Source organism: Cricetulus griseus, chromosome 3 (assembly GCF_003668045.3).
Source record: "Cricetulus griseus strain 17A/GY chromosome 3, alternate assembly CriGri-PICRH-1.0, whole genome shotgun sequence".
Classification (NCBI taxonomy): Eukaryota; Metazoa; Chordata; class Mammalia; order Rodentia; family Cricetidae; genus Cricetulus; species Cricetulus griseus.
This window is the reverse complement of record NC_048596.1, coordinates 182,987,444-183,247,198: the sequence shown is the minus strand read 5'-3', so window position 1 is coordinate 183,247,198 and position 259,755 is coordinate 182,987,444. Positions and strand designations below refer to the sequence as shown.

The 259,755-nt window shown below is 42.6% G+C and overlaps 5 protein-coding genes across 7 annotated transcripts; 2 read left to right on the top strand and 3 right to left on the bottom strand.

Annotated features, from left to right (window-relative positions):
* Positions 1-6,355: 6,355 nt before the first annotated feature.
* Positions 6,356-38,280, bottom strand: Utp4 (UTP4 small subunit processome component). Of its 2 annotated transcripts, none has more exons than XM_027405928.2 (17): positions 38,126-38,280; positions 37,303-37,469; positions 34,144-34,335; positions 32,212-32,296; positions 29,347-29,436; positions 24,975-25,186; positions 22,062-22,233; positions 21,875-21,966; positions 20,300-20,396; positions 17,804-17,868; positions 16,332-16,454; positions 15,418-15,574; positions 13,572-13,678; positions 11,891-11,986; positions 10,672-10,857; positions 7,156-7,266; positions 6,356-6,587 (listed from the first exon to the last, which is right to left on the bottom strand). In XM_027405928.2, the coding sequence occupies exons 2-17, from the start codon at positions 37,459-37,461 to the stop codon at positions 6,471-6,473; spliced, it is 2,061 nt and encodes a 686-aa protein (XP_027261729.1). In that variant the 5' UTR covers positions 37,462-37,469; positions 38,126-38,280; the 3' UTR covers positions 6,356-6,470. The 2 variants fall into 2 exon arrangements, with proteins under 2 accessions (XP_027261729.1, XP_027261730.1); XM_027405929.2 differs by having other exon boundaries at positions 38,130-38,214.
* Chtf8 (chromosome transmission fidelity factor 8) lies at positions 38,213-45,941 on the top strand. 2 transcript variants are annotated; one of them, XM_027405933.2, is made up of 4 exons: positions 38,213-38,334; positions 44,881-44,936; positions 45,184-45,301; positions 45,687-45,941. In XM_027405933.2, exons 2-4 carry the CDS (start codon positions 44,914-44,916, stop codon positions 45,909-45,911), a joined length of 366 nt encoding a protein of 121 aa, XP_027261734.1. In that variant the 5' UTR covers positions 38,213-38,334; positions 44,881-44,913; the 3' UTR covers positions 45,912-45,941. The 2 variants fall into 2 exon arrangements, with proteins under 2 accessions (XP_027261734.1, XP_035298545.1); XM_035442654.1 differs by lacking the exon at positions 38,213-38,334 and adding an exon at positions 38,582-38,713.
* Derpc (DERPC proline and glycine rich nuclear protein) lies at positions 45,876-48,343 on the top strand. The gene has a single exon (XM_027405931.2). The coding sequence runs from the start codon at positions 45,908-45,910 to the stop codon at positions 47,525-47,527; it is 1,620 nt and encodes a 539-aa protein (XP_027261732.1). The 5' UTR covers positions 45,876-45,907; the 3' UTR covers positions 47,528-48,343.
* A 1,225-nt stretch (positions 48,344-49,568) lies between these two features.
* On the bottom strand, positions 49,569-64,548 carry Has3 (hyaluronan synthase 3). The gene is made up of 4 exons (XM_035442653.1): positions 64,043-64,548; positions 60,081-60,719; positions 55,992-56,093; positions 49,569-55,053 (listed from the first exon to the last, which is right to left on the bottom strand). The coding sequence occupies exons 2-4, from the start codon at positions 60,717-60,719 to the stop codon at positions 54,130-54,132; spliced, it is 1,665 nt and encodes a 554-aa protein (XP_035298544.1). The 5' UTR covers positions 64,043-64,548; the 3' UTR covers positions 49,569-54,129.
* A 16,492-nt stretch (positions 64,549-81,040) lies between these two features.
* Positions 81,041-254,740, bottom strand: Tango6 (transport and golgi organization 6 homolog). Its single transcript, XM_027405927.2, has 18 exons — positions 254,549-254,740; positions 249,778-250,418; positions 247,056-247,172; positions 243,599-243,740; positions 242,803-242,939; positions 240,305-240,467; positions 237,563-237,645; positions 220,774-220,886; positions 218,991-219,167; positions 216,321-216,450; positions 212,927-213,118; positions 201,168-201,302; positions 194,075-194,554; positions 190,324-190,381; positions 151,527-151,667; positions 123,490-123,641; positions 111,818-111,931; positions 81,041-81,728 (listed from the first exon to the last, which is right to left on the bottom strand). The coding sequence occupies exons 1-18, from the start codon at positions 254,649-254,651 to the stop codon at positions 81,552-81,554; spliced, it is 3,255 nt and encodes a 1,084-aa protein (XP_027261728.1). The 5' UTR covers positions 254,652-254,740; the 3' UTR covers positions 81,041-81,551.
* Positions 254,741-259,755: the final 5,015 nt, after the last annotated feature.

The following is a 259,755-nucleotide window of genomic DNA, read 5'->3' as shown; positions in this document are numbered from 1 at the left end:
GTCTCAGAAAACATAACAAAAACCACAACCCAGTTTGGTCACTTACTAACTGCAATGCCCAAAGGGGACCGAGGTCATGAACCTTAGTATCTTTTTCACTGCCTCTAAGGGCACTTCGAGGGTATATGAGAGGTATATGAACTTGATGTACAAAGCGACATTAAAACGCACTACAAGAGCTAGTTCCAGGACAGCCTCCAAAGCCACAGGGAAACCCTGTCTCGAAAAACCAAAAAAAAAAAAAAAAAAAAGCACTAACTGTTGTTACCTGTTGACCTTCAAAAGGCCAGTGGCAAACTGTGGTCCAAAGTCTTTGCTGTTTTGTTTTTTGTTTTTTTTTTGTTTGTTTGTTTTTTTCCGAGACAGGATTTCTCTGTGACTTTGGAGGCTGTCCTGAAGCTAGCTCTGTAGGCCAGGCTGGTCTCGAACTCACAGAGATCCACCTGCCTCTGCATCCCGAGTACTGGGACTAAAGGCATGCGCCACCAACACCTGGCTGAGTCTCTGCTTTTTTTAAGAGTGAGTCTGCCATAACACCATTTGATTCCAGGCATAAAGGACAAATGGTCAAATGGTCAAATTAATTTTGGTGAGAAACAGATCTGGTATAAAGCTACACATTGACTGGAAGGAAATAAACATTGCCAAGAGCCACCAAAGAAAAGAATTAGAGGATCTGGAGTCGCTTCCAAGGCTTGAGTGTTGTGTACTTTCATCAGAAAGGAGGGCCCCAGGCTAAATCACAGCCTTCTAGCAAGCCTGAAGGTCACTTCCCCCAACTGGGGGGAACAATAGCAAAAGCAGCATAAAAGTAACCTAAGTACTATCAAGGAAGACACGAAGGGAGAAATGAGCTTGTAAAATTATCATCCCAACATCCACATAGAACTGTTCCTCAGAAGAGGGTGAGGCCAGTGTCTCTTTTTAAGGTAGTTTTACTTTATCCTTCGTTAGAAATATTCTACAGTATATTTCTTCTCCAAAAAAAAAAAGAAAAAACAAACTACAATCTTTGGCCAATGCAGGCACATTCTTTAAAGATTCATCCCACCAAGATAAATCACTACCCATCTGAAACCCACAAAAATGGATTAACTATCTCATGCATTAGGACTATGAAAACCCACATCTGCTAACCACATTCCTAATGGGAAACAGCTGGGGACAGTTTTGTAACTGTGACTTTCTTTATAGGAAAATATTAGAAAGGACAGGGTAAGCAATTTAGTTTCGTTGAATCCACTTAGTTATGGAAAATCACCACTGCTTTTTATTGACAATTATGAAAATTACATAATTTGCCATGAAATTCAAATAAGATCTAAAAATAAATGTCCACTTTCCCCTCCTCATCAGTTCTAACGATTTTCAGTGCCTCACATACAACTTTGCAGCCTGTAGACTGTAGTTCTCACTCTCCCCAGGAGCCACTGGATCAACATGGATGCTTTATTTTATCTTCTAAGCTGTTTTTTAAGACAAGGTTTCTCTATGTATCCTTGGCTGTCCTAGATCTGTAACCAGGCTGGCCTCACCTCACAGAGATCTGCCTGCCTCTGCAGGGGATTAAAGGCTTCACCACCACCACCTGGCTCTTGAGCTATCTTGGTGGCCTACTTTTGGTTAAAAAAACAAACAAAAATGAGCCCTAAAATCAAAACCAGGAGAGTATAGTGACACATGCCTTTAATCTCAGCACCTGGGAGGCAGATGAATCTCAGTATGTGTGAGGCCAGCCTGGTCTACATAGTAAGCTCCTATCTCAAAACAACAAAAACAAAATCCAACAAAATTCCCCAGAATCTAGCTATGTACTTAGCACTCACTATGTAGCCCCTCCTTTAACTTGTGTTGATACTTTGCCTCTGTTTTTTACACTTAACTGGATTTTTTTTTTTTTTTTTACATCTTCAAATTTTTACTTATTGGCTTATTGGGGCACGGGGCGTGGTGTTGGGGGGGGGTCATATGCATACCACAGCATGAATGTGGAAGTCTGAGGACAACACAAGAGTTGGTTCTCTCCTTCCCCCCTGTGTACCTGAGGAATTGAACTCATGTCATCAAGCCTGTCAATCAGCAACTCTACGTACTGAGCCATCTTGCCAACCCCAGTGTTTTAAAACAGGGTTCTCAATAGTACTGGCTGGATTTGAACTTGCCATAATGCTGACAATGACCTTGAACTCCTCTTCACCTTCTGAGTAATGGGATTATAAGCACAGAAATGTGCCACCATACCTAGTGGTGCCTATGGTGTCTCAGTGCTGTGGGGGATGTTATGGTTTATATATTAAATATACCCCACAGGAGTTTATGTCCCCAGCTACTGATGCTGTTATGAAGTGATGGGATCATGAGACTGCCAAGTTTTTTTGTTTGTTTGTTTGTTTTTTTTTTTTTTTTTTGGTTTTTCGAGACAGGGTTTCTCTGTGTAGCTTTGGAGCCTATCCTGGCACTCACTCTGGAGACCAGGCTGGCCTCGAACTCACAGAGATCTGCCTGCCTCTGTCTCCCAAGTGCGAGACTGCCAAGTTCTTAATGAGCTGGGATGGAAGTAGGTCACTGGGGTATGACTTTGAAAGACATTCTTTGCCTTTTTCCCTGTCTACTTGCTTCCTGGTCACTGTGAGGTGAATAGTTTTTCTCAAGCACCGGCTCTTGCCAGCATGATTGTTCTGCCTTCCCACAGGCCCCCAGCAGTGGATCTGGCTGACCAAGGACTGAAAACTGTGGGTTATAAGAAATCTTTCCTCCTTTAAGTTGTTTTTCCAAGGTATTTGTCAAAGCAAATAGAATGGAGTCAAGGGAAAAACAGGATCACAAGGCTGGAGGGAGTTAAAGAGCATCAGCTGCTCTACCCAAAGACCTGGGTCCAATTCTCAGCACTCACATGACAGCTCATACCTGCCTGTAACTGTAGTTCCAGGGTATCTGACACACACTTTTGACCTCCATGGGCACTGGGCATGCATGCTTGCAGACATACACACAGGCAAAAGTCATACACATAAATCTGGGATCATCTGCATGGTGTGTGTCCCCCTACACACACTAAAGAAAAGTAAAAAAAAAATAATCCTGCCTGGTGTGGTGCTTGCCTTTAATCCTAGCACTCAGGAAGCAGAGGCAGGTGGATTTCTGTGAGTTCGAGACCAGCCTGGTCTACAAGAGCTAGTTCCAGGACAGCCTCCAAAGCTACAGAGAAACCCTGTCTCGAAAAACAATAAATCCTAATCCAGGCAGTGATGGCGCACGCCTTTAATCCAAGCACTTGAGAGATAGAGGCAGGATCTTTGTGAGTTCGAGGCCAGCCTGCTTTACAGAGTGAGATTCAGGACAGGCTCCAAAGCTAAACAGAGAAACCCCGTCTTGAAAAATGGAAAAAACAAAACAAAACAAAACAAAACAAAAACTAACACTGGCAGATCTCTAGGAATTTGAAAGCAGGCCTCACACTCAGTAAGTAGCAGAAGCTAGCCTTGAACTCCTGATCTTCTTTTTTCTACTCTTCAGGACGACTACCACACCTGGCCTGAACAAAGTTTTTTTTTTTTTTTTTTGAGACAGGGTTTCTCTGTGGCTTTGGAGGCTGTCCTGGAACTAGCTCTTGTAGACCAGGCTGGTCTGGAACTCACAGAGATCCACCTGCCTCTGCCTCTCCAGTGCTGGATTAAAGGCGTGCACCACCAATGCCCGGCTCTGAACAAAGTTTTGATGCTAAAAATAAGCTTCCTAAAACCCCAGAACTGATGGTTTCTAACCTTCAATATTCCAAAGTTTTAAGTTATTCTTAGTCTAAGTTTTGTTATTTCTATGGCAAAGAGATCAGATTACATGCCACTATATGGGAGAAATGAGTTATTAAACTATCTGAGTAGTGTTGGCAAAAAATATAATGTCTAGGCCAGTTTCTGGTCAAAATTTTTCTGTAGAACTCAAGTAAAAGCAGCAAGTTAGAAATGATGCCAAAGGTGAAACTCCTCCAACAGCCAGGCTACACAAAGCCCCAGTGAAGGAAATAATGCAATTCTCTGACTTGTCCCGATCCGTTTGGGCTTCATTTGTCTGTATCCAGTTTTCTACTTAGGAAGACTTTCAAAGCCTAAAGCTCTTATTTCCCATACCATTTATGGAAGTCCAACTCGCTGGCTGGAAACTTTGCAAAAGAATGCCTGCCACTTCCAGAAGTATTACTTTACTCTGAGCCCTCTCTGTCAGAAACATATCCTCCACGATCCAAGAGGTTTTAAGTCATGGTCAGGTGGGCTGGGGGTGTAGCTCAGTGGTACAGCACTTACTACATATTCAGAACTGTTCAGGCTCTAGGTTCCATCCCAAGCACTACAAGAAGAGCTAAGTTAAGTCATAAACTAGCTTCCAGCTAACAAGGACATTACTTTACAGCTCTATAGCCAATGAGAGCCAAGAGAAGTCAGTCTTGTGATGAAGCATCCTAGGCTGACTCTGTTCACATACAATGCAGACCAGTAACTTAAACTTTGGTCTTGTTTTTTCAAACAGGATTCTCTGTGTAGCCTTGGCTGCCCTGGAACTCACTATGTAGACCAGACTGGCCTTAAAATTAGAGCTCTGCCCACTTCTGCTGCCTACATGCTAAAATTAAAGGAGTGCACCGACACACTTGGCTTTGAACTTTGGTTTTTTTGTTTGGTTCTTGAGACAGGGTCTCTCTGTGTATCCCTGGCTGCCCAGGAACTTACTCTGTAGACTAGGCTGGCTCAAAATTAAGGAGATCCATTTGTCTTTGCCTCCAATTAAAGGTGTGTGCCACTCAACCCACCTTGAACTTTGAGGGGGTTCAAAGTTCATGGGGGGTAGGGGCAGTGTCTCACTACATAGCCCTGGGTAGCCTGGAATGCCTATGCATCTCTTGTTTTGTAGGATAGCTCAGCCTGCAGCCTGGGTTAGCCGTGAATTTTCATTGTTCCTGCCTCTGCCTCCCAAGCTCAAGGACTCACAGGTGTACCCCACCACATGTGGATTCAAAAACATTTCTAGGGAGACCAGATTAGTTTGTTCTGCTGAAGACCAACAGTCTAGTCTAATACAGACTAGGCAAATGTTTTTTTTTTTTTTTTTTTTTTTTTTTTTACACAGAAGGAAACTCATTCAAGAAGTTTGAGTAGTTGTGTTTAACTACTCCTGTCACTATAAAACCTAAACAGCAAAGGAGAAATTCATGACTATTGTAAACCTCATTGCATCAAACCTGAGACACACTGTCCATTGTAAATGATCTCTTCTAATCTCTATTAAACTGTTCCCTACAGATCCGCCTTAAACTCTCACTTTTTTCTTTCCAGACTAGAGAGTAGGGTTCATTGCAGAAAAATGCTTTCTGGAAACACTACATGATGTTGTCAGAGCCGACATCCTCACCCCTCCTTCTCTAAGCACACAAAACTCCACATACTGAGTTTCCAGTGTGCAACAGAATACAACCACTGAGGTGGTAAAGAAATCTATCTGCTTGGTTCAGGTTAACTACTGTTCTTCACATTCTAATTTAAAGATCACATTCAAAACTAGTCAGTGGAGAATAGCACTGGGAATAACAAGGTCAAAGCAGATAGAACAGAGTGACATCCACGCTAGGCTGCTTCTCAGGTCCCCACTGATTCCCACTCTCCAACAAAATCCCTAAAGCTTTCTTACCTTCTGAAGCTAGCATATGGCTAGCAAATGAATTGGAAGTAACTTTTGCTTCATGTGGCACTGAGGATTGAACCCGGCCTCGTACATGCTAGACACGTAGTCTACCTGTATATCCCCAGCTCTCTCTATGATTGCCAAAGGCACTGAATTTTCAGGTGGAGCACTTGCTTAGGATGGTACAGTTGAAAGTCTTCCTTCAACTATGAAGTGGATTATGGCTATTAGGAGCACCCTCCAGAGTGGGATGGGAGGCTGCAAGCTAATAGACAGCGATGCCCCAGTTCTTTGATATCCCCAAATAGACAAGAGAACAAAGCCTGAACTATCTTCTTTCCTGAGACTATAGAGACAAGATTCCAAAAAGGCAGTGTGAGCTTGTAGCTACTTGAGTTCATTACTGAAGCTACAAATACCTTGGAGTTCTAACACATTGTTATTGTGTACTTGTGCACAGCATACAAAGTAAGTCAGGACAACTTCCCGGAGCTGGTTCTCTCCTTCAAGCATAGGTTCTGGGGATCAAGTGGCACTATCAGGCTTGAGTGGCAAATGCTTTTGTCCAGAGGCATGCTGCTGGACCAACTCTGGAGATTTATAGTGACCTTCCATTCCATTCACTCAATGAAAGGATATTCCTGTCCATTACTTTGAAAAATAAGATTTATAGCGACTAGTCTTAAAGAATAACTTTGTTTTATTATCATGATTCTGGGGAAAACAAACAAACAAACAAACAAACAACAACAAAAGAGGGTAGACAGTTCAAGAAAAGACACAGAAAGTGCCCTGTTTTAAGTTCCAAATTTCTTCTTTTTGATGGGTGGTGGGAGCTGAGCAATGATGTCATCCAGGGGTCGTTCTACAGCCACAAGTGTCCTTTCATCCAAAAGATCCATGAAGAGTAAGGGCTGCAGAGAGAGACCAGAATGACACCAGGAGTCATTCCCCACCAGCCAAGACTCAGGACAAAAATCCCTAACTCTGCCCCACCCTGGTTCTCAACATGGTAAAGGCCCAGTACTTCATGGAGTTAGCTCCTAAGGAGTACAACTTGAGTGGGGCCAGACAGCTGGAGTAGCATAAGCTCAATGGACAATTGGTTTTATAGATGGTGAGATTAGTCAGAAAAAAGAAAATCATGTAGGTTCAATAACTTCCATTACTTTTATTCCTCAAAATATTCTTTAATCAGAAGTTTCACTGAGAAGAATAGTCATACTAACAAAGACCACACGAGCACCAAGATTACTACAAATTTCTCTCACATAGGGAAGTATGATTTGTCTGCCTCTAACCCACTGAGTCAAAAACAACGAAACTACAGATACAGACAACTTCAAGGTCACTAGTCTCCCCCAAGTCAGGGTCTCTCTACATGCAAAAGGAAGATACACATCAGTCTTCCAACTGCTAGTTATTACATTTTGATAACATCACAGGGAAGCAACCATCTAGGATACAAGAGGTGGTTTTTACCTTATATATCTTAGAAATTTTAAATGCATGGGCCGTGCGCCTCAGGAAGACATCTGATTCATTTTTGGGAGGAAGTGGATTATAGAGCACAGTTTTGTCATTTGGAAGTGGCTAAAAAGACAAAGATACAGTATTTATTTACATGGGGCTAAGCTTAGGGACTCATACACACAAGAGTACTCTGAACAATATCCCCGATCTTTTCATTTTTTTCATACTTCTTGAGAGTTTCATGAAGTTGCCCAGGCTGGCCATGAATTCACTCTTAACCCTTGAATTTGTGTTGTTCCTGCCCAGTCTTTTGTGTGACTGGGACTACAGGCCTGAATCACTAGGCCCAACAAGACATAGTATTTGAACTATTACTTTATTGTCTAGTATTTAAGACCTGGGGTTTGAACCCTAATACCATAAAAATAAAACAGCACCGGAGTTGCTTTCATCGCCCTTTATGGACCCAGCTCATGTGGTTTCTTTGTTTGGTTTTGAGACAAGGTATCCTTGTAGTTCTTCTGATCCTCCCAAGTGCTAGAATTACAGTATGCATAACTATGCATGCTTAAGGCCCTTGGGTTCTTCAACCCACAGGAGGGCCATATACACTGAATGTAGGAGCATGAAAACTCAGCCATGTAAAGGCTTTAAAATGGAAAATGACCAACAATTAGTTAAAACAGGTGGACTGGTAAGATGGTAAAGGTGTTTCTCTTGCCACTCTGGACACCTGAGCTCAAAACTCATAACATACATAAAGGTTTGAAAGGATAATTAACTTCACCAAGTTGTCCTCTGACATCCACACACTGCCCACCCCCATTAGACATACATATCACACAGTCAGTTCTCTCTTTCCTCCATTTGGGCTCAAGGGGTTCAACTAAGGTTGTTAGGTTTGGTGGCAAGTGCCATTACCCGAAGGGCCACTTTTTTTGTTTTTCAAGACAGGGTTTCTCTGTGGCTTTGGAGGCTGTCCTGGAACTAACTCTTGTAGTCCAGGCTGGTCTCAAACTCACAGAGATCCACCTGCCTCTTCCTCCCAAGTGCTGGGATTAAAGGCATGCGCCACCAACGCCCAGCTTGAAGGGCCACTTCTAAAAACCGATTTATATGTATGAGTGATTTGCTTACATGTATGTATTTGTACCATGTGTGTGCCTGGTACTCATACCAGACAGAGTATGTATCAGATCCCTGGAACTGGAGTTAAGTATGGTTATAAACCATCACATAGGTGCTGGGAACAACAGGCCTCCCCTACTTCAGTTGTTAATATATGGAAAATTATATGTACAAAGAAAAACTTCTTTGTGGTGTTGGTGCACAACTTTAATCTTAGCACCTGGGAGGCAGAGGCAGGCAGATCTCTGAGTTCCAGAACAACCAGGGCTACACAGAGAACTCTGTCTCCAACAACAACAGCAGCAATAAAACAAAATGAAAATCACAGAGGAAAAAAAAATTCTAAAATAATTTTAAAATTCTTTACTGCATATGCTCTTAACCACTAACCCATCACCCCAGCCACCCCAAAAAAGCTTTTTTTGAAAGAGGTTCCCTAGTCCAGCCAGGCTGAGCTCAAACTGATGGAAGCAGGAATAACTCTGAACTTCTGATCTTATCTCTACTTCCAAAGTGTTACCCCACCACATCTGGTTTATGTGTGCTGGAGATAAAATCCAGGGTTTCATGCATGGTAGGCAAGCATGCTACCAACTGAGCTGCATTCCAGCCCTCAAAGAACTGTCTTAAATACAGTTGAGAGTTGGAGAGACGGCTCAGTGGTTAAGAATGCTTACAGTTATTGCATAGGATCCCGGTTCAGTTCCCAGCACCCACACCCAGAGGCTCATGACTGCCTCTTGCTCCACCTCTAGGAAATCTGGTATCTTCTGGTGTCCACTTACACGGTGCATGCAAACTCATGCAGGCACATGCACACACACACACAATTTAAAAAATGATTTATATTTGGTAATATTTCATCTGTAAACCTATCTTAGGTATCAATATACCTAAAGTCATATAAAAATGTCTCAGGCAAAAGGGGTCATGCATGGGCAGGGTGAAGCAAGAAAGGGTTTCATACTCCATGGCAAGACACACAGCTTTTGGTCAGCCTTGTCAAGAACCCTTTAAGAACAAATGGGCACGCAGGATCTCAGCCCACACAGGCTCTGTACTTTCTACACCCCACCCCCACCTCCTATCATATCTAACACCTTGGCCCAAGTGGCTAAGGTTCTCCCCCAGGGAAAATAACATAAACCACCCCCACTGATGTCACTGACACTTCAAGAGATGGCCAAATAAATGGTACACTTCATCTCTCACTTCCTTGGGAACTAGCTCTACTTAGTACAAGGACATGAGGGACTTATCACCAGCACTTGGGAGAAAGCCTCTGGGCTGAGTTACAGAGAGACAAGTGAGTGAGTGGGAGGGGCTCTTCCTGTACCACTCATCTCACAGAAGTCACTTGTCAGCCGGTGCTGCTTCCCACACCCCAGGACACTGGGCCCATGAGTTGAGATTGAGTGACACATCCCTGTGCACACCTCCTTTAGAGCCATCTGTGACTAACCCACGCTCCTCTACCCCACCTTCACAGAGCCCCATAACAGCTGGTACTGGGTGTAAGTGAAACCCAAAGTGCAGCACAGCCATGGCTGTGGTCCACATGCCTCCTAGGAAAGAAAACCCCGTATGTCTGCTAAGACTCAAAACAGCAGCTAAGATCTCAAACTAAAGAAAACACTTGTGTCCCTACCTAAACAATAGTCACCAACACTGGAATTTTCCTGACTAGACTTTTCTCAAGACACAAAGATCAACTTCTTGAAGTGTCTTCAGCTAAGGGCAGAGTGGCCAAAACATCCGTGGGTGTCTCCTTTAATGACACCACTTTACTCAATAACCCAGGAATGAAAGTTACAAGTGAGCCAGTCAGCTCAAAGGTATTCCCTGATGAAGGTTCTTCTGAATACCAACTTAATCACTTTTCTACTTAGGGTTATGTGTTGAATAGCCAGGTAGAGAAATAATTAAGCAGCAAAAACTAGTTCTTAAAGGCTAGACCTTACCTGAGAGTAGGAATACAAATTAAGGAATACAAATTAAGGAATACAAACAAAAGCACATATCCTTTGAAGAACCATACTAGCAACTTTTATTCTGAGGCTTGTTACTTTATCTAATCAGTCATTATTTATACTTAAAAAATTCTTAAGTAAAGGTAGGGTGTGGTAACTAACTGCAGCTGCACTCAGGAAGCAGAGGCAGGAGGATTGCTGTAAATTTAATGTCAGGCTGGTCAGGCTAAATAACAACATTCTATCTCAAAAAGTCCAAAACATAACAGGGGGTTGGAAAAGATAGCCCAGCAGTTAAGAGCATTTGTTACTCTTACACACACACACACACACACACACACACACACACACACACACACACACACACACACACACACAGAGAGAGAGAGAGAGACAGAATCCTAAATAAAGAAGTCTCGGAACTCACCAAGGACTTGTCAATGATACAGAACATGTAGGCATCATGGAGGAGGATGTGCATAGGTCTCTTGGGATGAAAGCTGATGTGTGTGATGGGAGTATCCCTTTGGAGCCACAGCTGGTGAAATCCCTGCTTCTGGACATTTCGACTCCACTCTGTATACTGCTTGTCTGGGATGCTGAACTCAAATACCTGAAGAATACAACACCAAGCAAGTGCACGTGTGTACCCACAGAGTTCAGAGGCTCCTGCTCCTTCTGGGTTTTATTTTTTGCTAACCACAAATATTAGCAAACCTTAAGGCACTTTTTTTTTTTTTGAGACAGAGCTTTACAGTTTTCATTTCTACTGGGACTGAAACTTGTGATCCTCCTGCCTCAATATCACACATAATGGTATTATAAGGTCATTGCCACTAAACTCAGGGAGTACCAGTCTCAATGACAAAGACACTTAAGGTACCACCTTTCAACAGTCTTGGTCAAGAATGAAAACCCATGCAAGTGAGAGAGCATTTTCTGGATTGTGTGTGTGTGTGTGTGTGTGTGTGAGAGAGAGAGAGAGAGAGAAGAGAGAGAGAGAGAGAGAGAGAGAGAGAGAGACACAGAGAGAGACAGAGAGACAGAGAGAGTGTGTGTGTGTGTGTAAAAATTGTTTAAAATAGTAAGCATCATTTGCTTAGCAATCTAATCAAATGTGCTTCCCAGATATGTAGAATCTTCACAACAGCTCAGTGGGGTATAGCTGATGTTATTATCTCCATTATGTCTCATCTAGTTTAATACTTGGGCCCATGTCTCTAGTTAAAATTAGCAGAGTGTAGCTGGGTAGTGGTGGTGCAGGACTTTAGTCCCAGCACCTGGGAGGCAGAGGCAGGCAGATCTCTTTGTTCAAGTCTGGTCTACAGTTAGTTCCAGGATAGCAAAGGCTACACAAAGAAACCCTGCTGGGGGATGGGAGGATGGCAGGGATTAGCAGAGTGCTTCAAAATTCTTCCATCACTTTTTGCTTGTTAGCTGTAGAACTGCACTGTAAATTGTGCTTCATCTAACAAATGGGTACTGCTGGCCCATGTTGGGCACACACCACATATGGAAGTTTTGCTCGCACAAAACAAACTTGCCTATGTATCCTCCACCATCTGCAAGGGAAAGTTACTCCAAACTGCCCATCATCTCAGGTTACTATCTAGCAGAAGGAACTGGCAAGCACTAGAATCTCTTACCTGTTGGTCAGAATGGGCAATGACAAGATTGTTGGTATTGGGGGCGATGGCCAGAGCAGTCACTGGAAAGTTGTAAGCAGGTACTGTGCAGTGAAGCTGGGAAAAAAAGACAAGGGACAATGCTATAGGACATCTTCCTTCAAGAAAGGTTAGATGAGCTGGACGTGCTGCTGTGTAACTTTAATCACAGCACTTCAGAGACAGAGGCAGGCTCTGCCAGTTCCAGGTCTACAGAGTGAGAACCTATCTCCAAACCAACCAGCACCCACACCCATCCACCCACCCACCCACCCACCCACTCATACAAAGCTAGATGTCAGTTGTTAGTTTATTATTGTTTTGTTACCTTCTGATACTAGGCTTTGAATTCAGAGCCTTGTAGATCCGAAACATGTACTCTACTACTGCACTAAACCCCAAGCCTAAGTCAGTTGTTTGAAATAAGGTTCTCTGGAACTCAAAAGCATTCTATAGAAGGTCAGGTATTTCAATAACAAAGACCTTTAATTTCATTAAAAAAAAGAAAAAAAAAAAAAAAAAAAAAGGTTGGCTGGGTGTGTTGGTCAATGCCTTTGATTCCCCTACTCTGGAAGGCAGAGGCAGAAGGATCTTTGAGGTTGAGGTCAGCCTGGTCTACATAGTGAGTTCCATGCCAGTGAGAACCTTTCTCAAAGAAACAAACTAATTAGGCTTAACTTCTTTCAAAATCGAGCATTTCCAGAAAACTTCAAGAACAGTTTTCTCTGAGTAACCATGACAATATTAATCACTCAAATATACCATTGTACTGAGCAGACACAGATCTCTACACTGGGCCTAAAAAAACATATTACGGCCTAAGAATGGACAATTGGGTTCAACTATAAGGCATGCAGGCACTATACAGAAACATTCTTTTTGTCAGTGCTAGGGACAGAACTGTGATATACGACAACATATAGCTGGTAGTATTATTACTCATCTGTCAGAAGGATTCCCCAACTATGCTGTAATTTCCTCCCCAAATGTCTGGTTCTACCTAATTTAAAACCGCACTGAATTTATAGGCAAGTGGTAAAAAGAAACCTGTTATGTTCTCCAGCTCTGTATCTATGTAGCAAAATTTCCTCTCCCTCCTCAAAGCAGACACCTGGGTATTTTTGTTTTTTTATCATTTTGTTATTTGTCTGCTTTGTGACACTGGGGATTGACCTTAGGGTGTCACGAATGTTAGGCAAGTACTCTACCAATGAGCTATATCTCTAGCCAGGAAATGGGTTCATCATTCATAAATCCCTAATTTTAACTTTAAGTATAGCTCACACCATTCTTTAATTTTAATATTTTGTGATTTTAATATTATGGTAGTACAGCTTTGAGGGTCTATAGAATTCTAAAACAGTAATCTAAAGCAGGAGAAATTCCTACTTTAAAAGAAAAGTCCAGTAAATTTCCAGGTCACTCCAATTAGCCTTCAAAGTTTGTTTTTCAAGACAGGGTTTCTCTGTGTAGCTTTGGAGACTATCCTGGCACTCGCTCTGTAGACCAAGCTGGCCTTGAACCCCCAGAGATCGGCCTGCCTCTGTCTCCCGAGTGCTGTGATTAAAGGTGTGCGCCACCAACATGAGGCTCTAGCCTTCAATCTTAACATGACTAGCAGCTTTCCTGTAAGACTCAAACTGCTATGAAATCTGATGCTCACCTTTAGATGATTCAGATCATACACGTGGACTCCAGCACTGGTACCTGATGCAGCTAGCCAATTCCCATCTGGACTGACTGCCAAAAGACACATGGCTTCCACTGTCCCTGTGACGACCAAAGAAACAAGTTTTTGGATTAGGCACCCACAACCTGCCCTACCTTGGAGATCATGCAGAAACCAATGATACCCACATGGCTATAAGTCATTTATAGATCTTACTGGAGTTTTGCAAATCCTAAATGTTAACCTATTTTTAATTTTTTTGAGACAGGAATTACTTTTGCAGCCCAAGACAGCCTTAAATTTAGTTTCCATGTGCCTCATTCTCCCAAATTAATTATTGTTGGGCATGGGTGGCACAAGCTTTTAATACCAGGATGCAGGAGGCAGAGAATATGAGTTCAAGGAGAGCCTGGTCTACATAGCAACTTTCAGGCCAGTTAGGTCTACATGAGATATGGTGCAAATAAATAAATAGATAAATAAATGGAAAATAAAAACATTGCCCCTCATGTGAAGAGAGGCCAGAAAGTTAAAACTAGAGGCATCACTGGTTCAGACTTGAGTAGATCACTAAAATCATACCTTAAGCTAATTATTTTAATCTATTTTTTCCTACTTAATGTTTGAAAATTATAGCTATGGACACAGCAAGTTTAACACACTTGAAGCACATATTTAATTTATTGAGTGCCTGCTATGTGCTTAACACTATAGGGCAAGGATCAGACACCTCTGTCAAAGGGCTTTGAATCAATTTGTAACATGAATATGTAGAATAAATTTAGACATCAATATTATATGCTAATATATGTGTTATATTTAACAATCCCAAATAACGAAAAAAGCTTTACAACAAGTCATAAACCATCTGTTGTAGGATAGATAAAGATGGTAAGGGCAAGATAGTCTAAGATTTGTAAAAAATACCATTGGTTTAATTCATCTGACTCCTAAATGACAGGTTTCTTTTAAATGCTTCTGAAGCAGCTTTTTTCTTTTCTTTTTTAGGGAGGGGGGATATGACACAGGGCCTCTCTATGTAGCCCTGGCTATCATGGAACTCACTCTGTAGATCAGGTTGGTCTCAAAACTCACAGGGGCTTGCCTCTGCCTCCCAAGTGCTAGTACTAAAGTTGTGTACCACCACACCTGGCCTGGAGTAGCTTTTCAAAGAGTTAATATTAATGTTCACAATCCAGGCTGATAGGAGTCTAAAATGGTAAGTAATGAGGTCACTAAACGCTAGGGCAAGGGACAAGGGACAGGATCATGAAATGTATCCAACTACCAACATAGTAAACTGGATGAGAAGCTGAGGTCAGCATTAGCTAGTATATTTAGTTACTTACTGAGGTAATCTTATGCTCTCATGGAACAATGCAGAACAGTCACAAGTACAAATGACCTCAGAAAAACTATATCCAAAACAATATTTTCATCTTATATAAACATCTCATAGAAGCAAACAACAAAAAGTAGCATGTTCACAAAATCACTACACAGTTACATCAGAAAACACCAAAACACTAAGGGGAGTTATTAGGTGTCAGGATTGCTGGTGACTTTCACTTTCTTCCAAACATAGCTAACAAAACTAAGGATGATTAAACTTCTCTGGCCCAAATAAGGAATCAAAAACCCAGTGAGAAAGGAGTAGGTGTGAGGAACATTTTAGACCTCATCGAGAGTCTTCATCTGCCAGATATCTCCTCCTACTTTAAATGGCAAACATGTGAATATCTGCAAGGTGAGAAGAATGGCGGGCACCCCGGAACTGGGGTCTAAAGAGGAAAAAGTCACCAGAGACACTGAGCAGCTCCTGTCCAGATAGAAATCCCACCTGATGGAGGCTGGAAAGTATGCAAGTGCTTGAAGCTTCCTTCCAGCAGATGGATGATATGCAGAGACCCTTGATTTGATGCCACAAAGAGCTTTGTTGAATCTTCAGAAAACAAAATATGGAGGGCAGAGCGAAGGAATGCTGGCATTTTGGAAACCTTTGGATAAATCAACAGTGAAAGCCAGTGACAGAAATCAGCACACCACAACCTGACACAGCTAGGCTTCAGTTACATTAACTCTTGGAATTCCCAAGCAAGGACAACAGAGGGCCTAGAACACTGCCATGCTTCCTATTACCTATCTAACCTTCTCTTCATCCAGATGACAACAGCTCAATTCTCCACCATGGAAATAACTTAAAATGGGAATAAAATACCCTTTTTTGCTAGGAATGTTTCCCTATTTCTTTTTCTTTTTATGTATTTAATAGATTTATCAACCCTAAAAATCATAACACACATTAACAACAAAAACAGACTCAGCAGGCTGTATTTATATATTTGCATACACATGTGCATGTGCAGGCACTCTCGCACACACACAAATAATAAAAGAGGCTACCTATTTGAGAGTGGAGGGGTATGAATAGGGTTAGAGGGAAAAGATCTTGGGGAATGGAGGGAGGAAAGGAATGTAATTAAAAGTGTATAAAAATTAAATAAAATAATAACAAAAGTAAACAAATATTTAACAATGCAGTGGTGCTGCTGAAGATTGAACTTAGGGCCTTCTATAAAATTTGAAAACAAAGCTGGGGCCTGGAGAGATGGCTTAGAGGTTAAGAGCTCTTGACTGCTGAGCCATCTCTCCAGACCTTAATAAGGATTCTTATCCAACTCATTTCCACTTCAAACAAAATTACACATTTAGGAAGTTTCTTCTTTTACAGGAACACACTCTACCCTTACTTACTCTTTGGAGGCTTATGTTGTCATGTTCATATTTCAATCGATAGAGAAAAAACCGAGATGCTGTAGAATAGGCTATCCAACTTCCACACTGGGAAACACAACTGCAGATAATGTTCTCAGGACCCTGGCAATTGGAGAAACCAACATGAATAAAAAAAAAAAAAAAAAAAAACTCAAACAAACAAACAAAACACCAAACTGGGCTCACAAGAGTTTAACCATCAAGTCTGGCAAAGCTTCTTGTCACCAGGTTCCTATGCTTTGACCTTTCTACAAATGCCCACACATAATCTTAACACTTCACTGGTGTGCTCTGATTTCCAAGCCCAACATAGGTCTACAGATAATTGCAATTGTTTTGAGTAATGCAGAGAGACCCTCAGAAACACGAGCAGGAAGGCGTTAATGCAAAAGCTGAGGACAGATGACTGGGAGTGCTGATTTTGTGTTCTGTCCATGATGACCTACATTAAGAACTCTAAGAGCTGGGGTGGTGGCGAACACCTTTAATCCTAGAACTCAGGTGCCAGGAAAACCAGGCCTACACAGAGGAAAACCTGCCCTAAAACCTCAGCCCCAAAAGATTTCCAAGAAAAAAAAATGAGAGGAAGAAAAATGCAGAGTAATGTTTATATAGAATTAAAAATAAAGCCGTGTATGGAGATACATATCTGTGATTCCAGCACCAAGGAAGCTGAGGTGGGGGGTGGGAACTTCACAGGATGCTTCTTCTCAAAGTCCTTTTTTGGAGGGGAGGGGTGGCAGGGTCTCTCTTCATAGCCTAGCCATGGCTGACTTCAGACTCAGGGCAAACCTCTTTTTCCTGAGTCTCCTTAGTGTTGGAACTTACAACCACAAATGACCAAAATCTTTAGTTTTTCTTAATTAATTAATTAATCAATTAATTAATTTTTGAGACAGGATTTAACTCAGTCCATTGTGGTTTCAAATTCCCTACTAACCAAAATGACCTTGAACTCCTAAACTTCCTGCTTCCATGTCCCAAGTACTAGGATTACAAGTAGGATTACTATGAACAGCTAAAAGACATTTTTATAAAAGATCAAATGATTCAAGCAATTTACATGGTACGTTGCTAATATAAAAAGGAAACGTACACATACAAACAAGCACAAGTTCTTTTGTTTTCCTGGGAAGACATACAAGAAACTGTGGAAGTGATTATCCCTGAACAGTGGAACCTTTCGATGTGGGGCAAGCTTAAAGCTCAATTTGATTACACAACTTTTCACCATCTTAATTATTAAAAGCTCACATGCTATTTTTATATATAAAAAAGAAAAAAAACACAATTTCCTACACTCTCTTCTCAAATTCTCAATATCTAACATAAACACAGATGTCACAATCCTTCAAGTAAAATGACTAATTTTGGGCTTTGGACTAGGTGACACTCAAGATTCAGAATGGAGAAGAGTTCTGGACTGTGGGCAGGAGCAAAAACTTCCCTACCTTTGTCTTGAGGTGCAGTAGATGGTCTGCATTTTTAGAGAGTGGAAGAGTATCTCCGTTCTTGCCTAAAAACAGAAACTTCCCTGAGTTTTTTCTTGTCAAAAGAAAATTTGTGCATTTTTTCCATTTAAAGTCAACTCCGAGTGACAGAATTTCTACAGTGGGAAATCTGGTTTCCCCAATTGCGTGGTCACAATCTGAAGCGCCACCTGAAGAGCAGCAAAGGGAATTCGACTCTAAGGTAAGGCGCAGTCTGCCACAGCTTCACCCCACAGACATGCAGGTATACAGAGGCAGATTTTAATACATTCTAAAGAGAATTCAAACAATTCTTAAACTGGTTACTCATTCCAGAGCCACATGGCCTTTGTTTACATGCAGGACTGCCACTACGTTTCATTCTATCTTCTCAATTTTTAAAAACCTTTTCTTTCTTCTTTTTTTCTTTAAAGATTTATTTATTATATATACAGTGTTCTGCCTTCATGTGTGTCCGAAGGTCAGAAGAAGGCACCAGATCTAATTATAGATGGTTGTGAGCTACCATGTGGCTGCTGGAAACTGAACTCAAGACCTTTGGAAGAGCCATCTCTCCAGCCCTATTTTCTCATTTTTCAATAGCCTGCTTTTACATCAATCAGCCACAGCAAAGTATGATTCTACAACCTCCTGCATGCATCATAAAGAAGTTCAAACTTTTTTTAGGGTGTGTGTTTATGTTCTGGAGACAGGGTTTCCCTGTGTATTCCTGGCTACCCAAGAACTCACAGAGAGTTCCTGCAATTGCCTCCTGAGTACTGGGATTAAAGACATGTGCCACCAATGAACTTAATCTTAAGAAACATTAAGGCTTGTTGGTGGTAGAGCACACCTTTAATCCCAGAGCACCCAGGAGGCAGAGGCAGGCAGATCTCACTGAGTTCAAGGCTAGCCTGGTCTACAAAGTGAGTTCCAGGGGGCTGGAGAGAACTTAGCCATTAAAGGCTAGGCTCACGACCAAAATATAAGAGTTTTGGGGCTGGAGAAATGGCTTAGAGGTTAAGAGCACTTACTGCTCTTCCAGAGGTCCTGAGTTCAACTCCCAGAACCACATGGTGGCTCACAACCATCTGTTATGAGATCTGGTGCCCTCTTCTGGTATGCAGATACATATGGAAGCAGAATGTTGCATACATAATAAATAAAATCTTAAAAAAAAAAAAAAAAAAAAAAGTACATGCAGATAGATCTCTGACTTTGAAGCCAACCTGGTCTAGAAATTGAGTTCTAGGACAGCACAAAAAACAAACAAAAAACCAAAACCAAACAAAAAATCAGTAGCTGGCTTAAGATTTTAGACAGTGGCTAAATGGCTGTCATTTAGCCATATAGTCATGAGCCACACCGTGGCTCATGATTATAATCTTATCATTTAGGATTGCTAATTTCAAGGCCAACCCCAACTGCAGTGAGATCCTATTTCAGAAAATCAAAACATTTTAACGTTCAGTAATGTTTTTCTTGTATATGGGAAGATCATAATTCCCCACAGACATCAGATGTAGGCATTAGGTGCTTCCTCAATTGCGCCCCACTTTATTTTTTTCAGAGCGGGTATGACTATGTAACTCTGGCTGGCCTGAAACTCTATGAAAACCAGGCTGGCCTTGAAATTAGAGATCTCCCTGCCTTTCCTTCCTAAGCACTGGCACAAAAGGAAGACTATTGGGACTGGGACTAAAGGTGTACACCATCATGGCCAGCTCCACTTCTTTTTTGTGAGATAGGGTCTTTCACTGAATTAGAAGATCACCAATTAGGCCAGACTGGCTGACCAGCCAGGTCCAGGGTTCCTCTTGTCTCTGCCTCCCTGGTCCTGAACTTCTGACTGCCTTATTTCCACTCAGGTATTTGCTACCATGCCTGACTTATTTTCCACAGGCCATTTCCTTCCTTCCTTCCTTCCTTCCTTCCTTCCTTCCTTCCTTCCTTCCAAGATTTTATTTTTCATGTATACAACATTCTGCTTCCATGTATATCTGCACACTAGAAGAGGGCAGCAGATCTCATTACAGATGGTTGTGAGCCACCATGTGGTTGCTGGGAATTGCACTCAGGACCTCTGGAAGAGCAGTCAGTGCTCTTAACCTCTGAGCCATCTCTCCAGCCCCTTCTACAGGCCAATTTCAACCACAATTTTGATATTTTGCATTTTCTTTCCAGTTTTCTTTTCTTGGCTCACGTCTTCACCTCCCATGTGCTGGGATTAATGGTGTATACTACTATGGTTAGCTTCTCAACTTCTTCCGTGTGGATGTTTTGGATAACACTGTGATTCAACCCTGGGGACTGTGCTCCCAGGCAGGCATTCTACTTTTGAGGGGTATACCAGCCTGTCTTGGCACCCCCCCCACCTTCTATTTTTGAAAATTTGCCAGGTTTTAAAACTAAATTTCAAAACAAACAAAGGAAACAAAACCAACAAAAACATACACACAAACCTTCCTTCCCACTTACCTGTTGCAAGTGTAGATCCTAGTCTCCAAAGTTCCAAGTGATGAGCAAACTGGAAGAGGAGAAGCTGCCTTCTTTTCGAACAGGAAATGAGACGTCGCTGCATCCAAAAATTGAAAACTCAGAAATAGGCCAACCTGGTTATCTGCTGCTTCAGTTCCAGAGGCAACAGCAGCATCCCAACACAGCCCCTTCTCTACTGCTGAAATCCATTTGATTGGCCAGGCATGGTGGCCAGCCCTTGGGAGGCAGAGGTAAGTGAATCTCTGTGAGTTCAAGGCCAGTCTACATAGAGAATTCCAAGACAGACTGGGCTACAATAGTGAGACCCAGTCTAAAAACAAATAAAAAAAAAAAATCGATTTATTTCATAGATATATCCTAGATCCTACCACAGTCTAGCCACTGCCCTAGGATTTGAGAACACAATGTTAACAGAAATAGCCACTCATCTCAAGATGCTTCTAAAGAATGTCATAGACAGGCAGTCATGCCACAGTATGCCACAAGTTTAAACATGGATAAACACAGGACAAGCAGAAAGGACACCTATCTGTGGAACGGATAGATCAGATGAGGCTCACTGGTAAAGATTGGTCAAACAGAGAAGGCAGGGTAAGAAGTTCCAGGGATGGAAGGGCATGCAGATCAGGCCAAATGCAAAAGCGCTGAGGAAAGAGACTTTCAGAATAGAAAGGACAGGGAGATGGGCCAGTCCAAGATCAACACAGAGTTCTAGAGCCACATGAAGAATTTAGAGCTCTATGTTGAAGACAACAATAGCACCTAAAGGCTTTCTGAATTAGAGGAATGAATGAGGAGCTTTTAAAAAGACCAACAGAGAACAGGGTAGTAGAACAACACAGATGTTACTAAAAGGAGATAAGGGACCTGGTCACAGTGGCACATGCTTTTAATCACAGCACTTGGGAGGCAAAGGCAAGCAAATCTCTCGAGTCCTGGGCCAGCCTGGTCTACACAATGAGTTTCAGGATAGCCAGAGCTATACACAGAAATCCTGTCTCAGAAACAAACAAAAAAAAGGAAACCACTAAAAAAAGTCATTGAAAAGGAATTTATGGGAAAAGACACTGATCCAAAGTAGGATAGTGGCAGCACAGAAATGACTCAATTCAAAAGATAATGAGGCTCCTGATGGCTGGTGAGTTCAAGACTAGTCTGGTCTACACAAGGTGTTCAAAGCCAGCCAGTGCTACAAAGTGAGATCTTGTTTTTAAAGTTGAGAGAGGTGGGGCTGGAGATGGCTCCCCTTAACGACTGTACTTAATAGGAGTTTTGTTCGCTTGTTTTTCAGGGTGGGCTCTATTATTCAGGTGGAGAAGTTAGGTTTGTAGTGTCCTTTCAAGGTAAATGGTACCATTCCCGATAAGTTGAGAGACCTCCCCAACACCTAAGCTGGCTCTACCTCATTATCACAATATGCATATATGCAGAGCACATGTACTCGAGGGAGCTTGACTCAGAAAAGAATGGAGAGAGCTTTAGATAGCATGAGCTGTGTTCAGGCTGACTGGATAGACGGATGGGGAGATGCTGAGGGCAAGAGGGGATACTCACATGGGGAAAAGTGATTTTTCGGAGGGCAGCATCATAATTCTTCACCTCTACTTTCTCCATGAGAGGACGAATAACAAGGTGAGTGTCAGTGCCTGAAACAAAGGCAATCAATGAGAAAAATCCTTCATGAAAAGAAAACAGCCAGAGCTGGGCAGAGTAAAGAGCAGCTGGCTGGGGGAGGACCTACCTCCTGATATCAGAGCTGTTGGGCTGTGGGCCACAGTGCGTACATCGTGAGTGTGATGCTGGAATGGTTTGGTCCGTACCCACTGCTTCTCACTGCTGTTGGAAGTCACGGAGACCAGCTGAAAATGGAATACTGTGCCTTCGGCTGTACCCACCACAAAACTGTCTTCTTGCTGAGAAATTAAATGAGGGGGTAGATGTCAACATAACAGGGTTCAGATGGAAAAATATTCCTTCAGGATTTCTATCTGGGCAGCTCAGGGGAGACAAACTCATGTCCTGAATTAGAAAGGAGGTTCCTGCCTGGCAAGGTGTTGCACGCCTTTAATCCCAGCACCCAGGTGGATCTCTGAGAGTTCAAGACCATCCCAGTCTACAAATCAAGTTCTAGGGTAGCCAAGGCTACACAGAGAAACCTTGTGGTGGGTGGGGGTACCCAAGGTAAGGCAGTTCCATCAGAGGAGAAAGCTCACACAAAGGCAGTAATCGCCCCCTGCGGACAAAGTTAACAATTAGCATTCAATTAGCTACACATTCAATGACAAACCAAATATACGGACCATGAAAAGTCTAATGAACCAAAAGTTCCTATTATCTAGTAATACCATAGCTGTCAAAATGTAGCACAAAACATTACTAACAATTTACAGTGATGCTGGTATAAAACACACCTTTAAATTGTACTCTGTGGTAAACTTCTATTCTGCTGTAAGATTTTAAGAATCACAGGGTTTGGCAGGGTGGTGGTGTCACACACCTTTAATCCCAGCACTCAAAAGGCAGAGAAGGCAGATCTCTGTGAGTTTGAGGCTAGCCTGGCCTACAAAGTGAGTTCCAGGACAGGCTCCAAAGCTACAGAGAAACCCTGTCTGGAAAAACAAACAAACAAACAAACAAAATCCCCAATCTAAAAACAACAACAAAAAATAACAGGGCTGGAAAGATGGTTCAGCAGTTAGGGGCACTATTGCTTTCATCAGTTCCCAGCACACATGTAATATAATACAGCTTACAACCTCCTATAACTCCTGCTCCAAAGGGATCTGAAGCTTCTGACCTCTACACTCCAGTGCACATACCTATACCTGCACACAATCAAAAAAACAAAAACAGGATTGGAGAGATGAATCAGCAGTTAAGAGCACTAGCTGTTCTTCCAGAGGACCCAGGTTTAATTACCAGCACTCACATGGCAGCTAACAGGGATCCAACAGACACATGCAGGCACATTAAAGAGTTGGGCAGCGGTGGCTCATGCCTTTACTCCCAGCACTTGGGAGGCAGAGGCAAATCTCTGAGTTTGAAGCCAGTCTGGTCTATAAAGTGAGTTCCAGGACAGTCAGGACTACACAAAGAAACTCTATCTTGAAAAATAAAACAAAAAAGCCCAACAAAAACAACATACATATAATCTAATAGTTTATTAGATTTTGTAATCAAACCCACGTAGATAAGACCTTACATATTTAATACAGTGCGTTACCCCCTGTACAAAAGGAAAAAAATTAAGTTCAACATTTCTAGAACAATATGGCTGTTAATTTCTGTACAATGCCAACTCAACACGGTAAACTGGGATACTTTTTTCCAAAGTTGACAGCACAGCTAAAGTTTCCAAAAATTCAAATTATATATGTATATGTATGTATGTATATATATTTAAAAAAGACCAATAATAGCAGTATGTTATGAATCAATAGCGCAGCAACAGCTTTTCCAGGTTCTGCAGCCATTTGAAAAAAATTGTAGAGACATCCAGCACACTCCATTAAAAAACCACAACAACAAAAAAGTAAAAAACAAAATCCCAGGGGTTTCTTTTTTTTTTTTTTTTTTTTTTTTGGTTTTTCCAGACAGGGTTTCTCTGTGTAGCTTTGGAGCCTATCCTGGCACTCGCTCTGGAGACCAGGCTGGCCTCGAACTCACAGAGATCCACCTGCCTCTGCCTCCCGAATGCTGGGATTAAAGGCGTGTGCCACCAACACCAGGCTATGCATCAGGATTTCTTTGCCTGGCTATAACTTTTAAAATACAAACAAAAACAAAAATGTCTTACAGTTTGACATAAGACACTTGGTATTTTTATTATATAAAACATAAATTTCCTTAGTATTATTCTTATTTTTTTCTTTTTGGTTTTTGGAAACAGGGTTGCTTTGTGTAGCCCTGGCTGTTCTGGAACCAGCTCTATAGACCAGGAACTCATAGAGATCCACCTGTCTCTGCCTCCCATGTACTGGGATTAAAGGCGCGCAACACTATTATCTGGCATATCATCTTTAAAAAACAAATTTATTTATTTGTTTTGTATGTGTATACAGACACACATGTGTTTGTGTGGAGGTCAGATGACAACTTTTCGGGGCTGGTTCTCTCCTTGGTGGCAAATGCCACCAAGAAAGCCGCCTTTCTAGCCTAGCAACAACATCTTTATGAAGTTAGACATTTCTATTAAAGAATGAGGTAGGTGCTAGATCAGTGCTTACATAGTTTAGAAGGAGTTAAATTTATCTGCTGCCAGTTGTGTAAAAGAAAAGCACATACAATTGGCACATTAGGTATGCAATGTTGTAGCTTTCCCTACTACCTGTTTACATAAGAATACTCTATGAAGTTCATACAATGTTGAATTCACCTACTGATGGACTTCTCAGAATGTGTTCCTGCCATTAGGTGACTATATACAAACTATGTTCAGGACAAGAAATGAAATACCCAAAATAGATTTAAATAAGAAACATGTTAGCTGTGAGAAAACTCTTCTAAAGCACATTAGCAGTATAGGGGAAAAGATAGACCCAAAGACTGACTAGGAAGCTGGGCTTGGTGACACAAGGCTGTAATCCTAGCTACTCAAGAGGCTGACCAGGAGGATCATAAGTTCAGGGACTACCTGGAGTGGGACTACACTTACATCAGCGACAGCAATAGACTGTACGTCAGCATTTGCGATGAGATGGCTCTTAACAAGTGTCCCAGTCGCTGAGTCCCATAACTGCACCTTTCCAACAGAGTCCACACTTATGACAGTGCCGTCAGACAAGAAGGCAACACCCCACACGATACACCTTGACTTTGTCACTCCCAGGTGTTGCCTGTCTAAAACCATCTTACGAATAATGCTCCCTGCAAAAAAAGAAAGGTACACATGTAGATGGTGTTTAGTTTCAGTTTCCCAAAACTGCATGGACAAGCATAATGTGGTAAGTTAGATGCCTTCACATAGCTAGCCAGTAAATGGCAGCTGTGTTGAACTGTTTTAAAACTCCAAAATGGGTACCTGAAGAGAAAAACAGTGAGGTGAGAGGGAAGTGAAATGGAAAGGTACAATATTCACTTAAAAGCTGGCACACTGTAGGGGCTGGAGAGATGGCTCAGAGGTTAAGAGCACTGACTGCTCTTCCAGAGGTCCTGAGTTCAATTCCCAGCCACCACATGGTGGCTCACAACCATCCATTATGAGATCTGGTGCCCTCTTCTGGTGTGCAGATTTACATGGAAGCAGAATGCTGTATACATAATAAATAAATAAAATCTTAAAACAAAACAAACAAACAAAAAAAACTGGCACATTGCATATACACATTATACTCTGGTCTTTCCCATACTGTTTACAGGAAAGGGAGAAAAGAAAACAGGAACAAAATCTCAGGGGGTGGTAACTAAGTAGAGCCCTGAAACTAAGACACAGGTTAACCTTAAGGAAAACCGAGAAGCCACCTGATTCACACGTGGAACCCTCAGGAGCTGACCTGCAGTAGTACTTCAGAGGATGAGGGGCCTCCAAGGAGGGGATGGTTGACAGTTAACCCACTGCGTGATGATGGAGCATGCTTTTAATCCCAACACTTGGGAGGCAGAGGCAGGCGGTGAGCTCAAGGCCAGCCTGATCTATAGAGCAAGTTCTAGGACAGGCTCCAAAGCTACACAGCAAAACCAAAACCAAAACCAAACAAAACTCTGCAGGCCCTTTGAGGTATCAATCTCCTGAGCAAGCAGAGAATCTTACAAAAAAGGTCTTGGGAACTGAGTGTGGGACAGGGGTATCAGGGGGGAACCAGGGCCAAGTGAAAACTGCTATCGGAATGTGAAGAACACCATATTTCTTCTCAGAACAGTGGCAGCAAAGCTTGTACCAACCAGGAAGGAGAATGGAAAAAGAGCCTGAGAGTCAGCTCAGTGGTGGACATGTATAATGTTGGGTTGATCTGATTCCCCAGCACCAAAATCCAATTAATTGATTGATTTTTGGGAACCAAGTCACACAAGAAGAAAAAAGAAAAATTCTCAGATCCTGACTGTAGAAGTTCCCCAACAGGCCACCCAGATGACTCTTCAGTGAAGCCCATGCTCAAGAACCCCACTGATGGAACAAGAACAAACAGTATACACGTGGAGAAAGCTTCCTCTAACGAGAGAAACTGAACAGACTGACAGAAACAACAAACAAATTAACAGTAGGACAGGGAGGGTCCAGAACACTTGTCAAATATTATCACCAACAGCTTCAGAGTGGTGGACTGGAGAGATAGCTCAGTTGTTGAGTAGTTGCTGCTCTTGCAGGACTAGAGTTTGGGTCCCAGCACCCACAACAGCATTTAACTACAGCTCTAGCCAGTTCCTGTATGTGCTCACACAATCAAAAAACAAACTACAACTCTCACAAACAAAGAAAGAACAGCCTCAGAGGCCACAAGCATAACCACAGAACACAAACTTGGCATAGGCTCCAGCAACTAAAAGCAGAAAGGCCTTTGGAGGTGGTTAAGTGAAAATTTCAATACAAACATTAAGATATAAAGAGGACAAACACATTAGTGAGCAATAAAAAGTAAAAAAGATGAAAAATAAGAGTGACCAAGAAAATTAGAAGACCCAACACTGAGGTAACAAAATTCCGGAAAGAGTAAAACAGAAATTGAGTGACAAAGTAATTATAAGAATTTCCCAGGGCTGGAGAGATGGCTCAGCAGTTCAGAGCACTGGCTGCTCTTCCAGAGGGTCCTGAGTTCAATTCCCAGCAACCACGTGGTGGCTCACAACCATCTGTAATGAGATCTGGTGCCATCTTCTGGTCTGCAGGCAGAACACTACAGACATAATAAATACATAAATCTTAAAAAAAAAAAAAAAAAAAAATCCCAGCTGGGCAGTGGTAGTGCACACATTTAATCCCAGCACTTGGGAGGCACAGGCAGGCAGATATATCTTTGTGAGTTCGAGGCCAGCCTGGTCTATAAAGCTACACAGAGAAACCTGTCTTGGAAGAAAAAAAAAATTCCCCTTAAACTGCAGGTTTGAATCAAAATAATCTCCTCTGTATCTAGCACAACTCATTGACACAGAAAAAAACCAAAAAAACAAAAACAAAAAACAAACACACAACAAACAAGACTCACACATCAACACGTATAACCAAAATTTCAGCTTAAGTGTAATAGGGCTCCAGGCAGAGGGCCCACCTAGGGCATAAAGGGTCCTGGGATGGGTCTGCAACGAAGAAACAAAGAAAACTCCCACAAAGGAAAAGGAAAGGGAAAAACGCACAAGCTCAAATGTCCTAGAAATCAAACAAAAGCTAACTCTCTACACAGGCAAAGAGTCAATAATCAGAATGGCAGCAGACTTCCTACAAGGGAAAGGGAGAATCCTAAATAACATAGAAGCAAAAGGAACCCCAGAAAGGCTGCAACACCAGTCTTCTAACCTCATACTTGTATAGCAGAGCCCAAGTGGCTAAGAAGAAATGAAAACAAAGAGACTTATTTTTAAGGACACAGAAATGGCAGGAACAAACAAAAACACCAAAATACTCAGATGTGTTTTTTGTACCCATTTATACAACTGAAAGACTTCATGGACGAACTGGCAGAAATGTAGGGAATATTAAACAGGAAGCAGACAGGAAGGAAAAGTAACTTCCTATGGGAGCAGTGCAGATGACCATGATGAAAACAGCTGACTAGAGAAGGGAACCCAGTTACAAATAAGCATATAGATCAGGAGACTGTGATGGACACTACGGCAGTAGGTACCCAGATGTTGAAGTCAATAATATGTAAAAAAAAAAAAAAAAAAATCACAGTTTAGAATTGTATGTACAGCAGAGATAAACACCAAAAGAATCAGGTAAGGGTTGAAATGGTTTATTTTGGGGATGAGGATAAGGCATATGGGGGGATTCCTACTTTTTGTAATAAGCCTTGAGGAATTCTTTGGTTATAGGTATGTGTAGCTAAAGGCACACAAAACAAAGAAACCCATGAGCCAGGCATTGAGGAAAAAGAAAAACAGACATGTCCAATCCATTTTGTCTTTTTTGTTTGTTTGTTTGTTTTCTGGTTTTTTAGATAGGGGTTTCTCTGTGTAGCTATGGCTGTCCAAGAACTCACTTGATAGACCAGGCTGGCCTTGAACTCACAGAGATCCACCTGTCTTGCCTCCTGAGAGCTGGGACTAAAGGAGTGTGCCACCACCGCCTGGCTTGTCTCTGTATCTTACATGTACAAACATGCTCATCTAACAAGTTAAAGGCAACCTCACCTCTGAAGGGGTCTAATCGCCAATTTTCCAGGTCAAGAACAGGAAAAAAGTCATGGTTCTCTACCTTAGGATCCATTTTTTTCTACTAAACCACTAAACACTAGATATGATATTACTTGAGAGTAAATGTTACTGTAATATTCTCTTATGAAGAAAGTGCTGTAGTCCACTGAAGAATGAAGATCCCCAAATGCAGCAGTGGTAATCAGAGGCTGGAGAGATGACCTGGTGGCTAAGAGTGCTTACTACACAAGTTAAAAAAACAAACAAACAAAACAAAACAAAACAAAAACTCGAGAAGTCTGGATCCTAGGTCTTGTGTAAAGGTTGGACATGGTCTCTTCATGCCTCTCACCCCAGCATGGAGGGGCTGGGGACTGGAGGATCACCACAACTAGCTTCTTGGTAGCCTATGTTTAAAAAACAACAAAAAACAAAACAAAAAACCATACTCCACCCCTGGCTTCACAAGACATTGTGCCTCAAAAAGAGCAAGGAGAGTAATAAAGGACCACCTATGGAGGCATGCATAACACACGTATAACACAGACAGACAGACAGACAGACAGACACAGACACACAGACACAGACACAGAACAAAAACATGGAAAAGAAAGGTGGTGAACATGTAGAGAGTTAGTTCATCTGTGCCACTGAAAGTGTGACAAAGTTAAGCTCTTGGAAACTGAGAGATGTAAATCTGACAACACCCACAACCCAAGTGTACTAAATAGAAAAAGTACCTGATTTGACATCAAACACGCTAATGTAGTCTATGGAGCCAGCTGCAATATGGGTACCAGCAGGATGCCAGCTGAGACTCAGGATCCGACCTTAGGAGTAAACAGAGTGATAAAGAAGGGTGACACACAAATATGCAGCAAAACCCAACTCATCATTCCTTCCACAGTTACCTGCAGAGAGCTAGAGTAACTCAGTGTGCGTCCTCAATCGCCACAGGTGACAGACTGTCCTGGGACCCACAGTGGAGTACTGACAAGTTGCTTTAAAATTTGTATAAACAGTTGAGGAAAATGTGCAAATAAATACTTTCTTTTGAGAATGATCTTGTGGTAACCTAACAAAATTTCAACTTGCACAGACATAGACTTGAGATTAAAGAGACATACTTGTATGAATGTCCAAACATACTCACCGTCATGCACAAATATTAACATTACAAACAAGGATGCACTGAATACAGGATGGTGACCTCATACGATCATATCATCCAGTGACATCAGGCACCTTAGATTGGGTAAGCATACCTGATGAGGTTCACACGATGAGACAATTTAACATTGTTTCTCAGAATAGATCCCTGCTGTTAACCAACCATAAATAAGGTTTTCTGAGACGGGGTTTCACTGTGGCTTTTGGAGGTTGTTCTGGAACTAGCTCTTGTAGACCATGCTGGTCTCGAACTCAGAGATCCGACAGTCTCTGCCTCCCGAGTGCTGGGACTAAAAGTGTGCAGCACCACCACCCAGCTTCTTTGGTGGTTGTGCTGGTTAGGTTTTTTTGGTCAACTTGACATATACTAGAGTAACTCTATGACATCTACAAAAATGTATTGTATCATCTTTCCAATCAAGAAACAACAAAAATCTGATTACAGTGGTAAACTATTTCTAAAGAACACAGAAAGCACACTGCATGCTCACTACTCCAAAACAGGCAAACAAACTGCAGTCCACTGTTGGTTTTGTAAATCAAGTTCTACCAGAGCATAGTCATGCATATCTGTTCATGCATTGTCTTTGGCTGTTTCTGTGGATACCTAGAGTTAGCAGAGACTATATATATTGTCTTCCAAGCCTCAAGTACCGGTCTGCTCAGTACTTTACAGAAACTGCTTGTCAACCCCTGCTCGGCACCTTAGTGCCAATACAACTCGGAACCCAAGTACCAGAAGTTGCTCAGGAACTCCCCAAGACATTTAAATTGACTAGTAGGCTTAAGAACCACAGATAGCTGGGTGGTGGCGGTAGTAGTGATGGTGGTGGTAGTGGTGGTAGCAGACTACGCCTTTAATCCCAGCACTTGGGAGGCAGAGGCAGGTGATCTCTATGAGTTCAAGGCCAGCCTGGTCTTCAGAGTAGTTCCAGGACAGCCAGGACTACAGAGAAACTGTCTTGAAAAACAAAGGAACAAAACCACAGCTAGCAAAGTTTAGAGGCACACACCTATAACCATACCATTAAGGCAGGACTGCCATGAGTTTAAGGCCAGGCAGCGCTATACAGTTAAACAGGCAAGTGGAGGCTACAGCTCAAGAACCTGTCTCATAAAAACCAGAAGAGCTGGGCATTGGTGGCACATGCCTTTAGTCCCAGCACTCAGGAGGCAGAAGCAGGCAGATCTCTGTGGATTTGAGGCCAGCCTGGTCTACAGAGCGAGTTCCAAGTCAGGCTCCAAAGCTAGAGAAACCATCTCAAAAAACAAAACAGAAAAAGTGGGGAAAAGAAAGCAACCACAGCACTTTTATACAGATCTGTAATCTCAGGAAATAGAGGCAGGAGAATAGGGAGATTAAGGCCAGACTAACCCACACAGCAGAACCAGCTTCAAAAAGTAAATCAGTTTTTTGTTGTTGTTGCTATTGTTGGATTTTTCGAGACAGGGTTTCTCTGTGGCTTTGGAAGCTGTCCTGGAACAAGCTCTTGTAAACCAGGCTGGTCTTGAACTCATATAGATCCACCTGCCTCTGCTTCCCTCCCAAGTGCTGGGATTAAAGCATGCACCACCACCCGGCTTAAAAGTACATCACTTAATGATAAAAAAATAAAACAAAATCAGGGGCTAGAGAGATGGCTCAGAGAACTTGCTGCTCTTCCGGAGGTCCTCAGTTTAATTCCCAGCACTCACATGGTGGCTCACAAACACCTGTATGTAATGATCTGTTGCTCTCTTTTGGCGTGCAGGCAGAAGACTGTACACACAATAAATAAATAAAACTCTCTATAGAAGTATTTAAATTTCACAAAACAGGAGTTTTTGTAGTTGTGCACAGGCTGATTTTACATCAACTCAACAAAGATATACAGTCTTTTTGGAATAGAAAACCTCAACTGAGAAAATACCCCAACCAGGCTGGCCTGTGAACAAAACTGCGGTACATTTACTTGATTTTTAATCAGTGTGGACGGAGCCCCACTCCAGCACTGGTGGTCCTGGGTGCTATAAGAAAGCAGGCTGAGCAAGGTAATAAGCAGCACTCCTCCATGACCTCCAGGCTCCTGACCTGCTTGAGTTTCTACTCTGAGACTACCTTTGATGATGGACTGTGCTGTGGAGCTGAGCTGAAAGAAACTCTTTCCTCTCCAAGTTGCAACCGAAACCCTAACTAAGACATACGTTATAACTAATAATGACTTTCACAGAAACACTAATTTTCTATTTTGATTTTCTGTATTTTTACTTAACCATGCCATCACAATTATGTTATATAATGAGATGCCTTCTAGAACTTTCCTTGTACTCAGAAAAAAAAAAATAGTACATACACAAAACATTACCTATATCAGCAGGAAAATATCCTATTCCTAGTGGCACAAAACAACTTCTTGTTGAAACTATTCATCACCCCACCAAAAAATAACCCTTACTTTTTTGCCGATCAAAATTTCTTGAAAACTGGATTTTCTCTGGAGTGACCTCAAATAGTTTCACAGAACCATCTTCACAACCAACCTATTTTGAGAGGGGTAGACATACACAAATAAATACATTGTTTCTTCTCTAAAAGCTATCACTTGTTCTAAAATGGAAACAAACCAAACAGCTTGTCAGAGAGGGGAGGGAACCTACCATCAAGAAACTGATAGTATACTCCTGGCTGACTTCATAGTCTAGTCAGAAAGCAGGCCCAAAGAGTTCTAATCAGTGGCCAAATTTCCGCATATGACATAGAATAGAAATAGGGCTTTACACATACCTGTCAGATACCTGTGGCCTAGATAAAAGAGTTACTGACTTTTAAACCCAGATGGAAATATCAAGGATAGTATACAAGTTAGTACAAGTGAAAAAAAAAAAATAACAAAAAATTAAATGTCAGGGCAGAAAGTTGGCTCATTGATAATAAAAGGTAAAAGGTTAGCTGCCAAGCCTAGTTACCTTAAGTTTGATTCTCAAAGACCCACAAGGTGGAAGGAGAAAACCAACTCACACAGTTATCCTCTGATCATCACAAACACTCTTCAGCATAGATGCCTCAACCCCCATATACAAATAATAAATAATCGTGAACGTAAACATACACACACACACACACACTCTCACTCACACTAGTACAGTGAATCTACAGGATCAAACACCCCATATTTCTGAAACAAAAGTAATTATTAAAACACAAAGCATATTAAACTAGTCTCTGGATCTCTTAGTTTCAAAGAAGTTTAGAAAATTCTGAGGAGCTGGAGAGATGGCTCAGAGGTTAAGAGTACTGACTGCTCTTCCAGGGGTCCTGAGTTCAATTCCCAGCAACCACATGGTGGCTCACAACCATTCGTTGAGATCTGGTGCCCTCTTCTGGTGTACAGATGTACATGGAAGCAGAATGTTGTATACATAATAAATAAAATCTTAAAAAAAAAAAACCCAGAAAATTCTGAAATTAATTAACCCTGATATTTCACAATGAATAAACAAGGTCCAAGCTGCAAAAAATCTTTCTCTGTCCCACCAGCCAGCTCCCAAATGACATGAAGACTTATTACTAATTACGAAAACTTGGTCCTAGCTTAGGCTTGTTTTTAACTAGTTCTAACAACTTAAATTAACCCATTTCTATTAATCTATGTTCTATCATGTATTACCCATCGTGCTTATTCTGTCTCCTCTGACTTCATCTCTCTGCCTGGAAGTCACACCTATACCTCCTGTTTAGCTACTGGCCATTTAGCTTTTTATTACACCAATCACAGCAGCAAGTCTTTGCACAGTGTGAAAATATTCCTTAACAGCCAGCTAATAGCATAAGGGCAAAGTGAGCAGTGATTTATTACTTTTTATCTATATGAGCTTTGACTGTATATATGTGTAGTACCCACGGAATCTAGAAGAGGGTGTCAGATCCCTTGGAACTAGAGTTAGACTGTTGTGAGCCACAATGTGGATGCTGGGAATCAAACACAGATCCTGTAGAAGAGCAGTCAGTGTTCTTAACTGGTGAGCAGTCTCTACTGCTTATGAACAGGGTTTTTTTTTTTGTTTTTTGGGTTTTTTTTGGTTTTTCAAGAGAGGAAACTTCTCTGTGGCTTTGGAGGCTGTCCTGGAACTAGCTCTTGTAAACCAGGCTGGTCTCGAACTCACAGAGATCCACCTGCCTCTGCCTCCCAAATGCTGGGATTAAAGGCGTGCGCCACCACTGCCCGGCATGACCAGGGATTTTTAAGCTTCTTGCCAATTCCAATATTTTGTCTTATGAGTCCTGATACCCAGCTAAGCTTGAAATTTCTGTGACATAAACATGGGAAAGGAAGTCTGAGTGGGTATAAAAGTACTCCATTTTGAATAATCAATAGTTGCTTACTGACCACAAGTTGAGAGCCACTGGGGCTGGCGGTCATACTCCAAATAGGTCCTCCAAACGCATCCAGAGCATACTTTATGTTTAGTGCCTGTAGGTCATACTCAAGAATTTCTCCATTGAGTCCAGCACTAAAGAGCCGCTGTCCTTCTGCCCAACACAGGGCTTCTGTAGCCCGAGACTCATGACCTGGGAAAAACTACAGAAACATCATAACTTCTCAACCTGCCATGAATTCAACACTACAAAAACATTGTAACACCCCAACTTGCCATCAATTCATCAATCACCAGCACTTGATAAGTATTTCCCCACAAATAACTAGCACAGAATTTGTCACCATCAAACATTTGTGTCTATCAGACACTAATTTCTTTCAGCTTCAAATTTTAGTTACATAAAATTACTGTACTTTAGTCATATGTTTGAGTCTCTCTCTTTCAAACTAGGACTAATTCAGAAGAAAGCTTTTCAACTAATATTTAAGAATTAAGATATTCAAGATTGATTCAGCCAGGTATGGTGGCTTATGACTATAATCCTAGCACTCAGGAAGCGGAGGCAAAAGGATCATTTTAAATCTGAAGCCCAGGGTGGGTACAGTGAGCCCCCAAGCATAAAATAGCTCGTTTTGGCCCTGGCAGTAAAGGCGCACGTCTTTAATCCCAGCACTCGGGAGGCAGAGACAGGCAGATCTCTTTGAGTTCAAAGCAAGTCTGGTCTGCAGATCGAGGTTCAGGACAGGTTCCAAAGCTACAGAGAAATCCTGTCTCAAAACAAAACATTGGTTTAATGTATCTAATTGGATCTGAGATATCAAATTTCTTAAAAACTATTGCAAACTTCCTGATTGGTTGACTGTAGGAGGCACAGAAGTTTCTGTGCTCACAGATAAGCACTAAGGGAACCTGGAATATTAGTACCTTCAAGAAAGGAACACATTGTTATCCACTCAGAAGTCTGGATGCTTACTAGCCTTTGTGCTATCTGTGTGGCTAGACTTTTTTCAGGCACCTGATCCTCTCCTAGACCGTTATCCTAAGCTTGTTTATCTCAGTCAATCTATACAACCCATCTTTATGGATTTTACCAACAGTTTTAGTGTAGTCATACAGCTGATCTGTATCTAGCTTACTTTGTTCCTCAAGGAGATTTAGATATACTTTGTTGCATATGCAGGCCTGCGTTAATCATCACCAAATTGTGCTGTGCTTAAATATGTCAAAAATAAACTACTTGGGGTCAGACTACAGTCTGAACCAACACCTGCTGGAGTTGTGTCAAACCAAACTGCCTTCTTGCTGTCTGAAGATCATCTCTCTGCAGGCCTATTAAGGTCACAGAAATCCCTAGAAGTGATGGTTGTTCACACCCCCATCCTACAAAACCAGTTTTCCTATCTAGGATTTTTGGTCTTCTTACTTAACCAGGTAGTCACAGCTATGCTATACAATGGATGACTTAGTTTCTAACAACATAAACAACTAAGTTTTAAAAGTAGAACAGCATATGGAACAGGGGCACGAAAGAAGTATTTGGGGGGATGGAAGATGGTTTAATTTGTAAAGGTGCCTGCTACCAACCCTGAGAACCCAAATTCAATCCTCAGGACCCACATGGAGCAAAAGAACTGATTCCGCCAGGCTGTCCTCTGACTTATACACAGAAGCATTGCACACATATACAAATCCAAAGGAAACATGCCAGTAAACTTAGTGTAGCTTAATGTATAGTGCTAACAAAATCTGAACTAGTGTATACTATCCTAGAACTCCAAATTCAACCATCACTTGCTTACTAACCAGGAGTAACTTTCAGTTTTACAAGCTCTATTCAAACTAAATGCCTTTTATGCAGGCCTATTATTGTTAATCTTTTCTAGTTATTTCTACTACATCTTTTCTGTGTTTAGACACACAAATATTTTCTAATATGTTACAATTGCCTAGAGCATTCCAATACAGTAACGTGTTAGCTTAGGAATAAGGCTAAACACTGGCAGGTTTGCATTTGCCAACTCTGTAGTTCAAAACATACCTCTATCAAGAGATACATGATTATAAAAAAATACAAGAGATACATGACTGCATACATGTTGAAGGCTGGTATGTCCATTTTATCTGTAAAGAGTTGTCCAAAAGAAAAATAATAATAATACAACCCAGTCCAGCTTTTTGTTCAAGTCTAGATTTCTTTTTTCTTTCTTTTTTTGAGGTAGGGCCTCACACTTTGTAGCCCTGGCTGTCTTAGACCAGGTTGGCCCAGAACTCATAGAGATTTCTGAGTGCTGGGATTAAAGTTGTATGTATCACCACCATACCTACCTGGCCCTAGTCTCAGAATTCTAAGTATTTTTTCTGGATATTCAGTATTTTCATATATATCAATTTAATTTCATGCCTGTTTGACACAAAGAGAGAATTTCCTATATGAATTTGCAAGGCCAAGAGATATATAGGTTAAGCGGCCTGTCCAAAAGGTGGAAGTCAATGGAATGAAAGGAACATAGCTCTTTTCTCTAACTTCTAGTCTTCATTATGATTTACTAAGCATGTCTTTCTCTAATGGTGTGACTGAGGTCAGCAATCTTAAATATTTTTATTACTTTTTAAATTTAATGTGTATGCATATGGGCAAGCAAACTTTAGTGCTAATAACACACAATCCTAGGATCCTAAACAATTTCAGATAGACAAACCCTGAGCTGCTTTCACCATTCAAGGGATCTCATATATGCTACAGAAGCTCTGTAATTTTGGTTTTTTTTTTTTTTTTTTTTTTTTTTTTTTTTTCCGAGACAGGGTTTCTCTATGACTTTGGAGGCTGTCCTGGAACAAGCTCTTATAGACCAGGCTGGTTGAACTCACAGAGATCCACCTGCCTCTGCCTCCTGAGTGCTGGGATTAAAGGTGTACACCGCCACCACCGGGGCTGAAGCTCTGTAATTCCACAGCAGGTCGGTCACTTGAGCTATCTGAAAACAGGACATGTAAGTTGTAGACCTGAACTTAAAACTAACATCAGAACCAGTCGGTGGTGGATCTCCGTGATTGAGGACAACTTGCTCGTCTACAGAGCAAGTTCCAGGACAGCCAGGGATACGCAAAGAAACCCTGTCTGGAAACATCAGGGACTCCACTCCACACCAAGGTCCTTAAAGACTTACCTTTTCCTGAAAGTAGTTTGCTGACAAGTTATAAATTTCCACCGTGCCATCTGTTCGTGAAACAGCCAATCTGTTTGACTGGTTATTGTAAGCCACACAGCGGATGCCTGATGGAACATAATTAAAGAAACGTACTCGATGGACCTTAAATTCACCCATTCCTGGGGCTGGGGGGACAAAAAGAATCATTGTTAAATATTAGCTGTAGAATCTCCCATGCATTTATACAATTTATTATCATCACCGCTGGATGGGAGGTTCCAACGAGCTCTCTCTGAAGTTCATCTCTAGTAATGCAGTCGTGCCCCAGCAAGGCTCAACATTCAGAAACTCAATACGGATACTTTAACAAATTAATCCCCAAAGGTCTACCCCATTCCTTGTCTTTTAACCTCTTGGAGGAGGAAGAGAGGTTGAAAATCGTCATTTTAATAAGAATGCTAAACTAAGTTTGCAAATGACAGCGACGTGAGGCTGATGGGGGGAGGGGAAACCCACAGTTTAAGTGGGCAGCGACAGGGCTTGGTGATTTTTTCCCTGCCTGCCTGATCTAGCAGCTACCGCACAAACCTACTGGGAGTGGAACTTTTTCGCCCCTCACTGGTCTACCCTCGAGGTTAGGAAGCCACAGGGCAGAGCCAGCACGTTCTCAAGAGCGAGAGTTGTACGCCACGCTTGCGTTCTCCTTGGTCCACGGAGTGACTTCCACTCCTCGGAACCGGCTAGCTGATAAGGCCTGAGGCCCCCGACCCAGGGAGAGCTGCACCTACAACCCCCAGAACCCGCTGTTCCGCCTGCCGCTAGAGATTCTTCCCAAACTCACCTACCGGCCGGGACTCGATAGCCCGGACCTCGCCTCTCTCCGCCCCGGCCCCACGTGCGCGCGCGCGCTCTCCAGCTCTGTCCCGGAAGTACTCGGTGGAGCAAGGCCGGAAGTGCGCAGGCAATGCTCGCGGCGGCGGCGACGGCGGCGGGAGGTTCGGTTGTCGCCCGTTGGCCGCGCGGCGCCGCGCTCGGCGGCCGCCATTGCAGGTCAGGCAGCGGGTGGGGGGCGCGGGAGGCCGCGGGGAATAAGGCCGGAGGCGGGAGCCGGGGCGAGAGCGCGGAGGAGCGGCCAGCTAGGGAGCCGGGGCCGGGCGGGGCGCGCGGCTCGGGGAGAAGAATGGCGAGCGGAGGGGCGGGGAGCGCGCGGGGGAGGGGCGCATGCCGGGCCAGGGAGCTTGAGGGCCGCGGGGTCCGAGGGTAGCCCACCGCGGGCCGGGGGAGCTTGGGAACGATGAGCTGTACAGGGACCGAGGGAAGGGAGCGAGCGAGCGAGCGAGCGAGCTGGGCGAAGTGGGAGAAGGGTGGAAAGACTGGCTGAGCGCAGGCGGAGGACCGAGCAGGGGGCGGCGCGGGCCCGATCCTCGAGGTACGTGCGGGGAAAGGGACTCAGTCCCTGGTCGGGAGGCCTGGGGAGTCGAGTGGACCTGGAACCCAGAAAGTAGCGGGAATGGCAGAAGGAGGTGGGGGGGGGTTGGGCGGAGCTGACAGAAACGAGAGGCTTGTTCCTGGGGACATTCATTTTAAATCATGGCGGGGGTTGGGGGGTGGGCCTGAGGAAGCTGCTGGGAGACATTATTTGGAGGGTGGTTGCAAAGTGATCGCGAGTGCTTTGTGGGTGGAGTGAAGCCTAGAGTTGAGGAGGGTGGTGTCCAGGAGCAGCGGGACAGGGAACAATTTAGATAGTATTGAATGGAAGAGGAAGGTAGTTGGAATAGGGCGTTTGGGAGGAAGGTGAAGGATTTGAAGACCGGTGGGGGCTGTGGAGGACAGCAGAGTGTGTGTGCGTCGGGGGGGGGGGTCTTAGGTAGATGTTGGGTTAAACAGTTCCAATAGTAGTCTGGGATAGTTTGAAGGGAGTTGGAGAAAGGGGGGAAAGGGAGTTCCAGAAAGTGGGTGGGCTTACAAGTAGAAAGAGTCTAGTTGAAAGAGTGGGAGGGGGACCGAGGGTGGAGGAGATAGAAGAAATGGGAAGAAGAATCCAGCAAAGAGGGGACCTCCCCCACAACTGCCGCGCGGCCAGAAAGGTTGGGAGGAAGAGGCTATGATGCCAGGAAGTGGAGGAAAGGTTGAGATGGGGTGGCAGAGTAGCAGAAGATGGAGAAAACCGGAATAACTCAAATCGACCGAAGCCATCTTTTCTACCCATTGTCTACAAATAACAGTAATTGATTCCCTCCAATGGAGGAATCCTACCACGTGATTGGAACGTACCACGTGCATGCATAGTATCTAAACACGTTTTGAAAACATTCTTCACTAATGAAAAGTTCCGGAAGCATTCAGTTCCATCTCCCCTCCACAGCCCCGTTTTGGAGGGGAGCAAGTGTCTCATTTAAAGTAGTTCAGACCTTAACCCCATCAAGAGAAAAGGTGCCCTTAGAAATTAGGATCAAACATCCCCTCCAGTCACAAAACCACCACGACACTGGAAATAAAAGTGATTTGTATTCAGTCATATATAAAACTTCCTCCACTGTTCATTTGGCAGAAAGGCACAAAGAGAAATAGTTGTCCTATTTAGAGAAATGACCTAGAGCTTAATCCCTGAGGCAGTTTGGTAAACCCTGACTATAGTTGTTTGAATTGTTCTCCAGTTATAAAGTTGATTTTGATGACTTACTGTTTTTATAAGCTGTTTTTAATTCATTGTAAACATTGACAATAATTATCAAATGTGCTGTTAGTGGTATTCTACTTGACATATACTAAGAAATGTTTGACTTTTTTATGCTTTAAAATGGTTAGCCATTTTATCCTAATTTTTAAAGAAATGAATTCTTTTTTATTTCTTTAAATAGATCTTTTTTTTTTTAATTTATTGTGAATACAGGTTCTGCCTGCATGTATCCCTGCAGGCCAGAAGAGGGCACCAGATCTCATTACAGATGGTTGTGAGCCATCATGTGGTTCCTGGGAATTTTACTCAGGACCTCTGGAAGAGCAGGCAGTGCTCTTAACCGCTGAGCCATCTCTCCAGCCCAAAGAAATTAATTCTAAAGTGTATTTTGGAAAATAACAAGATTCCCTTTAAAACAGGGAAAACCAAAAATACTGGTAGAGTTAGTGCCTATTGTGTACACTTTTTTAATCCACAGCAGGAAAAGTGAAAGACAACATAAGATGGACTTTTTTGTTGTTGTTACTTTTTTTTGTTTCCAGACAGGTTTTCTCTATGTAGCCCTGGCTATCCTAGGACTCACTCTGTAGACTAGGCTGATATAATGGACATTTATAAAACATTGTTTAGTCCTAGAAAAATTTGTATGTTGTTAAATCTTTGAGTCACGGCCCTTTGTTTTTCTATTTGTATGATTAGGTATGTACCATGCCACATTATTTTGGGAAGTTACCATTATGAAAGTTGTTCCCTAAGATATTAGTAATCCTTGAATATGTAATAATGTAGAGAGCAGAGGATGAAAATTGAGTTTGGTCAGAGATTAAAATGAACTCATGGCAAAAATGTCCTCAGGCCTCATGGCTTCTTTTTCCTCAATGAGGAACAGGGGTTAGGGTATAATTTTGAACCCTGCAGGTAGCATTGAATTTTACTTTTAAAGGTTTTCAGAAATCTAAACGTGGATGATAGCTAGCTTAATTGTTAACTGCTTTGATGTATTAGCTTAAATCATTAGCTACTTCCATGGCAAGTTACAAGTTTGCTTGCAGTTTTGTAGGAGAATGAGGCCACTTGCAAGGCAACTAGATCTCAGAAGTACTATATGAGAAGGGGCTGTTGAGAGAACTGAAGATCCATGTTGTGGAGTGGTTAGTGTCACTAACTTTACTACTTAACTAGCTATGTGACTAGTTGCTTTAGCTTTTCTAAGCCTGTTTCTTCGTGTATAAAGTGTGTGATGACCACATCAGGATGAAATGAGATAATCCAGTTAATGTTGCAAAAGATTAACAATATGAGCTCTTTTTGTATTGATAACACTGCTGGTTTTCTAAACAAGCCAAATCTGAGACCAACCTAGAGATGGTAGTTGTCTCTTAGTGTTAGGATAAAGTGTGACTGAAGACTCAGAGATTGATGGCTTCAGAGAATTTTCATTGTAATGTTTTTGTTCTTTGTTACTACTAACAGAATTTGGCGAGTTACAGGTTAAGCATTTTTCAATTCACATGAGAAGTGCTTCAGACTTTGAAATATTTGCACTGACTTAGTAGATGAGAATATTTATTTAAACTGATAAAGCTGAAAAACCTGAATTTGATATGAATGCCCTAATACGCTTTAAATTTTTTGTATTTGGTAGCATTTCATGTTTTTAAATTAGAGGTGTTCTGTTTATATTGTACTTGTCCTCCCCCTCTTTTGCAGTTTTTTTCTCCTGCCTAAGTTTCAAGGAGATACATGCCCATTTTTATTTTTAGAAACAGGGTCTTACTGTGTATCTGCGCTGGAACTCAGTCTTACTGCCTCAGCCTCCCAAGTACAGGGATTACAGATGCGTACTAACACACCTGGCTTTTCATACCCTTTTGAGTTAACTGTACGCTTCCTGTCACCTCCATCAGTTGTGTCCTCAGTTCAGTGCGATAGTTGTCAGTAATGGAATTTAGGTGCTATTTTAAGGCATGAAAGTAGGATTTTAAAATTTAGTAAAAAGAATTTAAATATTCCCTAATGTTTCTTACTTGGTAAATATACCCTCATACACACAAATCACATACATATAATCATATTAGTACTAGGTGCATTTAAGCTAGACAGAACTTGCATTTCTTTACATTATACATATGTAAAGCACCTAAGTAGATTTAGCATAAGTGTATACAGGCTTGATGGGGTATAGCAACAGAATGTTCAAGCTGTGGGCCATAGAATTACTATTTTCTGGGGCATTGCCAGGTGTTTGCCAGTATCAGTAAAAAAAGCTCAGGCAAGGCTTCCTGCATCTCAGTATTAAAGATGTATGTTTTCAACTGAAGCCCCATGGGTAGGTATGCAAGTGCCACCCTGGCTCAGAGGTCAGATGTTTGCTTTTCTTTGTTCATTGTTGTGAATTCTTGTTCTGATAGCAGACTATCCAAGAAGCAGAAAATGCACTAAAAATACCGTGTTAACCACATTGTCTCTAATATATCTCATTCCTGTGGATAAAAATCACATAAAAATTGAAATCAGTTTTCAGGAAGTATGGCATTTTGGTACGTGTGTATGATGTATGTATGCATGTGTGAATATGGAGGACAGACAACCTCAGCTTCAGGCCTTCTGCCTTGAGACAGTGTCTTGGTGGTTCCACTGCATACCTTCAAGCTTTCAAAGGTTTTTCCTTTGCCTCCCATCTCATAAGGCCACTGCCGTTTCAGGTGCTAATGCTACCTATTTAGTGTTTTCATGAGTTCTGAAGATTTGAACTCAGGTGCTTATACTTTCGTGGCTGAACCTACCGAACCAGTCCCTAGTTGTTGGGACTGGTTGTTGGACTACTCCCTAGTCCCAGGAAGTAAGTTTTATCTTTTTCCCTATGCTTCGGATATGATATTCACTTATGTGACTTATCTGTCAGTTTCCTTAGACCACCTTATTCTGTTTTAGCTTACACTCATCATCATACATTGACTACATTGGCAGTCATCAAAAGCTTATTTGAAAGAACTTGGTCTGTGCAACATTGACCTTTTACAATCTGTATTGCATTCTTGGGTGAATTATAGTCAAAGGCTTTCAAAACGCTGAATTGCTTACTTCACAATCTGAAAAATTAGTTGTTCTCAATAAGCTATGAGTCTAAACAGTCTTGCATGTGTTATTTAGTTATGACACTAGTGAGTCATAATGTAGGTGTTAGTCCCTAGTTAGTCCCTAGTGTGTGATCATACAGTAGCTTTCCATTTACAAGCTAGAACCTGAACTTCAGCCTTTTGAATTTGGATTGTTATCCTTTCACTTCAGAAGTGCTTTGGAAGCAGGGCTTAGTGCCACATGCCTTTGATCCAGTTCTCAGGAGGTTGAAACAGAAGGATTTCAAGTTCAAAGATGGACCTTGTCTCAAAAAACTACTTAGGTCAGGGTCTGCGACTGGTCTTGTTATATGTACAAAGATCTTTGCTTTTGAAGCTGATAAATTGCCTTTTCTTGGGGAGGGCCACAACTTGTTTTAGTACAGAATCCTAATTTATTCAAGGTTCTAGTCTTGGTGCCCTTTTGCTGTTGTGAATAGCACTTAAATATGTTGTCACTGACTGCCTAATTTCTTGATTCCTTTTCATTCTTGCTGGCATTTGGTTTTGTACTCTGGGAAGGGAAAATTACATAGTAATTTTTAAGTAACTTGATGGCCCAGTATCCTGTCGTGGTTTTACTATCTATACTCTAGTTGAGTATGATTTTATCTGTGTATGACCCAGTAGTCTCAACTGCAAAATAGGAGCAAGTACTACCTCTTATTAGAGTTGTCGTGTTGATTGAGATATCATGTTCACATGTGCATAGCATGTGGTCCATAGTAAAAAATTCAAAATATGTTAACTGCTGACTCGGTGTTTATGGTGCTCTGGAAAGAGGTTCTGTCATAATGTAAGCCTACTGGAGGTCCAAAGTAATGATAAGCAGGAAAGATACCTATTAAATGGCATGCTGGTGCCAGCTATTGTCCTAGCTCTCTGGAGGCTGAGGCAATCCCAGGCCACCCTTGGTTGTGTTTCAAGTCCTTGGCTTAAACAGGGGGAAACAAACAAACAAACAAACAAACAAACAAAACAAGGGAAAAATCCTGATTAGTGTTTTTGATTTGAGTACAATTATAAAACCTGTTGCTCTTTTACACCATGGCTGTTAACACTATACATTGTCTCATTCAAAAGACAACCAGAAACTGTAGCTTTGGTCTTCTGGTCCAATTTCAGTCTCTCCTTGAATGGCAGAGAGCAAATGAAGCCAGATAGCATCAAGCACTTAGGGTACTCAAAATTGCCACCAGGTGGCATTGTTGTATAATATGAGGGTATAAGTATTTTTCACATCAAAGTGGTTACTGTAGTTGATTGTCACATAGAATGGCATGTACCTTTGATTCCATGGCTCAGGAGACAGGAGAAGATGGATTCTGAGGCCAGCCTGGTTTGCAGAGTTCTGCAGAGTTACATAGTGAAACCCTGTCTCAAAAAAGAAAGAAAGAAATCACCTTATGATTTGCTGGAGTACTCCTGAGTTGTCATCAACAACTGTACTCTATGTTCAGAATATGCAAGAAAACCTAGCCCTTTTGAAGCATTGCTAGGGCAGTGGACAACATGCCTAAAAGCACTTAGAAAAGTACCTGCCACACATTGGGCTGTGAGTGTAGAGTGCTGGCCTACCATGTGTGAAGCCCTGGGTGAGGTCTCTAACAACATATAAGCTGGAGATAGAAGCAGGAGAATCAGAAATTTAAGGTCATCCTCAGCTAGATGGAGAGTTCAGGGACAACCTGGACTAGACATCCCTCCTCAAAAGGAAAAGGTACCTATCACACAATTAAGTGATAAATATTAGCTATAAATATTGTTGTTGCCTTAAAGGTGTTTTTTCTTTTCCAGTTTTTGGGGTCCTTTTTTAAAGAAAGAAGGCTCATGGTGCAAATTGTTATTTCCAGGTGAGTACGTTTTAATATTTTACCTAGCTTGAGTGTCAAGGGCTATACTAGTTTCACGCTATGCTGGAAGAATTAGGGTGCTCAGGTATATCTTAATAAATATTTTCTTTAAGATCTTTATTTCAGTTCCCAGATTGCCTAATTTCCCAAGAATTTGTATTCAATAAAGAGTTCCTTTGGGCCTCTAATGGTGGTGTAGGTGTAGAACCGTTCAAAAATATTGTAACCGCCAGCCCTTTGCTTGCAGTACGGGGGCTGGAGGCCTGGCAGAATGGGTGCTGATGGAACTACAGGGGGAGATCGAGGCTCGCTACAGCACCGGATTAGCTGGAAACCTCCTGGGAGACCTACATTACACCACTGAGGTGAGGGGGCTTTTTTTTCCCTGCCTTATGCCTCAGTAAAGTGAGCTACACCGAGGTGGTGCTCCCAGGACCCAGTATGAGGACTGTCCTCAGGTTTGTTGCTCGAGGTTTAACCAGTCTACAGAGCTGTCTCCTTGCTGTTCCCCCACTTCTGCAGTAGCAGGGAAATGGAGCCTTGGGGAATCTGCAAGGGTCCTAAAAGTAGAAATGCTTTTTATATGGGACTAGAAAGAATAAAAAAGGGCACAAGGGTGGATTGTAACAGTGGTAAAGCCAGACTAGGGACTATGAGGTGCCAGCATTGCTGTCAAGAGCAGCTTTAAAAGCACCTGAGAGGAATGGCATTGCCCTCAACCTCAGGCATCTCCTTCTTGTTCTGCCAAAGGGAATCCCTGTGCTGATCGTGGGGCATCATATCCTGTATGGGAAAATCATCCATCTGGAGAAACCTTTTGCAGTACTTGTCAAACACACTCCTGGGGAGCAGGACTGTGATGAGCTTGGTCAAGAGACTGACACCCGGTACTTGGTGACAGCACTCATCAAAAACAAGATCCTTTTCAAAACTCGCCCTAAGCCTATTATCACCAACGTCCCCAAGAAAGTATGAAAGAACCCCGGATTTTCCTTAGAGAGCGGCCAACTCCTTGGACTCGTGCTCCATTGCCACCTCGAGGACGGCTGGACGGTTCCCTGGGACCACAGGGAGGGCCTGTTATGAACACAGGCCACCCAATGGGTGTGAACTCAGATCCTTTCCTTATGGCAGCAGGTTCTCTTGGTGGAAACCTGGCTCCATTTCCAAGGAATCCAACTTCTTTTCCAAGTTCATCGGGCTCATTGGCTTCAAATCCAGCACATTTTCCTGCTGGTGCTCGTGACCCAAGCATGGCTTCTTTTCCAAGAGGGATGAATCCCACTGGCACTGGTGCAGTTTCTTTCCCAAGGCCAGGTGGTCTTTTGGGACCAGGACCAGGACCAGGCTTAAACCCTAGAACAGGGGCTCTTCCAGGCCCAGGGCCTATGTCTAACCCCAGATTAGGAGGGCTTCCTGGCCCTGGTCCTATGGCTAATCCAAGGGCAGGTGGGCTCCTGGGAGCAAGTCCTGACCCCAGAAGTGGTGGCCCCATGGGTCCTGGATGTGTGCCCAACCTGAGGGCAGGTGTCTTATCCTCTGGTACTGGTCCTCCCAATCCTAGGCCAGTTGGCCTGGGCCCCGGACCAAGTCCTAATCTGAGATCAAGCTTTTTAGGTACAAACGCGGCTCCTAGGTCGGGTGTATTTCCAGGCCCAGGCCTGGGGCCCAACCCACGAGCAGGTGGTTTAGGTCCAGGCCTTGGACCTAACCCGAGAGCTGGTGGCCTAGGCCCAGGCCCAAATCTGGACACTAGAGCAGGTGGCCTCTTGGGTACAGGATCTGGTCTTAATTTAAGAATGGCTGGACCTCAAGGCTTAGATCTTGCCCCCATTCTAAGGGCAGCAGGTCTTTTAGGAGCAAATTCAGCTTCTTTCTCACAGGCTTCTGGAAACATGGGCACAAACCCACCTACCATGTCAAGAGTACCTGGTCCCATAGGCCCAAACACAGGTCCTGGCTCCCGAGGAATTGGCCTTCCAGGGCCAAATCCCTCTGCCATGCCGAGGGCTCCTGGCCCCATGGGCCCTAATTCAGCTCATTTCTCAAGACCAGGTGGCCCAATGGGGGTAAATTCTGGAGCCTTTCCCAGGGGGACAGGATCAGGAGGACTGAACCCAACTGTCTTTTCTCAGTCTTCTGGTACATTGGCTTCAAATCCAGGTACATTTCAGAGGTCTGCTGGTCTCCAGGGCTCAAATCCAGCAATTTTCCCAAGAGCCTCTGGGCCACTAGGCCCCAACCAACCTAACTTTCCAAGGGCCACTGGCCTTCAGGGTCCAAGTCCAGCTGCCTTCCCAAGATCTGCTGGTCCATTAGGCCCGGGTCAAGTTGCTTTCCCAAGGTCAGCCGCTGGGCACCTTGGCTCTTCTCCAGCAGGCCCTGTGGGTATCAACCCAGCTCCTTTTGCAAGGCCAACAGGAACCCTGGGTCTTAACCCAGCTTCCTTTCCAAGGATGAATGGCCCTGTAACCAAGACTGTGGTCCCATTTCCTCGGGTAGGCAGCCTCCCTGGTTCAAATCCAGCTGCTTTCCCCAGACCAGGGGGTCCAATGGCTGCAATGTACCCAAATGGAATGTTACCCCCTTAAATACCATTTTTCTTCCAGGGCCACTTTGTTTTTTAAGCACTGTGGTTCTGTGGTGGGGCTGTCTCTTAGATAAAAGAGTAGATTTGGAGCTACAGTCTGAAGAACATAGCTGGGGCTCAAGTTCAAATGAGCATTCTTTTCCTCTGCTTTTTTTCTTGACTGAAGGCAAATGTTATTTGTGAGACATGGCCTATGGCAGACAGGGATGATTCTGGCCTCAAGAAAAAGGGTCTCTGGCCTTCTGGAAGCCTGCTGTGCTTTTGTCCCACAGCTTTCTGCCCCTTGTTTCTTACTAGTTTCTTGAATTGTTCTTGTGGACTTTTCCTCAGGGATTCATTGGCCTGCAGGTCCTAATTGCCCGCTTCCCATTGGAGAACTGGCTCACTTGCTATCTGGTGATGCTACATTGGTGAGCAGATCATGCTTCAGTAACTCTGACCTGGGCACCCTGGACCTGGTCATGTTCTACTGCCAGACCTTTCCCTGGGGGCTTGAACACAGAATGGGGAGGTGGACACTCATGTCACAGATCCTACCACATTTCTGCTTTGTAGCTCCTTTCTCCTGGGACTTAGGTGGCCAGACTTAAGGCTCCTCTGATCATCCAGCTCCCTCCCACTGGTACTCCCAATCAAAGAACCTCAAACTCAAACTGATGTGGAGGGGAATTGGGGAATTGGGGTGGGGGTGGAGGGATAAAAGGGAGAATCACTGTGCTTCGTTCAGCCTGATGTGAAGGATGGTTGGTGTTTTTCCTGCATTGTATCTTTTCTTACTGTTTCTTTAATAAATGGGATGAGAGGGCGGTTGCTGTCATTCCGTTTTGTTTTCTTTTCCACAGTGGGCATGTCTAACCTTTGCAGGTCTGTGTTTGGGTGTGACAACAACCCTGTATTACCTGCCATCCAGTATGCTTGCATTTGAGGGAGCAAGCTTTGGTTTAGCCTTCAATCTTCCGTTTCTGTTTTGTGGAGTAGTTGGAGGAGTGCCGGGATTTTTGGATTGGGAGACTTTTTATCTGACAGTTCTTTTCATGAGACCCAGACTCATGGATACTGACACATGCATGTTCCGTATCTGGGTGGCCTTAGTGGCTTAATTCCAGAAATTGAGGCAACTGTACCTGTACCCTGTTTTTTAATTTGTTTTTGTTTTTTGTTTTTTTGGGACAGGGTTTCTCTGTAGCTTTGGAGCCTGTCCTGGAACTAGCTCTTGTAGACCAGGCTGGTCTCGAACTCACAGAGATCCGCCTACCTCTGCCTTCCGAGTGCTGGGATTAAAGGCATGCGTCACCACCACCCTGCTTGAAATTTTTTTAAATCAGCGTTTTTTTATTTTTGAGTGTGTGTGTGCATTCATACTGGTGCTGCACATAATGGAAGTTAGAGGACAGTTGGGGGTGGGACAGTGGCCTTCTACCATATGATCCCAAGGAATGAACTCAGGTCATCAGGCTGGGTAATGGGTACCTTTATTCCTGGGTCATCTTGCTGGCCTCTTATCCTACTTCTGACTTCCACAGTTACCATTTCTATGATTGATCCTTTGAAAACTAGAGTAAAGGAGCCAGGTTTATTAAACATAAAGACATAATTCAGAGATCCCAGCTGTTTCTTTTAATCTGCACTGTGCCTCTAACCATGTGTTGAAGGCTTGGTCCCCAGCAAGGCTCTTTGATAGAGGGAGGAAGTGGATTCTTGAACATCAGTGGACAAGCAGCTCTGTTGATAGAGTCATAGTTTAAGAGGCTAATTGAGAAGTGGTGCAGACTTTAGGAGGCAAAGCACAACTAGAGAAAGTTAGTTGCTGTGAACATGGCCTCGATGGATTTTTTTTTCCCTTGTTTCCTCTAGCTCCTTGCTTCCCTGCAGCTTCTAGGTGAGTAGCTTTGCTTGAGTACAAGCTCCCTTCTATGATACTTTTTCTCACCAAGTGCCCAGAAACAGAGTCAATTGATAAGAGACCAAAAATGTGAGCCAGAGTGAACCTTTCCTCCTAAAGTTCACTTTGGTACTTTGTCATAGCAATGGACACAACAGCATTATGTACAAGTTTTTATTTTTATAAGTGCAATAAAAAAAATTCTTGACCTGAAAACAACAAAAAAGCTAATCTCCAAGGACAATGAAAATGACAATGCCAGAAGCAGCCACTAGTTGTTGCCAGCAACAGGTTGGCAGCTGCCTTGTCACCCGGAATTGTTTGCATTTTCGTGTCATCAGGGCTTGGTGGTGGCCCATTAAGGCCAATTTAACACTAACTATGGAGTCATCAAGCTCCTCTGAGAGAAAGGTGGCTAGGACCAGTTATGGCTGGCACAGGGGCATCATCAAACTGCCACAATGACATTAGGAGTACAAGAAACAGCACCAGAATGACACCTGCAGTGAACAATAGAGGTGGAGTTGAATTGGGGATGGGGGGGAAGTTAAGAAATTCAGGTCCCTAATGGTGCTGCACAGTACTCTGAGCAGTGGAGAAGCTAGAAAGTATGATGACCACTGAGGCCCATCCAGTTCAGATGCTGGTAATCATCATTGAAAAACCAGGTCTAGCCAAGTTGAGGTTGAAACTCTATTAACGGTCAGTGTTAAGAAAGAAAGAGGAGCTTACAGCAGCCAGTGTCTCAATCCCATGAGTTTTAGAGAAGAGCTACAAGAAAGGCACTCCTGAGCCAGAAGTTGAGGGAGGATGATCACTGCCTTGGGAACACCACAGCTTGGATGGTGAGGAGCGACAGAAGGCTTGGCAGAGAAGAGGACTAAGCTGGTAGAGGAGTTTGGACTTGCAGGACCTTACTGAGTAGCATACCATTAATTCCAAGGAGAGACTGATCTTTACCTGTAAGGACAAAGAAATGTTGCAAGAGAAGGTGAATGTGGAACTGTGGAAGTAGACCTAGTGCCTGCATTGTGCCTAGCCCCACCATGCAAATAGTCTTGACACAGCAAAGTCTTTACTCTTTGGTAGCTAAATAAGATGGGGAATTGGAGAGGAACTGGCTAGACACCTTTCATATGAACTAGAGTGATACCACCAATGGTCTCATGAATGAGAATTGGCAGAGAACTTGGTCAGCCTGCAACTACAAGTTCAGCAGGCCTCAGCTCATCTCTAAGTATTTCACACTCAAGGAGATGGTGACCTTTAAGTTGACTAAGCAGAAAGGGAAAAAGTCCATGAAGTTGTAGCCTCTTGAGCATTAGACTCAAAAGGGATACTTAGGTTCCATACTGCTAGGCAAAGGTCAGCACCAAATACCCAGATGGAGAGGTGGTCCTGGAGAAAGAGGAGCCAGTATCTTCAGACTGCATCCTCACTAGATAATGCTGTAGTAGAGAACATGGAGGATGACAGAGGTGGAGCTCCACCATCGGAGGAGCAGAAGGAAAAGGCAGAGTTGAAGCTGCAAAAGCAGCTGTTGGTGGGGTGGGTGAAGGGCATTAGTTGTGGTATCCTGCAATGACTGCAATGTACGGCAGCATTGAGAAAGATGGTAGGACTTGTGAAGCAGGAGAAGGATCATCCTGAGAAGGGGTCCTGGTAGAGTTGTGCTGCACTCTGAGGAATTCCCACCTATGACTTGTCTAGCAACCTGCAGGAACAGAAACAACTGGATTTGAGTTAAATAAGGATCACATCCTTAGATTGAGTCAGGGAAACCTGAGCTGTAGCCTGCGTAATAAGCAACTGTGAGAGATCTCAGCCTCTACCACCATCCCTGGACAAGGAGCTTCTTGTGAAAAGAGGGCTGGTCACAGCCTCATTGCTGGATACTGTGGTAGAGTATGGCTCCAGTGTGTTACCACCTCTAGCCATGTATAGGATTGAGAACAAGATCACCATTAAGTACAGACAGCAAAAGGATTGCTCTGGCTTCACCTTAAGACTTCATGGAGAAGGAGGCTATAAGTCTGATGTTAGGTTGTGTGCATGGAAGGGCTAGGAAGTTTAACAGAATCCATGACACTGCTTTGATATGAAAGGCTTGGGCAAGATGAAGATAGAGCAATGGATGCAGGCGCTTATCTGATGAAGAGGAGCTCCAGCTGCACACCTCTGCATGTGACTTTGCTTAAGAGGCAAAAGGCCCATGCATTGTGCTCAGTGGCTGCGCCAAGAACATGATATGAACATCATCACCAAGTAAAGCCACCTCACTTCTGATTCCCCCCAACCCTTAATGTTAAATAAAATTCCCTCCTTATTTAAAAAAGCAGGTAAAAAATAAATATGTTTACAAATTGTAGAAATAATACAAAAGAGGCTGAAACTGTCCATGAGGAAAAACCAAAATGAGTCTCATTGTATAAAGGCTCTTCCCTCTGCAAGAAACAGGGATCCATCTGTAGACCCAGTTTAGTTTTGCTGCTGAAAAACTTATAAAATAAATTAGAAAATCCAGTAGAGGTCAAATGTTGTAAGCTCACTGCTGTACCTGCATCTTTAATCTGAGGAAAGTTGACCACAATGCAAGGCAGAGGAGCTGATCGTAGGACAACCAGTTTTCATCCAGAGTCCATTGTCCTGTACTAACCTTCAAGTAAAAGCTGAAGAGAAACATGCTCTTAGTAAAGTCAGCCCTGTAGTTGACTGGATTGCCTCCATTGTAGTGCACAAAATAGTTCACTTCTTAGCAGAAGGGCCCAGAACAACCGCCTTTAACAAATGGCTGTTGCTTCCCAGACACCATTGGTTGGGCTTGACATCAGTCAGCAATTTTATTGGAAATTTGAGGTCTGTGTGCTGTGGCAACTGTTGGCTGTACCTGGAAAACCCTTGTCTTCATGTGAGCAAGGGAAATCCCAGGGTTTGTCCATCTGTGGTTCGAAGTGCACTTCATTCCTTTGTACGAAGCACCTGTGTACACTGTTCTCCACCTTAATGTTGGTTCTGAGAGGTTAGCTGGCCCCTCCTGAGAACAAATGTTTGGAAAAAGTATAAGCAACCCCTAAAGTCAAAGGCTTAGTCATGATCCTAGGTTTCAGATCCAAAAGCCAAGTCTGGTCTTGATTTTAAAACAATATAAAAAAAACTTCTTATCACTCCCCAAAAGAAGCAGGGAAATCAAGCAGCTATGAGGGGTATGAGAGGACTGAAGGCTGTTTGAACAGTTGCAGCTCCTAGTTTGGTTCCTGGACTGAAGCAGCAAATGGGGAAGTATCCACTACCTGGCCATAGAGTGCCTTGGAGAAGCCACTGAGGAGAATGGATGATCTCAAAGATTTGAGGGTTCATTTGGGCAACACCAGGAAGCTTTCCATTGGGGATGATTGTCGAGAACAGTTATCTGAAAGTTACACATGCTAACCAGCTGCCAAAGGTTCTGACCCGTTCCAAGATGAAGAACAGTATGATCAGAGGTTGTAGTCTTTCCATGCATGTAGGGAGCAGTCTTACGAGCATTGTAGGTCTTGTAAGAGTTTTCTGCCACGGGAAGAAACTTACCCATGAAAATGAATAGGTGACTGCTCCTCACGCCCACTAGAAAACAACTAAGAATTGTGTGCCTTGGATGAAAATAAAATATGAAGTAGGATGCCAAACATTAAATCAGAGCTGAATTTGAGAGGAATTCATGTATGAATGAGACAAAATAACTAAGACTTCTCTGAAAACATTGGGGTTTGAACTTCCTGGTAGATCTGATCTGCCCAGCAAGGTCTCTTGACAATTTTGGAATCCTCGTAAAAGTCTGAGCAGTTTCCAGTTGGAATACATTCAGTCCAAGGCCTCCATTTTGTTGTTGTTGTTTTGTTTTGTTTTGTTTTTGTTTTTTAGCACCAGGACAATCTCTTTGTCCCTCCTGTCAAACTGTTCTTGATCAGAGACATTATCTCATGTTGTGCAGCCTGGCCTTGAACCTCTGATCTCTTACACCTACCTTCCAAGTGCTGGAATTATACATACCCATGACATCTGACCAAACTCCCCTTTATAATATACACACACAGAGAAATAAAACAAAACAACCACCAAACTTAGTACTTAATCCTGGTGGCTTGGCTCATCCCTGGGATGTTTTGATGTGCAGCAGAGTATATTACATAAAGCACCATTTCTTAGACCCTGTTTTCTAACCAAAGATCTGGCTTCCCAGCCTTGTTATCTCAGGCACAATCTTAATGCATTGATGGCTAAGAAGAAGTTTGGGACAGGGGATACTAGCTAGCCAGACTTGATGGGAACTTCTCTTAGACCTCATCATGTTCCAATGGGCTAGGAGGACACTTTCCTAAAGGCTGTCATTGCTTGCTCCTGTACCTAAAGTTGCCACTTGGCACTTAGTTTAGTACACTTCTGGGTTCTCTGTAGTTTCCAGAAGGAAGTGAAATCTTTTTTTCAGATCATTGCCTGTGCAAGGGCAAGCAGACAAGTAGCCTAAAAACAGACAAGTTCTTCTGCCCTGTGCCTGAAAAATCAGTGCCAAGCTTCCAGAGCAGAGCTACCCAGGCCACACCACAGTCACAATTCTTTGCATTTCAGATTTGTCCGTTCAGCCACGAAACTAATACACAAGACTCCCTCCTCCCTCCCACTCTATCTTTCCATTCCCCTCCCCTCCCTTACCCATTGCACTTTTCCCACTTTACTCAGGGGTTTCACACCTCAGCAAAAGCCAGGCTGCACTGCTCTGGCTTTTTCCCACACCTCCGGGCAATAATGGCCAGATAAAGCATGAGGAGGGCCACCCAGTAGCAGCCATACAGGATGGCCCCAGAGACTAGGAAGGCTAGCTCAGTCTCACTGAACAGGTCCTGGCAATAAGCTGTGTAGGCTAGGCCCCCTAGAAGAACTGCCACCCAGATGGACACAGGGATTAGGCCAATGAAGTTCACTACAATGGTTTTTCGGCCAGAAGTGCCCCAGCCAGACTTGTTGATGGTAGCAATGGCAAAGATCTTGGCTGGCAAGAGACTGGACATATAGAGAAGGGAGTAGAGAGACATAAAGATCATCTCTGCATTGCCTCGAAGGAAGCAGGCATAGGTAGCCTTGATAATGCCAACCAGCTGCACCGTCAGCAGGAAGAGGAGAATGTTCCAGATGCGACCTCGGTAGAAAAGTTGTATGACTGTGGCAATGAGGAAGAATGGGAAGAAGCCTGTGACCACTGATTCATAGGTCATCCAGAGGTGGTGCTTATGGAACCACAGAGAATTATAGAGCCATTCCCGGAAGTAAGACTTACTCCAGCGGGTCTGCTGGTTAAGCCATCGGAGGTATTTAGTGGGGGTCTCTGTGAGGCACTTAGAGCGTGCTGTATACTTAGTCCGGTACCCAAGACTCAGGACTCGGTTGGTAAGGTGCCTATCATCGCCAAAGCTGCACTTGCTGCCTAAGAACTTCTGATGGTACCAGTCCTCCAGGAACTGCTGAAGGAGGCTGTTTCGGTACATGCCCAAAGGCCCACTGATACATTGCACACAGCCAAAGTAGGACTGGCAGGCCCGCTCCACGTTGAAGGCCATCCAGTACCTCACACTGCTCAGGAAGGAGATCCACGAATCATATTTGTTGAGGATCTGTAAGGGAACAGAGATGTCTTGTTCATCTCAGGCCTTTCTACCCTGAGTTCTATAGCCTGCTGCTCAAATTCTTGGCCATCAGTTCTGGACTTACTAGAACTGGGGACTCTGAAAGTCAGAGTGGTCATATAAAAGCTTGCTCCACCTTTACACCAGTGACTGCACTTACCCCCAGTAAGGTGCTCCAGTAGTCAGTGCCTTCTCTCAGGAGAGGCACTGGTGATGGCAGAGAAAAGGGCTTGAGAAAGAAGCAGAAAGCAAAACTACTCTACCTGTCTTGCTCCTTTGGTGGTTGGAAAGCCTTTAGGAGGACATGGCATTGCCTACAGTGCCCTCTGGCATAAGACCTGGTTCTGTGTGCTTAACATACTGCTTACAGTTCTTTAGGCTGAGTTCCCTAAAGCATGGGCTTTTTAAGGAACTAACTTGGGAGCTATCTGCTACACTCAGTCCAAAAGGAAGTAGTTTCTGAGACCTGCAGTATCCAAATTCTAGCTCCTTCCAAATCCATGGACTTTCAAAAAAATTATTTTGTGTGGGTGTTGCCTGCATGCATGCCTGTGCACCACTGGCATGCATTCCTGTGGAGGCCAGAAGAAGGCATCAGATCCCCTAGAACTGCTGTTGTGAGCCATCATGTAGATGCTGGTGATCGAACCTGGGTCCTTTGCAAGAGCAGCAGTAATCTTAATAACTAGGCCATCTCTCCAGCCCCCCCCCCCTTCAGATTTTCTAATGCTCCTCGCCCCTTACTCATGTTCAGGAAATGAGTTGGACTATCAGTGAAGTAAGCCCTTGAAGACCAGTGAAAACTCTCAGGGAAGCCGCTCCCCAGATACTAGTAAGTCCAGAGATTTGTTTCCCAGGCATATTCCCCTGGGTTTGAAACAGACAAGGCCAACCCCAGCCCCCAGGAATTCCTGATTACTTCTTACTTGGACATCTCCTCCAACACCCCCTACTTGAGGATCTTCTTCCAAGACTCGAAGCATCTCCATGGTGCAAGCTGGGTCCAGCACAGTGTCAGAGTCACACACCTGTAGGGAGGTAAGTATACTGTCAGCACTGCAGGCCTAAACAAGTACCCTCCCACTTCAGGAAGCTGCTCCTGCCTGAGGAACCTGACCCCCTCTCACATCCACTTCCAGCAAACTTCTCTATGCTAGGTAGAAAGGGGGGGGAGGGAACAAAGGGAAGTAGGGAAACGGACAGCCAACAGTTCAGGCACAATGCGGCAAAGGAGGGATCCCCAGGAGATGATGTAAGGGGCCACTGCTGAGGTGATCTCATTTCAAACCTGGCTCCTGGCAAACCTACAGCACTGTGATAAAAATGAGTCTACCAGCTCCAAAGCCACTTCATGAGACAAAGCTACTGCAGCCAAGCTTAGAATCTTGGCCAAGTCTCTATGACAGGTATATGTGGCCAACAGCTCCTCTTGTCTGACTTATTCGGAATAAGCCCAGAAGCTGGCAGCAGATGCCAGCAATCACACCCTGCATGAAATCCTGCCCACAAACGTAGCTCCTTCCCTCATGATCTAATACATCACTGTTAGTTACACCTGAGCTCTGGGAACACTTACCATGGTGGCTGACTTGCTGTTTGTTTGCCTGCCTGTCTGCGTGCCTTCTTTTCTTCCTTTCATTTTGAGATAGAGTCTCTTCATGTACCCCTGACTGTGCTGGAGCACTATGTAGACCAGTAAAGCCTTGAACTCAGATATCTGCTTGCTTCTGCCTCCCAAGTTCTGGGACTGAAGTTGTAAGCCACCATGACCAGCCTTTTTTGTCTTTTTTTTTTTTTTTTTAAATCAAATATCCAGTGTTTTGTATGCATGTATGCCTACATGCCAGAAGAGGGCACTGGATCTCATTATAGATGGTTGTGAACAACCATGTGGTTGCTGGGAATTGAATTCAGGACCTTTGGAAGAGCAGGCAGCACTCTTAACCCTTGAACCACCTCTCCAGCCCTTCTATCTGTTTTTTTGAAGCTGCTGAAATGATCCTGGCACTCCACTAAGCAGGGAAGTTGGGTTTACTAACCCACTGATTGGGCTGTTTGTTTGGTCACTGTTCTCAGAGCAGATGAACTCAAATCCTGTTCCATCAAAGCCGTTACTAAAGTTGCTGGCATAAGGCCCTCAATTAAATTCCCAGAACCGAAAATAAACAAGATTGCCTCTAACACCCCAGTTTTCCTGGTTCTTTTCATGGTAGAAGACAGGATGGCACAAACGAGCAGGGTAATGCTAAGGTGGGTCTGTGTGTTTGTGTATGTGTGTGTGTGTGTGTGTGTGTGTGTGTGTGAGAGAGAGAGAGAGAGAGAGAGAGAGAGAGAGAGAGAGAGAGAGAGAGAGAGTGTGTGTGTGTGTTACGCATAGCCACCAGCACCAGCTCTGCTTCCTTTGTCCTCCCCACCAGGCTTCCTTCCATTCTACTGGAGCTGGGGGAAGGTCCCAGGGAACCTCCATCCAGACTCCCAGAGCCTCAATTTAAAGGCCAACTGCTCAATGATGCTGTTCTTGACTCAGTCTAACCCATTCTCTGTGCTACTTTGCTTCATCCACTCCAGGAAGGTAATAGCTATGCAATCAGGGAAGAAAGAGTAATGTCTGTTTGGGTGTCCCCACTGGCTGGACAAAGTTTTTTTCCCACAGAGGGACATATACATCTTTAGCTGTTGAAGACTAGCTAGAACCCAGGACTGCCTTAGGCAGTGGTTCAGGACCATGAAGAGTAGAGCATGGCTTTAGTGTGGGAGTCTGAAGGTCCACCAGAATGCACAGATGATCAAAAAAGGCAAAGCAGGTTTGGTCAGCTCCTGTTCATGGAATGGCTGATAAAGTTATTGTTGTCTGAGCAGTTGCCAACACCAAGGGCTTTATCCTGTGCTTCTGGGTTCTAAGAGAAGTTTAACAAAGACCCCAAGGCCCCAGGTAAACTGCAAAATCAAACAGCCTTCTAGGCATATCCCTCCTACATGCTTGGATCCACGGAGTTAAAAAAAGACATAACAGGTCAACTCTTACACAAGGATAACTTTAAAAGGGGGTGGGCGTGGGGCTGAAAAGGTGGCTCAGTGGTTAAGAGGACCAGGTTGGTTCCTACCACTATAGCTGCTTAAAGCTCCAGGTCTAGGGAGTCAAACTCCCTATTCTGGCCGCCACGAGCAGCAGTCACACATGGTGCAAAGACACAATACGCAGGCAAAATATCCATACATATAAAATAAAAACAATCTTAAAAAACAAAAACAAAGATAGGGCCCGACAGTGGTGGTGCACGCCTTTAATCCCAACACTTGGGAGGCAGAGGCAGGCAGATCTCTTGAGTTTGAGTCCAGCCTGGTCTACAAAGCAAGTTCCAGGAGAGCCAGGGATCCAGTGAAACCTGTCTTGGGGAGAAACACACATGCATACGCACGTGCGCGTGTGCGCACGCGCGCGCGCACACACACACACACACACACACACACACACACACACACACACGAAAATATATAAGCTAACTTTATATTATAGAACACTTAGTAGCATTCAAGGACTGAACATGATGCCGATAAGATAGAATCAGTACACAGTGGGTTACCAAACAGAACCCTTTGGCAAGTGGAGAAGTCACAAGAGGATGTGAGGAACTCTGGACCAGAACTTGGGCAACTGAATTGTGTGTTTCTAGTTGGTACTAAAATGTACACTTTTAATCATTTTTGCTCTTTCTAGTTTGTATTTGAAATTTTAAGCTACATAAACCTTGTCAATCTAATAGAATTTCCAGGCTGGTGCCAGTGACCACTTGATCAGGATTTGGGCAAGGTTTGTTTAGAGTTCTAGTCCTGTCAACACTGGAAAAAGGAAGTTGGCCATTCATATACCTGAGTCCTTCCAGCTTCTGTGTCAGACATGAATTCTGGCACTAGGAAGAATGGGACTTTGTGGTCCTAACTCAAACAAAGCTGAATGGTTTTTAGCAGGATCCTTTTACATTATACTTTTTGGTTTTTTGAGACAGGGTTTCTTTGTGGAGCTTTGGAGCCTATCCTGGCACTCGCTCTGGAGACCAGGTTGGTCTCGAACTCACAGAGATCCGCTTGCCTCTGCCTCCCGAGTGCTGGGATTAAAGGTGTGTGACACCAACACCCGGCTCATACTTAATTTTTTTAAGATTTATTTTTATAATCCCAGCACTCTGGGAGGCAGAGGCAGGCAGATCTCTGTGAAAGCCAGCCTTTCCTATAGTGCAAGTCCCAGGACAGCCAGAGCTACAAAGAGAAATCCTGTCTCAAAAAAAAAAAAAAAAAAAAAAAAAAAAAAAAAAAAAAAAAAAGAAAAGAAAGAAAGAAAGAAAGAACTGTGTTTTTCTGTATGTGGGTGTTTTGTCTACATGTAACTCTGCATCACATGCATGCATTGCCTACCAAGGCCATAAGAGGGTGTCAGATTCTCTGGAACTGAAGTTATAGAGGTTGTCAGCTGCTCTGTGGGAACAGAGGTGGGTTCACTAGGACAGTACTCTTAACTGTGAGCTGTTTCTCTAGTCCCCACTTCAAACTTCTTTACGGTGTTTAGTTGCCAGGAATGAGACACAAGGACTAAAAGCAGGCCATGGATAGGCTGCCTCAGGCTGACATTTTGGTCTGCTGTTTGACATTAGGCAAGTTATTCTCTAAACTTCTGTTTCACCTTTCTGGGAACTCAGAGAGAGCAGTACTTTTATGTGCAGAGCTATTATAAGAGTTAAAAGAATGGATATATTTGAAGCACCCCCCAAAATTGCCTGGTATCCTTTTGCTTCTGTTATTATGGGGACACCAGTTTAGAGATGTGCTCAGTTACCAACAGAGCCACAGCCCAGGTTTGGTCAACCCCAGGGTTTCTTCAGAACTACTATGCCTTGTTTATATTCGAGGAGGGATGGTTACAACACCAAGACATACACCCATTTAAAGTGGCTAGAGGAGAGCATGCCCTGCTGGCCACATGTGCCCATGTGCACACACTCCTAGGGAGGCAGCCTTACCTGAATGTAGTCCACTGAGTTGCCAAGGGCCTTGAAGGCTGTGTACATGACTTCACGCTTGCCTCCCCATTTCTGCATGATACATGAGAAGGTGCTGGTCCACACTACAGCTCGTACACGCTCCATGCCTTCCTGCAGGCTGGCCTCTGTCTCTCCTTCTCCCGCCTCATGGAAATTGCTACGCCACACAAAGAAGCCAGCTTGATCAGTGCCTCCCAGCACCTCATGGAAGATGTCTAGCATGTAGGCATCTTCCTGGCGATTGCCATCCACTACCATGACCACCTTGAGGTTTGGAAAGGCGATGCGCTGAGCTGAACGCAGGCACTTGCGCAAGTACTCAGGGTCCTCTTGGTAGGCAGCAATGCAGAGTGCTACCGAACGCTGCCTCTGAGAGCAGTGCAGCTTCAGTGGGCGCCCTGCCTTGCGCATGCGCCGGTGCTCCAGGAAGGCAAACAGGCTCTGGATTAGCAGATGTAGACCCAGGATGGCACCGTAGAGGCCAAAGGATAGGTAGTGCTTTTCTGTGTGGATAAACTGGTAGCCTGTCACATAGGCTGCCAGGATGCCCCCTAGTACCACCAGGGCAAACAGACTGGTGCCCACCACACGCAGGGCTGTAGTCAGCGGCACCGGCATCTGGGAACAGTAGAGATAGTGAGTGGATCAGGAAGGGGCAGCATATCCTCAGAGATAGGCCCAAAAGGAGAAATGACCCACTAATAAAAACCATTATCACTTATTGAACTTCACCAAGACCACACGGAAAATCAGCAGCTGGACTTCTGGGGTTCAAGTCCCAGTTCTGCCGTTTCTGTGTAACCCACTTTCTCTTTAGCTGTGTGACCTGTAAAATGTGTTATACTACTAACTTCTCACAGCATGTTCTAGTAGCATATGGCTGACGTGTAAGGGAAGTAGAGTAGCATTGATCATAGATAAAACAAAGGCTAGTCCCTGGAATATGGTAGAGTGTGACCTGCCTGACCCAAAGCTCCTGATAGGCAAGCTTCAGCAGGGACACTGGGCACCAAGAAGTCAGTGTGGGAGAAGAGGAGTCGGGTGGCAGTCCATGGCCCACTGTGCCATCACCTCTGTAATAGCAAAAGGCCCATGGAGAATGCAGGGGCAGGGAACATAAACGGGGTGTGAGGTGAACAGACAAATCGTTATCCTTTTCCACCGCTAACTCCAAAAGAAACTGTCCGATGTTTGCTTTCACTTTTTTTTTTTCTTTACTTACTTTAGAGGCAGGAGAAAAGGCCAGTGGGGAAACTGATGGGGAAGGGGGAGATCAGGTTGGGTATGGACAACCCTCCTTCAAGTCCAGCACTAAGAGCCAGAGGGAACTGCTGCAGGCACTGCAGAGATGGCTGCTGGGGAGCCCCACCCACTTGGTCCTAGTGCCCTGGTAGGCTCTCCTGCATGTCCCCTGATCAGCCACTCGGGCAAACAATGCAGGTTTCCCCTTGTAACTAAGTTAGGGTTCCTAGCACCTGCCCTGTAGGGAACAGCTGTGCATTAATGAGAAGAGCCCAGGACTTGGCATCAGAGATCAAGGGTTGGACAAGCTCCACTGCCTCCTGGCTACCTGACCTTGCTCAACCATTTAGTGTCCAGATCCCTAGGAGAGATGCTAATGATTCCTGCTTCTCAGATCTAGGTAATTTCCCAGAAAATGGATGCACATTAGCCCTCAAGGGCTTCCCAGGTGGGAGAGGGTATGAAACAGAGGGGGGAGAAGAGGCTACCCTTCCCTCCCGTCTCCGCTACCTGTCCCATCTGGAGAATCCGTTTCCACCCATGTCTCAGACAACGACCTCTCACTTCCAAGTCGGCTTCAACTCTGGTCTCCCTGAAACTGGGCCCCATCCCAACAGGAACAGACTTTGCTGCCAAGGACACCCCTTACATAGGATGGGTGAGGAACAGTCAGTCACTGCTTAAATCCGCAAAAGCATTCTTCCAACAGTGTAGATTTGAAAAAGCTCTTGGCAGCTTGGCCTCTCCGGGAAGCCTAGCCTCTGGGCTCTCTGCCCCATGAGCCCCCGGAGCCACCGCACGATTCCTCTGTAGGACTCCCGGCTCTCCCTGCACACACCCAGCCCAGAACGCTCCAGGCCTACATCCCCTGCCCGGTCCCCCTCTAGCTGATGCGTGGAGGGCGCTGCGGGCCCCGCTGTCTGCCTCCTCTGGGGACAGAAGGTACCCTGGCCAGCCCAGCAACCTGCGCCCTGGCGCCCCGCCTCGGTGCAGTTCCAGAGGCTGCCCGGTAAGGTCCAAGGCAGTTACCGAAGCTTTCCCCACGCTCCTCACCCGGCTTGAGCTTCACCCCGCTGGCTAAAGCCACACGGCCACACCCACGTGCCGGTTTCCCACGACCCAACCAGGAAGGAACGTAAAATGCAAGAAATAACAGCCAAACCAGGCCCTACTCATCTTCCCAGGGCCCCAGGTACCTTGGCGAAAGAGTGCCTGCAAACAAAGGCGGCATCCCTGCTGTTGCCAGTCCGTTCCATCCGCGGGCCGAACCCCTCCCTCTCAGGAATTAAGAGGCAGTACCTTTGTACCCACCTCCCCAGAGAAGACCCAAGAAGGTTCTGCAGCCAGATATCCTGTGTACAGTCAGTCTCTGGCGCGGGCTCTGGTTGGGGTCCCCTGCCTAGACAGGGGGCTGTATTTCCCCAAGCTGGTAGACAAGAGTGAGATCTTATATCACGGGCCTCTATTCCATCCCCTCAGAAGAGATCCGGGAAAGCTAGCTAGCTAGCTAGTTAGCTACAGCGCTCTTGGGTCCAAGGGCATAAGGCTGGGGCGCTTTACAAGATTGCTGTCCAGTATGACAACGGAAGTAAAGAAATAAAAACCTCTAGGCACGGACACACACCTCTCTACCCAGCCGGGAAACTTTGAGGGGCTGCAAGGTTCGCAGCGCCTCTTTCGCTGACAGGTGCGCCCTGCAGCCGGGCCCACGCGCGGCGGTACGGAAACTTGCACTGCCGGCTGCGGCTCCTTCGCTCACGCGCGCCTAGGCGCCCTCAGTTCCTCTGAGCCGGCAAGGAGTGGGAGCTCATCTCACAGACACGTGCTGTGGGGACCAGATCACTGGAAATCTTGGTGTCCCGGCAGGTGCGAAGCCCCTGCGGGTGTGAGTGGGGGGAGGGCACTCTAGCCTGGCGCCCCGCACCACAGCCTCCCCCCCACCCCCGCCCGCCTCCTAATTCATTCACAAAACACGAGCCGCAAGGGAGGAAGGAAGGCCGAGAGGCTGCAGGAGCCCAGGATGGTGGAAGAAAGGAAGGCGAGATCGGTGGGGAACCGGCTGCATGGACCGCCGCCGGGAAGCCTGGAGTGGCCGCAGCCCTGACCACCCGGAGCCCTAGGATCCCCAGGGCCGGTCAAGAGGCTCCTGAGAACAGTCCCGTGTGGCCCGCCCCTTGGATGCGCTCACCGTGCCGCCGGCTGCCCGCGCTCCGGTGCTCAGCAGGCCCGCGGCGGCTCCATGCCCCTCCTCCGGCTCCCGCCGCGGCGCGCTGCCTCCACGGTGCTGCCGCGCGCTCCGACTGATGGTCGCCGGCCCAGCCGAGCCGCCTTAAGTATTGCGCCCTCCTCCGGCCTCGGGGCCGAGAAAGTTGGCAGAGTGGGAGGGCTCCCGGAGCCCGCGAGCGCGCGGGGTTCCCGGCTGCTGCTCTCCAGACCCGGGGTCCCTCGTGGACGCAGCCCCTCCGACTCGAGAGTCGCAGCCTCTGCGCCCTCTGGGAAACTGGGGACCCCCAGTGCAGCTCAAGGCTCTGCTGCTCCGCGCCGACCTCCGGGCCAGTCGCCTTGGGAAGGCGGCCATTGTCCCCAGCCTAGAACCTGAAGTGTCGTTAACTTTCCAGATGACCCGTAGGGACCTCCAAAATCGTTCTTGTCCATCCCCGCCCCCACGTCTCGCTCCCGAAGTCTGAAAAGCTACTCACCCTGTAAGCCGGCTAGTCCAGAGTATCTTCCCCCAACTTCTGCACGCCAAGGGGCGGTTTGTTAGGTGAGGGGACTCCCTAAAAAACCAATGTTCTCCTGGAACCTTCCCGGTGGCGACAGAAAGGAACAGAAGAGAAACAAACAGAAAGAGACTGGTCAAAGAAGGTGTTAACAGTCGTGACAAGCTGAGCTTTGAATTCCGCAGTGGGGCGCTGATGACATTAAGGCTGTTTGCAAAAGCTGCAGATTGGTCTAGCAGGAACCTAGGAGATTCCGGTCTTAAAGCTGAAACAGTTCTTTCTCCTCATTTTCATATCTTTATTTCCCACACCCCGACCTCTTAAGTTTACATCTGACATCCTTGCTAGTAGTTTCCAGGTACCTGCTAGACTTGGGTGAGGTGAGGTGGAGAAGGGTCCAGGAGAGGAGCATGCTATTAGCAGAGGTTTAGAACCAGCTGGAGACCTTGACCTTTTACATCTCAGAAAAACTTGAAGAGAAATGATAATTAAAGACTACTTTTAAAAATGAATTCATGGGGCCGGGCGGTGGTGGCGCACGCCTTTAATCCCAGCACTCATGAGGTGGAGGCAGGTGGACCTCTGTGAGTTTGAGGCCAGCCTGGTCTCCAGAGTGAAGGACAGCCAGGGCTAGACAGAGAAACACTACCTCGAAAAAAAAAATTTTATGTGTCCTCCAAGCATCAGAGATAACTTCACCAGCCAAAGCAATTCTATAGGCATGTGAGCTGCGGTTTGTAAGCTGTCCTCTCAGACTTGTCCACAGTCCCTTAGTCACTTAGCCACAGTCACCTGGCATACTTGCATCCACCCTCTCCTATCCTGGCAGACAAAATCAATATGTGTCATCCTGCTTCAGGAGAGATCACTGCATGGGTTAAAAGCTTCAGTGAGTTTGTTTTGTTGTGTTATTTTGAGACAGGGTCTCTAGCCCAGGATAGGTCCTTGAACTTCCTATGTCGCCTTGTTTGTTTGTTTGTTTTTTGACAAAGTTTCTCTGTAGCTTTGGAACCTGCCCTGGAACTCGTTTTGGAGACCAGGCTGGTCTCGAATTCACAGAGATCCGCCTGCCTCTGCCTCCCGAGTGCTGGGATTAAAGGGATTGAGAGTGTGCTCTTAAGGCTGCTGAGATGGGCCAGCTGGTGAAGGCACTTTGGGCCAAACAGGTTCAATCTCTGGGACTTACATGTTGGAAGAAGAAAAGCAACTACCACAAGTCTTCTGATCTTGATATATATTGATATACCACAATATATCAATAAAATACAGAAATAAAGGCTAATATTGAATCCACAATGGCATGTGTGTTGAGCTACAGACTGTCTGAGGGGCCCTGCTATAGCCATTAGCAAATCACCAGATAGAGAAGTGGTTGCTTGGTTGCTTGGTAAAGAGAATTGCTCAGGAGTCTGTCAGCTTCGCACAATAAACCTCCATGTCTCTATCCTAGAAATGAGGTAGAGGATTGTTCCAAGATTTACAGAGTCCTCGAGAAAGTCCATAGTAAGCCCCCATCAGCCTGAGGTGCTTCATGGTCGTCCTATTAGAGGATTCAGTGACAGGCAGTTCTGTTGGCATTTAGATAAACAATATGTGGTCTTGATGCCATTATAGACCCCAGGAGCTGAGGGCCACCCATGCCACATCAAGAGGTACCAGAGTCTAGAGGGGCCCGAGTCTTAGGGATGTATTTGATCTTTCCTCCTTGCTCCTGAAGTTGCAATATGCAACATTTTAAATCAAGGAAAACAAATAGGGAGTAAGCAGTACTAAAAACTGGGTGCAGTGACCTCATGGAGAGCAGAGTTTCACACAGAGGTTCATCTCCCTGTGGTGGGAGGGCCTAGCATAGCCAGATGCTTAGCTGCTTGAAGAAGCCAAAAATCTAGACGTGTATGTGAAATCTCTTCCTTTTTAAGTGTTAACAGCTAGTTTCAGACTTTGAAAACAAACATTCCATAGGTTAGACAAAATGCACCAGGGTCATTGTCTGCCCACTGACTGCTTGTAAAACGACCTATTTAGAGGCTCAAGGAATGGGGCAGCCATCCCGAAAAGGCCCAATTCTGTCCCCTTCATGAGTCTCTGTGTACACATTCGCTTCCCTGCAGCTGCTCCTGGGCCAGTGCATGCTAGTTAGTTTCTAAGGCTCCAACTATGACCGGAAGTTTTCTTCTCCCTTTCTGCTGGCTCTAGGGGGTGGTTGGCTCAGCACAACCTTGCCAATCAATTAAGACTGTCCACAGAATGCCACATCACAAGAACAGTCAGCACTCTGCCCATACCAATTGGCCTTGCTCCAATCTGAGTGGCAAACTCTCCCTTTCTGATGTGCAGGACCGGGACCTGGCATTGTCAGGCAAATAAAAAATCTTTACCTTTGTAAGCCTGGCTGTACCAGGAAGGATTTACAGTAATTAGCATGCAGTTTGAGGGTCCCTGTTTCCATTTATCCCTTCACTGGAAAGTCATAAAGGGGCTGATACAATAATGCCTGGAGTTTATCTCTCCGTACCACTGGGGATTTAGAAATAGGGTTAATTCCATACCCAGTCACTTACAAATGTGCATTCAGATGTTGCTGAATTGGCTTTTGCAAAAGTTCCAGACATTAAGTTCCTCAATCTAACTCAAAATATTTGAGCCACACTCTTTTAACACATCTGGGAAACCTGCTCTGAACAGAGCTGCCTCAGGCTAGTTGCCACCATCTGGAAATTTATCCATGTTGAAGACAAATCCATTTGCAAAATTAAGGTGTCCCAAGAGGCAGTTTATGATCAAATATTTTCCTTCTTTCCTTCTGCCTTTTTATGAGGCAAGATGTATTTTTTGTAACCCAGGCTACCCCAAACTCTTGGTGATCCTTCTGTCTCAGCTTCCAGAGTACAGAGATTGCAGGCATGAGCCACATGGCTGGCTATAATTAATGATGATAGAAAGATCTGACTGGAAGAAGTCAGGGACATCAGAAGAGAGATCTGTTTGCTAGAATGACTTAGACAGAGGTTCATGGAGAACAAGAACATTCTAGATAAAAAGACAAGCTACCAAGAATGAGTTCTATGTTTGCAGAATGGCAAAGGGAGGCCTGGGTGAAAGAAGACATTTATTCCACAGAACTTCCAGCTGTGCCTCTGATGCAGTCTAGGTACTCTGAAAAGAAGGTGGCTAGGGACAGAATGTGTATGACTTCAGAGTTGTCTAATAGGCTACAAGCACTTTTAGTGGGGAAGCTTGGTCATAGGTAGCATTTTGTGCCAAGGACTAAAAACAAAGTCTAAGAGATCTGATGAGAGAATAAACCAACAGGGCTGGGACATCAGTACTGCTTTAGAAGGTGAGAGTGTCACCTACTGTGGGCACAGCTGATGGCAGAATGAAGGATAATTAAAGAGAAGAGCGGTAGAGCCCCACCCCAGCCATATGCAGACAACACAATACACAGTTATTTTAAAACACCTTCTAAATTGATGCTGCCGATGTGTGTACCTGCAGTCCCAGCTGCTTGAAGGCTGAGGGAGAAGGATCACTTTACCCTGTGAGTTCAAGACTAGCCTGAGCCAGGTGTAGTGGTGCACACCTTTAACCTCAGCATCCAGGAGGCAGAGGCAGGGAGTACTTTGTGAATTTGAGGCCAGCCTGGTCTACATGGAGAATTCCAAGATAGCCAGGGCTAGAGTGACCCTGTCTGGGAAAAAAAAAAAAAAAAAAAAAAAAAGACTAACATGAGCGATACAGTAAGTCTCCCAACTCCAAAAAAAAATCAAAATAACTTAAAATGGCTCTCAAATAGTAACAATATGTTCTGTTTCCTCTACTAGGGCTTTCTTTCTCTTCAAGGCAGTGCAAGTCACAATATTACTTAGCACATAATTCAAAGTGAAGAGTGTTTGCCTTGAGTACAGAAAGGCAGATAAAACTGTCTCTTTTGGTTCCTTTGCCTAGCTACAGTTGCAACTCTGGCCTTTGATGGGGTAATTGCATTTATTTTCGATTAAGCACCCTTTGCACTGCTGGTGGCCAGGTTTTTTCCTGCATCCTTGAAGGTCAGGATTAGGTCATACCAGACGGACAACCTGGGGGATGCTGGTTCCCCCGCCCCTTAAATTAATCTGTAAGAGAAAAGACTTTGTGTGGCCATCTCTCCTTTCTGTTTTTTTCCCCCCTCTGAATGAAAGTGGAAAAATCCAGAAGGCAGTTGTCACCTGTCATCTATCAGCTCCTAAAAATTATGTTCATGAAGAGAACACGATTACTCCAGAATGCTCAAGTGTGCTGTTAAATAAATGATGGGGCATGTCCTTCTGTATATATTTCTCTTATTAGTTGATGAATAAATAAAACACTGTTTGGCCAATGAGGCAGGAAGATAGGTGGAACTAGAACACGAGAATTCTGGGAAAGGTAGGCAGAGGGAGCCCACTAGGGAGTGGCTATGTAGCCACTGGGAGGATAGGATGCGTCAGGCATTCTCTGGTAAGCCAAGACCATGTAGAAATACATAGATTTATAGAAATGGGTTAATAATTAAGACAGAGTTAGCCTATAAGAAACCCTAGTCATTGGCTAACAGTTTTATACTTAATATAAGTCTCTGTGTGTTTATGTGGGGCTGAGAAGGGCAGCAGGACCTGTTGGGGCAAAGAAAAACCACCAGCAACAAATAAATATACAGAACACAGAGTTGCTGCTCTCAATGACCATTTCTCTGTTGTTTTCTTTAAAATTGTGTGAATTAGGGACTGGAAAGATGGCTCAATGTTTAAGTTCCCATCTCCGTGCTGCGAACTGGACTCTGCAAGAGCAGCAAGCATTCCTAACCACTGAGCCATCTCTCCAGCTTCGCCCCCACCCCCACCCCATCACAATTTTGTTTGTTTAATGTCTCTGTGGCGTGGATGTGCCATGGAATGTGTGCATCAGAGGACTGCTTGTGAGAGTCAGTTTTTTCCTTCTAACATGTGGGTCCCCAGGATCAGACTCAGGTCCACAGGTTCTGTAGCAGGCACCCTTCTCCTGCTCAGCCATCTCACTGCCCCGCAAAGTTGTTTTTAAATGATTAGAATTCTGAGTTTAAATACATCCCTTCTATGCTGAGACTAGGTAGGGGAGAAAAGTTTCAAAACGTCAGTCTGTAATGAAAGTGATGACGTCTGGAGGTGGGGATTTGAACTTGGTGGCAGCAGAAACAGAGTGGTTGTCCATACGGAAATCTCCCCACTGTTCTTTGAGGGAGTCGGGGAGGGGATGTGCAGAGATGTGCCAGCTCTTCAGACACCTGTGGGAAGCACAGGACACAGGGCTGGCCGGTACCTACCAGGGGCTCAGAGCCCCTGTGCTCTCCCCACACAGTATCATAGGGATCCTGGATAAGAGATGGGCAGTGTCTTAGCGTTTTCTATTGCTGTGGTAAAACACCATGAACAAAAGCAACTTGGGGGGAGAGGGTTTGCAACTCTTAGGTCACACTCTATCACTGAGAGTCAGGGCAGGAATTCAAGGCAGAAACCTAGAGGCAGGAGCTGATTGATGCAGAAGCCATAGAGGAGCACTGTTTACTGGCTTGCTCCTCACTCCTTTTGTTTTCTCATACACACCAGCATCGCTTGCCCAGAAGTAACACCACTCACAGTGGGCTGAACCCTCCCCACATCGATCATTAATCAAGAACATGCCCCACAGATTTCCTTCCACGCAATCTGAGAAGGGCATTTTATCAACTGGGGTTGCTCTTCCAGGATAGTTTATGTTAAATTGACAAAACAACCAGGGCAGGGGCATGCTAATCAGGGGTTCTAGGAGTCTCCCAGAAGGAAGCTTCCCCTAAAGAAAGTAATTCCCAAACCCAGTGTCAGTGTCTTCCCACCCAAGGGTCTTTTCTCCTTTTGGGGGTAATAGACCTACTCCATGTGCAAGTCCCCACCCACATACATGCACATAGCTCACTGTGACACCAAGTGGGCACACACACACACTTCCCCGGACCTTAACGGAACACAACTCTGTGTGCAGTCAATCTCTCAGGTCATTTGGTTGATGTTACCAGAACACCAAGTACAACTGTTTTGTTGGTGGTGGGTTTTGCTGTACAGTTCGGTCCCCATCCCCCCGACACACACACATTGTTTCCTCTATGTAACAGTTCTGGCTGTCCTGGTATTCACTCTGTAGACCAGGCTGGCCTCAAACCCACAGAGATCCACCTGCCTCTGCCTCCTGAGTGCTGGGATTAAAGATGTGCACCACTAGCAGCTCAGTGCTGTACCAGGGATTGAACCTAGGGCCTCACAAATGTAGGGCAAGGGTCCTCCCACTGAGCTGTATCTCCAGCTCATCGATTATAACTCTTAAATGTGCTGGCACTTCTGCTGTCTGTCTTCTTTCTTGCTAAAGAGCAGTATTTATCAGTCACAGGGGAGGTCCAAAACTGAACCACCCTAATGTATTCAGAGAAGAGCTGAGGACATTGGCAATCCCCATGGCTCTGTGAGGATGGACTCCTCAAAATTCATACCTCCTGTAAGCATGCACCAATGCAATGGTTCTCACTCTTGTCTGTTATAAATTAGATTTTTAAAGCTCGTGAGGCTTTTTAAGAAACACTAATGACTGGAGCCCATCAACTTTTTCAGTCACTGGGGTAGGCCCCAGGCTTGAATATTTTACGTTTCTCAGGCGACTCTATTATGCATTCAGGGTTGAGTGCATATCCCAGGGGTTCTCCTTGGCTGAAATTTGCAAAGACATTTCTTGCACCAAGGAGAAAGTGTGAGCCAGCCACTCTGGTGGTATAGAGCTCAGAAAAACAGCACAGAACCCTTGTCTCTGGCACCATGTGCCGCAACATAGGCAACTTTTTAAATTAACTGACCTAAAAAACAAAAACAAAAACAAACAAACAAAAAACAAACAACCTAACAATAACTGGGTGGTGGTGGCACACATCTTCAATCCTTCAATCCCAGCACTTGGAAGGCAAAGGCAGGTGGATCTCTGTGAGTTCAAGGCCAACCTGGTCTACAGAGAGAGAGATTTCCAAGATAGGCTCCAAAACTACAGGGAAATCCTGTGTCCAAAAATCAAAAAATCAAACCAAAAAAAACCCAAAAAAAACCAAACTTAACAATGAGGGGCTAGTGCATTGGTTCTCACCCTGTAGGTAGTGACCACCTTGGGACTGCATATCAGATGTTTACATTATGATTCATAACAGTAGCAAAATTACAGTTACAAAGTAGCAATAAAATAATTTTATGGTTGGGGGTCACCACAACATGAGGAGCTGTATTAAAGGGTAGCAGCATTAGGAAGATTGAAAGCCACTGGGCTGGAGAGATGGCTCAGCAGTTAAGAGCACTGGCTTTCTTTCCACAGGCCCTGAGTTTAACTCCCAGCACTCACACCTGTCTGTAACTCCAGTTCCAGGGGATTGGATGCCTTCTGCTTCACCAGGCATGCATGGGATGTACATGCAGAAAAAACACCCTTGTATATTAAATCAATAAAAAATTTAAAATATACAGAAAAGAACTTAACAATCAATAAATGGGCTCTAGGACCAGAAGGAAGAAAGAAAAAGGGTGAGAATTTGAGCTGGCAATCATAAGGAAAGTCAGGGAGAAACACCAAGGAGAACAGGGATAACAGGCCTCTGTCCCAGGAGCCTCTCTGCCCCTAGGCCTCTCCATCCCCAGGCCTATCTAATACACGTAAAGTAGGATTCCAGCAACCTTTCTATTGGCAAAGTGATGCTTCCTTTTCTTTCTAGAAGTTGGAAAAGTAGTTCTTCCAGGGAGTGACCATACTGCTCAAACAACCTTTGGTAACGTTCACCGACTACATCATAGGGCATCTTTATTCAGGGGATTTCTTACCCAAAGGATGGGGTAAGGGTGATCTTTAGAGGCTCACAAGGGACAATGATGCTCATGGGCCTTGTTTTGACCATGGGGAAATGAACACTTGCCTGATTCAAGAACTATATTCTTTGAAATCTTTGAGCTTGACTTTTTGGTGGGGGTGGAGTGGGGAGGGAGTGAGCATTAACTGTTCACCTTCAAGTAAAAAAAACCTATTTTTCAAGCTCACTCCACCACCCTCCCCATTCTGCTACAATCTCATACAGCCTATTTGAGCTTTGAACTCATTATGCAGCAGCAGATGATCTTGAATCCTTGATCCTCCTGCTTTTTCCTCTTAGGAGCTGGGCTTACAGGCCTGCACTACCACATTTGGCTGGGGCTGGCCTTTAAGATTCACATTGTGGCTGAAGGTTTTGAAGTTTTGAGAGTGGTGTGTGGTCCAATAAAGGGCTGTGTATTGTGTATGTGGGGGAAGTTCTTGCTAGAGGCTCTGAAGGGCAGAGCAGGAGGCTTTGTTCTCCTGCACCAGGTGAACAAATGCGTGAGATGACTAAGGGCTGCACCTCAGAAAAGCCCCACCCAGGCACTGTTCGGAAGTTTCAGCTCTCAAGGTACACAGTGAAGATGAAGCATTACATCATTTAATAAGCGACTTAAAGGCCCAGCAGTTTTTCTGGGTCCTAGTAGAGGGAGGCTGCCATGGCTCCACAGCGGTCTTCTCTTGAAATCATCTGGTATTCACGAGTCTGCAGCTCAGTTCAGCTGGCCCACCCCTGGGAGAAGGCTTTTCTAACTCACCTGCCCTTGCCCCTCTGCTCTTTGCTTTTCCACCTTCCGTGTGCAGAGTTTGCCTCTTTAAAGCTGGGTGCGTGGTGAATGTTTGTAATCCCAGCACTTGGGTGGTGGAGGCAGGAGGCACAGTAGTTCAAGACCAGCCTCAGCTACATAGCAAGTTTGAGGCTAGCCTGGGCTACAAGAGACCTTGCCTCATAAAATACCGACTACAAAGCCAAAACCAGTACTAGACAGGACAGGAACTTACCTCTCCGATCTTATCTTTTCCTTCTTCAGAAAAAGCCGTTCCTCCAGCCTCTTTCCTCTCTAAAGGAAAGGCACTGTGTACAGCTCAGTGGTTAAGAACCCTTGCAGAGGACCTGGGTTTGGTTCCCAGCACCCACATCAGGCAGCTCACAACTGTCAGTAACTCCAGTTCCAGGGACTCTGATGCCTTCTTCTAAGCCTTCACAGACACCAGACATGCATGTAGTACACATACATGCATGTATGCTAAACACTCTTTTCCTTTTCCTCCCCCTCCTCCCCTTCTTCATTTCCCTCCCTCCGCAACTTTCTGTCTCCATCCTCCACCCCCCACCTCTATTTGTCTCACTCTGTCTCCCCTCATCTCCTGCCCCTGACAAACCCATCATCATTTTGAAAATGAAGTCTGAGAACCAAGGTTCCCTTACAGGAGATTAAAGGGTTAAATAACCACCTTCACAAAGGAACACTTGCTACAATTTCTTTCTCTCTCTCTTTCTCTCTCTCTCTTTCTCTCTCTCTCTCTCTCTCTCTCTCTCTCTCTCTCTCTCTCTCTCTCTCTCTCCAGGGTTTCACTATGTAGCCCAGGCTGGCCTTGAAATCACAGAGATCCACCTACCTCTACATCTCAAATGCTGGACTTATAGACTTGCACCACCATGTCTAGCATGTTATACTTTGCTTGGTTGTATACTTGTGGCTTGATCTCCAGAAAGGTTGTCTTGGCGCTCTATTACCTAAGAACTGCATAAAAAATGAAGAAAAGCCACCAAAGTGCTAGGTGGTGGCACAGGTCTCAGGAGGCAGAGGCAGGTGGATCTCTGAGTTTGAGGGCAACCTGGGCTACAGAGTGAGTTCCAGGACACCCAAGCCAAAGCAATACAGAGAAACCCTGTCTCAACACCCCCCCAAAAAAAAGTATGGGGGAAAGGACTGAGAACTTTAATAGCCCAGTCTGTAGCCTCCACAAAAACTACAAGGTTGAAAAGGAGAGATGGACAGCACTGGCAAGTTCTGATGTGTCAGGCTCAGTTCACAGGTGAGGCAGTACTGTTACTTAGTTTAGTTTTGAGGCAGGGTCTCACTGTGCCCCGGGCTGGCTGGGAACTCAGAGAGATCTCACTGCCCCTGCCTCCCCAGTGCTGGGATGAAAGGTGAGTGCCATGCCCCCTCCCCAATTCCTCCACTCAGCCTAAGACAGCACTGTTTTAAGGGAACTGTGAGTGAAGCTGGCCCTGACACAGGCAACCCACCTAAATAAGCAGGGAACTTTTTTTTCTTTTTAAAATCTTACTGAGAACAGAGTGGGACAGAAGCAAAACCTGGTATTTAAAGTACAGCTTTTGAAGCCAGACTGCCTGGTCCCAATCCTGGTTTGCCTACTTCTTACTACTGTGTAATCCAAACAAGTAATTAACCTCTTGCATACCTCCATTTTCCTATCTGTAAAACAGATGTAATTATACCTATTTCAGCTGGATATAATGATACATACCTACAATCCAGCACTCAGGAGGCAGAGGCAGGAGGATCGGCAGTTAAAGGCCATCTCCACCTATATGGTGAGTTCAAGGCCACCCTGAACAAGAGACCTTGCCTCAAACAAACAAAACCAAATAGTGAGCAATGCCCACCTCATAGGCCCAGTGTGAGCCATTAAGTGGGTTAGTGTGTCTCAATTCCACAGAAGGGATAAGAAACTCTACTGTATATTTATAGTCATTATGACTGCTATGTGTGGTGATGAAGAGCCACCGCTGCCATTCTCACTGGGGATACAGGTTGAACCAACACTGGGGAGTGTGTGTGTATAGAGTAGCATATACATATTTGTGTGTGTGTTCGAGTGTGTATAGTCTGGTGTGTACCTATGTGTGTACATATTAGCACATACATATTTGTGTGTGTGTTCGAGTGTGTATAGTCTGGTGTGTACCTATGTGTGTACATATTAGCACATACATATTTGTGTGTGTGTTCGAGTGTGTATAGTCTGGTGTGTACCTATGTGTTCACATATGTATTGAGGGGCAGAGGTTGCTGCTCTATGGCCAGCCTATGGCTCCTCAGTGCTCACATGAACATCAGGTGTCGAGTGGCCCACCTGTATGGCAGTGCACAAGAGGAGGGGTGAATCCTGGAGAAGGCTGGCTAGCTAAACCATCCAATCAGGTGAGTGCTGGGTTCACAGGAGAGACCCTGCTGCAATCTATAAGGTGGAGTTGTCAAGGAAGGCACCTGATACCAGGCTCTGGTCTTCACACCCCTCAAGGACATATGTACACCTTCATACATACACACATATACATGCAAAAAAGAGCTGAAGGGATCAGACACTAGTTTGCCAGTGGAAGTCTTGGAGTAAAAGTGAAGGTAAGATTGTGGAAATTTCGGTTATATATACATTAAATTTATTTATTTTTGAGACAGGTCTCACTAGCCTTGTCTGGCCTGGGGCTCAATATATAGACCAGGATGGCCTCAAATTAGAGAGATCCATCTGTCTCAGTGGAATGCTGGTATTAAAGGCATGTACCACCATGCCTGGCTATATTAAATTTATAATTCATACACCAGTGCCATTGAACGTGCACACAGGCAAAAGCAGCTTAGATATCTCCATCAGGAGATATGCTTCCCTTTCTCAGAGGTAAACAGGGGGGAGTGGCCCTTTGTAGTTCAGTGAGGACTCAAGTGATGCCACCTTCATGAGCTTCTCATGCTGGGGGCTGTATTAGTTTCTTTTCTATTTCTGTAAAAGGCCACCAAGACCAAGGCAATTTATAAAAGAAAATGTTTACTTGGGCTTATGGCTCCAGAGGTTAGGGCCCAGGATGGCAGAGGTAAGGTATGGCAGCAGGGACAGCTGAGAGCTTGCACCTTGAACCACAAGCAGGAGGCAGAGAGAGCATACTGGAGATGGCAGGAGGCTGCTTTATTTTGTTTTTTAACTTTTTGTATATGTTTTGCCTGCATGTATGTATGTGCACATGTGTACCTGGTGTCTGGGGAGTCCAGAAGAAGGTGTCAGATCCTCTAGAACTGGAGTTAGATAGTTGTAGGTGCTGGGAATCAAACCTAGGTTCTCTGGAATAGCAACCAGTGCTCATAATCACTCTCCAGCCCCATGCTGGTGGTTTTTGAAACCTCAAAGCCTGCCCCAAGTAACACAACACTTCCTCCAGCAAGTCCACATGTACTAACCCTTTCTAAACAGTTCCAACTGGGGATCAAGTATTCAAACATATGACCTATGAGGGCCATTCTCATTTTAACCATCAAGGGCCCCGGGGTGTACAGCACTCACATTTACAATTCAAATTCATGAAAGCATGATCATGGTCTCTGTCTGTCTCTCTGTCTATTTCTGTCCCTGTGTATATTGGGGATTGAACCCATGCTTCCAGAATTCCAGGTAAGCCCTCCACCACTGAGCTATATTCCCAGTGTGAAAGGCTTTTGCTTCAATGCCCCGTTTGGAGAAATAACTCCAGGAGTATCTAGCAGTGCCCATGGTATTTCATCAGGGTCTTCCAAGGTAGTAAGTACTACATTGGCCAGGATGTACAAGGCCTGAAGCTAAATCTCCCCCAGAGGAGTAGCTTGTCTCCCTATTTTGCAACTGGTCCAAACTGAAGGAAACAAAGCAACTGATCTTTGGATACTAAGGAGAGTTACTGGGGAAGGGGCAGAAAGGAAGCTTTGTGGAGCACAGAACTATTATTGGGTGACTAAGAGGAGCTGTGGAAGGGACGGGGTGACTCTCAAATGCTAAGTGGGCAGAGCCCCTCCCAGGCGGATGTGAGAGTCTGGCTTTCCCTTGCCAGTATGTGCATAGCCTAAGCTGGCCAGCAGGGAAGAGGCTGCTGCACAGAGAGCAGCCAGCCTCATTCCCAGCCCCCAGTCAAAGCGGACACTGAGCTCAGAGCAGACTGGTGCATGAAGTCTGAGGTGCAGCACACCGCAGTGAGACTGCGCATGTGACTGCAGTACAAGCAAGCCTGCAGCAGGACACAGCCAAGCCCTCTAGGTCATTGCCACTCCTGGGGCTGAGGGAAGGCAGCCACATAGTCATGGAAAGGTGGCCAGCCCTCAGCATCCATTCAGCACTCCATTTCAACTGCCCTTTCTACGCTGGTGGCTGTGGGAAAGCACAGAAGCTCTCTTGGGTTTTAACAGGTCAGACACATGGATCATCCCCCAGCTTACTCCCACAAACTAATCAACTTTCCCATGCCATGGCCACCCTTCCAAACCCCTGACTGTGGCACTTCATTCAGGTGCCCTCTGAGATAAAGGGACAGGATAGAGCTGGTGGGTGGATCCCAGGCAGATGCATACACTTGCTGTCCTTTCTGTTGTTGGAGGAGTAACTGAAGCCAAGCTGGGGGGATGGGAATAGAGAGGAATCAGCCCGCTGCTTTCTTGTGACTGAGGAGAAAATAGAAGAAGGGCTGTGTGTGGTTATATTTACTTCCAGTTTTACAACACAGATCACATTAGTTTCATAGAACTTTCCAGACACAAGCTAAAGGAAGTGGCTTCAGGGAGAAATTGGTCTGTGGCTGCACCCTTTGTTTAGTGAACACCTCTTTTCCCTTCCCCTCCCCTTACACTGTCTAAGCCACCCTGGACCCCAGCTCTTCTTCAACCTCATCTCTCTTGGGGCTTTGCAGCCTCCGTTCCCTTCACCTGAGACCTTCTTTCCGTGTCTTTGTGGTCACCCCTTCATCTCTTGGCTTTCAGAGCTACCAACATCTCTGCCAGGTCATACTACCTCAACTTACAGCTTTCACCAAACACTCCCCATCCTCAGTCCTGACTTCATTTCTTCTAGAGGACAACTAGAGGGACAACAATCAGTTCTTTCTTCTATCATGGGATCCTGGGATTCAAACTCATGCTAGCATCCTAACATCCTTACATGTTGCACTGTCTTGCCAGCCCAGAGCTTTTTTAACTAGTTGACATTCCATCTATGCCCTTTATCTTTGTTTACTTGGTTTTTTCAAGACAGTCTCTCTCTCTCTTTCTCTCAGCTTTTTTTTTTTTTTTTTTTTTTTTTTTTTTTTTTTTTTGAGACAGGGTTTCTCTGTATAGCTCTGGTTGTTCTGGCACTCAATCTTGTAGACCAGGCTGGTCTTGAACTCTGTCTCCTCTGCCTCCTGAGTGCTGGGATTAAAGGTGTGCATCACATTAAAGGTGATCACCACAAGGTCTTTCTATGTAGCTTTGGCTGTCCTTGAACTCACTACAGCAGAAGCTCCCTAAAGGTAAAGGTTTGTCTCTTTTGCTATGAGTTGTGCTCTTGGTGCCTTGGGTGACAGCACATGTTAAGTGCTCAACAAATTGTCCTTGCTGTCTGTGATTTGCTTTCCCATCCCCCAGTCTCTGGTACCTTGACTCTTACCCATGGATGGGGACAGAGCCATAAGAGTAAAAGGGTGCAGAGGAGGAGTGCATCAAGAAACAGGGGAAACACTGCATGCAGGAAAGATAAAGACCAAGGTGGAGGGACTTGCAGAAGGGCCAGCTTGTACCAAAGAGGAAGAAAAATACCACAGCACAGGGAGACCCTCCAGACTGAGCAGGAAGTGGTCTCGGGGCAGAAGCTAGGGCTCTATATGGCTGCCAATGCTTGGGCCCTGCATGTCTCTGCTACAGTGCTACTGGCCAGCAGCCTGAGACCAGGAAGAAGAGAGGGACACAGGGAGCCTAGGTGAAGAGCCACCAGACAAGGGACAGCCAGAACCTCAGTGATAGATAAATGGGGGTGGGGGGGGGGCAGACGACGACTCTGGAGCATCAGGAAGAGGACCACCCCCCTGAAAGAGGACAGATGGACAGAAGGGGGACAGAGCTCAACTTCTCAGGGAAGTGTTACTCTTCGTGCCATGCGTCTCAGGTCTTTGGGGTTTGTGCCAGTTATTTATTTGCTGGGGACTAAGCGCAGGGCCCAGTGTAGACAGAGCAACAGTGCTACCAGCTACTGAGGCATACCCCTGGCCCTGTGTGTGTTTTATTTTCAGATAGGCCCTCACAGATTCTGTGAACTCATTGCAGCCCAGGCAGGCCTTTAGCTTGTCACTCTCCTTCCTCAACTTTCCAGTAGCTGGGATAACAGGCTCGTGACACCAACCCCAGCTGGAATTTTGGACCTTTTAAATTTTAAGTCTGTGTTTTTTTCTATTCCATTATTCTCTTTCCCTAGAGCTTTCCATTCTCATATACAATACACATATGAATAAATTTGTAATAAAAATTATAACAGAGACAGGGTCTCATGTAGCCCAGGCTAGGCTCCAACTTGCTATGTAGCTGAGGCTGACTTTGAATTTATGATCCTCTTGCCTTCATCTCTAAATGCTGGGATCACAGGTCTACACCGTAGTGTCTCATTTTCAAGGTCCTGGGGATCAAATCAAGGCAAGCATTCTACCACCTGAGCCACATCTTCAGCCCCTATGAGTTTATTGTTTTTCAGGCAGTATTTCATACTGTGTGAGAACTCAAGGTGTAATCCAAATCTGACTTTGAACTCACTGAAACCCTCCTGCTTCAGCCTCCTGAGTGCTGTGGTTATAAGAATTAACTACCATGTCTGGCTTAGAAGTTATTTGATAATTTTTAATAATTTGGTCATGTTTTTTAGAAGGCTCACATTAAATAATCTTCCCTTTGAATTTGAAGTCAGCAAGAAAATAATTACTCTTAAATTAAGCATACTGAAATCAATAAAGTCAAATACTTTGAGTCCTTTGATAAATAGTTCAAACTCAATTTATACATAGAGATAAATGGATTAAGAGGTTCTGAGGGGCATATGTATTTAGATGGAGAAGTTCCTCAAAGTCATCAATGAATGTCCTCAAAACTAGAATACACTTACGTAAATGCTGCCATGGATTGCCTAACATATTCAACCTTTATGTCTGAGCAGGTTGTATCATTAAAAAATATAAATATATCATAAATATAATTTAAAAAAATTTTAATTGTGTGTATAGATACACATGAGTGCTGGGGTCCTTAGAGGCCAGAGGTGTCAATCCCCTAGAGCTGGAGTCAACAGGCTAAAATAAGCTGCCTGATGTGGGTGCTGGGAACTAGTCCTGGGTCCTCTGCAGTATGTACTCTTAACTGCTGAGCATCTCTCCATACCAGGTTTTATGTACTCTAAATGCTAAGAAACAGGGATTTTAGCTGGGCAGTGGTGGTGTACGCCTTCAATCCCAGCACTTGGGAGGCAGAGACAGGAGGATCTCTGTGAGTTCTAGGCCAGCCTGGTCTATAGAGACAAGACAGCCAGGACTGTTACACAGAGAAATCCTGCCTTTAAAAAAAAAAAAAAAGAAAGAAAGAGGATTTTTTAGGTTTGTTCAGGTGATATAGGGAAATAGACATTCTTTTTTTTTTTTTTTTTTTTTTTGGTGTTTCAAGACAGGGTTTCTCTGTGTAGCCTTGGCTGTCCTAAAAATCATTCTGTAGACCGGGCTGGCCTTGAACTCACAGAGATCTGTCTGCCTCTGCCTCCCAAGTGCTGGGATCAAAGGCATGTGCTACCACACCCTGGCTTCTTTATTTACTTTTTTTTTTTTGAGAGGGTCTTTCCTTGGCTTAGAGCTCACAGAGTAGGTTTAGCTGGCTAGCCAGTAAGTCACTGATGTGCCCAACTGTCCTCCCCTGGCTGGGGTATAGGTGCTGCCACAAGCAGCCTTTTTACTTGGATGCCGGGGGAATGAGCTGAGGTCCTCATGTCTGCATAGTAAGTACTTTAGGGACTGAGGTATCTCCACAGTCCTCAATTCTCAGATGACTCCATTGTCTCAGCTTTCAACTTGCAAATGAACAAGAGGAGCCAGCCAGGCAGAGGCTGGCAGATATCTAGGTTTGAGGCTAGCCTGGTCTACAGAGAGAGAGGGTTCTAGGACAGCTAGAATTGTTACACAGAGGAAATCCTGTCTTGAAAAACAAACAAAAGGAGCAGAGGGAACAAAAGGAAATGGCCCTGGGAAAACAAACAGGGCTTACTCCTCTTTCTCTTTGAGAGTCAGCCAGCTCAACAAGCAGATTCAGCCTGGCTGATCATCCCAACCAAGGTAATTTTATTCCTTTTTGTGCGTTTCAGCAGTGCTTTCTTCCCTTCCCACAGCTGCACACCCAGATAACTCTTTAGCAGTCAGACATGACAGCTCTGCCTGCTCCTCATTGTCACACTCGGCGTCATCTCCCCATGAAAGAACATCAAGATAGGACCTGTGCGGGCAGCCTCTCCAGCTGCAAGAGAATGGTCCACAGTCATGCACATCTCCTTTAAATAGCACAGGACAATGAGAATGTGCAGACGAGATGGAATTCATCCCTTTCCTTCTATCTACACATGCTTTGGGGTAGATGCAGAATGACTAAATGGATGCTCCAGAAAGGGAGTCCTGAACACCAAGTGCCCAGCACCATACAGCTAGCTACCTTGAGGTCTGCCATAATGCAAGCACAGGTGGAGCCACCTGCTGGGAGGTGTATGGCCACAGCTTTGGCTTCTTGGTCCCTCCCTGCCTTCTTCCATGTCCTATGAACCAGGTCTATAGCAGGACCACAATCTTCTTCTCCAGCTTCTGGGGAGGGAACAGGAAATTCCTCATGATCTCATCCAGCTCTTCCAGGGCCAGCTGTGCATGGAGCTTGGCCACATCATCAGGTTCCAAACGCACCACATGCTTCAGCAGGTGATAGAGATCCTTGAGGACATCGCTCAGCACCTGGATAGAGAGACCGGTCATGAGTGCGTCTACTGGGAAGCAATCTCAGGCTTCTTCGTGGAGGTAATGCAGGGCCTTTCAACCTGGGGAAGGGAGAGCTGGCCGTGATCCTTGTCCCACACAGGGTTCCTTTGTGTCTCTTATCTGCAACACTTCACTATGGATTTTTAAACTGCTCCTCATTATTTCCCTGTGCCCTAGCACAGCCCCTGGGTCCTCCAGTCAAAGGGTAGTAGAGGCCTCAGGACAAAGACAGGCAAGACTGCCTGGTACAGGTGCTTCTAGAGCAGCTGGTTGTCTGCATTTTTCTCTCAGGGCCTCTGTGTATGTACAAGCACACTTAGAAGTCAGTTCTCTCCTACTATGTGAATCCTGAGGGCAGACTGAAGTCAGGAGGCTTGGTGGCAAGTGTCTTTAACTACTGAGTCATCTCCCTGTCCCCTTGGTGGAGAAAGCCTTTACCCACTGAACCATCTCCCTGTTCCCTGCTTTTGTCTTTCTGGGATAGTCTAGCCTCAAACACAAGGTCCCTATGTCTCATTCTTCTGAGGGTTACAGGCATGCTTGGTTCCAGTTTAGAATTCTTAGGACTGGGCATGGTGGCATACATCTTTAATCCCAGCACTCAGTAGACAGAGCTGGCAAGATCCCTGTGGGTTTAGGGTGCTGCATTATGTGTCTTGGACTTGCTAAGGGAAATTAGAATCCCTCCACCTTGTGAAGTTCTTGGTCAGCATAGTCACTGGGGAAGAAATGGGGCAAGGCAGGGAACAGAGTCCCCCTAAAAAGCCCTGGGCCCTTCCTTCCCACATCCGGTCTCCCTCTGGCTCTGTGGATCTTTTTTCCTAAGCAGAGCTCCTTCCCTGATCCCTATCTTTGCACATGCTGTCCCCTTATGCTGAGAGGCTACTTCCCATCCTCTCTACCCGCCCCCCCACTTCCAAGGTCTTTTCTTTTGAATGATAACTATTGTTTGAATTCTGTCTGTAGTCTCTCTTACAATTATAATTTAAGTATTTGTTGTGATGTTGTTTTCTCATTCCTGTTGGGGATTGACATTATATAACTGAGACATGTTCTCCTCATTAGATCACAAATACTACTGATGCCAAGGTCATGTCTTGTCTTCTTCCTCTGGTGTGGCCCAGGACTTCATAAGATGAATGGCATCTGGCAGATGCTGAGACACATTCATGAGAGAATGAACACACACATACCACTCCTGGACAGCTTCTTAACTCTAAGAACATCTACTGAAAAAGTGCCACACAGCCAATCTAGTCCCCACAGCCTATGCTGCCTGCTTTAATAACCTACTATGGAAATGTTAAAATTACTAACAATTTTTTTTCCAGACAGGGTTTCTCTGTAGCTTTGGAACCTGTCCTGGAACTCACTCTATAGAACAGGCTGGTCTGGAACACACAGAGATTCACCTGCCTCTGCCTCCCGAGTGCTGGGAATAAAGGTGTGCACCACCAACGCCCAGCTATTACTAATATTTTTTACTGTATTTATGGCTTGAAGATGACATCCAATGAGACAGTGGAGCAGGAATGTGAGCAGAGGGGATGCACGCTGTCTCTCGAAAGTGCATTTTTGACTGCGGTCCTTATGCCCATGAACACAACACTCTGATAGACTTACAGTGAATGGGATCAGCAATCCCTGAAGCCATAAGCAGGCTACCGTGCCTGTTACTCTTACAACTGAACAAGTGAAGGTACTGACAATCTGGAGAGTTCCAGCTTTCCATTCTAACTAGAACCTGTTCCTATCACACAGAGAAAGTAATGGCTTTCTAAGAAAGACAAATGTCAGGGACCCCATGTAACATCCTTTCTTACACACTCACTTTTTTTTTGTTTTAGCCAGACATTCACACTAAAACCAATGACACAGAAGGAAGCAGGACAACCTATCATCCTTGCTCCTTCTTGCCAGCCTTATGGAGGGGCACAGCGCTGACAGCAGGTACATAAATCAAAGAGGAAATGGTTGTGCTCAATTGAGCAGTTCCTTCCATCTTTCAGTGATGGGAATGTATATACATGTACAAGCTGTGGGATATCCACGGCGTGATTTTAATGATTCTCTGTATGAGTTAAACACTCGTCTGTGCATTTAAGATTGACATTGCACAGAATCAAGATAAGCTGAGAAAAGCATGCGATTATCTACATTTCAGTTTTCCTTCTCCTTAGAGCAACCTCAATGGCAATCAGTAAATACCAGGACAAGTAAAGTGAGATTCTGGAAGAGAAAGGGGAAAACTGTATTCTACTATTATTAATGGCACTTCTGCCCTCTTTTTAAAACTATTTTTGTTGTTGTTGTTGTTTCTGTGTTTATTTTTTCAAGACAGGATTTCTCTGTGTAGCTTTGGAGCCTATCCTGGAACTCGCTCTGTAGACCAGACTGGCCTCAAACTCACAGAGATCCACCTGCCTTTGCCTCCTGAGTGCTGGGATTAAAGGCATGTGTTAAAACTGGTTTTAAAGATGATTTATTTGGGACTGGAGAGATGGCTCAGTGGTTAAGAGCACTGGCTGCACTTCTGAGGTCCTGAGTTCAATTCCCAGCACCTACATGGTGACTCATAACCATCTATAATGGGATCTGATGCCCTCTATGGCTTAAAGGTATACATGCAGATAGGGCACTCATACACATAATATAAATACGTCTTATAAAAAATGATGTATTTTCTCCTGGAGAAGGGGAAAGGGTCGAGATCCCCTGAGCAAATTGAGAGCATGGGAAGAAGGGGGAGGGAGCTACAAGAATGAGAAAGGGAGAAGAGGAAGGATGCAGAGGTCATGAGGGAGCAGAAAGGTTGAGTCAGGGGAAGAATAGAAGAAAGGATATGTGATAGGTCGGGTTTTAGTTGGGGGGGTGGTAGGGGAGAACGGAAGGGAGAAGGGAACTGGGATTGTCATGTAAAACAATCTTGTTTCTAATTCAATAAAAAATGATTTAAAAAATGATGTATTTATGTGTATGAGTGCTTTACTCGCATGAACGTCTGTGTATCACATGCATCCTGGAAGTGGAATTAAGGACAGTGTGAGCTGCCAAGTGGGTACTAAGGATTGAACCCAGGTCCTCTGCAAGGACAGCAAGTGTGCAACTGCTCAGCTATCTCTCTACCTTTTTTCCCCCTTCTTTTAACTGGGTTTTTGTGTTTTGATTTTGTGTGAGGACACAGGTTTTATGTGGTCAGTCCTGCCACATCTGTCCCCTTTGTAAGTGTTGCTACATTAAGTTCTGAGCTCCATGAGCCGAGCTCACTGGGATGTGGGGAGGCATGTCCTGACTTTCTCATGGAGCATATGACACACTGGGAATAAGCCAGGCATCCAACCCTAGAGAAAAACTATCCACACTTTCCCAACCTGCTTTTTCTTTCTTGGTAGAGTGAAAATGAGATGATTCCAGAAAGAGGACGACTCTGCATGGCCTCTGCCTCACAGTGCCTCACTCTTCAATAATCATTACGAAGGGCCTGCACGGTACCCAGGCAGCATACTGGTACTAAATCGATGAATAATCCACAAACCTGTCCCTCTGGCCACTAAAGCCCGTGGGAAGGCAGGCAGGCACACATGGCACAGAGAGGTCTCTGTTCTGAGAAGTAAACAGTGTGCTGCTTAATGTGCTTCATTATCTGGATCAGAGGAAATTATCTGCCTTTGGAGGTGGGTGGGAGAAGAGGAACAACACCCTGCTGGTGAAAGGGGCTTCACTGAAGCACTTATTGGGTGGAACCAAGGAATAGCTTTGGGATGCATTAGCAAGCCCCCTTTTGTCTAGCCATCTGAGATAAGGTAATTTTAAAGCAAAAGTAGTTTAAAAATTATATTTGTATTTATTATAAAAGTTTTATTTATTTATTTATTTATTTATTCATTCATTTATTTATTATGTGTAAATGTATATGAATGCACACATGCCATGACTCACACATGTGAGAGTCGGAGTCACTTCTCTCCTTATACCATGCAGGACCCAGGGACTGAACTCGGGTGATCAGGCTTGGGAGCAAGTGCCTGTACCCACTGAACCATCTTGCTGTCTCTGGCCTCCAGCTCTCTCTGTAGCCAAGGATGACTTTGAACTCTTCTGCTGCTTTTTCCCAGAGGCTGAGAGTACAGGTATGTGCCATCCTGTCAGTTTTCAGCAGTGTAGGGATTGAACCCAGAGCTAGGTAAGTGCTCTGCCACCTGAGCTACATTCAGAGCTCTAAGAGATTTCTTTCTCCTACAGCCACCTACCATTCAAAGAAAGGCAGCTTTACCTCTTTAAAGGGGAAATTCTGAGGCATTCTGCTCTTCCTGGGGTGTGGGTAGGAATTTCCCCCAGGCACTGCTATGTCCTTAAATAACAGAACTGCTTGTGCAAACACACTGCATCCTTTTGGGGCTCTGAGCTCCTGTTATCAGGCTCTGGTTTTTTTTTTTTTTTTTTTTTTTTTTTTTTTTTTTTTTTTTTTAGGTGAGTGTTAGGCAAAGCCTTCTTCTTAATTAATGGGTGCCCCTTAGCAGCCCACCTCCTGCAACTTCCCTTCAATTCCACATATCACAGGACTTCCTCTGGACTCCCCAAGGATCAAAGCTTCCTGCCAGCCAAGGATTGTCACCAAATCCTAAGGATCAGGGGCTGAATACAAGGAGAGTTCAAAGGTAAAGTTATTCACAGGAGCCTCTGAGGTGGGCAGGATACAAGCAATCCTGTAGAGGAACCCTTTCATTAAAATTTCAACACACCTGCCATCTATACTTGTGTACACACACACACACACACACACACACACACACACACACACACACACACACACACACACACACACACACACACACGGAGAGGAAGAGGGCACAGGTGTGTGCACATGGGGAGGAATCTGCTTCCTCCCATTCAGAAGGACTTGGCAGCAGTTGGCCGGCCAACAGGAACATTTTACTTTTGGAGAAGCTCTTTGTGGTTTGGGGGAGCTTAGTTTTTGGTGTTGGAGATCTCACACAGGCATTTTACCTAATGCTAAGCAAGTCCTCTCCCAATGAGTTGCATATACCCACTCCCCACCCCAACCCCTAGGTCAGGGATAACTTAAAGAAGCACCCAGACTCCTTGGATGAAAACTCTTGGAAGGGACTGGAGTTCAGGTGCCTCACCAAGAGACAGTGGGGACTGTACCACACACATCCATTTTCCTACCTCTCCCGTAGCCACGTTCAGGGTTTCAGTGACAAGGAAAGTGTTTGGGATTAGTGTGGTGAAGTGAGCAGAGGAGGCTTACTAAAAAGAGCAGTGTGAGTAGAAGTGCCTTGGGCACACAGGTGCACATTCAAATGGGAAAAGGAGAAAAACAGCCGGACTCTTTCCAGAAGCTCAGGACATTCCTGCAAAGCTGTGTCTTTGAGTTAAGATCAAAAGGAGAAATAAATGACAGGTATTCTTCTTTTTAGACCCTAAATGTTATTTGGTTATAAAAACCACATTATCACAATTCAGTGTATCTGGAAACTACAGGAAGGAAAAAAACCATCTCTGCCAGACTACTTTTCTATCACAAGATAGTTTGAGCGCTCAGTAGTGACAGACAGACATGCATGCATATGAAGGTGCGTACACACATACACACATACAATTTTGTTTTTTGAGACAGGGTCTCACTATGTAGTCCTGGCAGCCTAGAACTTACTATGTAGGCAGAGCTGGCCTTGAGCTCTTTGAGATGTGCTTGCCTCTGCTTCCTGGTGTTAGGATTAAAAGTATGTGCCAGCAAGATTTATACACACACACACACACACACACACACACACACACACACACACACACACATATACATATACATATATATGTATATGTATATACATATGACTTACTTTATTTGTATGGGTATCTGTATGGGTACCTGTCTTATGTATGTCTGTGCACCACATGTGGGCAGTGCCCTCAGAAGCTAGACTCTCTGGAACTGGAGTTTAAGACAGAGGGTTGTGAGTTGTCATGTGGTTGCTGGGAATTGAACTTGGGCCCTCTGAAAGGGGAGCCAGGCTCCTAACCCCTGAGCCATCTCTCCAGCCTTCACATAAGGGACAGGAATGGAAACAGGAAGACAAAATGTCAGTTTTTCACTCATGTGCAGTGTGTAGAAGCCGTGTGAAAGCAGAGCAGATCTGTTTGTGGGGTGAGGTCAGAGCGGAGATGGGGAGGGCAGTGGGGCGAATAAAGGAGAGCTCATACAGGCTGGGAGTTGGCTAGAGAGCAGTTGGGAGCACCACAACTCTTGTAGAGGACCAATCTCGATTCCCAGGACCCATCTGGTGGCTCACAACCATCTCTAACTCCAGGTCTGGGAAATACGACTCTCTCTTCTGTGGTTCACAGACATAATACACACAGTATGCTTGTGGCCAATCTGGGTGACATCAGACACTTTATAAAAAAACAAACAAAAAGAAAAGATACTGTTCCTGTGTGTATGTATGTATACATGTGGAGGTCAGAGGACAACCTTGTATGTCACCTCAATAGAACTGAGATGAACAAAGAGGCTGTTTAGTTATTATGTGGGATCAAGAAAACACAACAGAGCCAGGCAGTGGTGACACTTGTTTGCCTTTTTTTTTTTTTTTTTCAGACAGAGCCTGGTCAGTGAGCCCCAAGGATCTGCCTGTCTCCATGTTCACAATTCAGGTTATTACAATCACACACTACTATACCCAGCTTTTCTGGTAGGGGTTCTGGTAGTTGAACTCAGGTATTTACCTACTAGGCTATCATCCCCTGTCCCACTTTCAGACAGGGTTTCTCTGTGTAACAGTCCTGGCTGTCTTAGAACTGGCTCTGTAGACCAGGCTGGCCCTAAACTCATGGAGATCCACCTGCCTTTGCCTCCTGAGTGCTGTGATTAAAGGTGTATACCACCACCACCACCACCACTGCCTGCCTGCCTGCCTGCCTGCCTGCCTGCCTATCTGTCTGTCTGTCTGTCTGTCTGTCTATCTATCTATCTATCTATCTATCTATCTATCTATCTATCTATCTATCGGTTTCCGAGACAGAGTTTCTACTTTGTAGACCAAACTGTCCTCAAACTCACAGACATACGCCTGCCTATGCCTCTGCCTCCCTCTTAGTCTGCTGGGATCAAAGGCATACACCACCACCACCTGGTGCTATTTATTTTTTAATGTGTCCGTGTTTCGGCTGCATGTGTGTCTGTTCACCATACTTTATCTGCTGGAGTGAGAGCATTTGTGACCTGACCAACATGGGTGTGGGAACTGAACTCAGGACCTCTGGAAGAGCAGTGAGAGCTCTTACTTAATGGATTAGTCATTTCTTTAGCCCAAGAAAAATATCTTAAAAATATTTTAATAGATAAGAATTAATTTTAAGGTGATTTTAACAATAGAACTGAGGTGAACAAAGAGGCTGTTCTTTAATTATTATGTGGGACCAAGAAAACACAACAGAGCTGGGCAGTGGTGATACTTGCCTTTAATCTCAGCACTCGGAAGGCAAAGGCAGGCAGATCTCTGTGAGTTTGAGGCCAGCCTGGTCTACAGAGTAAGTTCCAGGACAGCCAGGGCTGTTACAGAGAAACCCTGTCTTGAAAGCCAAAACAAACAAACAAACAAACCATCAAAAAAGGAAAGAGAAGACAACAGGGGTTGGGGATTCAGCTCAGTTTCCTAGTACCACACAAAACCAGGTACACTGATGCACACCTATAATATCAGCACTTGAGTGGGAGTAGAGACAGGAGGTTATCCTTAGCTATAGAGCAAGTTTGGGCTAACCTCAGATACATATGGCCCTGTCTCAAACAAACAAAATGATATAAATGGTCAGAAACAAGACATTTACAGAAACAAGAACTCAGGAAAGAGTAACGAGTTACGGGTGGCTATGAGCCTCCATGCTGGTGCTGGGAAACCAAACCAGGTCCTCTGCAATAGTGTTCTTAAGTATTGGGACATCTCATTAGCCTACACACACACACACACACACACACACACACACACACACACACACACACACAAATTAAAACTCTATACAAATTTTATATTTTATTAGTTTATGTGAATGAATGTTTTTGCCTGCATGTATGTATATGTTCTATCCGTGTGCCTAGTGCCCACAGAGGTCAGAAGAGGGTATTAGACCCCCTGGGACTGGAGTTACAGATGGTTGTGAGCTGCCATGTGGGTTCTGAGACTCAAACCTAGGTCTTCTGCAAGAACAACACGTGCTCTTAACCACTGAGCCAACTCTTTAGGCCTCTAAAAAACTGTTTAAAAGGAGTAGTGGTGATGAGATGGCTCAGCAAGTAAAGACACTTACTGCCAAGCCTGGAAACTTGAGTTTGACCCCGGGACCTACATGTTGGAGGGAGAGAAACAATTCCCATAAATTGTCCTCTAACCTCCATGTGGGAGCCATAGCTTCCCATACTAACTAAGTAATAAAGAATCATAATAAAAGAAAAGCCACTAATACCATCTTCTATTTTCCCAGGGTCCCACAGCTAGTAATGGACAGAGCAGACTCAATGACACTGACTCTGGAGATGCGAATGTCTCAACTAATCACTCGACATTGCATTTCCAGTGGTTATCCTTTTATTACTACAAGCAAGTGTACAGAAAGCACACCCACTGCTTCCCTCACACATCTGGCTAGGCTCCAGCAGAGAGAATGTATGTGAAAATATTTTGCTGTCCTAAGCAAGATGATATAAAGAAAGTATTCTTATTACCACCACATGGAGAAAGTCTGGCTTGCCATAGGGGCTAAGGAAATGAGGGCAAAGACACAGCTCTGAAGACAGCAGATGCCTCAAATATGAGCAGGCAGAAAAGGAAAAGGGGTGTTAGGGTGAGTAAGCTGGACACGGGCTTATTTCTTAACTTTTTGCAAGTAAACAGTGTTTACTAAGGCACTATTTGGAGATTATAACTAAATCGTGTCACCACTTACCACACCTTAAAGTGTGTTTTATGTGTGCTACACATACACATTCATTTTTAAATATTTATTTATTTTGCATGTATTATGCATATGCCATGATAGAGGTTCTCTTTTTCTATCATATAGGATCCAGGAATTGAACTCACAATATGTCAGGCTTAGTGCAAGTGCTTTTATGTGCCTTTATCCTCTGAGCTGTCTTAATATTCCCTTACTCCCTTAAATAAAAATATATTTATTTTCTTTTCAATTATATGTGTATAAGTATGTACATGAGAGGTAGGTGCTTGCTCCAAGGATGAGATCCCTTGGAGCCAAATTTACAGGCAGTTGTGAGCTGTCCAATGTGGGTGCTGGGAATTTAATTTGGGTCTTTTGCATGAGAGGTATGTGCTCTTAACTATTGAGCCATCTCTCTCTCCAGATCCTAAATTTTATTTGTTAATAATAATAATTATTATTGTTTTGGTTTTTTGAGATAGGGTATATCTATTATGTAGCTCTGGCTGTTGTGGAACTCTCTGTAGACCAGGCTGGCCTCAAACTCACAGAGATCCACCAACTAGTGCTGGGATTAAGGGTGTAGGCCACCATACCAAGCTTGTTAAATTATTATTGTATGTAAATGATGTGGATGCTTGTGCAGAGAGTTCAGAAGATAACTTTGTGGATTGGTTCTTTCCACTTTTAAGGGGATCAAATTCAGGGCACTATTCTCACTTAGTTTGCCCTTACCTGCTGAGCTATCTCACTAGCCATAGTTAATGTTATAAAGCATATATCAATTAGACAGGGTGGTACATGCCTTTAATCCCAGCATTTGAGAGGCAGTGGCAGGGGATCTCTTCGAGTTTGAGGCCAGCGTGGTTTACAAAGTGAGTTCCAGGATAAGCCAGGGCTACAGATCTCAAACAAACAAAAAACCCAACCAAACAACAACAAAAAACAATACAACAAAATAAAAAGCAGATATGAAATTTGAAGGACTGCAACCAATATTAACTCACAAAGAACAACTTCTGTCTAAATCATCATGTTTAAAAAGAAAGAAAAGAAACAAGAGAGACAAGGAAGTTTAAATGGAAAAAAGCTTTATATTTCATCAAATATGTTCAATTTCCACTCGAGTGTAACAAATGACACAGGATTACTGTAAGATAGAATAGCTCCAGCGAGTGGTGCACCTTGGGAACAAAGCTTTATTGCATGCAGTCTTGGGGCCGGCGTGGGTCAGGGCATGGTGGCTTCTGTCCCAATGTAACATCTGACAATGCTGTTGTGCAGAATTGAGGCACTGGGGGAATTTTGCTGTGTCAGCAGAAAGAACTGGACTCTCAAGCCTGCAAGGCAGACAGACAGCTGCTCCTGATAATGGGAAGAGGAGAGTTGGGGAAACCAAATGGAGGCAGCTGCCTGGCCCAGATACTTTACTGATAAAACCTGAAGCTTCACTTCCATAGGTCTACGAAAAAGAAATTAGGGCTGACTTACACAGCAAGGCTAGGCTTTTGAGACACTGCATTGAGAATGCAGGGAAGTCAGCAAAGAAGGCAGGATTACTGACATCTAAGGGATTCTATCCATGACTGATGGACAGAGAACAGAGCCTCCCTAAAGCCCAGGCTGCCACTGTATTAACTGGAGGTTACTGAGCCTCTCAGAAAGCATTTATTTTCAAAGTATTTTGGTTAGGTCTAGAGATAATGGCACCCTGACTCCTCCTGGATTAGGCCTCATTGTGGAATGGGAAAAGAATCCCAAGTGTGAATTGCAGACAGGATGGAAGAGGACAGGAGTATTGTGCATGACTTTCTCTGAAGAACAAAAGGGTAAACTAATTGGTCATGTGACAAAAATGCTCTAGGGACACAGACAGGTGAAGCAGTGCAGGGACATAAACCAATGCGACAGCTGGCGGCAAGCCCTGGTAAGGAAGATGGCTCAGGGGTCCTAAACAAAAGGCAGGCAGCAAGACTTCTCCAGGTCCAATGTGTGTGTTTCTAGGCTAGCTCTTGCTAAGGCACCCCACCCAAGGCTTCTGGGGTCACAGGCCATACAGCCCACTGTGGTGGGGACAGGAGCAGCAGCTGTCACAGCAGTGGAACAGCGGTGGCAGCATCTTTCAGAATGTGTTTAAATAGCAACACAAGGAAGGCAGCAGCTTTCCTGCACCTCCACAGGCACCAAAATAGAACAAAGGAGGCAGGGAAAATGGCCAGAGCCTATGCAAAGGCAGAGGGCTGCGGCTGCTTCTGTGGGAGAGACTGGCAGCATCTGAGAGAGCCATGACAAACTCACTCTTCAAAGGGCACTCAACTGCCACATCTGGAGACAGGCTTTATTGTTTCCAACCCCCGGATCACTATGCAGACACCTGCCAAGGGTGGAGGTCCTGTTTCCTTCCTTTGCCAAAAGCATTCTGCATGGGACTAGACAGCCACTGGGCAGAACATGGATTACTACTGCCATTTAAGGTGTTTCTACATCCGTCACTGGGCTTTCTACATGTTTTATCTTGAATCCCATGACACAGGGATTATCAATTCAAGTATACAAAACTGGGATTGGGGTTAGGGATAGTTAGAGATTTAGAGTTCAAACCTGTATCTGCCAGGTCTGGCTTCACAATCCTTGCCTTTAAATGTGGGCATTACTAGGAAATCTGATCCGTAGGGATTCTCCTGCACTACCTAACCTGTTTATTTGGATGATACCTGGCTAGTAGGGTGCAGTGGGAGCTAATGGGTTAATGACTCATTCCAGGGTAGGAAGTACCAGTTTGCTTTGGGATACCCTGAATCATCACAATCTTAGCTTGGTCACACAGCCTCTGTCCCTGGATTTGGACAGACCTTTCTAGGTTGAGAAGGTACTGGTTGAAGTCCTTTGAGCATCTGCTTAGTGGGGTTCAGTAATGAGATGATTCAGGAAGAAAATGCTGTAGTTTGATTAAAGGCCAAAAAGAAAAAGAGGCGTAGACATACCCATTTGAGGATAGGGTCTGTACTGTTCACTAGTACATGTACAGTGTGACACACACTGGAGAATACAACCCCAGTCCTCATCAGACATGGCCACACTGCCCCTGAGGGATACCCATCGCTGTAGCCAATGACCCCCTACACGCATACCACTGCTCACATGAAAAACCTCTATTAGAGGGCACACCTTGTGCATGCCTGGCAAGCCATAGCCCCAGCCTCTCTGAAAAATTTTATTTGTTTTGTCTATTTTTTATTTTATATGTATAAGTGTTTCACCTGCATGGATGTCTGTGCATCACATGGATGACTAGTGCTGGAGGAAGTCAGAAGAGGACTCAGATTCATTGGAACTGGAGTTGCTGATGGTGGTACTGGGAACTGAACCCAGGTCCTCTGCAAGAGCAAAAAGTGCTGTTAACTGCTGAGCCATCTCTCCAGCTCCTTCCTTTATCCCCATGAAAAATATTTAAAATGCTTGGGACTCACCACTTTAAGCTTTTTTTTTTGGTTTTTCGACAGGGTTTCTCTGTGTAGCGTTGGAGCCTATCCTGGCACTCGCTCTGGAGACCAGGCTGGCCTCAAACTCACAGAGATCCACCTGCCTCTGCCTCCCGAGTGCTGGGATTAAAGGCGTGCGCCACCAATGCCCGGCCACTTTAAGCTTTTTAAAATTTAGGTAACTCTGACAATCTAATAACAATGGTGTGTCTAAAGTGTGGAAGTAAGAAGTCAACTGTGGGTATCTTACTCATTTCTGTAAGACTGGCTGCTCTGGTGATGGACTTACATCTGCCACTGGCTCTTACATGGGAAGTGGGAATGTTAATTCAGATGCCCATGTTTGTGCGGCCAGCACCTCACCCTCTGAACCATCTCCCAGCCCCAAACTCAATAATCTAATAAGAATAAGGTTGAGGCAGTACAAGATCTCAGAAAAAAAAAGATAGGTAACTTTAGTGAGGGATCTGCCATAATTTCAAAAGTAGATGTCCTAAGTAGCTGCCCAAGATGCAGCTAATTGTCAATGACAAGGGCAAAATGACTTAGCCTATTACTACATTTCTTGGAATTTTTCTAATTATGAACAAAAACATTTTCTTTTTCTAGAAACAGGGAGTTGGGAGAGTAATTTTTGAAATACATTCAGATTGCATCTCCTGGGCTAGTGAGACAGCCTAGTGGGTAAGAGTACCTGCTATGTAAGCTGGACAACCTGAGTTGATCCCTGGAACCTACATAAAAGGCTAGATTCGGGAGCATGCACTGATAATCTCAGCACTCACAAAGACAACATTAGCCAGAAGCTTGCCCTCAGCAAGCCTAGACTGTGAAGCCAGTTGACACAAAAAGAAAGGCCTGCCTCAACAAGGTGGAAGACTCCAGTTTCCTCATCCTGAGGAATGCCATACCTATTAACCGAGGAGACTGGAGACCAGAAGAAAGCCTAGGGTGAAGGAAAGGAACCCATGTTTGTCTCAGCCCATCTGGAACAGTTTGTCTGTCTCTCAAGTATAGCCTCAGGTGCGCTCTCTTTCAGAATGGCTAGGCTGCCACCACAGCCCTATTTCTCACTGGCTGTGTGACCTGACCATCTAAACACAAATGTGCTGGACCTCAATTTTCTCTTCTGCAAATATCTGTGAGCCTACTCATCTCACAGAATTGCTGTGATGATTTAGGATATAAAGAGTTTAGAGGCACACAATAGAGGCCATTAATAAATATAAATATTAACAATATTAAACACATAATCTTGGAGGATGTGGGACTTACTAGAAATACACTACCATGAGCAAACAAACCATGGGGTAATGATCAATGAACTAGAATAGAGCCTACAGCATTGATCTGTTTGATGTTTTTCTTTAAAAATTTTTTTCTTTTCTTTTTTTTTTTTTTTTTTTTTTTTTTTTGGTTTTTTGAGACAGGGTTTCTCTGTGGCTTTGGAGCCTGTCCTGGAACTCGCTCTGTAGACCAGGCTGGCCTTGAACTCAGATATCTGCCTCCCTCTGTCTCCCGAGTGCTGGGATTAAAGGTGTGGATTACTACCACCTGGTTCAACTCGTGGTCTTTTAAATAATTATTTTATTTATTAATTTAAAATATTTATTTTTGTTATGTGCATGATGTCTTTTTACCTGCATGTATGTAAATGTACCATATTATGCAGTGCCTTTAGAGGCCAAGAGAGGGTGTTGGATCCCATAGAACTAGAGTTTTGGTTTTGAGCCTCCGTGTGGGTGCTGAAAATCAAACCTAGGTCCTCTGGAAGGGCAGCCAGTGCTCTTAACCACTGGGCCATCTCTCTAGCCTTCTTCTTCTTCTTCTTCTTCTTTTTTTTTTTTTTTTTTTTTTTTTCGAGACAGGGTTTCTCTGTGTAGCTTTGGAGTCTATCCTGGCACTCACTCTGGAGACCAGGCTGGCCTCGAACTCACAGCGATCCACCTGCCCCTGCCTCCCGAGTGCTACTCTCTAGCCTTCTAATCTTTAAAACCTGTTTTAATTTATATTGAAAAATGAACCTCAATTTCTACTAGGATACCTTTTGTAAATGATGTCTACCAGAGTTTACACACTTGTCTTGAGTCTTTAATAGATGATAAACTTCATTAAAAATTTCATATTCATATTGGGCAGTGGTGGCTCACACCTTTAAATCCAGTATGCCCACCTCTACTTCCTAGGTTTGTGCCATCTTTCCCAGTCTTCCATCAACCTGTGGTCATCTCACGTCAGCCCAAGAGAGGTGCATTCAGAAGAGGAGGGTTTGCCACCCAGATGCCCCTCAGATCAGCATAATTACTTTTGGAGGAAGAAAAGTTTTGAGACTCTCCCCAGCCTGGCTACCTGGAAGGGGCTTGGTCTCCTGTGCTTTCTCCCTGCTCCCCAGTTGTTCCTGTCTCCTGTGATGAGGAATTGCTGGATGCATAACCTAGGGCTGGGCTTCTGGCAGGAGGTGGCGAGAAATGAGGAAGGGCAAAAGCACCCAGCCTGCTTCCTGTCTCTGCTCTCTGAAGACTTGCTGGCAGGGCCTGGAGGGCACCTGGGCCGAAGGCCAACTCACACAGTCTCTAACTGCTCTTCTGTCAGACAGTAACTGTGCTGTGAAGAGGTGGCCTGGTCTGGATTTCTTTGGATACTGTGGCTTCCTGGATCCCAAACAGCCTTTCTCTGTTCATGATATGTGGAGTAAATATCCAGGTGACTCAAATTTTGGTCATTTAGATGACAGGGACATAGATTGTGTTTTGAGCTGGGGAACAGTTATCCTATCTTCCTTGTCTTAGTTTCTTCATCTTTACAATTGGCATCTGAAATCAAACCTAAAACAGGATGGTTATAAAGACTGAATGGACTAATTCATGAAAAGCACTCAGACATGAGTGCTGTTACATAATAAATGCTCAAAGTGTTCTGGGTCGGTTCCATACACATTCAGTTTTTTGAGGAGGAAACCACTGTACATATCGAGAGATAATATTTTGGTTTGCTAGGAATTTACCAAAAGAATATTTTGGTTTGCTTGGAATTTACCAAAAGCAGTTTACCATTTTGGAAAATCAGGCTATATAGTCTCATCATTCATGGTTCCTCTGACATCTCAGTCTGTATTTGTAGTTATTCCATCCATGGTGATTCTATATGCAAGAGCAACTGAACAAACTGTCTTTTGAATTATTATCCTGTTATTTCTTGTCTATAATTAGGTTGAGTCATTGTATTGGTTTAGAAATAGGCCTGCAATGTAAGCAGCTATACCTGCTGTTTAGCAGAATATAGGCAATACTATAAAAGTATGCTATAACCATCTGTCCTAATAGAAATACTTTGTTCTCATCTAGAGAAAGGCTGACAGAACAGATTTTTTCAAACATGGATTTTGGTATGTGTGTGTAAATGTCATATAGAGGTCATAGGACAACCTCAGTGAAGGTCCTTGCCTTTTACTTGTTTGGAACAGGGCCTCTGTTGACTTTTAGCTGTGTATGCAGGTTGCTGACCCATACACGAGCTTCTGTCTCCTAATTGCCTGTAGGAGCACTGAGATTCCAAACACTTATCTGTCCAGTTTTTAAGTTGGGTCTGAAGATTCCCTGTCCGCCCCTGCCCCAGATGGGGTTTCTCTGTGTAGGCCTGGCTGTCCTGGAACTCACTTTGTATACCAGGCTGACCTCAAACTCAGAGATTCACCAGCCTCTGCCTCCCAAGAGCCAGGATTAAAGGTGTATGCCACCACTGTCTGGCTTGGGTCTGAGGATTCTAACGCAGGTCTTCACTTTTGCCCACGAAGCCCAAACCTGGTTCTTCTTTCACATACTGACTCACCTTCATGATGTCACCTAAGGTACCCTGGAAACATGATAAATCTTATTCCTGATGACCAAGGGAATTAACACAAGGAAGAGAGGGAAGATGCTGTAGTTTTCACTAGCACTTGGCCAATGTCAGTTGCCAGAGACAACCGGAAGCCAGTGCTGCTCTTTCCTGGCATTAGCTTTGGAAAACTACAACCACAGTCTCTCTACAAGCCTTATTTTCTTCATTCATAAAACAAGACATCTAGATTCCTTCCTAAAGTTTCTTCCATGCAAAATTATTACTTGGCCACTTATGATGGCAAAGGGTCCTTGGTAAATGAATTTAGGAAAATGTTAGTCTCTTTGCTACAGGACTTCTCAGCCTCTTTACTAGGCTAATATGAACTGAATCTCTAGGAGGGACACCACTGTCTGCTGTACTTCCCAAACTTTGACCTTATTTCAAAGGAGCAACTCAAGAGGTTACTCTGCCAATGGTCATCTTTGTGATATGTAAATTAAGTATCTCTAAAGTTTCTTCTACTTCTTACATCCAAAATTCTGGAACTTTACATATGTAAATGAGAGAGTCTTCTTGGTCCTTTTCGATCAGAATGAGGATGAGGAAAAGGCTTTCTACAGAAAGTAAGTATCCATCCATCAAACCAGGTCTTCCAGGTGGGGATCCATGAAAACAGGGATGGAGAGGAGGAAGAAGGGAGTTTTCTGCATTAGGGTTTCCAAACTGCCACCTATGTTATCACCAGAAAAGGCTATCCCTATCACTTATAGTTCAGCAGTTGCAGTAAGGTGCTTAAGCCTACTCTTTGTACCTCTGCTTCTCAAATCCATCACCAATGTCATACACATTTGTCACTGTTGAGGAATCTATGGGACTACATTCTCAGCACTGACCTCTCACAGGAGGTTGTAGTTGAACCTGATTTTATATAGATCAAGAATCCTGTGCCCCCAAAGCCCATGCAAACTGGGGACGGACATGCAATCTTAGTTGGAACATCAAGTCTCTCCTCTGTAAAGTTTGTCTTTAGGGACATAACCGCACTCTGAGTGCTAGGTGTTGTAAGTACCATGCGCTGGCCAGCTATACCAGCATGCCACTGTCAGCAGTGACATTGCCTCCTTAGGAAGAGCAAATGCAAGAGAAGCAGACATGAGGGGCAGCAATAATCAGTCCGGGCCTGGTTCCTGGTTCCACATCTGTTTCCCATGTCATGATGGCTCAGTGGTTAAGAGCATGGGCTGTTTTTGCAGAGGACCCAAGTTCAGTTCCCAGCACCTACATGGTGGGTCACAATGAACTAATCCAGTTCCAGGGGATCTTCTGGTCTCTGGGGGCACCAGAATGCACAGATACACATACAGGTAAAATACCCTCACACATAAAATAAAATAAATTTAGAAAGAAGAAAAATTGCTGGGCGTTGGTGGCACACACCTTTAATTCTAGCACTTGGGAGGCAGAGGCAGGTGGATCTCTGTGAGTCTGAGGCCACTTCTACAGAGCAAGTTTCAGACAGAGAAAACCTGTCTCAAAAAACAAAATAAAAACAAGAAGAAGAAGGAGCAGCAGCAGGAGGAGGAGGAGGAGGAGGAGGAGGAGGAGGAGGAGGAGGAGGAGAAGAAGAAGAAGAAGAAGTACTTAAAGTTTCTTTGCTTCTGCTAGTTTACATTTTGTGTTCATTATTTTAATCAAAACAAATTCTGAGTATAGTTATACCTGTCCTTCATACCTCTTGAAATAAAATGCACATGTCCCTCTTGAAGTTCCATTGAGATGACAGTAAGGATGTTTTTGTTTTTTTGTATTTGTTTTTTTTTTTTTTGTCTTAAGTGGCAGTATGTAGAACAAAAAGAACTAACATGGTAATAATGGTCATACAAGAGCTAATGCTAGAGAGAGGTTGGATGAATCTTGGAGTCATAGTTCTGATTTTCCCAGGAGAGCATACTTTATCTCAGAATTCTGGTAAATTACTAATAGCATCCTTTTCACTTTCATGTAGCCTCGTTTGAAAGATTAATTAATTAATTAACTAAAATGGGCATGGTAGTACATGCCCGTAATCCCTCAGCACTTATGTAGTAGAAGCAGGAGGACCAGAAATTCAAGGTTAGCTTAAACTACATAGCAACCCAGCCCAGATATGGGGCTTTATTTTGTGATGATGGAAATGTTATGGAAATGGATGGTAGTGATGGTTGCATGCCTTATGATTATTCTAAAGTGATGTATTCTTTATTTTAAGAGTAAATCTTATGACATATAAATTATATGGATCTAAGACATTATGTGAAAAGAAAACATAAGCTTTGAGGAGACAGCACACAATCACTTGACCTCTTTCTGTGTCAGCAGCAGTCCTTCTAGAAGCCTGTCCCCACCTGGCTGGTCCTAGCCTGGCTTTTCTCCAGGTCGCCAACTTTCCTTGGGTTGTTTCTGTCCTTAGTCTGGCACCTTTCTACTCCTGACACCTTGTAGGCCTGTTTTCTCAGGCTCCTGGTTCAGATCCTCGGACAAATGTGCCCCTGAAATATGCTCTTCAAGACTGAAGGGGACCTCACTTTACGCTCTTTAGCTCAAGGGTCCGGGACTATGACTTCATAGCTGAAATCCCACATACACATCTCATGTTTGGCAGGTGATGGAGGCCTTGAAAGAACAGGCATGAACTGATGACTAAACATTGTTGGTTTTTGAGACAGGGGCCCCCTGTGTAGTCCTGGATGTGCTAGAACTCTGTAGACTAGGTTGGCCTTGAACTCAGATCTGCCTGCCTCTGCCTTCAGAGCACTTGGATTAAAGGTAGTTTGCCACCACACTCCGCTAAACATTGTTTTTAATGTGTGGCAACAAACATTTGAAAATTGTGCTTCTGGTCTGATTGGCTCCTTAAAATATAAGACAGCAGATTAAGTCAGGCTTGAGACAAAACAAAAATAAAACAAATGTCTCACTATACACAGGTGGAGTCATTCCTTTTGTCTTAGTGACTTTTCTATTGCTATAACAGAACACCATGACCAAGACAATTTATAAAATAAAACATTTAACTTGGGGCTCAACATTCCAGAGAGTTTCCATTATTGTGGGAAGCATGGCAACAAGTATGGTGCTGGAGCAGTAGCTGAGAGCTTATATCCAATCCACAAGCACATGGCAGAAAGAGAGCTAACTGGGAAAGGCATGGGCTTTTAATACCTCAAAGCCCACCCCTAGTGACACACCTTCTCCAAGGCCACACCTCCTAAACAGTTCCATAACCTGGGGACCAAATACTCGAATATATGGGCCTATGGGGTCAATCTCATGCAAACCAACACAACCTTGTGATTGCTTGCTTAGAGGAGCATGGGATGCTGCCACATTTTTGGATCTCTAGGCAATTATTTAGAATTTACTTTAAATTCTGTCAGTGTGGGCAATTAGACCTGTGACTGTTGTCTGTTTTCATTCATCACTAGTGCAATTATTTGCTTTAAGATAATGTTTCAGGAGGCTAGGGATGTGGCATGTGTGAGGACTAGAGTTTGGATCTTCAGTACCCATACAAAACTCCAGACATGCATAGGGCCCACTTGTAATCCTTGCACTCTAGAGTCAGAGACGGGATTCCCCAGGGCAAGCTGGCTAGCTAGACCAGCTAGAATCAGTGAGCTTCAAGTTCAGCAATAGACCCAGGGTCTTGGGCATGCAAGGAGGCTATGAACTATATTGCATTGGGCTATACTCTAGGCCTTGGCTCCAATTTCTAAAAGCAGATGGCATTATTATTAGCTGTGGCCCTCTATTCATTGCTTCCTAGTGGGGGTAATAAAGTAAGAAAATAATGGTGTCAAAAGCTAAATCAAATCCAAATCTATGTTGAGTCCTTTGGTTCAATAACTGCAGAACATCTGAGGTCTTATACACTGTCCTAGTAGAGACAATTGATGTCTATATGAGGGACAGGACTGGCACATGCAATCTGAGATGACTGAATTTGAAGTAATAATGGTCCGACTTTCAAAATTTGAGATGATCCAGGCAGATAAGTGGTATATACACCACTTTAATCCCAGCACTCAGGAGGCAGAGGCAGATGGATCTCTGTGAATTAGAGGCCAGCCTGGTCTACAGAGCTAGTTCTAGGATGGACAGAGCTACATAGTGAGAGACCCTATTTCTTCCCCCCAAACCCTCATTTTTTTTTTTTTTGAGATGACCCATGGTGACATGGTAAGAGCTTGGCACAAAAAAATGTAAGATACTAAAAGTTCTAGATAGATATTTAAACTTATTATACATATGTATGATACTATACATATGTCTGACCCAAAACTGATATATGCATGTATTAAACAGTATAAATCATTCCATTAGTGTGTATGCTTTTATGTTCTTATGCAGATAAAATAAAAATTTTAAAAATTCAGCCATAATCTGATCAGTTAATATAGAACTATCTTTGGTAGATTTTTTAAAAGTCATTTTAAGGAGCTGGGGCTAATATATCTCAGTGGTAGAATGCTTGCCTAGTATTTGTTAGGTCTTGAGTTTGAGCTTCAGTCTTGGTGGGATGAGGGGAAATGAAGAAAGAAAAAGAAAGGACTGGGGCCAGGTGTTGGTGGTACACGCCTTTATTTAAACCCAGCACTCAGGAGGCAGAGGCAGGCAGATCTCTGTGAGTTCGAGGCCAGCCTGGTCTCCAGAGCGAGTGCCAAGATAGGCTCTAAAGCTAGACAGACAAACCCTGTCTCAGAAAACCAAAAGGACTGGGGGACTGGGGGACTGGGGCTGTAGCTCAGTTGGTATAGTCCTTGACTGGCATGCACACTACAGGCCTTGGGTTCTATCCCCACCTAAACTAGACATGATAGTGTACACCTGTCACTCTAGCACTTGAGAAGTGATGGCAGGAGGACCAGGAGTTTAAAGTCATCCATGGATAAAAGTTTGAGGCCATCCTGGGCTACATGAGACTCTGTCTCAAAAAAAGAAGGGAAGGAAAAGAAAGAATCTAATCACAAAAGAAAATACAACAAGAACAATACAACTCCAGACCAAAATAACCAATAAATGGGCTGGGATCAGAGTTGAGCAGGTTGTGATAGTGATAATGTTGGTAATAACAGTAACAGCACAACAACATAATGACTACTAGCAATCACCTTTATTGCTGCTTTTACTTGACAACCTTTACAGTCTTCAGAGACCCATACATGCAGTTCCATCTCCCTCTTGGCACTTCTCTGGCTATGTGAAAAGAGGCTTAGAGAGGTTTAGGAATTTTCACCAAGATTTTGCTTAGTACTCCAAAAAATTTTCCTTGGACCTTTCACTGTTTTCTCTATTCAAGTGACAGAATTGATATTTTTCGAGGTAAGCGTATCAGAATCACTGCTCCTCTTGTTTTGCTGGAGCTGGAGTGTGGGGGTGGGTAGAGGAGGAGGCAGAGGTACAGAGACAGCACACTAGGAACAAGCTCTCTCAAGATGACAGGAATAACAGCTGGATGTAAAAGGGGGAGAACTGTGGACTCAAGGGACTTTCTGTATTTCTACTTCCTGAAAAACATACATTGAAGTCCTAAAATCCATACCTCAGAATGTGACCTTGTTTACAAACAGTGTCATTGTGAGGAAGGTACATCTGCCTAAACTAAGGCTATAATGGAGTAGGGTAGACCCTGGGATGGTTGTTACTGCTTGTCAACTCGACAGGAACTATGATCATTTATGGCACAGCTGTGAGGGGTGACATGGATAAAATCAGCCTCTGAGCATGCCTGTAAACTCTATTATCTAGATTAGGTTAGCCTCTGGGTACCTCTATGAGGGATTATTTAGTTTAGGTGAACTGCAATGAGAAAATTTGAATTAACAGTGACACACCATTCCATGTGTTGGGGGTCCTGGACTAAATAAAAAGGAGAAAGAGAGCTGAGCACCAGTATTCATTCCTCTGTTTCCTGACTACAAATGTTCTTGCTGCCATGATTTCCCTGCCAAGATGGACTCCATCCCCTTGAACTATAAACTGAAATAAACCCCTTCATGAAGTTTGTTTCTGTCTGGTATTTTTCAGAGCAATAGGAAAGGTAACTAATAAAGACCCCAATCCAACAAGACAGATGTCCTTGTTAGGAGACAGGAATAGAGAAGTGGGAATGAAATACTGTATCTACAGGTAAATAACTATGACAGATCAAAACAGGAAGCAGGAAGATTCTCTGCTTAATCATACCCAAGGTGTGATGCTTGTTATGGTGCCATAGCAATGGAATTTGAGACCTAAAAAGGGTTTTTTCTTTGATGATGAGAACAGTGGAGATTAGAATATCTAAAAACATGTAAAGAGGGAGTTGTATAGAGAGGAGACAATTTATAAACATACAATCTATTGTAAAATGTAGGACAGCAATAATTTGTATTAAGCATCAGTATTAACATGAAATATGACCATGCCAGTCACAGCAGCTGACTGGTAGGGTGCTGCTTAGTTGACAGTTTGGAACTTCATGCTGCCAGAAAGGTTCTTCTAGGGCTCGCCTATCAACTTTTCAAGGGTTGCAGGGGAAGACTATTACCTGGACCCCAATCAGTTATATAGAAATGTTCCTTCCATTGCTCCCTGAATGGAGACTTCTATGCTAAAAAGAGCAGTGTCTGTGGAATTCATTTTGGGAAGGGCACTCGTCTATTTACTGTGCCCACCGTACAAAACAAACCAAATGATCTCAAAATAACTTCCAGGATAAGAAAAAAAAACAATAAAAGGAGAGAAACTTCCTATTTGATCTGTCTGCTTAAAACTCGAATCTGTGTCAGTTATTAAGTGTCATACCCCAGTCTCTACTTGGGACATAGGCATTCAGTCTTCTGGGTGGACCACAAGCACCTTCTGTCCTTCTGTGATTAAAAAGCAGAGCATTAAACCCAAACCATTCCCTTTTTTTAGCACGATTTTTCTTTCACAGAAACTGCTATTATGATGGCTAAGAGCGAAGATGAGAGAAGGGGAGTGAGAGGCAACTTAGAAACTTAAATTATTTTCAAATCCCTTTATGTTCTAACTCTAATGTTCAGCAAAAGCTAAATTCTTATTAAATGCCTGGTCTTTATTTAATATTTACTGTACAGACACCTGTGTCTTCCAGATGTCAAAATGTTAAGAGGGAGGCTTCTGCCATTAGAGTTTAGCACTGGAGATCTTGTGATCTCAGCCTTCTGAGGCAGATGCAGAAGATCGTGAGTTCTAGACTAGTCTGGGTTTCATAGACCCCATGGGATTGCTAGTTTTGTGTCAACTTAACACAAGAAATGGTCATCTGATAGGAGAGAATTGAAAGGGGTAAACTAAACTCAAAGGCTTCATTTCTAGGAATAAAGGGACCAGACCCTCACTCAGCCTCCTGCTTTAGAAGCTACAGAAAAGACAGGTAAGCCTGCAACACAAGGAAACTCCAGATCCTCTGGCCTCCCGGAGCCTAGAGCCAAAACTGAACACAAAGAAACTCCAAACAACCCCTAACCCTCCCCGATAGCCTCCTAGGTACTTGGTTCCTGGGAACTGTTTGGCCACAAAGGAAACCCCAGGGGAGACCAAAACCTCCCCTATAGTCTCCAGGATACAGATCTGAAAACTATTGGTATCTATGAACAACAGGCCACCTGCAAGTAACAAGACAAAGCCATAGAAACCACAGAATGTTCCCTCTCAGCACTGACCAATGAGACTACCTGGTCCGCAGGTATTTCATGCCAAAATATGACTTTGAGAGATTTTCCTGATTGTTCCCAAATGTCAACCAATCAGAAGCCAACCCATACCTACTGATGTAATCCTATAACTTTTGTCTTTTAAAACCTAGCAGTAGACAGGGAACTTCACCCCCCTCTGGAGGCTGCTGTGTCAGCTTGCTAGATGGGGTCCCTCCTGCGGAAGGATAAACAATTTAATAAACCTTGTGGTCTCTTTGGGGATCCATGTGACTCGGGCACAACAAGATTCTTAGCTGAGAAAAATATCTCCATCAGAGTGGGCTGCAGGCAACCCTGTAGAGCATTTTTTAAATTAGTGACTGATAGGGAGTCCATTGTAGGTGGGCCACCCCTGTGTTAGTTGTGGGTTCTCTAAGAAAGCAGACTGAGCTGGTGTTGGTGGCGCACGCCTTTAATCCCAGCATTTGGGAGGCAGAGGCAGGTGGATCTCTGTGAGTTCAAGGTCAGCCTGGTCTACAAATCGAGTTCTAGGACGGCCAGGGCTGTTACACAGAGAAACCCTGTGTGTGTGGGACCAAACAAACAAACAAACAAACAAAAGAAGCAGGCCGAGAAGGCCAGTAAGCAATACTCTTTCATGGACTTTGCATCAGTTCCTGCCTCCAGGTTCTTTTTTTTTTTTTTTTTTAAGATTTATTTATTTATTATGTATACAGTGTTCTACCTACATGTATGCCTGTAGGCCAGAAGAGGGCACTAGATCTCATTATAGAGGGTTGTGAGCCACCATGTGGTTGCTGAGAACTGAACTCAGGACCTCTGGAAGAGCAGCCAGTGCTCTTAACCTCTGAGCCATCTCTCCAGCCCTGCCTCCAGGTTCTTACCCTGCTTGAGTTCCTGTCCTGACTCCCTTCAATGATGAACAGTGATGTGGAAGCATAAGCCAAATAAACCATTTCCTCACCAGGTTGCTTTGGTCCTGGTGTTTCATCACAGCAATGTTAACTCTAAGACATTCCACCTCAAAAAACAAAAGCTACACATTTTTTCATTTTTTTTTTTTTTTTTTTTTTTTTTTTTTTTTTTTGAGGCAGAGTTTCTCTGTGTAGCCCTGGCTGTCCTGGAACTCTCTCTGTAGTCCAGGCTGGCCTGGAACTCAGAGATCCACTGCCTCTGCCTCCCAAGTGGTGAGATTAAAGGCGTGTGTCACCACCACCCAGCGCCTTTCTTTCTTTGCTTTCTTTCTTTAAAAAACATGTAGCTCAGGCTGTCCTGGAACTCGTGATGCCTCTCTTCAGTGTATCCTACCAATGTATCCCACCACACTCAGTTTTTCGTTTTGTTTTGTTTTTTTGTTTTTTTTGAGACAGGATTTCTGTGCGTAACTTTGGAGCCTATCCTGGCACTAGCTTTGTAGACCAGGCTGGCCTCGAACTCACAGAGATCCACCTGTCACTGCTGGGATTAAAGGCATGGGTCACCAACGTCTGATTCACACCCAGCTTTAAAAAAAATTTAATTGAGATAGCTTTGTTGTGTAGTTCTGGATGGCCTAGAACTTGCTATGTAGACTAGGCTGGCTTTGAAGTTGAATGACCCTCTTACCGCTCTCTGACTTTGGGGCTGAGATTATAACATGTGCCACCATGACCAGCTGCTCCTTTTTCCATATATATATATATCTGGTTTCCATTATTCATGGCAGCTATACTTTATAAAGTCACTGTGAGCACTGAATTAATGGGTATTGATGTTATGCTTCTATTGGAAATACAAGACAGGCTCCTTATATATAGCCTTGGTTCTGCTAAAGCATTTACTGTGTAAGTACTTATTTACTTGGTTTTTCGAGACAGGGTTTCTCTGCGTATCTCTGGCTGTTCTGGAACTCATTTTGTAGCCCAGGCTGGCCTCAAATTCACAGAGATCCGCCAGCCTCTGCCTCCTGAGTGCTGAGATTAAAGGCATGTGCCTGGTTGTAAGTAGGAAACAAACAAACGAACAAAAGCTCCTCTGTTCTTCAATAGATTCTATCTTCTAGTTTTGACCAAAAAGATTCCTTTTCTAAGGTCCCGACAGTATCACATGCCTCATCAAATGACTCTTTAACCTGTCCCTATTGTGAAAGCCAACAAAACAGAAAGTCTTATGCACATGATGGCCCTCTAAGCCTCCACTCCTCTCTCATTGTATTGACTATATGGCTGCTATCTGAAGGACAGCCAGCTTCACAGGACAGTGTTCAACTTCTACTGCCTAATTATTGTCTCTGGACCAAATTATGAATATGTATACTCTAAACACTGACAATACATAGAATAAATGAGTCACTGGGCAAAGATCAAACTTGGGAAGAAGAGTGGTAGTTATACACCATCTCTTTATTCTGTTGCTTAGCTCATTTTTTTTTTTTTCCTGTGTTGAGAAGGCCTATTCTTAACTCTGAAACCAACACAAGTTATAGGTCTGAACATGCCATGCCTCCTCTCTTGAGTATTCCTAGTAAATTTGTTTTTCAGTCAGGGTAAGGTAGATAGGAGTTTAAAGAAGGTAACCTCTGGCTTATTAGCTGTCATGCTATATATTAAACAAATATGGTCTAAAACCAAATCAAAGGAGAGACCATTTTTCTTCAGTAAGACAGTGAGTGCAGATTTTGTGTGGACTGCCACAAAACAACACTCTGGCTACTTTTGAATGGTAACGAACTAAAACTACCTCATTAATTAGGGGTGATGATGGCTTCCCTCTTATTTCCAATCCTTCTCCCTAGCTCCCTGTCCAGTTGCTGTAACAACAGAGGTCCTGGGCCCTACATCCACAAGCAGCAGATGAAACCCAGCACTATCTTTTGGCCAGTGTAGCTGGAGAGACAGTGATCAGCAGGACAGAAAAGAAAACATAAAATAGCATTTTCACTTCAGCTGTTCCTGGGGGCAAAACAGCTCTACAGAGAAATGTCAGTGTAAACTTTGCAGTTATCTCCACTCCTCATTACAGTGGCCCCAGTTATAACCACAACTACGATTACAGATTTAACACACCTGGTCTCAAGGATGTAGGGGGAGGAAAGGAGGAACGGGACGGGACGGACTGGATGGACGGGAGCGGGAGTTAGACATCCATCCATCCTATTTCTTTCCTTCACCCACTCAGTAAGCACAATCTGTAAGTTTCAGTGAGTGTGGACTAGAGGTGTGAAGAACAGGAGAGGCACTTTCTATTTACACTGCTTTTTGAAAGTAACAAAGATCTTCAAGGCTACAGGTTAAGTCCTATTTGGTGAGGCAAACAGTGCTGCTTTCATTAGCTATATACAGATGTGAGACAGCTAAAGTTTCTTTCTTTTCTTTTTCTTTCCTCCTCTTGGTTTTTTCCCTCCTGTAACCCATGTTAGTCTTGAACTTGGCTATGTAGCCAGGGTGACCTGATCCTCCTCCTCCCAACTCCTAAGTGCTGAGATTACAAGCACACAACAGCACACCCGGCTTTAGAGTTCCTGTTTCAGCTTCTCTAGTTCACACACATATATTTTCTTTGACTTTGTGTGTACATGTGTGCAGATTGTAACTCTCAGTAAGGATGTGTGCACTAAGAATTCTTTTCTTTTTTTATACTGGGGATCAATCTTAGGGCCTTTAATTACTAAGCATGAGGTCTGTAAGTGAGTTTTATAGACTTGTTTTGTTTTATTTGTGCAGCCCAGGAGCACCTGTTCTGTAGCAGGCAATGAACTTGAACTCCTGACCCTCCTGCCTCCAGATCCCAAGATTACAAGGGTACAACACCACACTGAGCTTAGATTTCTCTTTAAAAAGTTGCAACTTATATTTAAAAATATATTTTATTAATTATCTATTTATTTGCATGCAACTGTGTATCTCTGTGCATGTGCCTGAGGAGGTTAGAGATATGTCAGGTCTGCTGAAGGGGGGGGGTTACAGGCAGTTGTGAGTTGTCTAATGTGGGTGCTGGGAATTAAACTTGGGCCATTTCTCCAGCCTCTTAAATCAACTCTTTATTATTAAGTAATTTTGGACTTGAAGAAGATTTTAATATAGAATCCCTATATTCCTTCACATAACCTCCCCAGTTGATAGGGATTTACATCAACAGTGATATTGACTAGGGACACAGTTGAGTGCAGACTACAATGAGTAAAGCTCTTGTTCAACCCCCCCAATTCCAAAAAGAAAAAAAAATGCAATAAGAACAACACAAGGACCGGGATCTATTTACTAGAAGATTCATAGATTTTTGTTGTTGTTTGAGATGGGACCTTGCTACGTAGCCTAGCCTGGCCTTAAGCTCATGATCCACCTGCCTTGCCTCCTAAATGCTGGAATTATATATATACACCAGTACACTTAACCTAAGTTATTTTCTTGAGTGGCAGGTGATTGAGCCAAGGGCCTTTCCTGTGCTGAGCATCAGGCAAGTGTTAGACCATGGAGCTACATCCCCAGTCCTGTAGATTTTAACAAAGATGGAAAATACAGATGTTTCTTAATTCTCGTTTGTACAGGTTCTCAACAAAATCTGTGTATCCTACAGTAATTCATTTAATTCTATGAATCATCAGGTTATGGTGCACATGTTCCTTATCTCATCCATAGATAAAATAGATGAGAACTCCACTACTGCACAATTCTTCCTACAGAGAAATTCTTGTGACTCAGTTAGACCATTCTTCCCCACTTCCTTTGCATCACGATTAGTCACATCCCCAATATCCATTTCCTGCCATCTTTCTTGCTAACTTAACTTTGATTTTGTTCCAGGCAGGAATGTGTCAGCTAAATGCAGCATTAAGACACTTTACAGTGGGGAGTTAGGTGAGCATTCTAGCTAACGAATGAAACAAAGTAGGCTGTAGGATGATGCTAGAAACTGTCCTCCCTACCACCAAAGGATATAAAAATGCCTAGAACTATCTTTCTCTCTTCTTCTATATTTCTCATTTAAGTCCTCTGTTCTAGAGGCCATGGCTACTGCAGTCAGGAGACAAAAGGCCACTACAATCCCAGATACACTGGCCTTGCCATGACTAAGCTGCTAAGAAACATAGGGTTCTTATGATGTGATAAAAACAAATCGTCACTTATCGAGGCCACTATAGTCAAGCTTTTATAACCCGAAGGTAAACATGTTCATGCCACATGAGCTCATTCAAACCAAACCTTACCCTACACAAGGCACATGAGAAGGCAGGGAAGGGCAGCTGAGGGTGACGGACAGGGAAGTAGCCATTTGGAAATTCAGCTACCAGACTGAACAATAGCTAGTAGGCATTTATGGAGACTGTGTGGCTGTGCAAGGTTGGAAAGGGATAACTAAGAGTGCCTACATGTACAAACAGGTATCAGCAACCTGATATGGTAAAATACAAGCATGAATAAGTCTCTCTGTGTGACAGAACAATCACTCTCACAATGGCTTCCTGGAAGTTTAGTTAAATACTAATATGCAAGCCACAGTTGAGTCTGTGGATGCCAGCAAGTGAATTATTAATGCAGACTTTAATCTGAAATTAGCTGGGGAGGTGGTTCCATTAGGAGCAAGAGGGAAATTAATTTTGAGTTCACTCAATCTTAGCACACATTTGGATTCATAAACTTTCTTCCTGTAATGGCCAAACAATGGGGAGAGGTCCAACCAAACCCGTTTGAAGGAAGGAAGAAAGTATAATTTATGCCACAGCAAAATATGGATTGAACTCAGAGCTAGAAAGGAAGTCTCTTAAATGAAGCCTCCCGTATCTAAGCTGAACAATGAAGTGAATCAGAAAGACAAGCCCAGAGCTCAGGCTACAGAGCAGGGTGAATGTGCTCCAGCTAGCTCACCTTGGAACCTGCCCTGAGAGAAAGCCAGGGCTCACAGCCTCTGTAAACGAGTGTGGCTTTCCTGCAGCAGTTACTGTGCAGCTGTCCAATGCATTGCAGAGACTCTTCCTGAAGATGCAAATGATGCCATTTTCTTGCTATGAAAACCCTGTTGAGCAGCTCATATCTAAAAAAGAGGTTTGAGCTGGCCCTGTACAAGAAAGACTGGATACTACAATAACACAAGGAGGGAAGATGCCCCTGGGGAGAGTCTGGCTTACCTCCGTTGCTTTCTGGCTGAGTCCCCGAAGCAGTAGCACAACCACATGGATCGCAGCTCTGCGCACTTGAACATCACTGTCTGTCTTAGCCACAGCAACCAGGCAGGCTGTCACCTAGGAGGGTGAGGAAGAAGTCAATAGGAACCAGGATTGCCTAACTACCTGTAGCCTTTCAACTGTGTTCCTCTCAATCACATACTCCCCAAGAGCAATCTGGCTTAGAAAAGGGTGACTTAGTTTCTTCATGTTCAATGAAGAAGGTGAGTTCTATCAGTAGAGGCCCTGATAGGGTCAAGTTTTTTTTTTTTTTTTCTGGAAAAGGTCAAAATATGGTTTGAAATTCAGAGGTGGAACCAGGGAGTAGGAAAGCATAGATGTCTACAAAACATGTATTAAAAAAAAAAAAAAGGCAAGGCTAAATGCAAGTATTTTCTAAAGTTGGGAAAAAGGACTCAAGGACAGATGGTTCAGAGCAGTTTCTAGGGCCTGAGGACTATGAGGCTTAGCTAAGGAGCTTCAGAGTTCCTGGGCTGCCATGAGATGGGTATGCCACTGCTGATAGTCTCAGCACAGGGCTAAGAGGAGACAGATGCTCATTTCCCTCTGAATGTCCACCCAGTCCTTCAGACCTAGTGTCCATTCTAGGAAGTCAGCATGGCCAGTTTTAGAGGCTCCCTGTCTGAGTCTCTTCTTTTGTGGAACAGATCTTTCAGCACTCAGGCACTTTCAAAGACAATTCTATCTCAGAAAAGAAAGACTAGAAATTACTTGCAAACATGGTGTCATGTGGGCAAGTGAGATGGCTCCAAGGATACAGATGTGAGCTGCACATGACGGGTGACCCAAACTATCTCTAAAATCCTTATAAAGGGGAAGGAGAGAACTGACCCCTGAAAAAACTGCTATGTGACCCAAACACACACTAAAATAAAACATGGTGCCATATATATAGCTAATAATTATATGTAATAAAAATGAGACAGTGTGGGGCTGGGGATGGCTCTGTGAAAGCATGAGGACCTGAGTTTGAAACTGGTACACACCACACAGAAGAAGAGGAGAGAAGGGGGAGAGAGGGAGGGAAGGGAGGAGGGAGAGAGGGAGGGAGGGAAAAGGGAGGGAGGGAGGGAGAAAGAGAGAGAGAGAGAGAGAGAGAGAGAGAGAGAGAGAGAGAGAGAGGGAGAGGGAGAGAGTAGATTCTAATTCCTGAGCCAGCTATCCTACCACAGCTCCTAAGCACAAAGACACTCTAAAACTTAAGTAAGGAGACACCATTAATAAAAACAAGAAGCCTTTCTGAGGCATTCATGCAAGGCTTAAAAGGAAAAACATGACTTTTGTGTGTCACATAGCAATAACAAGCTGCAAGTATATCTAAATTATTCAATTGGTTTCTCACTTAGTTTTGCTATTAGGTTTTCATTGTGTGCTTGTATTTCTTGGCCAGCAGTGGAGGGAATTCTAGCCATGATAAGAAAATAGCCAGATCGTGTATTAGAAAACATGGATAAATACTTATTATGTTCAAATGATGGGGAATACAGACACAATGAGGAAACAGGCTTGTGTAGAAATGTTAACTATGCAGGTTGTATTTTTCACAGCTTTCAAACAGTTGGGCAGAGTTCAAAGTGTCTAATTAATCAGTGATGGCAGAGAGATTAGAAGAAGGAGGCTTGTTCAGAAATATAATTGCATCTGTGATGGGCTGGCATTCCATCAAATTGTGCATCTATTAGACAAACTTGCAGTTTGAAAGGCAAGAGAAACCCCAGAGAAACTGCAACCCACTGGGAACTATTGTTCAGTAAGATCCAGGAAGGTACTTCTCTGCTTTGGGCCTGGAATCCCCAACCCTAAGGCCACCAGGGGCAGCTTCTATGCCCCTGGCATTAACGGCAGAAGCATTTTAGTCCTGAGGAATTCCTTGGGTTACCTCCAAAGAGGCAACAATATAATAGCTACCTCCACTTTCAAGCTTAGTATTTACAAGGTAGGAACTGATGGCAGAGAAACAAGTTAGAGCTAGGTTGTAGTCTTTCCAGACACATGAAAGCTTCCTTATGTGGTTTCATAACATAGGAAGCCATACCAAAGCAACATTACAAGCAGAGGCTCCTGGGTGCCTGTACCTCTCAAGGTTTAGCTTGGGGCTCATGATTCCAGTTTGGGAGAGCAAGGTTTTCCATTTAGAACCCTACTGGTGCCTGCCTTTCCCTCCTCTGTTCTACCTCCCCGTGTCTCAGCTCTCAGTGCAAGCCTGGTTCTGACAGTTAAGCTACAATTTGGAAATCCAGGAAGAAGAATCCTGTCTAGAAAAGGGCTTTCTCTTCAAAGTTAATTCTTCAATTCCTATGATATCTTGAAGGTACAGTGGAAAAACTGTGCGCCTATAGGGGTTTCTGGGATGGTCTGCTGCTTATGTACCAATTGCAAGTAGCAGTTCAGAACAATTATAAGGAGGCTTAAGATCAGAAGAGGTCAATGAGCCTTCCTCAATACCTCTGCCATCAGGGCCATACCCTACAAAATAGAATGGCTGTTTAAGGCAGTAGGATTTTTTTGTATGGCCTTGGATATGCCATCTAAACATCAGAACAGGTTCCTGTTCAGGTCAAGCACTTGTACTAAGCTCATACACTGCTTTCCTGCATATTGGTACTATGGGTTTCTGCCTAACACTAGAAGTGGGGAGACTGCAAGGCTGCCACCTTCCATCTGTCTAACCTGAACAAGCCACTCCATGGCTAGTCTCCCACATCAACTCCAAGGACACAATCAACATTGCCTTCCATTTCTAAAAGCCTTGGTGAACTGCAGACATGATGTAAGGTCTTTACTAATTTATGAATTGGTATAATATTCCCAGTTTCTGTTTCTAAATTCTCCCACAGGACAGAAATCCATTTTATATTAATTTGTGACACTTGCCCTGAGGGTCAATGTACCTATTCTGATAAATGATACTGCTGAAGGCTTCCTCTTCACAGGCAGAATCATGGAAGCCATATTCACTTCTGAAAGCCATCCAGAAAAGAAGATGATGGCTGCTCTGGAAACATTAGCAGCCAGTTCAAGAAACTAAACATTTCATAGGATTCACAGAAATAAGGAAAATCATCACTCCCAACCAGCTAAGGAGACTACATAAATAAAGAGAACAAAATGGCAAGATTACCAATAGCTGACTTTGGAAACTTCCAGGAAAGAATTCGAGGTATGCATCAAGACAACATAACCTCAATGTTCAACTGTCTCTTCTTCCCTTCCCCAAAGCTTCCTTTGTTAAAATTCAGTTGCTATGCTAAGTGTCTGGGACTAGGTCCACTGGTGAACTATAAACCATTGGTTGTTATGAGCTCAGCTAACTCATTTAACCTACCAGGAAAGAAACCATGATGATTACTTGAGCTTCTTCAAGGTTACCAAAGCATCAATTGAGTCTCCTCTCAGGTACTTTGTAGAAAAGCTTGCGATAAACTCAGAGCAAGTGGTGGCTTGAATGAGAATGTCCCCATAGATTTTGGCATTTGAACACTTGGTCTCCAGTTGACAGCACTGTTTGGAGAAGCTTAGCAGGGTGACCTTACTGGAAGGGGTACATCAAAGGAGGCAGGCTTTGAGTTTTTACCTTGCACCATTCCTAGGTTGCTTTCTTTATTTTATGCTTATGGTTCAAACAGTGAGATTTGCCAGATGTGGTGGAGCACTCAGGAGGCAGATCTCTGTGAGTTTGAGGCTAGCCTGGTCTACAAAGAGGGTTCTAGGAAAGCCAGGGCAACATAGAGAGACACTGTCTCAACAAAGAAGAAAAAAGATGGAAGGAAGGAAGGAAGGAAGGAAGGAAGGAAGGAAGGAAGGAAGGAAGGAAAGAAGGAAAAGAAAGATGGGCACCTTCAGCTTCTTGTTTCTGCCATCATGCCTTCACTCCACTATCATGGACTCTAGCCCTCTGGAACAGCAAACCTGAATAAACACCTTCATATACAGGTTGCCTTTGTCATGTTTTATTGCAGCAATAGAAAAGTAACTAATACAAGCAGTAACTCTGTACCAGGCCTCACAGCTTAAGTATGTGGAATTTGGGCATTCATTGAAGTAGACTGTTCCATGGTCTTGTCACCTGGGGCACATCTTATTTGCTGGATTGAGGACAGGCCTCTTCCTGTAGTGACTTAAATCACATTACTTCACACAGTGATAAAGATGAAAGCCTATCAAGATTTGGTTTCAAGCAACACAGTGCTTAACATGAACAAGAAGTTGTGGAAAAAATGATAATGTACTCTCAACAGGCTAAATCTTGATATCAACAAAGAAGAAAAACTTGAATTCCAAGAATGAAGACAGTAGAAGACCTGAACCTATCTATACTTTCTTTTCCTCTCTGCCAGCCTACACCATATAAAATACAGAGTGTTCCCAAATCTGGACCACTGACAAATTAGGACAGCTCTCTTCAGATGCCACAGCTAGAGGAGCAAATATCCCCACAGCAAAGAGCATTAGAGGAGGCTTTGATGGCTAGTTCAACTTTTGAACAAAGTAGATCATGGATCTGTTCTTTCTCAGCCTTCCTAATACTTAACAGTGTGATTTCTCTAACACAGGGTACCAGCTCTATGTGAGCCCTGTGCTTGGTCTACTGAACCATCTTGTCCTGTCCATTGTAGACTCTACTGAGATTTCTTTCTTTCTTTCTTTCTTTTTTTTTTTTTTTTGGTTTTTCGAGACAGGGTTCCTCTGTGGCTTTGAAGGCTGTCCTGGAACTCGCTCTTGTAGACCAGGCTGGTCTTGGACTCACAGAGATCCGCCTGCCTCTGCCTCCTGAGTGATGGGATTAAAGGTGTGTGCCACCACCACCCAGCGAAATTTCTTGAAGAAAGTTTTTTATCCAGGTTCTTTAATGTTCCTAGCACATGACCAGTGCTCAGGCAGGAGAATTGTGGAGGGACATGTCAGGCTGCAGAACAGTCTCTTCAAGTTAAGTTCCTTCTCTATCAGCACTAAAGGCTGGGTACCTCTCAGACATCAGACTTCAGAAGCCTTCATTAGATGATAAAGAACGCTAATCAAGATGTCACAGTGAACTGGAATAAATTAGACCATGGCATTTCTTCTGCTCTGTCTTCTCATCTCACACAAGGAAAAAGCCCAAAGACTTTGCAAGCTCTATGAACTGGCTTCTACCTTTCCAATGCTGGCTCCTACTGTTCTTTCTCTTACTCTCCCCTTTCCAACCACAACCCACCTGGAATGTTATCCTCTAGGTACATGGATCACCTCTTTCCTTACATGTTTGTTCAAATGTCACTCAACAGAAAACTTTGCTGTCTATCTCATTTGTGTTCAACAACAACTGCTTCTTTTCTCACTAGGTGTAACTTCCTAGTGACTTACCATTGTGACATGAAATATTTATTTATTTATCTACCGTGTGCTTCCTGTCTCCAGAATGTTAGGTCCATGAGGACAGAGATGTTTCCTGTGCTCAGAGCTGGTTCTCATCATCCAGTACATGGTGTGGCTGTAGGCCCAACTGGTACAGAGCGTGTGTTCAAAACATATCTACTGAATGACTAAACAAAATGAAGGCCTACTAAAGAATTGGTAGCTGCTGGGTGGTGGCAGCACACAACTTTAATCCCAGAACTCAGGAGACAGAGGCAGACAATTCAAGACCAGCCTGGTCTACAGAGTGAGTTCTAGGACAGCCAGGGATACACAGAGAAACCCTGTCTTGAAATAGCCCTTCCCTCCCACCACACACAGGAATTAGTTATCTCTTTTATTGTTCAGACCAATTACTTTCCAGAAACAATGTAGGGAATAAAGATTCATTTTGGCACATGGCTTAAGAAGGAATATAGTCTCTCCTTGTGGGAAGGTATGGAGACAAGAACATGAGGCATCTGGCTACATTGCATCTGCAGTCAGGAAGTAAAGAGATGGATATGGACGTTCAGCTTATTTTCTCCTTTTTCTCTTTTTATTCAGTCTGGAGCTCTATCCCAGAATGGACCACTCACATTAAGAGCAAGTCTTCCCTTAAATCTCTCTAGAAACAACCCCATTGATACCTCTGGCTGTATCTATAAGGGATTATAAACCCCATCAAGTTGACAATGAAGATTAACTTCAAATTTACCTTGGTCAACAGAGATCTGCCTGCCTCTGCCTCCTCAGTGTTGGGATAAAAGGCATTGTGCCCTCCATTCCCAGCTAACACATCACTTTTAAGTCACAATATTCCACCTTTTGTCCTCAAAGGATCATAGCTATCTCATAATGCAAAGTATAGTCAATTCACTCCAAGAGTCTCTAAAGTCTTAACAGTTCTAACATTATCCAAATTCAAAGTCTCATGTAAGACAAAAGACAATCTCTTAACTGTGAGCCCCACAAAACAAAAAGCAAGAACCATATTTATAAAATGTAACAACATAGATGAAACATTTACATTCTTATAGGGAAGAATGAGGGGATATCCAGAGAAGACTAGACAAGCAAACCTGAGACCTATCAGAATGAAACTAAACCCTAGTTTCTCATCTGGCATCTTGGGACCCCTCGTGATATCATGTGGGCTCCAAAGCCCCCACCCCTCAGTCCTATCACATGCAACACACATATCCTCTCTCTTGAACTGATTCTACTCTGAGCCTGAAGCTTTCCTTGGTGAATATCCCATGATCCTGGTATCTCCAACATCATGGGTTTCCATTTCAACTTAGAATTCCCTGTCACAATTTTTGCAAGGGTCTGTCTTCCCTGCGGAGAATCCAACCCTGCCACACACTGCTTAGTTTCAGTGACTTTCTGAAACCTTGTTGCATCCCCCCATGAATGGTAACTTGCATTTTGCATGACTGCAAAATCAGCACATGTGGATGATGTCATCAAGTGCTGCTGCCAGCCTGACACCCAGAATGCCCCTTCTATTCCAGTTGTAGTGGCCTCTGTGTGACCTTGGCAGCTGAACCTTGGAAAGCACTTCCCTATGTGAGCAGTCCAACATGGTCAGGTTTATTACAGCAAAGGCCCCACTTCTTGGTATCAACTTTCTGTATTAGTAATTTCTCTTGCTGTGAAAAAATACTTAACAAAAACAACCTTAGGGAAGGAAGGAGGATTTACTTTGGCCCACAGTGTGAGAAAGGCTGCAGTCCATCATAGCAAGAAGGCATGGCAGAAGACACAAGGTCATGTTACCTCCGCAGTCAGGAAGCAGACACACATGGGTGCTGGCACTCAGCTTGTTTTCTCCTTTTCCTCTTTTTTATTCAGCCATGGGAGAGTGTGGAGACATTCACAGTAGCTCTTCCCTTCTAAGCTAAATCTTGTAGAAACACCCTTATAGACATAAACAGAGGTATATCTCTAGGAGGCTCTAAATCCTATCAGGTTGACAATGAAGATTAGTCATCAGAGTGGAGCATACCTGTAATCCAAGTTGAGGCAGTCTCAAAAACCAAGGGCTGGGAATACAGCTCAGTGGGAGAATACTTGCCTAGCATACGAAAGGTTCTGGGTTCAATCCCCATCACACTCACCCCCCCACACACACACATCAAAGATCCTCTACTCTTTCCATGTAAATGGTCTAAAATAGTTTGACTACAGAAGAGCTCAATGGATGAAAACACTAAAGCTGGCAGGTCTCCAAGCATGTTCAAACTTGTAGTCCACCAAAGGTACCTGGTTTGGCACTGATGACAAGGCAAGTGTGGGATGCTACATAAGAACATTTAAGAGGAGAAGGCAGAAATTATATGGGAGGGAAACACCTAGTTTTTCAAATCAGAGAGAATATATTGCTGTCTAAAGTTTTTCTGCCAAAATCAGGCCCCATTAAAGCAAGAGCTGCATGATCCTTCCTGCCTGCAGCTTTCCGAAAATGTCAATACACTTTAGTTTCAAGACACAAAGGCAATCTTCTAAATGAGCTGAAAACATCATGGGACAATACAGAAAACATGGTAAAGAGAGTGAATCCTGAGACTAACTACCCACATTCAAATCCCTGTCTTGCCACGTGCTACCTTCATACCTTGGCAACTTACTTAGTCTTTCCATGCCTCAGCTTCTTCTGTTAGCACTAGATCCATTGACATATGTAAGGCATTAAGTGCTTGCAATTATGACTATCTTTCAAACATGTAGAACTAGTCTTTTCAGATAGCCTTAGCATCATCTGCCTTTGCCATCAATCAGATAACACAGCACCTACTACATACCAAGAACTTTAGATACTAGAGGGTATGAGAAAGTGAGTGAAGAACGGTCTGGGCTTTGGGGATGTAGCTCAGTAGGAGAATGTCTGGCTAGGTATATTCAAAGCCCTGGATTTGGTTCTCAGGAAGAGCAGGAGCAGGATAACAATGATGACAATGACTTTGTCTCCCCTTTTTATGTTTGCATCTTATTAATAATCATGAAAAGTTTGGAAATAAATGTAGTCCAAAAGTACAGGTCTTTAGAAGTGGGGCAGTATCCTATGTTCATGCATCAGATCCAGAGAGAAGCTGCCTAGCCATGTGTGGGGTTTGAATGAAAATGGCCCCCACAGGTTCATAGGGAGTGGCACTATGGAGATGTGGCCTTGTCAGAGTATGTGTGGCCTTGATGGAGGAAGTGTGTCACTGGGGGTGAGTTTTGAGATTTCATTGCTTCACTGCTCATCTCCCTCAGCCTACTCCAAATGATCAAGACCTTCTTTAGTGAAAAGTGTAAATAAAGAAAAACATAATGCTTACAATATTCAAATATCACCTCCCCACCTACCTGGCATGATGGCTAATCATGACTGTCAACTTGAGGTGATTTAGAATCACCATGGAAACAAAACTCTGGGCCTCTCTGTGAGGGATTTTCTAGATTAGCTTCACTGAGGTGAGAGGACCTACATGTGGGTGGTGCCATTTCTCTGGATGAGGTCCCAGACTGAAGGAAAACAGACAATAAAAGCAAGCTGAGCGTGAGCACTCTCTCTTTGCTTTCTTGACTGCAGCTACCTCATACTCCTGCTGCAGTGACTCCTTTACCATGTTAACCTTGAACTGTGAGCCAGAACAAACCCTCCCTCAGTTGCTTTGTCAGGTATTTTTTCATCACAAAAAAAGTAACTATGGTCGGGCATTGGTGGCGCTCGCCTTTAATCCCAGCACCAGGGAGGCAGAGGCAGTGGATCTCTGTGAGTTCGAGACCAGCCTGGTCTATAGAATCAGTTCCAGGATAACCAGGACTACACAGAGAAATCCTGTCTCAAAAAAACAAAACAAACAAACAAGCAAACAAAAACAAAAAGAAAAAAGAAAAAAAGAAATGACTCACAGTTGATCCAGAGAATGAAGAAAAGGTCAGTCTAGTCTACCTTCCTCAACTGCATCAGAATCTTTATAACAATTTCTTAATTGTTTTTAAACAAGGGTGAGGAACTTAGAACTGGAGACAGATTTCATTCTAACAAAAGATTTCATGCTTCTCTTCTGAAATACTTGGGACCAAACTGTTTTGGGGTTCAGTTTTGTGGAAAATTTGCATATATATAACATGTTATCCAAATATGAAATTTCCTTAAAATTTCATATAAATTTTAGATACCTGGCCAGTAAGTAATTCTATACAACCCCCCCCACCCCACCCCCATGGATTTCTCTGTGTAACCTGGCTGTCCTGAAACCTGCTCTGTAGACCAGGTTGACTTTAAACTTAGTGATTCTCCTACTTTTGATTTTTGAGTGCTGGGATTAAAGGCGTGAGCCACCATCACCTGCTCTATATAACATTTTATGTAATTTTATGCATTGTACCAAGTTTCATAGTATAGAAACATTTCTAGTTGTGACATTGTTTTGGTTGGGTTTTTATTCATTTATTTTTATTTTTTGGTTTTTTGAGTCAGGGTTTCTCTGTTTAACAGCTTTGGCTGTCCTGGAACTCACTCTGTAGACCAGGTTGGCCTCAAACTCCCAGAGATCTACCTGCTTCTGCTTCTCAAGTGCTGGGATTAAAGGCGTGTGCCACCACCTCCAAAAGGGTATTAACATTTTGGATTTTCGAGGGATGCTCAATCTGGAAGACATCTTTCAATATACATATGAAACAAATAGGGAAATTAAAGGCAAAAAGTCATTACATCAAACATATACATTAATAAAAAATCAATAATTGATACGATCCCCAAAGGACTCTAAGTCCTCCCATACAGCTAGGAAGCAGACACAGTCTAGATGTCCCAGCACTGGGGAGGCGGAGGCAGAGCAGGTAAATCTCTGAGTTCAAGGTCAGCCTGATCTACAGAGCAAGTTCCAGGACAGCCTAGACTACAAAGAGACCTAGACCCTGTCTTAAAAAAACGAGAGAGAGAGAGAGAGAGAGAGAGAGAGAGAGAGAGAGAGAGAGAGAGAGAATGTGTTATATACATACAATAAGAAAAGAAAGAAAAGAAAGAGAAATCAGGCTGGAGAGATGGCTCAGCAGTTAAGAACACTGACTGCTCTTCCAGAAGACTTGGGTTTGTTTATTTATTTATTTATTTATTTATTTATTTATTTATTTTGCCATGAGAACAAGACTTTATTGAACTTTAATTAGCAAAACCAAAATTGCCAACTGAACATCCTGGGGACTGGGGGAGGGGGGGTTCAGCCCCCACATGCATGGTCATGTTGCAGACACCATACACTAACAACTCAAGATGTTTAACTCTTAGCTGAGACTGACCAGGATCAGGCCTCAGGTGTCCTCATTCAAACCCAAAGAGGCCTGGAGTTCCCACTGTAGCTCAAACTGGTGTTAACTCTCCCCACCTAGAGTCTGGACAGTGAGTGAACACTCAGGTCTAGAACAGGAACTGAAGACTTTTCAGGGACAGGTGCCCCCAGGGGAAGACTTGGGTTTAATTCCCAGCACCCACAAGGCAGCTATACAACTGGCACCTTCACACAGATAGACATACATGCAGGTGAAATATCAGTGCAAATGAAATAAAAGTAAATAAATTATTGAAAGATGAAATCATAACATTTGTAAAAAAATGAGCTGAACTGAAAATTACTATTTTAGAAGTATCTCACATTTAAAAAGACAAATACTGCATGTTTCCTCTCACATGTTTGATGAGATATTTTATTTTTATATATGTGTCCATGTATGTGTGTGTGCATGTTCATGTGTGCGCACACACGCATGTACATTTCCCTCTGTCTGTGTGTGCACGTGTGTAGAAATCATGAAACTAGAAGAGGGGCCATGAAAGGTAAAAAAGAAGGTCTTGGGGAAGGTTCAGAAGAGGAAAAAATAGAAGAAAAAAGGAGGGAGCAATAGACACACAGGATAAGCAAGTACAGGGGTGAATGAGGGAGGAAGGGGCTTGGGGAGAGGGGTAGGGGCAGTGGAATAACAACAGCAGAGTATGCAAAACCTCATAATGAAACCCATTACTCTGTATACTATTTAAAAATAAATAAAATTCAAAACTGAACTAAATTGAGGAGGGGGGGTATGCTAGGACAGCCTAGAGAGGTTAAATGACTGTCTGGTCCAGTCTCAGAGGGAGGCAGCAGCATATAGAACAAGACTACAGATCTATCTATCTCCTGACTCAAGATCCCACACTTTATCACAGTCGCAGTCAAACAAATTCTGGGAGACAGAGTCAGCATACAAACCTCATGAACCACGGGGCCCAGAAGGAAGTCCAGGCGCTGGCACAGCTCTCCCAGGTTGGCTAAGCTGCTGGCCCTGTGTGTAGCATCTGGATCTTTCACTCCCCGCAGGAATGTATGGATCAATGGTTCCCGGTATTTTGAGACCATGTCCCCTGTAGGAAACAAACAAACAAACAAACAAAAAAAACCTTTAACATTTCAGCTCTTTAGTGAAGGACTAGAGATATAACCATGGCAAACTACATGATGCCTTACTTTCCAGTGGACATATATAACCACTAAAAAGTCACTCGCCGAGCTGGGCATGGTGGCTCACACCTGTAGTACAGCACTTGGGAGGCTAAAGAAAGTTCTCATGTTCAAAATCAGCTTGAATTCCACAGTCAGCTTTAAGGCAGACTGGGCTATACACTGAGACTTCTCTCTGTTAGATATGTTAATGTTTTTTAGATATAAAAATTAATAAAGCACCATCCTTCTTAGCCTTTAAGAAGTTTAGATGGCAGGTACAAACAGACAAGTGCTGACAACTGTGGTCCTAATACACTCCATGAGGGTCTATGTCTTACTCTATCCTGAAAAGGAAATTGAACCGCACACTGGATAAAGGGTATAGTTGGTTATTTATTATGGGAAATTACTCACAAGAGAAGCTGGTAACCCAGGTTAGCCTCTGCAGCCTTCCGAGACCTGACAGGAACCCTAAAGAGAGCCTGTGTCCCTGTCCCCAGCCTTTTATCCCACCTGCCTACTATGCACCTGTGACCACGACCAAACAGGTGTGGCTAATGCTACAGGTACCTGGGATATCTCCCTACACTGTCCTGTTAACACCAACAGGGACTCAGTGATGACTCAGCCACAGTCTATTTTCAGCATAGAAAAACAGAACATACTCAGGGCTGGGGATGGAGCTCAGCTGGTAAAATGTGTGCCTAGCATGTATAGCCCTGGGTTGAATCCCTAGCATTGTCTTAAACTCAGTGTGGTGGAGACCTGTAATCCTAGCTCTTAGAAGAGGCAGGAAGGTCAAAAGTTCAAGTTGAGCCTCAACTACATAGCAAGTTCAAGGCCAGTCGGGACACATGAGACCTTAAAAAATAGTTGTTCAAAGAATAAAGAGAATAAACATGGCTGAGGTCAAACTTAGGCTGTTTGACATTTAAGTCCTACAAATATATTGCATTTAAGATATTTGCAATTAGAAAGAAGGTATACTCTTCCGCTTTTCTCATAGTACTTTGCTTCTCTGGAGTAAAGGAGGGGTTGGCTCATTTTGCAAAGTATAATATAGATCCAGAGTTGGGTTCTAGTTTGGTCTCTGCTCCAATTAATAGTGTGGCCTTGGGCAATACACTTCCCTTCTTTGGATAGAGTAGATATGAGCCAGTAAGACAAGATGATTCTTCTGGTTATAAATCTGTGGGTTTGTGAGTCATTTAGTTTAGTTAGAGGGAAACGAGACCTAAGAGTCCCAGGAAAGAAGAGGGGGCAAATTTCCTACGTCCTGTTGTATGAGTTTGTGTAGTTAAAGGAAGTAGGTTGTTTGTCAAGAAGGAAGGCACAAGAAAATAAAAGAAGTTTGGAAATACAGAAGGGAGAGAAATTGTAGGCTAGACAGAGTGAGCATATGAGAACCAAACCAGTGGTTAATAATTCAGAAACTTAAAATCAAAATAAATAGTAAAGAAAATACATGCTAAGTTAATTGATTACTAGTTTATTGTTATTACTACTGTAGATAAGGTTTTACTGTAGTTTAGGTTGGTCTGGAACTCATGATGTAGCCCAGGCTGGCTTCAAAGTAATAGCAGTGCCCCGAGTTTTTTACAGATGTCAGCCACCATGCCCAGCTTAGTTTATTATTGTTTTTAATATTTAAATTTAAAAAATCATGTGTATGTATATATGCATGCCATGTATTAGGCCAGAAGATCCCCTGGAGCTGGAGTTACAGGTGGTTGTGAACCACCTGCTGTGGGTGCTGGGAACTCAACTTAGGCTGGCTAGAAGAGAAGCAGGCACTCTTAACCACAGAGCCATCTTTCTAGCCCATTATAATTATTATTATTAATTTTGGTTTTTTAAGACAGTCTCACATAGTCCAGGCTGGTCTCAATCTTGCCATATAGCAAAGACTGGTCTTGACCTCCTGATCCTTCTTCCTCCACCTGCCAAGTGCTGGGAGTACAGAGGTCTGCCACCATACGTGATCCCTTAATTTTTTCAAACTCAGAGCCTTGTGCATTTTAGGCATGTTCTTTACCATGAAGTTACATCCCCAACCTAATTTGTTAATTTATAAAACATTTATTAAGCATATTATTTATTAAGCATATTATAGGCACTATCTTGGGTACCGAGATCAATTACATTTACAAAAACAGTCCCTTCATGACACTCAGTGCCTAACTGAAAACAAAACAGAAAGAAAAACTGACCACATAGTGCCATGGAGATGCTCTGGTAGTAATTTGACTTGGTTTCTTTTCTACTAAGAACAGAAACATCATCACCACCACCATCATCATCACTCTCACCACCACCACCACCACCAGCAGCAGCAGCAGCAGCAGCAGCAACAGCTTTATTTTACTTTATTTGTAAGAGTGTTTTGCCTGCATGGATGTCTGCGCACCATGTGCATGGAGGCCAGAAGAGGACCCCAGATCCTCTGGAGCTAGAGTTACAGATGGTTAAACCACGTGGGTTTTAGGAATTGAACTCAGGTCCTCTGGAAGAGCAGCCAGTGCTCTTAACCACTGTTAACCATCTTTCCAACCCAGAGCCAGTATCATTTCACTCAACCCCAGCATGGTGTTCCTGGTATGACTTTTCCCTCTGTTACTCATTACTCAGTTCACTCACTATTATTCCTTGTTCATTCGTTACAATAAGGATTTGAGATAGATGACAATATATAACACTGAAATCAGGCTTCATTAAATATTTTTTTGAGACAGGTTATAGCCCAGGCTGGCTTCAAACTCCCTAAATAGTTGAGAATGACCTTGAACTTCTGATCCTCCTGGATCTTCCTCCCAAGTACTAGAATTACAGAAATGTATTACCATGCCCAGCTTTACGTGGTGCTGGAGATCAAGCCCAGGGCTTTGTGCATGCTCAGCAACTTTCCTACAACTGAGCTACATCTGCAGCCCTAAAATAAATACTTTACAGTTCCATAGTAAGTGAGGACTGCAGACATCTCATGCTAAGCATAGTTATTGCAAATGAATTCAAAATTTAGTTTAGTAATCTTGGTAGCTAAGTCAAAAAAAGGAAAACAGAACCTAGCTCTCATTATCCAATAAAACAAGGAACAAAAATTTAGAGAAAAATTGAAAGAATACTAAGGAGTGTCTCATCAATTTAACCAGCAAATCTTTTTGGGGGGAGGATGGGTGGGCAGAGGGAGTATTGATAATTGAACTAAGGCCTCACACATGCTAGGCAAGCACTCACCCACATTCCCAGCCCTGATGCAGCAAATCTTAAGTGCATACCAACCATATCATAATTATGCTCTTAAATAATATAGCATGATCAGGGCTGGAGAGATGGCCCAGTGGTTAAAAGTATGTACCACTCTTCTAAAGGACCTGGGTTCAGGTCCCAGCACCCACATCAGGTAGCTCACAACTGCCATTAATTCCACTTCAAGGGGGGGTCTAACACCTTCTTCTGGCCACTGTGGGCACCTGCACTCTTATGCACATACCTACATAATTAAAAATACAATTAAAATCTTAAAAATATAATAAACCCTAAATAAAATTTCCAGCAGAAACCAATCCTATGAAGAACAATAGAGAAGAGGGGTTGTTGAGAGCCAGGGTAAGTGCTCATCCAAAGCTCTCAGATGAACATACTTGATGGAAAAGCCACATGAGGATAGAGGGGGAAAATGAAGAAGAGCGTGAACTACAAAAGCCATACTCCTACCATTCAACTACAGTAACAGAATGATAAGTAATACTCATATTACATTCATAGAAGTCAAGTACACTCTCAGTACATTAACAAAAACTATAGCATAGCCTTTGACTTACATAAACCACTACCCTTACCTAAGTTTCCCAATTCCTTTCCAAATGAGCAACCAACTGCACTCTCCACCAACCCACCACCACCTATACCTCAGAACCAGAAGTCTCTGTGGGTTAGCACCTCAAGACTCTGCACTGTACCCAGTCAGCTTGCTCTGACCACTTGCCACCTTGTTTCATGTACACTGGATCTGTCAAACTTCTGCTCAAATTTGGTCTTAGTATGGGACTTTCTGGGGCTCTAGTTGGTGCTCACTAATCTTTTCTCTCCCTTGTTCCTACCATGCCATGTGACTGGGGTCTCAAGACTGCTTGTATCCCAGTCTTTAGGTAGAATTGACCATGACCAGGTTTCTATGGAGGACAAAATGAACGCTCACAATCTAAGAACCCAGCTTTCAACTGGGCAGTGGTGATGCACACCTTTGATCCCACCACTCGGGAGGCAGAGGTAAGTGGATGATCTCTGTAAGTTGGAGGCCAGCCTGGTCTACAGAGTAAGTTCCAGGACAGCCAGGGCTACATAGAGAAACCCTGTCTCAAACAAACAAACAAAAAACAAAACAAAAAAGAATCTATATTAGGCATTCTTAATTTGGACATTTTAATGTGTCCAATGTTGTTGTGTGTATTTTGCTGATTTGCTTCCATTCTTTCTTGGAAATAGCACTCTAATTTTGTCCAGGTATCCAGTTTTCACCCCCTTCCTTTGTGACTCCATGCAGTCTCCATTGGTTTGGGTGAATGATGGTGGGCACAGCTCTGTGTTAACTGGCTTAGACAAGGGCATATGATCAGTTCTGGACAATAAGGTGTGAAGGAAAGCCTTTTGAAAGGCAGAAAATGCATACAAGGACATTTGAACTATATTGTCTTGAAGACACAAGACACTAAGGGATAAGGCCTAAAAAGTAAAGGTGGCAGAGCAGAAAGATGAAAGAAACCTGGCCTTAGATGATTTCACTGAGCTGAGGAATTACCCAGCTAGACTTTGTGTCATAGGTGGAAACTGACTCCTTATGAAAACTATTGATGGTAATTTTTATTACCTGCAGCCAAAACCATTCTGACTGACACGATGTCAAACTAAACGCTTCTTAGAGTACATCTGTGTCAGTTTTACAGCTAACAATACAAAACCCAGAAAAGTAAATTGTCAAAACTAAGGAACTTAACATTTTTACATTATTTTTTAAAGGTTTAGTTTTACTGTTTTAAAATTATATGTATATGAGTGTCTGTGTATACCTATATGCACCTCGAAGTCCAGAAGAGTGGCTAGATCCCCAGGAGTTACTCGTGGTTGTGACCCACCCGTGTGAGTGCTAGAAACTGAATTTGTGTCCTCTTCAAGAACAGCAAGCACTCTTATACACCAAGCCACCTCTCCAGACTCTTAAAATGTATTGTATCTTGACTCCAACACTTATTAGTAAAGTGGCTTCCAAGTTACCTAAACCAATGTCCCATAAAAGAAAAATTAAAGCTGGGTGTTGCTGGCACATGCCTTTAATCCCAGCACTTGGGAGGCAGAGGCAGGCTGATCTCTGTGAGTTCGAAGCCAACCTGGTCTACAGAGCAAGTTCCAGGACAGGCTCCAAAGCAATACAGAGAAACCCTGTCTCGAAAAAACAAAAACAAAAAACAAACAAACAAAGAAATTTAAAAAAAGAAATTAAACTCAGTAATTTTCCCTTTTTTAAGGAAAAATTTAACAGAGCCAACATCTTGGTATCTAGCATGATTCTTACATTTGCACATCTCTCTCTCTCTCTCTCTCTCTCTCTCTCTCTCTCTCTCTCTCTCTCTCTCTCTCTCTCTCTCACACACACACACACACACACACACACACACACACACTTTCCAAAAAAACTAAGTAATCTTTAGACACCTACTAATTTACTTAAAAAGACAAAACAAAACCCCACTATTTCCATTAGCAGCTTAGGAGGATAGGTTATATGCTGGGGTGTATTTCATAGGTATATTCCAACTCATTTAATTGTAAAATAAAATTGGGGCCCAAAGACACCCACTGTTTTTCCTTGGTGTCTGCTTCACACCAACAGCACACTTACCCCCATCCAGAGGGGTTTTCCTTCCTTTCCATCCCTTCACCTGGATGCTCCCTTCAACTGAACCTTATTTGAGTCACCATCTCTAAGACCTTTCCAAACCTTTTGTCTGGACAATGGTACACAAATGCCCCCAACACAGGCAAACATCCACTATTATCTTTGTCTCCTTAACAATATGCATGTCTTATAGCTTTATGGAGAGTGCATTTCCCACCCTTACTTTCAGAAATACTCCCCACAGACACTGGCTACAGACTAGAGATACCTGGGAAGCTGGAGAGGTGCCATCTTTCCCTGGGGTATGTCTAAACAGCTCAGGGAGGTGAATACAGCAAATCCTGGGTAGCTTCTGTCACAGCCCATCTGTCACAGTCTAGCTCTATGGGCCTTTACTTCAGGAAATGATTAACAACACCTGGCTATCTGCAGTTCCCCTTCTTCCCAGAAAGTCAGCAATCACCTCACTAAGAATCAAACAGCTGCATGTCCAAGGAAATTAGGGAGGAATTTAAGCAACTTCATAAAAAGTAATTACTTTTGTAGGTGAAAAATTAAGTACATAGCAAAAAGAAAGCGGAGAAGAGTTAACCCTGCATTGAACTTGCCCATCTAATGGTGTAAAATAGTCAAAAACACATGTGTTTCACATCACTAAGTCACTAACTGCAAAAAGGAAGTTCTTTTCCTCAACCTGATGCCCCTTAGTTCAGGAATTAGCAAATCCCCAGGCCTGGTGACGCCTGCTGGACCACGTGATATCTCAGAATACTCCTGCTGACCCAAAAGCAGCCAACAGGAGATGTGATAAGATCTGATCTGTCACCTGCTGCTTCTGTCCATGCTACCATAAATTGACTTGTTGCCATGCATCCCAGAGTCAACAGATTGTAATTCTGTCAAGGTCATGAGAAAAGCAGTCCAACATGGCATATCTAACAGGCAGGATTTCCTCTTTAAAAGCCATTTAGAAAATTAAACAATTTAAATGCAATTAACTTTCGACGGAATTCATCTTAAAAAAAAAAAAAAAACATGGGTGAATTCTGATCTATTAACAGTCACTTTTTGGCTTTGAATGTTCCGTGGCTCAAGAGAAATCACTTCTTTTCCGATTTCATTTCTTTCCTTTTCTTTCACACAGCTGCTGATAAATATGTGGATCGTGTTGAGCTCATAGGTGCAGTGAGGGCCAGACCCAAGTGAAACAATGCTGTGTGCATGGAAACCACTTCAGCTGCAAGAGACCAGTGTGCCCATCACCTGTTTAAACAACTATAATTTTGAGGTAGGTGGAAAAAAATTATCACAGCCTTGTGTCATAAATGACAAAAGTAAACTCGAAAAGAGGTTGCTCCCAGGTCACCAGCTATGGAAAGGCATTCTTAAAAGCAGACTTCAGTTCCCAGGCAGAGGGCTCTTTCTCCGCCACATGGACATTTACTTGGCTCCCCATTAAGAACAGCAGGAACTTCCGCTCTAAAACAAAGGGCACGAATGTGGCCAACTGAGTACTCCATATCTCTGACATTTCAAGGTCCTTATAATCTTCATATTTCTTTGTTTAGCTTTATAAGGCATGGGCAGGAGAGAAGCAGTGCTCAAATCGAAAACAGAACATAAACAACAGGGCACAATGGGAGCAAGGGCCTTTAGTTCATGGTCAGACACAGAATTTCCACTCAACAGTCTAGAGGAAGGGCTGGGATCCTACTTATTCTAGGCTGAAGAGAACAAAAATTTCCCCAGCTCTTATTTTCAAAAGTATTAAATACCTGCTCCCTTCTTTCTTAGTTTCAAGACTAAACACTTCTGATTACCTAACCAGAGGAGAGTACTGGTAAACGGCCTTCTGAAAGCTGGTGAAGCCATGTATTGATGTGCAGGGAGGGCACCATGACTGCTAAAGCCATGCTCTGTCTTGACAGGGCTTGTCAGGCAGGCAGGTCACAGTAGTCACCGGGCAGTCCCTGGTTGGACTCCCCCCACTGATGTCTATGTGTCAGGACCCACTCTCCTCCCTATGGCTGCTGATCCGCTACTTTTCCATTCATCCTGTCATCCTCTTTTGTAAGGTAATACAATCAAGAGGTGACCCTGAATCACAGTAAGGGTTGCAGGCTCTTTCCTGACTTTGTCTCACTGCATCTTAGAGCTTCATCACGGTGAACTATCATAGAAAAAGGATTATAGATGCAAATCATATGCATACTTTGTCAGGCTTCAGTGAGACCACGGCAAGATCCCCGTGGGGCAAGGCATTAAACATGTAGAAGTTAAAATAGGTAGGGGCAATGCAGCCCAGACCTAGGACTGCTGTTGGTACCAGTAATGTATCAAGAATGTTTTAAAGGGGCTGGAGAGATGGCCCAGTGGTTAAGAACACTAGCTGGGGCTGGAGAGATGGCTCAGCAGTTAAGAGCACTGATTGCTCTTCCAGAGGACTCTGGTTCAATTCCCAGCACCCACATGGCAGCTCACTGTCTATAACTCCTGTTCCAGGGTATCTGACACCCTTGCACAGTCATGTATGGAAGCAAAACACCAAATGTACCTAAAATTCAAATAAATAAAAAATGGACAATTAAAGTTAAAAAACAAGTCTATTTGAAAAATGAAAAAGAACACTAGCTGGTCTTGGAGAGGTCCTAAGTTCAATTCCCAGCAACCACATGATGGCCCCCAAACATCTGAAATAAGATCTAGCACCCTCTTCTGGTGTTCAGGGATACATTCAGACAGAAATCTGTATACATAATATGTGAATAAACTCATTTAAAAAACTATTTAAAAAATAAAAAAAATGTTTCAAAGACACTGAGAAAACTCCTTACCTTCAAGTATTTCCTTAAAATTTTATTTTAATTATGTGTATACAAACATGTCTGTGCATGTGTAAGCAGTTGCCTATGGAGTCAAAGTCTCACAAGTGGATGTGAGCTGCCTGACATGGGTACTGGGAACTCAGGACCTCTGGTAGAGTAGTACACACTTTTAATTGCTGAGCCCTCTCTCTAGTTCCCTTCCAAATATTTCTACTAATGAGGTGACTGAGTGGTTAAGGCAATGGACTGGAAAATAGTTCATTACTAACTGCTCTGCTTCAGATTCTAGTTAACCATTCAAACTCCATTCCCTTGGATTAGGCAGCCCACTAATTAAAAATGCAAAATAATCTTATGATAATACAATAGGAAACTGCCATCTACACATTAATAAATGCTTCAAATGTTTTTATTTATTTATTCGTTTTGAGACAGAGTCTCAAAAATCTCTAGCTAGCTCAGTATAGCCTTGAACTTCCAATAGTCCTGCTTCCACCTCCAGAGTGCTGGGATCACAGACATGCACCATCAAACCAGTTTCTATAGTGCTGGGAATGGAACCCAGGGGGTCATGTATACTATGCAAGCACTCTACCTACTGAGCTGTATATAGTCCTCAGCCCAGTAAATCTTAATATACCTCCACCTGATTTTTATAAGCTATGGAAGAATGAGAAAGATTTGAAGGTGGAACAACTTTTGAAAACTGATTACTTTCTAGTGATGGTCAGATCTACATAAGGATTTGTACAGAAAACTTTTAAATGGGAGACAGGAGGAGGAAGAGAACAAGAGGTGCCGAGGGAGTGACTGAGGCCCTAACTCATACTTCAGCTTGTAAAAGAATGTTTTCTTTCCATCTCTTCAGAGAGCAGTAATGTGCAAATAAGACAAAAGATGAATATCTTCTTGACAGAGACAAACAATGTACAGGAAATTCTTTGTATCAGTGGGTTCTTGGCAACCCAACGGGCTATAGTCATGTAGGTTTCAACAGGAGGGGCCCAGAATGCTGTAGTTATGTATTAACTCCACTTCAACAGCTCACTGACCCCCAAGATGGGCTTCAATCTGCACAGTTACCATGTATGGAAACTTTGCAATGAGAAAACTGTACTGACAAGACAAACAGAGCCATCTGTTCTCCTGAAAAGGCCCCCAAGCTGTAACAGACTCAAACTTTCTTCAAGGATAAAATTTAAAATCCAGAAAAGTGATCACAAGAAGGAAAAGTCTTTTAAAAAGATGAAAGAGGATAAAAAAATCTAGACTTGAATGAAGATTTTTTGCATTCTGTGATGATGAAAGTATTAAAACTATTCAGATGATTTAATGAATTTAATTTGCTACATAAATGTTCAAACTCGTTCAAGCATGTTCAAGAGCCAGTTAGCTTAACAGTGTGTCTGTGTTGTGTGTGTGTATGTATAAGTGCACTCACCTGAGAGTGCATGTGTGGAGACCCCAGGTTGATGTCAAGTGTCTCTTCTATTGCTCTCATTTGAGTTTCTGAGATAGTGTCTCTCAGTGGACCTGGAGTTCACCAAGCTGACAAGCTCCTGAGATCTGTCTTTGCACATGCCCCTCCAGTGCTGGGTTTACGACTATGTGCCTTACCTGACTTTTACATAAGCACCAGGGCTTCCAAACTCAGATCCTCATGTTTGTGCAGGAAGCATTTTACAACTGAACCCCAGCCCCAGGTTTATCATATTGACAAGTACAAATTAGAAAGTCTGTGGCCCAACACTATAATTTTATGTTTAAATTTTTTTTTTTTTTTTTTGACAGGGTTTCTCTGTGTAGCTTTGGAGCCTGTTCTGGAACTTACTCTGTAGACAGGCTGACCTCAAACTCACAGAAATCTGGCTGCCTCTGACTCCTGAGTGCTGGGATTAAAGGTGTGCGTCACCACTGCCCAGCATGTTTAAATTATTAACAGAGGGACTGGAAAGGTGGCTCAGCAGTCAAGAGCACTGGCTGCTCTTCCAGAGGACCCAGTTCCATTCTCAGTGTCCACACTGTGGCTCACAATGGTCTGTAACTACAGCTCCAGGGATCTGACGCCCTATTTTGGCCTCTGCAGGCACATACATATGCAAGCCATCCATCCATCCACATAATAAAGTCAACAGAGATCTTTAAGTACTGAGAAATCAATTCTTACTACATGAAGTTCTATTAAAAAATAGTATTTCCTCCCTAGAGGAATAATGTCTTTTAATCAGATCTTAGGCTTAGTCTTTTGCAATTTTAAAAATCAAAATACATGCAAAGTCTAAGGCAAAATTGCAAAGAGAAGAGTGAACTGGATGCTTAACTGTTCCACATTCTCTCACATGTACAATGAAGCAGAGTCTAAATTGGAATACAGGAATGAGCTGGAAAAAACAAGTATGAGAACACCAAAAATAAAAATAACAGAATAAAATGCTGAAACATGCAAGTACAACTAGTTTGTTAACTTTACAGAAAGGATGCCTTGCCAAAGGCATCGGGTACCTTCCAACCAGTGACTCATGCACCTGGTCATTTCAAGAAAAGAATTGCAATTCCTACTCAACCTCTCTCTAAAGAGATCAAATTATAAACGGTAAGGGTTCTGCTTCTGAATGTGGGATATAAACCTTTATATGGGAAAAACAAACTAAAACTTAACATAGAAATAATTTAGAAAGATGAGTAACTGTTGAAAAGCAAACAGTGAAGGGCTGCCAAAGAAACACACTGTGAACTTGGGCAATGGTTTCCTAAGGGTCAGCAGGCCTTTTCTGTGAATGCTTCTGACTTGGTTCACTTTCACTTGCTACTATTCAGCTTTGCAGCCACAGAAAATGAATGCAAATGAATGAGACTGTTTTGATGGAACTTTATTTGTGGACACTACAATCTGCATTGAACATAATTATGAAAGTATGACACAAAAGATTGTTCTTTCACCACTCCGTCCTCAACTATTTAAAAATAAGAAATTCATTTGCAACTCGTAAGATACATAAAAGTGGCCAATGACCTAGAGTTGGCTCAAGGGCCACAGTTTGTGGAACCCTACCATTCCCACACACATAGCCTCATCTCTTTCTTGTCATAGAAACAAATCCCTTGTTGCTACTGTAGTCACCAATGTACAAGTTATCCCTAAAACTTTATGCCATTATCAGGCAGTTGATTTTCTAATTTTATAGTATAATTAAAAAAAAAATTAAGCCGGAAAGTAGTGGCACATGTCTTTAGTCCCAGCACTTGGGAGGCAGAGGCAAGTGCATTTCAATGACTTTGAGGTCAGCCTAGTCTACATAGTGAGTTCCAGGACAGCCAGGGCTGTTACTCAGAGAAACCCTATCTTGAAAAACCAAAATCAAAATCAAAACCAAACCAAAACAACAACAAAAAAGCAAAACAAGCAAAAAATGAACAAAAGTCAGGCTTAGTGGCTTTGTATTTTGGGAAGAACAGGCATGTGAGCTCTGTGAGGTCAAGGCCAGTCTGGTCCACATATTGAGTTCCAGAACAGCCAGGGATACCAAGTGAGATCCTGTCCCAAGAACAAAACTAAACAAAACCAACCAAATAAACATTGTTTTATGTCAGTTTTTGTTAAGGGCAGGATCTTTCTAATTGAATCTGAGCGATTCAGTTTGGTTCTTGGGAAGCCACTAATTCTTGGAACCTGTTACCTTTCCTCTAAAAATGGTAATTTTAGGACTAGTAATCAAAATCAACTGTACATCATTTCAAGAGTTAAGTGAATATGCACATTTGAAATGATTAGCCCAGCAGCTGACATGGAATACACACTCTAGTTTGGCTTTTTCCTTGGAACTGGACAATTCACAGTGACTGAGGGCTGCTTACTGGAAAAATGAGGAAATGTGATGCACTCACACAAAAATAAGACAACAAGCCATAGTTATCTACTTTGACCATGAAAGGTACTGGTTCTAATCACTTTACATGTATAATCTGGTTTAATTTTATAACTGCCCAGTCAGGTAGTTGCTGTAACTATTCCTACTTTACAGATAAGGAACAGAGAGATTATGTAACTTGTCTACACCACTTAATGTTAAGAACCAAGAAAGAAACTCAAAGGAACATGGCACGTGGGTCACCATGCATACCCCCAATAAAGGCAAAATGAAGCCCAATGTTCAGTTCCATATACATCAAATTCTTATTTATATACCCAATGGCTGCCACAGTAGATGGTCTGACCTCTCTACTTAAGTATCTGAAAGTCTCACTATGGGAGTTAATAATATAGGAGTAAATACATCTCTGTAATGACATTCATGTATTTGTAGTGGTTTCATATATATCATTTCATTTGAATCTTTCTCTCCACCAGCCCTTTCTTTTTTTGTTTTTTGTTTTTGTTTTAGACAGGGTTTCTCTGTGTAACAGTCCTAGCTGTCCTGGAGCTTGCTTTGTAGATCAGGCTGGCCTTGAACTCAAAGATCTGTCTGCCTCTGCCTCCTGAGTACTGGGATTAAAGGTGTGAGCCACCATGCCAAGTTCATTTGAGTTTTTCAACATCCTCTGAGAACAACTGTTGTTAGATGGATAACTCTATATCCATTAAACAAAAAGATGGCCATCTCTCAGCTCTTTCTCTGAAGTTCTAGAATAGTTATTTTTTAAAAATCATTTTCAACACATACCTCTAGTCAAATCCTAAACTCTTTGTGCCAAGGAATAGCACCATAACAACCTCCTAGCTATTTCTCTGATTCCAAGCTCTCCTTTTCTCATCCATCTTCCGTTTCTCTCACATCCACACCTAAATCTCTTTCATCATGTTGTTTCCCAAATGCACATCAAATCAAGTCCAAATTATTCTGCCCAACTTTCAAGATCTAGTCTGGCCCCACTGTCTCCATCTACCCATATATCCCCAATATTATTGGCTATAGTAAGCCAAGAGTGGACATTAAGAATAATAAAATAGGAGCTGGAGAGATAGCTCAGCAATTGAAAGCATATATTGCTCTTGCAGAAGACCTGAGTTCAGTTCCCAAAACGCATGTTGGTGCTCTCACAACTGCTTGTAACTCCAGCAGATCTGATGTCTTCTTCCAGCCTCTGAGGGCATCTGCACTTACAGGGCACATATCCCACATACATATACACATAATTAAAATAAAAATAAGTATTTTTTAAAAGAATAATAAGGCAGTCTCAGATATATACTAAGTTCAAGGCCAGCTTGGGCTACGTAAGACCATGTTTTTTTTTTTAAAGGTGAAGAAATCACCCAACACCTACCTCTAGTCTCCACATGTATGTGTGGGTGTACCTGCATGCACATGTGTACATACCCACACTAACAACTGCACATCACAAGCATACAACCAGCATCATACAGACAGACGCCCAACACACACACATAACAGAACACAATACACTAAATATAAAATGAGAAAGGATGATAAAACAAAGCTGAGGTCTTTGGCCCAACAGCCTGAAAACCAAATACTATCAACAAAATGAATCAAACTGAAAGTGTTTCTGTCTTCAGCTAATTCTTCAGATGGCTCTACAGCTCAACTTCCTTGACCACAGACTTAGAAGAGGCACTCAGTTAAGCCCTGCCTAGACTCCTACTCTACAGAAACTGGGACATAATATTTGTTCCTTTTAATTGTCCGTGTTTCCAGGTTTGTTTTGCAATAATAGATGATAAATATGAAATGAAATAGAGATAAAAGATAGAAACCAATGAAACAGAAAGACAAAAAAAAAAAACAATTGGAGATATCAATGAAACTGGAAAGCTGGCTCTCTAAAAAGGAGTGTGCACATCTAGCTAGAAGGGCCATGTTGAAAGAGAGAAAGAGAATATTCCCATTATCAACATTGAGAATGAAGCAAGGGAGACCACAACAAAGCCTATAAACATCAAAATGATGGAAGAATACTAGATTGATTTTATGGTAAATGCAATAATTCAGATAATAGATAAATTCCTTTAAAGTCATTAATCAGTACAACTGACTTAAAAGAAAATCTGAGTAGTCTTATGTCTTCAAAAGAAATTTAAAAACTTATAGCTGGGCATCGTGGTTTACACCTGTAATCCCAGAATTTGGGAGGCTGAGGCAGAAGGATTGCCAGCATGGGGTAGGTACATAGTGAATTTTAGACCAGCCTATGCTTCAGAGTGATAACCTGTCTCAACGAACAAACAAAAAATAATCACCAACAAAAACTCTCTCACACTGAGGATTACCAAATGTAAATTCTATGAAGTATTTAGAAATAAACAGCTGGGCAGTTTATTTTTATAATTAATCCCAGCACTTGGGTGGCAGAGGCAAGCAGATCTCTGAATTCGAGGCTAGCCTGGTCTACAGATAAAGTTCCACAACAGCCAGGGATACACAGAGAAACCCTGTCTTGGGGAAAAATAAGCGGGGGGGGGGGGGGGGGGGGAGATAAGCAATGAACTTTGTTCAAAATCTTTTTAAAGAAATAGAACAGAAACCAATTCCTAAATATTTTGAAGATGCAATTGCCCTAAAACAAACCCAAAACAATAATATAAGGAAATCATACTAAAAGAAAAAAAAAAATCTGAGCCTATACCCCATGGTCCTTTCACAAAAAAGGCACAAATACTCAACAAAATATGATCAAACAAACTAGTATTATACTAGACTAAGTAGAATTTATCAAGGAACACAATGGCTTAGCATTAGGAAATCAATCAGTTAATAGAAGCAAAGTTTGAAAATTCATGATCAATCTTACTAGATATTAATAATTTAAGAAAAAAAACAATCAAATCCAAAACTCAGTGCCAGGTATGACTGTAATATCCACAAATCCACCACTCAGCAAGCCAAGACAAGAGGATTATAAGTTTATTGCCAATCTAGGCTATATTAGCAAAACTGTCTTTATTTAAAAAAACAAAAAAAGTATAAGGTTAACTGGACACAGGAGCCAGGAAACTACCTGATTAGACTACCATGAGAGAGAGAGTGTGTGTGTGTGTGTGTGTGTGTGTGTGTGTGTGTGTGTGTGTGTGTGTGTGTGTGTAAAATGATACTGCAACTTTAAAGTGACTCTGCTGAATAAGATTCCTTAGGGCTGAGGATGGACCTGAGCAGAGAGCACTTGCTTAGAATACACAGGGCCTTAAGCTCAATGAACACAGCATTGCAGAAACAAACAGCATAAACAACAATGAACTCCTTAACATTATTTAAAATTAAACTTAAGTGTGTGTGTGTGTGTGTGTGTGTAAAATGATACTGCAACTTTAAAGTGACTCTGCTGAATAAGATTCCTTAGGGCTGAGGATGGACCTGAGCAGAGAGCACTTGCTTAGAATACACAGGGCCTTAAGCTCAATGAACACAGCATTGCAGAAACAAACAGCATAAACAACAATGAACTCCTTAACATTATTTAAAATTAAACTTAAGTGTGTGTGTGTGTGTGTGTGTGTAAAATGATACTGCAACTTTAAAGTGACTCTGCTGAATAAGATTCCTTAGGGCTGAGGATGGACCTGAGCAGAGAGCACTTGCTTAGAATACACAGGGCCTTAAGCTCAATGAACACAGCATTGCAGAAACAAACAGCATAAACAACAATGAACTCCTTAACATTATTTAAAATTAAACTTGTGTGTGTGTGTGTGTGTGTGTGTGTGTGTGTGTGTGTGTAAAATGATACTGCAACTTTAAAGTGACTCTGCTGAATAAGATTCCTTAGGGCTGAGGATGGACCTGAGCAGAGAGCACTTGCTTAGAATACACAGGGCCTTAAGCTCAATGAACACAGCATTGCAGAAACAAACAGCATAAACAACAATGAACTCCTTAACATTATTTAAAATTAAACTTAAGTGTGTGTGTGTGTGTGTGTGTGTGTGTGTGTGTGTGTGTGTGTGTGTGTGTAAAATGATACTGCAACTTTAAAGTGACTCTGCTGAATAAGATTCCTTAGGGCTGAGGATGGACCTGAGCAGAGAGCACTTGCTTAGAATACACAGGGCCTTAAGCTCAATGAACACAGCATTGCAGAAACAAACAGCATAAACAACAATGAACTCCTTAACATTATTTAAAATTAAACTTAGTGTGTGTGTGTGTGTGTGTGTGTGTGTGTGTGTGTGTGTGTGTGTGTGTGTGTGTGTAAAATGATACTGCAACTTTAAAGTGACTCTGCTGAATAAGATTCCTTAGGGCTGAGGATGGACCTGAGCAGAGAGCACTTGCTTAGAATACACAGGGCCTTAAGCTCAATGAACACAGCATTGCAGAAACAAACAGCATAAACAACAATGAACTCCTTAACATTATTTAAAATTAAACTTAAGTGTGTGTGTGTGTGTGTGTGTGTGTGTGTGTGTGTGTGTGTGTGTGTGTGTGTGTTTGTGCGCGCGCGCACACGTGCGCGTGCACGCGCTCGCGCACGCGCACCCATACATGTGTATGCCCAGCACATATGTGACAGTCATACATCTACCATGTAGATCCTCAGACTTGGAGGCAAGCATTGAGCCCTCTCACCAGCCTAACACAACAAACTTCCAAAGGTGATTTACTTCACCATCTTTTGACTAGTCATACAGGTCACTTAATATTAAAATAAATTAAAGATGGAGTGTTTGTTTGTTTTGTACTAAGAATAAAACTCAAGGCTTCCCACATGCTAAGTAAGTACTTCCCCACTGGGCCACATCAGTAGGTCAAACTGTAGCTTTCCTTTCTTCCTTCCTTCCTTCCTTTCTCTTTTTGAGACTGGGTCTCCCCTTTTGAGACAGGGTCTTCCCATGTAGCTCTGTCTGGCCTGTAACTCAAGAGATCTACCTGCCTCTGCCTCTCAAGTACTAGGATTAAAGCTGTGTGTCACATGTCCATCTTTTATTTCTCTTTTTAAATAATTTTTATATTTTATTTATTTTTATTTACTGTGTATGGGTGGTTTGCCTCCACATACATCTGTGTATCATTTGCATGTAGTGTCCACTGAGGCCACAAAAGAATGTCAGATGTATCAACTGGAACCTGGAGTTACAGAAAGTTGTTAGCTGTTATGGGATGGGGTACTGCCCTGGCCAGCGGGGCACCACTTGAGCTCACACCCTGATGTGCTGCAGTCACCAAAGAACCTGAAATCAGAGAGTCAGGGGGAACAAAGAAACAGATAGCAAGACAGGTTTCTGATCAAGCTGCAAATTTTTATTTTTCATAGAGGCCTTATAGGGTTGCCAAGCGGGAAGCTTGGCAGGCAGGGAGAGGCCAGTTGAGGCCATTTGCCTGAAACCAAACCATGGAATGTCCCTGTGCATGAGTCCTTGAAGGCAAGTGGAGAATGCAGGTGTCAGATAAAGCAGAAGGCTAGTTAGGTTAAAGAATGCACGGCAGCTCACAACTGTCTATAATTCCAGTTCCAGGAGATCCGATAACCTTACACCAGTGCACATAAAATAAAATTTAAATAAACTATTTTTAAAAAGAAAAAGTTTGTAAATATATTTAGTGCACACAATGTTTTAAAAATGTATTTTTGATCTATGGTTGGTTGAATTAACAGAAACTGAACACGTGAATATGAAGGTTGACTATGTTCAATTTTCCTTTGTTTTCTATAATTAGCTGGAAGAAGATGGGTAGTCAGAGCAGGATCTGAAACTGAATACTCTAGTCTCTGGACAGATTATAGGTTTTCTAAAACCAGATTATGGGCTTTATCCTGGAACAGGATGGGCTGGTATAGACATGGATCCCAGGTTGCTCATCAGTTGAATGAACTTTGAGGGGCAAAGTGATTGCTAGCCCCAAACATAAAATCCAAGCCTGCAACATGGAAAAGGGTTGACAGGGAGTTTTGCAAGTTTCAACAGTTAGAAATACACCCTGAAGCTCAGACCCACCCTTTTTCTGGAATACAGAGTATCTTGAGAGAAGACACTGTTTTGCCCCAGGATTCTGGGTAATTCCACCTGCCATGGTATATGTCAACAAAGATCTGTGATTGACTCCTCTTCCCTGTCCTCATTCAAATCTGGATTCCTGATCTGTCCTACAGGCAAACTCCAGATGGAGCAGCATGACTGTGGCCTTCCATTTCATTCTCCTCTTCAGAAGTATCTGACACTTTAAACAGGAACTTGTCTGAGCTTGCTCATTAGAAGACTACATTCAACCCAAAAATAATTAAGAAGTGCTGTTTTTTCTGCTTCATGACAACACTACCAGACTGTGGCTGCTAGGGCAAGAGGCTCTCACTGAGTCACACATTCATGAGCCATCCCTGTCTCTCCCATGTTCCCTAGTTCACTGTGGAGCAAAGGCACACTGAGCTGGAGACAAATGCTGGGTGTGGAAGTTTAGTGTGAAGGCATGGAAAAGTTTCTCTCTGGGAGGCAATGGCAGTCTCATTTATTGCTATCAAGATGCACATTTCTGAAAGAAAATCTTGCCCTAAAAATGAAGATTCTTGAGAGAAAGAGAGAGAGAGAGAGAGGAAGAGAGAGAGAGAAAGAGAGAGAGAAAGTCATAAAAGCACACATGTACTCTAACCCAATCATTTCTCCCCTAGGAGCTAATTCTGCAAAAGGAACCAAAGGTTCACCAAAGGGCGAGAATAGAAAAATCAGCAGCATTCTCCTAATCAGCAGCAATGGCCTAATTAGAGAATTCCTCTCTAAAAGATAACTAAATAAAATCGTAGTTCATTCAGGTTATTGATTATAATACAACTGTTAATCACTGTATTTTCAGGAAGGTATTGAATGATATAGAAAGGCACTCATGAGCTGGCCATGGGAGTACACATTTGTAACCTGAGAAATGGATAGCTTGAGCTTAAGTGTTCAAGGCTAGCCTGGGCAACACTGCAAAACCCCATTAAAAATCAAAATAAAGAGAAAACAAGCCAGGAAGGAAGAAGGAAGAAAATAGGCTGTCACGAAGTCTCAGAAGGTAGAGGTATTTGCTGCTAAGCCTGACAACCCTGGGACCTACATGCTCAAAGAAGAGACAGAGTACTGCATGTTGTCCTGTCACACACACACACACACACACACACACACACACTCTAAATAAATAAATAAAATTAAAATAAATAAATAAAAAAGAAAAGTACTCATGAAAAGTAGATGAAAACAGGAATATACATATAAACATAATTCTGAGAAAAGAAATCATTAAAACCTAACCTGAAGGCTGGCACCGTAGCTCAGGTATAAACCATGCAAGAAAGAAGTTCTAGGTCTAGTCCTTAGCATCTATTAGGAAAGTAGAATTTTAAATTTACTTCTAGCTGCCAAACAATGAATGAGAGTTTTCTTTTTCATACTTTCAAATATTTTCAAAATAATCTGACCATGTATTACTATGTAAATTAGGTGATGGAAAATGTCTATTTATACATATTAGTCTAGGCTTCAGCCTTTAGCTCTGACCACATTAACGTTCCCTAATTATATTAGTATAAACACGTATGGAGCTGAGTCACACCCATGATGATCAGATCACACTTGGCAGGATCTGTGTGTGTGTGTGTGTGTGTGTGTGTGTGTGTGTGTGTGTGTGTGTACACATATGTGTCTATTTGTTGCTGTATGTATGTTTCTTATGTGTCTGTGTGTGTTTGTGTGTCTGTGCATGTATATGTGTGGGGGACATGTATGTCATGATACCTGTGTTGAGGCCACAGGACAACCTTAGGTTGGAGAGAGGATGTCTTATTTACCACTGAGCAAGGCAGGCTGCTGGCCTGTGAGCTTCTAGTGATGCACCTGTGTCCACTCCCATCTTGCTGTAGAAGTACCAGTATCACAGACACACCATCACATCTGATGTTACATGGCTTCTGGGAAAGAAACTTAGGTCCTCAAACTTGTGTGGCAAGAACTCCTAGACACTGAACCATCTCCTCAACCCCCCAAAACATGAATTCCAAAGCCAAGTGTGTTGAGTACTTGGGAGGTGAGGCAGGAGGATAAGGGGGTTCAAAGCCAGCCTTGGCTACATAGTAAGCTTCAGGCCAACTTGGGTTACAAGGTTTTGAGATCCTGTCTCAAAAGGGAGGGGGGCAAAAGAACAAAAACATAAAAACAAAACCAAATGAATTCTGCTCTTGAACTGTGGTTTATTGCAGCTGAAATCTGTAAATGCTAAGGCTGGTCCCTATTATTCACACTTCCTCCCACATTTCCACCTCACACCTCTGCTATGAGGTGCAAACTCCCTGACTACCATACTGAAGTTATTTTTCCCAGACTGACTAGCTATCCTGTGCTAAGAACAAAACACACCTTTAATCCCAGCACTCGGGAGGCAGAGGCAGAGGCAGGCGGATCTCTGTGATTTTGAGGCCAGCCTGGTCTCCAGAGCAAGTGCCAGGATAGGCTCCAAAGCAACACAGAGAAACCCTGTCTCGAACCCCCCCCCCAAAAAAAAGAAGAACAAAACAAGAAAAAAGAAAAGCAACAATAACAAAATTGTTCCTGGTGCACACTGCCACATTCAACTACATCTCAAGAAGAAACAGTTTCTTCTGCATCCCCACAATGTTCACCTGGGCAGCTCTCTTCCACATTTTACCATCTCTAGCAGCCTACAGATCCCCCATTAAGTGGCTACTTAATAAATGTTAGAGTTTACATGTCTATCTGTTTCTGTCTCTCTCCCTGCTTGTCCCCATCCCAAGATCTAGCTATGTGGCCCAGGGTGGCTTTGAACTCCTGACCCCCTGCCATAGGGTTCTCAGTTCTAAGGACAGGTACAACCCTCCATACTCACCTCAGCAAATGTCTTTGAATTGAACTACAATGCCCTCATTCCCAAGATGGGTTGGGTGGGGTAGATATTCAAGATAAAGAATTTTGAACATTATTAGAAAGGACAGATACTGTGGAAATTGTGGTTTCAAACTTGACAAAAACTAGACACAAATTCAGAGTGGTTGGAGGTCACTATAGGCAGAGCTGTTAATAGTTTTTGCATCAAAGATTTCTGACCAAAGCTTTAAACAGGAACCACAGATGAATAAAAAGCAACCAGGCAATGGTGGTGCATGCCTTTAATCCCAGCGGAGGCAGGTGTACAGTGTGAGTTTGAGGCCAGCCTAGTCTACAGAGTTCCAGGACAGCCAGGGCTACACAAGGAAAACCTGTCTCAGAAAACAAAAGAACAAACAACTACAACAACAACAAAAACCCCACAAATAAAAAGCAACTTCAGGTGGTCTACAGAGTTCCAAGACAGCAAGCTGTTACACAGAGAAATCCTGTCTTCAAACCATCCCTACCCACAAAGAGCAACTTCAGGGGTGATGAGTATAACTCAGTGGTGGAGTGTGTGCCTAGTTGGTGTGAGGTCCTGGGTTCAATCCCTAGCATCAAACCCAAAAAATCAACCAAACAAATGAAAATAACAACAACAAAAAACAACCTTTATTTTCACATATCCTTAAAATGAGAAATAAATGTCTGTAAAGGTCATGAACCGAAATATCCCCTAAACACAGGGAATATTTAGTAGCTCACCTTATGGTCAATTAAAGAGGTAGAAGGAAGACAAAAGGCTAAAGCATAGATACAGTTTCTTCATGGGTTGCCTACAGGCTCTAAGAGCAGGCAGCAGAAAGCTATCCTTTCGACATTTGGAGGAATAATTAGTTGGAGGGCTCTTGCCTGTACAAGGCTATGGATTTGATCCTCAGCAACCCATATCAAAAGGAAAAAGATGTTAATGTGATTGGCAGAAAACAGATGAAACCTGATATATAAGAAATTCTCACATGTAAGAGAATTTGTAGATGCTTTGTAGAAAGGAATGAATATTTTATTAAAAAGATTTACTTTTAACCCCCCCCCCGTGTGCGTGCGTGTGTGTGTGTGTGTGTGTGTGTGTGTGTGTGTGTGTGTGTGTGTGTACATAAGTGCAGGTGTTTGTGGAGGCCAGGGGCTTCAGATCTCCCTGATGCTGGACTTACAGGTAATTGTAAGTTGCCGAGGAATTGAACTCGGGTCCTTAAGAAGAGCAGTACAGGCTTCTACCTTGGAAACTGTTTCTCTAGCCCCCAGAGATGAATAACTTTTTATGAACGAGTAATTAACTCTTACTAATAACTGGAAATGAAACTTAGGTTGTGAGACAAGTTGTCATTTATTTTACTTGGGGTACCAGAAAGACCCCCTAGGTTGAGGAACAATTTGGGGTATGTCATTCATACAAAGATGCCCCTGGAGTTTACAAAGCTGTGAGCAATCTGCAGAATGAGTGTTGCAGTCTGACTTTAAGTAATGCAGCAGCTAGTTGGTTATTATTTTTTGAGGCAGGGTCTCATAAATTCAAGGCTGGGCCTCAAATTCACTATACAGTGAAGGAAAGACATCCTGGATCTCCAGATCCCCCACCTCTGCATTCCCAGTGCTAGGATTACAGACAGCATGGCCACACCCACTTTAATGTCTTACATTTTTCTAGTTTCTTTTTAATGCAATGGTACATAATAGCCTTCAGGTTACTGTCAATATCAACATTGGACCACACAAGAGGAAAAGGTTGAAAAAGCATTTGGGATGATTGGTAACTTAACAATGTGTTAAGATTACATTTCTAAAAGTTAAAAAAAAAAATTGAAGAGTTCCTTTAAAAAGACAGACTAAGCCAAAATCCTACCACAATGTTCTCTACATCAAAAGGAAGAGATAAAGATATAAACATTCATACTTAAACAGTCATGGTTTAAGGCATACATGTAGACAGAACACTGTATACAAAATAAATAAATCTTTAAAAAAAAGAAGTCATAAAGGGAAACACAGATTTACCTACACCAAGCAAGCAAGCAAACAAAAAATAACATTAATAATTCAAGATCTTTTTTTAAAAAGATTTATTTATTTATTTATTTATTATGTATACAGTCTGCATGTGTCCCTGAAGGACAGAAGAGGGCACCAGATCTCATTACAGATGGCTGTGAGCCATCATGTGGTTGCTGGGAATTGAACTCAGGACCTCTGGAAGAGCAGCCAGTGCTCTTAACCTCTGAGCCATCTCTCCAGCCCAATAATTCAAGATCTTAAAATATGCCAAGCAGTGGTGACACATGCCTTTAGTCCCAGCACTCGGGAGGCAAAGACAGGTGGATCCCTGTGAGTTTGAGACCAGTCCTGGTCTATAGAGTGAGATCCAGGACAGGCTCCAAAGTTACAGAGAAATCCTGTCTCAAAAAAAAAAAAAAAGAAAAAAAAATCTTAAAATATACAGACTCTACAAAATGAAATAGGGCTGGAGAGATGGCTCAGAAATTAAGAGTACACACTACTCTTACAGAGGACTTGGGTTCAATTCCCAGCACCCACATCAGGTGGCTCACAACCACCTGTGACTCCAGGGCCAGGGGATCTAATGCCTCTACTCTTCAAATCCTTTTAAAAATGAAATCCTAGTCATGTAGTGATGGCAAACACCTTTAATCCCAGCACTCAGGAGACAGAGGCAGGTGGATCTCTGAGTTCAAGTCCAGCCTGGTCTACAGAGTAAGTTCCAGGACAGCCAAGGCTACACAGAGAAACCCTATCTTGGGGGAAAAAACTCCACAAAATTAATTAATTAATTAAAATTTAAAAATAAATAAAAAATAAAAATGAAATCCTATGTGTGCTGATATACATCTATAATCCTAACATTTGAGGAGCAGGATTTATCCTAAAAAAAAAAAGTTATACCCATAAAGTCTCACCAACATGACTTTCTAAACATGACCTGAGCAAGAACAACAATGGCAAACTGGACAGGGTTAAGACCACAGGGCTCAACCCTACACAAAGAACAGGCAACTCAGGAATGCTGAGAGTTGAAGAAATAGTCTTTGCCAGAGAACAGCATACCAATTGGTTATCCAATACCAAATGGTCATCCTGAAAACATACACACAAAAAACATACAGACTGAGAAGGTTATGTTTAGGTTATATTCATATACACATACATACAATAACAATGAAAAAAGAGACCATGAATTTGAAAGAGAATAAAGATGGGTATATGGAAGGGTTTAAAGGGAAGAAAGGGAAGGGGGAAATGATGCAATTATAATCTCAAAAAATAAAAGTAATAAAAACCAAAGAACAACAACAACAAAATAGACACCATGAAACAATGTATCTAGGTAAGGTTATCTGTGATTACTTAACCCACAGCAGTCAACAGGTTTATAACAAATAGGCCCCACTGGAAAGACCAGAATCAGGCTCAGCATCACTAGGAGTAAGATGACCTGACAACTGTATGCCCCTTAATCACAGCAACAGGGAAATGCAGTCCATAGCACTGCTTAGAAAGTACATTTGCACTTCCAGATTTAACCTAAATTCACAAATGTCTGGCTCTACTAGAAACAGGCAGATTTAACAACATTAAAATGAGGTTCAAGAACAATCAAAGTAAACTGAAAATGATAAAAAAATTCAGAACATTGCTTATTTCTGGGGCAGGCACAAACTAGAAAGGGCAAAAGGAAGCTTTGGGGGTTATTGGGCATTTCTGATTTGAATAGAAGTAAGTACAGGGAGTGCCATAAAATTACACTCTTGTCATCAGTGTACTATAAACATTGCTGATTATATAGAATACCTTGGGTTTTTTTTTGTTTTTGTTTGCTCTTGATTTTTTTTGAGGTGGGGGTGGACGTTCCAGACAGGCTTTCTCTGTGTAGCTTTGGAGGCTGTCCTGGAACTCGCTCTGTAGACCAGGCTGGTCTTGAACTCACATGAACTCACATTCATGCCTCTGCCTCCCATGTCCTAGGAATAAAGGTATGGACCACCACCGTCCAGCTGCTTTTGATTTTTGAGAAAGGGTCTCACTATGTAGCCCTGACTAGCCTGGAACTTAATATGTGGACCATGCTGATCTTGAACATAACAGAGATCAGCCGGCCTCTACCATCACATCCAGCCCAAGTTTAAAAAACAGAGAATGAACTATTGTTGATTTTTCACCATCACCTTGTACAGCTAGGAGCTAGGGATGAGGCCAAGAGCAGATGACACTGTACCTAGCTCCTTTCCTGCTACTACAAACTGATGAAGGTGGGAAGGAGCAAGACCCAGGCAAAGCAACTGGGGTGTGCATCAGTCAAGCTTCATCACGCTGGCGTTCACAATGTTATCGGAATCAGAATACTGCTTGGGCCAAATGAATAAGCCCTATTTTCCTTTAAAAGACATCAAGTCATTTCCTCTATGCACCCGGCACATTGGTACCGGGTAATTTTCTGAATTTTGTAATATTTGAATATGCATAAGTATAAATGAAAATTCACTTCTATTTTTTGTACCATTTGTATGCACAATCCGAAAATCATTTTATTTAAAAAATGTTTTTTGAATAAAAGAAAGTTTTGTGGTATGGAATTTCCCAGTTATGATATCATAACAAGTACTTAAAAAGTTCAGATTTTAGACCCTTTGGGATTTCAAATTTTTCAGATTATGGATGCCGCCCTATGATGTAAATGAGACAGTTAAAGCTGTGACTGGCCAGGAGTGGTGCATACCTTTAACCCCAAAATTTGGCAGGCAGATGCAGGTGCATCTCTGTGAGCTTGAGACCAGCTTAGTCTGCACAGTGAGTTCCAAGGCAGCCAGGGCTACATAGAGAGAGCCTCAAAAAACCCAAACAAGCAAACAAAAGCTATGACTTGTGCTTGAGGCTGAAAACTCAGAAGAGTGAGCTGCAAAGAGCAGTGCTGCTGAATTCATGGGATTTTCCTGGAAATGACCGGGCTGCCTGGGAAACAAGGTTAACCACAAACACGTGTGAAGAGGAATGGGACCTCTCCCCACTCAGCCTACCCTTTATCCTTACTTCCATCTACCCTTACCCCAGGAAATGGCCTGGCTGCCTGATTTGGTCTGAGCCACCTCTCCAGTGTCCCCTTTATGCTTTTGTTTTAAACTATTTTTGCAATATCAGGGATTGAACCCAAGCCATCACACAACTTAGGCAAGCACTCTACCACTGAGCTACATCCCCTATCCCTCTTTTAACTTTTGAGATAGGGTCTTGCTAAGTTTCCCAGGTTCTTTTTTTTTTTTTGGCCAGGGTAGGGGGATGAGGGGCTAGGGGTTGGGGAGTATGGTGGGGGTATGAGGGGTGTCTGAGACAGGGTTTCTCTGTGGCTTTGGAGGCTGTCCTGGAACTAGCTCTTGTAGACCAGGCTGGTCTCAAACTCACAGAGATCCGCCTGTCTCTGCCTCCAGAGTGCTGGGGATTAAAGGCGTGTGCCACCACTGCCTGGCCACCCAGGTTGTTCTTGAACTCATTCTGTAAACCAGGCAGGACTTGAACTGTGATCCTGTACCTCAGTTTCCTAAGTAGCTGGGATTATAGCCCTGTACCCCTAGATCCAGATGCTTCCCTTCAGTTTTATTATTTAGTATGAATATCCTCTTTTATACACCTGGACACTGAAGCACCAAGAAGTAGAGAAATATTCCCATGTTCACTCAACTAGCCAGAAGCAGCTCAGTATTTGAATCCAGGAAAGCCACATCAATAGCCCAGGCAGCAATCACAACTCTCAGCCAACAGGCAGAAAAAAACTTCTTCAAGTTGGTGGTTCAGTTCTTATACTACCATTCATCTGGGAAGGAATCCTGGACTGACTGCTGAAGGTGTCTGAGCCAGTTTCATATACACCATTAGTCTAACAGCAACTTGTTTAAAGGATTTGTTGGACATGGTGGAGTGTACCTATAATCCCAGCACTCTAGAGGCTGAGGCAGCAGATTGTGAAATGGAGGCCTGTCTGGCCTGTACAGTGTATCTCAGGCCAGCCCAACTTGCATATTGACAACCCATTACAATCATACAGACCCCAGGAAAACAGCTCTTGGGGAGGGAAAGTAAACTGCTATAGGAAAATACACAATATTCTTGTGGTTTTACTTGCTGAATTATGTGCTCAATCCCTAAACAGTTTGTCACCACCCCTGGTCTGCCCTCACCCGCTAGTAGAATGAGCCTTCTAGTACACAAAGATTTTAAAACCACACTGCTTTGTTTCAGAGAAATGGAATAAAAAGCAAAAACAAAACAAAAAACTCACCTAATGCTCTGACAATTCGAATCAGGACCTCTCCAACTTTCATTCTGGTCTCCGGAGTGTGCTTATCTTTGCCACTATCGTATTTGGCCAACAGGTCAACCAAGATTTCCTCAGGGTACACATCTGAGAGAAGGGCAACCCCTGGTGTTCAAAACAGAAAGAAAAAGTTCATTATTTAGGATGGAAAGGCAAGGAAATGTAGATATCCTGTGATGGGGTGAATACGTTAGTGTGTGTGTGTGTGTGTGTGTGTGTGTGTGCATGAGCACGCGCACGCAGCTTAGAGGATGAGTTGTAGGATCTAGTTCTGTCCTTTCACCAACCTGCACCCTGGGTATTGAACTCAGGCCATCGGGCTTGGCAATAGGCACCTTTACTCTCTGAGCCATTTCACCAGCCCAGTTTAAGTGTCATACAAAGAAACTTAACCCCACCTGTAACTTTTTATTTATTTATTTATTTTTTTAGTTTTTCAAGACAGGGTTTCTCTGTAGCTTTGGAGCCTGTCCTGGAACTTGCTCTGTAGACTAGGTGTCCTTGAACTCACAGAGATCTGTCTTGCCTCTGCCTCCCGAGTGCTGGGACTAAAGGCATGTGCCACTAACACCCAGCCTGCTCATATCCTTTTTAAAAATATAAAGTAGCAACCTCCTTCCACTATTACTTGATCCTTCTCGCCTGCCTTATTTTCTTCTGAGTACACAGTATTGCTGTTTAACATACATAAACCCTTATGGATTGTCTGTTCTTCTCCTTAAAATGCAAACTGCATAAGGTCAAGGATTTTGTTTTATTCCCTACTGCATCCCTAATGCCTAGAAATGGGCCAGCAGCAAACAGTAGGTGTGCAATGACTATTTGCTCAATGAATAAATGAATGAATGAGTAAAAATGGCTTGAAGAGCTGGATGTGGTGGTTTATGTTTCTAATCATAGTACTCAGAAGGACCACAAGTTTGAGGCCAGTTTGGGCTATATATATTAGATTCCAAAGCAGCCTGGGCTACAAAGTGAAATTGTTTCAAAAGCCATAAAGGAAAGGAGGAGAAAAAGAAGGAGAAGATAAGGGAAGAGGAGGAGAAAAAAGGGGAGGAAAAAGAAGAGGAAGAAGTGGCGGGCAACAGCCACAATGGCTCAGAAATGATCATTATATAAATCCCAGAAATGTATAGAGAGGATGGTGAGGGAGTAAGCAGAAGCAACACTTGAGGATCTATAATTATTTTCATTAGGTTTGTCAATCTATTGTTTAACCAGACTATCTTCAGGAATGTCTGCATATGATTTTCTATAGTATAGGTTGTGATTCTACTCTCATTTACATATCACATTTACTGTCTTCACTGCACCTGCTGGGGCTGCACCTGTCTACCCACCCTCTTGTCTGTCTTCCCCATCACTCCTATTTCTAAGGAGCCTTGGAAAACTCTGCATGTGGGCTCATACCTCATATAAGCAGAAGCTCTGCTCATTTGGAGTTTCAGGCTGTGACAGGAAGAGAAATGCAGTTCACTCTATTGTGTAAACTGATGGAGAAGGCTTTGGGAGTTCAAAGTAGAATTGGGCAATATTCTAGCTTAAGAAATATGTCTGTGGTTTAAGGAAAATGTAGATGAATTGTTTACTAAGAGAAAGTAAATAGATTCCAGATTATGGAAAAAAACCAAAGAAAAGTGAATAGGCATGTGGCAGCTGCAACCCCAGCTTGCTCAGTATCAATGATGGCCTGCAAGCCTTCACTGTAGCTGCTTTTATCTGGGGGTTCACACTCAGATCCAATGGGGGAAATGTGGTTTGCCTGTATAAAACTCTGATATCTAGCATCCCTGAAACCACCTTTTCCTGATGTGTCTCCTGCCGTGTTTATTTCTACTTTTTTGTTTGCTTGTTTAGTTTTTTGAGACAGGGTTTCTTTGTGGCTTTAGAGGCTGTCCTGGAACTAGCTCTTGTAGACCAGGATGGTCTCGAACTCTCAGAGATCTGCCTGCCTCTGCCTCCCGAGTGCTGGGATTAAAGGTGTGTATCACCATCGCCCAGCTTTTATTTTTTTTATTTTTCTAGATAGGGTTTCTCTGTATAACAGCCCTAGTTATCCTGGAACTCACTCTGTAGACCAGATTGATCTCAAACTCACTGAGATCCACCTGTCTCTGCCTCCCAAGTGCTGGGATTAAAGGCATTCACCACCACTGTCTGGCTCTACTGCCAGATTTCATTGAGGCATTTTCTCAATTGAGGTTCCCTCTCATGTAATTCTAGTCTGTGTCAGGTTGACATAAACCTAGCCAGCTCAGAAGGTATGTTAGAATTCCTTTGGTTGAATAATTGGAAAAAAAAAAAAAGGAAGGAAGGAAGGAAAAAGAAACTGACACAAACACAAGATAGTGTTTTTTTAGCTTACAAATTCAAATGTCTGGTGAGTAGGAGCACAGTTAGACCTGGAAGCTCAGAGGATCAATCAGGGCTCTTCCCTTTCCCTCCTCCCTTAGCTTGGCTCTATGGTAGTGTCTTACTAGGTGGGTTTTATCTTCATAGTGGCCACTGGAAACTCCAAGGCAGTAATTTAAACAAAGGGGTGAGAGCTACCTTTTCATAAGTTCCAATCTGGGTTCTGGGATCTAGCCTCCTTGCCCATTCCTGAACCAATCATTATGGCAGGGATGGGGCAGAGTGTTGTAATTTGCCAGCCTGGGGTATGAGTCCCTTCCAGAGGGAAGGCAAACAGGATATTAGCACACTTAAATAGGGAATGGGGACGGGGGAACTACTGATTTCACAGGGACCCCAGAGAGTAGATGGTGTGCACAGTCACACATCTGAGCTTGTTTAGCCAGGATAATATGTACGAAAAGGTAAATAACTATTTCTGCTAAAGACTAGAGACGGAGAAAGTAGAAACAGCCAGGCGTGGTGGCATACGCCTTTAGTCCCAGCACTGGGGAGGCAGAGGCAGGCAGATCTCTGTGAGTTTGAGACCAGCCTGGTCTACAAGAGCTAGTTCCAGGACAGCCTCCAAAGACACAGAGAAACCCTGTCTTGAAAAAACAAAAACAAAACAAAACAAAAATCTGGCAATAGGCACTTTCTTAATTACTGATGGCTGGGGGAGGGGCTAGGCCATTGTGGGTGGTCCCATCCCTGAGCTGGTGGTCCTGGGTTCTATAAGAAAGCCGGTTAAGCAAGCCAGTAAGCATGGCCTCTGCATCTGTCCCTGCCTCCAGGTTCCTGTTTTGGCTTCCTTCCACAATGAACTGTGATATGGAAGCATAAATCAGTTAAAACCTTTCTTCCCCAACTTGTTTTGGTTATGGTGTTTCATCAAGCAATAGAAACCCTAACTAGGAAAAAAAAGAAAGAAAGAAAGCCCAACTAGGGCACTTCCTTTTAGATTTTTTTCTTTTTTTTTTCTCTTCCTATAATACTGAAATTGAAGATCCACCAGGCAGCACTAACTACCTCTACTCTTCTACAAAAGGGCACCAATGGCTAAGCACAAGCCCCATTTCCTACAGCCCTGGGTTCACTGGCCAAGTTTATCTTCCTACTAGGCCATTCCTCAGACAACTACCAAGGGCCACCTGACTGCCACTTGAAATTTTCCTTCTAGAATGCAGCTGCTGCTTTAGAGTGTATCTGGGCATAAAATAAGTGCCAGCCTTCCTCACCAGACAGCAAGAAGAACCATATATAAAGGTGATGATCATGACAGCACAAAGCATAAGACTTTGTTAAATTTATCTTTTGCTGGTTATTACTTGGAAATTTTTCTAACTTTGTCATGCTGGGGTTATGTTACAACCTACACATGACCTCCCACTTGGTAATTCCCTTTGTAATTTGAAAACCGGATAACTTCTGGGTCAGCAGAGGTTTCAAAGAAACGTGACACACCAATCCCTCTGGCTGCAGGATCCAAAGGATCCATCAAGGTGCCTTCTGCTCTGATTACAGGAGATGACTGCAGCTGGGGTGCTATGTAGCCAATAAGACACACAGAGAAAAGGTGAAGCCAAACCACATTCTTCTCCTTGCTAGGGTACAGCATAGGATAGTGGGGAGCTGACTCAACAGGGAAACTCTTACTCAAAGTCCATCTTTTAATAAAACAGCAACTTTGCCAAGTAACTCTTTCTGGTGCCCTCCCCCCCAGACTTAAGATTATAAAGGAGAAATCTATTTGATGGAAGCAGTGGCCTCCACATGATCCCCTAGCTGCCAAGTGATCTGCAGAGCCTGTCATCAAGAAGGAGTGTGTGCAGGGGAAGGCTCGACTCATATTATCGGAAAGATGGACAGCTCTAAATAGTGATGCTGACTAGATCTATCTCAGGAGTCTGGTAAGTCATCTTGACTTCAAAACTAATCTGCCTCCCGTTTCCTGGGCAGATAACAACTACAAAGAATACTTGCTCAATTGGAAAGCTACCTGATTACTCAAACTCCTTAGGTGCTTCTGCAAACAAACCTGTAAGAGGCACACAAACCACACAGATTGTGCGGTGCCCTTTACACAGGCTATTCAGAACAGGCCAATCTATATAGAAAGAAAGTAGCTGTAGTTACTTAAGGCTGTGAGAATCGGACAGGAATGATAGACAACGTCTACTGGATACAGAGTCTTTCTGGAGTGACTTAAAACATTCTAAAACTGACTGTCAAAATGGTACACATCCTATGACTGTAATAAAAACTATTCAATTGTACAGTTTTGAAAAATTTGGGACTGGAGAGATGGGTCAGTTAAGAGTACAGTAGTTAAGAGTACAAACTGTTCTTGCAGAGAACCTGAGTTCAGTTCCATGCACCCTCCAATTCCAGAGGCCCTAATGCCTTTGGCCTCTGGGGGTACCAGCATTTGTTCACACACACACACACACACACACACACACACACACACACACACACACACACACAAACACACACTTTTTTAAATTTTGAAAAAAATAACTGGGTGTGGTGACAAATGTCTTAAATCCCAACCCAGGGTGGGAAGAAAACTGTTGATACAATTGTTTTAAGGAAGAGTCCCACAATTTAGGCCAGGCCACCGAGCTTGTGATCCTCCTCGGCCTCTCTCGTGCTTGAATATAAGCATATACTACTATCAAACTCTGATTTTTTGAATGTACAGATTGTTTTTTCCCTAGTGCTGGGGATTGACCCCAAAGCCATTTACTACATCTCTATATTAAATTGTATACTTCACATGGATGAATCCTAAAATAAGTAAATATAATATCTCAAAGTTATTGTCTAAAAAAAGTTATTGTCTATATGTATTGAAACATTACATGGTGTACCATGAACATGCACAATTTAAAATTTTTATTATATTTACTTATGTATGTGTGTGTACATGTGTCATGGTGTGCATGTTTAGGTCAGAGGGCAACTTTCAAGACTTGGTTCTTGCTCTCTGCTATGTTGCTTCCAAGGGTTAACTCAGGTCACTGACCTTGGCAGCAGGTGCCTTTACCCACTGAACTAACTTGCCCTCAAATTTCTTTTCTGTCTTTCTCTCTCTCTTTTTAAGATATGATCTCAGCTGGTACATATAGCAAGGGCTACACAGAGAAACCCTGTCTTGAAAAACAAAAAAGGAAAAGAAGACAAGAAGAAGGAAGAAGGAAGGAAGCGGAGGAGGAAGAGGAAGAAGGAGGAGGAGGAGAACGCCGCTGATGACAGGATTTCATTACGTAGTCCTGGCTGGCCTGTAACTTACTATGTAGACCAAGCTGGCCTCCAACTAATAGAGATCAACCTTCCTCCCAAGTGCTAGGATTTAAGCCTGTATACCCACACCTAGCCCCTTTATATTTTTATGTATTAAAGATAAGCACTTTTTTGGTATTTCAAGACTTTATGTAGATTTGGAGCCTGTCCTGGAACTTGCTGGGACTAAAGGCATGGGCCACTACCACACAACTTTCTTTTCTTTTCTGTTGTGTTGTTGTTGTTGTTTTTTAATTTTTTTTTTGAGACATTTTCTCATTTAGCCCAGGCTGGCCTCAAACTCATTATATAGTTGAAGATGACCTTGAACTTCTCATTCTCCTTCATCTATCTCCCAAGTGCCCAATAAATCTAGACAGAAATCTAAAAAGAAAATATTTCATATCTCCTTTTTTAGGCTTTTAGATAGATAAAAACGGGCTAAAATAGCATGGCATATCTCAAATGTTAAGCGAAATGCCCTGCCAAGGGCAGAGTTTCAGCTCCAGACAGGCTTTGGCTGCCCCTGCAGTGTAAGAGAAAATGGCTTCCTATCAGTGGGCTGAATGAGGGAAAAGTCAAGTAGTTCACATTTCATAGCATGTCTTGCATTCTTAAGAAAATGGTCTACTGGTTTTAAAACAATTTAAATTCTGCATTAAGTCAGAAATCCTACTCTAAGAATTTATTCTAACACTCGCATCAGTACAAGTAGATAATTACTATGCATAAAAGCATCACTGTAGCTCTATTTATAATAGAAATGACTCAAATCAAATTAAATGTTCATGAATAGAGAGCTGGTTAAATCACGGTCATTCATCCAGTGAAATTCAATGTACCCCTCCCCCATAAAAATGAAGCAGCAGCTTTTAAGAGCTGTTATGAAATTAATTCCAAGCTCCATTATTAAACAAAAGCTGAGATTAGAACAGTGTGTTCAGAATTCAACTGTACTTAAAACAGAGGAAATACACACTTATCAAATATTCCCAGAATAGACATGGAAGTCTAAGCTACATTTGTGACCAAATGTGGCATAATAACCAAAAACATCTATGTTTTCATCTTTGTTAAATCTCACTCAAGTAGCAATGAAGGTGGAGGGGAGGGGAAGGAGGAGGGATGGGGAAGGGGAGTGGGGAGGGAGGGAAGGAAAGGCATAAGTCCACAAATAAGGAAAAAGAGGCTGAGACAAATGTCTGAAGTCAGGAGAAATAGACTGAACATGGATCAGGACAACGATACTCGTTTGGCAGAACTGTTGGATCACTTGGAAAAATTTAGTCATAAGTACTTGGAAAAGGAAGCAAATATAAAAGATAGCTTGATCACTGAGTTTGGCTCACTGATAAACATCCACACAGCCAACAGCAAACACTGCCCAAAGATATAGCCAAAACTTGGAATGGCAGGGGTGGGGTGTCAGGTCGAGAGATGGCCCAGTGATTAACAGCCTGTGTTAATCTTGCAGAAGACCCAGGTTCTGTTCTCAGGGCTCACACAGTAACTTAACAAATATAACATCAGGGTATCTGGCGCCCTCTTCTGGCCTCCATGGACAAGTACACATCAAGTGCATATACATACATGTTGGCAAAATACACACACATACATTAAAAAGCAAATCTCACTGAGTGGTGATGGCTTTAATCCCAGCGCTGGAGAGGTAGAGTCAAGTGAATCTTTGTGAGTTCAAGGCCAGCTTGGTCTACAGGTCGAGTTTCAGGACAGCCAGAGCTACATAGTGAAACCCTGTCCTGACAACCCTCCCCCCATCACTCCCCACCCAACCCTCCAAAAAAAAGAAGGAAAAAGAAAAGAAGTAGACAGGGTTGGAGAAATGGCTCAGTGATTAAGAGCACTGGTTGCTATTCCAGGGGACCTAGGTTCAATTTCCCAGCACCCTCAGGCTGCTTGCAACTGTCTGTGACTCCAGTTTCAGGAGCGGTGACACTGTCTTCTGGCTTCTATGTGCACTGCACACAAGTGGTACACAGACATACAGATAATCAAAATATTCACACACATAATAAAATAATAATTTAAGAAAGAAAAGAGTAGATAGTCCCTGATTTTTTCCTTCATCAAGAAAGATCTATATAAGAATTTTATCTAGAGCTGGGGAGGCCATTATTAGAAGAAAGTGTTTTAAAAGAAGAGAGGCAAACCAGGTGTTTGTACACATTGACAATCCCAGTACCCAGGAGACAGATGCAGGAGGATGATAAGTGAGAGCCTGTTTCAAAGAAAATTAAATAGGGACGTGGAAATGATCTCTGGGCCTTCAAACAAGTGAGATAAAGATAGGGCAAAGGACTATGTTCAAATACTTGGCATAGTCACAGGCCAATGACCCCAGCACTAAGAAGGTTGCAGCAGGACTCTCAAGTTCAAGGCCAGCCTGGGATACATAATGAATTACAGGTAAGCCTGGGCATCTGAGTGAAATGCTGTCTCAAAAAGCCAAATAATAACAACAACAAAGAACTGTGTTCAACAAAATTAATAAATTTATTTAAAAAACTAGAAAGACAAGAAAATATGCATTTATCTGTAGGAAAAGTTCTAGTTTGAAAGAATAATGAATGCTAGTTGAGGGAAGTGGTCAGATGAGCATAGGGATGACTCCTGTAATTCCAGCATTTGGGAGGCAGGGTGGGGCTCATAAGTTCAAGGCCAGCCTGGGTTACATAGCCTGACAAAAGAGAAAAGAGAGAGAAAAAAATACCAATATGTATTGGCCTCTCTTGTGGCTCAAGGTAGACCACATCAGGAAAAGAAGAAGACCATGCCTCAACAAGGTATGTTGACTGTTATATGGGGGGGGGGTCTCATTAGGATGGAAACTAAGGATAATTTCAACACTAAGATTCCAGGAAATTGCACAAACTGGGGAAGCTGGTTATTATATCAAGGAAGTGTGAAGAACTCAACTGAATAGCGGCTGTCTTTGTAATAACAGTGAATGATAACATCTAGCATGCCAATATGATGTTTAGTTACTTGAAGGCTCCAAAGCTGTGCTAAATACAGACAGGTCTCAACAAATTCCTACAGATTCAGGATAAGTGAGTGTTAATCAAGCTTGAGGAAAGCAGGGATACACTAAGGAGCCTTGATAGCCAACAGCTGAACATATGGGTGAATGTACAGCAACTGGATCTTGAAGATTTTTACACTCCCTTCCTTGTGTACACACGTGTGCCCAAGCATGTCATGCAGGGCATGTGGAAATCACACGACAACTTGTGAGAGTCACTTCCACCATGTGGGTCCTGCAGATGGAACTCAGGTCATAAAGTTTGGCAGCAAGTGCCTTTACCCACTAAAGTATCTCAGCAAGCTCTTTAATAAGGACCCAAGTAATCCATACACCAAAATAACAATGAGGAGTTTGTTTAAATACTGGCCTAATTTCCACTTTGGAGAGGAGAATTAAAATATGTGAATAACCTGTTTACTGACAGCCACACTATTGAAGTCCCTTGAATTGTGAAATTATATTGTTTTTCCTTCTTTAAACACTTACTGAGTTTGTTCTTTGATAATTTTATACATATTTAACCCATATTCTGATTATTATAACCACCGCCCCCTTCTTATTTTTTTGAGGCAAGATAGTCTCATGTTGCCAAGGTTGGACTTGAACTTCTGATTCTACCCACTCCTGAGTAGTGGGAACACAGGTGTGACCTTGATTGTGAAATAGCTCTGTGTGTATGTGCACATGGAAGTCACAGGTCAACATGAGGCATCTTCCTTAGTCACCATTGCTGTATTTTCTGAGACAAGATCTCACAGTAACCTCATCAATTGACTAGACTGGCTAGTGAGCCCCAGAGATCCCCCCTGCCTCTGCCTCCCCAGCATTGGGATCACCAGTGAGCATGATCACACCTGGTTTTTATGTGAGATCAATCTCACTGTCTCATTTTTGCACAGCAAGCACTTTACTGAATAAGCACTTCCCTACCCCAGGAAATATTGTTCACCAAAAACTGACAGCAAACCACTAACACACAGTGAGTGTCCTGCATACACCAAGCACTGCACATGCAGCCATCCCGTTAACACATAGCCAATCATTTAGAGAGGATCCCATTATCATTTCTAATTTTACTGAGGGTGACAGTGAAGACCAGAGAGTTGAGAGCAGAGCTGGCACATGGCAAAGCAGAGCTGGCATCCTTCACACTTGGTTGCTTTGCTCCACCACGGCCCACCTGGCAGCAGTGCCCAGGGGGAAAATAACTACCAGAATAATACAAGCCTCATGAGCACTCTAACCCTAAAGATAGCAAACTTCACACTTTCAGGCACAGGTAATCTTAGCCTCCCTGCAGGACATGTACCTTCTGAAGGACCCCAAGGTCCCTAAGGAGAAGTGCCCTACACTCTTTATCCCAATACACATTCACTGGGTCCCTGGGGACTACTTTTTACCTACTTGGTATATTTATTTGGCTTGTGAAAAAGGGAGATAGTGATGTCAGAAATTTTACAAATGCTTCCAGTGAATGTGAAATGCTGTTAGCAAGAGTCATACAAAGAGAAATAGAAAACGAGGGCTTCAGCCTGCTTTTAACCAGCTACTCAAACTCCTCTATCCAACAGCTTCATTGGCCACTGCAAACCCTCAACTTAGTCTCCCCAAATACAACCAAAGATGGAACTGCAAGGCACACAGTCAGCTTTGTCAGGGCTGACTCTACCAAGTAAGAACATATGGGTGAATTCAGAGAGAAGCAATAAGAGAACAGACATCAAGGAAGCATCAAGAGGACTGTAGAGACAGCTCTGTGGACAAAGTTCTCAGTATGTGTGAGAACCCAGGTTTGAATCCTCAGAATTCATGTGATGCTGGCTGAAGTAGTGCACAACAAAGAGACCATCTCAGAGAAGGTGGAAATCCAGGACTGGCTTAAACATGAGCACTGTGGTATTCACACATATCATGTACACACATATTCTCTCTCAGTCACACAGACACACGCACACAAAGAAAGGAAGGAAGGAGGGGAGGGAGAGAAGGAGGGAGGGAGGGAGGCCAAGGAAACTGTCAAGAACACCTGATGATTAAGCATTCCACTATTTATGAACAAAGCAGCCTTAATATACTGATTGAAACTAGGAGGGAGGGAGGGGAGGAGGGAGGGAGGAGAGGAAGGGAGAGAGGGAGGAAGGGCACAGCTTTGAAGGTAATCACTGCTCTATGCATTCAGAGCAACTTGCATTTCAGCTGATCATGAGTGAGAAATAAAGATGTCATTCATTTAATTCTCCTGAGACTATTTTGAGGGATTATTTCTATAGTTTATCAAATTCTTTTTACATAGCTTTTGCAGAGTGAAAATGCACACCAAAAGAGACATTTACTGGTAAAAAGAACGGAAGGGCCCCTGATGTTGCGGAAAACTTTAGTTGATTCACTTCTTGAATTAACTCCAAATAAGAAGCCAGGTAAGAAGTAAAAACTCTTTCTATACCTCTTGCACACATCAAACCAGCCAGCTATGACAGGAGGGGCCAACCGGAACCCTGGGTTTCCAATGGCAGTTCACCTCCAGCCTACAGAGAACTGCTGAATCAGCACAGCTGACGGAGGCAGTTACTTGGCCTAAAGCTCTGGCAAGATGGGGCTGATCTTCTACTTGTTCCAGCCAGTGATAGAGACAGGATAGAAGTGTTTCTTAAAGTGTTCCTTTTCCTTAATTACGCCTAGCAGATGTTCTAATGAGATGATTAGGCAAGCACTGGGGATTGGCACTCTAGGCTAGAACTGGCTTAGAGAAAGTGATCAGTGCAACACCAGCATCCATGATGTGCAGGGCTCATAACTGCAGAGGCATCTAGAGACTAGGCAGGGCTACTGTTAACACACGGCAGAGCCTTCTCTCCTGAAGACACACACAATAACCTCAGGGATGACCACCTAGTTAGGGGCTGACTTTCATTGACTTACTACAGGGTCAAACCCTGTAGTAAGTACCAACTTATAATAAGCTGCATATAGAACTGACAACATGGCTTAGAGGCAGAATATTTGCTTAGCATGTGTGAGGCCATGAGTTCAATCACAGGCACAGCAAAAGGCAAGGAGAATAAAACACCTATAAGCAGAGGAGAAAGAAGACCATTAAAAATTAACCTTAGGTCCCAGAAAGAAGGCTCAGCAGTTAAGAGCACTGGTTGCTCTCCCAGAGGACGCAGGTTTGATTCCCAGACCCACAAAGCAGCTACAGCTGTCTGTGTCTACAGCCATAAGGGATACAATGTTGGCCTCCAAGGGCACTACACAAGTGGTTCATAGCATACATTCAGGCAAAACACCGTGTGTGTGTGTGTGTGTGTGTGTGTGTGTGTGTGTGTGTGTGTGTGTGTGTGTGTGTGTGTAAACAAAATTTCCCAGGTGTGCTAATACACACCTGTAATGCCATGGTTTGGGAGGCTAAGGCAGGAGGATCAGAAGTTTGAAGTCAGCTTGGGCTACATGGTGAGTTCTAGACCAGCCTGGACTACAGAATGAGACCCTGACTAAAAAGAAAAAAAACAAAAACAAAAAGAAAGATCCAAATTATAATGTTTAAAACCTTAATATAAGTATATTCATTAAATCATTGAAATAAAAATAACTATTAGCCAATAATTATTAACTGGGTGCAAATCCTTGCACTTGGGAGGGAGAGGCAGGCAGATCTTTTTCTTTTTGAGTTCAAGGCCAGCCAGGTCTAGAAACCCTGTCTCAAAAACAAACAAACAAAAAAACCCAAAAATTTCTTTAAAAATTTAGTTTAAGGGTCTGGTGATGTTTTTAAACTAAGTCTCTATCATTCTACTTTATCAATAAAGACTTGGGAGCTAGATGCTGGGGTGAAAACCTGCTCAGAGAGGCAAAGAAAGCACCTTGCTGCTTCCTCCTCCACCATCATCCCAGAAAATGAGAGCTTTCTCCTATGCCATCTCAAACAAAACTCCTCCAACTCAATGTCTCTCCCTTCTACTTCCTGTGGATCTCTCTATCCATCCTCCTGACTCCCTCTTACTCTCTATGGTTACTTCCTGTCAGCTGGTTGCTTGCTTTGCCTCTTGATCTAAGGAATGATGTTTTTATTTAATCCTGTTTACAATAAGCAGAAAGCTCTTGGATTAAAGGTAAGTGCCAGGCCTGAGCCACACCACAACTAGAAACAGGTTTTTCCAGTAAATAGCATAATCTGGGGGTTCATAGTGTGATCAAATTCATAGTGTGATCAAATATCCTGCAACATTCTGAAGAGATGGCTGCAAGGTGAAGAGCACTTGCTGCTCTTATAGAGAACAGAGGCTTGATTCCCAGCACACACATCAAGCAGCTTACAACCACCTGTATCTTAAGTTCCAGAGGATCCAATGCCCTCTTCTGGCCCCCAAGAGTACCAGGCATATACACAGTACATAATACACATACAAGTAGGCATTCATACATATACATAAAATTAAAAATAAATAAAAATTTAAAGCCAATGCGGTGGCTAGTGCCTCTAATCGTAGCACTTGGGAGGCAGAGGCAGGTGGATCTCTGTGAATTCAAGGCTAGCCTAGTCTACTGAGATAGCCAAAGCTATTGCAGAGAAACACTGTCTCAAAAAAAATTAATTAAAAAATAGTTGCATTAAAAAAAGAATGGAGAAGCCGGCCGTTGGTGACACACACCTTTAATCCCAGCACTTGGGAGGCAGAGGCAGGTGGATCTCTGTGAGTTCGAGGTCAGCCTGGTCTCCAGATCGAGTGCCAGGATAGGCTCCAAAGCTACACAGAGAAACCCTGTCTTGAAAAACCAAAAGAAGCCGGGAGTTGGTGGCGCATGCCTTTAATCCCAGCACTCGGGAGGCAGAGGCAGGCGGATCTCTGTGAGTTCGAGACCAGCCTGGTCTACAAGAGCTAGTTCCAGGACAGCCTCCAAAGCCACAGAGAAACCCTGTCTCGAAAAAAAAAAAAAAAAAAAAAAAAAAAAAGAAAAAAGAGAGAAAGAGAGAGAGAAGAGAGAGAGAGAGAGAGAGAGAGAGAGAGAATGGAGGGGGCTGGAGAAATGGCTCGGGGCTTAAGAGCACTTGTAATTCTTTAGGATGACCCCACACACAGTAGCTTACAACAGTCTATAACTCTATCTTCAGAAGATCCAATGTTCTTTTCTGACCTCTACAGGCACCAGGTACACATGGATACACAGACACACACAGACACACACACACACACACACACACACACACACACACACACACACACACCACTCATACATATAAAATAAGTATGTCTTAAAACAACAACAAAAATGGATGGATCCAGTATGGTAGTACAGGCCTGTAGCCACTATTTGAGAGGCTGTACATGGCAGTCAGACCACAGGTACAAGGCCTACCTGCACTAAAATGTGAGTTCAAAGCCAGCCTGGTCAACTTAATGAGACCATGTTGCACAATAAAAGAAAAAGGCTGGGAGAGATGGCTCAATGGGTAAAGCACTTGCTGTACAAGCTTGAGGTTGGAATCCTAATCCTCAGAAGTCACAGGGAAGATGGGTGAGTATGGCAGCCCACCAGTAATCTCAGTTTGGAAAACTGAAACAAGAAAGCAATCTGGCCAGCTAGACTGCTGAGACAGTCAGCTAATAGTTCAACAAGAGAGCCTGCCAACAAATAAGGTAGAGTGGGGTCAAGAAAGACACTCAATGTCAACCTCAGGCCACCATAAGCACATTCACACACACATGTACACACATGTGCATATGCACTCCCACACAAGTCCCCCATCCATATGCACAAAGATGCAAAGCATACACACACACCCCACACACACAAAGTTAAAAAAGACCCTTGAGGTATAACTCAATGGTAGAGAGATTGCCTAACACTTGTGAGGCTCTAGGCTTAACCCCCAGTACTGCAACAATAAAAAAGGAGATAAAGGGTTAATTTTAAAAACTAGTAATGCATATATACTCAAGTAATTTGAAGCTATAACATAAACCATATTTGGAAGACAATGTTAGCATAAGGCAGGGGGCAGTTCTATTATCCATGTATCAACAGATACAAATTAGTCAATGATCACAATACTCTGTGGGTTATAATGCATGTTTTGTGCATCATGAGAATTCAAGGAGAGGGAGGAAAAGAGAAGTGTAGAAAGGGTGTAAAATGAATGCAGGGCTTCTTGAAGATGGACAGATGAATTGTTGCAAAAAGCACTACTATCTGGGGATGTAGCACAGTTGGCAAGCGCTAGCCTTTGGCCCTGAGTTCCAGCCCCAACACTGCATGAAAAGGAGGACTGGCCAGGCGTTAGTGGTGCACGCCTTTAATCCCAGCACTCGGGAGGCAGAGGCAGGCAGAGCTCTGTGAGTTCGAGGCCAGCCTGGTCTCCAGAGCGAGTGCCAGGATAGGCTCCAAAGCTACACAGAGAAACCCTGTCTTGAAAAAAAAAAAAAAAAGGAGGCCGGTGGTACAGTTTGTAATACCAGAAGGTGAGGATTAGAGGTTCAAAGTCATCCTTGGCTACATGGAGAGATGGAGGTAGCCTAGGCTACATGAGACCTTGTCTCAAAACAAACAGACAAAATTAAATTAAATTAAACTAAATAAAAAGGGGGCTGGTGACATGTAACTCAGTGGCAGAATGCTTGCCTAGCATGCATGTACAAGGCCCTAAGTTCCCAGTATTCGAGTACATAGTGAGTTTGAGGCCAGCCTGGGACAGATGGTCTCAAACAAAACCCCAACCAACCAACTAAACACACACAAAACACTCCACAAAACAAACAAACCCACCCACTAAGTTTTCAACTAAGAGTGGACCCCTCTAAGCTTTTTACAAAGCCTTCACAGTTATGCTTTAGACAGAACCACTGTAGGATCGAGCTCCCATTTAAACCCACAGGGCAAATTCCCCAAAGAGAAACTATCCACCTCATGGGCACAAATATCAAAACTGCATTTCAAAATGTTCTAGTTAATTTTCTTACCAAGAGTGTCTGTGTCATTTTACTCAGCCAAAACCAGAAGTCCCATTTAAAAAATTGCCTGTTTATGGCTTTTATCTACTAGATATTTTTCTTATGTATATCAACTGTTTACTTGCCTTTTGCTAAAAGAAGCAGGTTCAGTATGATATAATTCATGCACCATGAAACATGTCCATAACTCGGTGGGTTTTTTTGAGACTGCCAAAGTTCTGGAACATTTTCATCACTCCAAAAGGAAGTTTCCCACTCATTAATCACTTTCCCTTTTCCATCCTAAGCCCTGGGCAACTACAGATCCACCTTTTGTATTAATAGGCTTATGCTTGCCATTTTTCTAGAAAATCTTTTGTTGTTGAGCCTACTTTGCATTTTAATTAAAGTTATTCTGACTTTGGACACACTGTGTTTTAAAAATCTTAGGAGATCAAATCTTTTCAGCTCTCTGCCTAGAGATACTGGTTCTGTGCTCATTCCCTGTAATTTTTTTTTCTACCTCCTGCTTCATTAATTTTCTTCCTGGCTGTGATGCTGTAAAACTCACCCACCTGAATTTTTAGTTATTTTACTTTTGATTTTTAGATGTTCCTTTTAAAAAAAATCAGTTTGATGTTTCATACTTCCTATAGTTACTGTCAAATTATTCTGTATTTCTTTAAATACAGTAAGCAGAGTTACTTCTTAAAGTGTGAGCAACAAATCTAATATCTGAAGTCTTATGGGACCTTATTTTCTTGTATTTGGATGTGTGTGACTGTGTGCTTGTTAGTGGCTTTAAGAATTATTATGGAGAAATGGAATGTTACAGTAATAGCCAGAATAAGAGCTTTTGTTTTGGGGAATGAAAGTTTTCATAGTAGTGGTGATAACTAGAGGATATTATGATATTATTAATGCCAAGGAATTGTTTAAAATGCTCAAATGTCAAATTTTATGTTAAGGCCACACATGCATAAAACCACAATACATTTTTTTTAAAAAACAGTGTCTTGCTATAGGGCCCTAGCTAGCCTTCAACTCTTGCTCCTCCTGCTTCTACATCCCAGGAATTCAGGCGTGTACCACAGTGCACAATAGTTCTGACTGACCTGCGGGGTCTAAATTTAGGAGTAGAGGTGTTTGTTATTTAATCTCACTTGGAGTTGCTCCAAGTTTTCATTTCTCCAACTTGCAAAAGCTTAATTTCATGCAAATGTCCTTAGGGCAAATGCAGGTTCTCATGCTGAGTTCACACCTTAGGAGTTCTGGCTTTCTCTTTAGGTGTTACTCTGGCCATTCTCTGGCCTTTCAAATTCTTTTGCATGTATTACTCTGTGATGGTTGTATTAATACTTGTTTTAATTACCCAACAAATAGAGTATAGATTAAGATTTCTTTATTGTCAGTAATAGCATTCCATGTGTAAATCCTGCCATTCTTAACTATCTTCAATCCTGGCTTCTTTTCACACTGATGTTTTGGTGAGCTGAGTTTACTGTTATTTTTTCACATACGATTTTTGACCCACAGACCTGACTGATCTTCTCAGCAGACTAATAAGTGCTACATGGAATGGCAGCTAATGCAGACTGCTGGCAAGAGCAGAAGCCACTGGGCCACCACAGAGTGGCACAGTTCAGAGTGGGGCAGGAGCTGTCATTTTCTTGGTAGGTCCCCTGTTATGAGGAGCATCTGGAGAGACACATGCTGGATGAGATGCCACTGATTTAACCATTTAGCTGCTGAACTGCCAGACAAGAAATAATGGACACGTTCAGTTCTATCTAATTAGTATTCTGACTTAATAACTTTGCAAACTGAATCATTTTGCAGACTAAATATAGAAAAGTTATTATTATGGTCTGGTTTCTAAGCAACCATTTCATTAAGAAAAGCACTACTTGGGGGGAAAACACATCTGTTTGTCAGTAAGGTTCCTGCTGTCTTGTATAATTTCATGGTGAAGAAGCCATGGTCACTCTGTATTCTGGTAATCCCTGGTTGTGAAAAGGTCACCAGGGGGTACTACAACAGAGGGAGCCATCTGTTTTAATCTGTACTGGTCCCCAAACCTTGTCATCATGAAACAATTCAGTTTCCTGCAGCAGCCATATAATTTAGAAAAAAAAAAAAAAACATCTCTTGACTATAAAAGCAAGACATGTTCATACTAGAAAACATGAAAAGCCAGAAGTGGAAAGGCACAAAGAAGAAAAAAAATCACCTGACTGCTTAATGCTTTTAGACTCATTGGAAAATGAATTCCACTGTTAAGAAAGAAAATTGAAAACAAAACTATCGGCCTAAAATAACACCATAGGATTCCACTGTTTTCCTTCGAGGTCAGAATGGTTTTCATAATGGTATGGGCTGTGTTGGACAGCTGAGTTCAGAGATCTGTACACCTAGATGAACATATACATACTATATATATATATATTTTTAAATTTTTATTATATATGTTTAACATAAGATTAAGTAAATCTTTTTAAAAGCACCAAGTCAGTCTAAAGAGAGCATAGAAAAGGGCAATTAATTTCTGTGTGTGTGTATATGTGAGTATGTGTGCAGGTATATGAAGGTCAGTGGTTAGCATGTGGTATCTTCCTTCATTCTCTACCCTTTAAATTTTCTTCATTTCTATGTGTATGGGAGTTTTACCCTCACGTATGTTGTCTGTGCACCACATATGTGCAGTACCTTCGGAGGCCAGAAGAAGGCATTGGATGCCCTGGGACTGGAGTTACAGGTGGTTATGAACCACCTCACAGGTTCTGGGAATCAAACTGGTGTACTCTGGAAAAGCAGCCAACTACTGAGTCATCTCTTTAGTCCTCTAATTAAAATTTTAAAATTACATGTTTATTTATTCATCATGTGAGTGGGGGGTGTCCATGTATGTGCCATAAGCACATGTGTGGAGGCCAGAGTACAACTAGTGGGAGAGTACAACTGGTGCTCTCCTTCCAACAAGTGGATTCTGAGGATTGAAGTCAAGTCTTTAGGTGTGGCAGTAGGTGCAGTTACCTGAAGAATAATCTTGCCAGTACCACTTTATTTTTTGAGACAGTCTCTCATTGACCTTGGAGCTAGCAAGTGAGCTCTGGGGACTTGCCAGTCTCTCTGTTTGTCTTCTCCAACTCCTAGCACTAGGACTATAGATGCTTTTATGTGGGTGCTGGGATCCAAATTCAGGGCCCCTTGATTGCATAGGAGGTACTTTACCAACTACACTATCTCCACAGCCCTCAGTTCTTTTTTGGTTCCTGTATAAAGCCAAGTCAACACTAAGGGAAACAGAAGTTGAACCCAAAGTGCTAAGAAGTTCCCTGAAAACAGACTTCTCTTAAAAAAAGAAAGCTTAAACTGGGTGGTGGCGGCACACACCTTTAATCCTAGCACTTGGGAGGCAGAGGCAGGCAGATCTCTGTGAGTTCCAGGAAAGACTCCAAAGCTACACAGAGAAACTCTGCCTTGAAAAGACCAAAACCAAAAAAAAAAAAAAAAAAAGAAAAGAAAAGAAAAGAAAGCTTAGCAATTGTCCTGCCAACTGGGTGTCAAGATGACCTAATTAGGTCACTGTATGCTCAGGGTCTGCCATTTTTTTTCCCTAAAGTCAATTCACTTCCAACTTACCTTCCTCCTTAGGGACCAGCAGAGACATGCCTGATCAGGAAGCAGGACCAAATATCAAAGTCTAAATCTAAACTGAGCAGATCCCATGTAAGGGTATTTTTCCACCACTGCCCAAGACCTGACATGACCAGAGAAGAGGAAATTGATGCTTCATTAAGTCAAAAATGTTAAACTTATGAATCAGCAACAAAAGGATCTAAGTCAGAGTCAATAAAAAATGTAATTGGACCTATTAAGTATGTGAGCAACTTCAAGGATCATCTTAATCACATCTGGTAATATTAGGGATTTTAATTTGTATTTAAAATAAAAGGTAATGTAAGCTACGTGCTTTGTGGTGTGGGAAAGAGAAGGAAGAACAGGGAACCCTCCAGCTGGTACCACGGTGTATCTCCAGGGAATCAGAGAATGCAGGGCTCTGTACTTAAACACAGGCCAATTTAAACTATGAACTCTTCATTATTCTATTCTCTTTACCTAGTCCTTTAAAAGAAAAAAATCATCAACAAGTGGTGGTGGCACATGTTTTTAATCCCAGAACCCAGGAAGCAGGGGCAATCAGATCTCTGTGAATTTGAGGACAGCCTGGTCTACAGCTCCAGTCCCAGGGCTATACAAGGAAAGTCTGTCTCAAAGTGGGAAAATCTCTCTTAATAGGAAGGTGGGTTGAGGGCAAAATTTACATAGCAATTCTTCAGGGAAGGTATTACTGACTCCTTAACAGCTTAAAAGGAAGACAGACATATGTACTGACTCCACCCAGTGTCTTGATTGCCTTCTGGAGGGACCCTGCCTTTACAGCAGCTCATTTATATGAACAGGAGATGAAGGATTTGAAGGAAATTCTGGGAACCATGAACTTAAGTAGGTACCTGTTTATCTGAAAATGTCAAGTTCTATGGCTGACACAGCTTGTTCTACTGTCTGTAAGAGCAGAAGCCCCAGGGACTTGAGAAAGGTGAGAAGCACAGGGTGGATAAGAGCCTTGGGTTAGGAGGCTGAATGAGGCTCTATCACTCACTGGCTAGCAAAGGAATGTAGTCTTTTTGTTGTTAGAGATGGTTCTCACAGCCCAGTGGGAAGAAGCTAATAAAACAAGCAACTTCTTCTGGGCCACAGTTAGCACTTAATAATTGTGAGAGAAGATGAGAGCAAATAAGTAAAGACAATGAATAAGTACTATTCTTTCAATCCAAGAATCCTGTCACTAAATCACTACCTGGAGGGGGACTGCAATCTGCACAGATGAGCCTGTATGCCTGCAAATGGCTCCCAATAGCTTCTACTTTCAAGTTTGATCACTCCTGCCCTTCATAGCCATGTTGCTCTCTTGACAACCTCAACTGCTTACCCTCCTCTATGGCTGCCCTGCTCTGGAACATCTTCAGGCGTTTGCTTCCCTTCAGTCGCAATTTCTTCCTCCATTTCTATTTAAATCCTGCCCATGCATCCTTCACACTCCCAAGTTTCATGAAAATCTGCTGTTCTGAAATTTTAAATTAATATATAAAATGTATTAACTGGGGCTGGAGAGATGGCTCTGTGCTTAAGAGGGCTTGCTGCTCTTCCTGAGTTTGGTTCTCAACACCCTCCTGTAACTCCAGATATAAAGGATATGGCACCTTGTTCTAACCTCCAAGGGCACTTGCATGAATGCATGCACATGTGTGCATACACACAAACTCTTAAAAAAGGGTAAAGTGTATAACTCAGTAAATGTGAGTATAATTTTACATGGTTGTACAATGAACACCACTACCTACTTCTAATTCAAAAAGAAACTTCATGTCCATATGTCACACACTGTTCCTATCCTTCTCCCATCTTCTAGTAACCATCGCTCTTTCTTTATTTCTACAGATTGGCCTATTTTGGACATTTCACATAAATAGAATCATGTGACGTGTGACTTTTTGTGTATAATTTCTTTTACTTAACCACACTTTCAAGGTTTATACTGCAGTATGAGTTGATAGTACTCCATCTCTTTTATTACCAAATACTATCCCATTGTATAAATGTACCAGGTTTTATTTGTCTAATCACAAGTGACAGGTTTTTTTTTGTTTGTTTGCTTGTTTTGTTTTTTTGTTTTTCGAGACAGGGTTTCTCTGTGGCTTTGCAGGCTGTTCTGGAACTAGCTCTTGTAGTCCAGGCTGGTCTCGAACTCTCAGGGATCCACCTGCCTCTGCCTCCCAAGTGTTGGGATTAAAGGCGTGCGCCCTCACCACCCGGGCATGTTTTGTTGTTTGTTTGATTTGCTTTGTTTTGTTTTGTTTTTGAGACAGGGTTTCTCTGTGGCTTTGAAGGGTGTCCCAGAACTTGATCTTGCAAGGTTTTTCAGTTGTTCCTACTTTGGGGCAACTGTGCATAATGCTGACATGTGAGTTTTTGTGTAGACTATGTTTGCTGTTACTTTCTTCAGTTCGGGGGCTTGAACCTAGGGCCTTGCACATGCTAGGTAAGCACTCTGCCTTGGAGCTATATCCCTGGCCTTTATTTTTTTTTCTCCTTTTTGAGCTAGAATTTCATCTAGAACTCACTTAGTAGGTCTTGAATATTTATGATCCACCTGCCTCTACCTCCTAAGTGCTGAGACTACAGCCACCACACCCACTCCCTTCCAGGCCTTCATAACCAGATTGGAACTGCTGAGGTATTCAGCCTTGTGGGCTGAGCAGTACTGGGCTCTTAGACTCCCCAGCATGTGTTCAACCATTGTTGCTACCCAGACGACACTGTGTAGCCAGTCTAATAAAACCATTTCTAACTCATACATTGGCTCTATTGGTTCTGTTCTTCTAGAGAACCCTGACTAATACAAGAGGTGACTAGGTCATGAAGACTCAGCTTTCGCAAATGTATTCGTGCCAAAAATCACAGAAGTGGGGAGTGGCTTCCTGAAAAGATGAGTTCAGCTCTTTTACTCTTCAAGCCTCTGTCTCTGTTCCCCAAACCCCACTTTCTGCCACAGGATGATGCAGCACAAAGGTCCTGGCCAGATGTTGCCTTCAGACCTTAGGACTCTCAGCTTCAGGAACTGTAAGAAACAAACCGCTGCCCTTTATAAATTATCCTTTATAAATAAATGCCAGGTTCAGGTATTCTGTTATACAGAAAAAAAAAAAAAAAAAAAAAGACGATCACATGAATTCCAGAAGTGATTTCTGAAGCCTTCTCTGGTGCTCCTAAGTAATACCAACACCTGTTATGATGAAAGCTAATGACCATTGATGAAAAGGAAGGAAAAGTGAGGTAGCAAGATGTGTTTTAAAGATTCAGAGATTACCTGAAAATAACACTCTACAGACTGCCAAATGAGCAAAAGAAAACAAAAGTCAAGGAAACATGAAATCAGCACACTGTTAAATTATATAAAGAGCTGATTTATGACAGAACCACTACTCACAGGCAGGCCTGCTTCATGTATGCACAGACCATGAGGAGACTCTATCCTACTTGGGAAATGAAGCAATGTGGCTACTGTAACTCATTACCTTTCCCTCTGGCAATAGCATGGTTTTCAGAAACAAAGAGACCCATTTTCACATTCTAGTCCTGTCACTTAGTATCTGTGTCACTTTGGACCAGGTAGTTAACATCTTTCAGCCTCATTTCCCTCATTCTGAACTTGCAGGCTAGCTATGATTGACACATAACACTCAGTAGGTGGTAACTTTACACAACCTACTGCCATTTCTCTGACATGACAATTATTCAGGGCAATCTTGGAAAATGCAAATAATTGTGAAGTAGCTATTATTCTTTTCCTTATAGATAAAAGTACCAAACTTCTAAGTTCTCTGATATAAATCTGAATATTGATTTTTGACTGACAGAAGAAACCACTGGTCAGAAACCACTGGTCCAAAAATGAAGCTAGTATAAAGCTTAAGTATAAAGGAATTTCAAATTCCTTTATAAAGGAATTTGAAATAACTCCCAAACCCTGATGTGGATAGGGGAGAAGGCATCATGTAGATCCTGTAAACTGCAATAAGATAAAGTACAAAAGAATGTGAATCTCTGCAAAAAGGGCTGGTTTCAGCTCCACACTCTACTAGCTTTTGTGACTATCAGCAAGTCAAGTCTTCATTTAAGAGGCTGGTAGATAGCTAGGCATGCTGGTATATGTCTTTAATTCCATCACCTGTGAGGTAGAGGAAGGTTCAAGGATGGACTGGTTTATATAGTGAGTTCCATGTTAGCCAAAGCTAAATAGTGAGACTCTGCCTTTAAAAAAAAAATGGACAACAACAAAACCAAACAAAAAAAGCAAAAAAAAAAAAATAGTTGGTAGAGAATCTGGCTAGCCATGATGAGTTCAATCCCCAGCAACACATAAACCAATTTGACATGGTGACATATGCCTGGAATTCTAGTACTAGGGAGTGGGAGGGGGGTGAAGCAGAAGTCCAAGGTCATCCTTGACTAGGTATCAAGTCTAAGGCCAGATTATATAAGACTGTGTCTCAAAAACAGTAGATAGATAAGACAGATATTAAGAACTGGTGGATCGTCCAGAGGTCCTGGGTTCAATTCCCAGCAACCACATGGTGGCTCACAACCATCCCTTATGAGATCTGGTGCCCTTTCTGGTGTGCAGATATACATGGAAGCAAAATGTTGTATACATAATAAATAAATAAAATCTTTAAAAAAAAAAAGGGGGGGGCTGGAGAGATGGCTCAGAGGTTAAGAGCACTGACTGTTCTTCCAGAGATCCTGAGTTCAATTCCCAGCAACCACATAGTGGCTCACAACCACCATGAATGATATCTGGTGCCTTCTGCCTGTATGCAGGCAGAAGACTGCATACATAATAAATAAATAAAATCTTAAAAAAAAAAAGAACTGGTGGAATCCAGTATTTCTCTCCACATTATTAATTATGATCAAAAGTGGAAACAACTCAGCTGATGCTAGAAAACAAAATGTGGCTAGTCAGTTTATTGATGGTTAACTTTATTCTTGAGTAAATATGGAGAATCATAACACGTCATCATTCTTTTTCAAAGCTAACAACAGAGGGGCTGAAGAGGGGCTCAGCAGTTAAAAGCACTAGCTGATCTTGCAGAGGATCCAGGTTCAGTTCCCAGCACCCACATAGTTGTTCACAACCAGCTATAGCTCCAGTTCCAGGGGACCTAGTGCCCTTCTGGCCTCTGCAGGCACCAGACACTTATATAATGCACCAACATGCATGCAGACAAAACACTCATCTACATAAAATAAAAATTAACAAAAACTTAAAGTAAACAACAGGATCAACTTTTACTATTATTTGAAAAATTCTAGAAGAGGGATCTGTGGTCCACTGGGATGTAAAGAGCAAGCTCTCAGGCACATGAGATGGTGGGTGCCCAGTACCATACTTGACAAACTGATTCATCCTGGAACCCATATAATGGAGAAAAAGAGAGAACAGGCTCTCACAAATTATACACACATACATATGTTCACATGCAGGCACATATTCTCTCTCTCTCTCTCTCTCTCGTAAGAAGTAAACTTTTTTTTAAGGACTAAAATCTAACTGACCTTCTTTGTGATCTTGGAAAAGGGGTTTAGGTTAACATGAGTATAAGTGTCAGAGTCTTTTATCTATAAAATAGGACTATTTCATATAATATGTAAAATTAACTCAAGATTAAAGGTGTGTACCACCACACCTGGCATCTCCATTACCTTAATTTGAGTGATAACTTTCTAGAAATAACTCCAGGCGTACGAGAAATGGAAGAGAAAGCTAATAAATCAAATTTCATCAAGGCTAAGCTTCTGTGTTTCAAACAGCACCATACACAAAAGAACAAGATATTTTATACACTGGCAGAAAATATCTGCAAATCATGTATTTGATAAGGAAATTATGTCCCAGTACACAAGGAAATAAAACAGCCCAAAATGGAAATAGCAAAGAATCTGAATAGATGTTTTCCTAAAGTACATTTTAAAACAAAGACTGGTTAAAAAGGTGTTCAACATCATCAGTGAAATACAAACCTAAATCACAATTCACTTCATACCCATTAGGATGGCTGAAATAAATGGGCCAGAAAATTAACAAATATTGGCAAGCATAGTGGAGTTTTTGCTTATTGATGGCAAGAATATAAAAAGATGCAGCCATTTAAAAAACAAAAACTTATTGACTTAGCATTTACATTTAGATAAATGGTCCATTTTGACTTAATTTTTAGGCATGATATGAAATAGTCCCATTTTATATATAAGCATGACCTAACAATTCTCCCAGCTGCATACCCAGGGCAAATGAAAACATGTGCACACAAAACTTTGTAGATCAGTATTCATAGTGGTTGAGAAGTAGAAACAGGATCATTAAGATAGCTTATCAGGTAATGGTGCCTGTGGCTGAGCCTGAAGACCTGAGTTTAGTCCCTGGAATCAACACAGAAGAAGGAGAGAACCAACTCCTACAAATTGTCTTCATACCTCCACATGTGTACCATGGTGTGTGCGTGCACACACACAAATAAATAAATAAAATTAAAAGTAGAAACAATTCAGCTGTCCATCAACTGATAATGGATAAACAAAATGGGGCTATTCAGTGCAAGGAAATATTAATTTATAAAAGGGAATGAAGGTATTGGCCCATGTTATGATAAGGAAGAACCTTTTAAAAAAGTATTCTATATGAAAAGGAACTAGAAAGAAAAAAATGGTGGTCACTGCTATATGATTCAATTCCGTTCCGTTGACGTGAATGTCAAAACAGGCAAATCAAAGACAAAAAGTAGCTCAGGGGCCATGGTTTAGTAATGTGGTATAGTACTTGCCTAGCATATGCAAGGCTAAGGATTTGATTCCTAACACCACAAAAAAAGAAAGACAAAAATGTCTATCAGTGCTTCCCAGGGGCTGGAAGAGCAACCGATATGAGTATAAGATAATAAAAATATTCTAAAATCAGACAGCAATGCTGGCTGTCTTAGTCAGTGTTCTATCACACCATGACCATAGCAACTCTTATAAAGGACAGCATTTAATTGGGACATGTTTACAGTTTCAGAGGTTTAAGTCCATTGTCATCACGACAGGAACATGGTGGCATGCAGGCAGACATGGTGCTGGAGAAGCAGCTGAGAGGTCTACATCTGGATTCATAGACAGCAAGAAGAGAGGGAGTCACTGGGCCTGGCTTGGGCTTCTGAAATCTCAAAGCCCACCCCTCAGGGACACACTTCCTCCATCAAGGCCACACCCTCTCTAATCCTTCTAAGTAGTTCCACTTCTTGAGACTAAGCATTCAAATATATGAGACTATGGGGGCCATTCTTACTCAAACCACTATACTGTCCAAATCTTTTGTATGTTGGGGTATATGTATATGCACATGTATGTTCAAGTGTGTGCATATGTGCATCAGTTGCACATATATATGTGTGAATGCATGGGGAGGTCAGAAGTCAACATTAGTGTCTTCCTCCATCTCTTCCCATCTTACTTTCTAGAAAGGGTCTCTCAGTGAACATGGAACTGCTGTGGATAATCCTTCTGTACACTGTATCCAGAGCTACATACATTCACATGAAGCCTGAGAAAGCTTTTTGAAAAGGTTCTAAATGCACAGAAACAGACAAACACAGTGTCCTAGTCTCACAGTATCATGCTGTCGAAGTGTAGAGAAGCATTGCCAAGCAGCCGCCTGTGTGATGGAGCCAGCCACCAACTGCCACAAGCAAAGCAGCACAGTGGTTTCCCACAGTTTCACACAGGTTGTGGTACAGAGGCTTCTCCTAGACACTGCCTGTGGACTTAAGCTGCCAGAGCGAGTTCTGCCAGCATGCTATATGGCGGGTTTGGAGTTTTACTCATGCAGACAGAAAAGGATTACAGATATGCAGTGAATACAGATTCAGATGGGAAAAAAATTGTAAATGAGTTATGGTGTGTTTAAAAATGTACAAAGGCTTGGGAGAATGGAAAGAAAAAGTACATACAGTCTTAGATAAAAAATGAAGTTTTAAAATTCTAAAGTTCTTTAAAAGGGAATAAAATAATATTAAAAAGCCACATAATGTTGGAAAATACACAGAGAGTCTGGATACTGAATGTTATTGTGTTGCCTTTAAATTTTTTGACTGCTAAGGAAGGAGCAATGGCTGCTAAGAGACACTGGATTAAAGCTGGTATATTAAACCAACCTATACAATGTAAAAATATCTTGACTTCAAAAATTAAGTCAAAAGGTATGTTGCTTTGGGGGACAAGTTATGCTTTTATTTCCATAGAAAATGAGAAGTTGAAAAAAAAGAAAAAGAAAATGAGAAGCTGTAGATTCATTCTGGGTTAAAGAAAATTAGGTTTGATTGAAGACCCCCTGAAAATCCTGGCTACAAAAAAAAAAATAAATAAATAAACCTAAAAGAACTACAAGACACATGATGCATATTTTATCTACTCAAACGCATAACAAAATATCATCTTTGGCTGACTTATATAAAATGCACAGTTTATACTTGTACTACTACAGATATATATGTTACCTTTAAAAATTTATGTATTTTCAGAGCACAGTGACCAGACAACAATGAAAACTGATGGTCCAAGTGATCCAGCATCCAAAACAGCTTCAAGGATGCTGGCTGAGATGGTCCCCCTCACAGACTACTCCAGCTAGGACTTTGTTATTATCCCAATTTTCTCAAGGTTCCCCCAAAGATTACCAGTGCTCCCAGACAATAGGAAGCAATCTAGACAAAACAAATCCACATTCCCAAAATATTGGTTATGGATGTTTGTTATCATTTAGGAGGGGTTGGTAACAAGTTGTTACTGGTAATGGTCAGGAAAAGATGCTTAACAAAGGAGATTAGACTTAAGGATTACTTTCCAAAAAGAAAGAGTAGGGTATAGAAATGACAGGAAAAAAGGGTAGATTATTGAATCTACTCTTAAACCAAAAAAGCAACTACTAGTCTTATTAAATATTTTACATTGGTATGAATAATTGTATATTGATACAAATTTAAGGTTAATTTTGTTATACTGTATGTACTTTTCTACTCTTGTTTGGGTTATTGTGCCTATGCAACTCATTTAATAATGTAATATATAATTAAAAATACAGATTAATAGTCACCCATAATAGTCAAACTTATAGTCAGTCATGTTAGATATGCTTTCAAGGTTATAAACAAATACATTTGGATAGATAGAAGGTTTTCAAACACTTCAAAGACCTTCAGATTATGACATTTAATATGTTTAATAACCTAAGGCTTTTCATGACAGTGAGACACGTCAGCTCCTGGCAGCACCAATCTACTTCAACAAAGGTGATGGGCATCAAAAAACCTCCATAAGGAGTTTGTTTTCTTTATGGCAAAGCTAGCCATGTGGGCAAAGAAACTGCCTTTGCCTCAAATGCTGACAATATACTGTTCAAACTGGATCAACAGGATGCAAAAATAGACAACTGCCAAACTTTGCCAAGACAAGTAGGACAGTCCTTCAAAATTCCCTGCTTCTCAAAAGTGTCTGTCAGATAAACTAGGCCCGCAGGCCAAAGATAGATGCCCCAATGTTATAGAAAAAAATCCAGGTAACTGTCCAGACAGCCAGATATCCCTGTCATTAGGTAACATTTCATTCTTCTGGGGTCTTTGTTGGAGTTAAAGACTACATAATTTAAACTTATAGTTTTCCTTAGTTATGATAGAACGCAAATTAGGGGTATAAAACTTTAGGCTCACCAAGCAGTGGTGTTGCATGCCTTTAGTCAAGGCACTTGGGAAGCAGAGGCAGGTGAATGAATCTCTGTGAGTTCAAGACCAGCCTGGTCTACAAGAGCTAGTTCCAGGACAGCCTCCAAATCCACAGAAAAACCCTGTCTCGAAAAACAAAAAAACAAAACAAAACAAAAAAACCAAAACAAACAAACAAAAAAACCCAAAAACCTAGACCATCAAGATAAGATACAGTATTTTCTCTAATTTTGCCAAATAAAAATAAACTGGATATTGTAACTGTAATTCTTACTTGATAGCTGTTTTTGTTGTATATAATTTTACTACGTTAAAGTTAAAACCTTCCTTTTTATTAGACAAAAGGGGGAAATGCTGTGGAATAATCCTTCTGTAAACTATGTGAATATATGTCACTATGACTGGTTTAATAAATAAGCTGCTGGCCAATAGCTGAACAGGATAAAGTAAAGCAGGAAAGCCACACTGAGAATGATGGGATAAGGAAGGGGAACTCAGAGGAATCCCCAACCAGATGGAGAACAAGTTGGACACACAAAATGGGATAGAGGTAAATACCACAAGCCTCAGGGCAGCACATGTATTAACAGAAATGGGTTAACTTGTAAGAACTAGTTAGTAATAAGCCTGAGCTATTGTCTGAGCATTTGTAATTAATATTAAGCCTCTGAGTGATTATTTGAGAACAACTGTGAGACAGGAAAACACCACCTACATGGAACTCCATCTCCCCAGTCCTGGGATTACAAACATGCTCTTCTGCCCTCGCTGTAGTAGCATCTTGTTCCACCTGTGGACTTGGCATGGTGGCAGCATCCTAGGGATGTGGCTTCAGGTGTGGGGACATGACCCCTGATAAGGAAGAGGAGGGCTGGCTCAATTTCTTGGGTTGTGGTTGGAAATCCAGAAGGATAGAGACTGTATCTTCAGGAGTGGGAAGACCAAAGCAGTACCATCATTGTGTGAGTGATCCCCTAATAAACACCTGTTAATTCTTTATCTGGGTTTTGTGGACTCTTCAAGTCCACCTTCACTCAGTTTTTTGTGCAGATACTTGGAAATAGAATTTGTGTGCTCAGACTTTTGAGTTAAGCACTTTCCCAACTGATAACATCTCCCCAGACCCCTTTTTTATGGTGGGAAGGGGGCTCAGAAAGAATCTCACATAACTCAGGCTTGCATTAAACTTACTATGTAGCCAAGGATGATTTTGAACTTTAGATCTTCCTGTCTTGCCCTTCCAAATGTTGGGGTTACATCTTTATACACTGAGAAACCCTGACTTGCATTTTAGGAATGTAAATTATATCTCAAATAAGTCCTAAAGGATGAGGATAATGTCTAGTTTCCTGACCACCTCATGACTTTACTAAGCACATATAGGAGAGACACTCAATAAATGACAGTGTAGACAGTTAGATACTACAGAAACCAGGGCAAAGCAAAAAGAAATCTTCCTGTTTCAAGGACATAAATGGAGAAGGCAAACTTCACAGGACTACATTCCAAATTTCCACACCAGATCCAATGAGATGATCCTTCAAGGGAGAGGGAATTATTTTCAGCTAGTGGTTTCTTAACTTTACTTGAGGTAGAAATCTGAGAATAAGATAAAGTTTTGTGCCTGGCAAGTTAAGGCTTGTAATTCTGCTTAGTTGGAAGCTCTGTAAAAATCTTGTCAACTTGTATATACACTTCTTGCCCGCTTCTGTGCCTTTTGCCTTTGCTCCCTTTGGCTCTTTTGAAAGAAATAAAAAAGAAAGAGGGTAGAAAAGGGTTTGTCTGGGCATGTCAAAATGTCTAGATTCCTTCCTTTACACAATGGCTTACTTTCACATCCCATGCATGGGCTCAGGGTATAGATTTATTTCTCCTTCCCTTCCTTCCTTCCTTCCTTCCTTCCTTCCTTCCTTCCTTCCTTCCTTCCTTCCTTCCTTCCTTCCTTCCTTCTCTTTCTTTCTATCAGTCTGTCCTCCTGTCTTTCTTTCCCTTCCTTCCTTCTCTTTCTTTTCTTTCTTTCTGTCAGTCTGTCTTCTTGTCTCTCTCTCTCTCTCTCTCTTTTTTTTTCTTCCTCTTTGTTATAACTTTTTTATCCAAAGACATGTTGGGCCTAAGAGTGTAGCTCAGCAGTAGTGTGCCTCTGTAGCATATAATATAGAGGCCCTGAGTTTAATCTCAACGTTCTTCCCCAAAACAACACAACCAAAGATTCTTTTGACACTCAGAGGAATCACGGGGACCCCTGAAACACAGACTGTTCTTAAAGGACATCTGAACAGATCCATAGCTGGATAAACTGTCTGGCTACAAGAGTGTACTAAAGAATATCACTTATGTATTTATCACATTCATTCATTACTAGATAACAAAACTACCCCAAGAGTCCTCCTACATTACAGGCTGAGGAAATGGCTCAGTGGGTAAGATACTTGCCATGCAAGCATGAGAACCAAAGTTTGGATCCCTGGAGTCCAAAAGCTGGTGGGTATGGGAGCTACTTATAATCCCAGCAGTTAGGTGACAGAGATAGGGAATCCCTGGCCTCAGGTTCATCTAGAGACCCTGCTTCAGTAAATTGAGAGAAATCAACAAAGGTAACCAGTGTCAACTTCTGGCTTCCACATGCATGTGTATACATACATACTTGTGTACACATGTACACCCCTCAAGTGCAACACACACACACACACACACACACACACACACACACACACACACACAAATTCCCAAACTCTCAACACATTAAGAGATAATCAAGGACAGAACTTAACTCCTATTTTGGAAGAGACAGGACTTCTAGTTTGTATACATTTCCCCATCATTGAAAACATCATTTATTTATTTATTTATTTATTTATTTATTTATGGTGACAACCATATCATTCAGTAGCCCTGGTTGACCTCAAACTCACTCTGTAGACCAGACTGACCTTGAAATCGCAAAGACCTGCCTCTGCCTCAGTGCTAGAATTAAAGGTATGGCCACTACCCTCAGCATGAAACTCAGCAATTTTATACACAATCTGAAGCAGTTGCTAGGACAGCTAACACACCAGCACTTTCCCAGTGAGAATAGCAGATATGCAGACATTTTTGTTTTTCACAAAAGTCAAGTTTAACTATTTGGGGATTTAGTTTTTAGTCTGCTACATGAACAGACAACACATGCAGCAGGGATCTCTAAAGCAGACAAAAATAGATATCTACTATAGGAATGAGTGTACTCAGCCCCTCTCTTCTCTCTGCCTGTATTGCAAAACAGAATAGGTGAACATGTATTAAAAAATCCAAAATATCACTAAGTGGAGCAGAAACTACCCAGGGACATGTAGATAGTCTGAGAGAAAGAAAGATCTAAATGCATTCACAGACCCCAAAACTAAATGCCCCTCAGAGCACTCTTTAGTACCCCTTATCCCAAAGGACCAGAACAGCTTGTTGGAGTGACTTGGGCCTGTGCAACTGTCACTGACCACACAGGTGGGAAAATCCATCTCCTGCTTTTCTTAATGAGAAATTCACCTAAGGCCTTGGCTTTCAAGTGCATATTACAGATACCAAAACATCAATTAGTTCAACCATCTCTATCTTGGGGAGGTGAGAACAAAACTTCACCTTCCCCTACCTGCCCTGTTCTTCATCACCAAATTAGCTACTAACTGATTAGCACACCAATTAAAACCACTGAAAACAAATACAACACCAACAGCTGACATTTTTATAGAAGATCCCAGAGGCTAATGAGCTCAATGGGTTAATCAGCCAAGCTTTTTCCAAGAGGCCAGGTTGCCACATTAGAACGACATACTACCACTTCCAAAAACCCAGACCTAAAAACAGAAAAGAAAGTCTGTGAAAAACATCTCCTTGGAAAAGCACAGGTGACTTGGTTTCTGAAACATATTTAGAGGTGTCCTGGGTTCTCCATTCACTAATTTCTCTGATTTCCTTAAGTATCACTCCATGTCCTGTAGCCTCAAGGGGCCTCCTGTGTACTGCTTGAGCCCCAGCTCATCTGGCCTCCAAAGCTGCAGGTCAATTACTCTTTCTGGAAACTTTCAACTCTCCTAATTGTCCTCTTACCTCTGGGGTGGTCATTTTGCCTTTTAACCTACTCACAATAACTCAGCTAAATGTTTTATATGCAATAGGTGCACAATATATATTTGTTGAATAAAGAAAGAATTCCTAAACTTAGGCCTTCATCACTGTATTTTTTTTTCCTCTGCTTTCGCTTAAGCTTCAAATACTGTCTGTATAGAGCAAGCCCAAGTTGCATTTAGAAATGTCAAGGCCATAGGCGTATGGACATGCCTTTGTGTTTGTTGTGAGCCTTGCTTCTAGAAGATGACCAGAACAAAGCAATATGAAGAACTGTATGGTTGGTACCAATCTGTATGCATGCCCTTCGCAATTGGACTTGACCATTAGTTCCACTACAGGCACAGAGCATCTTGCTCACCACTGGCTTTTTGTGTAGGTTATATGATTTGCACTGACGAAAGGAATGAAAGAGAAGAGGCAGGACTCCTGTCCCAAGAAGCAGCCTCTAGCATTTATGTTTGCCTTCAGACACTTCTGACATCACTACAAGAATAGGCCACTGGTCAGAGACAACTAGGTACTCCCAACCAGAGCTGCCAGCCAAGCCTGGCCTGGGTCTATTGGCCCTCAACTTGTCTACAGATAACATGCGTGATTATGACAGGAGCTTTATGCTACTGTGATGGAGTGCTTGTTAAATAACAGTTACTGACAGGATCAGGCTCAAGACTGAGATCTGAGAAGACCCATAGATCATTACCACCTAACAATCCAACAAAAATGATAAGGATGATGATAGTGACAACACTAAATTAGTAACAGCTCACATTCATTGAACACTATACCCTGAGAACTTTCAAAACACTGACTCATTTGAACTAGTGTTAAGTTTCTCTTTACAGAATATTGAGAAGACAGTAGAGGATTCTTATATACTTCACCAACAGTTGCCTCCTATTGTTTTTATTTATTTTTGTGTTAACAAGATGGCTCATGTGGGCAGAAGAGCTTGTCATCAAGTCTGATGACCTCAGATCTATCCCTGGAACCCACAAGGTAGGAGGAGAGAACCAATTACTGCAAGTTGTCCTGACCATCATAATAAGCACCATGTGCTGACACAGATAAAGTAAATAAATAAATGTAAAAATGTGTCTTTGTTTTAAGAGAATGGGTCTAGTTGTGTAGCGCTGACTGGCTCTGAACTTGTTGTCCCCCTGCTTCAGCCTCTCCTAAGAGATACAAAATACCACATCAGGCTTGGTTTTATTGATTAACTGATTTTAAACATTATTTATTTATTTAATGTGCATGAGATTTTGTCTGTATGTCTGAGTACCATGTGTGTGTATGATGCCCCAGGAGGTACCAGAAGAGGGTGTTGTATTCTCTGGGATTGGAATCACAGGTTGTAAATGATCATGTGGGTGTTAGGAAATAAACCCAGGTCCTCTGGACAAGCAGCCAGTGCTCTTAACCACTGACTGACTTCTCTTCTCTGGTCCTACTTGATTTAATGCAATAGGATCTGGCAATCATTCCAGGCTGCCCTAGAACTCAAATGACCCTTCTATCTCAGCTTCCTGGGTAGCTAGGACTATTAGGCATGTACTTGTTTACCCTGCTCCACTATTTTTTTTACGGGGGGTGGTTTGTTTGTTTTAAGACAGGGGTCTCTCTATGTAGTCTTGTCTGTCCTGGAATACACTATGTAGACCACAGCGATCCACCTGCCTCTGCTTCCCAAGTGATGGTATAAAAGTGTGCCTCACCAACCTGGCTTCATTTTCTCCTATTAACATATTATAATAATATAATAGCTGTGGGAGCCAACAGTTATGACTCCCTTCAATCTTGATTTAAGGTAAGAGAGTTCAAACCTATTCTTGTTCCTCAAGACCAAAAACAAGATGTTTGACTAAAAGTGTGGTTACTAGATGCTTTGAGAATTAGGGAAGTAGTTGCATTTGTTTGTTCCTTGTATCATGGTAAGGAAGTCTTTTGCGCCCCCCCCCTTTGTTTGGGTATAAAATGGATATGAGAAATAAATTCAAGGCTGCTACAGTATTCAATGAGAACCCTCCCAACTCTATCTTCTGTCTTTTATTTCTTTCTTTCTCAATTCTCACTCCCCTTTTCAAGCACATTCAACAAGTCTGCTGGTCCTGACAGATAATAGCTGTCAGAGAAAACTAAGTGACATTAAAACTTTGTTCTCAAGTCAAGCCCATAACTTATTCATGCTTCCTTAATTTTCCCCTACCACATTACATTTACCTGCCGTATTTTCTTAGGCAAAGACCAACAGCAGCCCTTGCCCTTATTGAATCTGTTTTATTTGGTAGCACTTGTTTTTTGTTTGTTTGTTTTTGTTTTTTGAGACAGGGTTTCTTTGTGTAGCTTTGGAGCCTATCCTGGCACTCGCTCTGGAGACCAAGCTGGCCTCGAACTCACAGAGATCTGCCTGCCTTTGCCCCTCAGTGCTGGGATTAAAAGCATGTGCCACCAACACCCTGCTATTTGGTAGCACTTTTATTAAGCTATTATTTACATACTACATATTTTGCTCATTTGAAGTATATAGTTCAGGGGCAGAGACACACAGATACCCAAAGCTCCCTGGCCAGCCTGTCTAGCTAATATTGTGAACTCCAAATTCAGTAAGAGACTTTGTCTCAAAATAATAATAATAATAATAATAATAATAATAATAATAATAATAGGGCTGGAGAGATGGCTCAGAGGTTAAGAGCACTGACTGCTCTTCCAAAGGTCCTGAGTTCAATCCCCAGCAACCACATGGTGGCTCACAAGCATCCATTATGAGATCTGGTGCCCTCTTCTGGTGTGCAGATATACATGGAAGTAGAATGTTGTATACATAATAAATAAACAAAATCTTAAAAAAAGAAAGCTGTCTTAAAAAACTTATTAAAATAATAATAATAATAAGATAAAGAGTAATTAAAGCAAGACATCCAGTGTCAACCTGTGCCTCTGTAAGTACAAGTACACCCTCAAGTGCATATACATTTATGAACACACACACACATACATACATACACACACACACACACACACACACACACACACACACACACACACACAAAATGTACAATTTAATGTCCTTAGATATTCTTAAAGTTGTACAGCTATCATCCAAATAGTTGTAGAATTTATTCATCACTCCCAAAGAAATCCCATTTCCAGCCCCCTGGAAACCACTTATCTACTTTCTGTCTCTAAAACATCATTCTGGGAATTTCACAGAAATAAGAGTCATAAACATGGAGCACTTTGTGACTAGCTTCTCCTGCTTGACACAATGCTTTCAAAGTTTTTGTTGTATTATGTCTCCATCTTAATATATTTATAGCAAAAATAAATTTCCTTGTATGTATATACCACAGCCCATTTATCCACTATTGGCTGGTGCTGTGACATACCAGTTTTGTGGAGATTTCTGTACATATCTAGGAATAGAATGCAGTCCAGTTTGTGTTGATTTTTAAGGACCTGTTGGGTTATTTTGAAAGTAAATGTGCCATTGTATATCGCTAGTGTGAACAGGTAGTGTTGTCAAGATGATGGGATCTGGAAACAAGCCTCTGGGCATGACTGTTGAGGGAGTTCCTAGATTCAATTAGCTGAGGTGGGAAGAACCACCCTAAATGTGGATGCCACCATTTCCACAAGTTTGGGTTCCAGAATGAAAAAAGGAAGCCATCACTCATCACTTTCTACCTCCTTACTGTAATACAATATGACATAATGCCTGACCTCCTGCTGTCACGCCCTCCCCAACATGATGAACTATTCTCTCAAAACAAACACTTCCTTTCCTTTTTTCTTTTCTTTCTTTCTGTTTTTTTAAGACAGGGTTTTTCTGTGTAGTCCTAGATGTCCTGGAGTTCACTCTGTAGACCAAAGTGGCATGGAACTCAGAGATTTGCCTGCCTCTGCCTCCCAAGTGGGGGGATTAAAGGTATGCGCCACCATTGCCTGGCTAACACTTCCTGTCTTAAGGTGCTTTTTTTTTGTCAGATATTTTATTGTAACAATGAGGAAAAATAACTAATACACACACCAAGTTCCATTTTAACAGATAAGAAGTTGGAACCCAGGAGGGCTAAAGTCACTTGCCAAAGTTTGTTCAGCAGAGGAGCAATGTACCTAGGCAGTCTGCCTCCAGAGTCCCAGCTCTCGGCATCAAAGGAAACTGAGGTAACTAGCTTTCTCAATGTGTGATTCTGATCCTTTTGAAAAGGGTGCCTAATTTTCTCCTCTATATCTGGAATCAATAAACCAATAGAAATGTAGAGAACAAAGAATCTCAGAAAAAAAATAAAATGATTTCCACATTTTTCCCCAGTGTTAGGGTTCAAACCCAGAGACTTACACATGCTAGACACTGAGCTATATTCCAGTTCCATATGTTTTCTTTGTTTGTTTTTAAGGTTTATGAGACAGGGCCTCAGTCTTATGCTATCTCTGGCTGTCCTGAAACTCACTCTGTTGACTAGGTTGGCCTGAAAGTCACATAGATCCACCTGACTCTGCTTCCTGAATGCTGGATTAAAGTGTGGCTCCATATGTTTGTTTTATTTTTTAATATTTATTTTATTACTTATTTGTGTGTATATGGGTATGAGTATTACATATGTGCAATGCCCACAGAGACCAAAAGAGGGCATCAATCCTCTGGAATAGAGTTACAGGTCATTGCCTGACACAGATGTTGGCAACCAAACTCTAGTTTTCTATAAGAGCAGTATGCACTCAGCTGCTGAGCTGTCTCCACCCCATACATATATATTTATACATTAATGAAGAAATATTAAATACCTAAAGCTGAGGTTGGGGAATAGCTCACTGGTGCTTACTTGTGAATGTGTGAGGACCTGGATTTATTCCCTAGCACACCATGCATATAAACACACACCAAAAACAAAGTCAGAAAAAAAACAAAACCCACCCAAAATAATAAAACAAAGAAACCATTAAAATAAAACCCAAAACATGAAAACACAAAATCTTGTGGCTGTGTGTGCATGCGCAAGTGTGTGTTTATATACATGCCCCATGGCACACATGGGGAGGTCAGGGAACGACTTGCAGGAGTCTGCTCTCCCTTCTGCCATGTGGGTCCTGGGGGTGGAACTCTCGTCCTCAGGCTTAGCACCTGTGCCTTTACCTCTGAGCCATCTCAATGGCCCCATTAAAGGTTACATTGTAAAAGTTCAGGTATGAACCATTCCTTAGTTCTCTCAACCAAGGAAATGGAATTTAATCTATAGACTGATAAAGTAAACATAAAACTTCATTATTACAAGACATTGAAATTCAGCCTGGTGTTGGTGGCACACGCCTTTAGTCCCAGCACTTAGGAGGTAGAGGCAGGCGGATCTCAGTGAGTTTGAGACCAGCCTGGTCTACAACAGCTAGTTCCAGGACAGCCTCTAAAGCCACAGAGAAACCCTGTCTCAAAAACCAAAAACCAAACCAAAACAAAACAAAACAAAAAACCCCAAGACACTGAAACTCTATAGGAACCCTCTGGAAACTGTAAGAATGCTGTTATTATTACTCAGAGTATCCCACCTAGGAAGCGGAGACAAAATGACCAGTTGTATCTTGTGGCAGTATCCCTCACGTAAACATGATGCCATCTTTGGTCGACACTAACTTACCCTGAATTGCAGATAAATATACAAAAGTGTCTTCATGCTCCAAGTTCTCCAAGAATATCTGGAAGCACAAAACCGGGAAAAATGGTTCTCAAAGAGCAAAAAGACATAGAACCCCCTTTTCACTGTCAGAGAGGAGTACATGATTTTCTTCTTGGTAGAAATTAGTCTGACATAGAACCTTGTGAGGAAAATGGTTTATTTGCTTCAAGTCCAATTTCTCTAACAGTTTAAAGGGGGTGGGGGCCGTTTAGGGAAGGAACTTCTTGAAGTCATCAAGTATATACCAGCACTAGTAATGGAAATCAATACACATAAGAATAATATACAGGAATGGAGAGATGGCTCAGAGGTTAAGAGCACCGACTGTTCTTCCAGAGGTCCTGAGTTCAATTCCCAGCAACCACATGGTGGCTCACAACCATCCGTTATGAGATCTGGTGCCCTCTTCTGGTGTGCAGATATACATGGAAGCAGAATGCTGTATACATAATAAATAAATAAAATCTTAAAAAAAATAATAAACAGCTAAAAACTTGATGTGCAAACCTGTCAACCTGAGTTTGATTCTTGGATCCCATGGTGGAAGAAAACTTCCTCTGACATCCACAAGCACACTGCAGCATATGTATGCCCACACTCATGCATATGCATCATACTCACACACAATAATATCCATAAAACTTTTTAAAAAGAACAACATTTTTCTGTGCTAGCCCATGGTGGACAACATTTTCAACACAGGTGGCCAGATATATTCTGATCCTTTCTCCTGAGCTAACAGCACGTGGGGTTGCAAGGGAGACAGATGTTATTGCTACAGAGGCAGTTTTATGTCTATTCTACTTTTTAAAAATCTTGCAAATTGTAGTCCTTTGATTGACATTGATAACAAACTATTCTCATTCTTTCCCAAATTAGAAACTTATCAGGGTGTCAAATATAGGTCTTCCTAGAAGTCACTATGATGGCATGTTCAAGTTAGACCCTAACATGGGAGCAACAGAAAGACAGCAGCATGTGTAATCTTCCTCCCGCTTGTTGTCTAGGGAAGGTAGGAGTGCCTACTCATATACCACTGTGACATTTGCTCAACAGAATCTTGATTTCAACTTTGTGCTGCTAGTGTCTGTACCACCAAGGGAGGGCTGAAGATTAGTCAAGATGGGATGATGACCAGGTTGAAAGACATTGAGATTGCATATGAGTGAGGGAAACAATACAGAGGAGTAGTCATGAGAATAAAAAAAATAAATATTTTAAAGACTTCACAGAAAAAGAATTGACATGTGTTTGGCTTTTCTTTTTCTTCCTTCCTTCCTTCCTTTCTCTTCTTTCTTTCTTTTTTTTATCAACTTGACACAAGCTAAAGTTATCTGGGAAGAGGGACCCTCAATTGAGAAAATGTCCCTCACCAGATTAGCCTGTAGGCAAAGCTGGAGGGCATTTTCTGGATTAATAAGTGATGTGGGAAGGCCCAAGCCTTTGTGGGAGGTGCCACTCCTGAGCAGGTAGTTCTGGATGCTAGAAGAAAACTATCTGAGCAAGCCAAGGGGAGCAGGCCAGTAAGCAGAACTACTCCATGGCTTTTGCATCAGTTCCTGCCTTGAGCTGCTGCCTTGACTTCCCTAAATGAACGACCTAGGATGTGCAAGCCAAATAAACTCTTTTCTCCTCAAAGTTGCTTTGGTCACAGCAATAGAAACCCTAAGACAAGAGGTCTAAAAGGCAGAGGAAAGAGAAGAACAAGAGAGGGTTATAAAATATACATGTCATGAAAGCACGGTTTTGGTCTGGAAGAAGTCAGGGGTCAGCAAGAGTTAGGAGAGGGATTGGGGACAGCTGTGAGAGGTATGCTGGCTATCTTGATTGCCAACTTGATGAGATTCAGTCACCACAGAAACACATCTCTGGGCATATCTGTGAGGGAATTTCTAGACTGGGTTAATTAATGTGGAAGGCCCACCCTAACTGTGGGTAGCACTACTCCAAGAGCTAGTGTCCTGGACTGAATCAAAAGGAGAAAGGAAGCCAGTGAGCTAGGAACAAGTAAAGGTGGCTGCTGCCGAGGCAGACAATTTAGTCCCTAATCACCACATACTCACTGTGGTGCCCACACACCTCACCCAGCCCACTGCACAAAATACAAATTTAAATGTAACAAACATGCTTGCTGAGCTGAGCATTCACCTGTCTCTGCTTCCTGCTGCAGATCCAGGTGATCGGCTACCTCAAGCCCCTGTCCCCATGATGACTCTGCCATCATGGACTGTATTCTCAAACCATGAGCCAAAAATCAATCCCTTCTTGCTTGTCAGGTGGTTTGTCATAGCAATGAGAAAAAAATGCAGGGGACAAACAAGAACCAAATACAATGATGCAGACAAACCAAAGCTTCACAATAAAACCCATTCCCTTGCATGATGACCAAAAACTAATTTAAAAACAAAAGGGACAAGAGTGTGATGGTGCATACCTGCCATCCCAGCACTTGGAAGGTAGAGGTAGAGAATCAAGACAAAGTCAATTGGGCTACATGAGACCCTTTTTCAAAATTTCAAAAATAAGTCTGGCATGATGGGACATACTTGTAATCCCAACCCTTTGGTGACAGAGACAAGATTAGGGTTTCAGGATCGCCCTTAGTTATGTAACAAGTTCAAGAATAGCCTGGGCTACCTGGTACTTTGTCTCAAAGATCAGAAAAAGGAAACCAAAACAAGAAACAAATAGGGCTGGGACCATGATTCTGTGGGTAACGTGCCTGCTGTGCAAATGTGAGGACCTGAAGATCTTTGGCATCCTTTTTCAAACTTGGCACTGAGAGGTGCAGACAGAAGGAGTACTGGAGCTTGATAGGCAGCCAGTTTAACCAATGGTGAGTTCCGGGTCCAGTGAGAGACTCTCAAAAATAGAGGTACCGTGGTAGAGGAGGACACCCATTGTTGACATCTGGCCTCCACACCTGCACACACCTGCACAGGCATGCATGCACACACACACACACACACACACACACACACACACACACACACACACACACAAGTCACAAATAAGGGATACATTTGTGTGAACTTCTTAGTAAAAAATAATTGGCAAAACTTGGTGAACATAGCAGTTGATGACTAAATGCAGTTAAAGGAAATTCCAAAGGTGGCCCTAGCATGCACTATCTAAATTAGCATTCCACAGGATATCTGGAGGATAACCATACAATACTTCTAGTATCATACTAACTAAAATAGATATTTTCCATCAGAATTATAATTTGCAATCTAAGAGCTAGACAAATAGCTAGATCACCATCATCACTACCAAGGTTCAGAAAGATTGAGTGTGCTGTCCGGGAAGTTGAGATTGGGTCCCAGGCAGTAGTTTCTCAGGCCTCTTGTTCTTATTGGAGCCCATACTCAAGTCCCAAAGACTTCCACAAAAAGGAAAGATCCTAACTAAGCAGTTAGGCTAGAACATGCTCAACCATTTATGTTCCTGGAGGATAATCCAGGACAGTGCTTGACACATGGTCAATATTTAAAAGATACCCAAGTTAGGCTGGTCATGGTGGTGCACATCTTTAGTCCCAGCACTCAATAGGCACAGCCAGGTGCATCACACTATGAGTTCAAGGCCACCCAGGGCTCCACAGTGAGATCCTGTCTCAAAACAACAAACAACCCTCCCCTCCCCAGCCGATTATCTGTCCCTGGGCTGCTGTCTGCACTATGTGGTATGTCTGGGAGTGTGTTCTACGCACCTGGAGAAGCTTCTTTTGTTCCTCAAGGGCTCTTGCCTCTCTCTGCTCTACCCATCGGGAAAGAGTGCGTAGGGCAGCAGCTCGGGTTGGAACCTGGGGATCATATGCTGATAGGAGAACTTCCTGGAACTGTTGTGTGGTTACATTTCTAGGTGGCTGGCTTGTTGCAGTGCTAGGCTCTGTAGACTCCTGGCTTGTTCTGGGAGGGTCCTGTTCTTGCTCAGGGCAGTTCTGAGCTACTTCTGTGGATGTGCCATAGCTGGTTTGTTGCTCTTCTTCTGCTTTCCATTCCGGGTCTTTTTTGTTCAGGGTACTTTGGGCAGCCATGCTGACAGCCTCAGTGGAAAAGGCTCCATGAGTAGAGATGGCAATTCGGAGATCAACTGCGAGTTCTTGGATGACAGGGTCAGGATATGTATTAGAGACTTTCTCCAACAAAGGTAACAGCTGCTTCAGGACTGCAAAATCACATGACTTCAACTATAAAATGAAAATTTAAAAATAGTAAGTCAAAATTAATGTGGAAAATGTTAATAAGCGAATATAAGGGTCAACAATCACACCATGTTCTGGTGCAGTCAGCACACTATCTAGGGCAAACACTTAAGAATTATTTGCTAAACAATTATAGCTAACATTTATCATCGAACACTGGCTGTGTACAGGCACTTTTCTAAGTTAACAAGCACACACATCTACACTCCTTCGATAAAGTGCCGATTAGTTCCTTCATTTGAAACAGACACTTACGTAGAATGCCAGAATCGTAAGCTACAACATAGTTAAGTGTAAAGTGAAGAAACTACAATCCAGGCATTGTGGCTCATGTCTGTCATCACAATGTGGAGAATGGAGCAGGAGGACTACCCTGAGTTCAAGATCAGTTTGGGCTATATAATGAGTTCTATAGAACAGCCTGGGATCCTGACTCAAAAGAAAATTAAAATAAACAAAAAGTCAGATTGTAGAATATAAAAATTAAATTTTTGCCTAAAAATCACACTTTAATACTGTTTCCTGGAACTGGAAGGGTGTCTCAGAGTTAAAAGCACCAGCTGCTTAATCAAGAGAGCCAAAGTTCAAATCCCAGCACCCACATAACAAGCCACATTTTACATGCACACTTGTAATCCCAGCTCCAAGTAGGGTGGACACAGGAGGATTACTGGGGCTTCCTGATTTCTGGCATAGTGGAGAGACCCTGCTTCAAAGCAGTAAGAGAGTGACACAGAAGGACACTTCATACCCTGTTTTGGCCTCTACACATACACACACACACACACACACACACACACACACACACACACATATACACTCTTACACACTCATACAAATAATAAATGAACGAATCTTTTCAAAAATACCTATTTCTGCTAGGTTTTTGGATGTTGGGCAGTCCTGAAAGATTCTAGATCTTTTTTTGTTGTTGGGTTTTTTGTTTGTTTGTTTGTTTTTGAGGCAGGGTTTCTCTATGTAACAGCTCTGGATGTTCTGTGCTTGTTTTGTAGAGCAGGCTGGCTTCAAACTCACAGAGATTGGCCTGCCTCTACCTCCTAAGTGCTGGGATTAAAGGTGTGTGCTAACATGGCACAGTTGCTTTGTTATTTTTTGTTTTTCAGACTGGGTCTCTCTATATAGCCCTGGCTATCCTGGCACTCACCATGAACCAAACTGGCCTTGAACTCATGGAAATCTGCCTGCCTCTGCCTCTGCCTCTGCCTCTCCCTCCACTCCCCACACCTGCCCAAAACTTCCAAGTGCTGGGATTAAAGGTGTGTGCCACCATACCTGGCTAGATTCTAGATCATGGAAGCGCTTACGTCAAACCTGTAGTAGTTTAAAGCAGATAAAAAACCTTCACAGGGCACTAGTAACAACAGAAATAATTTTATAAAAATTACATAAGGCTCCGAAAATCTTTAACAATGTTTATAAATGAAGACAATTCCATATGTAGATGCCTTAATCTCAAAGGCAAAAGACATTGGAGTATAGTCCTTATCTAACTAAAGGATCATTTAAAACTATATTTATTGTGCATGTGTATGTGCACATTTATATTTGTGTATGCCCATGGTTGTAGGGAGCAAGACCTTTCCATGCATGTCAAGGTCAGAAGGCAGTTTTTCGGAGTTGGCTCTCTTCCACTTTTATATGGGTTCAAAGAACTGAAATCAGGTTTCTTCAGGTCTGTGTAGCTAGTTCCTTTGCCTGCTAAGCCATCTTATTGATGCGGAAACATCAGTTTTTGAAAAGATGTAAAATTAGGAGCTGAGCAAATGGCTAGGTGGGTAAGAGCACTCACTGGGTAAGCATAAGGACCCGAGTTTGAATCCCCAGCACCCATGTAAAAAGCTGAGAATGGCTACACATGTGCCTACCATCTCAGGCCTGGGAGGCAGAGACAATGAGACTCTGTTCCAAGGGAATAGGCAGAGAATGATAGAGTAAGACACCTAACATCTTCCTTTAGCTTCTGCTGGACAAATGGTCACATGGAGATATGAAATTAAGGTGAGGGGTACAGCAAGAGGTAAAGCAGTAGCTTAGCTTGCCCTGGTTGAAGGCACTGGGCATTCTAAATAAGGGCTTTTTCAGGCAGTGACCACCTACCTATAAATGCTTGGAATTCTGAGAAACATTTATGTTACCTAGAGGATAACAAACAAAAAAAGTCTGTGAAGACACTATGTGTGGATCCCCTTTCTCTGTAGCAACACATGACTACTGTTCCTAACACATCCATGGTTTACCGAGGTTTGAAGGTTTCCCATTAAGGGAGAGGGTGGTGATTTTAAAGTTTTAAAAGCCTGTGCCCTTTGATAACATTTAAAAGAAGAAGAAAAAGAAGGAAAACCAAACCTGCCTCCTTAAACATACTCTTTTCCTTCTTTTTTTCTTCTCGCCATTTGTCCATCCATCTGTGCTGTTTATTAGCTGCTGTAGCAGGTGTATTAACAATGAGCAGAAAGCAGGAAATGGCTGCTCTAGAGGCAAAGCAACAGCAATACTCTAGAGTCATTAAGAATGAATGATTTTCTATCCAGAGAGTATCCAGCCCAGCGAAGGGGAGACAGGATGGAAGTGGAATCAGCCAATTCGCTTTGTTAAATGAACAGGATCACAGCACGAGGGCCCTCTATTCTTGCCACTATTCTACAGAAGTTCCTGTGTTTGCCATGGTTCTGGGATGTAAGTCAACTACACATAAAACATAGGTGCATGCTTAGTACAATATTTTGGGTTTTTTTAAGATTTATTTTATGGCCAGGCGTTGGTGGCGCACACCTTTAATCCCAGCACTCGAGAGGCAGGCGGATCTCTGTGAGTTCGAGGCCAGCCTGGTCTACAGAGTGAGTGCCAGGATAAGCTCCAAAGCTACACAGAGAAACCCTGTCTCGAGAAACCAAAAAAAAAGATTTATTTTATGTGTATGAGTGCTTTGTCTGCATGAGTGCAGTGCCTCTGCATGAGTGCAGTGCCTCTGAGGACCAGAAGAGGGCATCAGATCCTCTGGAACTGGAGTTATAGAGAGTTGTGAGGCACCATGGGAGTGCCAGGAACCAGGTCTGGGTCTCTTACAAGAGCAACAAGAGCTCTTTACTGCTGAGCCATCTCTACAGTCTTTTCTGAAGAATTTAAGCAATGGCCCTTGGCAACAAAAGGAAAGTGGAAAGTAAGAAAGAATGGAAGGAACAAAGGGAAAGGAAAGGGAAGAAAGAAGACCTAAATAGCATGGCATAAGGGCAAGCTAAAAACAGCCATCCCTTTACAGAAAAGACACACCTTTGTTCTCTCAGTAATGAACTTCACTATGAAATCTGGGCTTAAAGGTTACGAGTCCTGCCTTTAACAATATTGGTGACCTGGCACAATACAGCTTCAATTTGTCCTAAGGCCAGAATGGTCTGCTCAGCTTTACCAACCAGGGGCAATAGTGAGCCCACCAACTCTGCAAGACCAAGCAGAAACTGCTTCCTGAGGGGACAGGAAAGACTCCCCAAGCTAATACTTTTACTGATGACCAAGCCTGGAATTTGGAAAATGAGCAGAATTACAGTTGTCTTGTTAACAATCTTAAACCTGCATTTTCTCCAAATTAACTCCTCTTCCCAGACACGATGTTTTAATAGTCACCTTAATTACATGAATTAGAAGGAATGAAGAAAGGCCCCGATGCTGTTAGACGCTGTTTCATTAGCCAAAACAAAGTCTCCTAACAGGGAGTATGTAGAACATGATGTTCAGGGAGCTAAAGCCAAGACTTAGAGTGACAGTAGCCAACTAACAACACAGCTTTCAAGTGTGACTTTATTGTGAGCACAAGACAAAACCTAGCATTACGAAGAAGCCTTTTTATAGGGCTGGAGAGATGGTTCTGTGGTTAAGAGCACAGACTGCTCTTCCAGAGAACCTGGATTCAATGCTCAGCACCCATATGGTGGCTCAGAACCATCCAAACTCCAGTTCCAGGAGATCCTACAACCCTCTTCTGACCTCCTTGGGTACCAGGCACACACACAGTACACATACATATATGGAGGTAAAACATTTATACACATAAAATAAATCTAAATTAAATGTAAAAAAGAAGTCCTCAATGGGTGTGGTGGCACATGCCTTTAATCCCAGCACTCAGGAGAGAGAAGCAGGTGGATTTCTGAGTCCATGGTATAGAGCAAGTTCCAGGACGGCCAGGGCTTACACAGAGAAACCTGTCTCAAAAAAAACAGGAAAAAAAAAAAAAAGAGCTTACAAATGCATGAATCAAGCAGGAAACAATAAAATTAGCAAATCTAGGGCAAAAGTAAAGGTGGTGATGTGTTTCTGTTCACTTAAACTGCAAGTCAAGGGAGCCCAGGATGTAGTGATGAGTCAGGATGGCTCACAGGAGGGCAGGGACAGGCAAGGCTGTCCAGGTGCAGCAAGTCAGGCCTGGGCAGTGAATACAGCCGGCCTCCAACTACAGGCTTCAAGAGGGGAGATGGGAGAGTTCTGTGATTTATTTTCCATTTGTTATATTGTTTGAAATAAGTACTAAATAAGAGGATACAATACACACACATAATCTATGTTTTCAATTTATAGAAATTATCCAAATTAATATTCAACCAGAAAAAAAAAAAACTCAACTGAGCTAATTAAATCCAGTAACAATCCAACTGAAGCTATTCCATCTGTGAACTCTTCCTTATTACATCTAATATGGCTCTGGAACCTTAGCCAGAAATTTATTTTTTCAAGTGACATATGAAATATAAAATTAGGAATGCCAAGGAAATCCAGTGAGAAATGGGATCCACATTGACAACTAGCCCAGATAAAAAAAATTTTCTCGTTGGTGGCTCATGCCTTTAATCCCAGCACTCAGGAGGCAGAGGCAGGCAGATCTCTGTGAGTTCGAGGCCAGCCTGGTCTCCAGAGCAAGTGCCAGGATAGGCTCCAAAGCTACACAGAGAAACCCTGTCTCGAGAAAAAGAAAAAAAAAAAAAATCTCCTTAAGAACAAGTCTGGGACACAGGCTACTGGCTGGATATACTTGTTAGAATGCTGGAGATGTAACTCTGGGTAAGTGAGAGGTCCTGGATTTGATCTCCAGAACCACAGAGAAAAAAATAAATCTAGAGAGGGGCAAATTCTAATATAGCAAGAGTCAAATAAGGTTTAAATGCTCAAACTCAAATTGCATTCCCCAAGGGCTCCCTGTTCATGGGTGTTGAGTTTGATTTCATAATACCTGCTCTGAGACTGCCCTGCTTTCTTGCAGTCTCCTAACCAATGTGTCACCCAATTAACCAGACACTCTCACAGGCATGCTCTAGCCCTGCCTATCCTTTTCCTTTGCCAGTGCTACAACTCAGCCACACTGGCTTCCATCAGTGCTCAAGAAAACCAAGCTTTTCTCTGGTTCTGAGCCTTTGTCATGACTTTCCTTAATTGAAAGGAGTTCTTCCACCTGTTCTACACACACCCACTCAAATACCTATTCCTCCTTCAGGTCTTAGTGAAATTGCCTTTGCTCACTGAAGACCTCTCAGCCTAGTTCAGATGTTATGTTATGTTCTCACGGTCCCTCCACTCTTCTTCTGAGGCATTCCATTCAATTCTAATCATTCTGGGCATGCCTCCCTTCCTGGACTATGCTATAAGCCACGTCTGTCTCGTCCATTGCTATATTTCCAGATCTTTAGCTCAGGATCTGTCACATAGCAAATATGACATCAATAATGGTTGAATGAATAAATTTAAAAATTATAAATAAGGGCTGGAGGGATGGTTCAATGGACTGCTCTTGCAAAGGATGTGTGTTTGCTTCACAGAACCCACATCAGGCAGCTCACAGCTGTCTGCAAATCCAGCTCCAGGGGACCTGACACCGTCTTCTAGCCTCAGCAGACACCTGCACTCATGTACACATAGACACACACATACACATAATTTAAAAATAGACATAGATCCTAAAAACTACAAATTAGGGGCTGGAGAGATGGCGCAGTGGTTAAGAGCACTGACTGCTCTTCTACAGGACCCAGGTTCAATTCCCAGCAGCTATTGACTCCAAGATCTGACACCCTCATACAGATATACATGCAGGCAAAACACCAATGAAAATACAATAAAAATAAATATTTAAAATAAAAAACAAATTAACTGCAAAAACCACATAAGCTAAGCTGGCCATAGCAGTGCACTCCTGTAATCCTAGCACTTGGGAGGTAGGGAAGAATATCATCTTTGTGAGTTCAAGACCAGCCTGGTCTACAAGGTGAGTTCCAGGACAGCCAGGGCTACATAGAGAAACCCTATCTGGGGGGGAGGGCAGAATTGAGTGTCTGCCTCCGGCACAAAACACTATGCTCAATGTTTCCAAAACAAGTTTGTTCTGTGTAGCAAAGAGCCCTGTCTTTTAGACAGTGACATCCCATCAGGTTAGTGTTAAGTGGCATGTTTGTTGTCTATGATAGAGATGATTCTCATTAACAACACAAGTTTGGTCATCCTGGTTCTCCTGGGTGTAATATCCATTCTTGTTTTCTGTGAAGGCATGGAAGAAAGACAGCAGGTTCTCTTCCCTACTCACACCAGAACTCACCTGAACAGCTCCTCCTAGCATGACAGCCACCAACCCCATGGACATGCTCAGTGTCTGGGATTCCACAGTGCTCTGGGCCTCATGAGCCAGGCTTGCACATGCTCTCTGCAGTGTTGCTGCTACAAAGTCCACTACCTACCAAGAAGGAGATGAGCATCAGTGAGGGGTACAAAACAAGTGTAAAACCCATGCATCTTATGTCTACATCATCTTCAGCATCAAGAGAACATTATGGCTGCTACTGCACACCAAGAGTGGTACACTATGCTTTTCTGCTTTTACATTTGCCAGTTTATACAGGATGTTTTGAAAGATACAGTGACAACCAAATGACAATGGAGTGGACAATGCATGAGGATATAGCACTCTCTACTCCATCCAGCATCTTCAGGGCTTCAAAATGCAGAAAAGTCTAAGTATTTTATATACATAGTCTTGGACTTCTGCTCCTCCTGCTTCCAATCCCGAGTGTTGGGATTATAGGTATTTGTCACCATGCCCAATGTGGTGTTGGAAAATCAAACTCAGTGCTTCCTGCATGCTAGGCAAGCACTCTACTTGTCTTTTGAGATGGGGGGGGGTGCTCATATAGTCCAGGCTAGCCTCCAACTGGATACACAGCTAAGCATGGCTACAAATGACTGATTCTCTTACTTCCTCTACCTCCTATGCTGGGATTACAGGTTTTGTTACTCCTGGCTTTCTTTTTCTTTCTTTCTTTTTAAAATTCAGAACTGGCAAGCAAACCCAGGGCCTTGCATAATACTAGGCAAGGGCTCTACCACTGAGCTATAAACCCAGTCCCAAGAACCCATTTCTTATAAAGAAAAGAATTCTCTTTGTCCCATCAACCACTGCATTTGGCATTTACCCAAAGCAGACAGAAAGCTATGTTTACAGAAAAACCTACCGGTGGTAGTTTATAGCAGTTCTAATCATGATTCTCAAAGCTTGGTGATGATCAAGTTGTCCTTTATAAGGTAAGTGAATAAATAAACTGATTTGTCAAGACAATGGGAGATCAGTCAGCACTCTAAATGTGCTATTAAGCCATGAAAAGACATGGAAGAATATTAGTAGGGAGAAATACTATAAAGTGAAGAAGTCCATCTAAGAGGATATAAGTGAAAAAGAGGTGACTAGATAGAGTACAGAAGACAGATATGATAGTGAGTCTATTTCTGGGATACTAGAATGGTAGACAGGTGTGGCTTATTAACTGCACAACCCCCAGAGTAAACCCTAATGTAAGCTATAGACTCTGAGTAATAATGATGTGTTTGTGTCGATTCATCAATTATAACAAAGGGGCCCAGGAACATACCTCAGGGGTAGACTGTCTTGCAGGTAGAAGGGTTAAGTCCCCAGGAGACACAAGCATGTGCACACACACACACACACACACACACACACACACACACACACACACACACACACACACACACACACACACGAAAAGATAAAGAAGTCTAACAAAGGCACTGTGGTAGCAATGGGGAGGCCAGGAACATGTGGGCACAGGAGATACATGGGAAACTTCTATATCTACTCAATTTTGTTCTGAACCTAAAACTACTCTAAAATATAAACTCTGGGGGCTGCAGAGGTGGCACTGGGTTCAATTCCCAGCACTCTCATGGCAGCTAACAACTGTCTGTAACACCAGTCCCAGGGATTCCAATGCCCTCCTTTTGGCCTCTGTGGAGACTGCACACATGGTACACATATGTACATTCAGGCAAACAAGCATACACATAAAAAATAAAATCTCAAAAGAATTTTGTCAGGCAATGGTGGTGCACACCTTTAAACCCAGCACTCAGGAGGCAGAGGCAGGTGTATCTCCTGTGAGTTCAAGGCCAGCCTGGTCTATACAGTGAGTTCCAGGACAGCCAGGGATACACAGAGAAACCCTGTCTCAAAAAACCAAAAGGTAAATAAAAATAAATAAATAAACAAATAAGGGCTGGAGAGATAGTTCAGTTGTTGGGAGCACTGTCTGCTCTTCCAGAGGACCTGGGGTTCAGTTACCAGCACCCACATTGCAGCTCATAGTTATCTGTGGATCCAGTTCCATGGGATCTGACATCTTCACACCAATGCACATGAAATAAATTTATATAAAACAACAACAACAACAACAACAAAAAACTGGTCTTTAAAAAAAAGAAAAATAAATAAACTCTGGGCCAGCGAAATGACCAGGTGAGTAAAAGCACTTGCAATGCAAACCTGATGACTGGGCTCAGATCCTCAGAAGCCACTGTAAAAGCTGGAAAGAGTATTAAGAGTCTGTAACCCCAACACTCCTACATTAGCATGGGAGGCAGAGACAGGAGGAATATCACAGAGTGAAAGAGGCCCATCTGAAAGGCTTCTGGAACCTGACAGGTCAGCTTGCCTGGAGTATATAGCGCATTGGCAAATACAAGAGAGATCTTGCCTCAAAATCAAGTTGGAAGGGGAAAGGGAATCAGCACCCAAGGTCACTCTCTGACCTCCACATGCACATATGTATACGTGTGTGCTTGTGCAAGCACACACACACACACACACACACACACACACACACACACACACACACTATATATATATATATATATATATATATATATATATATGAGATATATACACATTTGATCAAATACATACATAAAAATAAATATTACTTTCTAATCATCTAAAATGATATCTGAAGGAGGTTTCCTTCTTGGAGATGTCTCATTTCCACATCTGACAGTCTTAATTCGAGTAAGCAAAGAATAGGGAAGAAGATAACCAATTTTATTTATAAGCCAGTGTCTTCAATCAATCTATAAATGATTCAAAATCATATTCTAATTTTCAATATTTCTACAAGCTTAAGATAGTTCATACACAAGATTTTATATAGTGTAGGCTATCAATAACCTTTCAATGGAATTAATTTGGTCAGCATCATTTGAACTGAGCCTGGTATAATCATCTTAAGTACAACACCTTTGAACAAACAACAGCAGACACACACTCATGCACGTACTCATGCACACGTGTATATTCAGGATTAATGGCTCAAAGGGGAGATATCATTTTGTAAATGGGAAGGTTGAAATAGGTTATAATAAGCCTCTAAACACTATGCAAGGTTGCATGTTTAACAAATCACATGCTATGCTAGAATCCTAACTGCAAGCTTAAAGCTGGGAGAATGGCCTGTTAACACTTGTCTTATGGGACAAGGCAGGAAACTAGAAAGGTTATTTAAATGTTCCACACACAGAAACAATGATGGCAATTTCCAACTCCCTCTCTACATCTGAGATGTTACTGATTTATATACCAACAAGCTTTTAAAGTGTGCCATGTTTTTGTTTAGCTTCTATGTTAGCACAAGAATTGCTTACTTGATAGAGCTAGCTTTTCCTAAGCTACTTTCTAATGTATTTTTTTAATGTTAAAAACATTACATTTGTTTATTCTTGTGTGAATGCACATACCACATGTGTGTTGAGGTCAGAACAATTTGTAGGAGTCTGTTCTCTCCTTCTACCAAATGGGTTGCAGGGACTGAACTCAGGTTGTGAGATTTGGTGGCAAGAACCTTTATGTATTGAGCTATCTCACCCAATCCATTATGTACTGTTTTTAAAAGGCTGGGAGTCAGGCATGGTGGTGATTGTCTTTAATCCCAGCACTTGGGAGGCAGGGGCAGGCAGATCTCTTAAGTTCAAGACTAATCTAGTCTACAGAGCAAGTTCCAGAACAGACAGGGTACACAGGGAAATCTTATCTTAAATAAAATAAAATAAAATAAAAAGGGCTAGAAAATAAATAATATACTACTCATAGGGAAGAAGCTTTCTGTTTGTATATATGAAAAAACAAAACAAATGATGGAGAACATGAAATTGAGAGAGACACAAGGTAGAGGGACAGGGAGAGCTGAAGGAAGGGAGTAGTGGATGGCTATGACCAAAATACACTGCAAAAATGTGTGATAATTCCAAAGAATAAAAAAAAAATTGGGGGGCTGGAGAGATGGCTCAGAGGTTAAGAGCACTGGCTGCTCTTCCAGAGGTCCTGAGTTCAATTCCCAGCAACCACATGGTGGCTCACAATCATCTATAGTGAGATCTGAAGTCTTCTTCAAGCATAAAAGTTGTACATGCAGATAGAGCACTCATATACATAAAATAAATAAAAAAATTATTAAAGACCCAGGGAACTGTTAATTATGAAGTAATGGCCAGGTATTAATGTATGCCATCAACAAAATACCCTTTCTATTAAACTTCCTTCTTGTTTGTGGGGAGGACACTGAGATTGGATCTGATGTAGCCTAGGCTGGATTCCCACTCACTACATAACCAAGGATGAGCTTGAACTTCTGGTCCTTCTCCCAAGTGCTAGGATTACTTCAATGTCCAACCAGACTGCCTTCCTGTAGCGCCACTTTGACAGCAGCTTACCCTGCTGTGATTATGATGGGACAGCCAACCCAAGAAGAGGTCTGTAGTGACTAAAACCTGTTAGAACTCATGGGAAATTTTAATTTACTACCACCCAAGTTAGGGTCCCTGAATTCAGCATCAACCTTTCAGTAGGCTGCTAAAATGCACGAACTCAGTAGTCAGCCTCCAACCACTTCCACTCTGTCAGCACTTTGTCAGCAAGTTACATATCTCCATAGGATCTTTAAGAGGATTAAATGAGTTAATACCTGTCATGTGTTCAGAATGGAGCCTGGTAAACAGCAAATACCTAATGTTATTATTAAAGAGTAAAGTAATTATAAGCAGTTGACTCAGTAGAACCACAGTCAGGTGGGGAAAGATGAGATAGGACACATCCATGAGAAAAAGTCTGCTTTTCAATGTGCTACTCCCACTCATAGTCAAAGTCCCCCGAGTTCAACACTTAGTAAGAATAAACGGGTAGGCTGGCTAGACTGTTCAGCAGGTAGAGAAGTACTTGCCTTACAAGCTAGTCAACCCAAGTAAAGATGGAAGGAGAGCTGGGCAGTGGTGGCACACACTTTTAATCCCAGCACTCAGGAGGCAGAGGCAGGTAGATCTCTGAGTTCGAGGCCAGCCTGGTCTACAGAGTGAGTGCCAGGATAGGCTCCAAAACTAGACAGACAAACCCTGTCTTGAAAAAACCAAAAAAAAAAAAAAAAGAGAACCAACTCCACAAAGTCACCCTCTGACCTCCACATGAGGCTTCCTACCTTATATATATGTATACCACATAATAAATAAAAATTAATAAAAAAGCCTCTGTTCCAACCAGCGCTGTCTCAAAAAAAAAAAATAGCTTCTATTCTTTCACTGGGGGATTTATGAAGTTGGAGAGAAAAATCAAAGAATTCCCCTAAATCTCAGCTAGCCCAAAAACTGCGTTACATTCTGCATCCAGTCCCATCTTCAAAGCTTAGCTGGTGCTTCTGTTATTCCCAGTCTTCTGTAGAAGCAACTTGTACTGTTTCCCCCTTTTCTTTGCTCTTGTTTGGTTACTTGCTTGCTTTGGAGAGAGACCTCCCTCCCTCCCTCCCTCCCTCCCTCCCTCCTCCTCTCCCTCCGTCCTCCCTCCCTCTTTTTCTCTCTCTCCAATGTCACTATGTAGCCCAGGCTGGCCTAGAACTTGTGGCAATCCTCCTGCCTTGGCCTATGTGCTAGGATTATGGGCACACCCCACCATGTCAGGCTCCTTTTCTGTTTAAAAATGTCTCAAAAACTTGTCTAAGGTTCAATATTTGCTTCTTAACTTCTCTCCAATATTCTCAGTATTCTCAGAGTTTCTCAGGTTGCTAATGACCTATGTTTTTGTAGCTCCTGGATTTTACTATTATCCTTTCTTTACTATCATCCCTACACACAGACACACACACACACACACACACACACACACACCCTACACCACACACACCCGCTCTGCTGATGCCTATCTACTGTTTCCAGGTCAATCAATACCTTGTCTTTATGTTAGGTACTTCTGTGCTCTATTTTAGTAATGAGTCTGCATTATTTATGTCACACACACAAAAATAACATCTAAAAAGGAAAAACACAAGGAAGAATCATTTCTACTCTACTGATTATAGTGATCCAGCTCAGTAGTGTGCAAAGGATATGGTCCTGTTATACTTGGGCATATTCCCTCTATATGGCATCTCAATAGCTCTCAACTCCTGGCTATGAGTCTTTACTCAGAAGTCATCTATCTCCTCACTGTGGCTCTCTATTGTCACCTATTTACCAGCCCTTTTCCTTGTTCCACTTTTCTCCAGAAATGATCACCATCTCACACATTTCGTAATGAAATTATCACCATGACATTCTTTGCTTCTTTAAAAAAAAAAAGTAATGATTTATTTATTTTATTGGTGTTTTGCCTGCATGTGTATCTGTATAAGGGTGTCAGATCCCCTGGAACTGGAGTTACAAACAGCTGGGAGCTGCCATGTGGATGCTGGGAATTGAACTTAGGTCCTCTGGAAGAGTAATCATTGCTTTCAACTGCTAAGCCATCTCTCCAGCTCTACTCTCTGCTTTGTTATTTATTATTTCCCCATATTGAATGTCAGCTCCATGAATGCAGATACATGTCTGCTTTGTTTAGCACTGTGTCCTTAGTACCAAGAAGAGTAGATGGCACACAGCTCAATACATAATCACAGAAAGAACTTAAGAGTTGGTGGAGGGCCCCATTAGTAGACAGACCCATTGCATGCCTCGTTTCTCTATATACCATAACACAGATAATGTGCCATTCCAATACACTCTACTAAATATCTATTCTTTTATTTATAAGTACTTCAAGACGCAAGTAAGGAGATTTGGTTTTGACATTACTACCATGCTATTATTATACCTAATTCTTTAATATCTCCTAATGCCTGGTCCAAACTGTTAAAAAAATCTCATATAATTCTTTTCATTTTGGGAGAGAGTCTCACTGTATAGCCCTGGCTGGCCTGCAACCCTCTAAATTCTAATATATACCAGGATGGCCTCAAACTCGAGATATACCTGTCCCTTCCTCCTGAGTATTGGCAATAAAGGTGTATGCCATCATGCCTAGCCACAACAATTTGGCAATATTTTTTTTAATTTATATGTGTATGTGTTTGTCTGCACACAGGCTAATGGCAGAGAAGGACTTGGGTATTTTCCTCTATTGCTTTTCACTTTATGAGATATGAGTCTCAGTTGGCAGACTGGCTGGCTAGTAAGAGCCAGAGATCTGCTTGTCTCCACAACCCTTCCCCTGCCCCACAAGTGTTGGGGTTACAGATATTCTCTTCCAAGCCAAGCTTCTTACATGGGTGTTGGAAATCCAAATTCAAACCTCATGCTTGCATGGTAAGCATTTCATTTACTGAGCCATCTCTCCACTCCCCAGTTATTTATCTAAACCCAGTACTGGTTCCCTTATTTGTCTGTCTGTCTGTCTGTCTGTTTGTTTATTTATTTATTTATTTATTTATTTATTTATTTATTTATTTATTTTTTAGTCAGGGTCTCACTATGTAGCTCTGGCTGTCCTGGAACTCACTATGTAGACCAAGCAGGCCTTGAAAACACAGAGATCTGCCTACCTCTACCTACTGAGTGCTGGGATTAAAGACATGCACCACCACACCCAGCTTGATTTTTTTTTTTTTTAATGCCATTTATTTGATGAAGAAACAGAAACACATGAACTGTAGATTTTCACATTCTGGATCTGGCAGATTGATTCCTCGTGGCTTTCCTTAACATAGTATTTTAGCATCTGCATTTTCTTAATTAGATACAGGTTCAAGGTTCAGTGTGTGCTAAGGTCAGAATCTTTCCCAAATGCTCTATACTTCCTACTGCACTGCATGTGGGGTCACATAACACCTGTTTGTCCACCAATCTATCCATGCCAAAATATTTAGCACAGTCCCTATGCACCGTTATCTGCATTAATCCTGGAATGTACATGAAAAATAAAATGCAGAGGAATGAAATCATGAATAAAAATGCAATGAAGTATAAAATTCTAATGGCAATATCTATGTAAGAAGTGGGTACAAGGTATTCACTACAAAATTCTTTCAATAAATAAATAATTCCCATTAATATGTACAATTAATATGTGTTTTACACACACAGAGAAGCCAGGTGTGGCAGTACACAAATGTAATCCCAGCAATGGGGAGGCACAGGCAGGAAGATCTCTGTGAGTTCTAGGCCAGCCTGGTCTACATAGTGAGACTCTGTCTCAGAAACCAAAACAATGTGGTGGTGGCACATACCTTTAATCCCAAAAAGGCAGAGGCAGGTAGATCTCTAGGAGTTAGAAGCCAGCCTAATAATCTACAGTGAGTTCCAAGACAGCCATGGCAGAGAAACACTGTCTCAAAAAACAAACAAACAAAACAACAAAAACAAACAAACAAAAGCCACCAAGGGGCTGGAGAGATGACTTAGTGGTGAAGAACATCTGTTCATCTTCCAGAGGACCCAAGTTCGGGTTTCCAGCACCCATGTCAGTTAACTCACATCTGCCTGTAAACTCCAGGGAATCTAACCCCTCTGTCTTCTGAAGGTATTGGTGCTCAGGAACGTATGTACACACATGTTCATGTACACGCACGTGCTGTCTCTCTCTCTCTCTCTCTCTCTCTCTCTCTCTCTCTCTTTCTCTCTCTCTCTCTCTCTCTCTCTCTCACACACACACACACACACACTTAAAGAATAAAAAAATAAATTATTTTTAAAAAACAAAATAAATAGAATTACTAAAAATTATTTCAAACTTGAAAATTTTTATAATATGGGGGAGGCAGTTGGTTTTACTGGGTATTTTGGGCCTAACACATAAAGTTTTTCATCCAGGACCAATGACAATCACTACCTAAATCTATGATTTCATAAAAGTCTGCAAAATGTAATTTTCTAGGGTTTTTGTTTTGTTTTGTTTTTTATGGTTTTTGCTGTGATCATCCTATACGGTAAGCAGTCTACCAGTAACTAATCCGCATTGCCTGCCCTGTGATTTTTCTATGGAGAAACATGTCCCTTCATTGCTTATCTGATTGACCTGGGATCTAATTACTACAGGAATGGCAAGACAAATGCTTTCTTCATTCCCTTTGATTACCAATTTACAAAATGCAGACCAAATTTCTAAAGAATCCTGTGAGGTTTTAAAAATCATTTTCTGTCTTTGATGTGTCTACTGTAGCCATTGTTCCTCTGAATGCCGTAGTTGTGCTGTGTGTTGCAGCAAGAGTCCCTTCAAGGTGGCTCCTGACTGCTACGGCCACGACCCCATTAAATTCAGACAGCTTCCTGTGCCTGGCACATGAAGATGCCTTGAAGCTTATACTGTACACTCTTCACCCTAGACCTCAAAATCAACCTTTATCCCAAAGATCTCTGAGCACTTTAAGTAGAAAACAGTATTTATAGACTCCACTCTGGATCTAGGGCACTTACTGCAGCTGACTGCCATTGTTCTGGTACTGACCGTGGACTACACTAGGAAATATCCATTTTTTAAAAGAAAAATATCAATATCATTCATATTAATATTTCCAACTGGAATTCAAGAGTAAAGGGTTTTTATACTAGTTCTTTGGTTTTTATGTTTTTCTTATACCAAAAATCTTCATTCCTAATAATATCAACCAATTTATAACTTATTTTCTTTGTGTTGCACCGATGTGAGTGTGGGCATATGTGTGCTTCAAAACAATATCCCCGTATCATCACTAGCAGTGAAATTACAAAGCACAGTTCAGTGCTTCCTGATGGTTCTTTTTGTTCTGGCACATTTTAACTAACCTGGGAGAAGGGTGAGTTAATGGGCACCTCATCTTTTGTACCAGTCCAACACTATTGCTCCTTAATTAGGAGTGATGGAGGTAAATGTAGAAGCTCAAGTCGATCAGCTTTTAGACCACTCTCGCTTCTACCCAGCACCCTAAGGCAGAAACAAGCCTGGATGAGGAAGTCTTCAGGAACCATATAAACACAAAGGAAACAAATCACCCTGCCGAGTAACATGGGGTCAGTGAACTGAAGGAGTGAGGGGCTTGGACAGAAATCAGGAACACAATTCCCATTAAACAGGCAAGCTGAGTCAGAGCTGACAGGCAGCAGCTAACATTCTCAGCAGGAGTGCCAGTGAAATGCTGCTTAGCAACACGGATGGCAGATGACAATGACAACTATACAAAGAGCTGGAGGATCAGATTTAAGTGTGACAATCATACCCTTACAAATGACTCTTCACCAGCCAGGCACAGCTAATTCTGCTTAAGTGGTAAAATATGGTCCCTGCATTGCCTATGCGTTATTAATTTTACCTCCTACTTTAAAAAAAAAAAAGAAGTAAAAATAATGTCTCAGTCAATAAGATTCAGGGACTGACCCACTCAGGAACACTACCCTGAAACCACTGTTTTTATAATATCTTATAATTGCACAGGATGCTATGAGATAAACTGAATCTGAGGATGTATAAAATTTTAAGTGATCTTATTAACATGTTTTTTGGTTTTTTTTGTTTAGTTTACTGATTGGCTGGTTTTTTCAAGACAGGGTTTCTCTGTGTAGCCCTGGCTATCCTGGAACTCACTCTTAGACCAGGCTGGCCTCAAACTTAGAGACCCACAAGCCTCTGCCTCCCAAGTGCTGGGTTAAAGGTATGTACCACCATACCAGGACCAAGTGTTAACTTTTCTTCCAAATTTGAATTCCAATTCCAATCATTCTCTACTGTGTGTGTGTGTGTGTGTGTACGGCATATGCACACATGTGTAAGTACATGTGTATGAGGGGCCAGAGAAGGATGTCAGATGTCCTGCTCTATCCCTATCTATTCATTTGATATAGAGACTCTCACTGAGCCTGAACCTATGCTGGTGGTCAACAAGCCCCAGAAATCATGTCTCTTCCCTGTACAGAGCTAGGGTTATAGGCACACCAAGCTTTTTACATGGGTACTGGGTATCCAAACACACCCTCTAAACCAATGGTTCCCAACCTGTGGTTCCCAACCCCTTTAGGGCAGGGTCAACTGACCTTTTTACAGGGGTTGCCTAAGACCATCAGAAAACACAGATGTTTATGATTAATAACAGTAGCAAAACTAGAATTATGAAGTAGCAATAAATGTAATTCTTGGTTGGGTATCAATCAACACAATACTAAAGGGTTGCAGCATTAAGAAGGTTGAGAACCACTGCTCTGAGGTATCACTACCGTCCTTCATTTACAACTTTTGGACCATGTGGAATCTTAAAAAAATAAAGACTTTCAGGCTCTCATATGAGCATATTAAATCAAAACCTGTAAAAGGGAAGCAGGTAGCAATATATTTTTTAAATGCCAGGTGATTTTATTTGCACTCAAAGTTGAATATCACTATAGTATACAAATATGTAAAGCAGTTCTAGTTTAATGTATGTGAGACTCACATCAGGAGCTTGTCAAGCATATGGAGTAGTATGAAAGTCAGGGTCAGCTGCCCTGGTGTGCACTTAATTAATAGCCTTCATGTTTAATCAGAATTCCAAGAAACATGGAAAGGGTGCCACCAAATTGCACTCTAAACAACTGTTACCTGAAATCACTCTGTAGACCAGGCTGGCCTCAAGCTCACAGAGATTTGCCTACCTCTGCCTCCGAGTGCTGGGATTTAAAGCTGTGTACCACCATGCCTGGCTAAGCAACATTTATTTTTTGAAAAACTGTAAAGAAACCAAAATAACAGCAGGCTGAATCCAGAATGTGACAGCTACTAACCTGAGTGATGTGTGTAAATATTTGCTCAGACATTCTCTCACACAGAACAGCCAGCAATTGCAGGACCAGCAGCTTCCGTTCTTGGTCTTCTATAAGTAGAGCCTGGTACTGCTCTAATTCCAGCAGGCTTGTATAACAAGAGGGCATGGGTTTGACCTCTGCTTCATTTTCCACTACCAGATGAGACAACTCCTGGAAGCAGGGAATGAAAGAAAGAGTGAAGGAAAAGCCAGCAGCACTAATGACTTGGCAAACATATGTAGGAACATTACGTTACATCCAAGGAAGTAATCTGTATTTGTTACATACTCCTGTAATCTCAGCTACTTGGGAGGTTGAGGGAAAAGGATTGCAGGATTCAGGCCACCAAGGCTACAGAGTGAGTCCAAGACCACCCTAACAACTCAGTGAAACCTGCCTCAAAATTAAAAGTAAAAAGAGCTAGGGGTATAACTTCATGATAAGAGTTCTTGTCTAGTATAGATAAGCCCTGGGTTCAATTCCCAGTACTGAGAAGAAAGAAAAGAAAGGAGAAAAACATAAACTGTAGAGTAGTGGGCATGTTGTGATACCATGCATATGAACTTACACACACACACACACACACACACACACACACACACACACACACACACACACGAAAATACAAAGCACTTGTCTGAGGGAGAAAACCAACTCATGAAAGGTGTTCTCTGACATCCACACATGCACAGTGGCATACACGTGCCCACACACATACACATGCACACACATACAAAATCACACACAAATAAATAAATGTACAAAAAAGAACTTGTTTGACAAACTTTTTACAGTATTTTCACAATTCCTTTCACTAGCCTGCCTCAAACTGAGTCCTCGGATGATCTAATTTAGCAAAGTCTGAGGCCATTAGATGGTTTCCTTTAAGATAAGTAACAAATAATCCTCTATTTATGGAGAATTCATTACTTCGGATTTGGTGAGCTTTCAGCTGCCCTTCTCCATTGTGAATTTCCATAGACAGGGAACCCTCAAGTTCCCTAAGCATTAGTGCTTTGCAAAGTAGCTGACAGCTGAGAGTAATGGTGCTCAACTGCACCTGGGGAATTTTCCTCCCTGGGGGGCATTCTGAAATATCTGCAGGACATTTTTGGTTGTCATAATTGGGGGTTAACACAGCATTTAGTGAGTAGAGGTCACAGATGCTACTAAAAATCCTACAAAAGAACAAGACAACCACACCAAAGAACACATTTATCTAGATCAAATGTCAATTTTGCCAAGGTGGAGTTTCCCTGGTTTCAAACAGGGCTTCCTAAACATTTTCACTCACAATCTCTATTCCCTGAGAAATTTTAATATAACGCCATGTATGGTTGTATATAAAATAGGTATGCTAATCAAGCATATAGTAGTAATAAATTATAAAGAAATTTACTTTTAAACAATTCTTTGGCATACATATGCTTTTACCACTTATTAAAGATAAGCTAATTTGCATACTAATGAAATGGTTTTGCTTGATTAATTTTACATTAAGAATTCAATTTTGAATATTTTATACTGCAGGATGCACAACATCTTCAATGTTTCTAGAGTGGATCAGCATTTATTTCATAAACATCAATGAGAAGAACTTATTAGTTTGCCTAAATACATAATACAAAATTGGAGAAATCAATTGAAGGCCATTTCAGAACTTATTCAAAATCTGACCTAATCCAAGGCCAAAATTCATTTAATGATTTTTTTTAATAAAAGATGAACTTCAGCAGCTCAGTCAGCAATTAAAATGTATTGTGTATGTGTCTGTGTGTGGGTTTGTTCATGTGAGTGCAGATACCCAAGGTATCTAACTCAAGTCCTCTGGAGTGGAGCAAGCACTCTACACCTCTGGGTTTCTCTCCAGTCCCTCAACCGACAATTTTTAAAACCAAAAATTCTAACACAATGAAATTAAAAGGTATAGTAATTTAATATTTACCTGATGAGGAATGATGGTTGGAAAATACTAAGTCTTTGATTTCCATAATTAAACCATTGTTTCTATAAAAGCAGAAAGGGCTGTAATTGATAACATAGGATAAAAAGTCCGAGTGGAGATGTCTCAGGCTTTGCTTGTGGGCACTGAATGGCAAGACGGCTGCTCTGTACAAAGGGCATATACTGTGTGTTCAGAACCAAGGCCTTAGTGACACTGTGTGGTACAGGAACTGTCAGAAATGTCCCAAGCTCATTCCCCACCTGATTTGAATTAAGTTTTGGTTATTTTGTGATTATAACTGTGACACACACCCCCACCTTCACTTATGGCCTCATCTGGGGTCATGACCCAGTTTAAGAAGCTTATGTTGGCTGGATATAGTTTAGCTGACAGAGAACTTGCCTAGCGTGCATAAACCCTAGGTTCCATTCCTAGAACTGTATCACACATGCCTGTATCTAAGCACTCAGGAAGTAGAGGCAGGAAGATCAGAAAAACCAGGAAAAAAAAAAAGATTCATTTATTTTTATTTTATGTATGAGTGTTTTGCCTGCAAGTATGTATGTTCACTTTGTATGTGTCGGGTGCTTATAGAGGTCAGAAGAGGCATTGGATTCCAGAAGGTTGTGAGCCACCATATGGGTGCTGGGAACTAAACCCAGGTCCTCTGGAAGAGCAGCCAGTGCTCTTAACCAAAAAACAGCTGAAAATAACGTATACAGATAAGAGCACATCCCCTTAGAATATCAGAGTGTATGGCTAAGATGGAGATGAGAAAGCTAAAAAGGAAACATCCCTATTCCAGGTTCTAGAAAGGTCAGCTTCACATTCCCAGCTACCACCCAACACTAAACTCCAGAGACACTTAGGACAGACTTGAGAAAGTGGTCTCCCACAGACATCAGACAGAGTTAGTGTTTTGGCGTACAAGTTACTTCTAGAGATTAGGGACAAAGGAAACACAACAATGGGTACTCAGCAGGAAACTAGAAAGGGTTTCAAGTGGCTACAGAGTGAAGAGGGAGGCAGACACTAAGTCCCCTTTCCAAATACCTGACAGCACAACAGTCAGAAAGGATAAGGGATTATACTCTGGGGCTTTAAAACCTGCTATTAACTTCAAAAGAGTTCTTACTGTCAACACGGAGCCAAGATTAACTCTTTCATGGATCAGCAAGGCTGCTTTGTTCATGTCTAACATTTCAATGCAAATTACCCAGCAAAGGAGTCAGAGCACATAGGTCCCACTGATGTGTTCCTCTCTTGACTGCTCCAAAGCTATCAGGAACTGAATTGTTCTTTGTCTTCTGTTCATTTGCCCTAAACTGGAAGCTAAATTTTAGGACCTAAAATTATGACTGCCTTAAAAAAGTCAAAGACTCTCCTGGAGCTGCCCCAGAATGAAGAGATGTGACTGTAAGCTCCTACCTTCAAACAAACGATGAAGAAGTCTCCTGCCAAACCACACTGCTGGCAGTGGGACAGCAAGTCCCCAAGATGTTCCATCTGGCTCTGCTCCGAAGACACCTTCTGGTACAGGGCTTCATCTTCATCATCGCTGCAACACAGGGTAAGAGCCATCTCAGAAGCCTGAAACCTCATAATAACCTCTAAAGTAACACTATTTCCAAGTAGACTATCCTTAGATAGATCTTGGAAATACTTTCTGACATCTCCATGCTGAAGAATGCAAAGTGTTTATTAGTAGAAGCTAAGCTATTATACCCTGTATGATCATTTCTTTCTCAAAGCAGAAATGATTCCTAAAGGAAGTGGCTTTCAGGATAACCATTGAAAAATTAAAACAAACAAAGAAAATTCAGGTGTATTAAAAAAAAATGATCACTGATGCTGGGTATGGTGGCTCAAATATATAACCACACTTTTTTTTAATGTGCATTAGTGTTTTTCCATGAGAGTCAGGTCCCCTGGAATTGAAATTACAGACAGTTGTGAGTTGCCTTGTGGGTGCTGGGAATTGAACCTGGGTCTTCTGGAAGAGCCATCAGTGTTCTTAACCACTGAGCCATTTCTCCAGCCCATATTCACAACACTTGACGCAGGATGATTATTTTAAGTCTGAGGTCAGCCTGGGCTACCAAGTAAGTTCTAGACTAGTCCAAGCTACAATAAGTGAACAAACAGCAACAATAAAAAAGTATAAACCCAACAGTGGTTTTGATCCAGTGCACACCTTTGATCCCAGAACTCAGGAGGCAGAGTCAGGTGGCTCTCTGTGAGTTTGAGGCCAGTCCAGAACAGTCAGGACTATTACACAGAGAAACCCTGTCTCAAAATCAATCAATCAATCAATCAATCAATCAATCAAACAAACAAACAAACAAATCTGGCTCATATCTAAGTGCTCATATAAAGTTGGGTAGTTTGGTTTTGTCTGTTTTTTTTGAGACAGGGTCTCATTATGTAGTAAAGTTATGCAACTCACTCTATAGATCAGACTGGCCTTGCACTCACAGATCTGCCTGCCTCTGCCTCCCAGATGCTGGGATTAAAGGTATAAATCACCACACCTGGCTTAAAATTTCTTTAAAACAACTTCTTCCCGGAAACTTCTGCTGGGCTAATGGCAGGTTGAAGCACACACACACACACACACACACACACACACACACACACACACACACACACAGTTTTTTTTTTCAATTTTTTGGAAACTCTGATCTTTTCTTTTTAAAAACCCAAGAATTCATGTAACATTTTTTTTGTGCATGTTATAATGCCAAAAGGGCTGTACCCCTAACCGGAGTAGACACCCAGACTTCTCAAGGAGTGGTTGTTTCTGGCAGTGGATGGAAATTCATTTAATCACTGGTTACTAACTATATTCTCATCAGGAAGCAAATTAATAGTTTCAATGAGAACTGTGGGTTTTTACGTGTACTAATTAAACATGCCACATACTTTCAAACTCTTATACTCAATGGGCTCAGCTAATTGATCTGCTAATATTCAACAATTTTCAGGAAGCTTCCATCTGTTCTGATCATTCTACTTTAATATTAGTTTTTTTTCTATTTTCCTCATTTATCATATTCAGTGTAGGTTTTACATTTTCACCAAGTTAATCATGAAAATAAAGTTAAATTTAAGCACTTCCAGGGTTGAGAGCACAGCTCAGTTACACAGTATGCATGTCAATTTCTAGGCCCACAAAAATAAAATACTTGTGAGATGTTGGAGAAATAAACTATTTACTCTACTAATATACATCAAGTACTTTTTGGTTGATTGGTTTTGGTTGTTTGTTTTTTGTTTTGTTTTTGTTTTTCCAGACAAAGTTCCTGTGCATAGTCTTGGAACTAGCTCTGTAGATCAGGCTGTCCTAGAACTCGGAGATCCACATGCCTCTGCCTCCAGAGTGCTGGGATTAAAGGTGTACACCTCTACTGCCCAGCCTAATAAGTACCTTCTAATCCATCCTTATGAGAAACAAACCTCATTACAAAATTATCAAAAGTAGTGATCAGACAATTTTCCTTAAGAATAAGGCTGGGGAAGGGGCAAGAGAGATGGCTCAGCAGTTAAGAGCTCTTCCAGAGGTCCTGGGTTTGATTCCTGACATCCACATGGTGGCACATAACCATCTGTAATTCTGGTTCCCGGGGACTCAACACTCTGCTACACCAGGCATACATGTGATGTATAGACACACATGCAAACAAAACACCACATATCTAAAATAAATACATAATTTTTAGTAAAGAAAAAAAGACCACTAAGGGCATACAAATCCACACTGCCTTTTGAGTCAGAAACAGAACTGGATTGCTCTGGTGTTAAGGTGAACATGTGCTGCCCTTTGTTCTGATTCACTGGCAAACACTGAGCAGTAACGGGGCTTGCCTTGATGGGGAGCCGTGAGGCTCCAGTAAACCACACCTCCTATTAGCTGGCATCTTGGAATCACACCCGGAGGATCATTTAAGGCTCTGGTTTCTTTAAAGATTATAAATAGCAAGCAGCTTGGTTGCCTGTTTCTGGTTTCCTTTCCATCAGCGCCCCTTAGCGGTTGACTCACAGAACAGTGCAATATATAAAATTCTATCAGGCCTGACAGCAGAAAGTAGGTGAGCTCACCTAGTGGTCTCTTTGATGGTAATCACAATGCCACCGTGCATGGCAGCTCTAAACTGACACTGAGGATGGAGGGAGGGCGCAGCTTTGTCCAACCTCGAAAATCCTTTCAGGCTAGCAATTGCCTTCTTTCTTTCCAGCTTCACCAGAATCCATAATAAGATCTCTTGGCAAAGTGACCTGGCAGAAAAAGCAGTTATGAATGAATGAGCCTGTCATTTTACTCCACACAGCTAACAAGCTATTCGGAAAAAGAAACTGTCAAGGTTCCCAAATGCTGCCCCATCACTGGCTGCTGACACACAGGAGAAGGAAGCATGCATCCTTCAAATTTCAGAGTGCAAATGCCCTGGAAGTCACCCAGGGGCAGCTAACCCTTGGCTCTAGAAGCAGCTCTGGTCGCCAAGAGCACCATGTGATTTTTTTTTCTTATTTCAAGAGTGCTCTACCTGTGCTCAGACACTGTGATGGAAAACTTACAATGAGGAGGAAAAAAAAAAAAAAAAAAAAAAAAAAAACCACCACCAGGGTATCAACAGCTGGTGACCAAAAGAATAGCAAAAGACTGATGATTCCTTCATCAGTGCCCTCTCACTAGAAGAGGCTGGAATAGATACATGCACCCTCCTTGTCAGTCTTTTATGAGGACGGAACAGTGCTAGAGGGTCTTTTTCTTTTTAGGCTGGGCATGATTACACATGCCTTTAATAACAATTGCAGGGTTGAATATCTTTCTTTACCATTAGCAACCATGCTAATGATTGCTATGAGTTATTGAGTTTACTATTTACCAGTGACTGTGCTAGGGACTCCAGTGCACAGTCTGTCTTCATAATAACCCAGTAAAGAAGTACTACTGTTGTATATCAGAATACATGCAAGGTTTTGTTTGCTTTTTCTTTTTCCTTTGTAGTGCTAAGGCTCAAATCCAAGGGTCTCATGCATACCAGGCATGTGCTCTACCACTGAGCTACATCCTTAGCCTCCCCCAAACCAAAATTCTATAGACTTCAGAAAGTCTATAACTACAAACTCTTACCATGTGGAAGAAATGCCATAAATGACTGAAAATACAAAATGAATCTTTTAAAAAATTGATTTATTTAACATTATGTGTATGAATCTTTTACCTGCATGTATGTCTGTGCACTGTGTACATGCAGCGCTTAACAGAGGTCAAAAGACAGCATTAGATCCCCAGGGACTGGAGTTACAGTTGTTAGTCACCATGTAGGTACTGGGAATCGAAGCAGGGTCCTCTGGAAGAGCAGCCATGGCTCCTAAACTCTCCAACCTCTAAATGAACCAGTTTTAAAGTAACACAGAAAAATGTCTTCTGGATGGCTGAGAAGCTCCTTCCTTTTATAATGAACACTCTGCATCATTAATGCAAAATCCAGGCTAAGCTATGATATACTACATTCACATCAAGACTTTCAAACCTGCTCTCCAGCACTCCAGAAGGACATTATAATCCATCACCTGTTTTCTCCTTCCCAGAGACAGTAAAATACAGCATTTCTTACTGATCAAACACTGGCATGTTTATCCATGGAAACACCTTCCACTTCTGTTGTACAGGACAGGCTACAGAAAATCACCCCTAAAACTACACCCAGTTTCCCCCAACATGCAAAATCCTTGTTCTTTTCTGTGAAAGCTGAGTGAGAGAATCCCCAAACATCTTCCTGTCTTTGAAAGAAAATAGTTAGTACCTTAATTTAAACTTCACTGTTTACAAGTAAATGGGATTCTAATTATAAGCAAGTAAATTCTTTTTGCTTACCTGATGTGAGACACACTCTGCTTGGTAAAACAGTAAAGAGAAAAGAGCACCCCGAGGAGTGGAAGCAGGGCATCCAGCAGCACTGGGAGAGGGTCATTTGCCACCACATACAACTAAGGAAAAGAACATGATGAGACACACCATGACCGGGCCAGAGCAACAAGAGCTCAACACCGAGCTTCCACAGACCTCGGAGTTTATCTCACACAGCACTTCTCTAAGGTACACAGTTCTAGATCAGCGCTGAGATGAACCTGGCAATGGAACCATATTGATTGAAAGCAGTGAAAGTTGAGTTCTTCTAGCACCTTCTCTCACTCACAGACTGAAAAACAGCCCAAAGTCAGGGGATTCATCCATTTCCTGACCCGCTTCCTTCCTAGCTTCCGGCTGCCTCTGAGCCTCCTGGTGTGTCTACTGTGATCTGCACAGTAACTGCCCTATTGCTGAAGGCTGGTTAACAGTTAACTATTACCAAATAGGAAAACTAAAAGCCAGTCTGAAGGACAAGGCCTTGAGCTCAGTGGAGCCTGTGCTGAACTAAATCCTCAGAACTGAAAGAAAAGGGAATTAAACTAAAACCTAGATTAGAAACAAAACAGCTCACTGTGGTTCATCACTTTCAAACTATGATGCTATATGGCTGTTCTATTATGTCCAAGTCAAGACATATTCAAAAGGTATGCTCATGGTAGCTCACACCCCTGGACCCCAGCATTCAGGGGACCAACGCAAGAGGACTGTTATGAGTCTAAGGCCAGCTAGGGCTATAGTAAGAAACAAAATCTCTGGCCTAGCAGTGGAGGTACATGCCTTTAATCCCAGCACTCAGGAAGCAGTGGCAGGTGGATCTCTGTGAGTTCAAGGCCAGTCTGATCTACAGAGTTAGTTCTAGGACAGCCAAGGCTACATAAAGAAACACTGTCTTGAAAAACCAAAACTAAATAAATAAATAAATAAATAAATAAATAAATAAATAAAGAGGCATTATGACTCATGTCTATAATCCCAGACCACCGAGGCAAAATCAGGAAGTTCACTGAAAGTTTTAGGCTAGCCTGGTCTACACAGCAACTTCCAGGATAACCTGAGCTATAATAGTAATCATCTTTAAGGGAGAAAGAGAGTGAGTTGGTGTTGGAGAGATGACTCAGTAAAGCACTTGCTGTGAGAACATGAGCACCTGAATTTGATCCCCAGCACCCATACAAAAAGCAGAGCAAGTCTACTCAACTCCATGAGCCCCAGCTTAGTGAAAGACCCTATCTTTCTGGAAGACAGCCAACACCGATCACTGGCCTCTGCGTGTGCATGCACAGGCATGTACATATATAGTCATGAGCATGTACACATACAACACACAAAAAGTAAATGTAATAATCACTTTAATATTATAAAAAATTATAACAATCTGAAACTGGACATGATGGCAAATGCCTGTAACCCTAGTACTTTAGGAGACAGAGATGGGAGGATGGCCTCACACAAGTTCAAGCCCAGCCTTGAATATCTAGGTCAGCTAGATACACATCACTTAGGGGGGTATGGGTGCACACGTTTGTGGCACACACACACAATGTATATATATATATACACTCTCCCTGTTAGTTTTAGCAGCTTTATTTAAAGAACAGAGAAACTTGAAGAGAGTGCTGGGGTACAAATCAATGCTATTTCTGAGAGATGAAAGCTTGTAGAGGCCTCGTGTAGACTGGTAAAAGCAGTTTCTCCAGCAAGCCCTGTCCCTTTAAATGAACTCTAACTTTCCACACTCCTCATGCCTCCTGACTCCTCTGGGGAACCTGATAACTAGAGAGCCGCTTCCTGTACATGATCTAATTTCCATAAGCTGCAAATGAAGGGCCTTGTAGGGCTGTGTTCAGAGGTAATGTGAGGCCTAATTACAGCATCACCAACTACAGGAGGTAAAATAAGAGATCTCCCAGATAACCTAAGGGCCTATTGTCTGACTCTGGAGTCTGTGTTCTCAGAGGTAAGTGCTGTGGAGCCATCCTCCTACACCAGCAGCTTTTGATGGCTTGATAAGGCCAACACATTTCAATTTTTTTTTTAAGTGCAGGAGATTGAACCCAGAGCCTCAAATATGCTAAGCAGGCCCTCTACCCCTGAGCTATACCTCAACTACAGCCTTTAACATGGCCTCAATCAAGCAAATTTCTCAGAGGCATATATTTTTGCTGATCCTAAAACTTTTCTGTATTTTCCAATAAAAAAACAATGATTTTTCTATTTAGAAAAACCCGTACAGCTATTTATACAGATACATTATTTAATTTTACATAAAGGCTCAGCAAATATGTACTATGTGCTAGTTAAATGCTAGGCAAGCTTGAGGTGCTGTGAATACAGGATGAACAAAGTTGGCTTTGAAGAAGTTTACATTCCCAAGAGGGAGACAGAAAACAGCCACTAGGTTAAGGGAAGGGCTATAGTGAAAAGTAAGAACATAAATATAGCAATGTTTTTCAAAAGTAGAAAGATTTAAAGGCAATGTCTGTTTTGGCTCAACTTGATAAATGCTATTTCTTTGATATTTCAAAGAATTCAGTGCTTCTGCTTGACATATACATGGCTCTCACCTCTTTTCCAACATCAATAGTATTCTTTCATGTACTGAGCCCAAATCTACATCTGCCAAGCTTCTATCTTTCCATAAGTCTTGGATTGACTGAAAGACAATAATCAAAAGCCAGGCATAGTGGTGTTGTACACCTTTGATTCCAGCACTCAGGAGGCAGAGGTAGGAGGATCCATATAAAATTCAAGGTCAACCTAGTTTACATAGAGAAATCCAGGACTACATAGAGAGACCCTGTCTCAAAAACAGAAAAACAGAATCCAATTTTTTTGTGTGTTCTGTAAAAAGTGTGTTAGTGTGCTACATCCTAATGACCCAGATTGGATGTTGTAGGTTTAAGGCAGGCAATACTACCCACTAAATTTTTTCTAAGCTGGGCAGTGGTTGCATATATCTTTAATCCCAGCACTCGGGAGGCAAAGGCAGATGGATCTCTAAGTTCAAGGCCATCCTGGTCTACAGGGCAAGATCCAGGACAGCCAGGGCTACAAAGAGAAACCCTATCTCAAATAATAATAAGTTTAATTTTTTAAAAGATTTTATTTATTTATTATGTATACAGTTATCTGCATGCATGCTTGCACACCAGAAGAGGGCACCAAATCTAATTACAGATGGTTGTGAGCCACCATGTGGTTGCTGGGAATTGAACTCGGGTCCTCTGGAAGAGCAGTCAGTGCTCTTAACCTCTGAGCCATCTCTCCAGCCCAATAAGTTTAATTTTTAATTAAATTTTATTTACTTTGTCCATGTGTATATGTGCACAATCATGAGTGTGTGCACATGTTTTATGTATGTGTGCATCCACATGCATGTGTGCAGCAGACATATAGAAATCAGATTATTATGTGCAGGAGTCAGTTCTATCCTTCTACCATATTAGTTTTGGGAATTGAACTCAGGCCATCAGATGTAGTGGGAAGCAAGTGCCTCAATGAGCCATCTTGCTGGCCCCAACAGTACATATTAAAATGACCCAGCTCAGGGCTGGAGAGCTGGTTCAGCAGTCAGGAGCACTTGTTGCTCTTGCAGAGGGCCAGGGCTAGATTCCTAGTACCCACATGGCGATTCACAACTATCTGAAACTCCAGTTCCTGCAATCCAAAGACCTCTTCTGTCCTTCACAGGCACCAAGTTCACATACCTACACACAGGCAAAACACACATACACATAAAAAACAAATTAACATTTTTTAATGGCCCAGCTCGTATTTTCTCAATTTTATGCACCTATTTTATATTGTACTGATTCAAATATTTATTGAAACATCTAAACTTTCAACTTGATCAAGGTATAATAAATTTGTTTTCTGTTCTATCTGTCCTGTTGCTAAAGATAAAACCCTGTTTGGTTGAAAGTTTTCTGGTTACTCAGAATATTTACAGAAGTAATGATCACAAACAAAATGCTAAGGGTTGTAAAGCTGAAGCACAGTGGGAGAGACAGGTTCTGAGGGTGGATTTTCAACTCTGCTTCAGGAAATACTTTCTTTGTTCTTTTTTTAAGATTTTATTTATTTATTATGAATACAGTCATCTGCAGACATGCTTGCACACCAGAAGAGGGCACCAGATCTCATTACAGATGGTTGTGAGCCACCATGTGGTTGCTGGGAACTCAGGACCTCTGGAAGAGCAGTCGGTGCTCTTAACCTCTGAGCCATCTCTCCAGCCCCCAGGAAATACTTCCTAAGGGGAGTGGAATGCTGTGGTTTTCCAGTCAGAAGAGCTGAGGGATAAAACTCAGAGGACAGTATGGACTACAGAAGCCATAACGGGTCAAAGCAGGTTAGACTGAGGATATAAAGTTGTATAGATGACCATGATGGCAGTCCCTTTCAAGAGACTTTCACATCCCTCGGACTGCATCTCAGCTTTTGAAGGTGTCTGTGTTAAGTTGTCCAGTCCTTCACGCCTTTATCTAGGTCCACAGAACTGCTGTACAACAAAGGACAGATCCATATTTCTGGACATTCTTCAGTATGTATACACTAAACAATACTGTCACTCTCTGCTTGACTGGGAGGTCCCTGAGGGCAGGGGCAGGCCCTCAGTTATTCCTGTATCAACCTTGCAACGTATCTGCATTTAGTAGGTACTGGTGCTCATCCAGTAGGTACTGGTGCTCATTCAGTAGGTGCTGGTGCACATTCAGTAGGTGCTGGTGCACATTCAGTAGTTACTGGTGCACATTCAGTAGGTACTGGTGCTCATCCAGTAGGTACTGGTGCTCATTTAGTAGGTGCTGGTGCTCATTTAGTAGGTGCTGGTGCTCATTCAGTAGGTGCTGGTGCACATTCAGTAGGTACTGGTGCACATTCAGTAGGTGCTGGTGCTCATTCAGTAGGTGCTGGTGCACATCCAGTAGTTACTGGTGCACATTCAGTAGGTGCTGGTGCACATTCAGTAGGTGCTGGTGCACATTCAGTAGGTGCTGGTGCTCATTCAGTAGGTGCTGGTGCTCATTCAGTAGGTGCTGGTGCTCATTCAGTAGGTGCTGGCGCTCATTCAGTAGTTACTGGTGCACATTCAGTAGGTGCTGGTGCTCATTCAGTAGGTACTGGTGCACATTCAGTAAGTACTGGTGCACATTCAGTAGGTGCTGGTGCTCATTCAGTAGGTGCTGGTGCACATCCAGTAGTTACTGGTGCACATTCAGTAGGTGCTGGTGCACATTCAGTAGGTGCTGGTGCACATTCAGTAGGTGCTGGTGCTCATTCAGTAGGTGCTGGTGCTCATTCAGTAGGTGCTGGTGCTCATTCAGTAGGTGCTGGCGCTCATTCAGTAGTTACTGGTGCACATTCAGTAGGTGCTGGTGCTCATTCAGTAGGTGCTGGTGCACATCCAGTAGGTACTGGTGCACATCCAGTAGGTGCTGGTGCTCATTCAGTAGTGACTGGTGCACATTCAGTAGGTACTGGTGCACATTCAGTAGGTGCTGGTGCTCATTCAGTAGGTGCTGGTGCACATCCAGTAGGTACTGGTGCACATCCAGTAGGTGCTGGTGCTCATTCAGTAGTGACTGGTGCACATTCAGTAGTTACTGGTGCACATCCAGTAGGTACTGGTGCACATCCAGTAGGTACTGGTGCACATTCAGTAAGTACTGGTGCACATTCATGAGAATAACTAGAGAAAAGACACAGTGAGCAAAAGAGTCTGGCTTTTATTTTCTCAAACAACCTACATATAAGAAGTTAAACTGCATCTTTTTTGTTAAGTTGGGTAAGGGCTCATATAGCCCCGGCTAACCTCTAACTATGAACTTCCTTTTTTATTATGTTGTGATTGTTGTTGTTGTGAGTTTGTTTGTTTCTTTGTTTATTTATTTGTTTGACACAGGGTCTTACTATGTAGCTCTGGCTGTCCTGGAACTCACTCTGTAGACCAGGCTGTCCTCAAACTGCCTCTGCCTCCCTAGTGCTGGGCTGAAAGACCGTGTACCACTATGCCTGACTTTTTTTGCTTTTATTATTTATTTATTTATTTATTTGTACTATGAGTCCACCTTCCCCATGCTGGGATTGAGGCATGTCCTACCACACGAAGTTTATGTGCTATGCTGGAGATGAAATCTATGGCTCCCCACATGCTAGGCAAGCATCCTAGCAACTTAGCCACATTCCCCAGTCACCTCTTTACCAAACCTATAGCTATAGACTACTCAATGAGCGCTAATTAACTAAACAGGACTATAGACCCTCAGCTTTGGAAGGAAAATCAGAACATAAGGCTAGATTTTATACTGATCAGTTTATCTATATTTCTAACAGCTAGAGTATCTCCAGTAGGATTTACTAGAAATTTAGATTATAAGAGAAAAGGGAGGAAGGTCAAACAATCATGTGTTTCTGTTTCAGAAAAAAACAAAACAGAAAAGCATTCTTACAAGCTGCACTGATTTCAGAGACTGTCTAGGTCTTCTCATGTGTTATGTGTATGAGTGTGTCTGTGGTGCTCACAGAAGCCAGAGGGGCTGAATGCCCCTGGAGCTAGAGTTACAGGCAGTTGTGAGCCTTCTGAAAAGGGTTCGAGTCTGGTCCTCTGCAAGTGCAGTAGATTCAGAACTGCAGGGCCATCATCCAGTCTTATTACTAGAGTCTCGAGCACAGCCCTCAGAGAGCACTAGAGCTAATGAGGACTAGGGGAGTCGAGAGATAGGGAACTTGAATGTGAATTTTGATTCTGCTACCTCAGCAGTTGCCCAAAATCATACACTGAATGATTATGTTTTGGGGTTTTTTTGGTTTTGTTTTGTTTTGTTTTTGGAGACAGGGGCTCACTATGTAGACCTGTCCTTGAACTCATAGAAATCAAACTGCCTCTACCTGTGCCTTTCGAATGCTGAAATTAAAGGCACCATGCCTGAAGAATAAGAGATTTGTGAAAGGTTGTTTGCTTGTTTGGGTTTTTTATTTAAGTGATCTTTTTATGTGTATGTAAATGTGTTGGTATGCCACAAGTGCTTGGGTGCCCATGGAAGCTAGAAAGGGAGATGAGATCCCCTGCAGCTGGAATTCCAGGCAGTGCTGAGCCATGGGATGTGGGTGCTGGGAACCAAACTCCAGTCCTTTGGAAGAGCAGTATGTACTCTTAACCACCGAGCCATCTCTTTAGCCGCATGTTTTTAGTATTTTTGAGGATCTTGCCATGTAACCCCTACTCGGCCAATATTCACTGACTGGGTAGCCCAGGGTGGCCCTGAATTCACAGTAATCCTCCTGCCTCTGTTTGCTTCCTAAGTGCTGGGATTACAGCTCCACACCACCATGAAATGCTGTTTGTTTTAATGTGATGCTGGGGATGAACCCAGGGTTTCTTGCATGCAAGACAAATAATCTACCATTGAACTACACTCCCAGCTCCAAAGACATTTAAATCTTTCAGGTTTTCTTTTTCCACTTTATGTGTAGGAATGTTTGCTTGAATGCATGTTTGGAAGTCATATATGCCAGTGCCTAAGGAAGTCAGGAGAGGGTCTTTGATGCCTGAGACTAGAATTACAAGCTGTTGTGAGCCATGATGTGGACACTGGGAATTGAACAAAGGTCTTCTCCAAGAGCAGATAGTATTCTTAACTGCTGAGCTATCTCTCCAGTCCCTCTGTCTCAGATTTTACACTTACATATGTATTAAGTTTTTGGTATAGGGGCCAATTATGATAGCTCATGTTTTAAGTAAAATGCACAGCTACATACACATGTAAGTTTAATTTTATGCTTTTAAAATTATTTTTGATACTACAACAAATGAAACTGTTGTCCTAAAGCATGGCTTCATCTTAGTACAATCATGATGGGGCTACTCAGAATCTGATGGAATTCAGATGACTGAAAATTAGCACAGGATGGACCTTGATTTTACCGGTTAAAGACTAAACTAGTCAAATGCTGCCCTGAACTGCAGCACAGGGGCCCTTTTGATAGTGGTGTTCCAGAACTTCTAATGCACTTGCTGAGTTTAATTAAGACATGTGAGAAGAAAAAGAACAAGGCTGTTACCTAATATAGCAAGTACTTTGCACTGTGGGAGCTTACAGAACATATTGCCTAAAACAGTCTTTTTTTAAAACAGAGTTTCTTTGAGTCAAAAAGGAACTGACAGTTTTTTGAGCACTTATGTGCTACAGTATGCTATGAATCTACCAAAAGTTACCTTATTTCACCGGGCATGGTGGCACATGCATATAAAACCAGTACTTGGGAAATGGAGGAAAAAGGATCAGGAGTTTAAGGCCAGCCAGACTACATGAGAACACATCCCAAAACAAACAAACAAGTTACCTTTATCTTCCTACATCTCAAATGGTAAATAAGTCACCTAAAGTCACACAGTTAAGTCCTCCATGAGGTCAGACAAGAATCCACATGTTTGGAGGACTTAGCATTTCCACCACCCTACGCCACAGACTCAGAACTGATAACCCAACATCTGTAACTCCCACAGCTTTAAAGGATACTTCTGTTGGTCTTTTGCTTAAAGTTTAAGAACATAGTTCAATCACTGGTGGAATTTTCCAAAAATTTCCATAAAAGTAAAAGAACCATTCCCCCAGAAAGCATTAAAACTTCTTAAATTCAGCAGTGCAGTGGTGGTGCTTGTCTTTAATCCCAGCACTCAGGAGGCAGAGGCAGGCAGATCTCTATGAGTTTGAAGCCAGCTTGGTCTACAGAGCAAGTTCCCAGGAAGGCTCCAAAGCTACAGAGAAACCAGAAATCCTGTCTGGGGGGTGGCAGGACGGGGGTTGGGGAGGGGGAGAACGGGACACTTCTTGTATTATACTACATGCAAATACTTGCTTTTACTCACACACACACACACAATGGGGAGATTATTAAATTATTTCTGTCAGTCACTATCTGTGAGCTCTGGAAGAAATCACTTCAATTTTTGGGATTTTCTTTCTTATTTTTAAAATATATTTTTTAGATTTATTTTATATGTATAAACAGTTTTCCTTCATACACATCTGTATACCAAGTGCATGGATATTACTCACAGAGGTCAGAAGTAGGCATCAGATCTCCTAGAACTAGAGTTATAGACACTTGTGAGCCACCATGTAGGTGTTGGGAAATGAACCTGGGTTCTCTGTAAGAGCAACCAGTACTCTTAATCACTGAGCCATCTCTCCAGCCCCCTGATTTCTTTTTTTAAAAAATGAAAAGTTAATTTAAGAAAACTCATAAGATGTACAGTATCAAGAGTGGAATCTACTATAAACTGTGGATTAAAGTAATATTGATATGTCAGTGTAAGTTCATCAATTGTAATAAATGTACTACCATACAGGGATCACAACTAGTTAGGGAGGCTATCTAAGGGCTGGGGGTATAAGGGGAAATCTGTAGAGCTAAATATAGAGCCAACCGAAGCCGAAGGATAGTAAGTTAGAAGCCAGCTTGGACTACATGGCAAGCCCTGTCTCAAAACACCAAAAGGAAGGTAGGAGAAAGGGAAGTTAGGGAAAAGAAGAAAGAGAAGATGAAAAAGGAAGAAAGGAGAGATAGGGAGTGGGGAGGGGAAAGAGAGAAAGGAAGGAAGGAAAAAAAAAAGAAAATCAGACTTCCATATTAATGGGCTGTGCATCTGTAGTTTCAACCACAAACTGGAAAATTAGGAGTGGGCTGCATATGTACTGAATACTTACAGACATTTCCTTGATGGAGCTGCAGAGATGGCTCAAGTGGTCAAGAGCAATGACTGCTCTTCCAGAGGACCCAGGCTCAATTCCCAACACCCACATGGTGGCTCACAACTGTCTGTAACTCCAGTTCCAGGGGACCCAACAGCCTTACACAGGCATACACACAAGCAAAACACCAATGCACATAAAATAAAGATATTATCTGTAAATATTAAACCCTTTTACATGAGACTTTAAGCATCCTTGAATTTTCAAAACTTTAGGAATCCTTAAGCTAACACCCAAAGTTTCTAAAAAGCAATTATAAAATCTGTATTTTTTTAAAAAATGGTTATTCTAGTAACTATAGTTTCTTAACTAAGTTTCTATTATTCCAACTTTCTCTATAAAACAAATTAAAAATTCAGAATGAGGAATCAAATGCCCAATCTGACAAAGCAATTATAATTAGAAATCCACTACATTTGATAGGAAAAGGACTTGGATAATTAAAGTCAAGATCCACCGACTCTGGAAACTGAGATAATATGGAAATGAGGAAATACAAAATAAACAAATTAACTATCTTCTAGAAGCCTTGGGAAATGCTATAATTAATACTTCAGGAAAACTCTTTTCCCATGTGAGGTTGTGGACAGTCTGTTGAAGAGCTGAACATGTCCAAATAGGAAAGTACTGTGAGTTTCCTGTGCTCACAAAACACCTGGGTCTGTTCACCTACCCAGGCAAAGAAAACATGAAAATCACTTTGCCAGGAGCACAAAAGAATTCAAGCACTGTGGGGCCTGGACCCAGACACTCATTAGGGAGTAACTCAACTAAGTCATTTGAGCTGCCACTTGGTCCTTTCTGGGTATAGACAATTTACAGCATGATAGGTACAGAGACAGAAAAATGAGACTTACTCGGATGAAATACAAGTGATCATCTAGCACCTACATGGCCACTGAGGGCAGAGCCATCACAGTCAGAGTGCCCTCTCTCTGCTGCAGAAGGATGCAAGTGTAGAAAGGTCTGCCCTTACTCCCTCCTGGTGTGCCACAGAACAAAATCACAACAAAATTTAAAAATCAGAGAGTTAAGAGCTTAGTCTTTTAAAAATCAAGTTAAACACTTTTAAATAATTTACTTATTTTCATTTTATTTGCACCAGTGTTTTGCCTGCATGTATACCCTGCATGGGGTGTCAGACCCTGAAGTTACAGACAGTTGTGAGCTGCCATATGGGTGCTGGGAATTGAACCTGGGTCCTCTGGAGGAGCAGTCAGTGCTCTTAACCACTGAGCCATCTCTCAAGCCCCAAGTTTAACACTTTTAGAAGGACACACACACAGGCAATCCCTGTCTTTTAAACAAGGTGTGAAAGGTTAGTCTGGGGGTGCATGCCAACATCCCTTTGGAAGGTCCTTAGAACATCTTACTCACCAGGGGTGGTGGCACAGCCTATAATCCCAGCACTCAGAAGGCTGAGGCAGGTGGGTGAAGGGCTCAAGACTACTTGGGCTGTCTAATAAGAAACAAAGGTAAACTTGGTGCTGGAAGCTAAGACACAGAGATGGGATAGTACACTGGAGAGCAACACCAAATCAAAATGAATTTTAAAGCATGGATATCTCAGAATACATAAAAATTAGTAGATGTGTGTGGAAGCAAGAAGATAGAACCCATAACCAGAAAAGGAAATCAAATCTGGACAGTGGTGGTGCATTTGAGGCCAGCCTGGTCTACACAACGAGTTCCAGGACAGCAAGGGCTACACAGAGAACCCTGCCTCAAATAAATAAATAAATAAATAAATAAATAAATAAATAAATAAATAAATAGATAGATAGATAAATTTTCTGGGATTCTGTTTTTTACTTTTTTGTTGTTGTTGTTGTTTGTTTTTTGTTTTTGTTTGTTTTTTGTTTTTTTTTAAATGGAGTGTGCTGGATGTCTCTACAATTTTGTTCAAAGGACTGCAGAACCTGGCAAAGCTGTTGTTGCTATTGATGCATAACATATTGCCATTATTGATATATATATATATATATATGCTAATTGAAACTCAAATATGTGATGAATCCAAGGTGTTTCAGTGAGTGCTCACCTGTGCATGCAAATTTGATTTCATCTTTAGTAAGTAGTAAAGTTATATGCTTGCCAAAAAAAAAAAAAAAGTAAGTGACACACTGGAAGGCAAATGTCACACAATTTCAATTTTTTGTGTAACCTAGAAATGATGAACTTATGGGAACAGAGAGCAGAATTGTGGCTATTAGGCTTCAATGTGGGACTTTTAACAATGGGGAAATGATTGGTTTAAGGATATAAAACTGCAGTTGGACAAGAGGCATGGACTCTGTGAAGTCTTGAGGTCTACTGAGAGCATGATAAATATGGTTGATAACAATATGCTATATTTTAAAAGTTGTGAGATAGTATACTTTAAGTGTTCTCAAAACAAAAATGATGAATATGTGTGATATAACATGTTAATTGGTTTAATTTAGCCATGCCATTGTGAACATACTGTATTCTGTATCATAATTGTGCATGACTTTATTTATGAACTAAATAAATGAATGGAAAAAAATTTAAAAAATAAATAAATAAAAGAGTGGGTGCTTGGGGCTAAGGGTGGGTGGTGAGTGAGGAATGCTAGCTAATGGATGTGAAGCTTCCATGGGAGAGATTTTCTAAAATTACATTGTGATCATGGTTGCACAACCCTAAACTGTACTTTAAATAAGTGCATTGCACGTTGTGTGGATTTTAACTCAGTAAATCTGTTAGCAGAAGGAAAAGAGAGAAAAACAGCTGGATATGTTCCCAGATGCCTCTTGGAAACTAAACAGCCTCTTGTTACCCATCGAGTGGCTGGATCGAGTCACGCTTTCCAGATGTCTTCCTCATTTCCTGTGTGTAAACTGTACACTATAATTTAGTATTAGCAGAATGTTAATAAAGATTACACTCCCTTTGTTGCTAAATTCCACAGTGTTTACTATTTTCCTCCAGCATACACATTTCCTCTGTCTTCCAACTGCAGCTGGGCTGCCAAAACCTTGCAGGGAGCAATTACCATCTGCAATGTCCCTGTTTCACTGAAGTGTGGGTCAGATTCAGCACCTACAAAAAACTGATGGCAGACTTTTTTTGTGGACAGGGTCTTCACTGTTGTTGTTTGTTTTGATTTTTGGTTGGGATGTCAAGGTTTGAGATCACTGTGTAGTACTGGCAGGGCTGGAACTCACTTTGTAGACCAGGCTGCCTTGAATTCAGAGAATGGCCTATCTCTGCTTCCAGAGTACAGGGATTAAAGACATGAGCCACCATGCACAGCTGATTTTTTAATTCTTTTTTTTTTTTTCCAAGACAGGGTTTCTCTGTGGCTTTAGAGGCTGTCCTGGAACTAGCTCTTGAAGACCACGCTGGTCTTGAACTCCCAGAGATCCGCCTGCCTCCGCCTCCCAAGTGCTGGGACTAAAGGCATGCGCCACCACCGCCTGGCTGATTTTTGAATTCTTAAGCACATATTTTATATCTACAAATTAACTAGTGTCATATGTAAAATTTAAAACAAAACAAAAGCATTTACCTTCTTACCTAAAGACTATGACTTCAGATTTACATTCTGGGGGCTGGATGTAGCAGCATACACCTTTAATCTCAGCACTTGGGAGGCAGACAAAGGCAGATCTCTGTGAGTTCAAGACCAGCCTGGTACATAGTGAGTTCTAGGCCAGTCAGGGTGGCAAAGTAAGACCCTGCCTCAAAAAATAAAAGTTAAAACACAAAAATAAAAATTCACTCTCTGCCCTGCTAAGAGAGGGTGAAATAGCCTGGTAGCTCCTTAAGCAGTTCAGCAGAGTAGCCTTAGGGTCTGGCAGTCCTTTTCCTATGTGTGTCCAGGAGAACAGAAAACATGATACAATAACAACATGCACAGGACTAGGTGACAGTTAAAGAAAACAGCTGGGTTTTGTTGTTTGTTTTTGTGACAAGGTCTCACTATACGGACTTGCTGTCCTGGGACTCTATGCAGACCAGGCTAGTCTCAAACTCAGAGATGGGCAGTGTTAGGATTACAGGCATGCACTGCAGCACCCAGCCAAAGAGTTTTGGGTGCTTTTTAAAAAAATTTTTTTTAATTATTTTATGTGTATGAGCATTTTGCCTACATGTGTATCAATGCACCACAATCATACTTGGTGGCCAAGGTGACCCAAAGAGGCACTAGATTTCCTGGGATTACAATTACAGATGGTTGTAAACTACCATGTTGGTGCTGGAAATCGAAGCTAGGTCCTCTGGAAGGGCAGCCAGTGCTCTTATCTTTTGAGCCATCCCTCCATCCCTGTTTATTTGTTTGTTTGTTTGTTTGAAACAATCACTTTTGGAAACTGAAGGTCCCAACAGCATTGTGCAGGCTCTGGTGAAGCCACTCTGAGCTCTATCACATGGAACATGACACATGATGTAATAACAGAGGACATATGACAGATCATCAGGAAAGAGACAGCTTGTTCTTTCCTAACAACCCTCTCTAAGAACTAGCTAGAGTTCCACAAAACTACATCAGTCTCTTCTGAGAGTAATGCCTCAGTGGACCCAACTTTCATCAAGTTTACGGTCTCTCTCTCTTTCTCTCTCTCTCGCTCTCTCTCCCTCCTTCCCTCCCTCCCTTTTCTCTCCCTCTCTCTCAAATAGGGTGCCATGTAGCCTGGCTGACTTCTGACTCACTATGTAGCTGAGGATGACCTGGAAGTTCTGATCCTCCTGCCTCAGCTTCCCAAATGCAAGGGTTATAGGCACGTGCCACCACTCAGACTTAAGCACCCTCTCTCTCTCTCTCTCTGTAATTTATATTTATTATATTCTGTCTGCATGTATGCTTGAAGAATCTCATTGCAGATGGTAGTGAGCCACCATGTGGTTTCTGGGAATAGAACTCAGGACCTCTGGAAGAGCAGCCAATGCTCTTACCCTCTGAGCCATCTCTCTAACCTAGACACCATCTCTCCAACCTAGGCACCATCTCTTAAGGGTTCCATACCACTTCCCAAATGTTACTACACTAAAGACAAAGCTTCCACCATATGAACCCTTGAGGGACACACTCAAACTATAACCTAACCACATCACATACAGAAACATATACACGAATATCCAAAGCAGCATATTCATAATAGCTGTTGAGTGGATAAGCAAAAATGTCATCTATTAATACAATGGCGTGTTATTTGGTAATAAAAAGGAATAAAGACCAATCCATGCTGTAATATAGAATAACTTTAAAGCATACCAAATGAAAGAAGCCAATCACAAAGACTATATACTACAATCTTGATTTATATGCAATGTCCAGAACAGGTAAATATAGAGGCAAAAGATAGGCAAGTGGTTCTCTGGGATCCAGAGGACTGGGAAGTGGTAACAGAGGAATTTGGGAGTGACAGCTAAGCAGTTCTGGGAGTTTCTCTGAGGCAATGAAATGCTAATATTAATTATGCTGATGCTTACACAAATCTATGAGGGTTTTGTTTGTTTGGTTGGTTGGTTGGTTTGGAGCTTTTTTGTTGTTTTGTTTTTTTGAGACAGGGTTTCCTCTGTGCAGCTCTGGAGCCTGTCCCTGGCACTTACTCTGTAGACCTGGCTGGCTTCAAACTCACAGAGATATGCCTGTCTCTGCCTCCTAAATGCTGGGATTAAAGGTGTGTGCCACCACTGTCCAGCTTGTTTTGGTTTTTTGAGTCAGGGTTTCTCTGTGTAACAGTCCTGGTTGCCCTGGAACTTGCTCTGTAGACCAGGCTGGCCTCCAACTCACTGAGATCCACCTGCCTCTGCCTCCCAAGTGCTGGGATTAAAGGCATGTGCCACCACCACTTAGCTCAAATCTATGAGTTTAAAAGCCATTGATTGTTATTTTTATTTCTAAATGTGTGAATTGTATGTATATGTCAATTAAACTATTAAAAGAAAAATTTTACTATACACCCAAAGGTTTACCAACTAATTAATGAGTAAAAAAAAAAATGTGGTATGTCATGCAATATTATTTAGCATTAATACTATTTAGCAGCAAAAAGGTACAAAAAATGAGGATATATATGGTATCCACATTCTCAACTTCAAATCACTTCAGTTTCATTTCTTTCTTACTTGCTTTTTTCCCCAGGAAATAAGGGACTGATGTTGCCATTCATAAACTAACCAAAGTTCTTTCAACTGCTAGAGCATAAGATGTTACCTTTAAAATAAATAAATAAGCTGGGCGTTGGTGGCACATGCCTTTAATCCCAGCACTCGGGAGGCAGAGGCAGGCGAATCTCTGTGGGTTCGAGGCCAGCCTGGTCTCCAGAGCGAGTGCCAGGATAGGCTCCAAAGCTACACAGAGAAACCCTGGCTCGAAAAACAAAAAATAAATAAACAAACAAACAAATAAATAAATAAAAACACATTTTTCCCCCCCAGGATGGAAGGGGAAGGAGATGATGACAGGTTCTCACTGTGAAGCCCAGGCCGGCCTGGAACTTGTTACATCACCCAGGCTGGCTCTGAAATTTCAAGGATTCTCCTACCCCTATCTCCCAAGAGTAGGGATTACAGGTGTATACCTCCAGGGCCAGCTAGTCAGACCAATTATTTTCTTTTTCTTTTCTTTTTTTAAAGATTTATTACTTTCAATTATCTGTATGTGTGTGTGTGTGTGTGTGTGCCTCTGTATGTGGGTATGTGCAAGTGTTTGAGGAGCCCAGAGGTGTTGTATTCCCTGGGACTGTAATTACAAGCAGTTGTGAACCAACTGTCATGGGTACTGGGAACCTAACTGTAAAAGCAGCATGCAACATGTGTTTTTACCATTTGAGCCATCTCTCCAACCTCCACTCATTCAAATTCTAGAAGTACTTGTTAAAAGGCAAAATTACAGATGCAGATCAGTGGTCAATGCTTGCTAGCAGGAGGCCTGTGTTTAAAGTCCAGAGCCTCCAGAAACAAAAGGTAGTCAAACACTAAGTATGAACATTTAACTAGCAACAACAGTAACTTGAATTACCAACCTTAAACACATCTTCAACACAGCGACTAAGTTCTTCCTCAGTCACCAAAATAGTTCCTGGCACCATATCACTCTCTGGAATCTCTTTGAAAATAAACAAAATTAACTCCATGACTTTTCTGAACAGAAGGCACTAATAAAAAAGTGTAATAGTAAGATAGTCCAGGTAAAACCAGAAAATCAACATTACCACTGTACAATACGACATTTATACGCGATATCCATGGAATCTATGATGCTGCTGATGATATCAGATCTAAAACAGAGGACTTCTGTCTTTTTAATGGAGTATTAAAAGAGCTGGCTATGGTGGCATATGCCTATAATCTCAGCATCTGCAAAGCCAACTGAGACAACACAGCTGAGTTCAAAGCCATCTATTAATCTATAGCATAACCTTGTTTCCAAAATGCAAAACCTGGAGCTGGAGATATAACTCACTGATTAAGAGCACTTGTTACCTTTTCATAGGACCCAGGTTGTTCCCAACACTTAACTTGATTCACAACTATCTCTAATTCCAGTTCCAGAGATCTGATGCTCTCTTGTGGTTTTCTCGGACACTGCATGCATGTGGTGCATAGACATACATGCAGGAAAAATGCTTACAAACTATACAAAATAATAAATGTTTTAAAAAATGAAAATCCAAACTTAAAGGAAGAAAGAGCTCTTCAGGCATATATTTTGATATATATTGTTCTTTATGGAAGTTAAAAATGAGGCTGGGTGGTGCTGGCATACAACTTTGACCCCAGTACTCAGGAGGCAGAGGCAGGCATGGGCCACTATGCTCAGCTGGGCATTGAACCCAGAGCTTTCTGTTAGCTGAGTATGCACTTCCCACTGAGCTATACTCCAATTCAAAATCCATGGAGAGGGAGCTGTCTTTGTTGGGACAGTTTCACCCTGTAGCCCAGGCTGACCTCAAATTCATGATCCTCCTGCCTCAGCCTTTCAAGTGCAGGATACAGGAATATGCTACCATCTCAAAGGTTTCCTTTTTAAAGTTTATTTTTTTATTTTTAATTATGTGTATGCATGTCTGTATGTGAGAACAGACACCCACAGAGGACAACGGCTCCCTTGGGGCTAATGTATGACCAGCATGGGTACTGGGAACTGAACTTAGGTCCTCTGCGGTGGCAGTAAGTGTTCTCAACTACTGGCCCATCTCTTCATCCATTCTCCAAACCCAGAAATTCTTTGGTAGTTGTGCTGCTTCATACATACCTGGGAAAGAGAATACCATAATGCAATGCACATGTGGAAGTCAGAGGGCAAATTGGAGTCAGTTCTCTCTTTCCACCCGCTGGGTCTCAGGGTTGAAATCAGGTCATCAGGCTTGATACCAAGGTCTTTACCTTCTGAGCCTTCTTGCAGGCTCCTTAAAGACTGATAAAATGTGGTCATTCATAATTGCCACAGAGGGCTGGAGAGATGGCTCAATTGGTTAAGAGCACTGGCTGCTCATCCAGAGGACCCAGGTTCAATTCCCACCACCCACATGGCAGCTCACAACTGCCTGTAACAGCAGTTCCAGGGGATACAATACCCTCAAACAGACAAACCAATGTACATGAAATAAAAATAAATAATTTTTTAAAAAACTTGGCAAAAAGGACTGAAAATGCAGAAACAACATGGAAAACAAAATAACTATAAGAAAGCCTCCTCTTCAAACTTTTTCAATGGTGATAATACAGGTATGTAGGACTGGGCACATTCTCATCAGCCTGGTGGCACAGAGGCTGAGACAGACAGATCAGAAGTTCAAGGCCTGCCTGGATGAGTTCAAGGCCAGTGTGAGTGACTTGGGGCCTGTGGTTAAATTTCAAAAAAAAAAAAGAATGTGTGTGTGTGTGTGTGTGCGCGCGCGCACAATACAGTTCAGTCATAAAACACTTGCCTAGCATCACAAGACTCTAGGTCCAATCTCCCAGCACCACCAACCCCTCAAAAAGAATTAGTCATTTGCTTACTTAGTCCCTTTTGTTACCAGTAGATCATATATGCAAAACATATAAATAATGCTGCATATGTAATACAACACAGGAAGAAAACCTGTTCCTGGAAGGAACAAACAGGGTCCAGGACAAGCCCTGACAACATTGTGTCCTGTGAAAACTTCCAAGTGTGATCACTGTTCAATAGTCAAGTAAGAAGCTGACTGTGTTTTCTTTCATTTTTAAAGTCACATTTACTTATTTGTATGTACACCCCTGTGCTATGCTCGCCTGCCTACCACAGCCCACATATGGAGGAGTCAGAGAACAATTTCTTCTACCAATTGGGTCCTGGAGACTGAACACAAGATGTTAGGCTTGGCAGCAAGCACCTTTACCCACTGAGTTATCTGGCTGGTCCTTTTTTAAATTCAGAGGTTTTTTAAAAAGTTTTTTGAAAAGACAGAAACTGACATCTTTCTTGGAAGATTTATGCTGAAAGATTTAGGAGTGATATGTCATCACGTCTACAACCAACTCTCAAATGTTCCATAAAAAACTACATTCATGTGTGTAGAAAAAAATGAATCAAATGTGACCAAAATGGGAACAGTTGGAGACTCTGGTAAAGTGTGTCCGAGTGACTAAATATTCTCTTCTTGGAACTTGGGCAAGTAAAGTTTTCCAACTAAAAAACTAGGCAAGGGGAAGGAAAATAGAAAACTCTAAAAGACCCCAGACTTAAACCCTTTAAGTTTAAACTGTAGGGAGAGGGGCACCCCAGCTCCCGCCCTTACCTGCTGTGGTCAAGCATCGATGCAAAGGAGCTAGCATGGGCTGAAGCAAATACTTTGAGGCCAGTTCTGGGCGTTCACTCGACATAGTTATGAAGGTGGTAGTGGCCACTCTTTGAAACTGCCGTGCTGTCAATTTATCTTGAAAATGGAATAAGTCCAGAATCTAGAATAAAAATCAACAGCAAATAACAGAAAAGGCATTTATATTTTTTAATTTTTAAAAATGTGTTGGGTATTTTACATGTATGTGAGTCTGTATATCACATGCATGCTGTGCCATGGAGGCCACATCAGATCCTCTGGGACTGGACTTCTAGAGGGCTAGTTCCTATGTGAATATTGAAAATTAAACCATTGTTCTTAACTGCTGAGCCATCTCTCCAGCTCAAAAGAGCATTTATTTAAGCCAAAATTATAAATCACTGCGAGACTGCTGAATACTGAGTTGACAGAATTGTTTTAATTTACCAAACATCAAAGGGTATGAACTAAAGAGGCTATTGGTGGTGGTGATGGTGGCAGGTTGGGGTTTTTTTGTTTTGTGTTTTGCTTGGGGGTCTTTGGTAGGTCACATGTGAGACAGGGTCTCACTGTAGCTCTGGCTGTCCTGGACCTTGTTATGTAGCCCGAGAGCAGAGATGTATGTATATGTACACCACTGTGTACAACACAAAGATCCATCTGCCTCTCCTGTCCAAGCACTTGGACTAAAGTGTATGCCAGCATCTGTGGCCAAGATTTATTTTTAGTGTGTGTGTGTGTGTGTGTGTGTGTGTGTGTGTGTGTGTGTGTGTGTGTGCAAGCATGCATGTATGTGAGTAGCCTTGAGGGCTAGTAGAGAATGTCAGATCCTCTGGAACTGGAGCTACAGGGTTTTGTTAGTGGCCTGATATGGGTGCTGGGAACAAACTGAGTCCTCTGAAAGAGCAGCAATCACTCTTAAGCATCAGCCATCCTTCCAGCCTAGTTTTTGCTTTTTTTTTTTACCATGTTAATTTACTGCATTTAACACTTAACACAATTTACCTTAAAAACCAAAAACATGCAACAAGAGATAATGAACCAGATGAAATTTTGGTGAGGCTTTTCTTAATGGTGAAATTCAAACTCAAGAGATCTGCCTGCCTTGATCTCCTCAGTTCTTGGATTATAAGTGGGGCCACGATGTCCAGTTGGTGAGACATTCTTAAACCTAACAGTCATATTCTTCCACCGGTTTTTAATTTACTTATTAAGTGCACCCCTTTAATCCCAGCACTCCGGAGGCAGAGGAAGGCGGATCTCTGTGACCAGCCTGGTCTACAGAACAAGTGCTACACAGAGAAACCCTGTCTCAAAAACAAAAACAATAAATAAAAAATAAAAATAAAATAAATAAAAATCCCAGCACTTGAGAGGCAGAAGCAGGTGGATCTCTGTGAGTTTCAAGACATCCAAGGCTACACAGAGAAACCCTGTCTTGAACCCCACCCCCAAAAGAAGAAGGGCCTGGGGCTAGAGAGATGGCTCATTGGTTAAGAGCACTTACTGCTCTTGCAGAGGACCTGAGTTTGGTTTCTAGCACCCACATTAGTCAGCTCACAACTGTGTTGTTCTAGTTTGATTTTCTGTTGCTGTGTTAAGACTCTGACCAGGAGCGACTTGTGGAAGGAAAGAGTTTATTATAGCTTAGAAGAGACATAGTCTATCATCAAAGGAAGTCACATCAGGAACTGAAACATTAATCATGGAGGGAGTAGAAACGCTCCTTAATGGCTTGCTCAGCCTGCTTTCTTATACAACTGATGACCACCTACTCAGGGGTAGCACCACCCACAGTGAGCTGGGCCCTGCCACAACAGTCATTAATCAAGAAAATGCCCCATAGATATGCCCACGGGCCAGCCTGATGGAGACAATTCCTCAGCTGAGGTTTCCTCTTCTAAGGAGACTCTAGTTTGTGTCAAGCTGATAACAAACCAGTAAATACCAGTAACTCTAGCTCTAGGGGACAGGATGGGCATGGGTGCATGCATGCCTGTGTGTGTAGAAGGAGGAGGAGGAGGAAGGGGAGGAGGAAGAGGAAGTGGTGGTGGTCCCCACCAGGCACAGTAGCTTACAACTGTAACCCCAGCATTAGGGAGGCTAAGACAGGAGGATCACTGTCAACCTAGGTTGTATATTGAGTTCTGGGCCAGTCTAAATTCCATCAATCCTGTCTCAAGCTAACAAACAACTTAAAAAGAGAGTCACAGCCAGGCAGGGATAGCATACACCTTTAATCCCAGTACTTGGGAAGCAGAGGCAGGTGGATCTCTTGAGTTCAGGCCAGCCTGATGTACAAAGCTACACAGAGAAAACCATCTCTAAAAACAAAAACAAACAAATAAATAAAGAGTCACTCACTAAACAGCAAAATGAAAAACTATATTGTTCTTCCTTCACTTTTAGAATATTAACTGCCTTATATGTGAATTAACAGACATGCTTAATGGATCAACAGTAACAAGATGATTTACCTGTGGGCAGATGTCTTTGTAGTAGCTCTCTGGGGAAAGAGACTGCTGGGGACAAGAGGCCAGAATCTTTGCAATCAAGTCACATTTCTTCCAGTCAGCTGCTGTGGCCTCAGCATCACTCCCACCAGCAGCACCCGCTGTAACACGGAAAGAGACATCAAATGCGCATAGCAGTCCCCATTAAAGTGTATGTGATGAATCTGCCTTAAAATCTGGGGTAAGAAATGTTTCTTGGGCTGGAGAGATGGCTCAGAGTTTAAGGGCACAAGCTGCTCTTCCAGAAGTCCTGAGTTCAATTCCCAGCAACCACATGGTGGCTCACAACCATCTGTAATGAGAGCTGGTGCCCTCTTCTGGCCTGCAGGGATACGTGCAGACAGAACACTGTATACATAAATAAATAAATCTTTGAAAGAAATGTTTTTTTTTCTCTACTAGAAACACTTTTTTTATATTTCATTTATTCTTTTATAATTTCAAAAATATAAAAAAAAATCTTCTTTGATCAAAATGTTCCCATTACCCCCTCTCATAATGTCTTCCACCTCCCACTGAAACTATTTCCTCTGAAAATCTGAGCTGGGTGTGGTGGTGCACACCTGCAAACTCTCCTTGGGAAACTGAGACAGGAGTAATGTAAGCTTGAGGCCAAACTCGTCCACAAAACAAGTTTCAGGGTAGTGGGATCTACACCTCCACACTCTATGAGATTTAAAGGCAAAGGCTAGTGATTCACCTTTGACTCTCACTCAAAGAGAAACAGATACCAAAGTAACAGAAACATGTTATTTCTTACCACCTGCTCCTTCCAAAATGCCCCGGACTACTGCCTGAACACCGTTGGGTCTCATCAACCTTTCGGAGAGCAGCTGCCCACACAGACGCCGGAGCCAAGCTGGGGTGTGACACCTAAGCTGTGTCTTTACATCTGTACAGGTCTGACAAAAGGGTGGTAGAGTTATAAACTGAGCATCAATGAAACATATACAGTATGAAGACACTGGCTTTTATTTTTGTGTTGGTGGATCATATGTTTAGCATATCCAAGGACCTAAATTTGATCATACCCACAGAGAGAGAGACAGAGAAAGTCTGAAATACTCCCCCTACCCTCTCTCTGTTCAGTGCTAGTAAATGAACCCAGGGCCTTTTATGAATGGTAGGCAAGCCCTGCCCAGTCTGTCAGTTTTCCTTTTAAAATAAACAAGAACTTTCTCTTTTACAAAACCTTCTTCAGCATTACATTTCTGAATTGTTTATTTGCTCTCTCTTCCTCTTGAATCCCTTGGAACTAAAGTTACAGGCATTCGTGAGCAGCCTGATATGGGCACTAGGATCCAAACTTGGGTCTTGAAGACTGAGCAGCAAGTGTTCTTAACTGATAAGCCATCTCTCTAGACCTAATCATATTTTTGCTATTTTTTTTAAAATAAGGTCTCACTAAGTACCCTAGCTGACCTGGAACTTGCTAGATAGACCCAGGGGGTCTCTATTCCAAAGTGGGATTTTTTTTTAATTTAAAATTTAAAATTTTATTTATTTATATCTTATGTATGGGTGCTCTGCTTGTATACCGTCATGCCAGAAGAGGGCATAGATCTTATTATAGATGGTTGTGAGTCACTTTGTAGGTGCTGGATATTGAACTCAACCTCTGGAAGAGCAGCCAGTGCTCTTAACTGCTGAGCCATCTCTCCAGCCCTCCAAAATGGGATTAATGGTGTTCACCACCATGTCAGACCTCCAATCATTTTTTCCTTGAGACAAGGTTTCTCTGGGTAGCTGTAGCTACCCTGGAATTCACTTTGTAAACCAGTCTGGCCTTGAACACATAAGAGATCCACCTGCCTCTGCCTCCTAAGTGCTGGGATTAAAGGCGTGCACCACCACTCCCAGTCTCTCCAATAATTATTTTTGAGAGAAAAAATAAACTATACTGGGCTAATGGTGAAGGTCTATAATCCTAGCTACTTGGGAAGCTAAAGTAGGAAGATTCCCAAGCTCAAAGCCTGTCTAGGCTACAGACCTGATTCAAGACCAGCCTGATTAGTTATCAAAACTCTCTCTCAAAAGAAAAAAAATAAGTATCTTCATGCCCATAATATATATTAGAATGTTTTTCAAGCAAAGGTGCTGAGACTAGAAATAGTAATAGCTCTAGTTTAAATTTCTTGAGCTCAAATATTTCATTCAAAACATAAAGTACCCAAATACTCCTGTCAAAAAAATATATTGTCGCAATAGCCAAATGTTAGTTAAAAAACAAAAACTTGAGACCAGAAAGATGGCTAATGGATAAAGGCACTAGCTACCAAGCCTGATAACCTGAGTTTGATTCTCGGAAAACACATGGTAGGAGAGAACTGACTCCTGCTAGCTGTTTCAGGACCTCTCTCCACATGTATCCCTTGGCATCCATGATCTGGCATGTAATCCTCCCCCAACACAAATAATTTTTTAAAAATTAATACACAGGCTGAGGATATAACTCAGTGGTAGAATGGTTTTATTTGTAGTTTGTTTCAGACAGGCTTTCTCTGTGTAGCCTTGGCTGTCCTGGAACTAGCTCTGTAGACCAGACTGGCCTTGAAATCACAAAGATCCGCCTGCCTCTACCTTCCAAGTGCTGGGATTAAAGGCATGTGTCACCACCGCCCAGCATGGCCTGTTTACCTGATGTGTACAGGTCCTGGGTTCAATCTTCAGCATCACAAATTAAAAAGGTCCAAAGCTAGACATAGCGCCCCCTGGCACTAAGGAGGCTGAGGCAAGAGGAGGGCCACTTGTTTAATGTCAGCCTATGCTACATAGAAATTAGCCAGCCTGAACTATAGAGTGAGACTCTGTCTCAAAACAAATATACAGCTGGGGCTGAAGAGAGGGCTCAGGGGTTAAGAGCACTGCTTGCTCTTCCAGAGGTCCTGAGTTCAATTCCCAGCAACCACATGGTGGCTCACAACCATCTGTAATGAGATCTGGTGCCCTCTTCTGGCATGCAGGCATACCTGCATACAGAACACTGTATATACGATAAATAAATCCTAAAAATAAAATAAAATATATGGGCTGGAGAGGTAGTTCAACAGCTAGGAGCATTAGCTGCTCTTGGCAAGGAACCCAGCATCTGCATGGTGACTCATAACCAATCACAATTCCAGTTCCAGGAAATCCAAGCCCCTTTTCTGACCTCTGCAGACACCAGGAAAGACATGGTGCACATGCACGAAAAACATTCACATTCATTAAATAAAATAAATATTTTTAATTAAAAACCAAAAACAAATATATGTATGCTTATATTTTTATGGGGCTTACATAATATGCACATTTAGAATTCTAACACTCAGGAGCTAGATGGCAGTAAAAACCCAAATTCAAAACTAGTCAGGGGCCGGGCGTTGGTGGTGCATGCCTTTAATTCCCAGCACTCGGGAGGCAGAGGCAGGCAGATCCCTGTGAGTTCGAGGCCAGCCTGGTCTCCAGAGCGAGGGCCAGGACAGGACTCCAAAGCTATACAGAGAAACCCTGTCTCGAAAGAAAAAAAAAAACTAGTCAGGGTGCCAGGCAATGGTGTACAACTTTAATCCCAGCACTCGGGATTATGTGGTCATAATCTTAGGAAAGTATCCATCATTCCCTTAACAAAAAGGTCTTTAAAATTATCCTGAAAGTAATATCACTTTATTTTATAAATACTTACTTTATAAACAATTATCTAAAAGATAAAATAAGAGTAGGCATTTTGACTTATGCCTGCAATCTCTACACTTGGGAGGCTGAAACAGTACGAGTTTAAGACCAGCCTGGATTACATTGTGAGGGTCTGGAGAGATCGCTCAGCAATTCAGAGCACTGGCCACTCTTCCAATGGACCCAGGTTTGATTCCTAGCTCCCACATGGCGGTTCATAACCACCTTTAACCAGTTTAACCTTAGGAGATCCAACACCCACTTCTGGCCTCTGTGGACACTAGACACACATGGTGCACAGACATACATGCAGGCAAAAAACCCATACAAATAAAATAAAATGCAAAATCCTATCACTTGGGAAGCAAAGGCAGGCAGATCTTTATGAGAGGTCTAGGCCAATCAGGGCTACATAGTGAAACGTATCTACAAAATAATAATAATATTATTAAAGAAGCAAGGCTCAATTAGATGATTTTATAGGAAACTAAAGCCAGCTAACTTTCCAGGCAAAGAAGACAGCACCACACATCAACTCCCACCAAGTCCCAAGGCCTGAGTACCTGGGGAGGTCCTCCCTGGAGGATAAGTAATTCCCGGACAGCTAGTGGCTGGTAAACTTGACCCAAGATGTCTCTCAAAGACCCCCTTGATAGGGTTCTTTCCTCTTCTGTTAAAACCTAAAAGAAATGTGCACTTGGATTTAGTGGAATACAGAGCAGGCAGAGAACAGAAGGTAATGTTTACTAAAGCCCAAGAGGGGAGAGGAAGAAGGCATTCCCTTAGTCCATTTGCATAAAGGAGGCTGTGCTCTGCAAATACCCCTGGCCCTTTCTCCATCTCTCACCTGCTCTGTTCCAGGCAGGAGATGTGCTCACCTACTGGTGACTGTGGAATATACCTGCTTGCTGTCCACTGAGCACATGCAGCTCAGCCTGCTCCTCTTCTCTCAGTGGGAGTGAGAGAGAGCAGATGTGTATCCCCTGTCATGGTGCAGATGGAGCCACAGTTTTCCAGGGCTCCTGAGACTGGATGAGCAGTAAGTGTGTCTGACTGGAGTGCACTGATAGAATTCCATCTTAATTTAAGATCTCTCCTCACCAGCAAAACCAGCCAGATGGTGGTAGTGCACGTCTTTAATCCCAGCACTTGGGAGGCAGAGGCAAGCGGATCTCTGAGTTCGAAGCCAGCCTGGTCCACAGAGTGAGTTTCAGGGCTACACAGAGAAACCTTGTCTCAAAAAACCAGAGAGAGAGAAAGAGAGAGAGGGAGAGAGAGAGAGAGAATCTTCTGCACCTCTGTCTTTATGAACAACAGTGGTGGTAATTTTACTTCACTGTGGAATTGGTTCTCTCCCTGTACCTTTATGTGGGTTCTGGGGATTAAAGTCAGGCACCAGGTATACATGCAAACATCTCTACCTGATGAGCCATCTTGCCACCCCCACATTTTGACTTTTCATATCCTACTCTGATGACTAATTTTTCATGCATTCAGAACTTAACTGTCAAAGAGGGATGGAAGTCACTTCAGGTACTCTCAATGCCCAACAGTACCATTCCCTCAGGTATTTACCACTAATTACCACGTAATACACTGTGCCAGATGTGTGTGCTATGCAGAGCAGCTTCACAATGTACAATTGTGGGATGTCCCTGCAACTCCTGAGCCAGCCTTCATACTTGGGTTCTTTGAGTATGTTTGACTTTTTTTCTGTCTTGCCTGAGACCCTCAGGACACTGAAGGGCCTCAAAAACAATAACAAGACCCCCACCTCAGGCTGTAGACACTGCTGGTTGTACCAATATGCATTACCCTGAAATAAAGAGCAGGTGCTCTGCTCTGGACAGTTTAGTGACACTGCTTGGACATAGTGGCTTTTAGGTAAATACTTGAGAAGTGGTATGCTAGGGTTACTATTGTTGTGATGAATGACGAACACAAAGCAATGAGCGCAAGGGTGACCCCATCAGGTGTAAGAGAAGTGACAGCATAATGAGGCAGCACTGGGGCATCGACTCATGCTGTGTGATACTTGACCCATTTATATTTTAATGGCAGCATCTCTAGCTGGCTCTTGAGACTGGTCCACTAGGGAAGACACAATGGAGTACTACTTGTAAATCTGATCTCCTCAATTATTATGTAAGCTATATAAAGAGAAAGACTGTGTCTATTCTAGTTTGCTTTCTGTTAATGTGATAAACAATGACCAAAAACAAGTTGGGGAGGAAGGGGCTTATTTGGCTTACATTTCCAGGTCACTGCTCGTCATTGAGGGAAGTTAGGGCAGGTACTAATGCAGAAACCATGGAGGAATGTGTTTACTGGCTAGCTCTCTGGTTCTCTGCTCAGCTAGCTTTTGTATGCAGCCTAGGATCACCTGCCCAGAGATGGAACAACCCACAGTGCACTGTGTCATCCCACATCAATCATTAATCAAGACAATTCCTCACAGATATGACCAGGAACAAATCTAGGCAAACCTTGAATTGAGACTCCCTTAAATGACACTAGGCTGTATCAAGTTAACAGCTGTAGCTAACTAGGACAATGTCTTAGGCTTTATTGCCTCCACACAAATTCTGTGGTTCAGACACCAGCTGCTACTCAACTGCTCTCTGAATAGTACATTCCCCCAACATCTCCCATCCAAGTACTAACCAGGCTTAACCTCCACCTATCAGAACAAGATCCAGTGCATTTGGGTGGTATGGCCATAGACACCCCCCTCCCACATCTAATACAATAGTGACTGAGTTTTGCATTCTTTATCTCATTGAACCTCCTAAGAAAGAAGGCATAACTTGTTTAGTGCTAACATTAACTATTTTCTGAATAACACTAGTGAGGACTGGGTTGGGTACTTCGTATACATCATCATTATCCTCACAACCATTATGCTCACTTCCAAGGTTTATATTAGTATATTCATTTTATAAAAGGGCTGGTGAGATGGCTCAGCAATTAAGAGTTCTCGTTGCTCTTCCAGAAGATCCTAGTCTAGTTCCCAGCACCAACATCCAGGTGGCTCACAATAACCTATAATTCCAGCTCCACAGACACATACTATACACATAAATAAAAAAATAAGTTAAATAAAAGAGTAAATAGACATTCAAAGAAATAGCCTGAAATAGCTATCCCACAAAATGACAAAGGACAGATGAAATAGTGAAATGACCTCTTGAAGTCTCCAATAACCCATCTCCCAAAAGATTACACTCTGGGTACACTTTGGCATTAGAAAGAAATTCTAAATCTTAGCCTCTTCTGTACATTTACCTCTTCCACAGGTGCTGGTGTTTTTCTTTTGATTGGGCAGAACCCCAGCTGGCACAGACCTGCTGCAATATCCCCAAAATGGCGGCAGAAAATCAGGCTTCCTAGAGATGCATGCTGAGCCAGATCTAGAAGGACCCTGCAGCAGATGTAGAGTCTCCGGGTGGCATGGGGGGCAGCCTCCAGGCATACTACATCTTGAACAACAGCTCCAAACTCAGTCCTGTATCTCAGAGGGACTCCCACACCAGGCATGAGATAGGGGCAGACACCCAAGGTAACTACAAACTGCAGAACCGACTGGACAGTCTTCTGTTGGGAGACGCTAAGTGTATCCGGACTGAGGGCAGGAGCAGCTTCTGGAGTCCTAAGGTTAGGTGCATCTGGACTGAAATCAGCTACAAGGCGGGTCATAGTTTCCTTCAAACTCAGCAGCAGCAACAAAGTTTGAGAGGTGAAACTCCAAGTGATATCTTCAGAGTTCTGCAGCCACTCAGCCTTATTGGCAATTTCATCTCTTAGGACTTTCAGCTTCTTCCACTGATCATCCTTCAGAAACTTGGCCTCCAAGGCAGACAGGTTAGATTTTAGAGTCTCCAACAAGACATCATGTTTTGTATTCTGTAGTGAACTTGAGCCTGATCCTTTTGAAGGAGAACAAAAAGGGAAATAATGAACAAAGAAAACAAATGGCACTTCCTTCTGTATGGAACATATTGCCCACTCCAACCTGGAGGTGGCCAGTAAAGAAGGGAAAAATTGGGGTGCTGACTATAAGATTGTTAGGCAGCTGAAAAATTCCTTTTGTGGGAGAGTCTTGTTCGTGATGCTGAGGACTGACACAGGCCCTTACACATACTATGCAACTGTTCTGCCACTGAACTGCAATCCCAACCTCAAACTTTTTTTTTAAAGGTTTATTTATTTGTTATGTATACAGTGTTCTGTCTGCACGTATCCCTGCAGGGCAGAAGAGGGTACCAGATCTCATTACAGACGGTTATGAGCCACCATGTGGTTGCTGGAAATTGAACTCAGGGCCTCTGGAAGAACTCCACCCCTCCCCCCACAATCTCAAACTTTTAAAAAGAAAAAAAAAAAAAATCTATGGGCTGGCAAGATGGCTCAGTAGTAAAGAGTGTCTTCTGCTTGCACAATCATGAGAACCTGTGTTTGGATCCCAGCATCCATATAACAAGCCAGGCATCTGGCCTATGCCTATAACCCTAGTTCTAAATGGGGTGGAGACAGGAGGGTTGCTAACCTGACTGACTTCAGCCTAGCCAAGAAAAACATGAGCCCTAGAATCCAGTAGAGACCTTGCCTCAAAAGAAAAAGCAGAGAGAGATTTAAAAATGGGGGGGGGGGGATATGACTTGATGCCCTCATCTTGCTTCAGTACACACATACACACAGGCACATGTACCAACATGTGTGCATACATGAGTGCACACACACACACACACACACACACACACACACACACACACAAATCTAAAATTTTTTTCTTAAAAAAATAGTGAGAAACAGTTGAACACAGTGGTTCATAACTGCAATCCTAACATATGGGAGACTACAGGATTACATAGAAAGGTTGCCATGAGATAGGGGTTCATCTGGGCTATACATGAGACTTATAGGTGAGGTATGGGGATATTGATATGAGAATCAAAATAACAAGAGTTTTGCAGTATTTCTGTCTCTGCTTCCCCGGCACTAAGATGACAGGTACAACAAACTGCTACCCTCAGCTTTTTGTTTTGTTTTTTGTTTTTCTTGGCAGGATTTTTTTTTTTTGTTTTTGTTTGTTTGTTTGTTTTTTGTTTTTGAGACAGGATTTCCCTGTGGCTTTGGAGGCTATGCTGGAACTAGACCAGTATGGTCTTGAACTCACAGAGATCCACCTGCCTCTGCCTCCCGAGTGCTGGGACTAAAGGTGTGAGCCACCACCACCTGGATTAGAAAGGGTTTTTCTGTGTAAAAGTCTTGGCTGTCCTGGAACTCTCTTTGTAGACCAGGCTGGCCTTAAACTCACTGAGATCCACCTGCTTCTGCCTCCCAAGTGCTGGAATTAAAGGCAAGCACCACTATCGGCCAGTATCCTCAGCGTTTTTTGAGTGCTAAGAACCAGAACTCAGGTCCTCACGCTTGTATAGCAAGCATATTACCAAATGAGCCATCTGCCCAGGTGTTTTCCTTTTTTCACTTAATTATATTTAAATCTTTTCTGTGGTAAATCACATTGCTTCTGTACATAAAAGATACTTAAGGGTTATAAAACTAGGGCTGACCAGGCAAGTATTCTGACCCACTAGCATTAAGATATGGTTCTTTCAGCAAATGCACACCTAAACAGAAAATGTGAGTTTGTAGCCACTAACCATTCAGGTCAACAACCAATCTCCCCATGACTCCCTGTGGTATATGATTTCTTCTGCCAGGTGTGAAGTACAAGGAAGTGACTTAAACCAAGAGCTTGGTGGGGTTCTGCAGGAGCCTTATGATACAGAAGTCTGCCCTGCCCTCTACTGGTAACAGTGATGAAATAAAATACCTGAAAATGTTGGTTCTTTCTTCAGCAGCAAACCCCACAACCCCAGCTTGGTTTTGAAAAGGTCTTGCTACATAGCCTGGACTGGCCTCTGCCTCCTGAGTTCTGGGATTAGAGGCACACACCATGTCTGATACTAAAGCAATTCCTAAAATGTGGCATAAAGGACCCTGGTTGCTGAGAAGTCTGAAGGGCAAAACAATTCCATAATAACTGTCCTAGTTTGCTTCTATGGCTGTGATAAATAAACACCATAACCAAAAGCAACTTGGGGAGGAAGAGGTTTCATTGATTTAAAGGTTAGAATCCATCATCTGAGGATGCCCAGGCAAGAACTCGTGGCAGGAACCCAATAGCTACAATTGCTGAACAAGGGATCTCTCCCTTAATAAGTTAAAACAGAGGACCCAAGTTCAGTTCCCAGCACCCATGTCAGGTGGCTCACACTACCTATAAACTCAGCTCTGGGGAATCTAACACTTCTGGTCACTCCCAATGCACTCACATGTACATACCCACATACACACATAACTTAAAGTAAATCTTTTTTTCTCTTAATATGGGAGATGGAGGGCAGTACATTCGTTAGGATGACCACCTTGAAAGGACTGGAGTTCAAGTCCCCGCACCTACATGACAGCTCACAACTGCCTGTAACCCCTGTTCCAGGTAATCTGACACCCCCCTCGGACCTCTGAGGGCTCCTGCATGCATACGGAGCACATAAACACACTCATAGAAATAGGCACACATACATACTCATAGAAATAATAAAATCTATCTTGCCATTGACTTTTTGTTTTGCTTTGCTGTTTTTTCAAGACAGGGTTTCTCTGTGTATCCCTGGCGGTCCTAGAACTCGATCTGTAGACCAGGGCTGGCCTCAAACCCACAGAGATCCTCCTTTCTCTGGCTCCAAGTGCTGAGACACCGATGCGCAGCTGCCACTGACTCTTAATTTGGGACAGTATTGTATATTTACCATACTTTTGTTGAAGGAAACTGAACTCTGCCACTTACTTTTTACTTTGGGCAATTTCCAATGTACCTGGGCCTTGGTTCCTTCCTCTACAAGTAATATGTTAGGAGGTTGTTGTGAGGACTAAATGATAAACACATAAACTGAACACTGTGGGGACTGATACTAGGCTTTCATCTATTATTAATTTCTTTTCACTTCCCACTAACACAGTATAATGTTCAGGATCGACGTTTGAGACTGAGAGCATTCACCTCACATGTGCCTTCACCTTGATAATTTGGCATACCCCCATACATTGTGGGAGCCCAGCTTTGTAGGGCTACAGTCGGAACTGGGCTACAAAAGGATCCGACTGAAGACCCCCGAAGACGGGCTCCCACAATACATACTGTATTTATAAGTAGGGCTTTATTTCTTACATCCTTCCCTACTTCCAGATAGCATCAGAAGTTCTATTCCGAATAATTTGCCTTAGTCTGAGAAGGACATTGGGCAGAACTGAGTTCCAGAATGGTCAGCCCTCCAACGTGACCGCGTGATTTGGGGCGTGAGTTCCAGAACAGCTTTAACTAGAGAGTGATACCCTCTCTAAAAAAGAAAGAAAGAAAGAAAGAAAAAGCAAGAAAAGAGAACGAGGTGAATGGTGATGCCTGCCTAATCCAAGCACTTGAGAGGCTGAGGGGGTCAAATCACCACAAATTGGGACTCAACAGTAAATGGCAGCGCAAGGTTTCACCATTCCCTAGGTCCCTTCAGATTCTAAATTGGGAAGGGTCAACTCAACACAAAAGATTAAAGGTCACCGTATATCCATAATACCAGAATGGAAACCCCCTAAATATCTTCCTCAAATTCAGCCAAAACGCCCCTGCTCCGCATCTCTGGTCACTTGGTATTTTGTACAAATCTCTAGCGTGCCCATCAGGCCCGGAGCCCTCAAGCGGCTGAGACCTCACATGACACCTGTCTGAAGGTGTCTCCATCCTTCCACAGTCCGGGCTTCCGAGCGGGGCAGATTAGAGGACCCGAGTCGCTCAACAGTGAAGCGTCCAAAGGACCTCGGAAGGCCCTGCGGGAGCATTAGTTTCCTTAAGTTTTAAGTGGGCCCAAACGCACCCAGGAGTGGGGGAGAGATCCCGGGAGGGCCTGAGGGGAACAAGCTGTGGGGCCAGGGCCAGCCTGGGAGACCCGCGGCCCCGCGAGCCTCAGGTCCAGCCTCGCGCCAAGATTCGTTCTCTCACCTCCCGGGCTCAGCAGCAGCTTCAGCGCTTCCAGAATCCGCTCCAGACCACATGTCTCCAGATCCCCACTCGGCGCAGCCGCCGCCGGCTGCGGGGCCGCCATGATAGGAGAGGAGCTCGCCTTCTGAGATGCGTTCAGACGCCCTGGCGGACCAGCGTGGCCGCCATGTTGAGTGTGGCTCAAGGCGTGCCCGAAGCCTGGGCGGGGCCTGCTCTGTCGGAAACGCCCCTTTCCAGTTCCTTTTTTTTTTTTTTCTTCCCCTCCTGGTCTCCTTTATTCCTCTGAGCATGATGAGAAACAAAATAGTTTCATGTGTTGTTTTCTCAGAGGACCCAAGTTCAATTCCCAGAACCGGACACCAGCCAGTAAACCCAGGTCCATGAGGAATATAATACCTCATGTGCTCACACGTGAACGCATAAGCATAGTTTAAAGTAATTTTTTTTTAAAGAAAATATAACTAGCTTCTATAGAAAAGACAAAATAAAGGACAAGCGTGGTGACACACATCTTTAAGCCCAGTACTTGGAAGCAGAGGCTGCCTGTTTTATATAATAAGTGCCAGGTCAGCCAGAGACCCTGTCTCAAAAACAAAGGACACAATTAGTCTTGCACATGCCTCTGATCCCAGCTACTATAAAGGCTATAGCAGGAGAATCAAAAGTTCAAAGCCAGCCTATACAGCTTAGTGAAACCCGATCTCAAAAATAATAAAAGAGCTGGAAATGTTGCCCAGTGATAGAGCACTTTAGCTGGTGTGCACAAAACCATGTGTTCAATCCTCAGTATTGAAACCAAAAAAAAAAAAAAAAAAAGAAAGAAAGAAAGAAAAGAAGATTACACAGAAAGTTTCTTGTAAAATAAAATGCATTTTAGTATGAAAATACTCAAGTACTGAAACACAATAAAACAATATTCACAGTTGTACCTAAAACCAGGAGGAGACGCTAACCCCAATGATACCTGCATTCAAGCAGGCTGAGGTCAAAGGACCATGGGTTCAAAACCTTTTCAAAAAAGCAACAATGGCAAAATATATTAAACTGAACATTAACAATTTCCTTATGTGGGACCCAGCCAGGTTTAATTCCCGTCACCCACAGGGTGCCTCTCTAACTCCAGTTCTCGGGTATCTGATGCCCTCTTTTGGCCTCCAAGAAGACTGGCTAGCTATACATGTGATGCACAGACATATATGCAGGCAAAACACACATAACTATAAAATAAGTAATTTAAAATTCTAAAAGTGAATATACACATACATATATCCTCTGTGAATGTGAGATATACAAACATCATCATCGGTATATGTGGTTTTTATTGGGTGACAGTGCCCCCAGATCATGGTCTCTGTCAATAAACTGCACCGGCATCCCCAGAGGTAAGGTTCTGAAAGGTCCTTAGTAAAGTTCCTCTTTGTTCTACATCATGTTAATTTGGAAAAGAGAATTTAAGGCTGAGATTCAGATAATCAGGTTCTTCATCTCCATAATTCCTGATGGGACATTCAGAGATCTCAGGACAATGCTTTTTCTTTTTAATTATTTTTAGTTAACATAAGGAAAAATTCGTGATGACATTTACAACACACACACACACACACACACACACACACACACACACACACACACACACACACAATGTTATCCTTTGCTTGTATTATCCCCTCACTCTAGTCCATTGCTCCCCCTTGTCCATGGTCCTCTATCATTGTCACTTCCCTCTCAAGACCTCCTATGAAAAATGTTTCTTGACCCTAGTGCATTGGAAGGGAGCATGGCTGACTCCTGCCCTTCCAAATTAATGGCTAGAAGTCTTGGGGGGCAGAAACACCCCTCATGTAGTCACAGTCATGGGGAAAGAAGATCCAGTTAGGCCCTTTCATGGTTTGTTCCATTCCTCTTGGTTCCAACCCAAACGCATCCCTTTTCTAGCCTCTAAAGTGAAGAGAAAACACATTCACGATGCCACTGAGAGAAGTTTAAGCATCACTGGCAGTATTTGCCACAGGGGAAATGCTGAGTGGTGACTAACTCTTTCACCCTTTCTTCCTCAAGATCCTGCAGACATCTTTTAAGTGGGGAAATGAGTTTGATAAGGAAATACAGGATCTTGAAAGTTACCATAATGTTCTTTCATTGTATACATTCCCTTCCAGGCTTGCTTCTAGACAACTTTCCCTCAGTATAGGCACAAGTTAGGAAAAATTACTAAAAGTAATTGAAGGTGTTAAATATTTAGCGAGGCCAGACAGGGTGTTGCACTCAGCAAGCAGGCTGAGGCAGAAGGATTGCCCAGGAATTCGAAGCCAGTCTGTTCTTGCATAGAGTTCAAGGTCAGTCAAAGCTACATGTTTAAAAAAAAAAAAAAAAGGGTGGGGGGGGTGGATGGGGCAGGGAGGCGGCAAGATGGCTTACTGAGCAAAGGTGCTTGTCATCCACTCTTGAGTTTTATCCCTGGGATTGAGAAAACTGACCCCTAATGCCAACAATGTCTTCTGACTTCCACATACACAACCTTCCCCACCTGTACACACTAAATAAACCATACCCACAAATAAATATAATTTTTAATTTAAAAAAGGGGGATGGAGGAGAAAGTTAAGTCAGTAAGGGTTTGCCTTGCAATCAAGAGGATCTGAGTCTGATGCCCAAAACCACATTTTTAAAAAGCTGGGTGTGCACCCTGAATCCACACACTGTATCCCTGAGGCTGGTTGGCCAGCCAGTCTACTCTACTCAGCAAACTTCAGGCCAACAGACACCTGTCTCAAGGAACAAATAAACAGGGCTAAAGAATTGGCTCACAGGTTGGGAGCACTGTTGCTCTTGTAGAGGACTCAGGTTTGAGTCCCAGCATCCACATGGTGGCTCACAACCAACTGTAACTCCAGCTTTAGAGGATCTGATGCCCTCTTCTGTCCTCCACAGGCACCAGTCATGCAAGTGGTGCATAGATACACATAAAGGAAATTAAATAAAACATCCATATACATAAAACAAAGTGATCCAAAAATAAAGAAAACATAAAACCACACCTGTGAGCTCCCCTCCTCATCCCCAGTAACATGCTGTTAAGCATCCATTACAGACTGACCTCACAAAAACAATATCCAGGAGAGGACCAACCCTGTGCACATCCAGAGACGTTAAGATAGACTCTCAGAGGTATTCATGTAAAATATGCACCATTAATTCAGTCATCCAACATGGAGCCCAAATCCAACATGGAGCCCATTATTAAGATTTGAGAGGCAGCAGCTACACAAGCAATCGAAGTATACAGAAGTTGCTTGTCCTCTTTTTGCTCAACCCAGAACTAACAAAACTAACAGCTTTCAGGGCGGCTGTTTTACAAGCCCAGAATTTCCAGGAAAGATGCCAGCACACAAGGTGCTTGTGGAAACCACCTTTGGAAGCCATTTGTGATAGCTGGAATGTTTGTATTTATCTTCTGCAATTGTCTCCCTACTCACACATGCTGGGCAACCATTCTACTACTGAACTACATTCCAGACCTTACCCTTTTCTCTTTTGGTGCTTATGGTTTTGGTGTCGTGTTCAGAGAATCAATCCAACATCAAAAAACTTTTCCTGCTGTCTTCTAAGAGTTCTACAATTTTAGCCATTCTGTTTAGTCTTAGATCCACTGAACAAGCATCAATGCATAAGTGGAGGAAAGGCTCAGGATCATTCTTTTACTTGCCAGGTCATCCAGGGCTTTACAGCTAAAACCTTTCCTGCCAACCCACCCCACAAAAAAAAAAAAAGCTAGCTGACGATTAGACAGTGAGAATGGTTCATGGATTCTGCTTCAAGTCCCTGCCCTGATTTCTCTCAGTGATAGACTGTGACCTGGAAGTATAAGCCAAATAAACCCTTTCCTCTCCAAGTTGTTTTTGGTCAGTATTTAATCAGTAACAGAATGACACTAGGACACCAGCTTTATAAGATTTATTTCTGGGCTCCTTACTTCTTCCCAACTCAATGTAGGCACGTGCAGGACTGTAACCTGGTACTCAGGAAGCTGAGACAGAATTGCAACTTCAAGGAACTAGGCTACATGGCATTTTTAGGCCAGTCTGGACTACACTGAGACCCTGTCTTAAAAACAAAAACAAACAAAAATCCAAGGGTAGGACACACTGTCATTTTATTTGCTGCATTTGCTCTCTGGGTACCTCTCAATATGTACTTCTGAATCACTTTCTTGTTATCTCCCAGATATCCTAAGAGTTCATCCTTTCATCATTTGTGTCCCAGGAATAAAAGCTCTCTTACAAAAAAAAAAAATTGCCATTATTGCACCCATGAGGTCAGGATCCCAAACAGACAACCTAGCAATAGTATAGTATAGTATAGTATAGTATAGTATAGTATACTATCCACTTCATAGTATAGTCCTAAAAGAATCTAAAGCAAGGACTGAATCAGATGCCCATACACATGCCATTTCAATGGTCCAACCCAAGAGGGACAAAAATGTGGCACATGTGTCCAATGGGATATTACTCTTCCTATAAAGGAATAAAGCTCCGACACATGCTACAATACAGATGTACCATGAATGCCTGCAACTCCACCACTAGGGAATATGAGACCCTCTTCTGGCCTTCATGGACATCTCTGCATATACATGGCATACACCCACAGAAAGGAAAATAGTATGTATGAAGTTATTAAAATAAAGAGAAAAAAAGAAAGTTATGCTCTTACTATGGCCAGGTTTCTCAACAGGAATATATTGACATTTGGGCTACTCAGTTCTTCTTGTGAAGATTGTCCTATGCATTGGAGGACATCCAGCAGCCCTAACTGGATGACAGCAGCACCTCCCAGCTATCTCAGAAATTAACCTTAAATGGAAGCTGGATCTAGTGGCACAAGCCTGTAATAAATCACAGGTTCTATTTCCAGCACCACAAAACTCACACTTGAGAGAGAGGGGGGGGGGAGAGAGAGAGAGAGAGAGAGAGAGAGAGAGAGAGAGAGAGAGACAGAAACAGAGACAGAGACAGAGACAGAGACAGAGAGACAGAGAGAGGGCTCTCATTAAGTGCATACTGCTCTTACATGACTGAACTTTGGTTCCCAGCACACACAGAAATTAGTACACAATTGCCTATAACTAGCTGTAGAGGATAGGAAACCTCTGGCCTTTATGGGCACTAGCATTCATGTGTGTGCATCACATAAACTAAGCACTA

Excerpts from the sequence above, each read along its gene's own strand:
- Utp4 (XM_027405928.2), bottom strand. The coding sequence starts at position 37,461 with ATGGGTGAATTTAAGGTCCATCGAGTACGTTTCTTTAATTATGTTCCA. Across the intron at positions 16,455-17,803 it reads TACTGCACCTCAAGACAAAG|GGTCCTGAGAACATTATCTG; the intron begins GTAGGGAAGTTT and ends TCCAATTGCCAG. Across the intron at positions 13,679-15,417 it reads TACTTTCCAGCCTCCATCAG|GGACAGTGGAAGCCATGTGT; the intron begins GTGGGATTTCTA and ends TGGTCGTCACAG.
- Chtf8 (XM_027405933.2), top strand. The coding sequence starts at position 44,914 with ATGGTGCAAATTGTTATTTCCAG. Across the intron at positions 44,937-45,183 it reads GTGCAAATTGTTATTTCCAG|TACGGGGGCTGGAGGCCTGG; the intron begins GTGAGTACGTTT and ends CTTTGCTTGCAG. Across the intron at positions 45,302-45,686 it reads ACCTACATTACACCACTGAG|GGAATCCCTGTGCTGATCGT; the intron begins GTGAGGGGGCTT and ends GTTCTGCCAAAG.
- Derpc (XM_027405931.2), top strand. The coding sequence starts at position 45,908 with ATGAAAGAACCCCGGATTTTCCTTAGAGAGCGGCCAACTCCTTGGACT.
- Has3 (XM_035442653.1), bottom strand. The coding sequence starts at position 60,719 with ATGCCGGTGCCGCTGACTACAGCCCTGCGTGTGGTGGGCACCAGTCTG. Across the intron at positions 56,094-60,080 it reads ACTCAGTGGACTACATTCAG|GTGTGTGACTCTGACACTGT; the intron begins GTAAGGCTGCCT and ends ACCTCCCTACAG. Across the intron at positions 55,054-55,991 it reads GTGTTGGAGGAGATGTCCAA|ATCCTCAACAAATATGATTC; the intron begins GTAAGAAGTAAT and ends GTTCCCTTACAG.
- Tango6 (XM_027405927.2), bottom strand. The coding sequence starts at position 254,651 with ATGGCGGCCCCGCAGCCGGCGGCGGCTGCGCCGAGTGGGGATCTGGAG. Across the intron at positions 240,468-242,802 it reads ACAAAGACATCTGCCCACAG|ATTCTGGACTTATTCCATTT; the intron begins GTAAATCATCTT and ends TTTTTATTCTAG. Across the intron at positions 213,119-216,320 it reads TCTTCATCGTTTGTTTGAAG|GAGTTGTCTCATCTGGTAGT; the intron begins GTAGGAGCTTAC and ends CCCTGCTTCCAG.